Below are 288,358 nucleotides of genomic sequence, written 5' to 3' on the forward strand. Positions count from 1 at the left end.
GCGAAATGGACAGGTTAAAGTTAGATATAGTGGGAATTAGTAAAGTTCGGTGGCAGGAGGAACAAGACTTCTGGTCAGGTGAATACAGGGTTATAAATACAAAATCAAATAGGGGTAATGAAGGAGTAGGTTTAATAATGAATTAAAAAAATAGGAATGCGGGTAAGCTACTATAAACAGCATAGGGAACGCATTATTGTGGCCAAGATACGAAGTCCACGCCTACCACAGTAGTACAAGTTTATATGCCGAATAGCTCGGCAGATGATGAAGAGATTGGTGAAATGTATGATGAGATAAAGAAATTATTCAGGTAGTGAAGGGAGACAAAATTTAATAGTCATGAGTGACTGGAATTCAAAAGTAGGAAAAGGGAGAGAAGGAAAAGTAGTAAGCTGCCTGGTAGAATTTTGCACAGAGCATAACTTAATCATAGCTAACACTTGGTTTAAGAGTCATGAAAGAATGTTGTATATGTGGAAGATGCCAGGAGACACTGGAAGGTTTCAGATAGATTATATAATGGTAGGACAGAGATTTAGGAACCAGTCTTTAAATTGTAAGAAATTTCCAGGGGCAGATGTGGACTCTGACCACAATCTATTGGTTATGACCTGTAGATTAAAACTGAAGAAACTGCAAAAATGTGGGAAATTAAGGAGATGGGACCTGGATAAACTGAAAGAATGAGAGGTTGTACAGAGTTTCAGGGAGCAAATAAGGGGACTATTGACAGTAATGGGGGAAAGAAATACAGTAGCAGAAAAATGGGTAGCTATGAGGGATGAAATAGTGAAGGCAGCAGAGGATCAAATAGGTAAAAAGACGAGGGATAGTAGAAACCCTTGGGTAACAGAAGAAATATTGAATTTACTTGATGAAAGGAGAAAATATAAAAATGCAGTAAATGAAGCAGGCAAAAAGGAATACAAACATCTCAAAAATGGTATCGACAGGCAGTGCAAAATGGCTAAGCAGGGACGGCTAGAGGATGTAGATGAAGATGAAGTGAGAGATAAGATACTGTGTGAAGAGTTTGACAGAGCACTGAAAGACCTAAGTCGAAACAAGGCCCCCGGAGTAGACAACATTCCGTTAGAACTACTGAAAGCTTTGGGAGAGCCAGTCCTGACAAAACTCTACCATCTGGTGAGCAAGATGTATGAGACAGGCGAAATACCCTCAGACTTCATGAAGAATATAATAATTCCAATCCCAAACAAAGCAGGTTTTGACAGATGTGAAAATTACCGAACTATCAGTTTAATAAGTCACAGCTGCAAAATACTAACGCGAATTCTTTACCGACGAATGGAAAAACTGATAGAAGCCGACCTTGGGGAAGATCAGTTTGGATTCCGTAGAAATGTTGGAACACTTGAGGCCATACTGACCATACGACTTATCTTAAAAGAAAGATTAAGGAAAGGCAAACCTACGTTTCTAGCATTTGTAGACTTAGAGAAAGCTTTTGACAATGTTGATTGGAATACTCTCTTTCACATTCTGAAGGTGGCAGGGGTAAAATACAAGGAGTGAAAGGCTATTTACAATTTGTACAGAAACCAGATGGCAATTATAAGAGTCGAAGGGTATGAAAGGGAAGCAGTCGTTGGGAAGGGAGTGAGACAGGGTTGTAGCCTTTCCCTGATGTTATTCAATCTGTATATTGAGCAAGCAATAAAGGAAACCAAAGAAAAGTTCGGAGTAGTTATTAAAATCCATGGAGAAGAAATAAAAACTTGGAGGTTCGTCGATGTCATTGTAATTCTGTCAGAGACAGCAAAGGACTTGGAAGAGCAGTTGAACGGAATGGACAGTGTCTTGAAAGGAGGGTATAAGATGAACATCAACAAAAGCAAAACGAGGATAATGGAACGTAGTCGAATTAAGGCAGGTGATGCTGAGGGAATTAGATTAGGAAATGAGACACTTAAAGTAGTAAAGGAGTTTTGCTATTTGGGGAGTAAAATAACTGATGATGGTCGAAGTAGAGAGGATATAAAATGTAGACTGGCAAGGGCAAGCAAAACGTTTCTGAAGAAGAAAAATTTGTTAACATTAAGTATAGATTTAAATGTTAGGAAGTCGTTTCTGAAATTATTTTTATGGAGTGTAGCCATGTATGGAAGTGAAACATGGACGATAACTAGTTTGGGCAAGAAGGCAATAGAAGCTTTCGAAATGTGGTGCTACAGAAGAATGCTGAAGATTAGATGGGTAGATCACATAACTAATGAGGTGGTATTGAATAGAATTGGGGAGAAGAGAAGTTTGTGGCACAACTTGACTAGAAGAAGGGATCGGTTGGTAGGACATGTTCTGAGACATCGAGGGATCACCAATTTAGTATTGGAGTGCAGCGTGGAGGGTAAAAATCGTAGAGGGAGACCAAGAGATGAATACACTAAGCAGATTCAGAAGGATGTAGGCTGCAGTAGGTACTGGGAGATGATGAAGCTCGCACAGGATAGAGTAGCATGGAGAGCTGCATCAAACCAGTCTCAGGACTGAAGACCACAACAACAACGATTTCAGATTTTTAAAAAGTGTGTTCTCCTTCCACCACAGGTGAGTAGATTTTTTTACTCTTTTGTACTAAGGTGCCAGTTTGTTAATAAATTACTCTTATTTTAAATGCTTGTGAAGTCTTTGTGATTCTTCTTTTATTATCTATTATACTTCTATATGAACTGGTACTGCACTTACTAGTAACACAGTTCATTTGGTTGCATTAGCATTTTAATTTCTACCACAATTTTTGCCCTAATTTGGATGTCTGATTTATTTCGGTCTTTTTGGTATTTATTTTCAGTTTGTGGTTCCAAGTCTTTTATCCATTTCTGTTCTTTTCAGAATCTGCTAAAATTACATCACTACCAACTTGAATACAATGTACATTTTTACTGTTTTAATGTTGAATCTGCTGGTGCTGGTTTCCATTGTTTGTGTTCCACTTTCTAGAAATAAATTACATGAGGTAAAGAGGGAGGGGAGAGGGGTGGGGAGGGAGGGATGGGGAGAGAGATGGGGGTGGGGGGAGAGCAGTATTAACAGACATCCCCCTATTTTACTCTTTGTTAGTGCCACCTATTTGTGTATAGTCTGATAATCAATATTTACTCTCTCCAATCTAATACAATTATATTCTGTTTTCCAAACAGTATCTTCCAGTCCACTCTCATCAACCAACTTCTCAAGACAAAATTAATTTGGCATATAATTTCTTTTTTCTTTTTCTTTCCTAAATCCAAATTGGTTTTCTCCTATATGTTGGTTAGTTTCAGATTTTAATCTTTCCTTTACAATAGTGAATACGATTTTTGAGGCACGGCTTACTAACATTAAGGTTCTATATTTTTAACAGTCATTGGACTTTCCTTTCTTACACTGATAACTGTTTTACTTTTTATAAATTCCAATGGTAGCATTTCCTTCTCAAAATAAACACAAATTTGTACAATTGTTCTTTCACCTCTGCAACATTCTTTAATAATTCAAGAGCTATGTTACAAGTTCTAGTCACTTGGTTGTTGTACAAATGGTTTGAAGTGTTTAATTTTGACCTGGTAATTAGTGGCCCAACAAATTCATTTTCCACTTATATAATCTGAATTATCTCCGACATCTTATCCGTCGTATATTTCTTCACCGCATTCTTTCCCTCTCCCTGCCATTTTTCACATTCATGTAGAATGTATACTTTCTCATATGATCTGTAAATATAATGGAAAAATAGGTGTTTTAAATTCAGTTTTTGAGGTAGGAGTTGGGAGCGTATCATCATGTTAGTAACAACAGTAATTATTTACAAGAAGTACCAACATCTAGGTATATTTCTTGTTTAAAGAAAGATACAAAAACTTTCATATAAATGTATAAAATGGACGGAATTATTACATAACCTTGTACATAAAAGCTTTACTAGTTCAGCAGCTATTAGCTAACAACAACATTACAAAATACCTCAATTTTCCATTAGGAACAGGATTACTAAATACATCAAGTTTTAGAAAAGTAACATCTTCCAGAGAATTTAACCAACATATTTCAGCATCCTGAAGGCACATCTTATAACTTTTTAAAATACATGAATTTTAGCTGACACACTTAAAGGAGAAACGAAAGAACCAATATTTACTCAAATTTCATTTCATAGTTCTTCCTTATCCTCCACTGTCCAAATGACAAACAATTGTTGTTACAACTATTCATCCCTGGGAATAAGATTCATTTGTTTTTCGTTTATTTCAAATATCTGATTAGAATTGTGCATCCAAAAGCAGGTTCATATATTAAAAAAATCTCTGGTGCTTTCCCTAATATACAGAAAATTGTCAATATTACTTTCATACTTGTCACTGTGGCCCCAAGTACAAAAATTTGATTTACAATTAAAGGTAAGAGTACAATAATACTGCAAAAGAATATACTGTACTGACAGAGGAATGTTCAATAAACATGTAAATCAATAATATAATTATTTTAATGATGATAAAGATGTCTAAAGTTTCTCAGATATCAATATCAAATATATGTATGTAATCTGTAATCTACAACACAACAGTAGAAACAAAATAAGTTACTTTTTGTTCCATGTAATAATTTCTTATATGTTGGACAGGCACAACCAACAATTTGTGCTAATATTAAACAAACAGGAGTAGAACCCCTTGTAGTTTTGCATCATGTAATGATTCCTATCCAATTTGCTGAAACATGTTGTCATTTCATTATCAGCATAAGTGAAGTGACGGTTTGGCACTATTATCACAAAGGAGAATGTTGTAGTGATTACTTCTTGGCCAGTTAATCTCAACAGTGTGTCTTTCTTTTTAAGATGTAACTTCTATTTATAAAACAGAATAATAAAAATTACAAGTAAGTGAAAACATATGAAAAAATATAGCTTTTACACTTTATTATTCAGTGAACCCTGTTCAACTTAAGGCTGAGATTCTGTATGGAAAAAAAGTGTAAACCCTGTTCAACTTAAGGCTGAGATTCTGTGTGGAAAAAAAGTGTATCAAATAACATAATGAAACATAACATTTTCACAAAAATGGTGTGGTCCTTCTAAAATATAGAAACTGTAGTGTACATTCCTGCCATTTGAATTTTACTACTGAGAGTTGATTACATATATTTCTGAACACTACACCTACTATATTAGAGGCACTAGCATTTTTTCTTTAAAGAATGTTATTAATGGCAGTATCTCTGTGGAATAGATACCAGAATGAAACTTTCACTCCACAGAGGAGTGTGCGGCAGGAAGTTCCAATAGATACCAGTTTCACAACAGCGATACTTAACAATACGCTGTTTCAGATCAATTGTCAATACAAAATTAACTATGCAAAGCATATTTGATTCTTGAATTTTTTGTTAACTCTACTGTAAGAAAAGATGTAATGAATGGCAAGACAATACCAAGTATGTTTAAGTAACATGAACAGAGAGTTGCTGCTGTCAGGCACACGAAAGGTAAAAATGAATATATTGAAAATAACTAAGTAATTCTTTCTATATCAGGAATTTCTCAGTTTGGTCATCAGAGCTGAACTGTTCCTACATTGACACTACTGTCTACTTATGAACCATAAATGATAACTTCTGAAATCTCATAAATCACTGTAGTAAGCACATCAATTATTGTCCTGTAACTGAGAGATATGTTTTCTACTGTAACTCGATCACGTCAAAAGTCTCCAAATTCAGTTAATATTACGGTGAATTAATCACTATTTTTGAAGGCAAAGAATCAAAATTTATTTTCTTCAAGTACTTGATTCAATTACTATGAAAATATGACATTAGACATATTAAGTTTTCATGAGCAATGAAGACAAAAGAAAGCCGAATTCAACCCACCAATTACCTTTCTTCTACAACAGAAATTATAAAAAAAATACTCAACTTTGATAAAATTCTACCTGAAATGAATTATCCTCAAAACTATGCATACGATACTTTCTGTTCATATGTTTTGTCTTCCCATTCATACTCTGTTGGTTTTGCTGTGTGTCGTGTTTTGCATATTCTGGGACCATATTTAAGCATGACAATAATAATCCCCAGAATAAACAAGGTAAATACTGTCAGAGCTGGCCAGTAGATATGGAAAGCCATAGCAGATTAGAGATCACTCTCACGTTTTTGAAGTTCCAAGTACTCCTGAGGATATTCAGCAGCAATCTGTTTTGAGGGTATATAACACTCCTCAAGTTCTGTAAGGTCAAGTGGTGGCTGATGATGTGGAGTTTTCGTCCAAATTGACACAAGCCAACGATTGCCTGGAATAACAGCAAACAATACGTTAGAATTTCACGTACAATGCAACTGTAACTATTAATGCTACACAAAAGTGGACTGAAAGTGATGAATTACTTACGACATAAAATAGTTGCAAATTAACAAAACTGCTACATAGAATACTGTGAAGAGATATCTGGCTATCCATTCCCTTCAGTTTGACACCACGGAAGTAAATAAAGGGATGAGTAATGATAACTACTCACTGTCTAATCATTTACTTTAACTACCATGTCCAGGAAGAAATCACTCTTTTCTTCTTCTGAACTGCACAACTTTTATTACTTTCGCAAAACAGGATTTGTCTGTAATTTCACTTATTCGTAGTTGATTTGTGTCTGGACTGCTCTGCAGGTGCACATACCATCCTCCTCATATCCTCTTATGACCATATTATTCTGCACCTTGGGACTCCTGTTCTTAATCTATTACAGGTTCTTCAATTAGTGTAGAGCAAGTGGTAACTGCAGCTAATTTCTTCCCCTTGCACTGAAGCCTTCTTGCTTTCTAGCACTTTCTTATGACAATAAAATGTGTGCAACATCTGGGTTGACACGTAATGGTAACATTCGCTACAAAAGACCTTTTTTTATACAGCAAGTGTTGTGAATTCTCAATCTAGTTCTTCTGCGCCATTTCTCCCACTACTCTGCATGGTATTAGAGGGGGTGCACCGCCAGTCAAAGGGCAAATCTTTGGGACTGTAACTAAGTGGACTAACTCATTTAAGGTCACATCCACATGTATGGTGTAAGCCAACAGTCCCTAAACTGGTGCCCCATTCTCTCTTTTAGAAAAACAGGATCCTAAGGCGAATGACTCTGAAGCTGGGGATTTGCTCCCCAAGTAGAACTTGTCAGCTTTCTCAAGATGTTTCTAGTGCAGATTTTTCCTTTCAAACCCCTTTCAAGTATGTTCTAAAACACAGGGCTTGGTCCAGAGTAATCCTCAGATATTTCGGGCTGTTACAATGCTGAATTTCCACTTCTCTCCACTTGATATTTTGTTTTCTTTTATTGTCTCTGCTTCTTATGCAGAAAGCACTTACTTGAATCTTTGCTGACTTGACCTTAATAAGGTTTAGGTCATAATATTCTTCCAAACATTCAAGTCTATTGCTTATTTTGGTTTCAATTTCCTCAAATGTCCTCCATTGGGCATTCACATAGCTCTGTCATTCTCACAGGTAAAACACCTTGGATCTAGAAGAACAGTCTGACTACTCACACAAATATTGTAAAGAACTGAGGGAAACACATTGCCTTGAGATAATCCATTCTTCTGGTTTCTTCAGTGACACCTTTTATCTTGCAGTGTTATGCAGAATCTATGGAGCAAACATCTGATTACATTTGTTAGCCTAAAACCTTGTTGCCTCATACAGCTTTTGGATAATTTTTGACTCACACTGTCACTGAGGACTACAAAAGCTGCACCAATGACTAGTTTTTTCTCATATCCACCTCTGATGTGTTGGATAAGGAGGGTGACTTCATCTCAAATCATATAAGTCATGTCAACTCGTGGTCATGAATTTCTTCGGAAAAAAATATATATTAGACCTCTATATCACAAATGTTAAGAAATAAATTATTTTCATTTTATCTTAATTTTTGTAAATGTACAGCCCTTTGAAAAATATATATCTTATAAAAAATTCTTTAAACAACACAAAAAAGATAAAAGTACTGGAGGCCTGGTAGATGTTTTGCATTAAAGCTCCCTATTAGTGTGCTAAAAATTTAGTTGACACCAACACACTAATGGGGCTCGTTTACCTTACAAATTTAAGACAAAAATACAAAATTTAAGTTAATTTTTCCACTTAATTGTTTTTCTTTTTTTTCGTTTGGAAGGTCATGGAACACTATATTTTCTGTCATATTACCAGATGCTACTGATGTAATTATAAACAATATCTTCTCTGCTCCAGATATCTGTATTATGTAAAAATGTATTACTAAAATGTATAAAATTGCATTTTTCTAAATTTTCTCAAAAAGCCCATCTGAAAACTTTTGAGAATTACACAAAATACTGTTTGATTAATATGTTAGTAGTCAGTGCAAACACAGTGGGCAATATTTTTCTGTGTAAAGTGTTAAAAATTTTTGACATTCAGCATATTTCGCATCACTGAATTTTTAGTGTAAAATATACAAGTTGGCAAAACTGTTTCCACTACTCTTCTGTTTATAACAGATGAGTAGGCAATTGCAGGTAAACCATTCTGAATCAAGTTTTCTATTTGGTTTGAACTTTTTGTTAGATACAATGTCAGTTAGGAGGTACAGTAGTGACAGAGTGAGGTGTGCGGACTATGAAAAGAAGACATAAGTAGGTGGTGTTTAAGAAAAGAGAAAAACACTTCACAGTTGTTGAAAATCTGTCACAGGGTATTTCAGAAATATCTTGGTCCTCAAGTAATGGTATTAGCATTACATCCATTGTGCAGGAATTGCTACACTCACTACAAGAAGAAATTTAATGATGCCCCACCCAAAAGATCGCCATCACCCGAATGTGAAACTGAAGAAGACAGTTCAGGTGTTTATATTCCTGGGTGTAAAATTGTTGAGGTGTTGAATGTTAGCATTTCTGCTAAAGCCCCTGCTATATCCTCACTTAAACATCCAGCAAAGTTTAGAAGCACTAGAAGAAAACAGTACGTTAAAAGAAAAGTAGAATAAATTGAAGGAAGTTTTACACAAGCAACATCCCCAAAACCTTATGAAGTGTATAATGTAGATGTATTTGGCATAGAACCTGAATATAGTGATATGAACTTGAAATGTGATGTGTGGTTTCTAAATCTAAATACTGCAGCCACCTACACAGTAGTTACTGACACTGATACCAGGTAGCTACTCTATGCAGCAGATACAGAAATACATACCCACTTCCTCACATTATGTGATTTCAAAAGCTCATAAAATAAAGAATAAGAAAGGTATTTGTGGATGCCAGATTCTTACTGTGGGCATTCGTTGCAAGATGATAAGCATACTGTTGCTCTGGAAGACTACCTAAGTGATGACAAACATTGCAACAGGCAAAGTCCTAACCGGACAGATGTTATCTCTGTTAGTGAAAATAGTGAAAAAGTTCAAAAGATACCTGACAAGATCAATAACAGAAGAATGTCTCCTAAAGAAAAAGGAGTGCCTGATTTTAAAAACTGGTCTCACAAAATTCTACTCCTTGCCAACAAAATGGGTAAAATGTCAGACAGTGAAGGACGTACGCACATGTATTTAACTTGAAACTTGTTTGTTTCTGCATAAGTAGTGTCACAGGAAAAAAGTACACAGAGACAGACCTGGTGCTTTTGTGTGTGTGTCAAGAGCTGCAAGATAAACATTAGTTGCAAGAGTGTGCAATGTGTATTGGTGCTGACATGATGACTGTTGAAGCATTACACCGTCAAGATACTGACAATGACACAACCTGTCCACTGAGGGAGGGTGTAGAGGTGGTGAAGAAGACAGTAACGGCAAAGAAGTTTGTTACAGAGGTTCCACATTGGGACATGAAAAGAATAGCTCACCATCATAGTCAGAGACAGCCCATGGCAGAAGTATTATCAGCCACATCCCAGAATACTGACACATTAGTTCTTCATTTCAACACTGCTGAAAACTAGTCTGTTGCTTTGCAGAACGAAACAAAGTTACTACTGGCATACATTATAAGTATCAATATTCACATGTGTTGCTCGCTTCCTTGGAACATCACACTGTTTAGCTGTTGTCAGCAATGATCTCATTCATGACAGTGCACATGCATGGTACGCTGTCAGCATGATAATTGATGACATATCATCCAGATGCCATGCATTTGCTAAATGTGTATGTCACTGATGGTGCAGTACCTCACTTTAAAATCTGCTTTAAGTTTTATGAACGTGGTCAACTCTGTGGTACAGAAATTAAGGGAAAAAATGGATTTTTCAGCGATAGGTAATGGAAAAAGTGCATGTGGTGGGGTAGGAGGTCTCTGTAAACACCTTGCAACAAGATTTAATATCCAGCATGAAGCTCTTGATGCTACAAGAGATGCTACTGTACTTGTACACACCATATCAGCATTAATAACAAACATGAAAATCTTAATTCAAAATGAAAATACATTAAGGGAATTCTATTAAGAAATCAGAGAGAAGAGTGGTCTACTATGAAGCCTGTGGTAGGAATTCAATCAAGCCACTACTGGGTTGCATCCCTTCTGAATCTGCTGACTGTATTCATCTCTTGGTCTCCCTCTATGATTTTTACCCTCCACACGTCCCTCCAATACTAAATTGGTGATCCCTTGATGCCTCAGAACGTGTCCTACCACCCGATCCCTTCTTCTAGTCAAGTTGTGCCACAAATTCCTCTTCTCCCCAATTCTATTCAGCACCTCCTCATCAGTTATGTGATCTACCCATCTAATCTTCAACATTCTTCTTTAGCTCCTCATTTTGAAAGCTTCAATTCTCTTCTTGTCTAAACTATTCATTGTCCTTGTTTCACTTCCATACATGGCTATACTCCATACAAACACTTTCAGAAAGGACTTCCTTACAATTAAATCTGTACTCCACGTTAACAAATTTCTCTTCTTCAGAAACACTTTCTTTGTCATAGCCAGTCTACTTTTTATATCCTCTGTACTTCGACCATCAGTTATTTTGCTTCCCAGATAGCAGAACTTAGCTACTACTTTTAGTGTCTTATTAACTAATCGAATTCCCTCGGCATCACCTGATTTAATTCAACTACATTCCATTATCCTCATTTTCCTTTTATTGGTGTCCATTGTTACTGTGTGTGAAATGCAGAGACCATAGGATATATTAGAAGACTTTGTAATGAGCCACTTAATGTGTGTCTCCCATGAGCTGCAAGATATAACTGTGTGCAAATCAGCTTGGCTATACTAGTTCAGTGAGAAGCAGATGGGGGAAAAACACCCTCTTTTCAATGGTGCAGTGTTGCTTGTTACATTGTAGACAATTTTAATTCATGGAATTGTTTTCTCAGTCACAATGTTGTAAAGTAATTATTTTGATTCAGAAATACCAGTTCTGCATGACATTTACTTAAAACCAATGATCAATTTAAAATATTTAAATGTCGATGATTTCTTTTGACTTTGAAAGTAAAGCTAGGTCTACCTAAAAAATTTCTCACATTTTGTAGAGACGAGTATTAACCATTCTGATTGTACATTCCCTAAGTACAATGATCAACTAATGTACCACGAAATTTTTAGAAGGTTTAGGAAGGGGTTTTTGGAGAAAATATTTTGTAAATAACCAAAAAATATTTCCGATTCTTTCATGTTTATGTAAAAATATTTTGGCAGTTAAGAATTTCTTGCATTAATGCCATAAATGACAGTTAGCAGTCTTTCCACTTTATCATTTCTCAAGACAGTTAACATCCTGTGACTCCTTATATTTTCAAAACATAATTTTGAAATTCTCAAAAAGTTACAAATTTTCATAGTTTATTAAAAGAAAAAGAAGAAGATGCTCAGAAGTGTGTATGTATTAATCATGTCTCATAGTATTGGGAACAAAGTATTTATTGAAAATAAATTCAGATCTCTTATCACTTTCGGTTTCTTTATTACAATTTTTCAGTTTTCCCTTCCGTTACGACATTTTCACACATACCCTTATTTGGAGAGGCCTGTAGCGTTTTAACAAATCATCAGAAAATCAAAATATTGTAATTTTGGATAGGTATCATGTGGAACATTTTTTTCCCAGCAAACTATAAAATAATGGTGTGACACATTCACTCTTGACCTGTATGATTTGAGATGAAATCACCCAGGACCCAGCCAGAGCATGACTTTCCTGGTCTAAAACCAACTTGATCTGAAACAATATTTTCATCTCCATTCGATCAATTCCTACACTACCTGACAAAGAAAGTGAAGCACCTAGAAGGGGAGGAGGAAACGAAATGAGTTTATGGGGTGAGAGAGAGGGTATGTAATGATATTTAAGTCATTACAAAATTATGTCAAATTTACAAAAAACTTGGCAGTACGAGCTCACTTAGGAGTATGACTTTACTTCCCCTACGGACTGGACACAAGCACTGATTTGCTTGAAAATGGTGTTGTAAGGCCAGCTGGTTCACACATATTAGCTTGTCCTCGATACCTGCATACTGACACTGGGATGGTGTCAGACTATGAGTTGGTCCCACACATATTCTATCAGATCTGGATGTCTTGCTATACATGGGAGTATCTCAACGGCAAGCAGCAGTTCACAGGCGTGCATGTCGTGTGGGCGAGCATTGTCCTGTTGAACAATGGCACCATGATACTGTCACATGAGAGGTAACACATGGATACAAGTGGTCAGCTGTACCATTGTGCTATCAGAGTTCCTTCAATCAATACCAGTCATTACCTGATGGCTCCCCACACCATGAAGTCAGGATTGATACTGCTGCATCTCTCCAAAATGTTAGAAGAAGGGATCCTCTCTGCAGAGTGCCACAATCGTTACCAAAGGTAGTCACCTGGGGTAGAGCTAAACTACAATTCATTGCTGAACACCATTCATCAGCAGCCCTTGCTTCCCAGTCATTGCACCACTCCACACACAGATGTTTCTGTTGTGACATTAGCAAAATTCGATGCATGGGACAGGAAATCCATAGTCTGGCTGTTGCCAATGGTGCAGGACACAATGTAGCAGGTAGTCCACTTCTTGTTCTGAGATGGTAGTCACAGACGTGAAAGGTTTAAGATGTGTTTGGTGCATAATAAGGTGATCCAGCCTTGTTGTGGTCAGACAGGGTCGACGAGAATCTTGCCGACCAGTGCGCATTTCAATACTGGGTCACTGTCATGTCACATCCAAATACCCCACAATTCTGGACATTGCAACTCAAGCACTATGATGAGGCCACTTTCAAACTCTTTCAGGTGCTGGTAACACTGTCTCATACAAGTATGTGGCATCTCAATGACCTTCAGAGCGTCCAGTCAAAATCTGACACTGTTCATGTCATATAATGTGCCATGCCTGGAGCAACACATATGCACCCTGGTGGCCATTGTAGTTATCACAGATAACTGCAGCTTTAATAATTAACAAGCCCAGTAATGGAGTGTAAGTGTACAAAATTATGCTGACATTTGAACATGTCTTCTGGTTGCTTCACTCTTTGTCAGGCAGTGTAATCAGTATCATTCAAAACAGACACACAAGGAAGACTTACCAGTTTCTCACCTTTCAGACAGTGTCTTCCTTTAGAACTAACAAAATGTATGCAGTGACAAGCTATCTTTAATCATTCCCCTGTTTGTATTCCAGTACCATACTATTTTGAAATAAACAATATCAACACAAAAATATGTGTACTCTTACCTGTATTACTGTCCTTCCAATATTCTTTGTACTTTGAGCAGCAGCAAAACACTATATTCAGCAAGAAGAGGAATGCCCCAAAAACAGTGCAAATACCTATTGCAACATAAAATGCCGTGTAATCACCAAACTCTTTTTTGAAAACCACCGGTTCTTTCATGTAATCCTTTGGCTCTTCTAAAATGGACATTTTTCAAACCACTGTCGCATATTCTAAAACAAAAACAAAGCCATTAATTGAGCACAAGAACAATCCTCTGAAGCAACAAAAGTTATGTCTCTTAATAAGGTTCCTATTCTGATTTTAGAGAAAAGTGTGAATATAGTGTTTCAGGAATTAATTATACTCACCTAAATTAAGTATCCCATAATAAAAGTAGGACAATAATTACTATATTTATCTTACTCACTATGAGATTATTTCTTGCCTCTCAGCTTGTAGCAAAATGAATGGCTTTACTTCATTTAATACTGCCACACTATTCTCGTTACAGGACTGCAGGTCTCATTTTAATAAAAGTTATGTTCCAAGTTTTTCTAACTAATGCAGCATCTTGACTGTGAAATTTATACATTCTGTTACGACATGGTTTAGATGAATATTAGATAGAGAAATTAATCAATAATCTGCAATGGTCAACTTTTACAATGTGCCTACTATTATTGAAAACTGGTCTCTCAGCAAAGCAATGGGTCAAATCAGACAGGGACAACTGTCATTTGTGAATTTGGAGCAAAATGTCATTACACTTTTACTAAAATTGCCAACCTTCAGTTAAACTCCCACTGACACACTCGAGATTTTTTATCCACAAATTTGATTTTATCAAACATAAAACTGGAGACATGACTACTTCTAAAAACCAAACAGATTAACATAGTGAAGGATAAGTATTCAAGGAAGTATGGTTGGCTGATTATTTATGAAAGATAAGTATGTGCTAGTCACCCAATCAACACATTCAAATCTTCTCCCTAATAATATAGGAAGATAATTTAAATTGTACCACATTTAATTTAAATCATACCACATTTATGTCCATCCACAGTAAAGCATTGTGGTGCTCAAACACACCCTCTGATTGACAGCTTTACCTTTTATTTTGCTTGATACAATTCCACACGGGAAGGTGTTCTCACCAGAGAAAAATCCCATGTGACTGGATAGTGTCCAATAGAGAAGCACGGTAATATCACTCCAAAATTATGAGAAAGCATTGCTGTCAGGAACTTACCTTCAGGAGGTGAAATAACAGTAAAGCCTTTATACACATCTAAAAGGATATACAATATCCCAGCTTTAAGAAGTAATAGTTCCATCATCAGGAACGAGAGTGGGAGAGATTGTGGATGGATGAGAGGTATCCACCTATTGTGAGGCTGAGGGCAGATGGAATTACCTCATTCACGGCTTTTATGCCATCAGAGCCACTGCTGTTGCTTATGCCCTCCCTAGAACAAAACACACTCATCCCCTTGACCCAGTGCACTGACCAAAAAGTGGTGGTTGGCACACCATGGCCACTGTTCTTCCCCTGCTGCTTAACTAGTCTGAAATATGGAGATTCTGGCTGCAGTGTTCGACTGCAGGAAGTAAAGTTCTGGTGTCACAGCCAGACACTAATTATTCTGTTTTCATGCTGTAAGTGATGGAAAAAGCCTGTAGTACTGCAGTCATCTGCAACGGGCAATCTGTTTGATTCAGGTGTGAATATCAGGATACACAACAAGGGTTAGGTCATATTAGTACTGAGTAGCTCTTTACCCACAGGTTCACCCACTTATGCGAATGTCATTTGCATATGCTTTTTATGACACAAATTTCTCACTCAATCTCATCCTCCCCCCCCCCCCCCCCCCAAATCAATTGGCACCATCGCTTTGACTTCAACTGGGCACTTACTTATCAACGTAGTACACTTCTTTTGCCAAGATGCCAATGGCAAAGGTAATGTGATTCTTCACCACCAGGTCTTGGCTGGTGCTTTTGCCCTCAATGATTTGCTAACTAGACAAAAGCTTCCTGTGCCTTCTACCAACAGTGAACACTATCACTTGAATACAGTATGGAGCACTATGATCAAACATGCCCCCCCCCCCCCTGCTGCAATTCTGTCACAATGATGAGAATGTAGTAATAAGGAATGGGAGATGAATATATAACTCAGATAGGAATATGTTCATTTATGGCTAACAAGCTGCAAACACATTAGGGAAAAGGCAACATACATTCTATAGATGAAAACAACTGAAGACAAAAACGACTATCACTGGAAAATCAGAACCAAGAACAGATTACACCAATGAGAAACTCATGAAAATTACATAATCATCAGTCTGAATGAAAATTATGTGAAACTGTTCAACATAATCTATATTTTTGTTTTGTCTCTTTTGTTTCAAATGGAAATAAATGATGTTCTCCTCTCACTGTATTCTGCTTAACTTCAATTTTAAAAGGTGTAGCTTATGCCCACCTTTAGAAAAAGGTATTGTAATTCTCTCAGTTTTCTCATTATTTTAAAATTCTGAAAAAAAGTTTGTTGTTTTAATGAATTCTTCTGCCAGATTCCGTGTGTTTTAAATTTTTCAATTAAATGTAACCCAAAAATTTAAATCTCAGTACCAGATTCACTTTCCGCAATGAAAGTCTTATTCATTATTTCCAGTTTCAGGGTCTTTCTTTCACATCAATAACTCTTTAAAAAGTATTTTGAGAGTAAAAGTAAACAACAATGAAAATTTACATTTTTTTTGGTGGTCAAAGTTGGTTGTACACATTATAGAAAATCTGTTGATATTGCTATGAGTGTGTTAAACGGTATTTTCAGGTTCTGTACCCTGATTACAAATCAGTAACTCTTTAAGAAGTATTTTTTTAATGTAATTCAACAATAATGGATGAATTTTGTTTGTTTTAGGGTTGGCACAAAGTACTCCTCCTGGGTAATGCAGGTTATGGAAGTCTTGGCATTGCTAGGGTTAATAATTACAGAACAAATCTGTTACTGTCATCAGTCCCAGATAAGCTGAGGAACATTGCATTACATAAGAGAGAAATGCTAGAGTTTTGATCTATGTTATATACATGTACAAATCTGCCTCAGAGAGTGTGTGTTTTCTCTACTTCAGAAGAAGGAATACTGGCCAAAAGCTAAACTTGTATGACACTTTTTCTTTTTCATAATATTATATACATAAATTATGATAAATACAAAGTAGGACTTATGCAAGTAATGTGACAGAAAGAAAGCAAAATATGAGTATTTTTGTGTGCAATTCCATATGGCATTAATTAAGAAAGAAAATAGTGTGACTGACAATAAAGTTGTTAATTGTAACAACCCACATATGTGACTACAGTGTCTGGTAAGCGTCACTGTATCATTGGTCTACAAATTTTCAGTGCCTCCCATTCTATTAACACTCTATAATACAAAAAAATATTTATTGTAGTAAAAATGCACTAAGGATAACTCGTGCTGTTTATCCTAGAGACTCTTTCCGGTGACAGTTTCATCTAATATCCGCTCAGTGATGAAATATCATTAATTTTATTCAATAAGAGCTAATAAAAATCAACAGTCATGCGTAATGTAATTCCTTACAAATTAATAACAATTATCAGTACAGAGTTTCAAATACTTAGTATTTCACAAACTTTCTGTGCCTGTCACTTATAGTTGGATAAAACAGAAGAAGCTATATAATGTGAGGAAACAAAACTTTTGTCTTGCTACAAATTCCAGCTTATGATACCATACTGTGCTACCAAGCTAGTGAAACTGGAGTTTTTAATTAATAAACTTAAATTACCAATCTCCCATCAGTATTTTGCAATATGTGCTACTGTACTTTCGAAACAGCCACGTCACGGAGACTGTTTTCTAATGAAATTGATTTAAACTATAGAAAGTCATGTGTCTGCATGAAATCTACTCAACAATTTGGAAGAACTTAGTATTTCAGGGATCTATGAAATTGTAACTGCGGTGGAGTGGCGGGATTGGTGTGTTCGCATGTGTGTATATTATTGTGCTTACAGCGCTTGAGGGTTATACAGCCGGGACACAAGCATAATCATATTATATTCCAATAACTGTAAATTTGTTGGAGACATCTATGGTGTATTAACGATGCACTGTGCTTAAAATTGTAATTAATCCTCGACTATAAAATTCATTAAATTAATTTATTTAACAGTCCAGTTTTCGTATATTAAATGGCGGTAGATTCCACATCACTAATACAGAAAATTTTAAAAATTAAAGAGTTCGACGCACAGTCATCCGTCCACTTCTTTCATGTTACGTTTTATTTACATTTTATGGCATACCAATGAGTAAACGTCTTACCAGCTATTAGCAAACAATTTCTATGCTTAGAGTAAATTGCTAGCGTGACGAAAACAAATTCATGTAAAACTTACAAAACATTTCCACCAAAATTCGTAATACCAAACACCACCACGACCTACATTTCAGTCCGCATCAACCACCGCCCTAACAAGTAACAACGCCCAACTGTAGAGTGACCAACCTACGGAAAAAAGACATTAGCCATTAATATATATAAACATACTAATGGGAAACACCGGAATCTGAGTCTCTTAGTTTTAAAAATTGCAATCCTTCCGCATTTCTATTTGTTTATTTTCTATCAGAATTACTATGTAATCTAGTTCGACTCACACTAGACGGAAGAGAAGGGAACGTCAAAACTGGCGGCACTCAACGAAAAGGAACGTTAACGTTACTGGGAAAAAAATTTGACGCTGACGAGGGAGGGGGGTAGCGTCGTCTACCAATATCCAACCTAAACCCATTTTTGTGTTCTCGCTCACTCATATCATAATATGGACCACAGTCTAACTTAAACAGTCACTACCGTGAAAATTGTTGCCATCTTACAGTTGGTGCGACCAGGGGCGCCGACTTATAATAAATATTAATGGATCCATACTGGGGGGGGGGGGTCTTGTCTCGGGAAATTTTTCTAAATTTCAGATGAAAAATAGATAGTTTTAAAGCTTAAGCATTTTAGAGTCATATGATCAACGTTAGAACCCTGCAAACTGGACTCTCGATAACTCGACTAATTTTTTGACTTTGAAAGAAGAAACAAAACATAAACACACACGGAATTTTCGTGAAAAGCTAATATAATTTACAGTAATAATCATGTTTATAGACTTGTACAGAGTAGTGACCATATAGCTCCTGAAAGACTGAAATTAAATTTATATAAATCCTAAACTATCATTAAAAGAATAAAACATAAAATATCGCTGTCACACAGTAATAGCACTTTGATTAATGAGTGAAACAGCTGATTTAAGCTCACTTTGAATAAGGCTTCATTAAATAGAAACAATACTCAAAGTTAATGCTTTGACACAATAAAGTTAATACAGTATGTCTAATACTTTCACTCAAAAAGTATGTAAACAGCGGGTTTTAATTGGGTCTTACACCCTAAAAATATTTAAGTCTTTGAAAATAACTAATACAGTACTATAGTAATACAGTACTAAACTAGTAATATTATTTCGAAAATGAAAATTTAATATTATGTATGTATTTTATTCTCTATTTAATACAGATTTTTAATATTGCTCTAAATGCCATTATTAGGGCTGGTGTGTCTTTGGAAAGATGCAAATGACGACCGACTGACTGGATTACTGAATAGGAAGTCGTTGATTGCTGGTCAGATATACAATTCATTCAAAACATCTCAGTGGGCATGAAGAACAGCCAAGTTGTTCAATCACTTCTGTACCATTGTTGATCGGAGAGATGAATTCAGATGTCTAAGGATGCTAAATGACCTTTCTGCTGTTGCTGTCGTAACTGCAACTACTTGGAGAAGCTTAATGCACTTCACTACTTCAAATAACATTTCTCCAACTACAAGCACTTGTGTTATGTCCTTTCTTACTTCACACATGTTTTTTTAGGATCAGTTGTTTCTTTTATTAGCGATATTGGATAACATATTCAAGTGTAAACGCAGTCTCTCAATGTCTAGGTCATTTTTGAAAAACTCAGCTGATTTTTCCAAATTTGTTACACCTCTTTTTACTAAAAGCAAGCACTCTTCTTCAACTGCAATGACCTGTGTGAGTCTAGTTGAAGCAAACCTGTCAGTAATGCAAGATTGCAGCGTTTTACAAACTTCAATGTAAATAGCTTTGTAGTATCTCTTTGGGATATTGTAAGTGTGCAGTGAGCTGGCTTCATTGTTTTCATACTTCCTTGGTGTACTTTGATTCCGAGGAAGGGAAGGATCATCAACTTGTGAAGGTTTTTCTTTTAAACACAATTCCCAAAAGTCTTCAAAACTATCATGCCTTCCATTCAATATACAAATCATTTCCAGAGCATCAACACATAGATGAGGGCATTGAATGCTTTCATTGACATCTTCTACTGGGTTCATAGCATGGCAATAAAGACATGAAAAGAATTGTCTTGAATTCTAACATTGACTCAAGGTAGCCGACCAGCACATTTGTAACCTGCCTCTGTTTTGTCCTCTGCAGAAAATGTTTTGAAAACTCTAGAAGTTCTTCAGTTTTTCAATATTCTCAAGATACTAGAAGCTCGCATAGCCCATCAAGTCGGGCAAAGGGGTTGTAGACCAGCTTGGTCGTTGGCACTCTCACAGCTTGTGCTTCTGGAAAGTCCCACACTTTTGTTGGATTCCCTTATGGTGTTTATTAACTCCTTGGCTAAAGCTATTATATCCCTCATAGACTTAGGATGGTGGAGACTGTCTACAAGTGGCAAGTCTAAACTGTGAACAGTGTAGTGCACATAACATTCTTTTGGTTGTATATCCAAAACTAACTTTTTTAAGTCCTTTGAACTTACCTCTCATATTTGAGGCACCAACATAGCACTGCCCTAACTTATCCACTGACAAATCAAGATGAGCAAAATCGTTTTTCAAAATACTAAAGACAGTTTGTGATTCAGTGTTGGGGGTCTCGTATAAGCCAATAAAGTCTTCATTGATGATTATGGAATCATCGACACTTGTTTGTGAATTGAAGAATCATTTGTTTCATCAACCATAAGAGAAAAATGTTCAGTCTTCTTAATTGATGCCAATACCTTTCTCAATGCAGACTTTCTTAGTACATCTACATACACACTCCGCAACCCACCATACGGTGCATGGCGGAGGGTACCTTTTGTTGGATCAGATCAATGATCTGGTTTTCAATATCGTGGGATGTTCACTTATACACTCCTGGAAATTGAAATAAGAACACCGTGAATTCATTGTCCCAGGAAGGGGAAACTTTATTGACACATTCCTGGGGTCAGATAGATCACATGATCACACTGACAGAACCACAGGCACATAGACACAGGCAACAGAGCATGCACAATGTCGGCACTAGTACAGTGTATATCCACCTTTCGCAGCAATGCAGGTTGCTATTCTCCCATGGAGACGATCGTAGAGATGCTGGATGTAGTCCTGTGGAACGGCTTGTCATGCCTTTTCCACCTGGCGCCTCAGTTGAACAAGCGTTCGTGCTGGACGTGCAGACCGCGTGAGACGACGCTTCATCCAGTCCCAAACATGCTCAATAGGGGACAGATCCGGAGATCTTGCTGGCCAGGGTAGTTGACTTACACCTTCTAGAGCACGTTGGGTGGCACGGGATACATGCGGACGTGCATTGTCCTGTTGGAACAGCAAATTCCCTTGCCAGTCTAGGAATGGTAGAACGATGGGTTCGATGGCGGTTTGGATGTACCGTGCACTATTCAGTGTCCCCTCGACGATCACCAGAGGTGTACGGCCAGTGTAGGAGATCGTTCCCCACACCATGATGCCGGGTGTTGGCCCTGTGTGCCTCGGTCGTATGCAGTCCTGATTGTGGCGCTCACCTGCACGGCGCCAAACACGCATACGACCATCATTGGCACCAAGGCAGAAGCAACTCTCATCGCTGAAGACGACACGTCTCCATTCGTCCCTCCATTCACACCTGTCGCGACACCACTGGAGGCGAGCTGCACGATGTTGGGGCGTGAGCGGAAGACGGCCTAACGGTGTGCGGGACAGTAGCCCAGCTTCATGGAGACGGTTGCGAATGGTCCTCGCCGATACCCCAGGAGCAACAGTGTCCCTAATTTGCTGGGAAGTGGCGGTGCGGTCCCCTACGGCACTGCGTAGGATCCTACGATTGTGGAGACCTCACGCCCCACGTGTTGAGCAATTCGGCGGTACGTCCACCCGGCCTCCCGCATGCCCACTATACGCCCTCGCTCAAAGTCCGTCAACTGCACATACGGTTCACGTCCACGCTGTCGCGGCATGCTACCAGTGTTAAAGACTGCGATGGAGCTCCGTATGCCACGGCAAACTGGCTGACACTGACGGCGGCGGTGCACAAATGCTGCGCAGCTAGCGCCATTCGACGGCCAACACCGCGGTTCCTGGTGTGTCCGCTGTGCCGTGCGTGTGATCATTGCTTGTACAGCCCTCCCGCAGTGTCCGGAGCAAGTATGGTGGGTCTGATACACCGGTGTCAATGTGTTCTTTTTCCCATTTCCAGGAGTGTACCTTGAATGCCCTAACAAATCTTTAAACTCAGGTATGTCATTCCTTCGGAGTTCCAATAACTGAAAAAAATTTGAGTTTACATCTTCGTGCCCTCTAATTGCTAGTCCTTGTCGGCATAGAAATTGCACAGCAGTAAAAATTGTCTCAAGAGCTAAACGGCTATTCTTCATGTCACTATCTAACAGTTCATTCAATTGGGAGGCCACACTTCGGTTAGTGAAAGAATTTAGTTTCAGAACGCTTTCTTTATGTGTAAACATATTTTTATGAAGACAGAATTTTTCCAGTTAGAAAACCCTACAGAAGTAAATGCATCTTCTTTTTTGAAGAAAATTGTAATAGATTTTTAGCATTAGCCTCTTTGCAGGTTTTGCAAAAAACTTTTTTGGTTCAAATGGCTATGAGCACTGTGGGACTTAACATCTGAGGTCATCAGTCCCCTAGAACTCAGAACCTAACTAACCTAAGGACATCACACACATCCATGCCCGAGGCAGGATTCGAACCTGCAACCATAGAAGTAGCGCGGTTCCGGTTCTGGACTGAAGTTCCTAAAACTGCTCAGTCACAGCGGCCGGCAAACGTTTTCGGTAGATGCTTCATATTCTAGCCATGTATATTTGATCAACCAAGACTTCTGAAATGGTCTTCCCTTACCGGATTCTCCAGGTTTTGGCTGTGAACTGTTCTCACTTGAAGACAACGAAGCAATCGATGACACAATAATTGTTGGAGGATGACTTGCGGTATCACCAACTTCCAAGCGTGCCTTTTTGGTAACAAATTTATCCATTTCAAATTTAATTCACAATACACTAAGAGACTAAAGTAAACGAATAAAATGTAGTCATATAAAACAGTCCACTAAAGTCATAAATCTAAATACGTCTGCGGCATGCACTGAACGAAACTATGCGCACTGAATGACTGCGAGAGCAGGGTGGACTTTATATAGCCGCAGCGTCATGACGTCTCGAAGCGTCAAGGCGATGCAGGGCAGAGTGTTCTGCTCCCGTCCTTTTGACATCGCCGTGGCCACAGCACAGGCCAGCCGGCGCCAGACTTTACCCGAAGGTTTGTGCACTGGGAAAACTAAGTGTGCCCATAGCACTGTAACATTATCTTGATTCACACCATTCGTTTTCAGTTAACCTGCTTACTACTGTAATAATTATTTGTCTTAACTTATTACTGAATATATTTTAAAAGGTGACTATTGTCAAACAAGGAAAATAAAAAATTCCAGCACAATTTTGTGATTTTACAAAGCATAATGTAACTAATAATTTTCTTAAATTGTTGGGGGGCGGATCCCCCCCCCCCCCAAACGAATTTTTGACAGGGCTCGGGCCCCCTCACGCCCTATGTAATCAGTGCCTGTGGATGCGACACTAGTACCCCAAGCGACGAGAAAGCATCCATAAAATTAAAGACTGTTTTAATCATTTTTCTAGTTAATTAACGAATAGTTATTAAATTTTTGTGTTCCAAACATTATTAAATTATCAAGAGACAAGAATGATCATGAAATACATGTAAAAACAGCCAAATCACCTTTATTCAGTGACATAAACTACACATTAATGATGAAGAGGTACTTTCGAATATGTGTATAAGTGCAGCTTTCTCCACTGAAAACAGATCATATAAACACATATGCCATAAAATTTTGGTCATGCAGTCTTTACGCCGCAAAAACATGAAGATGCACATATAAATACATATTTCATGCATGAAATGAATATATTTCTTTTGTTGTCTGTTATTATGACAGACACTTTGATTGAAACATAAAACTGTTTAGAGAGTCTAATGTTCCGCACAGTCTTAGGGGAAATTCACATTGTGCATCAGGGCACCGTACCGTAATGCCAAGTCATGTGATCTCAACTTGCATTGCTGTCCTCAACTGTTCTTTCCACGGGAATTACGATCTTCGCGAGATGATTTTCAACTGTTTTTACACGCGAAGTGCACATACACAATGCGGTAGCTTATAGGCGTGGATTCTGAACTCCACATCTGTACCAAAATGGTGTTTACTGAACTGAAATAATTCGCAGTTTGCAGGGATATGTATGTATTAGATGATGATGAGGTCCCATACTCCGAAGAGCGTAGGGAATGATGCGGGAGACCCACAGTGTCGAGTAGACAAGGTAGTAATGGAGGTGGTTTGCCATTGCCTTCCTCCAACCATAATGAGGATGAATAATAATGATGAAGATAACACAACAACACTCAGTCATCTCGAGGCAGGAAAAATCCCCGACCCCACCAGGAATCGAACCTGGGAGAATGCTGCCGCAAGACTGTATATTAGAGAAAGGAGACAGAAGTGCAAAACAACACAAAAAAAGTGCATGGATCTGAAAAAATTACGTGGTACAACAGAATTTCACACGTTACACAAGCTTGAGTAAAAGGAATATGCATTTTGTTCTTTGGATAGGGAAGCATCAGTTTTTTTCATTTGTTAAGTCAAATTGCACCCAGAATTATTAAAAGGAACACAAGTGTTACGAGCTGCCATCACATCTTTGGACTTTATAAGGTTGTAAGACAGTTGTCTGATGTTACTTATGAAGTTGAAGATTTCGACCCAGACACAAGATGACGAAAGACCAGAGATACAATCCATATCCTTCTAATGAAGCCCTACAAGAATCCTGCAACCCACAGTAAATTCGAAGCTCCAGCGACAGGCAACAAGCAGAAAGGTGATGAAGAGCATAGCGGCAAAAGAAGTTCTAAGATCACCGCCAGGGCGAGCATCAGTCATTGGGAGTTTGAGTATACAGGACTGATGACTCATTCCCAGACTAGGAGGACGTAACACGGAGACGCTGTTCTCTTAAGGAGGGAGCAATGTTGCAGAAGTATCTGAGTAGCACAGTCACTAAAGTGTAGTGGTTATGATACTAGACTGTTGCATGGTGGTTTCTGAGTTTGAAACTCACCTGAACTGTAAAATTTTAATTTCTATATTCGGTTCAAGTACATTCTAGAAGTATCCACAAACGTCAAAAGTCATTGAACTGGAATGTTCTCTAACTGTATATATACTATATGTGTTCTGGCCGGAGGCAGTTCGCTTCACGCTCTTGCATGTGCAAGTGCTGAATAAACTTCGTTAAGTGAAGTTAGTGTTCGTCATTCATCTAATTGCACCTTCCTCTACATGGCAATATTATGGATTCCTACAAAGAAAACACAGAAGTAAATAATAGAGTATCTGAATTAGGGTTCACTATCATAAATATAACAAGGTAGTTATATTTTGGCTAGCTGTAGTCTGATTTAGTTATAAATCCATTGACTACATGTTCGGTTGATTTAAATACAGAGTCAAATCATATTTCAGAAACTAGTGTCAATTTGAATATTTTAGAGCAAAGTACAGATTTAAGTAAGGTAGACATTTTATGTTCCACTTTGTCAACTTTGGAGGAGTGCAGTAGTGAATCATTTGAACTTGAGATTTAACAAGGTTTTGACATGACCGTTAACACATTGCATTTGTGAGATGACATAGTTAAGCAATATATTTTGGAAAGATTAACTGATTGTAGTGTAAACAAGTAGTTAAACTGGTTGATCACGTATGTGACAGATTAGTCAACAATTTTGAAATAATTTTCTAGATTTTAGCTGTCTATTAGCATTTGATGTTAATTTATATGACACATTATAACAGCTGGTTCCTTCAGCATGCCATGACCTGTGTATGTTTATTTTCCACAAGGCCAGGGTTGCTGGCCCTGCTTATCTCCTCTTCTCCAGATGGCCCATTAATGCACCACTTACAGCCTCAGGAATGGCTTTTAAAGCCCCATCCCCTACAGCTGCCTCAGCTGTTCCAATTGCCTTTTCCAACTTGCTTTTATTGCCTTCTTTCTCATCAGTCACGATTCTCAGATTTCTAATTCTAGAGAGGAAATCTTCAACCTGATTTTGCTTGCCACTTTTATACAGCATTTGATATTTACAATCTTCCAGTTTTAATCCAAACTTTAACAATCCAGATGACTGATCTGAAATACTACTTATCCCTGTTAATGGCTTGTGATTCATGCATACTATGAATTTTTGGCTAAATAAATAGGTCGAAAATGTTTAACTGCCCCATAATGACTAATATTTCCCTCTCTACAGAGCTGTAAGACTGTTACACCTTATTCAATGTTTTGGATGTATAAACATCAGGTAGATCACTATTCAGTTTTCCCTGACTCAGTACAGCCCTAATACAGCTCTAGCTAGCACCAGTTATAACGGTGAACTCTTCACTAAAATCAGATCCTGCTATATTGGAGGACTGAACAGTTTTTCCTTCAACTGTTGAATTGCTTCCTCCTGTTTCATGCTCCAGTTGTATGTTACTCCTTTCTTCAGCATATCATATAGGGGTTCTGCAATTTACTATACAGCAATTATTTATAAAATGAGGTAGTATCCGCTTAACCCTAAAAAGATTTTAAACTGTGAAGTCTTTGTTTGGGGGTTCTGCTTTACTGTCTCCACCTTCTTTGGATCACACTTTAACTCCTCTGCTGTAGGAAAATGTCCCAAGAAAGTAACATCTTTGTGCAAAAATTCACATTTATCTACTTGTAACTTTAAATTATACAGACTTAATCTTTCAAAGATATCTTCAAGTAACTCTTAAGCCCTTCTTGTGAGCCGGCCACGGTGGTCTCGCGGTTGAGGCGCGCAGTCCAGAACCGTGCGACTGCTACGGTCGCAAGTTCGAATCCTTCCTTGGGCATGGATGTGTGTGATGTCCTTAGGTTAGTTAGGTTTAAGTAGTTCTAAGTTCTAGGGGACTGATGACCACAGCAGTTGAATCCCATAGTGCTCAGAGCCATTTGAACCTTCTTGTGAAGCACCAAATATTACGACATGATCTACATAAATGAATACCTTTTCTCCTTTCAATCCCATTAGAATGGAATTCATTAACTTTTGGAATGAACTTCGAGCTGGTTTCAAACCCATTGCCATTCTCTTCTATTTATAATGCCCATATGCCATACTAAACACTGTTTTCTCCTGGACTTCCTCAATCTAACACCACTTGATAGTACCCCTTGGCTAAATCAAGAGTTGAAAAATACTTGGCTTTTCCTAGTCCATTCAAAATCTCATCTACCCTAGGTAGAGGATACACATTATTAACAGATATCTTCTTCAGACAGCTATAGTCTGCTACAATCCACCATTTTTGTTTCCTTCTAGAATCTATGTTCTTTGGAATCATTATAAATGGAAAATTCCACCCACTGCTACTTGGAACTAAGATACCGCCTTGCAACATTTAACCAGTTTCCTCTTGCAAGACCTCTTTTGCACCTGTGGTATTCTATATGGCTTTGAACATACTACCCAACCTTCTGTTTGTGGTATTAACTTTATTTCATGCCTTAACAGATCTGTGTGCATCAGATGGTCTCCTGGAAAGTGAAATATATCATTATATGCCGTACATATTTTCATTAGGGCATTTATTTCTCCATCATTTCAGTGCTCAATCTGAGTTTCTCTTTTAACTTACTTGCCTTGGATTTTATCTTTGGCCTTACTCTTTCCACCTGCCTTTCTCTAGATGCCTGTTCAGGTGGCACTTCTGCAGTCACAAGTACTGAACAGTTCATTGGCAGACACTCTTCAGTCGTGTTTAGCATACTCATTATGTATGTGGCATTTGTTACTCATACCAGTGCTTATGGAACATATATTTCTGGTCCAATTTCTTGCTTAGGAATGATCTATTCTGACACATTCCTTAAGCCTACATGCACTTCAAAACATTCTCTCTTCTTTGGACCCATTATTATTCTTTGCCTTTTTTTTTATATCTATTATTGCTCCTGCACTACCATTTCCTTACATTCGCAGCTCCAACTGCAAAGTGAATCATCATCTTGTTTGACAGCTTCTGCTGTTATTGACCCAGCTCCAACTGCCTTTGATAACACTGCCTCTGTCTTGTGTTTCCAACCACAATTGAACCAACACATTGCTCTATAGTGGCTCCAACTGCTTCTATGTTTAGCTTTTGCTTTTCTGTGGCTCCTACCGCCATCAGACCGGCACCTACCATACCTTTTCCTCACTATATGGCTCTATCCACAAATGAACAAACAAATGGCTTTCTTGTGGCTCCTACTGTCATCAAAACGCCACTTACTCTATTCAATATAACTTTTTCTGGTTCTGTGGCTCTGACTGCAAACGAGCAAACACACCACTGTCTCGCTGTTTCTACCACATCTCCACTAGAGTAACTGTTTCTTGTGGCTTCAGCCACTCTATTGTTTACATTTTTCATTTGAAATTCTCTTTGGGAACTGTCATTCCCTTGCAGTTCACAACTCAATTCGTTTCCCACAAGTCCATACACTTTTCGTACCACAATTTATTACAGGATTCTGTCTGATGAGCAAATCTCTTCCTAATAGAACCTCAAATGGCAGATCTAGTTCTGCCCCTATAGTGTGAATGTGTGCCTTACTAACAGATCTATTATGACCAGTAATTCAGTGTCTATAGTACCTTCCATCTTAGCAACAGTATTAACGATCCCTCTGATCTTGGTGCCTGTCTCTGTGCCAACATTCCATAAACTTTCCTTTTTAATTAAACTACTCTGTGTGCCATTATTTATTAAAAACCTCATCAGATGCCAGTTTCCTTTTGTACAAGTTACACAAAATCACTCTTATTTCTGCCGTTGATAGCAAATATCTTGCCTCATAAGGCACAATGCGACTGCGTCGTTCAGCCTTGTTCTAGTTTCCTAGCCTCTTATTCTTTCATTTTGCTAACCACACCCACTCATTGTACTGTCTGGCATAATGGCCTCTCTGGTTACACTTAAAGCATATTACGTTACATGATTCTGAACATGGAGCACTTTGTCCTAATAATTTGCACTGGGAGAACTTAATTGGCTTTAGATAGTCTGTTTCTCTACAATGCACTGTCCCCTAATAATCTGCACTGGGAACACTTCATTGGCTTTAGGTAGTCTGTTTATCTACAATGCCCTTTGAATTCTCATTTGATTTCTGCCAGCCTTTCCACATTTTCTTGTTCTAATTTCACTAGTCTTTCCGCCTTTTCTTTTCCTCCTTGGATTTTCTTTCTGCTTCTGTCTCAATTATTGTTACTCATTTTTGCAGATGATAATCTTTTGCCAAGTGTCCTGGCTCGTCACAGTTGAAGTAAGTTAGTTTTTTAGGTCTGCCTGTCCTCAGTATTCTAACAACAGTTCTCCCTGTCAGCTTTTCCTTTGCCAACGCAATAGCATTTTCCTCTTTACAGGCAACACCAACGACCTTAGAGTGTTTTACTGTTTCTCGTCTAACCTTTACTATTGTTTTAATTCTATCGTAAAGTCCTTTCATGATTACTGCCCTGCCCAACTTCCAAACCTGAGCAATACTGCCAGCTAACTCAGCTTCAGTCATTGCACCTCTAATAGCCTCTCTAAAATGATGCTGCAAGGCATCAATGTGTGAACCCCACTGTGCAATGCTTTCACCATGTTCTTGTCTACTTGCAGGCATAGTAATCTAAAGTCCATTTGCAACTACAGTTTTCCACCAAAATAGCATGTAAAGTTAGCCTAGTAGTTGTCAAGGATCTGAATAATAATTTACTCCTAGTAGCACCAATTATTTGTGCCTTAACTAACTTGAGTAACACATCATGCTGATATTAGGAGCCACAAACACCAATGCACTGTCACAGTTATCTAGAAATTCATTTAAGTGTGCTTTATTACCATCAAAAGATTGTGGCAGTAAATTCACAGCATCACTTAAACAATGTTCTGTCTAACTGGTGATGATTGCCCAACATTACTATCACTTACTTCTGCCTGCTCATATGATTGCATGTTGCACCAACAATTTTTCTTACCTTATTTGAGTTCCTCTGGAGTATGAGTTGGCCTTCCCCTGTCGCATTGCCTCCCAGCCATGCTGTTAATCTTGCCAGCCCCAAGCCAGCTGCCACCTGTCTTCAGTTACATCATCTTATTTATTGATGCCGACAGACCCCTCTGGAGTGTCTGCTGAGAGATGTCACTGCCTCCATCTCTGGAATGGTGTTTTCCCACATCTGGTGCTGACTTACCTCCTATGAAGTCGAACCCATGCTGTGGGGGACCTCATTGGCCCACATGAAGATCTCGTGCCACTACCTCTCAAGACTGGCGTGCTGTCACACCTTGTCGTCAACCCACCTCTTATGCAATCGAACTTGTGCTGTAATGGACCTCCCTGTTCCATCAGAATAGTTTTTTTCTTTCTTCTCTCTTCTACTTTCACCTCAAGACAGCTATACACCTCATCTCAGTTTTATTTCTCAATGCCATCAGTCCTTTCCTGACTTTAGGCTGAGTATCATTAGAAATTAATAACATCCTACACCTATTTCTCAGATCTGTGACCTGGTTAACTACAGTACTGTGCAACATAGTAAAACTGTGGCAACCTGTAACCAAAACCTGACAGAAGGGATACCTAATATGTGATAACAGCAAAGAATAGTGTGCCAGTTTTTAGCCAAGCACCAAATAATTTGTTGCACCTGTAGTGTCCTGCAAGTGGATCAGGATGGGAGCTGATGCTATCTCCAGTTGTGAAATGGCTCGTCCAGTTCTTAGACCTAGTGCTTGAGAATACAAGCTGGAATATTTTTACATAAGGAAACTTGGTGGGAAAAGGATGAGGGGCTCTGAATAATAACTGAGACTGAAAAACAAAGTAGGATTGAAACTACTGTCGAAGCCTATGAGGCACTAACACGCTGACTATGTTCTGCAATCCTGCGTAACCTGTGCGGCTAAGTGCCATGAGAAACTAAGTCTCATCCTGGGGGCAGAGTAGCACAGGTCCAGCATTTGAGGCAGACTGAGATCAGAATACCCAGCAGTGCCAGTAGCACCACTTACGTAGGCTCTCGTGATGCTCCTCCCATGTGATTACGCACTGTCCCCCTGAGCTCAGCTCCTCCACAAGCTTCTATGCTGCTGATTACATACCCAACATTATCTTTTATCACAAAAACACAGTTTCTCCTGCTCCCTAGTGTCCTTCTGGTGTTAGGTTACTCCTTTACTGGAAAACCTTGTACAACATTATACCCTTAGCTATACACTCACAATACTTCATGATACTCATTCGCGACACATACATGAGATGCCTCATACCTATATTAAGCAAACTGAGTTACATCGGTTGACTAGCACATCCAGAAAAGTGTTGTGTTGGGACAGCTCATTCTAAAGGGCTATAGATGCCCAGCCCAACTAGAAATTTTGTGATATAAAGTTATTCTGTGTATTTTTTCACGCATGATTTTAGTGCGGTACACGTGACAGAGACCAGAGGTATATAGGTCTAGTTTCCATGGCTCCGCTGCAGAGATACAGTTACTCTGAGCCACCAGCAACCGGGTCAGGACCTTGCTGCTACCCCTCCCCTCACCATAATCTTGCACAGTGTCGAACCCGTTTTCCTTTCCCTACCACAAACATCCAACAGCAGGACCAGTGTCAGTTGGTTCCCATTCCTTTCACACCCCTGGTGCCTAAACTGCAGTCACAGTTATGTGACCACAGTGTTTCCCTTTCTCTATCTCACCCCCTTGTAATAGCATAGCTTAGGGCCATCTGGGGCTGGCCTGATGGATGGACTCTCCTTCCCCTTTCCCTGCACCTCAGCAAATCCCTGCATTCTGTCTCTCTCACCTACATGCCCACCTGTCTATGTAATATTTGGGGCCAAATGGTTTGGGCCCTTAGAGCCACACCAAGCTGATCCTGAACCCCTGGTAGAACGGCCAAAGCTGCAACCCCCCCTCCCCCCCCCCAAAAAAAAGTTCTTCCTGGAATGAAGTTTATTGAAAAATATTACATAAATGAGTCATATAGCTGAAAAATATTGCACAAAACAAATTTAATGTATCTTGGTAATAAATAAATTATGTTGTACAAACTTTATAAAAGAATTGTTGAAAGTAAAACAAAATTATGACTTAATGTTCATGGCAGCTAATGCATTTTGATTTTATCATTGTGTACAATAAAGAACAGATTTTATTTGTTCCTATTAAATTATAAACAGTTTACAAATCATTAACAGGAAATAAAAGAAAAGAGGCTAAAATTAAGTGTTGAGAACACATTCCTTTCCAAGAAATATGTTGTTATTATTAAAATTTTGTTTTCCATTTCAAGCTTTGAGTGTCGAAAGCTCATTGATAATGTCAATGAAGTAAAAGTTATCAGCTGTGTGTCATATTCTGTTGAGACGATAGCTGAATTGGACAGTCTGATTCATATTATGTGACCTTAAATAGTTTATATAAACTTTAAATTGCTGAAAGTACGTTGAAATTGTCATAAATATCCTCAATGGTATCTCAGTGTTTGGACAAGCATCTCGTAACTCGTGTCCATGCTCTTCATAAGCTCTTTCTATTGCAATTTGAAAGCAGCTACTTCATTAACTAGCTTTGCCATATACATATTTCTTTTGTATTTGGCAATAAAATCTGCTGCATATTTTTTCAAAATAAGATACCGAGCTCTCATGTAACACTTCCCTGACAGGAAATTAAACTGACATGAAATTGTGTGTTACATGTGCTCTCATGTAACACTTCCCTGACAGGAAATTAAACTGACATGAAATTGTGTGTTACATGTGATATCTGTTTCCCGTTTCACTTATTATTTCATCAAATATTTTGAAGCAGTCTAACATAAAACACTTTCACTCCAATCTTCAATTGGCAAACATAGGCAGCCTTCAGTTATACAGCATCTTATGTACTTCAAGACTCAGTGGCTAACCTTTGAAGCCCTACAATACTGTTGCGAAGTAGCAGCAAAAGCTCCATTGTTGAACATTTGCTAGCTGTGTCAGCAGCAGCTGCATGAACCAAGCACACTGTTGACAAATAACTCAAGTGACACCTGTTGGTAGTAGTCATTTTTGTATGTGCTACATGGATGAAAAAAAATACACTGTGACAACAATGTGCATTTTCAGACTCATGCTGAGAGAGGGGCTTTTCCTGCAGGCTGAAGATAGGAACACACTTGGGGCAGAACTCACATGCCTCTCCCAGTTAATTCTTAAATTGCTGTTCTCACTTTTTCTTACCTGGTCAGTTTTTGCACCCCCTCTGTGCCTGCAACCTTGGCAGGAGCCATGACCTTGGTATGGCCCTGCCTGTAGTCTGATGTTCTGAGGCTGTCATTGAAACTTGAGAATTCTTACAGAGATTTTAAAATAACTAAAGTAAATTATTTGCTAAAAATGCTCTTTATTAAGTATGGAAGAGATGCTAAAATCAAGCATTTAGGTGCACATGAGCACCAGCTGCCACTGGTATATCAAGATACAGTTTTAGTTACATGCTATAGTGGCATGGGCACAAACTGCAGCATAATGCCAAGACCCGAATACTTGCTGACACCCGCAAGCTCAGCAGTTACACCGTGCCAGCAGGTCCACAACAAAGACGCAATTGCTGGGGGCAATAACCTGTTTTGAGACATTTTAAGGGCACTTGGTGGGTTGCATATGTGGCCTCAACTGCAAAAAGATCTCCCTTGTCTTGCATAAAAGCTGGCCATCTGGCGTATTCCCACGGCTGAGCTTCAAATAGTCATCTACTCTGTGTTGACTTCCGCTGTCAGGCCACCAATGTTCTTTCTGCTACAGGCCGTCATCAGATGTGGCAAGAATCAAACCAGTACTTTCCTGGTTGTCAAGATGCTCAGTGCCTGTCAGTGCCCAACATTCACTTCAGTTCATTGGGACACAGCTACCCTGCCAGCACTGTTACGACATAATGCTGCCACACCTGACTGACACTACCAAGGTATGCCAACCATGTAAGGCTTTGGAACTTCTGGGATAGCAGCTACGAATGCTGCTCAGCACCCTTTGCCATGACACTGATTCCTGACCATGCTCTTGAAATGAGGACAGTGGGCTTCACCACTGGAAGAGGGTACACAATTGCTGTAGCTTGTAATAAACAGTATTCATGCATACCATCCATCTTGCTTCAGCCAGCTTCACCTCTGACGTACTACTGTAGTCCTTGCCAACCCATCGAACCCACAATGCCTAGATGGGGTAAACTTCACCATCTTGAACTCTAGAACTACAACTCTTCCATCTCTCTACAACAGTCATTTCACTGACAGGCTGCAGCCACTTTCGTGGCCAATGTGAGGCCATTCAACATTCCTGCACCACTATAGTGAGTCCAAATAATATTCGTCTAACTGTGTATTTTTTTAAATGGTAAGTCTGTGGCAAGTGAAAAGAAGCAAATACAGAATCTGAAGAGCCAATCCTGTGGAAAGTACTACAGTAAATCATTTTTATTGAAAAACAAGGAATAAGTTATATTAATAGTGCTAATAATGTTAACAAAATAGAAAATTTCATACACAGCTGCTTCATAAAGTATTCAGCCACCATGTGACTATGCCTAAAATTCGCACCCAGGGATGAAACTCTACTGCTGACTCCTGGCACACTCTAGCGTCAATTGTTCACTACCAATGTCTGCCACTTGTTATTGTTTTGAATGGTGCCAGTACAGTACATTTGCAACATGAACCGTATTGGGTATTGAGATGACCATAATTGAAAGAAACCAGCAGTGGGATTGGCAAAGGTGCTATAGCATTAGCAATGCGAGTAAGTAGCAGCATGTGTTTGGTAACTTCTCGTGGGTGCCTTGTTTCCACTTTTCCTGGCTTTGAGTCTGTGCGTTTTTTCCTTTTCTAAGACAAATATGTCAGGAACTAATATGAGTGTATATTTGGGAAGTACGGGCAAGTTGTAAATAGGAGATGATTGTGTAGATAGCAGGCAAGTGTAGACACTATTTATTGTCATAATGTAGGTTATGAAATGAGAGTTCTCCAAGGGTCTACGCTAGTAGATTCATTTGACAACTACAGACTGCCCAACTTGGGCAGCGTTCCATCTTTCCTTTTCATTACTGCTACACACTTCTACCACTTATTCTATTTTCTACCATGGTAGTTGTAAACCATGGGACAGTGTTGACAAGATGAAGCATACATCATTGTGCATAGGTATCTTATGATTTGGGTCTTTTGTCTATGTATCATGCAGCTTTGAGCAGCAATATGCTAAAGGTACCATACGGATGCAAGACAATTAATTGGCCTTGATCTTCTGAAAATATATGTTATATGTTATGGCTGTCTCTATGTTTGAATGCATTCACAGGAAAGTAAAGGAGACATTTTGCTGTAGTTACAATATGTGATTATATAATATTTTAAAGGACCTTTTAAGTGATATTTGCATTTTTGAGGAATGCTTAATGTGGTAATGTTTATAATGGAAACTTAGCACGTTTTGTTTAGACTGGCAACATGCTGACCATTTTCTGAAATGTGATAACTAGGTCAGGTTAAGTGATGTGTTTTCAGGGTTGAGTAGAAGAGTCAAGGAGGACAGCACAAATGAAAGAGAGGGCACATAAATCTGTAATATTGTAAGATGCCTTCCAGAATATAAGAAGATTCTTCCTATGAGGTGGTTTAACAATGCTGCTAAATTGACAAGTGAATAACATGGACTGTGTTTTATGGACTATCTTTGCCTAGAGGTTCAGTGAGACGTCATAGGAAAGTTAGGAGGGAGCAGTGAGTGGACTCTGAAAAGTGGACTGAAGTGTGAATGGTGTAGACAACAGTAACAAGTGGAGTTAAATGTAGTAACATATCAGATATATTAATGTCTATGTCACAATACTTGAGTATAGTTTGCAGAACCAGCTGGTGATTAGAAGAGTATGAATTGTAGATAGACTTGTCTACATAACTGCATATGAGCCCAAGAAGGCAGAACAGTGAAAATAGCATAAATTTAAATAGGGGAATGAAGAGTTCAGACATGTGTTAGCTAACTTAGTGTTTTGTAAAATATGAACAGTAAAACCAGCTCCTTTGTTACCACCAGACTTTAGCCACTCAGGAATCTGGTGGACGGAATTGCTCTAGGATGGGAGGAGTACTTGTGTAAGGATGAGAGCAAGAGCTGGGGTCCAACGTTGACATCCTAATGCTTGCCAACACCTGCAACCTCAGCACTTATGGTGTGCCAGCAGCTCTGCAACAACATCCCACACACTAACGGCAATATCTGACTTTTTGAGCAGCACTTGGGTGCTGTGCGCTTGGCCTCAAACACAACAAGACTTGCATTGTCCCGTGTAATAGCTGGTTGTCTGGTCACGATGGGCATGTCGTCATAGCTGGGCTTCCGAATCAGCGATTATTGTGCATCAGCTTCCGCCATGAGGTTGCCAATGTTTTTCCTGCTGCAGGCCACTGCCAGATGGGGCAAGGGTTGAACTGATATTCTCTTAGTTAATGAGACGTTGGGCACCTGCCAGTGCTCAACACTCGCTTCAGCTGGACTGAACACAGCTGTACCTCCAGCAGTGTGAGAACAAAATAAGACTGCTGCATCTGACGCAGCACTACCAAGGTTTGCCACCATGCAAGGTTGTGGCACTTGCAGGTACCATCATCCTCACGACACTGCATTTCACAATCATGGACTGAGAAAGCAATGCCTGTCAATGCACATGGAACATGGACACTATGGGTTTGGCACTGGGCCACACCACTGGGTGAGAGCAAGCACCCGTAACAGCTGTAGCCTGTTGGAGCAATAAAGAGTTTACATGCAAGCTATCTGTCTTGCTGCAGCCATCTTCACCTCTGACGGACTCCCATAGCTCTTGTCAACCCTTCGAACCCACAATACCTATGTAGGAGAGCCATCACCGTACTGATCTTTAGGAGAACGGTTCGTCCACCCCTTGATAGTGGTCACTGTACCCCTGACATGTTACAGTGCAATTGAACTCAGGAGCTTTACAATCTTTACGAATTATGTACAGTGATGCTTACAAGCCCTTACTTAATAATTGTATTACTTTATATTTTGTTTACTGTATGACAATCCTATCCAATTTAAATTATAATTTCTTCTACTATTCCTATTTATTTCTTTGAAAATAATGGAACACTAGCAGGTGATTTAGTTACAGCGCAGATGTTGCCTTTCTCTCACAGGAATTATTCATGACTTTTCAGTACAAATAATAAAGCAAAGCAGCCTGAGTCTGCAATGTTTGTAGAGTCCAAATTCTGACAGGAAAATTGGAGATGTGGAAGTGTATTATAAATGTGTGTTGCTAGTGTATAACAAAATATACTTATTATAGCCGCATCATGGAAGGGAACAATTCAGTTACAACATACAGATTGTATCTGAGTGAGATGAGTGTATTATAAACTTGCAGAAGACTATTGTTACTATAAAGCCAGAGAAAAGGTACTTTACCTACACATTTTTAAATACAAACCCAACGTTCTAAGAAGGTGATGTTAGTGACATTACATTGTAGAGGGGAAGAAAGGAAGGATGGAAAGTACTTAATTTAGCTTAAGCCAAAGGAGATGCTAACATCCAGATCAGGGCCTAAAGAGGCCATTGAGGCTCAAATCAGCACACATTGATATCAGTTTGTTAACTCACTAGAAGTCCTATATAAGTAACATGTTTTGGTCACTGCTGGGTTGTAAGAGGAATGCTCAGTAGTCAGAAAGAACATAAACCAGGCACAGTAGTCAGAAAGAACATAAACCAGGCAATCAGATATGAGTTCACAATAAAATAAAAGTAGGTTATCTCAAAATACAGGAGCAAAAAAAAAAGGGGGGGTGTATATACTTATAAACATGATGCTGTTCCCTTGTACATTTAAATCATGGAATGTAAAGAAAAGATATATTGCTACTTACCGTAAAGACGACAAGTTAAGTTGCAGATAGACATAATTAATTGTGCCTGTCCGTAGCTTATCTTGTCATCTTTACGGTAAGTAGAAATCTATATTTTCCATACATTGTTGATATTCCAACCCAGAGGTTCCATTGTTTAAATTACAGAATACATAGGGTAAGTGTACTGGGGATGAACACTTTAGTGATGAAAGGTAGATATACAGTGTGTTCCTGTAAGAGTGTGTAAAAATTTAACAGTACACAGAGGATGCTGCACTGAACAATTTGAGGTAGGGAACTTGGGGTTGGAGAAGCCAACTTAAGGAGACAATGGGAATAAAATAACATTACTGTCTACTTTTTTATTTACTTTAGTTGCAGTTAACTGCAAATACCATCACTGACACATTGAACATACCATTTATATTGTATCTTACAAAATGTGCTGAACCTGACACCCATCAATCTCAATGAAGCATGATATGGTGAACAAGATTCTGATGTACCTTGACAAAAATCCCTGGTGTGTTTTGAATCACATCACAGGCAACTACAATTTGACAACTAATTCCATCTCCAAATCCAATGTGGTCTCAAACACAAGTGACTTTACACACTCCTGTACGAAATAACCACGGGGATTCAGGTTAGGTGACATTGCAGGCCCTGGAATACAACCTCTTCTTCCAATCCAGTGACCAGGAAATACAGCACTGATATGGTTGTGGACAGCCAAAAGTATGTTCTCCAACAACTCTGGTAGAACTCTTTGCTCGAACCTCAACTACAGGGGACCATTAAGACAGTCAGCTAGAAGATATGGCCCAGTGAGATTGTCGCCTGCAATGCCGGCCGAGATACTCACAGAAAAATGTACTTGATGGTGTGACTCTACTGCAGTGTGAGGGTTTTCCTCATCCCATGTGTGGCTATTCCTGCTCTTCGAAATACCATCATGATCAAATAAGGCCTTTCAGTAAACAGCACAATTTGGAGGAAATCTGCTTGATCAATCCATAATTGGAGCAACCACTGACACAATGCAACCCTCAGTGCAAAGTCAGTCACAACTATTGATTGGACTCATTGTGGGTGATGTGTAACTGTTGTTTGTGGAGTACTTGCCACATGCTAGTATGTGCAGTGCCCATTTCATGTGCAGTATGACAAGTACTTGTAGTAGGGTCCGCTGCAACACGTTCCAGCACCTCCTCTTCAAAATCGAGTGAGCAAATGGTCCTCATGTTGCCAGATTCCTCATTTTTTTCCAATGAACCAGTCTCCTGCATTCGTCCATTGGGAGAAATAAATATTCGTAATGGATGATGCCTGTCAGGAAATTGTTCTCTGTACAGCCTTTCAGCAGTGAGTACATTGCAGTGTACTTCACCATACACAAGGTGCACGTCAGTGAGTTCTGCGAGACTGTACCGGTACTGCTCCATCGTATTGTCTCTGAATAACACCAAGTAATTAATGGGTCTGTCATTGATTCATGTCACATTCTGTCATGGGACAATGAAAATGTGGTACAATAGAGCCACCTTATGGACAAGTAAAGTAAACAAAACCTGCATTGTGACTTCTTAGTAACCAGGCTCAGCCTCCTTGTTTCCTTGCTGGAAATAAGAATATACATGTAAATAAGCAGCACAGTACATGTAAACTTTAATGCATGTTAGTTGTAAATAATCTAGAAAACAGTAATGTAAGACAAGTTCACTTCTGGATCTCATTAAGCTGGTTACTCTAACCCAAGTTTCCCGACCTCAGAGGAGCACTCTCTATGTCCTGTCACATTTTTGCACACTCTTACAGAACCACCCTGTATATAGGGACGCAATCACTGTGTGAATGGTTATATGATGTGTGAATATCCCTCTGAAGAAGGAGATGTTATTGATAGTTTCTACAGAGCTAGAGTACCTTAGGTCTGAGACCTAACCAAAAGTTGTGAATTAGAGGAACCTACCTGAGCTGTAATAGTCTAACAGATACACTGGATCAGGATATGATTAATAAGGAGACAAGTATCTGAGTTTTGTATGCTGACCATAATGTAAGTTGTAGCGATTAATGGACTGTAGTATATAAAGCTATTAGTAGTTGCTCAAATGTAACTCCATCTGCTTAAATTCAGTGACCAAATAGAAATAAAAACATTACAAAATAGGTGGTGGTGTAAGGTACAAAAATCAAGCCATTACAGATTATGTGTATCAAGCCATTACAGAATAAGTGCTGTTGTAAGGGATAAAATATCAGTAAATAACATGACATAACAAACTGATGGAGCCCATCTATTGACACATTATCAACACATATGGTTGGAAGTATACATTATTGTCTTTTATGAGAGATTTTGTACATCTAATTTATTTAATAACAAACTCTAATGACGGTATGTGCAGTTTTCTACTGGGTGGCAGTAAAAATAATTGCCATGGATTTTGTAATATTTTGAACATGCTGAATAATATTGTTAGTTTTGAATAATTTTCTAAATGTAACTAATGAGCAAGTTTAAAAACTTATGCAGAGATGGCTAACGTAACTGTGGTGTGGACAGCCAATCTTTTTAGAGAATTCAAGAATAAGCTCCAAGTTTAACTGAACGTACAGATAATTTATCATTAAGATAAATTGTGTTTTTACCACATAAAGAACTTAAGAATGGATTTCACAAGTGGTTACTTTGGAGCAATATCCAAGTAGTTTCTGGATGAAGTTGTCTGACGTTAAGATCATAAAATGAACTAATATTTATTAATTTAAATTTGACACAAATTAACAATGCAACCCTATATGAAAGATATAAGATCAATATAGTTATTCAAAAGTGGTTAATTTAAAAATACAGATATCACTGCATAGTTATTTAATTATGTTTCGCATGTTGCTGTGACATCATTCATATTAGTATTGGAATATGTGGTGTAACGTATCACCCCAGTACAGTAATGTGTAACCCTAAGTTAACCTAGCCAATGAATCATAGTTACTATAGTTGAAAACATTTGTTCGTTAAATAGTTAAAAACAGAAAACTATTTGAAGAGTTCTGTAATTTGATTTAGCATGTGATGCAATACGGATTGACTTCACGCTGGGACGATATTTGCAATATTACTGACTCATGCATTTCTCTACAGTAAGTAATTGTACATGGAGATGTGCTATAAATGTTATTAGAAGATTTATGGTGTATTCCTTTCTAGCAATTAAAATTTGCTTGAAGATCCTAAGTTTCCACATAGTTAAAACTGCAGCAGAAATGAAGTCTAGATGACTGATGTATGCATGGCCCATGAAGAAGATTTATTCACAGGTACAGCAGTTCAAAATTTCAGGTTGATAGTAAATCTAAACACATGTGTAAGGCAACATTGCACAGTTTATTTATGATTACTTGGTAAAGATTGTGAATCTGACATAGTTCTTTTCAGTATTTCTGTGCATAAACTAACACGTTTATCAAAGTAATAACTTCAGCAGTATATATAGTTTTGCTTTATTAACATAAAAATATTTTTATAAAGGTGCAACATAACATGAAGAAATCACTATGTACTTGGCGATCCTTCCCCTCCCCTTGTCCCCCTTGTGACCTGTCCCACCTAATCTCTTCCCAACCAAGCCACATCACCTGGCATAGAACAGGCAATACATCTGGCAAGTGTTGCTCAAGAAACAGCAGTGATGGTTGACACATGGCACCTACCAGCCATCTTACTGAAATGTCAATCACAGAGTAATTTTAATCAAAATGTGCAACTGCTGCAGCTACTGGCTTGGCCTGGGGTCTATGCAAATGGCAAATTTTTAATATTTGAGTAATAAATTATGATGGACACACAGGAAGGCATGGATTTAATCTTAAGGGCAGTTACATTGAGAAATTCAGAAATTAAAATCAGATGCAGAAGGTAGGATATATGAGGGGCAAATATAAACAGCTCTTCGACTTTAACCGATGAAAGTGCAATAGACTGAAAGGTAGTTAGAACTTTTATTTGATCCCTACTGTTCTGGCTGAAAGGTGTCTATTAGTTTGCTTTTATTTTCCACTCAACAATCAGACACTTAAACATATTCTTTTCTGAACCACAACCTCAATAGTAGGTCTTTGGAGACTGGGTAGGCCTTCAGGCAATAGGATTTGCTAACGACTAGTAAGTGGTGTGAACATTTTGTTCAAAGGAAGTAGCCATTATTCTACTTGCAGTTATCTTGCTGCATAGTACTCTGGAGCGTTAACATGAGTCTGCTTCAGGAACTTTTTGAGGACGCATGCTGTTCTGACAAAGTTTCTTTCGTTTGATGGAGAACCATATTATTGAACAATCTGGAAGTCGTCTGATTGGATCAGTCCAATTTATATTCTGTACTGAAGTGGAATTTTCAATGTGAGTTTGCATATGTTTATCAGTATTACTGCACATGCTGGTATCCTTCTGCATGCTTTCACGCAGTCGTTTAGGTTCAGAGGGGTTAGTCCTTAGAGGTTGGTAATGGCATCATTTATAAGTTCATTTCATTCTGTAGTCTTAAATCCCATGATGTTAACTGTTCAAGGAGTGTAAGGTTACTATTGTATGTATGATTTTGGATTATGCGCTCAACACTATTGTCTTGACTTGTAATGAGAAGTGTGGATTACTCTGCAGCCTGCACAAAAATGTCTCTAATGCACTTTGTCCAGATTTGAACAATTTTTCCTCACTGTGCAAATTGTTCTCTCTGAACTCATACACATTAGCATTTTCCAAATGCTGTCTACAAAATGCTCCATGTGCTCTCCATCCAAGTTACATGTCCTGCGGAGCTGCTACTTGCAAGACAAGCTTAGGTTTTTCCTCTTAAGCTTTTGGAGACCTAAACGGTTTTAATCTTACAAAGAGGACTTTTTATCTTTATTGACTCGTCTGAAATAAAATGAATGTCGTGCTTCCATAGAAGTCTAATGGTCTTTCCAGATATTGGGTCAGCATAAGACAGACAAGCAATTCTTGGCTTCTCTTTTTCTATGTCTGTCTCAGTCTCTTTCTCAGGCATTCTTGATAATGGTAATGCCCAGTCAATTTTGAAAATCTGAGTACCCACTCCTGAAGAACACTATTTGCCTGTGTTTTATTCTTATAACACACTTCTTCATTGTGAAGATAAAGTCCCTCTATATTGAGCTTCCTCTGAGAGTAAGAGCTGTTTAGCCAGTATTCAGGCTTTTCAAAATTGTATCTTTCTGCCGCACTCATACTGGTGTTCTGCCACTGTTAATTTGTAGTGTTGTCTTAGATATATATTTCATGTTCAGACATCTGTGTGGTACTTGGTCATCCCATTTCACCAACATACACCAGTCTACACCTGCACCCAATTTCATAAACTCCAGCGGCATGTAGCTTGTTAACTGCATCTTTTACTGAGCCAAGGACATCATTTATTTTGTTGTTGCTTTGAAAAATCGGCTTGATACCTGCTCAGCAGATAATTTTGCCCACATGTTCAGTGACGCTTTGAACATTGTGTAGTAGGGTGGTGATGTGCGTTTTATTCTGTACTTCCCTACTGCCTTCACCCTTTGTCACCATCGTTTTATTTGTCATTTTCATCCCACAATCATTGGATCCAATTTGATCCCAGACTTTGTAGTTCAGCCTTTAGATTTCCTTCAGTGATAATCCTGTGGGCAATCTTGGTTAAAATGCATGGGGTGGATATCTTTAGTGTAGGGTGATGGTGGGAGGAGGCGTGTAGGTACCTATCTGTGATGGTGGGATTTCTATATAATTTGTGAGTTTATCATTGGGCTTTTGGTCAACTTCCACACTGAGGAAAGGCAGCAACCCATTCTTTTCTATGTCCACAGTGAATTGGATTTTGCAATGCTGCTGACTGAGGTGTTGATTGAAGTTCTATAACTCTTCCTCTCCATGTGACAGGTAGTGAAGGTGTCATCAACATATTGGAGGGAGCATTCTGGGCATAACATCCCTCCTCCTCATCCTCAGTGCCCCATCAAAATTATGATAACAGCCTCTTCTGCCAGTACACGACAGCCAAAACTTCTCTCATTCAGATAGCAGTTGATGGGGGGTGAGGGATGAGGTGGGGGCACCTTGAGGAATTTGCAACAGTGGGTGAAACCTGAGAGAATCGCACTGAAAATGTGGTCACATCAACAGAAGAACTTTATTGACTGTGGTAATGGGCATGGAAGCCTATGGCCTGCAGAATAAACTAGTCTATTTTTAAATTGCTTATAGCAGCAGTCATGTGTACTGTTGACATAGATGAACAAATGAAACCAGTAGTGAAATAATGAATTGTTATTCATCTGAAATCAGGAATATATTCAGCTACTTATGTTATGGATATGTAGTACATTGCTATAAAGACTTAAAATATACTGTTTATCATAAAACGAGACAAAACACTGGTCTAATGAAATACTGGTCCATCTTGTAGTGGCATGAAAAGCAGCCCAGAACTGTAACCAGGCTGCTGCCACAGCATGCCAGTCAGATATTACTCCTTCCAATATAGCAATTCAGCAGACACCACCACTTCCGTACGTCCACTCCTGTGTACCATTGACTGACCTCGTGAAGCTTCAGCAGTCTGACTAACTGCTGCATGACAACACACTTTGGCTCTGTGCCAAAGGTTTCCAAGTGATACAGGAACAAGTCCCTCCTGCAAACACTGCCCTGAGCAATGGTATTTAAGCCCCAGGTCCAGCTTGTCATGAATGGCACTGCTGAACCCTACTATGGGGTACAGCCTCTGCCAGTAGTCATCATACTTATAACTCAGCTAACTTGGCATCTCTGGGCTATGAAGCAGCGACCGCTGTCTGCCTGAGCCTGGGCTGCCAGCCAGCTGTCGCCACCTCCACCGTCCAGTGGTCCAGGCCACACGGTGAGTTTCACGCCGGCCACCGCCCCTCTCCAGCCTGCAGTTCTGTGTTCATAGTGTGGGTAGTCCTGCTGGGTTCCCATGCCTAGCCCTGGCTATACCTGAATTGATGCTGCCCACTGTCAATGGTCTGCTTACTGCATGTACCCTGTTCTACAATCCTGAATGATAGTTAATACAGTGTCTTGACAACAGACTGTCTGCCTACATCGTCTGTATTTCCACCCACCTCCAGCAGGCAACTGCTCACCCACACCATCCTGAAGCAACAGCCCATACAGCCCATTGCACTTGGTATCAGGTCAACTGTTCGAGGCTTAATGGTGAACCAACGGATGACAGAAATGAAGAAGATGCAGCTGCAGTAGTACAGGTCCATGTCAGGTTGTGTTCCTTCCTTTCGTTTCTTTTCTATTAGTGGAAAAGTGACAACCCAGAAAGTGAGTCAGCATTTTCTGGATGAGGTAGGTCTGGGGAAGATGTTTTTGTCATTTTTACAGTTTGCATACAGCTGCGAAGTTCGGGAACTGAAGTAGTGTGTGGTTAAGTGTGGTTTATTTAAAATTAGTAGGGGCACTAGAACATATGTAATGTGCAATCAGAAACTGCAGGATGCTCAGTCCTTTGTGGGCTTTGAGGAAGGGTTAGTAGATAATTGCAGAAGAAATAATGCCTCTGTGTTTTATTGTGAATGATGTAATGGTATAGTGTAAAAACCAGGAGAATAAGTAGAAAGATTTGTAAAGCATATCAGATAAATCAATATTAATGCTTATGAGCTGACAGATGATGATCATGACAATAAGTCATTCTGCAGGGAGCAAAGCAACAAGCACTTGTAGCGTTTTTATGGGACCTACCTGCTGCCATGTAAAAAGTACACACAAAATGCCCCAGAACCTTGGACAAAGCAGTAGCAACTGTGGGAGCTTTGTCTGAAACTGACTCAGTAACTAGGACAAGGGAAAAGCAAGTAGTTTTTAACACAGAGATCATATGTTATAGATGTTGCTCACTGGGCAGCATTCAGTGATTTTGTAGGAAGCCACAGTGTCAAAGGTGCAAACAGGTGGGACATCCTGCTCAGAAATATCTGCACACAGATGGAAGGTGGAATCGGGGTAGCCCTCACAACCGTGTGAAATCAGTGGGATACTTTTGTCTATCCGGCTGTGTAAAAGGAAGATTGCATAAGATTTTGTTGGATACATGATCACAGGTATCTATTGCTAGCCAGAGTGTATTTGCTGTAGTGAATTTGACTAAGTGGTGCAAGTGGTAATAGTGTACACTTGCTCAGTTCGGCATTGTTGCGTTTCAAAGTGGGGAGGAGGGACTTCCAGGTGCGTGTGGAAGTTCTCCCTAACATAGGCATATGCTATCACACCATTCTTGGGATAGATTTCCTAATGAAACATCACACCAAAGTCGATATCCAATAGCACATAGTAGAGCTGGATAGGCCATTGTTCCACTGTTGAAAGAGCTGAACTGTCGGAAGGACCACCCGAGATGGTGGATCAGCCAATTAAACTGCGACCACAGCGGTGTGTGTGTGTGTGTGTGTGTGTGTGTGTGTGTGTGTGTGTGTGTGTGTGTGTGTTTGAGGTTTACGGGCGCTAAACAGCGTGGTCATCAGCGCCCAAATGCATAGAAACAGGAACACATGCGGTGAAGGGACGAAGACGGACACCAAACAAGGAGAACGGCTAAAAGACACAGGCCTGACGCAGTTCCAAATGCTCACATACAGAGGCAAAACAAGAGGAGAAGAAACACACTAAAAAAGGAAAGGAAACACAAGGAAAAGAGAACAGAAACCGAAGGGAAACAAGGAGGTAATCGTGACTGGCGGACCTCTTACCTAAAACCTGGGTGAGCCAGTCACCCAGCAGCACATTAAAACCCTCTCCCTAAAATCCGAGGCAACAGATTGGACAGGACACAAAACCGTAAGACCTTAACCACAGTCGCTGCATCGTCTTGCAAAATAGAGGGCAAATCCGGTGGCAAAGAAACCACCGCCCTCTGGTCAGAGAATAAAAGACAGTCAAGTAAAATGTGGCGGACAGTAATCTGGACGCCACAAGCACTGCAGATTGGGGGGTCCTCCCGCCGGAGTAAAAAACCATGCGTTAAGGGACTGTGCCCACCGCGGAGGCGAGTGAGGAGAACCTTATCCCGCCTGTATGACTGGTAGGACGTACGCCATTGTCGCGTAGTGGCCTTTACCAGACGCAGCTTATTGTCAGAAACAGCCAGCCACTCCTCTTCCCATTGATGCATAACACGAAAACGCAGAAGGGAGGTTACAGCATGGAGTGGGACGGCACATTCAACAACGTGAGGGAGGGAACATGCATCTTTGGCAGCCACATCCGCCAGTTCGTTTCCCCTAATACCCACGTGCCCCGGCACCCAGCAGAAAGAAACCTCCTTCCCCTGCCGTTGCAGATGGAGTAGGGCATTATGGATGTTCTGGATGACCGTATCCGCTGGGTACAAGTGTTGCATGGTCTGAAGGACACTCAGGGAGTCAGAACAGACGAGGAACTTAAGACTGGGAACACATCTCATCTGCTCCAATGCCCGCAAGATTGCAAAAAATTCGGCATCGAGGATGGTAAACGCCGCAGGAAGCCATAACTTGACGACTCGATCAGGGAAAACAACAGCACAACCAACAGAGTCCCCCTGTTTAGAGCCATCTGTGAATACAGGTACATGGTCCGGATGCTGGTTAAAAATATCGTAAAATAAGGAGGTAAAAACAAACGCCGGAGTGCAGTTCCTCCGGTTCTCCGACAAGTCTAGAACGATGCTGAGCCTCTGGAGCAACCAGGGAGGCAGGCGAGTAGAACCTTGTCGTTGGGGGGCCACACGCTCCACACCAAGGGACTCAAGCAAATGCTTGGCATGAATCCCAAATGGTCTCGTTGCCCTGGGACGACTGGAAAAGAGACGTTCCATAGGCGGTCGGGCAACGGTAGGGTACGCAGGGGAGGTAGGACAGGCAAGGAAATGACACACCCGTTGCACCATGAGGAGTTTCCGCCGGATGGCGAGCGGCGGTTCCCCTGCCTCAGCACACCGGCTGGGGATGGGACTGGTACGGAAGGCACCAGTGGCCAGCCTGATACCCTCATGGTGTACTGTGTCAAGGATCTTCAGATACGAAGGCCTTGCTGACCCATACACGGTGCAAGCATAGTCAAGACGCGATCGGACGAAAGCCCTATAAAACTGCAGCAGACGCACCCGATCTGCTCCCCAGGACCGATGGCTCAGACACTTCAAAATATTCAGTGCCTTCAGGGCCTGCACCTTGAGGTCTTTAAGGTGAGGCAACCATGACAACTTGGAATCAAAAGTGAGGCCCAGGAACCTCACAGTGTCTCTAAAAGGAAGAACGGTGTTCGTCAGATGCAATTCAGGGGAGGTAAAAACACGCCGAGAACGATTAAAATGAACACACACAGATTTGTCTGCAGAAAAGGTAAAACCCGTCTTTGCAGTCCATGCCTCTAAGTGCTTTATCGTAAGCTGCACCTGCCGACTAGCAGTGACAAGACTGGAGGAAGAACAGAAAACAGCAAAATCGTCCAGAAACAAGGAGCATTGGGCAGGACTCCGGATAGTGGACGTGATACTGTTAACAGCAACGGCGAAGATGGTGACACTTAAAACGCTGCCCTGAGGAACACCATTCTCCTGCACGTACAAATCAGATAGCACATTACCAACCCGATACCGAAAGAGGCGGTGAGAAAGAAAGGACCGAATGAAGATGGGGAGACGGCCACGAAAGCCCCACTCATGGAGTTGATTGAGGATAAGGTGGCGCCAAGTAGTGTCATACGCCTTATTAATGTCAAAGAAGACCCCTAGACAATGCTGGTTACATAGAAAGGCCTGCTGGATGGCGGCCTCAAGCAGGGTCAAGTTGTCTATAGTGGAACGACATCTCCGAAAGCCACACTGAGAGGGGCTAAGGAGCTGCCTGGTCTCGAGCAGCCAAACCAGGCGTCGGTTGACCATGCGTTCCAACGTCTTCCCAACACAGCTCGTCAAAGCAATACTCTGATAACTACTGGGATGCGTTCGGTCCTTCCCTGGTTTGAGGAGAGGAATCAAAATCGCCTCCCTCCATGAGTCAGGGTACGTGCCGGATAACCATATCATATTGAAACAGTTCAGGAGAACTTCCTTGGATGGCAGCAACAGGTGCCGCAGCATGCTGTACCGGATTTGATCATGACCAGGCGCAGTATCATGAGCCACAGACAGCGCAGAATCCAGTTCCCACATTGTGAAGGGGCAGTTATAGGGTTCAGAACTTAGAGACCGGAAGTCCAAGTGACCCCTTTCGATGGCAGTGCGGTAGCGGCAGAAATCTGGATCACAGTTAATAGTGGCGGTAGAGTCCGCAAAATGCATGGCCAGTGTCTGGGCAATGTCTCTCGGCGCCGTGAGGAGACATCCCTGATGCAGCAATGCCGTGACAGGGAGCTGGCTGAGTTTCCCGGAAATCCTCCTGATGGCTTCCCATACTTTCGTAGAACTAGTGGAACGAGAGATGGAGTTCAAGAATGATTGCCATGACCGTCGTTTGCTCTCTTTAATCACTCGCCGCGCTCTGGCCCTTGCCACCCGAAAGGCCGCAAGATTGTCAGCTGAGGGACGGCACTTGAAGCGGCGCAGTGCTGCATGGCGGGCGCGGATGGCTGAGTGGCACTCAGTGGTCCACCAAGGGACAGGACGCCTCTTGGGATGACCGGATGACCGTGGGATTGACAATTCAGCAGCATGGGAGATCACGGGTGCAACATGGTCTACCCATTCATGGACGCTGGCACGGTGTTCCAAAACAGCCAGTTGGCTGAAAAGTGTCAAGTCAGCTCAGCAGAGGTGCCACCGGGGCGGCACTGGTAATGCCACAGCCTCATCCAGGAGGCGAATCTAGAGGGGGAAGTGGTCACTAGAATGGAGGTCAGCTGCAGCCTCCCACAGAGCAGAATCCGCGAGTGCTGGAGAGCAAAAGGAAAGGTCAATAGCCGATGACGACCCGGAAGCAGTACAGAAATGAGTGGGAGCATCAGAGTTGAGGAGGCACAGTTCTTCAGACATCATGACGCTTTCCAGAATGCGACCCCTGGGGCAAGTAGTCGGAGAGCCCCATAAGACATTATGAGCGTTGAAGTCCCCCAGAAGAAGAAATGGGTGGGAGAGTTGGCTAATAAGGTCCGAGAGAGCCTCAGAGTCTATCGCATCCGGAGGTGGTAAATAAACTGAACAGACTGTGAGCCTCCGACCCACAAGAATGTCAACTGCAACTGCTTGCAAGTTGGTGACGAGAGGGAGCTCAGATGAGGGGTGCAAGTCACGGACAAAAACAGCAACACCACCCTTTGCCCTTTGCCCCGTCAGATCATCTTTTCGATATACGGTATAGCCCCGTAAAGAAGGAGAATCAGTGGCCCGAAAATGTGTCTCTTGGAGACATAAGCACAAGGGGCACTCTCGTATAAGGAGTTGTAATTCGGCCACATGCGTCCTGAACCCATTCAGGTTCCACTGTAATATGGGAGCCAGTGATCAGGGTGGCTGAACTTTCACCCTGCCTCTGTGCTTTGGAGGAGAGACCGTACTGGCCGGAGATTTATTCCTGGGGCGAGAAGATCGCTCCCGGTCGACATCAATGTCCATAAGCTCCGATGACGACCCACGGGAGATGTCAGACAGTACGATGGCCTCGTCATCGGACCGACGCTGACTACCCTCCTCAGGTGGCAGAACCTTCATCTTCTGAGGCTTTGTCTTGGGGGGCTTGGAATGCAGAGCCTTGTCAACAGTTGGAGGTTGACTCGCCTGGGCAGAAGGCGCCATATGGGGAGAGGCAGGAAGTACCTCAATGTCAGCAACCACGGCCTTGTCCGATGTAGCAGGGAGAGCCGCAGATTGCAAAACAACCGCAGCAGCACAAGTGCACTGGCAAGCGCAGGTATTAGTGCTAACACTAGCAACCTCCGTTTGCGTAGCAACAGTGGCCAGTTGTACCGGTTTTTTGAGAGCGGGAGCGGAAGCGAAAGATGTTGAAAAAACAGGAGGTTGCATGGCCTTAAAGAGTTCTTGGCCTCACCATAGGGGATGCGCTTAGATGTTTTAATATCCTGTACCTTCCGTTCTTCGAGATAGATGGGGCAGATCCGGCTCCAGACAGGGTGACGCCCAGAGCAATTCACGCACTTCACAGGCGATGAACAATCGGCTCCGTCATGGGCAGGCTGACCACATTTACCAAAAGTGGCTATCCCATTGCACCCCAACGTAGTATGCCCAAAGTGCTGACATTTAAAACAGCGCATTGGGTTGGGGAAATATGGCCGTGCTGGCAAACGTAAGAACCCCGCTTTAACATGCTCTGGGAGTCTCGGGCAACTGAACGTGAGAATAAACGAGTCAGATTTGACGAGGTCCCCATTGACTCGTTTCATAATGTGCTGCATGTCAACAATTCCTTCGTCAGCCCACTAAGATTTTAACATGTCTATGGGGATATCCACCAAGTCCCTACACGTCACAACACCCTTAGTATAATTCAAAGTGGAGTGGAGCTCGGTTTCGACAGCGTACTCTCCTAGACAATTTGCTTTCCGAAGGGCAGCGACTTGACGGGAACTAGAAGTTTCAACTAACAGAGTCCCATTGCGCAGTCGCTTTATAGATTTCAGTGTTCCTGCAATTCCCTCAAGACCCTTATGGATGTAAAAGGGAGAAACCCTCTCAAAGCTACCCTCCTTCCTTTTAATAATCAAAAACACATTCTGATTATCAGCATGTGCTCCGTTACTACATTCTGTTAAATTTCTAGCAACACCAGTCGCTGGAGGACTCGCAGCGCGTAGCCGCTTTTTCAATGGGTTGTGTTTTCCTACCAGCGGCCCACCCAAGCCACTGGTAGGGGGATTTGTAGAGGTCGAAGGGTCCATTGCGGTCCCACGAGCAGCTAGGGAACTAAAAGTCTGCTCTGACAGAGCCCCGCGTGCCTGAGTAAGCCTTATACAACTGGGGTGCGGCAGGTGCCCCAGAGGTTGCCTGCTTGCGACTGTTCCACCCCAACAGCCATGCATCTTCTAGGCGCGGAGCACACTGAAAGATTGAGGGGTTTTTATAGAGGTTGGCCTTCCTCGCAATCCAGGCGGTCAAGCCAAGATTACCATTCCCCGCAACACACAACATTTCACCGCCGCACCGTACGGTGGTCGCTGAAGCATGTCCGGGGGTTACGGTGACAGGACACTGGCGGCGCAGACCAGTACCCAGCTCAGGACCCCGGGGTCGCCAAGCCCGTACTCAGGAAGTGAATGCTGAGCCCCTGGGGGAGCGACCACAGCCTCTTAGGCTCAACCTGCAGGATACAATAATGACAACTACAGGAAGGTTGCTCTGAACGAGTGTGGGAGATGATCTTCCAATTAACACTTAGTGCATAGTAGAGCCCTTGCCAGAGAAAGAGAAACTGGATCAGGCACAATGTTTCACATGATGTAATTTATCTTCTGTGCAGGAAATTGACAGAATTTGGATACTGCCCTTCAGCATAGAAACGTTTGGTTAGGAAGTGGTGAGGCTACAGGAAGGTGCACCAGTAGCTTACTTACAAGGGAAACTCCCCATGGCACCCCTCACAGATTTATTAGTAAGATGGCCCAGTGGATAGTCTGCCAAAAACTGAACAGAGATCAAGCATGAAAACAGGAAGGAGGTGTAATGAAATGTGGAAAAAGAAGCAAAATAGAAACAGTGAACAATCCATGCTCAAGCTGTGCAACACTGAGCAAATTGGAACAGTCTTGGCATCAGGGTTATGTGGTCACTGCACTAGACTGAAAAGTCAGAGGCGTGTTCTCAAATCACAATCATGCCCAGTTACCCCCTTTTATTCGCAAAATTGTGAACTGTCCGTCCAGCCATTGATGTGTCTCATTGTTGTCCTCAAATTTGGATCTGTGTTGTGGTGTAATGTCTGTCTGCAATAGCAAGGTGCAAGAAAGGTACCTATACTGAAAGCTAATTCTGTAGAACTACTCTGTTAGCAGCTGGAGGGAAGTGGCTCTCAAGTGGGAACTGCAAACATTTGGTGACAAGGTGACAAGTCAACCATATTTTCCACCAGAAAACACATCTGGCATGTCATACATGACATTAATGCTTCTTTGACTGTCTTAAGTGTTCACATGAATGTGAATGTGACACTCCCAAAGAAATGATGAAAACATAATAGTTTGTCACATAAGCTGGAACAAATGAATGCAACAGGTTCCCTATCACACAGTTTCCCCTGTGCTCTTTTAAAACTTAGGTTTTTAACGGTTTTGAAGTTTTCCACATGTAGACCATCAAATCCTGCATATGTCCAAGCAAATCTGAACACATCCTGGAATTTCGGAGAGTGGAGTTGATTATGTGTGACTGCTTGACTTTGATAGTATAGGTTAGACACATGATCATTTAAACAATATTGCTCAGTGTATCTGTGCAGCTTTGCAAAACTGTAGAATTTTTTCACATATTATTTCACTTCTCTACAGCCAAACACATAACAGTTGCACAATAAGTGTACAACCTTGAGGAATGGTAATCAAATCTACTCCAACACCAAAATTGTACAATGCCTCATCCTTCTGTCCTGTGTAGCTGTCAAGGAATAGAGTAAAATCTTTGTTCGAGTATGGAACAATCACGTATTCATTAGAATCTTTCACTAGTCTTTTCTCCAATTTGCCTGATGCACAACAATTCATAATGACACTGTGGGTTTGCGCAAGCACCCTATTTACCCGTTGCTGAACTTGTGGACATCATTTTTCTTGCAAACATAAGTAAAATGTAGGTAAAAGAAATCCTACTTTCTTAAGGGCATATCATATGGTGCAACTGTGGGAAGTGGCATGCAGCTGGTCTACATTACATTTAGTGTTATCTTTTCCAACTAATGATAACATGTCAATTTTATTTCATAGTTAAAACTGTACTGATCCTTGTCAAGTACATTATGCATCTTCATACTGTTGGAATATCATGTTAGTTTCTGTAACCAACTTCTTGGAACAGTTTATAAGGTCTTCCTGTTCCTTGACATAGTTTTTGCTCACATATTTTGTAATCTTTCTGGTCACAATTTTGTGTTTCCTTTTGAACATGAATAGGCAGTGAGGTGAGCCTTAAAATCCAGACCAATTTGCTTAGCATAATGCAGTCCCCAAATCTGTAAGTCTGTATCATGCATTGCACTTAATCCATTTCTGGCTTGAATAAATTGTTGGTAGACATAGTCTCCTAATTCACTGAAATTCCACCTTCAGGCTCCAGGTCATTCCATGACCCGTTAACAGTATTTAACTGGGCCTTTTTCCTCCATTTGTTTGTCCCTTAATAATCTATGTTTGTGCCTTTTAATTGGTTTGGAAACTACTCTATATTGGAGTGTTCCCATCATGTGACCCAACAAAATGCTGTCAGGTTGATGTCACCCCATCTCTTCTTCATGCTCTTAGTACAGATCATCAACATTCTCATCATCTGGTATGCACAGCCCTGCAGCAATCAGCAATATATCTTCATCAGCACACTTACTATTTAAAACAAATGCAGGAAATAAACAAACAAATACTGTCAATCATCCGATCGCTTAAGGATGGACCTCATGAGCTAAATTTGCTAGATTCATGTTGCCCACAGAATATAGGTAATGTATTTAACACTCCCACATCCAAAGGCACAAACAATCTGCTGCCAGCCAGGCAGCTATGTCAACAGGAGTCCTCTCTCCTCAGAGCACTGTAGTCAACTGGCATCCTTTGTGTATTTGTTTCGATGTTTGTTTGTTTAGGCGTAGTGTTCTCATACTAAAGTGCGGTTATCTCGCATAATACCTATGCCACTAGCAGATTTATATCTGAGATCTTGTGTGTTTTCACCAGCACTCAACACTGGGATCCCATGATTAAAGGCAATGTGCAGATGTAAGTACCTCCTATTTGTTCTACAAAAGTACCAAATGTTATTACTCTTGCATTCTGTTTTGACACTTCAATCACTTTGTTGTAACATAGTTACACTGGTTTATTTGTTATTTTCATTTCTGTGAGAGATGACTATGTGGCATCTTGCTTGCTCTCACTTCATTACACTTACTTGCGACGGTAAATTCTTACCACATGACTCATATTCTGGGACCAATGTACAGTAGGACAACTGCCAAGGCTACAGAAAGAGAACAAACACACCAATGACCAAATGGACAGTTCATAATTTTGCAGAAGGGGAAGAAAAGGAAGAAGAAATGAGATTTGAACATGGCTCACCCACTTTGCAGTCGAACACTGTGCGCACACAATTATGGTGCCGTGGCCTTTCCAACTCGTTCAATGTTGCACATCTGAGCTTAGACTGTTCACTGTTTCTATTTTGCTTCTTTATTTCTCAGTTCAGTACACTTTCTACCTGTTTTCATGCTTGATATGTGTTCAGTTTTTGATGCACTATCTACTAGGCCACCTTACCTGTAAATCTGAGGAGAGTACAAAAGAGTGTTTCCCTTGTTAGAAGTGTTAGAGAAAGCCGAGTTGAATACACATTTTGGCGTAGAATACACAATTCTAGGACAGTCTGTCGATTTAACCGCACTGGAGGGGAAAGGTGTTGCATCTGACAGGATGCGATGGAGTGTACATGGAGAGATTATTAGAGAAATACACAAGATATATTTAACTTGCCTGGAAATTGTTGGCTATGCCACTAGTGCAGTACAGAGTTCCCACTGGGAATGATCCATCTGTACAGGTAAAAACATTATTGGGTCCCACACCATCCACGACCAGTGATGGAGGAGTTTACTGATCAACAACTGCAGGACAGAATTATAGAAGAAAGCACCAGCCCCTGTCATCATCATTCCAAAGAAGTGCTCAGATGGTAAGAATGCTTATAGATTCTGCTGCAGCTATAGATATCTAAACTAACAGACAACAACTGACTTGTACCCCCATCCCGAACATTACAGAGACTTTAGACAATCCATTATTTTACCACCAATTACAAGCAGCACTGGATGATCGACCTTAAATGTTGTTTTCGGTTTCATTTGGCCATTACCAGTATTTTCGGATGCAATTCGGTCTGAGAAAGACACCGGCAATCTTTGGGATTTCAAAAAGGTCTGCCAACTTCATAGGCCATATTTCCCTCAAGAGGTGATGTACTAGAATAAATAAGTCAGAACTTACTACCACTGGGAATATTTTGTGACCTGGCTATGGCTTTTGATTGTGTGAACCACAATATTTTTCCATATAAAAGCTAAAATCTTAGTGAATAGTAGACACAGGTGGTTCATGGTTATTTTCTTCTTATGTGTATGTCAAAAAGCAGTGTAACAGTTCCGTGTCTATCAAAGTTTTGTCATTTTTGCAGATGATACAAGTATAGGAATAAACAGTTGCACATGTCCCTTACTGAAAAGCATCTAATGAAATATTTGTAAACATCAATAGATGGTTCAAAGCAAATAGATTACCATAGAATTTTGCTAAGACTAAACAAGGAAATTATGCCCGTTTTTGTCATTTTGGATTTTTTCCAGTTTTAAGTACTATTTATGAAGCTGCTTTCAGAGCATAAAAGATGTTTGTCCAAATATTGTAAATAACTGTAACTGGATTGGAAACACTGATGAACATGGAGGAAGTAGTCTCCTGTTAGGAGCAAAATGGGAACTCATCCATTGTCACAGTTTGCATGGTTGGTTTTGTCAATGTGTGAACTCTAAGTAAAGTTGACTGATGATTATGAGTGACCTGTGTGAAGATATGGAAGCTAACACATTGAAATATCAATGTTATAGCTCAGGTAAGCTAATAATTCCTATGTAAATTTGATGAGTAAGAATAAACTAATGAGTTAATAATTGGACTGGGCTACTGAGCTTAAATGTATGATAATAGTACTTTTATATTTTACAACTTTTTGGGCCTAAAATGTAAGACATGTATAGTATTAGAAGGTCCTTTCACAGTCACTGTATGTTGTATTACCACCTTTTTCTTTTAATGTAGGAGAGGACAAAGCTGCTGAGCAATCAGCAGCTGACAATGGCTGCAATCAAGATGGGGCAGAGAACGAAAATGTTTTCTATGTCCTGAAAAGGAGGAGGTAGCAAAACTGTGTGCAAGAGTGTACTGTAAATGAGGGCATAAGTGTCGCAGCTAAAAGCCTTCCTGCTTACATTCTTGATGGCACTAGGAAATTGAAAAGGAAGAAGAAGAAGGAAGAAGATTATGGCATCAACTGGCTAACTATGAGACCGTTCTATTATTAAAGGGACAATCAAAACCTTTCTGTTTGAAGGCCGCACAATTCAGAATCAGTATGACAATCAAGCAAAATCACCATGAGTACTGAGGCAATAATCCCACCAAAGAACCAGGTTGAAAATACTCATTTGGTAAAACACCGTGTTCTCCTGCATGGAGTCTTAACTGCCTGCTGCATATCCTGCAGACCTTCTGAATTATGAAATTTGAGATATGGGGATGGGTGTTATCATGAAGCAGCAGCATCCATTGTTGCAGTTGGTTTTTGCCAGACGTACTGTCCCACACACATTCTTCATCCTCTGATGAATGTCTCCCGGTGTTTGTCCTTCAGCAGCAAGAAAGTAACAACAACAACATGCTGGTCATGAACTTTGATTAACCCTGGTGTACAATTTGATGAAATTGACTTACAAAAGTAGCACAGCCATTCCATGACATACCTTGGTGACATCCGGCAGGATCCTCTTTACACCTAATGTTGACCAGTAACATAAGCGAAGAAGAAGGACACTGAAGATTTTCTGCTATATATTCCGGTTGTGCGTCACCATTTTTTCAAGAGTCTGCCATGTGACAATGCTACCAGAGCTTCCCCAGCTTTGCAAGAGCAAGCAGACAAAAGTGAATACATTATTCTTTGTGAAATTTCTTGTTTGGAAGTATTTGTTGCAACGAACAGACACAGGAAATAAAATCATAATTACATATTACAGAAATGTATTTTCTTTATAGTTCCCTTAATAAAACCTGAAGACTAGAAGAAAGAGGAAGAAACAAGTAAAATACATTAACTGCACAAAAGAATCAAGTCCAGAATTTTACCTTTCAATGTAGCATTTCTTTTATCCAATTTGATTCAGTACCACCTCACTTTTTATGCAGCACTCTTCTTTAGCACCATATTTCAAAAGTTTCTATTTTCTTCTTGTCTAAACCGTGTATCATACACATTTCACTTCCATACAAGGTTACACACTATACAAATGCCTTCAGAAAATACTTCCTAACAATTAAATTGGTATTAGATGTTAACTATTTGTTATTGCAAGCCTGGGTTTTATATCCTACTTCAGCCACCATCAGTTATTTTGCTGCCTACACAACACACCTATTACTTTTAGTGTCTCATTTCCTTACCTAATTCCCTCAGCATCACCTGATTTGATTCAACTACATTCCAATATAACAGTTTTACTTTTGATGATGTTCATTTTATAATTTCTTTTCAATACTCTATCCATTCCACCCAATTACTCATCCAAGTCCTTTTCATGTCTCTGACACAATTACAATGTCATCGGCAAACCTTAAATTTTATATTTTTTGTCCAAGAACTTCAATTCCCTTTCTGAATTTCTCCTTGGTTTGCTTAACATCTTGCTTAATGTACAGATTGAGTAACATCAGGGATAGACTATAGCCCTGTCTCATTCCCTTCTCAATCACAGCTTCCCTTTCATGTTGTTTGACTCTTAAAGCTGCAGTATGGTTTTGGTACAAGTTGGAAATAACATTTTGCTCCCTGCATTTTATCCCTATTACTTTCAAAATTTCAAGTTGTATAGTCCAGTTAACACTGTCAGAAACTTCATCTAAGCCCACAAACACTATACATGTAGGTCTGCTTTTCTCCAACAACCTTCTGGGTTAAGTTGTAAGGTGCGTTGCCTTACATGTTTCTACATTTCTCCAGAACCAGGACTGATCTTACAGAATTCAGCTTCTACCACTTTCTCCAATCTTCTGTAAATAGTTTGAGCCAATAATCTGCACCTGATGGTCCAATATTATTTGCAACAGTGGAGTGTTATAGGTGGATGGTTTTGGTAAGTTCAACTTGTAATCTAACCCTCCCTACTTTGTTGTCGCTACTGTCTTTATGGTTAAGTCTCTTCAAAAGATTTGTGAGGTGTAAGATTTACAATAAACTTTTTACTTATTTTCTGTTCTCACACAGTTAACTTCAGTTCTTCATGTCTATGGGCCTGATTCCTTGAGCCGAAATATTCACATTTTTGGTTCTCATGTTCCAATTGATGTAAATAAATTTGAAGAATGCCTATGCTGACATTTTGTTTTTACGATGTTTATTTGCATCACATTTTACTATATCACACTGCATTTAGATTATTCATCTTTCTTTTCATGTCAGTTAAGATAAAAGCCTCATATGTCCAAATTTAGTGCTGCACTTCATGCAGTAGCATTTCAGTATTTGATTAAATAATGAACTTGACTGTAGCTGTCATTAGTATGAGCTTGGTGTAAATCTGCTTCCTATAATTCACTGGTGTGTGTGTTATTGGTACCTGCTGCTATATAAAGTTGAGTGCACTGTGTCAGTTTGTATTCTGTGTGCTATTCAAAGGGAAATATCAATGAAAATAACTTCAATAACCAATATTCAATTTTCTTTAACATATATTTCCAAATTAATGTGCCTAAGTGGGCTGGTGACTGTTTCTTTGTTTTTTTTCCCCCATTCACTTATGATTTTACCACTTTCATTAACTCCCAAGGTTAAAGTCTGTTTACTTTTTCTGTTAATTTCACCATATTCACAACTATAGTCTGACACCTTTGTCCATTAAATACACGTGCGGTCAAAATTCAAAATCCTCTTAGAGGGTAACATTACCATGTTTCACGGCACATTAGTGTTATAACTGTTCTTGAAGTTAAATGCTGTAGTGGACCTACTATGTTGTGAGACTTCACCTTGTGCAGTTAGGACAAGTGCTTAAAGAGAGTTCTGATCCATTCAATCTATTGAATGATAAACTATTTTGTGACAACTCTTCTCTACTGTAATTGCAAATTCTCCATTGCACAGTCACTTTTAAAAATACAAGTGATACAGATCTCATAAATTTGTAGTTGTACTGCCCTAGCATTTGAGAGACACCAAGAGAATGGCAGTTCTCATTTATTCTTCATTTGTTCTCACATTTGCATTATCGTCAGCATCCTTTACTATATGACCGCCAAGGCACCACCAAACTCCACAACAGCTGCAGATATGCATTTGCCATCATGCCTTGTCGATATGCTGAGGTGCCTTCTTTTGCATCAATCTGCACATACAGCAAACCAAAGTGTGCATCGTAGGATGCCCCACACTTAATAACAACCTAAACAACATTTTTGGTTTCCAGGAACATATTTCGTCAGTCTAAGTGGACATGCTATTGCACAGAACTGCCATATTATAACACAAATGCCCTCACTGACACAAAGATGTCGTGTAAGCAAACTTACTTAACTAATTACATCATCAAGTAACATTAAAAAGTACTCACTAAATACAACAGGTTTCACTTTCATTCCATTATTATTGCAATGTGCACGTAATATCCCTTAAGACAAAATTAATTTTTATTTTTGAAAAATATCCATCGCTTAATACAGCTTGCTTTGGATAAAACATACATGTTACATTTAATATACTTCGTTCAAAATACTAGTACATGTGTACATTCTATAATCCAGTAAATTACTTTCCAAATTCGCATTTTACTACTCTATTTGTATGAGATATCCTTTTATACTACCATCCAACAATTTTATATGGACATTGTTTCCTTTTTCATAGATATGAAAATGAGAGATGCCTGCACTCTTTGATCAGGCTATATGACTACTATTTTACTTTTACTCAAGGGTAACTATTTACTTTGTTATAAAATCAGTGATCACAACAGTATAAATTTTTCAAATTTATTGAAAAAACTGCTTAGTTCACCTTTACCATGAGATGTGTAGTAAGTCCAACATGTGCAGAAACGTAAATGCAAAGAATCATAAATGTCCAGATAAGTCTATTATCAGGATATGTATGTGGACAGGAGAAATCAGCCCAGATTTTATGCAAAGCATGTTGTTCTGCAACAGCAAATGCCTCAAAGGCAGTAGAGCATACTCCTGGTGTCCCAGAACTGACTGCCAAATTAGCGGACATGCCCCCACAGGCGTGAGACACACAACTGCTCGACGCAGTGCCTGTCACCCACTTGGTGTATCCGGCCTCTGATATTCGCGGAGGACGAATCTTGTTCCGATTGTCAGCTGGAGGGTTTACACACAGCTGAGCAGTGTATGGCCTACATGATTGCTGGGAGAGGCGACAGTCTCGTGCTTGAAAGCGCCACTGTTGACAGTGTAAGCTTCCTTACCTCATGCACACCACACAGTGCACTTCAACATATTTGCGTAATTTATGATTTCCAGTAACTCTTTCACACCTGTATACTCCCTTCCCCTTATGTTCCAACTTTTCATGGCACAAAAAGAGTCAAAGTCCAGAAATATGCTTTTTCTTTAGTGAAAATACACAACAGCCCCATTGAAAGTACATTATATGAATGTCTGAAAGAATGGACACCAAACAGAATCTGCAGCTGTGATGCATAATAAGTAAATTGAAGGTGGAGGGGGGAGAAAGGAAAGGAAAGGGACCACTGATGTCAGCTGCACCAGGACTTGATGCGGTATCAGTGATGACGAGCGAAAATGTAGGCTGGACTGGGATTCAAAACTGGGATCTCCAGCTCACTACACAGTTGCACTAATCACTGTATTACCTGGACACAGTGTTTATCGCAATTGCATGGAATATCTTAGCACGCCTCCCAGCTGACACACACTCCCACCAAGCGCCACCCATTGGACATTTACTTCAAAAGTAACACTTCTCTAACTGTCATTCGTAATATTTTCCCACAACCTGTTAGAAATGTAAACAGTTGTGACATCACGCTAATTGAAAGCAGTTTATTGTTATGAAGTATTGCACATTTCGGTGGTTGGGCCTTTGCACATTTTGCTGTTGGCAGACACTTCTGTGTGCACAGTGTTATGGTGTTGCATACAGCACATTTTCTTTCCAACTAGTTTTATTTTGGTATTATTCTCTCATTTGTGTTCTATTCCTGCAGTTTTATTCTGCAGTACATTGTTAAAGTAAAATTCTTTGTTATAATGTCATTTTTTACAAGTCAAAATTATAAAAATTTAACTGAAAACTAAAACAACGAAAAATTGCCACATTTTTTCCAGGGCTTATCCACCATGATTATCTTTTAACTACTCATTTCATCAGAAAAGTTTTCAAAAATAGAAAACTGCACTTACCACGTAATGATCCTAGCTCCTATCAAAGTAATCCCCTTGTATATATACACACAGTTACCAACGTTTCTGGAGGGCTTGGAAGCAAACAGGGAAATTTTCAACTGTGATGCTTGTAAGCTCATTTGTCACAGCCTGTTGGATGCTTGTAATGTCTTGATGGAGCTTTCCTTTTAGTTGCCTTTTCACTTGTGAATACTAGAAAATCACAAGGGGAGAGGTCGGGCAAAAATACAGCAGATGTGGAATGGCAACAAGAGCGTGTCTGGCCAGATACCTTGTAACATATAAAGTAGTATGGGGTCTTACATTTGTCATATAGTAAGAACTGGTACTGAGTATGCCTGTCGTAAATGTTTCAATAATTCAGTGTAATGAGTTTGGTTCCCTGTTTGACCTGGAGGAACATCCTCATGGTTAACTAATTCTCGAAATTCTCCACATTATTTAAATTGAACTTGTATGTCTGTATCAACACATCACAAAAACAAGATGGATAACAGCAGGTATTAATAAGTCCTCCCAAACACTTAAACACCTCAGTTCCATGAAAAAGATTCAAAATGATCCAGAATTCCTAAATTTCTATCATAGATACAAAAAGATCTGTAGGAAGGCGTTGATTGCTGCAAAAAAGTCATTTAATGTCAAAATAATATATAATGCAGAGAATAAAAGCAAAGCAGTCTGGGGTGTCCTAAAATGGAAATGGGGAGAGGCAAACAAATGCAGAATAACACACTGCTAAGGGAGGGGGATAAGGTAATAACTGATTCACAATACTTAGCAAACTATATAAATGAGCATTGCAAACAAATGGAGAATAACATACTGCTAAAAAGGGGGATAAGGTAATAACTGATCCACAACACTTAGCAAAATATGTAAACGAGCATTTTTCAAGTATTGCACAGAAATTACAGCAAAAATTCCCCAAAACAAATATAACACATGTAAATAACATTGCACTAAATACAATGGTGTTACTTCCAACCACAGGGAATGAAGTCAATAAAACTGTTCAAAAACTAAAAAATAAAAAGTCAGTAGGCTTAGATGAAGTACCCATGTGTGTACTGAAACGATGCATAGGAATTATACAAGGCCCCTTAACAAATATAATAAATGAATCCTACACATCAGGGACATTTCCAGAGCATTTAAACCAGGCAAGAGTTGTATTTTTGCTTAAAATACATAGAAAATTACTGGCCCATTTCCCTGCTGTAAGCATCCTCAAAAATAATAGAAGCAATTTTGAAAGACAGATTAATGAATTACCTGAATAGATACAATCTTTTAAGCGAATCGCAGTTTGGTTTCCATAGTGGCAAACAATAAGGAGTCAGCCATAGTAGAATTACAAAATTTGTATTTGATGCTCTTGATAAAGATGAGTGTGTCACAGGCATATTTTTGGATCTTTCTAAGGTGTTTGATACAGTCAACCACAAGATTCTATTAAATAAATTAGAGGTATTCGGAATAAGAGGGGTAGCTAATGACTGGTTTCGATCATACCTAACGGATAAGATACAAAGGGCAGAGATAACACATACTTCAAATAGATCTAAACATTTAGTAAAAACAAAGATTCCAAGACTTACAAAGCGGGAAAGCGCCGGTAGACAGGCACAATCAAATAACACACAAACACACACACACACAAAATTTCGAGCTTTTGCAACCGGCGGCTGCTTCGTCAGGAAAGAGGGAAGGAAAAGGAAAGATGAAAGGATTGGGTTTTAAGGGAGAGGGTAAGGAGTCATTCCATCCCGGGAGCGGAAAGACTTACCTTAGGGGGAAAAAAGGATAGGTATATACTCGTGCAACAGAGCAGCTAGCTATGAAAAATATTTGTAATAAGTATTCGTAAAAATATTTCAGTTTTGAATGCAGTGTATGTCAGGAAAGTTGGACTACAAGCAGAGATACCAAAGTAAGTACTGATTTTAAGTTTTATTGTAGACAGCATATGAATATGAACGAATATATGATTTGGAGTATGAATCCATGTTATGTAAGTTGTCATATCGTTTATTGTTAGTTGAGAGAGCAAAGTTTGTTAGTAGTGGACTCTGTGCTTTGTCAGGCAGCCTACATTATGGAGACACATAGCATTTACTAGAAAAAAATGTACTATTTAACAGAAAGGTAAAATATGAAAACCTAAGGTGTATCGAATCTCTCACCGTCGGAGGGGGGCCCTGTAGAAATTATTCTAAGAGACACCACTGATCATTATGGATGCAGTTTCAACTGGGTATACTCGTGTGTAATTTATTTATTTTATGAGTTCTATAGAAGCATTTTATTTATATTTGTTCAGTTTTGTTTACTTCCCTGAGGTAACCCAGCCGCCTTATACGAGTAATTATTTAATCTTAAGAGATGGCGGTGGTGATGTTTTGGCTTACATCACAAAATGAGTCATGCATTCAAATGTTACAGATCAGCTGTTACAATAAGCCAGTTAAACATTATCACTGCGGTAGTGTCAGTAATGCTGTAGTTTACTTCATCTGTGAAAGAAAGAGAAATTATAAGTAGTAAATTGTATGCTAATTTTAGGCAGGCATGGGGAGCCTAACATGTGTCCAACTGAAATTTCACTCGTAATCCACAAAGAAGCAAATGAAAAAAAGTTGGTTCGACTGGCATAGCACTGAAGAAACTGCTTGCTTGTTAGTTTTGCTAATGCCTGTTGCAGACTTTGAAAATACTGCATTAATAACATGGGCCTTGTGACTAGATTTTTGTGAGTGGTCCAAATTCTTATCTTTGTTCCGTTGCAAACATACAGATTGTACATGTCCTTTCTTGCCACAAGTGTAACATGGTGCTTTTCGGGAGGCTGTGGCGCCTGAGCAGGGGTAGAATAGGTGCAACAAACAGACAAAAGCAACACAGGTGAACAGAATTAAGTCATGCCCTCATTGTTATTCACGGCATAAATGCCAAGACTGTCCTTCCCGAAAAGCACCGTGTTACACTTGTGGCAAGAAAGGACATGTACAATCTGTATGTTTGCAACGGAACAAAGATAAGAATTTGGACCACTCACAAAAATCTAGTCACAAGGCCCATGTTATTAATGCAGTATTTTCAAAGTCTGCAACAGGTATTAGCAAAACTAGCAAGCAAGCAGTTTCTTCAGTGCTATGCCAGTCGAACCAACTTTTTTTCATTTGCTTCTTTGTGGATTACGAGTGAAATTTCAGTTGGACACATGTTAGGCTCCCCATGCCTGCCTAAAATTAGCACACAATTTACTACTTATAATTTCTCTTTCTTTCACAGATGAAGTAAACTACAGCATTACTGACACTACCGCAGTGATAATGTTTAACTGGCTTATTGTAACAGCTGATCTGTAACATTTGAATGCATGACTCATTTTGTGATGTAAGCCAAAACATCACCACCGCCATCTCTTTAAGATTAAATAATTACTTGTATAAGGCGACTGGGTTACCTCAGGGAAGTAAACAAAACTGAACAAATATAAATAAAATGCTTCTATAGAACTCATAAAATAAATAAATTACACCCGAGTATACCCAGTTGAAACTGCATCCATAATGATCAGTGGTGTCTCTTAGAATAATTTCTACAGGGCCCCCCTCCGACGGTGAGAGATTCGATACACCTTAGATTTTTATATTCTACCTTTCTGTTAAATAGTACGTTTTTTTCTAGTAAATACAGTGTGTCTCCATAATGTAGGCTGCCTGACAAAGCACAGAGTCCACTACTAACAAACTTCGCTCTCTTAATTAACAGCAAATGATATGACAACTTACATAACATGGATTCATACTCCAAATTATATATTCGTTCATATTCATGCTCTCTACAATAAAACTTAAAATCAGTACTTACTTTGGTATCTCTGCTTGTAGTCCAACTTTCCTGACATACACTGCATTCAAAACTGAAATATTTTTACGAATACTTATTACAAATATTTTTCATAGCTAGCTGCTCTGTTGCGCGATTATATACCTATCCTTTTTTCCCCCTAAGGTAAGTCTTTCCGCTCCCGGGATTGGAATGACTCCTTACCCTCTCCCTTAAAACCCACATCCTTTCATCTTTCCTTTTCCTTCCCTCTTTCCTGACGAAGCAGCCGCCGGTTGCGAAAGCTCGAAATTTTGTGTGTGTGTGTTATTTGATTGTGCCTGTCTACCGGCGCTTTCCCGCTTGGAATCTTTGTTTTTAATATATTTTTCCCATGTGGAAGTTTCTTTCTATTTTATAAACATTTAGTAAAACGCTTATCAGAATCAAAATACATTAATATAGGGGTTCTGCAAGCTAGCATATTAGGACCAATACTGTTCCTGATATACATAAATGACTTACCCAGTAGTGTTACTCATGGTGAAAAAAATTCTCTTTGCTGATGACAGCAATATTATAGTCACTGGGAAAACACGAGAACTCCTTGCTGACAAAGCAAATGAAACGTTGAAGGAAGTTTATGATTGGTCAATAAGCAATTAAAGTGACACTGAATGTAAAGAAAACCAATGCCATGAATTTCAGTTTCAAGAGGCAAAATGACAATGTTAAATTAAATGTAGATGGCACCTCTATAGACTGTGTAACAAATGCAAAATTTCTAGAAATGAATATTGATTCTCAGTTGAAGTGGGGTGAACACACAAAGGTACTTGCAAACAGAATGTCATCAGCATGTTATGCCCTTAGAATCCTATCAGTGTGTAACATGCAGAGTCTTCTAGTTACATATTGTTCATATGTACACTCAATTCTTAGCTATGGCATTCATTTTTGGGGAGCAAATGCACAAAATATGAACACAATTTTCAAACTCCAGAAAAGAGCCATAAGAATAATACTTAAAAATGGTAGTCGAGCTCATTGTAAAGATCTGTTCGAAAAACTGGAGATTTTAACTGCTCCATGTGAATACATTTACCAGTCAGTTGTACACATCAAAAATAAAATTGGTAATTACTGCACAAATAGTTCTGTCCATGACCATGCAACGAGAGATAGTCTCAACTTATATTAACCAAGAAAAAATAAACATAAAATTCAAAACAGCATTTTCTACCAAGGAATAAAACTGTACAATAAATTACCAAAAGAGATTAAAGAAATTGCACAAACACACTTATTTAAAAAGGTAGATTAAAAGTACCTGTTACGCAAAACATTTTATATATTGAAGGATTAATCAGACAAAACAGAGTAGGGGTTTGAGAAAAAAATGTTATACAAATAAATAATAATAATAATAATAATAATAATAATGACAATAAAACATCCAGCATTCCACATAAAACCTTCATTTTATGTTTTTTTTCCTTTGTTTCCTTTCTAGAAATACTTACCCCCAAGCTATGCATAGCACAATACTAACACATCTTCCTCTTTCTGAGCTCAACATCTCACTCAATATGGAGGGATGCTGACTCAGTTTTTCAGTATTGCAAATGGAAAACTGTGGTACAGAAAATGGCCCAGAGATCACCAGTTTGTGTGTGTGTGTGTGTGTGTGTGTGTGTGTGTGTGTGTGTGTGTGTGTGTGTGTGTGTGTGTGTGTGTGTGTGTAGTGACTGATAGTGAGATACGAGTGAACGGTGTGGCATTACATTATTTAATAAGTTATTTGTAAAAAAATAAGTATTGTATACCAGGAGTAAATCTAATGATTTTGTATAACTAGAAGTCTGTAAATATATGTGTATATGAATTAGCTTATTTTAAATTTGTCTAAACTTGTAAATACTTGCAAAAACAGAAAGAGAAAGTAAGATGACAGAAAAGATTTCGAAATGAAACAGTGACAATTAATTTGAACCCAACAATTACGTTTGTTATTGTTACTGTTTCACTTCGAAATCTAAACTTGTAAATACTTTGACATCTCCTATATCATTGTAAAAAAGATATCTACGGATGAATAAAGCTGCTGCTGCTACTACTACTACTAACGCTTTACCATCAAAAAATGTGATCAACATTGCCTTTGTTTTTGATGGTGATTGTTTCACATTTTTGAAGGTGGTGATTCAGGACTCTGCCCTTCAGCACTTTGACGCCTCATATGAGGGTAATACTGGTAGCAACACAGATCATCCCCAGCAATAATCTGTCAGAAATGTGCGATCATGTCTGGCTCTATCTAGTAGTTCAGCAGAAATTCTTTGTCTCTCCTCTTTCTGTTTGTCTATTAGTGTGTGAGGGATGCGTTTTGTATTAAGTTTCCGTTTTCCTAAATCTTCACCTAAAATCTTATAACACACATTACGATTCAGATTAAGTTCTTCTGATATCGGACACACAGTTACCTTACAGTCTCCTTGCAATAACTGCCTTACATGCTCCACATCTCCACTGGTATGTGCTGTAGACGGGGGATCAGCTCTGGTATCGTCTTGTACTAAATCTCTGCCTTCATGAAACCATCTGTGCCACTCAAAATCATGGCTTCTTGAAAGTGCCTCACCTGCATGTCTGCTTAATCATTGTCCATGTTTCACTAAGGGTTTTCTTGAGCTCAATGCATGACTTAACGCTCACCCTTTGTGCTCCAGCATAATGACAAGCACCGGCACAATGATGAATGGAAGAGCAGAGAGGGCTGTGAGACAATATCTGTCAATAGCATGCTGACTAGGATGGCACCAAGACAGGAGTGGCATCTATACGAAGAGAATAAATGTGTCACTCCGCCTAGTCGCGGGCAGTGCAAGATGAGTCATCACACAACACAACAGCAGTGTCTTATGAACTCTTTAGTTTAGCTTGCATCGAAACTGTATACACCAAAGGACATTGATTATTTGCATGTCGCCATTTGCTTGCGACTCACCTTTGTGAATACACAAAGTTAAGTATTACTGTAATAAACTCCATTAATATGATTTGCTTGAATTGTTGTCTAGCGACCCAAGAAAACAGCTTCCTAGGCACCCTATATTAGACAAATGGGTAGGATAACACATTGATGATGGGAATTCAGAGAAAAAACCCGTACCTTGCGGCCATTGAATTTTCTTTTGTGTTTTGCTGGCACCTTAGTTCTCTTGTTTTTACTTTGCAGGGGTGTTTACTTGCTTTAACAGTCTCTTATGTTTTTGCTAATCAGTGTAGTTGGTTGTTGCAGAAATTTTCTTTGCTTTTGTACTTATTTCTCTTGCTTGCTTTGTCTGTTTGTTGCACCTATCCCACCCCTGCTCAGGCGCCACAGCTGCCAGCATTAGATGCAACACAGCTAATGCACATGTTTCAGTTCCAGACCCAGCAAATATCTACACTGCTCAACATGGTTAGGCAGCTACTGGCCAACACTGCGTGCCTGATGGTACAAGTACCACCTCCCGCAGCTCAAAGTGTTATACCACCTTTTTGCTAGTTTCATGAAGAACAAGAGGAATGTATCCAGGGGTTTCAACAGTTTGAAGCCCATAAAGTTGCTCACAACATACCAGGTACTGTGAAAAGCCATTACTTCCTCTCAACAGTAAGAAGTGCAGCGTTTAGTCTATCATAAAAACTGTTCCCCAATGCCACTTTCAGCAAACTTTCTTATGATAAGGTTGTAGATTCGCTAACTATTATGACCAACAAGTGAATTTGGTAGCAGCTAGGTATCAGTTCTTTAATTGCAAAAAACCGTCAAACAAACTTATCATGAGTGGGTTAACAAATTTGCACGGTATGATAAGGAAATGAAAATTCAAATGTGCTTGTGGTGCTTTATATTCTAATGTTATGTTGCGTGATGCGACTGTGTACAATGCAACTGATGTCAAACTCAGAGAACAGATTCTGAAACAGTCCAATCCATCACTTCTGCAATTAGTGCAAATCCTAGACCAGTACGATTCAGGTGCCCTGTTGGCTGGTAAATATGAGCATCCAGCAATTTGTCGGGTTGAGTCCCTTGTTTGTGACCGGCCCATTCAGCAGTGGCAGCTTGTGCTCACCATCCCATGTAAACAACTCTCCACGCCGCATAAGCAGCTCACTACACAGGTGAACAGAATTAAGTCGTGCTCTCGGTGTTATTCATGGCACAAATGCCAAGACTGTCCTTCCCGAAAAGCACCGTGTTACACTTGTGGCAAGAAAGGACATGTACAATCTGTATGTTTGCAACGGAACAAAGATAAGAATTTGGACCACTCACAAAAATCTAGTCACAAGGCCCATGTTATTAATGCAGTATTTTCAAAGTCTGCAACAGGCATTAGCAAAACTAGCAAGCAAGCAGTTTCTTCAGTGCTATGCCAGTCCAACCAACTTTTTTTCATTTGCTTCTTTGTGGATTACGAGTGAAATTTCAGTTGGACACATGTTAGGCTCCCCATGCCTGCCTAAAATTAGCACACAATTTACTACTTATAATTTCTCTTTCTTTCACAGATGAAGTAAACTACAGCGTTACTGACACTTCCGCAGTGATAATGTTTAACTGGCTTATTGTAACAGCTGATCTGTAACATTTGAATGCATGACTCATTTTGTTATGTAAGCCAAAACATCACCACCGCCATCTCTTAAGATTAAATAATTACTTGTATAAGGCGGCTGGGTTACCTCAGGGAAGTAAACAAAACTGAACAAATATAAATAAAATGCTTCTATAGAACTCATAAAATAAATAAATTACACCCGAGTAGACCCAGTTGAAACTGCATCCATAATGATCAGTGGTGTCTCTTAGAATAATTTCTACAGGGCCCCCCTCCGACGGTGAGAGATTCGATACACCTTAGGTTTTTATATTTTACCTTTCTGTTAAATAGTACATTTTTTTCTAGTAAATACAATGTGTCTCCATAGTGTAGGCTGCCTGACAAAGCACAGAGTCCACTACTAACAAACTTTGCTCTCTCAACTAACAGTAAACGATATGACAACTTACATAACATGGATTCATACTCCAAATCATATATTCGTTCATATTCATATGCTTTCTACAATAAAACTTAAAATCAGTACTTACTTTGGTATCTCTGCTTGTAGTCCAACTTTCCTGACATACACTGCACTCAAAACTGAAATATTTTTATGAATACTTATTAAAAATATTTTTCATAGCTAGCTGCTCTGTTGCCCACAACATTAGGTGTAGCACTGGCAGACTCAACTTTCTCTTCTACTTCTTGTTCAAATAACTCCTGTAGATGCTCCTCCAAACCAGTCAAAGTGTTTGGTGCCTGAATTACTTCACCACATTGTTTGCTTTGCTCTAACACCTCCACTCAGTCATGCATACCTGAGATTCGATTAGGTATATCCTTGAATTAATGATTTGACAATGCCTCTATTTGTTTATCTCATCATGTACCTCTTTAAACTGTTCTCTGACCTCATTCTTGATTAACTCACATTCTTTAATTGTTCCTGTTTGTAAATCCTTGGATAGAGATGATATGTTTGTTTGTAAATTTTTCAGCGGTTGCTCTTGAGTTGTAATACTATTAGACAACCTGTATTAAAAAATATATAAATAAATAAATAAAATAAAAAATATTATCTCTCCTCAAGGCTTAACAATAGCCGCATATTCTTCCACCTTCCAACTCAATTGGTATACCCTTGTTCTTACTTAAACATTGTTTGATTCTGTGCTCACTACTCAAAGCCATCGAAATGTGTCTTCACAACCATTAGTGGAATAAGTTACTAATTGCAAAAACTCAGATTGGTGCTGTTTACGGTTCACCTAATCAGGTGTACTGCTAGCTCCACAGTTCTACCTATGAGCAAGTGACATAGCAAAGAGCTATGTAATCATTGTGTTGTCAGCTGGTCAGCCACTGCAGTGCAAACCAATGCTGCGCTTCTGTTGTGCTGGTTGTTTGGTGCAGTGATGCTGCCTCAGATTGCTGCCGCAACAGTATTCTCGAAATCACCAGGTGGAATTCTTCCATGTCATCCATGAATTTCTTCTCAACAATGTACTAAAGGTTACTTCAGCAAGCAAATCTCTTTCGCTGTTGACCTCACTGCTAAGGTCAACTAGTATTCTTTTCTAAACTCTGGGTGGATAGCAATTAGCAACGTCATATCCTCTTCCCTCATTTTTGTTGAAATTCTTGAAAATTATCATTATTATTATTATTATTATTATTATTATATCATCGAGTGTTAAAGGTGAATGGTTTTGGAGTGTTCCACACCATGTACGATCTGTCATCTTGTTGATGTGTGCCAATTTTACTTTACAAACATTTTGTGGTCACCTTTCTCCAAGTTAACTGCTGTGATAGAACAGCTTTGCAGTACTACTAGACTGTGCTGTGCGACTTTTTCAACTTATGCAGTTGGAGTGGGTGATGAAAGAGAGCTCCAATCTATTCAAGCTACTAAATGGTGTAAACCATTTCACAAAAACTCTTGTATCGTAATCACAATGTCTTCACCATAAAATCACTTTTACAAATATGGGTGGTGCAGATCTCTCACAAAGCGGTAGATCACAATAGATCATAACAAGTGTTACTGTATAGCTTTGACATTCGAGACAGGCCAAGAGAGAATGACAGTTCTCATTTGTGCATTTGTTCTCACATCTACATTATCAGCAGTGCCCTTTTCTCTGTGACTTCTGAGGCATTTGCCAAGGCACCACTGAGGCATGGCACCAAAGCATAAGAGGGCCTCCAGAGCAGGTGGAGACGCATATTTACTGTTGCACCTTGCTGATAACTACCTAAATCACATTTTCAGTTTCGATGAACATCTTTCATCGGCCTAAGTGCTTTGAAATGGAACAAATTATTATGCAAAATGGTCATGTTACACCACCCAGCCGCACCCGCCTTCTTTGGAATCAAAATTATCTTCTTTGTTAAGTCCGAGGGTATTTCACCTGACTTGATTACCTTGCACACCAGGTAGAATAATTTTGCCATGGCTAACACAAGCATCTAAATAAGTCTGAAGTAATGTCATTTACTCAAGGGGCTTTGTTTCTATTTAAGTCATTCAGTGCTCTGTTAAATTCTTCTCGAAGTATCATATCTCCCACCTCATATTTGTCTACTCTTTCTATATGTCCTGAAGTATGTTGGGTCTCTATGTATTCTTATCACTTTCCAGCTTTCTATACTTTGTTTAGTACTGGCTTCCCACCTGAGTTTTTGGTACTCATTCAGATGCTTTTCTTTTCTCCAAAGGTCTCTGTCTTTTCCTTAGTCACGCATGCCTTTTTTGTTAATATCATTTTTTAGATGTCTGTCTTCCAGGCCAAGAGAAGTCTACTAGTATGAAATGTAGGCCTTAATTTGAGAGAGGAATTTTTGAGAATGTACTTTTGGAGCACAGCATTTTAGGGTAGTGAAACATGGACTGTGGGAAAACCTGAACAGAAGAAACTTGAAGCATTTGAGATGTGTGCTACTAAACAATGTTGAAAATTTGATAAGGTAATGAATAAGGAGGTTTTCCACAGAATTGGCAAGGAAATGAATATATGGAAAACACTGACAAGAAAGGACAGGGTGGTAGGATGTGTGCTACGACATCTATTACAACATCAGGGTGTAACCTCCATGGTACTAGAAGGAGACGTAGAGCACAAAAGCACTAAAGAAACCCACATGTGGAATACATCCAGCAAATGACTGAGGACGTATATTGCAACTGCTGCTCTGAGATGAAAAATTTGGCACAGGAGAGAAATGTGTGGCAGGCCACTTCAAACCAATTAGAAGACTGACGACTTCAGTGCCTGCTTATTTTTATATTTTCTCCTTTCATCAATTAAATTCAATCTTTCTTGTGTTATTTGGGGATTTCTACTGGACTTTGCCATTTCACCTGTATGACCCTCAGCTGTGTTTGCTATTTCACCTCTCAAAGCTACCAGTTTTTCTTCTATTGTATTCCTTTGCCCCCATTGTAGTCCAACATTGTCTAATGCTCCCTCCGAAACTTTGAACAACTTACATTTCCTTCAACTTGTTCAGATCACATCTGCTTCAATATCTGTCTTTCTGCTTCTTAATCAATAAATTATGGGAGTCCACAACTGCTCTTGGAAATGTTATACTATTTAACATGCTTTTAAGATCTATGTTTTGCCATTATATAGTCCAGCTGACACCTTCCAGGGTCCCCAGGTCATTTCCATATACATAATCTTGTTTTATGGTTCTTAGAACAAGTGTTAGCAATGATTAAATTGTGTGCTGAATAAGGTTCTTCATCTATCTTTCCTTTTCCCCATGCCAACTCAATTGAAAACAAGCCAAATGCAAAAAAAAGTAAACTGTTTGCAATTTCGAAAGTAAATGCCATAACTGTTAATACTTTCCTCCAACTGAGACATGACAGTCAATGCATCCAGAGAAAAAGGTTTGATGTTGCCCACGGAACAATGATTGTACCCACGAGTGCACCTCTTTGTCCCAAGCAAATAGACAGCCGCGAATGTCTTTCTTCAGGGCTCCAAACATACAGAAATCACATGGGGAGAGATCTGGGCTGTATGGAGGGTGTGTAACGTCTTCCCAGCGAAACTTGGGCAGAGTAGCTGAAACAACCTTGACGACAGGTGGGCTGACACTTACCTTTTTCTATTAGTAGCAGATAATTTAGGTTTGAACACCAAGTAAGTAGGTAGCTTTACAAAACACATTTAATAAAGTTCAATATAATACTTTGTCACCAAAAGGACTTTTCAGCATTATTAAGCCCTCTTAAAAACAGAAGTTCAAGTAAGATCATGTAATGATAGACATGCAGCACAGGGGTTGGGGTTGTTTGGGAAAGGAGACCAGACAGCGAGGTCATCGGTTTCATCGGATTAGGGAAGGAAGTCGGCCGTGCCCTTTCATAGGAACCATCCCGGCATTTGCCTGGAGTGATTTAGGGAAATCACGGAAAACCTAAATCAGGATGGCCGGACGCGGGATTGAACCGTCGTCCTCCCTCCCGAAAGTGAGTCCAGTGTCTAACCACTGCGCCACCTCGCTCGGTAACAGAAGTTCAAGTGATCACATTGCATTTTTACATTCTACTGGTTGTATTCCATGAATGCCATGAAAAGTGGTATCTCAAATGTGAAAATAAGTTAAAGATATACAATTAAGTGCAGTACAGTGAAATGACTTGACTTTACACTGCTATTTGTAATTATAAACTAATTTAAAACATTAAATTTAAGACTGTGAATATCTTCAAACAAGTAGTAGTTCCATAAGAAAATTCTTTAATTCACTCTTAAACTTCGTCACACTACCTACATTACAATAAATGCGGTCTGGTAGGTTGTTGAAACATTGTAATGCTTCGAGAATTTCCACGTAAATTCTAGAACTACTCGGCCTTCTACAGTCTCCAACACATGATATTTTAAATATAAGTGAGAGAGAGCCTATTTACTGCACATCAACTGTCTGTGTGTGCAGATTTGAAGTTTATCGTGAGACAACTATAGACATGGCGGTTGAACGGCACCCACAAGTGTTTTCCGGTCGCGCCATGGAAGACATAGTGAAAGAACAATGCATGTTTATCTATTCTATTCTGTTTTATAACTTTGAGGATTGTAGTGGAAAAAAAGAAAGAACAGTTGAGATATTGTTAATTAATGCTCATTTTGGACTTGGAAAGGATAAGAAATGTATTCAGATTCATATTGAAAAAGGACATGGTTACCAAGCCAACCTTACCTTACGTGTAAATTACTTTGCTTCTACACTTTGGAGACGCGAAGAGACTTACTTGATAGTATTTGTTTATGTGGAGACTGAAATTTGTAAAAGTCTGATGTTCAAATACATATCGTTAAGTGAAGAAAGAGTCTTGAGAGATTCCTGGTACTAGCTAATATACTTCGGAGAAGAAGAAAAAAGGATGTTGCAGCAGCAAGCTAACCAGCAAGGAAAGTCAGTTGGCAATCTCAAGTAAGTTGTATCGTTAAAAGAACTGGGAGTTTATACACATATTTCACCATTCCAAGTTGTCCAAAGCGTTAGAATGTGGCGACCTGTGTGAAAGGACAGAAGACAACGGGAATTTTGAGACGAAAACGAGATAAGAAGATGGTATGTGTTGCCATAGGAACCGAGCATAACAAGACAAAAGAACCAGATCACGGAATTGGATTCTGCCTAAAAATTCAAATGGTGAAAATTAATAAATGTGACAAAAGGGAAGACATAAGAAAGTCATAATGTTAAAAGAAAAGAGAGAAGATCTGGACATATTAGACTAAGAAGAGAGACGCCGAGAACAATTCGACTAAGATGATCCGGTGTGGGGAGTAGACAGCTCTCACACGTATCATGAGGACATAGACATGGAAAACAACATCCGATGCATGCCGGCACCAGTTGCTATTCATTAGTGCTGACCTGCTTCCACGTCTGCTCACCAATGTCAATGCAGAAATCTACATCCAACACCACCAGCACCAGTTGTTGCTCACCAGTGCTGATTCCTCATCCGCCTAAACTCTACACTGGTTGAGTGTAAAACAGTACTTTACTGTTTGAGTGTAAAGCTGGATAAAATGTTGAGCGAAGTGTACTCGTGTAGTTGTTATACTTAGAGTGAAGTTTGTAAATGTTTACTAAATCCAAAATGCAAAAGAATATGGATAACATGAAGAAATTCAAGAACCAGCTATGGCTATGAGAATCAGTAGAGAAATGCCAGACTGGATTGTGTTAGTAAATTTAATTAAAGCCCAGAGTCTGAAGCTAGATTCAGTAAATGCTCAGTTAAATTCTAAACTAGAAGCCCAGAGTTTACAAGTAAATGAAACTTTAAATTATAGATTAAATGCTGAAATGAAACTCTAAGGAAAGAAATAGGTTTGGAACATTCTAGTTTAAGTGCTCAAAATGACCAGAGTGAAACCTTGAATAGTCAAGCAACCAATGTAGGTTTATTGAGTGGCAAGGTTGATGCACAGAGTAGAGAATTTGGTAAACTATGCAAAGGCATGGATACTTTAAAGACTGAATTTGACACTCTAAATGGTAAAGTTGAAAATTTGAAGATAGGTTTAAAGAAGGAACTGAGCAACTCTACAAGCACTCAGGTAAATCAAATGTTTGCTGAATTCGACCAAAAACAGACTAATAATTTGCAGAATTTCACAAAAAAGTTAGATCTGAATACTGAGGAAAAATATAATAGTGTAGAATTTGAGATTAATGAAAAGTTAGGATCATTGGAAGATGTATGTAATGCTCTGTTTAATGCTGTACAGCAGGGATGGCATACTTTGAAAGAGAACATCGATAAGCATAGCAAATTAATGCCCATCATTCAATCACAAATTACAGGTGTAAGTACTTGAGTAGACAGTATAGAAAGAAGCTTCAAAGAGAAGGTAGCAAGCTCTGATATCATAAATGTAAGTAGTCTGGAGGAACAGGCACAAGAAATTATAGATCAGAAAGTCACTGAGAGAATAACATTCGGGAATGTATCACCTATGGCTTCTTATGAATTTACTGATACCAGGAAGAGCATAGACGAACTCTGGAGAGAAGTCAAACTTATGCAGGAACAAGTAGAAAAGAGAGTATCTTCACCTAACGTTGTGTTAACTAGTGAAGTGAAGACCGATTTGCAGAGGGGAGACTTCCAAAGAAGTTTAAAGAAAAATACTGGTCTACCAGTGCACAAGAAAAGTTAATATCAGATCCATGGGACCCGGGTGCAGTCATATATCCCCCAAGGACGTTAACATTCTGAGTAAACGGGCAGAGTGACGACCCTTGGACCCTGAGTTGTTTTTGGTGATTCTTCCAAAATAGTTTTCCTGCTCCGAATTCCCTTCAAATCTTAAACTATTCTGTCATCTATTTCTGAATTCTTAAACAATCCTACAATATGGTTACCTAGGTAACTGGATATGACTATAACTTAAAAACTGGCTTAAGAGAATCACAGATAAAAGGTGATCTCTAGGCGAAATAAACTGAATGGGATATTATGTTTCTGGAAAAACATAATATCAGGTGAATATCTGAACAACTGTTATACCATAGTATATAGATTTTCTATTTTGTATAGCATATTCTATACCTTTTATAAGATGTGATGTAGATGGGAGGGTTTGTATCAGTTTTGGAAAGGTGTGGGTATTGTGGATAACAGCATGGTTTACAAGGACACATAAATCATGACTAACACAAAACACACACACTTTTCAAACAACCCTCGCAAACAAGTGTGCCTGATTCTTCACCCTTTGCCGTTTCCATAGGGTTGCTAAGACTTCCTTTGGGGACCTAAAGGGTGAAGGTGAGGATGTCCGTTCTGTAGGAGACGGGAAGAGTTTCCTGTATTTGGGACTATCTTCTTTCTCTTCTTTGATCTTGTCACCCATTCATATTTATTTCCTTTCTTACTTCTCATTTGAAGACCTATCTATTTTTTTCCTCTTTCCATATTCATCTACTTCTATCCCAGAAGTCCTTTCTAGTTTCCAATAACCTACATCTTATCTTCAGATAAGAACTATGAATTATGATGATTCTATAATAAGTGTACATAAGGAGGAGGCATGAGTAATGAAAGAGAAAATAAGCCAAAGAGGAGTAAATTGTGTAATCATTAAGGAATATTAGTCTAACAAATATGCTGATGAATTTTAGGAATTTTGGGACTCGTATAGCATAAGTAAACATATTATCTACTGAATAGTACATCCAGACAGGGTATCTATTAAATGTATAGAAGTTGATGAGTAGAGGGGGGGCTCTAGGTAGTTGATGAGGTATTAAGAAGTGAATGCGAAGTGTAGAACAGATTTATAGCTTTACCTGAAAATACTTAACTACAGTATACATAGGAATGTATATTGGGGGTAATGTTCCATGAGGCCTACTCAGAAAGGATAAGGAGGGAGCATACCTGGCACTTGCTAAATATATAGGATAGGCGTTCCTACATGGATATAGGACGACCTGTAGCCTACTGAATAGGGAAGTTTTCTAAAGAGGCGTACCTCCCAGAATGGAAAGAGGGAGTGAACTCATATGGCCATCCCCACAAGTAAGGTATAGGTACTGACCCTAGCAGGAAGGACGCGACAGAAGTCACATGTTTTATGGGATTATTCTGGTAAGTTTGAATTCTATGTAACACTAACACCATCACATTTCAGGTAAGTTTAGGAGTGTCAAAGGGAACACTTATTTTGCCCAGAGTTCAAAATGGTTCAAATCGCTCTGAGCACTATGGGACTTAACATCTGTGGTCATCAGTCCCCTAGAACTTAGAACTACTTAAACCTAACTAACCTAAGGACATCACACACATCCATGCCCGAGGCAGGATTCGAACCTACGACCGTAGCAGTCCCGCGATTCTGGACTGAGCGCCTGAACCGCTAGACCACCGCGGCCGGCCTGCCCAGAGTTCCTCCAAACTACAGTCTATAAATAATGAGACTATTTTGTACTAAAGAAATAGTACAAAGAATTAGAATAAAGTACTCAAGTGTCATGAACACCTGAAGTTTGTCACTGGAGTTAAAGAAAGAGTCTTCACAATTCCTAAGTAATAGTAAGGAGGAATGAAATCATAAATAAATGCTTAAGTTCTAAAAAACAAGGTAGAGTAAGGAATCAGTAAAAAGACAACAAGCGGAAGCTTGCTCTATAGAGAGCAAATATTTATTGAGGAGGGGAGAACCATGTATATAAAACTATGTAATAAATGAATACTTTTAAAACGTGAATTATTATTATTATTATGTATGATATTAATATACATAATGGTTATGTATAAAATATTGCGTGTTCGATATGAGGAGAGGGATATGCAGCGTTTTGAGAATTTCCACTAAAATTCTAGAACCACTCGTCCTTCTACCGTCTCGAACAAATGATATTTTAAATATAAGTGAGAGAGAGCCTATTTACTGCGCATCAACTGTCTGTGTGTGCATGTTTGAAGTTTATCGTGAGACAACTATAGATGTGGCGATCGAACGGCACCCACAAGTGTTTGCCAGTCGCGCCATGGAAGCCATAGTGAAAGAACAAGGACTGTTTATGTATTCTGTGCTGTTTTATAACTCTGACGATTGTAGTGGAAAAAAAAGAACAGTTCGGATATTGTTAATTAATACTCGTTTTGGACTTTGAAAGGATAAGAAATGTATTCAGATTCACATTGGAAAAGGTCCTGTTTATCAATCCAACCTTACCTTATATGTAAATCTACTTTGTTTCTACACTTTGGAGACATGAAAAGACTTACTTGATAGTATTTGTTTATGTGGAGAGTGAGATTTGTTAGAGTTTGATGTTCAAATATACAGCATTAAGCGAAGAAGAAAAAAAACGGTGTCTGCTTATTTTATAAGTAGGAGGAGTCTTGATAAATTCCTGGTCCTAGTAAATATACTTCTGAGAAGAAGAGAAAAGGAGGTTGCAGCAGCAAGCTAACCAGCAAGGAAAGTCGGATGCAATCTCAAGTAAGTCATATCATTAAAGAAGTGGGAGTTTATACACATACTTCATCACTCTAAGTCAACTAAAACCTTAGAACATGTTTACCTGCGACTCCTTTCTTTACTAATGTTAACCTCTTGAAGCCTTTACAGAGGCGGTTTTTAGTTCTAGTGTTATATTGTGATATCTCATCATTATTTGACGTAACTTGTAAATTTGACGAGGACGTGTTTCCACCCCGTATTTTGGTAAGAAAAAAGAAAAAGAAAGAAAAAAAAATTCAACTATTGATAATGACAAAGGGTATCTCCCCCATGAACCATAGGACTTGACAAGCTCAGATGGCTTACATGTCCCTCACCAATACAGACAGCCATCTCATAGATACTATCATAGTGGAGGGGGAGAGGCCAAACTAACCATGATGGCTTTTTCATGGTTACAAGGGCAGCAGTCTGGATGAGTAACTGATCTGGCCAACTAACTTTACCCAACATGGCTTTGCTGTGTTGATACTGTGAACAGCTGAAAGTGAGGGAAACCCACAAATGTCTTTTGCAGCTGTACAGATGACACAATGCTGATGGCATCCTCTTGAGTAAAATATTCCAGAGGTGAATTAATTCCCCTGGACCTCCAGGTAGTGACTACTCAGGATGGAAAACAAAATTGGCATTCTATAGGACAGAGCGTGGAATGTTCAATCCCTTACACATGTACGTAAGTAAGAGAATTTAAAAAGGAAATGGATAGGTTCAAGTTAGATATAGTGGGAATTCGTGAAGAACTCTAACGATCTGACAACTCAGACTATGTGAAGTGTAAGTGCAAACTTCCCACTTCTCTTATACGAATCGACTTACTTGGTGTACACAGCTGATCTCCTTCTCTGGATAGCCAGCTTCTGGAATTTCTATAAGCTACTTCTCTGCAGAATGATGCTAGTTACAGGAACCTTAATGACTCTCTCTCTCTACTTGTGAAATAATTACGTACTCGAAGGATACTTTTCACCAACTATCGGTATATTTGAGCTTCATAAAGAACAAAATTCACACTTTGCATATAAACATTTGTCTTCTTGTCAGTTACTCGTATCGTTTCACATTAGAAACTGATTTAAGTACATTATAGAGAAGAGTTGGCTTAACAACCATAACTCAATTACAAACAAATCATAAAAACCCGTCTTGCCTCCAGCAAGTCCAAGATACGAGCTTTTTCAGAATTCCGAATCTCAGATGTTCATGTTATTTAAAACAATGGTCACTGATGTGATTAACACAGAATAACCTAGAAGTTCCATAGTTCTTACTTTCTATTACACTACAACTCTCACGTCTAAAATATCGTGTGTTCGAGACTGTAGAAAGCAGAGTGGTTCTAGAATTTATGCCGAAATTATCGAAACACTATAGAACCAGGTGAGTAGAGGGTTCTTCTTTTCTTCTTTTAGTGTTCAATCCTTAGGTTGATTCGCAGCAGAGCGCCATTCCTCTCTTCTGTCTGCCTTCCTCTTCATTTCCACATATGTGTTACATCCAACATCACTCATGATCTGTTGCATGTATGGTATCCTTAAGCACGTCGACTGCAGCGTCATTTAGGGTAGTGAGTCAGACATGGAGAGGATAAAAGGCGGGTGGAATGTGCAACGACTGGGGGCATTGCAGGGCGGGCGCCGACTCCTTGTGCTGTGACGAGCCTGCGCCGGCGGCGGCCTGGCGGGGCTGCTGGTGCCTCCATGTAGAGCTGCCGCCGCCAATTCCTTCCCTCAATAGCTCCTTCTGCTATTGTTCCAATAATGTTGTTGTGTCATAGTATGTGCCCTACAAGTTTGTCTCTTCTTGTTTGGATGTGCCTCCACAGAGATCTGGTTTCCTGTATGCTTCTAAGCACCTCTTCATTTGTTACTTTGTCTCTCCACCTGATCATCATCCTTCTATAGCACCACACCTCCAGGGCCTCTCTCTTCTCTACCAATTGTCCAAGTTTCACATCTGTATAGGGCCACACTCCAAACGAAACCTTTCGTGATACATTTCTTTATTTTCAGACTGATGTTGTTGCTGGTGAGTAAGTTCCTTCTCCGATTAAATGCAATTTTGGCCTTTTGTATTCTGGTCGCAATTTCTTTCCGGCTTCTACCATGTCTTGTGATTTTGCTTCCCAGGTAAGTAAATTCCTCTATCACTTCCAGCTCCTTTCTTCCAACTCTCATTCTCAGAGGTTCATATTCTGCTCCTGTACTGCATACTATCACTTTAGTCTTTTTCTTGTTTATTCTCATTCCATGCTGATTGCATAGAATTTTTTCCATTGTTATGAGGGCTTCCTATAGATCTTCTTTTGTCTCTGTGATTATAGCAATATCATTTGCATAACATAGCATTTCTATCTTCTGCCCATTAATTTTGATCCCCACCTCAGTAGTTTCTCGAACTTTGTCTATAGCTTCCTGGATGTAAGCATTGAATATAAGAGAGAGAGAGCACGTCCTTGCCTTACCCTTTTTCTAATATTTGCTTCTTGTTCATGGTGACAGTTCCTAATCACTGCCACCTCATTCTTATAGAAACTGAGTATCACACAGATGTCTTTGCACTTTATTCCACTTTTCCTAAGCACTCTGAACATCTCTTGCCAGATAACGTTATCAAATGCCTTCTCCATCTACAAAGGCAATATAAGTTGGTTTATTTTTCTGTAATTGCTTTTCAATTACAAACCTCAGTGCCATAATCACCTGTCTTGTTCCCAATCCCCTTCTGAAACCAAACTGACCTTCACTCAGCATATCCTCCACCTTCTCTTCAATTCTCTTCAGAACTATTTTTATGAGAATTTTTGATAGATGTGATATTAGGCTTAGAGTTCGGTACTGTTTGCATTTTGTAGCTGCTGCCTTCTTTGATATAGAAACAATGATACATTCCTGGAAGTCTGTCTGTATCTCTCCTGTGTTATAGATGGACCTAATAAGTTTAAGCACCACCATTTTCATGCTGTCACCAGCATTCTTTATTAGTTCTGCAGGGATGTCATCAATACCCGTTGCTTTGTTGTCCCGTAGTTCTTTTAGAGCTCTGTCAAATTCTTCTTGCAGAATGTAATCTCCCATGTCATCTTTGTCTACTTGCTCTTCTCTTCCTATTACATTCTCCCGAAGAGGTGTTCTGGCATACAACTCTTCTGTGTATTATTTTCATCTCTTCACCATGTCTTCACCAAACAGCATTTTCTCCTCTATTTACTATTGTACCTGAAAGTCTTGTTTTAACTATGTTAAAAAATTGATTTGCTCTTCTGTAGGCTAAATCAGTTCTTCTGTTTTGCATATTTCCTTCCACTTCTCTGCACATTTCTTCAAGAAAATTTTCTTTTGTTTTCCTAGCTTCTCTATTAACTAAATTCCTTAGTCTTCTGTATTCCGCTTTTACTTGTTCATCAGTTGCATTTTTGTATAATCTCCTGTTTTCTATAAGCTGAATAATATCTGCTGTAATCCATTTCCTCTTGTTTTTGGGTTGAGTTACTCCAATTATCTTTTCTGCTGCTTTGTATATACCAGATTTAATTTGATCCGTCTTCATTTACTCCACCATGTTGAAAATTCTTAGCTAGGTTGTCTGTTTCATGAGCATAGTGCTTTCCCAGTCCCTCAGTTTTTCTTGTTCCCATTTAAGTTTTAATGGCTTCTTCTTCAAACTTTTGAATCTCAGTGAACTTTTCATCAGGACCAGGTTATGAGCACTGCTTATGTCTGCAGATGGATAGGTCCTGCAATCTTTTATCTGGTTCCTAAAATGTGCTTTCACTCTAACAATCTGAAAACAGATGGTGTGAAGTGTATGTGCAAACTTCCCACTTCCCCTATACGAGTTGACTTACTTGGTGTACACAGCTGATCTTCTTCTCCGGATAGCCCGCTTCTGGAATTTCTATAAACCACTTCTCTGAAGAATGATGCTAGTTATAGGAACCTTAAAGACTCTCTCTCTACTTGTGAAACAATTAGGTACTTGAAGAATACTTTTCAACAACTATCGGTATATCTGAGCTTCATAAAGAACAAAATTCACTTTGTATATAAACATTTGACTTCTTGTCAGTCACTCGTATCGTCTCACATTAGAAACTGATTTAAGTACATTTTAGAAAAGAGTTGGATTAACAACCATAGTTCAATTATAAACAAATCGTAAAAACCGTCTTGCCTCCAGCAAGTCCAAGACAAGAGCTTTTTCAGAATTCCGAATCTCAAATATTCGTGTTATTTATAACAATGGTCACTGATACGATTAACACAGAATAACCTAGAAGTTCCATAGTTCTTCCTTTCTATTTCACTACGACTCTCACATCTAAAATATCATGTGTACGAAACAGTAGAAGGACGAGTGGTTCTAGAATTTTTGCCGAAATTATTGAAACACTACAGAACTAGATGAGTAGAGGGATATAAATACAAAATAGCTCACTAGTAATGCAGGCATGGGAACAATAATGAATAAGAAAATAACAATGCAGGTAAGCTCCTACGAACAGCATTGCCAAGACAGACACAAAGCCACTACCCACCACAGAAGTACAAGATTATATGCCACCTAAAATCCACAGATGATGATGATGACACTGAAAGAATGTATGTGGGATAAAGGAAATAATTCAGACAGTTTAGGGGAATTAAAATTTAATTTTTAAGGAATAGTGGAATTTGGTAGCACGAAAAGTGAGGAAAAATGTAAAGGGGCATCAAATGAAAACAAGACTGATGGGAAAAAGCAAGTACACTGTTTATTATTGTTAAGGAGACAGTCACAATTGGTCAAACCACACATGGTTGCAAGAATAAATGATTCGAGGCAGGTGTCTAATTCTTACAAACTTTATTGACAATCCACAGCTGCACAAAATAATAAAATAATTCAAAATTAATTCCCTGAATGGGAATTCCTTGACATCAGCTGTATATGGTTTAGATCTACTACCCAACAGTTAAATAGGCCTCGAATCCCGATAGCCCACTTATCGCAAGCAGTCACCTTAACCACTTCGGCTATCCATGCTTGCTTCCTGAATCAACCCAGAACCTTCACACATCACACTGTCTGTATCCTTATATGGTAGTCCATTGAATTCCTTAGCTAATGCTCACAACATTAACTGGAATTCCACAATGGGGAGAATGTGTCAACAAGGAATCTGAAGCAAAACTAGGCTGTGGCAGACCAGGAACTGCTTCTGCTATTTGATACATCCTCACATGAAGATCCCAACCACAGCACAGTGAAATGAAAAACAGTATTCAGCAATGGCTACTGCCAAACCCATCATTATTAAAAGTGGATGTATGATGTAGCAGAATGGGAAAGTACATAATGAACAGATCGATACCAGGCACTTAGGCGACTGCAATAGTCTTATAGCTTGCTGGATATGTGAAGCATATCTAGTTTTCTACACTTTGTAACACTGTTGTTCGGATAAAACAATGTTTGGTATGTATCTGGTAAACCTATTTTGTATTTTCAGTGCATTAGGATGGATACTGTACTGTCAAGAGTTATAAGTTGCCATGTGAAGTAAACAAACACTGTGACTGGTATACTTACAAATTTTGTGCCAGCATTCAGAATGTATTAATAGCATACAACAAAACTACAGAAAAAACATGGTAGGAACAAAATACTATTAGATAATATTGAAGTAATTAAAATTTTCATCTGAAGCATTGTTTGAACAAATAAGACATCAAATTTGTGCGAGTTAGTAAATGTATTTCTGTTAAATTATCATCACACACGGAAGTCCATACAAAAACAAATCTGGAGTTATTAATCAGCTGTCCAGGAATGTGAAACTATACTTATAATTTATGAAATGTCCTCAAATAAAAATGCATGAACTTGCCCTGCATTATAGTAACTCTATATAAGTAACAGTGGTAGTAGCCACATGTGTTTGTAACAGATTATGCGATGTCAAGACCGAGTTGCATTATGCTGAAATTTTTGTAATAAATATTTTGAAGTTAAATTTTTTATTTCACATAAATCTTTTTGTAGTTAGCATGTCACAAACTGCTTGACATTGCAACGAAGGGAACCTTAGTGGAGGAGCTAAAACAATTTAAATTATTCACTATTTCGACGACAGGTACCCAGATAAGTATTTTCCTTAAACCTGGAAGTATTTTGAGCCTCCTGATGTCAACCTAGTGAATTCAGTGTCCAATAAATAGTTCACAAATAATACATATGTACATTTAAATGTGTTTGGCTGTTAACACTGACAAAATATATAATAAACACTTTGTGACATTTACTATTATACATGTTTGCAAGGGAACACCAGAATTACATCACAATTTTGTGTTGGAAATTATTTGGTGTGATTTCAGGACTGTTAAGTGTGTGTGTGTGTGTGTGTGTGTGTGTGTGTGTAATTATCCTGGGTAGAATACATCAAGAGCGGAGAAATTCCTCGTAGTTTGTGTGTCCACCATTTATTTCACAGAGAATAATTTAAATTTCCTTCACACAGCTCTGGGGAATTCTAAAGAGGGAAGTGAAGAACTTTGGGTGTTCAGTGTACCAGTAGCTGACAGCTGGTCAGATATGTAACAGGAGCAGCCAAACAATACCATTGCTGGATAAGTAGTGCTAACGTTGCAGATGCTCAGTTACACAGCCGCTGAGCCAAGTTAAGACCAGGTGGTACATGGGTCGAACTTCTTGATGTAGAAGACTGTTGGCACCAGCCAAGGAGGTCATATCCCTCTTGAGAAACACAGTGAGCGAGTCCCACTGTTGCCCCCAAAGCCTCACCAACACCAGTATCTGCCACATATATACATTTACATTTCTCTACAGCAACTTAGTAAGCTACCAGTATACACAAATCGAAGATTCAACATTAAAATGTGGAGTCAACCACCCTTCACAATGCGAAAGCACTAACTATTGCATATTTTGAAGGAGAAAGCCTTTGCCAACATAATTATTCCACAAGAATCTGACAAAAGTGATAAAGATGAAAACATAAATAAAAAATAAAAAATAATAAAAATTAATGGTAACTCACTCATAACCAGGTTTCCTTAAAAATGTGCTTATCATTTATTCATTCAATGATGGTCCATAAACCTCCAGGAAAGACACACAGATACAAACACATAAGCAGCGTGAGTGATCACTCCATATGCACAAAAAAGGGATCACAGAGATACCAACGAACATAGATCATTTGCATCCCCACAAATCTCATTGCACAAAGATTGGCAACAGCATTACTATAATTAAAGTAGTTAACTGAAGACTGATATCATAACACATCTACATTTTTTTTTTAAAGTTGTTTGCATCTCCCAAGATCTATTCATTTAATTTTCATTTCTCCCGCTATGCACTGTAATCTCTAATAGATCCAATTTTCTACCTCTATCCTATTTGTGTGAAATTGTGAGGTCTTTTTCAGTTCCCAACAAAGGATGGCCAGTTTCATGGCTGTGTATGGCTGTGGTGGACATTTCTATATTGTTAAGCTGAGAGGTGTCTGTGTAATCCTTGTACCTTGACTAAGTACCTATCCGTCTGACCGATGAGCATCGCATTACAACTGTTAAAGATGTACAGCATTTATCAACATACTATTCTCAATTATTCCTTATTCATTATGTTTTCATGGTTTCTGTTAGCTCTGGCTAGTTGTCTGATAATATTCAGCTCAGTCACTGTCTCGTGTTTACCCACCAGGACTTTAAATGCTCTATCTACTAAGCCCTGAAGGGTGGAGAGTTTTTTGGTCATTTGGATGACATGAGTTATCATATAATAAAATTATCCATTGTCATCGGGTCCTTTAGACTTTGAAGGCAATCCTACCATTTGATGTTTAGATCAAGAAATGCATGTCATCATTTTTTTTATTGTTAAACAGTAAGTTAATTTTCTTGTGGAAATCATTAAACTCATTTACAATTAGCACTTTTATTTTCACAGTCCGTCTTGATCACATAGATTTCTTTACACTTTATGACTGGTTTCGACTTATCGCCACCTTCAGATGTTGTAAATATAAATATTGTTTAAGCAACCAGGTTCAATTAATTAAGATTTAATCTATACAAGTCTTAGTGATGCATGAAATATAAAATATTTATAGCCATGTATGGCAGTCATACATACCGTTAAAATATTCTGATCTAAATCATCGTCAAGGTAAACATGTGCGTGCTAATACTCAGAGCATGTCAGTATTTATACAAAAACCTAATGGCAGAAGAGGGCACTTCAGCCAGAGTACATAGTAAACCAGTGCTCCCAATATAAAGATTAAAATGTGGTATGCATTGTCTGTAGTTAATACCCCCCCCCCAGTTAACGAGGGAATTTTGTACAAGAGAACTGAATAAATTAATACATTTGCATAGGCCACTAGGGGTGCTCACAGACATCTCTACATTAAAGAGGAGACTTCCAGAATTACTACAGTGGGAGCTCATCACAGTTCTACTGATTCTGTAGAGGATTTTCTAAATTTAGTAGATAACATGGATACACATCTGTGTTACAGACTCAAATTGGTTGAACACAGAAATAACAAGAGAGATCGTGAAAGGAGTAACTACAATAATAATAATAGATCCAATGGAGATCATGGGAATGTGGGGAGAGAAGATATATATGGGCACATTAACCACAATAGAAATTGTGAAAATCACAATAGGAATTTTAGGGACAGAAATCAGGGAGATAATGCAAACCATCATGAAAGAAGGGAGAGCAGGGGAGAGAGGAAGTAAGGCATAGGACATGACAAGAGGGTTCATAAGGTGCAGGTTCTCATGGCAGACACTCGGAAAACTGGTGAGAGCCTCACTTTGGGTCTGCAGGGGGGCTGACAAATGGGCCTAGTTATGCAATAAGGATCCAACCACCATTTTCTGCTGCATTTTTGGATTTATATTGCAAAATGTGTTTGGAGGTGTGTATCATGTTATACAAAATAGAACCAACTTCTTTCTGTAATGTGCTACTTTCTAGAGAGTGTAGAATCAACTGCCAACACTGGAATCAAAAGGTGCAGTGATTTGCAATACGGAACTAAGTCATGTGTTCGTGAGCCGTCTATGTGAATGTGTTTTGTTACGACTGAATTGAACAAACTATTTTGTTCTTGGTTTATGTTATACAAATATATAATATTAAAACACTTCCTTAGGAGAAATCAATAACAATGCACAAGTTATCTAGAGAAAAATACCCGGTCTCTTTGTGTTCATTGTGTTCACATGACGATGTCAGTTTGCAGGTTAGTGGAATAAATAATATTTTAAACACTTTGTGCACATCTGAAACGTAGTATTATGTAGGTGACATTACTTATAAGGCCTTGCTTGTTATTGTTGCAGGAAGGGAATGTTACAGAACAATTTCCACAGGCCCAAAACAAATCAAGGGAAAGTGAGGTTAGTATAATGTTTTAACTCAATTTTTATGACTGTCACTGATATTGAACTGGGTGATATATTCACTGTACTGCATACTAACAAGGGCTTATTTTTTGTGTATTACAGGAAGAAGATGGAAATGTCATATATTGGTTAAGACAATGTGTCATGGATACTAATGGATCTACTGATATAGAAAGGTCAGTTCCAAAACATGATGCAGATGACAGCTATAGTGTTGATGACAGTAGCAGTGCTGCAGGTAAACATAAAGGGGGGCCCACAAAAGGAAGGAAGAGGAAATTTGGCGGTTTGTCAAGAGAGCTGCAGAAGATCCTAAGAAGAAGTAACAAAAAATACGTTAACACTGCAAAGAAATAAGTGAAGCCCAAACTATTTAGAGATTACGTCTGTAACTGTTCAAGAAAATGTAGTGACAAAATAAGCATACAAGAGATGACACTGCACTTTGATAATTTTTAGAAAAGTGGAGATTACAATATACAGACTGCAGTGTTAAGTCGAATGATTGGGCAACATGAATTCTGCCGTCACAGAGGAAATAGACACAATAATAAATGTACTTACAGTAGGATTTACACAATTAATGATATTACAGTTTGCAGGGATTTCTTCTGTCAGACATTGTGTATTTCAAATAAGAGGGTGAACACAGCAATGGAGAAGAGTAGATTCAAAGATAACAATGCATTATTAGATAAAAGGGGATGTAGTGAAGTCCATAATAAGATTACACATCAGCAAAAGAGGGACATTATGCACCATATTAGTAAGTTCCCAAAATATGTTAGTAACTACAGTAGAAACAAGTCAGATGCAGAATACATTGCACCCGATTTAAAGATAAGCAAAATGTTTTAATTATATAAGGAGGACCATAGTGATACTGCCTTATTTTCCAAGTCTAAGGAAGTATTTCTGAAAGTGTTTAATTCAAGAAGGAAGACAGTTCAAAAATACACATGTAATGTTTGCAACAAATACACTCCTGGAAATTGAAATAAGAACACCGTGAATTCATTGTCCCAGGAAGGGGAAACTTTATTGACACATTCCTGGGGTCAGATACATCACATGATCACACTGACAGAACCACAGGCACATAGACACAGGCAACAGAGCATGCACAATGTCGGCACTAGTACAGTGTATATCCACCTTTCGCAGCAATGCAGGCTGCTATTCTCCCATGGAGACGATCGTAGAGATGCTGGATGTAGTCCTGTGGAACGGCTTGCCATGCCATTTCCACCTGGTGCCTCAGTTGGACCAGCGTTCTTGCTGGACGTGCAGACCGCGTGAGACGACGCTTCATCCAGTCCCAAACATGCTCCATGGGGGACAGATCTGGAGATCTTGCTGGCCAGGGTAGTTGACTTACACCTTCTAGAGCACGTTGGGTGGCACGGGATACATGCGGACGTGCATTGTCCTGTTGGAATAGCAAGTTCCCTTGCCGGTCTAGGAATGGTAGAACGATGGGTTCGATGACGGTTTGGATGTACTATGCACTATTCAGTGTCCCCTCGACGATCACCAGAGGTGTACGGCCAGTGTAGGAGATCGCTCCCCACACCATGATGCCGGGTGTTGGCCCTGTGTGCCTCGGTCGTATGCAGTCTTGATTGTGGCGCTCACCTGCACGGCGCCAAACACGCATACGACCATCATTGGCACCAAGGCAGAAGCGACTCTCATCGCTGAAGACGACACGTCTCCATTCGTCCCTCCATTCATGCCTGTCGCGACACCACTGGAGGCGGGCTGCACGATGTTGGGGCGTGAGCGGAAGATGGCGAAACGGTGTGCGGGACCGTAGCCCAGCTTCATGGAGACGGTTGCGAATGGTCCACGCCGATACCCCAGAAGCAACAGTGTCCCTAATTTGCTGGGAAGTAGTGGTGCGGTCCTCTACGGCACTGCGTAGGATCCTACGGTCTTGGCGTGCATCCGTGCGTCGCTGCGGTCCGGTCCCAGGTCGACGGGCATGTGCACCTTCCGCCGACCACTGGCGACAACATCGATGTACTGTGGAGACCTCACGCCCCACGTGTTGAGCAATTCAGCGGTACGTCCACCCGGCCTCCCGCATGCCCACTATACGCCCTCGCTCAAAGTCCGTCAACTGCACATACAGTTCACGTCCACGCTGTCGTGGCATGCTACCAGTGTTAAAGACTGCGATGGAGCTCCGTATGCCACGGCAAACTGGCTGACACTGACGGCGGCGGTGCACAAATGCTGCGCAGCTAGCGACATTCGACGGCCAACACCGCGGTTCCTGGTGTGTCCGCTGTGCCGTGCGTGTGATCATTGCTTGTACAGCCCTCTCGCAGTGTCCGGAGCAAGTATGGTGGGTCTGACACACCGGTATCAATGTGTTCTTTTTTCCATTTTCAGGAGTGTATAAGGCACAAGTTGCACCAGCAAATGCTGCAGTGAATAAGGCAATGCTCAAAGATCAGTATGACAAACACATATATAGAGCAAAACAAGCTCATAAAATGCTGAAAGAAGATATGATTACAGCTCAGAAGGAAGATCAGATTGAAACATTCGTTTGTGATCTAGAAAAAACATTGCCAATACCACGGATACCAACAAATATCTTCTTTTGCAAAAGGCAACTCTGGATTTACAACTGTGGAACTCATGCTGGTAAATGTAATGACACACACTGCTATACCTGGATTGAAGACAATGCAGGGCATGGGGCTCAAGAACTTGGTTTGTATCTTCGACACCATATACTGAATAACGTATATCATGGAGTGAAGGAATTGTTTTTGTGGTCAGATTCATGTGGGGAAACAAAACTGTAATATAAAAAAGGTTTTAATCTTAAAAGCAATTCTAGAAGAGCATAGTTCTTTGGAGGAAACTACACTGAAATATCTTATCTCAGGCCATTCTTTTTGCCTAATGATAGTGACTTTGGTGATGTAGAATGTGCTCTGAAGATGCAGGGTAGACTCTATATTCCAGAAGATTATATCTGTGTAATGCAGAGAGCAAGGAAAAAGAATCCCCTATAGGTCCATAGGATGCAAAAACATTACTTCAAAGGATCCACACAACTTAAAGAGTATCGTTAATAGGAAACAAGACATACTGGCTGCAACTCCATCAGATTAGAATCTTAAAGAGCAAACCCTTCTCTGTATTTATGAATACAAAATTAGATTAGAATTTTGTAGAAGTTGATGTCAAGAAAAGAAGAGCTGGTCGCTCAAAGACTGGAGTAAACTTCTCAATGCTCCTGTTACCTTTGTGGCCTAATGGAAAGCCTATATCACAGCCAAAATTGGATGACATCGCATCTCTTATGTATCTCGTTCCGAGTGATGATACCATGTTTACAGTAATCTTTCAGTAGATTGTGGTATTGTGGATGATATTGATGGGGTTGATGGGGAGCTGGACTTCATCTTAGAAAAACATGATTCATTGTGCAAAATGTGTTATTTTTCTTGTCATTGCATTGTATTATGTTCATATTGTTTGGTAAATAATTGAAGTTTCATATATTATTACATGCAAACATCACTACTGCCAGGTTTTTGAAGCTCCTGATGCACAATACACAGTCCCTCAAAATACAACACAGAAGATCCTAGTGCCATTTTAGCTTATTGAGGTGAGGGTCAATCAAAACCAAGTGGTCCAGCACTGGCTGCTTGACTATCTCAGAAAATTTTTATATTTGCTGGATGAATTACCCTATGTTTAGCAGTCACAAAATTTTTTTTTAAAAAAATGTATTGTTTATTGTTTTGAAATGGTGGCCACATTTGATCCAGGCCACATGCATTTTTCTGTACTTGCAGGCATCTATGTTTTTTACAATTATTCAGTAGTGGATTGTCCTAAGCCTTTCAGATAAAATGCATTTAGTTCAAAACACTCTGGGCTTCAAATTAACATCATTATCACTTAGCTGAATGTATTCTTTAATATATTTTTAATAGTTCAAAGTTATCAGCCACAAATTAAAAAAACTCAATTTCTGAACGGCAGTTTTCCAAAGAAAGATTAATTTCTCAGCTTTAATATTTTCTCTGCTATTACATTGTATAGTACAATTACTTTTTATAGAGTATCAATAGTGAGCAGCTTTTAGTTTTAAAAAAATACACTATTTTAAAAAATGGATTTTTTTTACAATTTTTCCATTTTGTGACCTGCAACATCTTTGTTGGGGGACAAGTTAAAAATCTGAAAATTTCACAGTTAAACCTTTATGACATCAAACTTCAGTATAAATTTGTGTTTTGCCAGGATAACAAGGCGAGAGAACCATTATGAGAAACTGGACTAAGCCTAAAAATCAAATGGAGAAAATCAGTAAATGTAACAAAAGGAGACGTAAGAAAGTCATAACATTAAAGAAAAGAGAAAACATCTCGACACATTAGACCAAGAAGAGATAAGCCGAGAACAATTCGACTAAAAAGATCCGGTGTGGGGAGCAGACAGCTTCACATGCATCGCGAGGACGCAGACATGGAAAACAACATCCGACGCCGCTGGCACCAGTTGCTGTTCATCAGTGCTGACCTGCTTCCACATCCGTTCACTGACGTCAATGTGGAAACCTACATCCAACACTACCGGCACCAGCTTTTGCTCACCGGTGCTGATTCCACATCCGCTCGCTGTCGCAGCCTAAACTCTAAGCCGGGTGAGTGTAAAACAGTACTTTATTGTCTGAGTGTACAGTTGGATAAACTGTTGAGTAAATTGTACAGGTGTAGGTATTATACTCAGAGTGAAGTTTTTAAATGCCTGCTAGATGTAAGGCTCATAAGAATATGGATAACGTGAAACAAATCAAAGAAACTAAAGAACGAGCTATGGCTATGTGAGTCAGTAGAGAAATGCAAGACTGATGTGAATTAGTAAGTTTAATCAAAGCCCAGAGGGCAGATTCAGAGACTTTAAGGAAAGGATTAGGCTTAATAAGTTCTCATTTAAATGAAAACTAGAAGCCCAGAGTTAACAATTAAATCTAAGGAAAGAAATTACTTTGGAACATTCTAGTTTAAATGACCAGAGTCAAACTTTGAATAGTCAAGCAACAAATATAGGTTTACTAAAGACTGAATTTGACACACTATATAGTAAAGTTGAAAATTTGACATTAGATTTAAATAAAGAATTAACAAGTTCCTTGAACATTCATGTAAACCAACTGTTCACTGACCTTAGTAACAAGCAGAATGATACTTTCCAAGATTTAGCAAAAAGGCTACAAGATTTAGATTTTCTACTTTGTATAGAATATTTTATACTATATATCTAAAAACAAAGATGATGTGAGTTACCAAACGAAAGTGCTGGTATGTCGATAGACACACAAACATACACACAAAATTCAAGCTATCGCAACCAACGGTTGCTTCGTCAGGAAAGAGGGAAGGAGAGGGAAAGACGAAAGGATGTGGGTTTTAAGGGAGAGGTTAAGGAGTCACTCCAATCCCGGGAGTGGAAAGACTTACCTTAGGGGCAAAAAAGGACACGTATACACTCGCGCTCGCGCGCACACACACACACACACACACACACACACACACACACATATATATCCATCCGCACATACACAGACACAAGCAGACATTTGTAAAGGCAAAGAGTTTGGGCAGAGATGTCAGTCGAGGTGGAAGTACAGACGCAAAGATGTTGAATGACAGGTGAGGCATGAGCGGCGGCAACTTGAAATTAGCGGAAGTTGAGGCCTGGCAGATAACGAGAAGAAAGGACATACTGAAGGGCAAGTTCCCATCTCCGGAGTTCTGACAGGTTGGTGTTAGCGGGAAGTATCCAGATAACCCGGATGGTGTAACACTGTGCCAAGATGTGTTGGCCGTGCACCAAGGCATGTTTAACCACAGGGTGATCCTCATTACCAACAAACAATCTGCCTGTGTCCATTCATACGAATGGACAGTTTGTTGCTGGTCATTCCCACATAGAAAGCTTCACAGTGTAGGCAGCTCAGTCGGTAAATCATGTGGGTGCTTTCACACGTGGCTCTGCCTTTGATCGTGTACACCTTCCGGGTTGCAGGACTGGAGTAGGTGGTTGTGGGAGGGTGCATGGGACAGGTTTGACATCTCTGCCCAAACTCTTTGCCTTTACAAATGTCTGCTTGTGTCTACGTATGTGCGGATGGATGTGTGTGTGTGTGTGTGTGTGTGTGTGTGTGTGTGTGTGTGTGGGCGCGCGCGCGCGAGTGTATACCTGTCCTTTTTTCCCCCTAAGGTAAGTCTTTCCGCTCCTGGGATTGGAATGACTCCTTACCCTCTCCCTTAAAATCCACATCCTTTCATCTTTCCCTCTCCTTCCCTCTTTCCTGACAAAGCAACCGTTGGTTGCGAAAGCTTGAATTTTGTGTGTATGTTTGTGTGTCTATCGACATGCCAGCGCTTTCGTTTGGTAAGTCACATCATCTTTGTTTTTAGATATATTTTTCCCACGTGGAATGTTTCCCTCTGTTATATTCATATTTTATACTATTTACGAGATGTGATATAGATGGGAGGGTTTGTATCAGTTTTTAAAGGAGTGGGTATTTTGGATAAAAGCATGGTTTACAAAAACACACAAATCATGACTAACACGAGAGACACACCATACCCTTCAGATGACCCTCACGAACAAGTGTGCCCGATTTTTCACCACTTGCCGCTTCCATAGGGTTGCTAAGATTTCCTTCGAGGGATCTGAAGGGTGAAGGTAGGAATGTCCGTTCTGTATGAGACAATTCAACACCAAACCTCCTCTGGCTTCTCACTCAATACTTGCGAGGTAGGGGTCCTGGTAAAAGGGGGTGGAAAGGGTTTCCTGTTTTGGGGCTATCTTCTTTCTCTTCTTCGATCTTGGTAACCATTCCTATTTATTTCCTTTCTTACTTCTCATTTGAGTAAGTATCTATCTTTCTCTCTTTCCACATTTATCTATGTATGTGTGGAAGTCCTTCCTGGTTTTCAATAACCTACATCTTATCTTTGATAAGAAGGCCGAAGAATCAGACTATACGAACACACATCTACGTACACACAAAGAGAGACGGATACACAAACAATGACGTAACAGATGAGAAAGCTGTGAGAACTGCCAAGTTGTGTTGGTGGGGGAAAGATATGTGTACATTGGGAAATATGCACACGTCTTCTTCTTCTCTCTTTTTTTTTTAATATGCTGGCTCTACATCGATATATATATCACACAGAAGAACTACGACAATTTCATATCACCTATACACCGCATATACACACATAAAAACACCTGTGACGATTTCACATTGAACGAGTATACATAAGGAGGAGGCATGAGTAAGGAACGAGAATGCAAGGAAGATTGAAGTATTCATGATGTTTATTTAAGAAAAGTCAGTGTAGCAAATACTCTGATAAATTGAGGAGTTCTAGGGTAGTGGGACTTGAATAGCGTATGTAAACATATTGCTTACTGAATAGTGTACAGATATGGAATCTATTAAGCATATAGAAGTTGAAAAGTAGTGGAGGACTCCAGGGATTAAATGAAGTATTAAGAAGTAAATGTGAAGTGTAGAATAGATTTTTTATCTTTACTAGAAAATATTTAATTACAGTATACATAGAAATGTATACAAGGCTTAATGAACCATGAGGCCTACTCAGAAATAAGAAGGGGGTGTACCCGGCACCTACTGAATATAAAGGGCAGTCGTAACTGCATGGAGATGGGACGACTAGTGGCCTAATGAATAGGGATGTTGTAAAAAGGGGAGTTCCTACCAGAATAGATAGAAGAAGTGCACTCATATGGTCAACCCACATGCAAGGTATAGGTACTGATGCTAGGGGAAAAGGACAGTATCATGACAGAAGTCACACATTTTATAGGGATTATTCTGGCAAGTTTGAATTCTATACACAGCAAGCATTATTACACGCTATTATGTTGCCCAGAGTTGCTCCAAACTACATAAAATATTAGAAATAATACATACTTAGGAAAGGTAGTATTAAAGATGAAAACACAGAAAATAGATTACTCAAGTGTCACAAACACCTTTAGTTTACAATAGAAAATAAAAATAAAGTCTCATGTTTTCTAAATGCTAGTCAGGCTTACTGGATCACTAATGAATACTCCGGTCTGGATAACAAAGAATCACTCAATGCATACTGTTAAAATGTGAATTGTTATTATGTGTGATATTAATGTACATGATGATTATGTATAAAATATCGCGTGTTTGATCTGAGGAGGGGAATATGCAGAATTTTGAGAATTTCCAAGTAAATTCTACAACCACTCTGCCTTCTACTGTCTCGAACACAAAATTTTAAATATAAGTGTGAGAGAGCCTACCTTGTAGTAAGAAGACTGTAGACGCAGTGGTTGAATGGCACCGACAAGTGTTTGCTGGTCGTGTCATAGAAGTTTAATGAAAGAACACGGCAGAGTCAAGGAACTTCTGTGTTATTCCATACTGTTTTATAACTCTGACTATGTAGAGAAAAAAGGAAGAATGGCTGGAATATTGTTAAATGCATGCTCGTTTCGGACTTGGAGAAGATAAGACATAATTCAGATTTAGGATGAGAATGGGCTTGGTTTTTAAGCCAACTTTCTCTTAGGTGTATATGAACTTTGTTTCTAACCTTTGGATATACGAGAAGACTTACTTGACAATGTTTGGTTACGTGGAGAATGAGATTTGTAACAGTTTGATGTTTAAATATACATCATTAAGTGAAGCAAAATAAACTGTGTAAATCTACTTATTTTTATAAGTAAAAAGAGTCTTGAGAAATTCCTGTTCCTGGTAAATATACTTTGGAGCAGAAGAGAAAAGGAGTTTGCAGCAGCAAGCTAACCAGTAAGGAAAGTTGGCTGACAATCTCAAGTCGTATTGTTAAAGAAGTCAGAGTTTAGACATATACTTCACCACTTTTAAGTCATCCGAAGCGTTAGAGTGCTCGCACCTACTCTTTTCAATCTATATATCTCTGACTTGCCTCAAACACGATCCAAGAAAAATGGTTATGCTGACGACCTAGCACAAGCTGCCTGCAGTAAAACCAGAGACGAGGCCAGCAATACACTCACAGAGGTCCTCTCCATGGTGGGCAAATACTTCGCTGACAAGAGACTTACTCCTAACATGAATAAAGCTGTAGTGACCAGTTTCCACCTCAACAACTGACAAGCAAATAAGCAGCCAGTAGTATATTTTTATAACCACCTCCTCCACTACAATCCATACCTGAAATACCTGGGCATCACACTGGATAGAACACTGTTGTGTAAAAGGCACTTTGAGAACACCACAGCCAAGTTTATACTAGGAACAACATAATCCAGAAATTATGTGGCACAACCTGGGGTGCAAACGCATCCACACTTAGAACTTCAGCTCTTAGCCTGGTGTATTCTGTTGCTGAATACTGCTCCTCAGCTTGGCTAAGAAGTTGCCACACAAAGAAAGTCGACATCAAGCTGAATGAAACCATGAGAATAACCAGTGGTGGCTTCTTAATAAATAAAAATAATAATTCTTGAAATTATATAAACTATATAGCCGAGGGATGATGCTACTTCATACCCCACTTAGCAGTTAAGCTTTGATAGCTGATCTTTATATATTTTTATTAGCTGAATCCAAATCTAGCCTTACATTGTTTTTTTCTTCATCACCCATAGTTTTCGAGCAATATGCTTTTTATCACATAGTATAAAAATCTTATGCTACACGGTAAACGGGGAAATTACTGAAATGCTTTGTTACAACATAAGCATGGTTTGTATTTACAGTAAGCTACTCAAAACAATGATGTGTGTTAATAGAGGTTTCACCTGTCAGCTGGAATTGGTTTGTATTTTCTTTCTCTTTTTTCATTGAAGCTTCTTGTGTAGCTTTTATATGATGAGTCACTCGCTGAACTTTTCGGTGAAGTGACTGACAGCATTCCACCATCATGTTAGGGTTCCACTGGCCTTTTTATCGTTTTTCCATCAACTTAATGGTCTGGTGAAAACACTCTCCTTTGCTTCTCACTAACATCTTCCATATTGTCCAGGAAGTAATCAAGGTGACTGTTCAAAAAGTGAACTTTTAGGCTCATTAAACATCCTAAAGTTGTAAACTTCTTTAACAGTGTAGCTATAATAGAAACTATTCTGGGTCTTTTTCATGTCATAAGAACTTTGTATCAACTTGCTGGAATGATACCCATACTTCTTACTCATTTAAGGTAATTATGGATTCAAAGTTAACATCAAACATCAATTTTCTATTGTCAGGTCTGACAAAGATGCCTTCTTTTAGTTTAACTTCCGAAAGGTGTGGAAACGTTTGGCAGAGATACTTAAAACATGGTTCATCTTTAGGCAAAGCCTTTACAAACTGTTTCATTAGGCTTAACTTTATATGTAGAGGTGGTAGGAGTACTTCCCCCCCCCCCCCCCCCCCCTTACAAGGTTTTTGCGTAGAATGTTCTTCTCACCTGGTTTCAAAGACTCCCTCACAGGCCAGTTCTTTCTGCACCAGTGTTGATCCCTAGCCCTACTGTCCCATTCACACAAGAAATATGGAAATTTGGTAAAGCCACCTCACTGACCAAGGAGCATGCATGTTACTTTTAGATCACCACACATCATCCAATCATGAGCAGAATAGCCTATTTTATTTAGCACTACGTCTACGTTTTCATAGCTTTCTTTCATATGCACAGAATGTCCAACAGGAATAGAATGTTGCCATTGTGTAATAAAACAGCCTTTAAACTAGTTTTGGATGAATCAATAAACAGCCTCCAGTCTTCCTTTTTCTATTCAATACCAAACTCATTCATCAGATTGGGAATGTCTGAGCGGTACTCTAAATCACATACTAGTTGAAAAAACCTTGAAAATTGCTGCTCTCTATTTTTATACATGTATATGCTGGTTCGAACTGCCAATAAGTTGTTTTCTTTTAATCTATAGCCAAGCAATTCAGCTTTTTCTTTCGTTAAGCCCAGATCCCTAACCAAATTGTTACGCTCGGTCTGAGTAGACAACTTGGGCTCTAGACTTTCTGTATTACAATGGAATTGATCATTATCTGGTTCATCTAAATCAGACTGTACATCAAAAGATACTTCTGTTGGAATAGAATTTAAATAATCTGGTGGTTCAGGAACTGGCAAATCTTCACCATGCCCTACTGGTCGGATGGTGAACGGAAGGTTAGGGTAGCTTATTACCTTCCTTGTTTTTCGAATTATGACCAGTAATAACAACACTGCAAAAGTATCAATCATCGGAATGATTTCTTGGCTCTCTCCATATCATAGGAACAGCAAATCTAAAGGCTTTTTTGTCCTTTTTGGACCATTTTTTCAGATCTTCAACACACACATAACACACCTTATGTGTCACCCAAGATTTATCTTGATCACCAAATTTAGATCCAAGGTATGATAGATACCCCTTTTTCACAAAGTCTGTAATGTTTCTTTGGTGTTTTTTAATCACAAATTCACCACAAATATAACAATAACTATCGGCAGAGTTTTTACAACCACAATTAGACATTCTACTGAGCACATGTACAGGAAACGGGGAAGTATGGTTAAGTTGACAGTAAACAAAATGCCATCTGTTAACACAAAAACAGAATCGACCTTTTTTGCCACTAAATGTTTTTCAACAGTGCTACCAATGTCATCTACATTCATTACACCTCCTTTCTAAATTATTTTAACTATGAAAAAGCTATTAAATTCTTTTAAAAAAAAGTAGCTTAATTTAATAAATCTGACTGAAAAATGTGAAGAAATGGTGGGTGATAGAGTTTTCAAGTATAATATTTGGTTTTGCTGCCCTAAAAAACTTAAGTGGTGGTCATGCGACCAAGTTTACAAGCAAGTATGCTCAGCAGGGCATGTGGTCATTGGTCACTGGTCCTTGTTTTGGTGGGTTGTTGTTTGGGCGGCATGTGCTGCGAATTCAACAAATTTCGGACTGTGACTTTGTGAACTTAGAGATATGGGTAACAAGAGGGCATGTGTAGATTTTCAGACTTTCGATACTGATATGATTTAATTAGTTCAATGATATTGCACTATAAATAATCGCTATTTTAGTGAATATTATTACTAAGAAATTGAGAGTGCTGCTAAAACTATCTGTTAGTACGTATGAGGCCACTATTCTAAAATGTAAATAGAGCTGCTATAATTCAGTGGACATTTTATCCATTTGCTAACTTGTCTCTCTACCTACAAAAGGTAACACAAATTCTGCACACTGTGGAACAATAAAGGTTTTAGAGCATCAGTGTGTAGCCAACACCTTTTGATGGAGCCATGTGATCTGCTAACGGATGCACATTGCTCTTACTCACTGGGATGTGCTACACGGAAACTTTACTAGCGAATAGAAAGTACCCGCAAGTAATGTTGTAGTGCTATCATCTCCTTCCAATTCACGCCATGTTCATTGTGTGCTGCAGCTCACCTGCTTTGGCACCCATGCATCAGGTGCTGCACCTTCCTCCAGCATTCCTGTTCTGCACACCTATTATCTCCCTCGAGCCATTAGCTACCCAATTCTAGCCCCTTCTTTTACTTCTCATCTTATTCTCCCTCTACCCACCCCACACAGAACAACCGCATCCCAGTCCACCTTCCGAACTGCAAGCCCATTACTGTGTGTTCAGCAGGCACAATTAAGTGTGTGTGTGTGTGTGTGTGTGTGTGTGTGTGTGTGTGTGTGTGTGTGTGGGCGTGCGCGCACTCTAGCTCATCCAAGGATTTCATCTGAAAGCTGGCAAAGATTTCATTCTCTTTTGTGTATGCCTCTAGTGGTCTCCTTTATTCTTAAATATTTACATTCTGTCAGAACCCTCCTTGCCATATGTCAACACTATGTGCATAACAGGATTCGAACTTCCGAATATCTTGATAGGTATGTGCATTATCTTTGATCATTGGTGTCTCTTTCATTTCTCGTTTGTGTACATGAAGTACTCAATTGCATCACTTATGTGTTTATATTTGTGTGTGCCTTTCCTGGAGCTGTACAGATTGTGCAAGTGAAAAACTGTTGATGTGACGCTACCTTTACTTACACTGTGTACACCAATTCATTTTATTTTATTTTATTTCATAGACTGAATGAATGATCTTAAACATACTTTAAGGAGAGACGGTTACAAGGGAATTGACAACAAATTTTTACTATCTTTATTTATATTTTATCTTTATCACTTCGTACAATTACTGTAGAAAATTTTTTAAAGTGTTTTTGCTGTTTGAAAGGTGGTTCAGCCTACATTTAAACAATGATTTTACTGACCTGTCTCATATCCATTATGGATAAAGTAAAAATCAAAGAATAGTGGTGCAGAATCTTTTTGTAACCCTGCATTTGTTTCACATGGCTAGTTCAGCTGCAGGAAATTTTAAACTTTCTTCAATCCATTTGGCAGTGCAAAACAATGTATCTTCTTTGAACATGGGTGCCATTAACTGCAAACTGAGTGGTAGACCATTTTTGGATAGCTTCACTGGAACACTGATGGCAGGTAAACCTGAAACAGCAGAGGGAAGTAAGTTTGTTTCTTGATACCCATCACACAGTCCATGTTCATTACTTAAATTACATTGCAAAGGACAGATACAGTGAGATGCTGAATGTGCTTATCACATTAGACTTCTCTGTAACTTGCCAGTACTGTCTCTATAGTGGTTACATACAAATGGTAACTCTGATTTTTTTTTTGCCTGCTGTGTATGAGATTTGGCCTGTGACAGCATTTTAGAGTATATATAATGAGGTGTTGATCAGAAACCATCATCAGCTCTACCCAGTTATGAGCCTGACAACCTGGAGTGCAGATTCTGCATTGTTAATCTACATCTACACCCATAATCCGCAAACCATTGCGGGCTTTCAAAAAAAACTATGCATTCTCCAACTCAGAATTGTGATATTAAAAGTTTTGGCTGGTTTCATTGTCTAGGGACCGAGATATGTAGCTGCCACATTACAGGCCAAATACTGCCAAGTCTACTGTATATGATAAGAATACACACATGAATCGAATGGTCGAAGGTTTCTATCACTAGGCAATTGCGAATAATGAATGTAACATATAAATTTATAAATGAAAGATTGCAATTAAATAAAATCTGCAGGTAGTATCTTAACGATTTTAAATGATGAGTACAATAGTAGAAGTATTTTTGAGAATGCAGTATATTTCTAAAAACACTTATTGGTGTCGATGGTCCAGCAATTAAATAAAATATAAATTGAATAACAGGGAAACAATAGATTCCTAATTCACGTAATTAGTTATACAACAACATAGCTCGCGAGATATTCACTTCTGAATGCATACTACGGCAGACACCGCAGAAATCACACAAGAGCACAGGTCAGCATTCCGAAATATTTCTATCCTCCACAACCATGCGCAAACTGCTCCACTGTCCAAGTTTTTCCGCCGACTCCATGTCCATCCCGCCGTCGAGTACAGCACTTCCCGTGTCCTGCCCAGTCCTGTCCATCACTCCCGCCCTGCCAGAACTTCGGTAGTCGCCTCCCTTAGTAACGCGTGCTGTGATTGGCTACAGCGCTTAGGTTTACACTAATAGCTTTCTAAAGACATGGTGATTGACAAAACCGGATAAAGTGTTTATATTTTGGAAATTCATTGCTGGGTATTACTTGTATAATTTACCATCAGATACTAAACTTTAAACTAATAACGATATTGAAAATCTGATTAAACCATCAGAATCGTCATGCAAATAATAGTAATGTACTTGTTTCTTTTTGAGGTATCATGATTAATCTGATTACTATTAATTTCTATACAAACTGTGAAATGTCTGCCATTAAGGTTTCACAAAGTACCAGCGGGAACATCTATGCTAGTAATGGATGACATTGGCAGAGATGCATAGTAAGTGATGTCCAAGAAGTTTCATGCCCTTTTGACGTCCGTGTTGAATGAACTGTACGCGACATATACGCACTAGTCCCAGACTGAACATGTGTTCATTCTTGAAAGTTACTTCAAAACACAATGTTTCTTAAAATGTTATGAAGACTTGCGGGTAGCTGTTCCTGATACAATGGTGCCTAAAAAAAATCAATGATTTCACACTTAGTCGCTCGTTTAAGAAAAACCGCAAGTGTGAATGAATATGAGTGTCTTGTCCGACCTTCAGAGAGATAGCTCATTGGAATATATCTGCACACCCTTGCCACATTCACCAAAAAAGTCGAAACAAAAGCTGTGTTAGGAAATTGGAATGTGTTAGGGAGTGTTTACAGAGCCACAAACAGGCTGAAACTGCATTTGTATTGCATTCACATTGTGCATGAGCTTTGTGAACCTGATAGAGGAACTGGACTACATTACTGTCAATGGTTTTTGTACCGTATTTTCTCGAATCTAAGCCGCACTCGAATATAAGCTGCACCTGAAAAATGAGACTCGAAATCAAGGGAAAAAAATTTCCCGAATCTAAGCCGCACCTGAAATTTGAGACTCGAAATTCAAGGGGAGAGAAAAGTTTTAGACCACACCTCCAAATCGAAACAAAGTTGGTCCATTGTAATATGAGGCACAATTTAGGTCGAATGAATGACTATACAGCTACAGTAGTTTGGTTCGAGTCGTAATCTTACCACTTAAGCTTTACCAGGTAGCCATTGCTAAGTGTCAGGCACTCCGTCCATATTTATAAGGGTACCCTTCCTTTTTCACGTGCTTCGTATGGTTTGAATTGATTGCTTATTTTTCTTTGATCTGATAAGTGCCATTCTCTTTGTTATAGGTGTTGACGTCACTCTAAGCTGAAGATGCACTACCGTACTGTGTCATTCATTGTTTGTCACATTCTGATAATGAGTGTTTATAGCATGTTGCCACTCGCAGCATGGCTTGCTTTTGTGCGTGCTACCACCGGTGGCGAAACGATGGCAAGAGACTGCTATTTGTTGTTACTTACACTTCTGCTTTCTTTGATAATGATCAACAAGAACCAAATAATAGACTGCATATGATCGGAGATGTTCTGAACGAGAGTTTAGCGAAAAATTTTCTCCGTTTCAAAATCTTAGCAGACGTCTCTTTAGTACATTACATTTTTCACAGAAATTAGAGTCATCTTAGATTTAAAAATCTAGTCAATTGCCATGCTTCATTTCTGACTGTATCACCATTACGCATAAGAATAATACGAATATAAACATGACATGATATGTATAGTCTTCCGCATTTTCTGTTGTTTCGTACTTTATTAGGCAGACAGAATTTAAATGAAATAGCAGCAAACACGAAAGAATACATGGCAAAATGTCCGTATTATTCTTATGGTGAAGAGAATACTGTACGTGATTCACAATTCATAAAAGTTCCTATTAGCAACCATCTCTTCTCACAGTTAGGAAAAAATTCAGAACGTAGAGTTGGCCATATTGACGAACATCCCTAACAGTCTTGCCAGTCGGATTTTTGTAGTACATTGAAATGCTGCAACATTCGAAGATGAACAATATGGAATTTGTATTTACTTCGATCAATAATGTATGAAAATGCAGTGGTCGAAACTCGGGGCGGAGGAAAAAAAAGCTCGTCTTCCACCTTTTTTTTAAATTTATTTACTGACGCAGAGGTTTTGGCGCCAGTATTTATCTTTGAGCCTGCAAAGCATGCCTGTGTAGCGCTACATATATTCGACGGCAGAAGTGAGTTGTGGTGGCACCTACCAACATTTTTCAGAACTTCCACTTACTTTGCACTCGATTCTAAGCCGCAGGCAGTTTTTTGGATTACAAAAACTGGAAGAAAAGTGCAGCTTAGATTCGAGGAAATACGGTATTTTATTTGGTATAATGTTCAGGTGTTGGATTTTGTATTCTACTCTGATGATGATAGTTTCATCTAAGGGGCTATGTGAACAGCCAGAACAACAGATATTGGAGTTCAGAAAACCCTCACTTTTCCAACAGATCCCATTACATTCACAGAGGTTTGGAATTTGGTATGCAATTACACACACAGTATTGTAGGCCCAATATTTTTCTTAGGAACAACAGCAGCTGAAATCACCAGGACATAGTCATGCAACTCACAGCATGATTAGAGGCCAATGGATGGCATTGCTGGCTGCAGCATGATGGCAGAACAGCACACAGCAAAATGATGATGATGAGCAAGCTAGATTTACCTCCCCTCGACTTTTTCCTCTGGTGAAATCTGAAAGCTAATGTCTATAAGAACAGCCCTCACACTATCGACTCACTGAAGCACATCATCAAAGAGTACATATACAACATAGGTGTAGCTACCATTTAAAAAGTAACAGCTAAAATTAAGAACTGTGTCAAGGCATGTGTTGCAGTGCGAGAGACATTTCTAACATCTATTATGAGAAAATACACACTGAATCTCCAAAGAAACTGGTAAAGGCACACATATTCAAATAGAGATATAAGTAAACAGGCAGGATACGGCGCCATGGTTGGCAATGCCTATATAAGACAAAGAGAGTCTGGCACAGTTGTTAGATCAGTTACTGCTGCTAAAGTGACAGGTTATCAAGACTGAAGTGAGTTTGAACATGGTGTTACAGTTGGGCGTGAGCTATGGGACACAGTATCTCCGAGGTAGTGATGAATTGGGAACTTTCCTCCATGACCATTCCACGAGTGTACCGTGAACATCAGAAACCTGGTAAAATATGTAATCTTCGGTATCACTGGGGTTGGACAAGATCCTGCAAGAATGGGACCAACGAGACTGAAGAGAATCATTCAACATGACAGAAGTGTAACCCTTCTGCAAATTGCTGCAGATGGGCCATAGAAAGTGTCAGCCTATGAATCATTCAACGAAACATTCTTGATACGTGCTTTTGGAGCTGAAGGCCCACTCGTGTACCTCTGATGACTGCATGACACAAAGCTTTACACCTCTCCTGGGCCTATCAATTTAGTACTGGAGGGAAGTGCGGAGGGTAAAAATCATAGAGAGATATCAGCATATCAATACACTAAGCAGATTCAGAAGGATGAAGGTTGCAGTAGTTATTTGGAGATGAAGAAGCTTGCACAGAATAGAGTAGCATGGAGAGCTGCATTAAACCAGTCTCTGGACTGAAGAGCACAAAAACAAGAGCGAGAACAACAACAACACAATGTGTCTTAACAAGTCCATCATGGCAGAATCAAACATTCCACAATAATTTCTAATGAATTCTTTAAAGGGACTTTATCAAAACTGATCATGATGTAAGTGTTTGTGATTCATAATTCTTTGGGACATTCAGTGTAGTCTGGTGACTTGTGTATGTTATCTACACACACACACACACACACACACACACACACACACACACACACACACACACACACACACACACACTGCAAGCCACCTTGTATTACTGCTAGTGATTCGTTTTCCTTTTCCAAACGCAAATGAAGTGGAGGAAAATGAGTATCTATTTGCCTCAGTACACGCCATAATTTATCTTGTCTTCTTGGTCCGTACAGGAGATTTATGTTAGTGTTAGTAGGATCATTCTACAGTCTGTCTCCAATGCTGGTTCTCTAAACTTTCTCAACAGTTTCATGAATAGGACATGATTTTCCCTTCAGGGATTATATTTCAGTTCAGGACCATTCCCATAATACTCTTATACCGATTGAGCCCACCAGTAACAAACCTAGCAGTATGCTTCAAGTGCTTCGATCATTTCCATTACTCAGACTTGGTGGGAATCCCAAACACTTGTGCAAAACACAGGAATGGGTCACACAAGTGTTCTGTATGTGGTCTCCTTTACAGATGAGCTACTGAAGTCTATCATTAGCCTTCTCTGCTACCGATCTAATATGCTCACTCTACTTTGTATTACTATGCAACAATGAGTCTAGCTATTTTAATCAACGACACTGTGTCAGGTGCCACACCAATAATACGATATTTGAACATTACAAGATTATATTTCATACTTATCTGCATTAACTTGCATTTTTCCACAATTAGAGCACGCTGTCGTTCATCATTTCAAACAGAAATTCCACCCAAGGCATCCTATATCTTCCTACAGTACACAACATTTTCCTATAAATTACAGAATCATCAACAAATAGCCACAGATTGCTGCTAACCCTTTTAATCAGGTTACTTACATATATAGAGAGCAAGAGTGGTCTTATGACACTTCCTTGGACCACTCCTGATAACTTTTTTGTCTCTGCTGAACACTGTAACATTACAGGACATATTGGGACATATTGAAGTATTCGATACTATAGACTTTTAGGGGATGTCGATACAGATATGCAAAATGTAAAGGGAAACTTTGGTGATGTTTAAATATTGTACTGTGTCAATATTAGGGCATTTTGCACAGAAAGAACAAAAATAGAATTAATGTAAATATATATTAGTGTTAGTAACCTATTTTCATTCAATTTTGTAATTATATTTCATTTTGTAAAAGAAAGACTCACTGTTTGCTGTAGCTCTGATTAATTGTATAAATTATCAGTTTTGAGCTAAATTATTTCGTATAATATGGACAAGATACTTTTAAAAACTCACCAGCTAAAGAGAAAGTCTGTAAATGAACGTTTAATGCACACTTCTGGAACTTTCTATGGAGAAATTCTATATTACGATCGCAAAAATACGAAAACTTGTGAAAACTGATTCATAACCTAATTTTGAAAGACGATTCGTATCAAGAAATATTGCTAAAAAGATTTATTTACGTTTTGAAACACGATTTAAATCATTTTACATATAAATAGTTGTTCTAAATCACTCAAGAAATATCCAGAATCAAATGTCAAGAGATTTCTGGAAACATCGGTACAAATCTGGTGAAGGTTATCCAGAAGCTGGTAGAAAAATGTTATAAAATCTATTTGGAAATTATGCTTGTAAGAATTTATATGTACTGATCCTTTTACTTACTTTAATCTGTACTAAAATTCTGTAATGTCTAATTTAGTTTTAAGTCGTGAATTGCTATCGTATTGTAAACAAAACATTGTCAAAGACTCTCATTGTTTGGAAAGATATTAATACACCTAGGAGTTGTCAGTTGCCAGTTCGGATATGCAGTGCGGTTAGCTCGGAGAGTCAGTTGTTGAGTCTGTGAAGTCTGTCAGTTCTGTTTGTAAATAAATGTCTGTAATGAAGAATTACTTGTTGTCGTCAATATGAACTCAAGACCTTTTGCACGAAGCAGACACCTCCTAATGCAACGTTTTAATTTGGTGTTGAGGAGCTGAAATGTTATAATTTGGTGGAGGAAGCAGAGGATGTGACGACCACCCAGTGATTCTTCAAAATAAAATACGACTATTCTGGGATCACAAGAAGAAAATACGTCTGTTTTGGGACCACAAGAAGAGGATATACAACGGACCAGTCATTCTTCAGAAGTAAATACGTCGATTCTGGGGTCACAAGAAGAGGAGTGAATCAACCGAGCGAAATCATCCTGGAATTGAAGAAATTTCGCAAAACACGGACACCAACGACCGCCGACGGACACTAAGATAAGTACCTGCTTCCTAAAATAGTGGAAAAAGACGCAGATTTCAGTATTGACAGCGATGTAGCGAGTACACCTATTAGGGAAAGTGCTTCTGACAGTGTAGGAATGTTGGAAATGTTAAAACAAATGTTTTCAGAGTTAAACTCGAAGTTGGATAACACAAACTCGAAGAGGGACGATTCTCGTGCCGAATTACGTCAACAAATTGAACAGACAACAACAGATGGACAGGTCGATTTCGAAGGCTGTGTGTGATTTAAAATCAGAAATAAATTCAAATACAGAACAGATTGCTCACACTAATCAGGTTCTCGAAGAATGGCGAATTACTTTTGAGTCAAACCAAAAAGAACTTAGTTGTCGTGTGGACACGGTTGAGAGCAAAATTTCTGTCCTTGAAACTGATTTAAGTAACGAAATTTCAAATAACCAGTCAAAACTTAAAAAGTTGTTGATTTTGTAAATGAGGAAAATTCTCAATTGAGAAAGGAATTTGACCAGACAAAACGATTTTTTGAAAGCGAAATTGAATCTTTCAAATCTGATTCTGACAAAAAGGTCACAGAAATTTGTAGTAGAGTAGGTAATGTCGAAAAAACTGTAGACAGAAAATTTGTAGAAATACAAGAAACTATGTTGCAAAAAGGTTTTAGTAATAGTTGTAATGGGGTATGGGGAAATTTTCCCGGAAATTTTCCCATTAAAACTTATCCCGGTGACAAGAATATACACCCAAAAGACTTCATGCAATTCTGCAAGGAGCAGTTCACGTCCATAATGACAGATAGTGTTAAGATAAAATTTGTAAAGAAAGTACTTGATGGTGAGGCGCTTTCGTGGGCCAATCAGAAATGTTCCGCGGAAATGTCCTTTGAAGATTTCGAAAAATGTTTTCTAACCAAATTTTGGTCCAAAACTGAGCAAGCTCGAATCAAAAGTGAATTCTTGAATGGTCCTAGTTACAGAGAATCTGATGGGTCAATGAAAGCCTATTGTGAGAAACAGTTGCAAAAATTAGTGCATGTGGATAAGCTATTTGATGAGCTAACTCAAATCGATGCACTAAAACGGAGACTAACGAAAAGAGTACAATGGGGTTTAGTATATGGTCCAGATGAGTCCATAGAACAATTCTTGAAATATGTGGACAAACTTGATAGAGCCTTTGAACAAAACAACAGATTTAACGACTTTGTAGGTTCATCACACAGAGGGTGGGAACCGAACCGTGGAAATAATAACAATAATAGTGAACGAAGAAACTTTAACAACAACAGGGATAATTATAATAGCAATGACAGAAGAAATTTTGGTAGGAATGATCAGCACTTTAATTCAAACAGAGAATGGGAAAATCGAAAGAGGTCCTGGGGTAATGACATGAGAGAAGGTAACCCGAGGCAGGGAAACGACAGACATAGGCCTTTAAACGACTAAATGCTCCACTGGGAGTCTGTCAGTTTGGGGCAAGGAATTTTCAAAATCAGGCTAATTTCACCTGGAACAGACAGCACTATAATCAGAGACCTAACCAGTATAGACAGTATGCTTATGATCGATCTGTAGATAGAGGTAATGAAAAAATTAAATTTGACAGGAAATTTTGGAATGTCATCAGAGAAAATACTAGAAACAACTGTAATAGGAACCAGGCTACCTTTGATGAAGTAGGCTTAGAAGATGATATAATTGCAAATTTATATAATCAAGAAGAAGCACCTAATGCTGAAATGAAAGGTAAGGATAACTTTGATAATTTTGGATTGTACAAACTTATGTGTGGTGATGTTTTAGATGTAAGTTGTCATAATGATGTTCGTACTGAAGTTTCTGGAAAGTCTGATATTCATGTGGATGTGGTTGGTGAAGATGGTGTTGTGAGTAATGTTGGTGATACTAGTAGTGTTTGTAGTGTAAGCTCAGGCAATGATAATGATAATGTTGATGTTAAGGCTAATGGTGATTATGTACTAGAAGATTTTGATGGTGAATTGGAAGGAATAGTTTATGTTGAAGTTAAGGAGGATGTTATAAGCAATAGTGTTGAGAATAGTTGTGCCAGGAACTCTAACTACATTCCACATGAGAATCAGATTGGGCCAGTTCAGCTTAGTAATACATCAGGAGACAGGGGGGTTGATTGTGCTGATGCATCTGAGATTATTTTGAAATCTGTTTGGGACAAATTTAAAGATTATAGTGATGACAATGATGTTAAGATCAAATTAAGGGAAATTTGTGAACCAGTTTCTGCTTTTAAGCCTAATGAAATCATCAAACGGGGTACTAGTCAGGATGTGTGTGAGGTAAATAGTAATCCAGACATTCCAGTAAATTCCAGTAGACCTAGAAGTTTGAAGAAAGTATTGCCTATAAATATGGAACAGATGTATGATGAGATAGCAGAAGATCTTTTGTATGAAGAACAGGAAGAAAGGGAAAACACCACTATTGGTAGTCCATACATAAAAATTAAAGCTGCAGGTTGGGAAGGGTATTGTTTGTTTGACACAGGGAGTCCAATTAGATATAATTAAGAGATATAATTAAGCATGATCCTGACTTTGTTGAATTACCAGTTGTTGGAATAAAATTTAGAGGCATTACCGGCAAACTGAGCAAAATTGTTAATAGACAGGTGTTGTTGTCCTTCAGTATAAATGATGTACAGTTTACTCAAGGATGTCTTGTAATAAGTGACCTAAATGAGAATGTACTGTTGGGTATGGACTGGATATTAAAAGCTAATGCAGCATTTGATTGGGAAAAAGAGTTTGTTTACCTTTATTGATCCTAAGACGAGAGTATGTTCCAGTACTGACATGTCGGTTCAAAACTGTGCTGATAAGGGAATTGAAATTAGGGACGTTACATTTTCTAAAGACAGTGGTTATTGTGTAGAGGAAATTACTGAGGAGGATTATGATGATGGAGAATATGGGGATATAGTTCAAGAAAAATTACGGGAATCAGATAATTTGAACCAAGAACAGAAGGTAGAGTTAGAAAGATTATTGTGGAATTACTGTGATGTTTTTGATGATAGACCTGGCAGAGTAAAGAATTATCAATGTAAACTCAGATTAAAACCACATGAGCCATTCTTTATAAAACCTTATAGTGTACCCATTGCAAAGAGAAAAGATGTAGAAAAGGAACTTCAAAAGATAGAAGAGTGGGGCATCATTGAGAGAAGTAAGAGCCAATACAATAATCCTTTGGTAGTGGTTGCAAAACGTGATGGCAGTGTCAGGCTTGCACTAGATTCAAGACACCTAAATAAGTATCTGGAAAGAGAGACCGATCATCCCAAGAATATAGACGAATTTCTTCATAAATCTGAAAGAATGAAATACATGACCAGTTTAGATCTCACATCAGGATTTCACCAAGTAGAATTAGAAAATGATTCCAGAAAGTATACTGCCTTTTTGTATGGGGGAAGATGTTACCAGTATTGTGTGGTACTACTTGGGCTGAATGTCTCAGTAGCCGAATTCATTAGAGCACTTGACTTTGTTTTGGGAAAAGATCTTTTATCAAAATTAACTGTGTATGTAGATGACATTTTGATCACTGGAGAAACTTGGGAAGAACATGTTAATACTTTGAGGGAGGTTTGCAATAGATTAAGGAAAGGGGGAATGTCACTTAAATTATCTAAATGTAAGTTTGGTATGAAAAAATTGAAGTTTCTGGGGCACAGTATTTCTGAGGAAGGTATTTTGCCAGATCCTGAAAAACTCGAGGCAATTGCAAAATTCCCAATTCCAAAAACCAAGAAACAACTAAAGTCATTTTTCGGGATGTGCGGTTACTACAGAAAGTTCATTAGTACCCAAGCTCTAAATGCTCCAAGTCTTAACAGATTGCTGAAGAAAAATGCAATGTGGGTTTGGGATCAGGAATGTGAAGCTGCTTTTGAAGAAATAAAAACACAGTTATGTAACAGTCAAATTTTGTACCGTCCTGATTTAAGTTTACCTTTTTGCATTATGGCAGATAGTAGTGATTATGGCCTAGGTGCTCACCATTTCCAAGAAGTAAATATAAATGGGAAAATAGAACACAGGTCTATTGCTTTTGCTAGTCGAACCTTGAAAAAAACATGAGAGGCAATGCACTGTTACCGAGAAAGAGCTTTTGGCCATTTACTGGGCATTTTCTAAATTAAGAAATTATTTCTTGGGAAACCAGGTAGTTGTCTACACAGACCATAAGGCATTAATTTATATTCAAGAATGTAGGTTGCATCGTGGAAGGATTACCAGGTGGGCACTCTTGTTACAACAATTTAATTACTCAATAAAATATCTTAGAGGACCCGATAATGTAGTTGCTGATGCTTTATCTAGACTACCTGTGGGGGGCGGCTTTGAAGATGACAGTGGGGAATGTGAAAAAGAATTCAAAATTATGTATTTAAGAGGGGTGGACAATGAACAAGAAATCAGAGACATTTGTAATGACATCCGACAGAATCAGAACCACGATGAGAACTGTAAACTGGTCAAAAGTTATTTAGGGAAAAAGGGACATGAAAAAGTGGGAGATTATTACAAAATCTACAAGGGGATTCTATTCAAGAGAAACAGTGTAGAAAGCGATGTATGGAAATTATGTTGGCCTGAACAGTACATCAATGTACTCATCAAGTACATTCATGAAAGTTTTGGTCATTGTGGGATTCAAAAGTGCATCCAGAAAATCCAAGAAAATGTGTATTTTAACAACATAGCCAGGAGGGTTAGAAAAATTTTGACGGGTTGTGACAGGTGCCAAAGAGTAAAAGTATCCAACCAAACTTGTCGAGGATTGATGCAAAACATCTTACCAAAAGAACAACACGAGTTAGTCGCTGTCGACTTATATGGACCATTACCAAAGACCAGAGGAGGCTATTGCTACATTTTTGTTATGGTAGATGTTTTTTCAAAATTCATTAAATTATACCCTCTTCACAAGGCAAACAGTAAGTGCATTATTTCAAAAATCAGGAGAGACTATTTTGGCAGGGTTGGAAAACCTCAGAAAATCTTATCAGACAATGGGACTCAATTTACTTCTGGAGTATGGAAAGCTTTTGTTGAAGATGAAAATATAAGTCACATTCTTATTTCAGCTTATCATCCGTCAGGAAACCCTTCGGAGAGATACATGAGGGAAATTGGGCGATTCTTTAGAACCTACTGCAATACTGATCATGCTAGTTGGATTGACTATGTTGAGAAATTCGAAGATGTTGTGAACAGCCTACAGCATTCCTCAACAGGGTTTTCGCCTTATGAAATACAGTATAATAGCAAACCACCACATCCAATTAGTGATTTCATTGATTTTCCAGTCTGCAAACCATTAAGTACTCAAGAGAGAGAGGAAATAGTGAGAAAGACCATGAAATCTCAAGGTGATAAGAGGAAATGTAGACATGACAAAAGATTGAAGCCTACTCAATTTAAAATTGAAGACTTGGTCCTTGTTAAAACACAAGAGAAGTCTAAAGCCATCAGTGGTGAATAAAAAAAGTTTTTTGACATATACATTGGACCTTTCAAGATTCAGGACAATCCTCATCCGAATACTTACCGTCTAGTCTACCCAAATTCTGGCAGACTGTTTGGCCTACGAAACGTGACCGAACTGAAATTGTATAAAAAAATGTAAAAAAGTATTTTAGATAACAGATGTTTATAGACTTTTATATGTAATCTTACCAGGATATTTTTGTATACTTTGTTATGTTGTATTTATCTGATTCCTCAGGGGAGCATACATTCTTTGTGTGCTAAGTGTTTGGCGAGCACTAGGTCGCCTAGCTATGCAATTGTCATATTTCATTTTCGTATTCTGGCATTGCGTCTTACACTTATTCTGTGATCCTGTATAATCAATTTTCTCCATCTGTCAGTCTATCGTCTCTTAGCTTTAAGAAATTATTTAGAGTAAATTTTCTTGAGTAATTAGACTTTAGAGAATTCAAATTTCTGTGTCCTTAAAATCCGGTTCACCGACTATTAAATGCTTTTGCTAATGTTTAACTGGGTTTGACCACTGTATGCTGTATATTCATAGCAGACTGTGCTATTGCAGCCTGTGATAGCCTGCAGTGTATATGGAAACCATACGGACTGTGAAGATGAGACTGAAATACAGTATGTGGCATTGAGGTATACCGACCTTTAAGGAAGAAGATCACCGACCTTCAAGAAAGAAGATCACCGGTCTTCAAGAAAGAAGACACCAAAGATATGTGTAAAACTTTTCTGTTTTGTAATGTAAGGACATCAACCCTTCCGTGTTTCACGTGGAAGTGCTGATGGGGAGGGGGGGGGGGGGGGGGGGGGTTGTGTAACATTACAGCACATATTGGGACATATTGAAGTATTCGATACTGTAGACTTTTAGGGGATGTCGATACAGATATGCAAAATGTAAAGGGAAACTTTGGTGATGTTTAAATATTGTACTGTGTCAATATTAGGACATTTTGCACAGAAAGAACAAAAATAGAATTAATGTAAATATATATTAGTGTTAGTAACCTATTTTCATTCAATTTTGTAATTATATTTCATTTTGTAAAAGAAAGACTCACTGTTTGCTGTAGCTCTGATTAATTGTATAAATTATCAGTTTTGAGCTAAATTATTTCGTATAATATGGACAAGATACTTTTAAAAACTCACCAGCTAAAGAGAAAGTCTGTAAATGAACGTTTAATGCACACTTCTGGAACTTTCTATGGAGAAATTCTATATTATGATCGCAAAAATACGAAAACTTGTGAAAACTGATTCATAACCTAATTTCGAAAGACGATTTGTATCAAGAAATATTGCTAAAAAGATTTATTTACGTTTTGAAACACGATTTAAATCATTTTACATATAAATAGTTGTTCTAAATCACTCAAGAAATATCCAGAATCAAATGTCAAGATATTTCTGGAAACGTCGGTACAAATCTGGTGAAGGTTATCCAGAAGCTGGTAGAAAAATGTTATAAAATCTATTTGGAAATTATGCTTGTAAGAATTTATATGTACTGATCCTTTTACTTACTTTAATCTGTACTAAAATTCTGTAATGTCTAATTTAGTTTTAAGTCGTGAATTGCTATCGTATTGTAAACAAAACATTGTCAAAGACTCTCATTGTTTGGAAAGATATTAATACACCTAGGAGTTGTCAGTTGCCAGTTCGGATATGCAGTGCGGTTAGCTCGGAGAGTCAGTTGTTGAGTCTGTGAAGTCTGTCAGTTCTGTTTGTAAATAAATGTCTGTAATGAAGAATTACTTGTTGTCGTCAATATGAACTCAAGACCTTTTGCACGAAGTAGACACCTCCTAATGCAACGTTTTAATTTGGTGTTAAGGAGCTGAAATGTTATAACACCCATATCTGAGACAACAGTCTTGGAGGCACTCACTTATCTGAGAACCTATTCCGTATCCTTGGACCTTTGCTAACAGTCTGTAGTGTTGCAATGTGTCAAACACTTTCTGAAAATCTAAGATTATGGAATCTGCTTGTTGCCCTTTTTACACACTATATCCTGTGAACCATGGATAAAAGGCAAGCTGAGTTTCACACAAGCGATGTCTTCTCAATTCATGTTTGATATGGGGGCAGAAGCTTCTCTCTCCTACGAAAATATATTATATTAGAACTCAGAGTATGCTAAAGAATTATGTTGGAAACTGACATTAAGTATATTGGCCTGTAATTCTGCAACTGAAAACAACAATATCAATTACAACAATTTAGTTGCTGTATAATCATTTAGATACTTGTTATGATGTCATAATCTCAATTGGTACACTGCCATTTAGAAATCGTTTCACGACATAACAGATGAACAGCTGTTTAAACCTCTCTGCGTACATTAAGGGGAAACATTTTCTAAGGGTACTGACTTGTTCTTGATCACTCTAAATACATTAATGCAAACTTATGTCCTGTTACTCTCATTAATATGACTCTTTCAAGTTATTTTCAATTACAGACTTCCCATCTGCACTGCTTTTGTTGGCTAGGTGTCAGTGTTACCAGTCATCAGAAATTTGAGAAGTGAAAACTATTGTGTTGTCATGAGTACCTACCAAATCAGTCACCTGACAGTGCTCTGCTTATTTAATTGTTACCTTACTTATTGTACCTAACACCTGAAACAGAGTTCTGGGCATTAACTTCTTTCACTATTAAAATTGAATATATTTGGCATAAAACAAAAATCTGCAGCTGTAAAACTTACATCTGGCTTTAAGAGGTGGGTTTCGTTAGGAATCATATTCAGTTGGGATCTCACCTGAGTTAATAATGAAAGTTGTCCACAACACTAAAAATAAGGAAAATTTTAGATGTAGTTTGCAGAATAATTACACCAGAACCAGCTCTGTAAGTACCATAATAAATTTATATACAGCTGCAAAATGAAATGGTCCTTGTAGTTGCTATTCAGATAAAAATTTCATTTTACATAAGTAAATAATTTATTTTATGTTAATAATGGATGTTATGTTGTGAAAAAGAAATTGTGCTGAAATTTACAAGGTATATAGTGGTAATCTGAATTAAATTGAAATTAGCACAGCAACTTGCTACAAAGATATCTTCCTTAATTCTACAAAAATTTCTCACCTGCAAGGTTGGCAGGCTGTGTGCAATAGTCTTGACTACTGCATTGTTGTCTATTGTCCAGCTTGACAAATTCTGAGTACCTCGGAGCATCTGTCATAGTTACTGGTGTCAGCAGCACATCAACACCCAAAGACCACACCTGTTCAAAATCCTGAGCTATCAGCCTTCGCAGTTTCAATGCTTGTACGAAGTACTTGTTGTAATTCCTGTAAAACGACATCCTTATCAGCACTAAAAGCTGTCAGCAGTATAAGAAATGTCACTTTTGGAAAGCTGCATACATGCATACTGCACTTATACACATTGCACATAAATGCTTGCAGACAAAGTCTACATTCAACTACGTCTACCACTGTACTCTGAAAACCAGTGAAGTGAACAGAAGAGGATCTTATTAGATTAAATACATTTATCATGAATTGTTCATACAATCTTTGTGTTGATTTTTAAATGGCCTACACAAGTACACAAATATTCACACTGTCCCTGGTGTGGCAAAGATATCATAGGAGGATTTGATTATGTCTATGCTGACAGAAAATTGAAAAACAAAACTATGCATTTTTTATGTCCCCCCCCCCCCCCCCCCCTCCACCAATCTCAGTGCCTGTTGGTCTTTTGAGCTGGTGCTATGAAAACATACATAGTTGCACTCTTTGAGTATTTTCTTAACTAAAAGTTTCCATTCTACTACTGAGCTATGTCCTAATTTCCTTCTCCCGATGCGGTCAGGGCTTGCCTTTTTAAATGGATCTTTCTTGAGACAATGTCAACACGGAGAGAGAATAGCCACCATAGCCACACCAGCATTGTTGTAAATTGTTGGGGAGAAAAGGTAAATACCAAGCCGCATGCCACAACTAAATGGAATTAACACTGAATAAATGTTCCAGAACTGCCACAACATTCTTAAAACACATGCATCTATATCTGCGCATGTTTCCGGATGGACAATTTTTGGTGCGGATAAATTACAATTATTTCAGTTCTGGAAAATTCACATTATTTCTCTCCCCAACCACTATATCTGGCGACCTACACTAGAACACGGCATCGGGAGACTGTTAACACATTTGTAATAATTTAAAAAAATTATATAACTTTGTAAATTTTCTATTATGCTAACTGGTGTCTTTCTCTGTTTCATGAATGGGATATGAAACAATTACTAACAAAGAGATAGAGGGGCTGGCCAGTACTTACCTCAGCTCAGTACAGCCGATAGAAGCACAAAAAACAACCGAAAATTTAAGTTCCTAGCTTTCGGAATAAATGTTCCTTCATCGGGGAGGAGAGAGGGGAAAGAAAGGGAAGAAGGGAAAGTGGATTTAGTTACTCACAACCCAGGTTATGAAGCAACAAGGAAAGGAAAACAGGGAGGGTAGCAAGGATGGAGGCATGGTTGTCAGAGGGAAGCCAAAGATATTCTACGGTAAGTACTGTGCCTGCTTCAAACCAAAGAGGATGCATACAGAAGTAAAGAGGTGTATAGTATAAAGATGTAGGATGAAAAGATGCATGAATGGCTAAAGAGGAAAGGAAAAGAGGAGAAGACTGAAAAGTAAATGGGAGTGAGGTGGTTTAACGTAGGTTCAGTCCAGGGGGATGGCGGGATGAAAGGATGTGCTGGAGTGCAAGTTCCCATCTCCGCAGTTCAGAGGGACTGGTGTTGGGTGGGAGAAGCCAAATGGCACATACGGTGTAGCAGGTTCCTAGGTCCCTAGAATTAAGCTGGAGGGCATGCTCCACTACTGGGTATTGGACATCTCCTAGGCGGACAGTTCGTCTGTGTCCGTTCATGCGCTCAGCCAGTTTAGTTGTTGTCATACCAATGTAAAAGGCTGTGCAGTGCAGGCATGTCAGCTGATAAATGACATGTGTAGTTTCACACGTGGCCCTGCCTTGAATTGTGTATGTTTTACCAGTAGCGGGGCTGGAGTAGGTGGTTGTGGGGGGATGCATGGGGCAGGTTTTGCAGTGGGGTCGGTTACAGGGGTAGGAACCGCTGGGTAGAGAAGGTAGTCTGGGAATATTGTAGGGTTTAACAAGGATGTTACGGAGGTTAGGGGGACGACGAAAGGCAACTCTGGGTGGTGTGGGGAGAATTTTGTCAAGGGATGATCTCATTTCAGGGGTTGACTTGAGAAAGTCATATCCATGGCGGAGTAATTTATTGATGTATTCGAGGCCAGGTTAATATTGAGTGACAAGGGGGATGCTTCTGTGTGGTCTGAGGGTAGGAATATTGTTGTTGGACGGGGAGGAATGTATTGCTCGGGAGACCTGTTTGTGGACAAGGTCTGCATGATAGTTGCGGGAGAGGAAAGCACTGGTCAGGTTATTGGTGTAATTGTTGAGGGATTTGTCACTGGAGCAGATACGTTTGCCACGAATACCTAGGCTGTAGGGAAGGGAGCGTTTGATGTGGAATGGATGGCAGCTATCAAAGTGAAGGTACTGTTGTTTGTTTGTGGGTTTGATATGGACAGAGGTGTGGATGTGAGCTTCAACAAGATGAAGGTCAACATCCAGGAAGGTGGCTTGGGTTTTGGAGAAGGACCAGGTGAAATTCAGATTCGAAAAGGAGTTGAGGTAATGGAGGAAATTAAGGAGTGTTTCTTCACCATGAGTCCAAACCACAAAGATGTCATCTATAAACCTATACCAGGCCAGGGGAAGCAGCTGTTGGGTCTTCAGGAAAGCTTCCTCCATGCGGCCCATGAAGAGGTTGCCATAGGACGGAGCCATCCTGGTTCCCATGGCAGTTCCCCTGATTTGTTTGCAGGTCTGGCCTTCAAAAGTGAAGTAATTATGGGTGAGGATGAAGTTGGTAAGTGTGATAAGGAACGAGGTTTTTGGGAGATCTTCGGGTGGGCGTTGGGAGAGGTAGTGCTCAAGGGCAGAGAGACCATGGGTGCGTGGGATGTTTGTGTAAAGGGATGTAGCATCTATGGTGAAAAGAAAGGTTTCAGGTGGGAGAGGAGTGGGAATGGATTTGAGGCGTTCTAGGAAGTGGTTTGTGTCCTTGATGTAGGATGGGAGTCTGCAGGTGATAGGTTGGAGGTGTTGGTCTACCAGAGCTGAGATACGTTCTGTTGGGGCTTTGAAGCCTGCTACAATGGGACGGCCAGGATGGTCCTCTTTGTGGATTTTGGGTAATAGGTAGAAGGTAGGGGTACGTGGCTCAGATGGAGTGAGTAAGTCTATGGAAGCCGTTGTGAGGCCTTGTGAGGGACCTTGGATTTTTAGGATTTTCTGCAGCTCAGTCTGGATAGAGGGAATGGGATCCTGGGAAAGAGCTTTGTAGGTTGAGGTGTCGGAGAGTTGACGCAGTCCTTCTGCCACATACTCCACACGGTCAAGTACCACAGTTGTGGAGCCTTTATCCGCCGGAAGGATTACAATAGGGCGGTCTGTTTTCAGCTGCTTAATGACACGGGATTCAGCTGGGGTGATGTTGGGGATTGTCGGGATTTCTTCAAGAAGGACTGGGAGGCAACACTGGATGTGAGGAATTCCTGAAATGTCTGCAAGGGATGGTTTTGGGGGAGGGGAGGAGGATCCCTTTGAGGAGGCGGTCGGAACTGTTCTAGACAAGGTTCAACACTGGGTCTAGTATTTGGGAGCTGTGTTTGGGTATCGAAGTGATATTTCCAGTTGAGGTTCCGGGTGAATGAGAGGAGATCTTTAACCAGGGCAGTGTGGTTGAATTTAGGTGTAGGGCTAAAGGTTAAGCCTTTTGATAGAACAGATGTCTCTGGAGGAGAGAGGGATCTGGATGAGATGTTTAGAACTGAATTGGGGTTGGTGATATGTGGCATTTGACTGTGGTTATAGTTGAGATTTGGTTTGTGTGGGGTATGTGCTGGGATGGGGAGACTGAGTAGGGTGGCTAGGTTAGGTTTGTTGGCTATGAGGGGCGTTTGTTGACGGTTATGTTGTGGTTGGTGTTTGTGAGGGATAGGGAGAGGGACCCCACTTCTTAGGTGTTGCACTAGCAATGTGGATAGTTTTTTCAGGTGGTGTGTGGCATGGGACTCAAGTTTGCGGCTGGCTTCTAGGATGATGTTCCTAAGTGTGTTCTCCAAGCAAGGGTTTGAGAGGTGGAGGACTTTGAAGAGAGATAGGAGCTGTTGGGAGTGGTGGTTACATGAAGTAGTGTAGAGATTCAGGACAAGTTGGGTAAGGGCTAAGGATTGAAGGTTCTGGAAGTCCAGGAGAGATTGGTGGAGGGAGGAATTGCACCCAGAGATGGGAACTTTTAAGGTAAGTCCTTTAGGGGTAATTCCAAAGGTTAAGCAGGAACGGAGGAAAAGTATGTGGGATTGCAGTTTGGCTATGGTAAATGCATGTTTCCAGAATGAATGTAAATAATGTGGTATAGGATTAGGGTACATAGTGGGTAACTGGTGGGTAGGGAAATTAAATAACTAAAGTTAAAATAGTAATCATAAGAAGGAATAAAACACGGAAGGAAGGGCGAGAAAGAAAGAAATTGTGTTGGTAATGTTAAACACCAAAGAAAGACCACCAAATAAGAAAAATACGGAAAAAGTTGACCAGACCAAGCAAGTATGTCCAAATCAGGGGAAAAAGAACACACGCTGCTCAAAAACAGAGATAGCGAGTAGCGCAAAAAAGTTCGCGCGTGCCGCAAAAAAGTTCGCGCGTGCCGCAGAAATGTCCCAAAAAATGTTTCCTGTGGCAGAGAAAGATAGCCAATTGCACAAAAATGAATGGGATACTATGTTATCGCAACAAGGATGGAAAGTACATGATGTGCAAAAGCTGAAATATGATCAATTGGAGAACTATTTGTGGAAGAAGTGAATAAGTCAACAAAAAGGTAGAAAAATTCATGATCTACTGTGTGCATATCTGTGCTTAGTAGCGTCTCTGCCAATAGCGATGATGATGGTTGGTTTGTGAGGCGCTCAACTGCGCTGTCATCAGTGCCCGTACAAAGTCCCAACTTTTGCGCAGTCTAATTTTATTCACAGCTAATTTAGCCACTGTCACAAATAATCATGATGATGATGATGACGATGATGATGAAGACAACACAAACATCCAGTCTCTGGGCAGGGAAAATCTCCAACCTGTCTGGGAATCGAACCCAGGACTTCATGATCCAGAGGCAACAACACTAGCCACTAGACCCTGAGCTGCGGACGCTCTGCCAATAGTGATCACAATACTTTCCTAATCCTATTCCCAAATTGAAACATTCTGGTAAAACACAAGATGAGTAATTTTAGGGAGAGAAATTTGAGCGTAGAATTGAGTTATGCATACAATGTATTTTGATTCATATTAGTGAGACACCACTGAATAGGTTTCGTAGTGGCGTCCTCACAATTACAAATTTAAAATTTCATTTTCAAAGGTATTCATTTACTTTGTTATTTTATAAAACTTTCAAAAAATGAGTACACAAAATAGGCACACTGTTGCCAGTCCATTGCAGGATAGCCAAGCACAAGATGTTGCTGAAATGGAAGTGGCAACAAATGAAATTTAAACTGAAAATGTTGTTCGCAGTGACAACTAATTACATTTTTCAATTAACATGGACACAGATGATAGGAACATTATCATTCAAAATTATACAATGATGACAGCAGATGAGACCGAGTCATTGTTTCCTCCAGGGAGTATTTTTTCGTTTGGAGAAAATGTAACACACGGCACTGCAGACTTATTAAATCATTCTTTGCCTGCCACACTTACACCTAAAGCAAAACGTGATTGGACAGGGTGCATTGCGCACACTGAAAACTCCGATCATGGAGCAAATGTTACAACAGTTATTTAAACAAAGCTTCAATGATTTCATGTCTAAAGAACTTGTTACTGGAAATGCATGGTTTCCATGCTAGAGACCATGTATTCAATCATACGTCGTTACAGATGCTGCACTCTGATACCCATTGTACCATGCAGCCACAGTTACATATGTGTTGAAATGGTTTCCATTTACCTCAACGCATGTGTGTAAGCGGCCTAGCATGTTCTCTCTCTCTCATGTTCACATCAGCCTGGCTGCATCCAAACAGTGTCAAAGGCAGAAAGAATATGCTGCTCCAGTGTCTCCACATCTGGAATGGGCTCTGGATAGATGATACTTTTGAGATGGCCCCATAACCACAAACTGTGCAGGTTGAGATCTGGTGGATGAGATGGTCATGCAACTGGACCCCCTCGTCCGATCCATCAACCAGGAAAAACATGACTGAGAAGCATCCGGACGTTAATAGCGAAGTAGACTGGAGCACCATCATGTATCAGCCATCATGGCACTTCTTCCAGCAGGGGATACAAAGTCACCTGCAAGAAATGCTGATAGTTCCAGCCTGTTAGGTGACGTGAATGGAAATACAGTCGCCAATTATCCTGGCCTACACCTTCAAGCTTCACCGATGCTGATGATATGATGTCACCATTACCATGGAGGTTCTGCATACTATCCACAGATGACTTATGAAAGTTGAAGATACCATTCCATGTAAAGGCGGCCTCATCTGTGAATAGGATTGATGACAAATCCTGGAATCGGAGTTGCCTGGTGTAGAAACCAGTGACAGAACTGCTCCCGATGTGGAAAGTCTGTTGCTAGTAAGGCCTGTACACACAGTAAGTGATAAGGATAGTAACAGTTGTCACGGAGAATTTTCCACATGGTCATCTGGCTTACGCTGTAGTGACAGTTCAACTGCATGGTACTGACATGGTGGTTGTCTTCCATAGTGTTCATCACATTTTCCTCCAAGTCAGGTGTCCGAACATTATGGGTGCGTGCGTCCTTCATAATTTCCTGCTTCCTGAACTGACCCTGTGTCCGACAAACAGTGAAACACTGTTGTGAAGATTGAATGCTGTGGTTGTTGTCAGTGGGGATAGGTACCCTGTTACAACCTTGCTGCCCACTGCCTGTTGTCATTTACCTTTTGGTACATAAACACCATGTTGGCAAGCTCTCAATTCGAATATAAATCCATTATGTACAACACTGTATCTCATCCACAACAAGGTAGGTCAGCAAGAGAAGTGAATCACACACAACATTACCAATTAATACAGCAGGAGAGAGTATGAGGAACAGTTCCACCCTCTAGGAGCAGACCACGCATACTGTAACTGTGGCCGCGTAGTAAGTACCTATTAGTCCACAGTCTCTGTAACACAGTATGACTGAATCCGAAGTGCGACAATAAAGTAATGAGACTGATGTGAAAAAAAGTTGTTTCTTACAGTTTTAGTCAAGTTTAGTGTTCTCCCCTTCAAAGTAGTTCCCTTCTGATTGCACATACTTTTTGCAGCACTTCTGCCATTGATGGTAACATTTCTGAAACTCATCTTCTGTAATATTCTCCAAGACCCTCGTCACAGCTTTATGGACATCTTGTGTTGTTTGAAAATGGTGCCCCTTGACTGCCGTTTTGACTCTTGGAAATAGAAAAAAGTCACACAGAGCGATATATGGTGAATAAGGTGGCTGAGGTAGTACTGAAATTTGTTTTGAGGTTAAAAATTGCTGTACTAACAGAGCAGTATGGGATGGTGCATTATCGTGATGCAGAATCCGATTAACAGCAATGTTGACAAAGAGACGAAGAACTCTTTTACAAAATTCAGTTCTTCTGCCATCATTTTCATGCATAATCTTCGATCAGACTGTACGAAGTCATGCACCCTGGCCATGTAGACATCTGTCCATGAGGTTGATGGTCGTCTACTGCGGTCTTCATCTTCAACATTCGTTCTGCCTTCACTAAACATTTTATGCCAACAAAACCCTTGAGCTCTGACATAACATCCTCTCCAGAAGCCTTCTGATGCTTACAGTTGTCGTCGTGTTTTCACCCAATTTAAAGAAGCTAGTAGGTTGCTGTTGGATCCAGGCCTGGACCCAGTCACACACTTTGCCATCCACTGAATCGATGTCCATGAATAGCTTGTTTTAGAGGTCCAAACACATTAACGTCACAAGGTGGATGTTCCAGCGTTTCCCACTGAAACTGCTGCAACGTCATCTTCACCACACTGGCCATGTGCGGGAGGACATTATTATGCAAGAGGACAACGCCATTGGACAACATGCCTCAGTGTTTCGACTTGATGGCTCATCTAAGGTTCTGTAAAGTGGCTTGAAAAACACAGGGCATTGATGGTGGTTCCCTACTCCAGGAACTTGACAAGCAGTGGGCCTTTGTGGTAAAAAAAGGAGGGCATCATGACCTTTGTGGTGTGCAAAGCCTTCGATTTCTTTGGAGATGGTGAAGTCGCATGTTTCCACTGCTTGCTCTGATCCTTGATTTCCGGTTCAGAATGGTGACACCATGTTTTGTCGCCTGTCACAATGCGCAACAGAAAGGTGTATTCCTCCTCATGATAACATCACTAATGACTCAAAGACAGCGCCATTCAAGTATTGCACTGATCAGTGATCAGTTGGTGGGGAACCCACTGCGCACATATTTTTCAAAAGTTCAAATGTTGATGCATTATGATGTTGGTGGTGCTCTTGTTAATACCCAGTAACTGATGGATCATATCCACAGTGATTCTGCAGTTGTCCAAGACTTCAGCATTTCCGGTGTGATGAGAGGGTGAGCCTGTCCAAGACGAGGCTTGTCTTCCAGTGACTCGCACCTCTAAAGGAATTGTTTGCACCATTCCACAACTCTTGAACGATTCAGACTGTACTCACCATACACAGCCTTCATCCGTTGATACATTTCACAGCCTCCAACTCCCTCCACTGCTAAAAATCAAATCACTCCTTGCTGTTCCTGCTTACATGCCTGCGTGTCCAAGAGTGGACAATAATTTTTGACACCAAATTCTCTTCGGTGTGAAACCACTCTGGTGCTATGCAACATCAAACAGTGCACATGCGCCAGTCTCTCTACCAATACATGGCGCTACCATACCCGCAGTGACATGGTGCCAACTTATGTCTAAGGCAAAGGTTGATGCACTGACAAGGATTCATTTGAATGAACCTCATACTTCCATACTGAGCAGCTACATAAGAGAGTCAGCTCATTAAATGGTAGGAGGTATAAATGGTCAGTAACCAGAGATCAACTGCTAAGACACTTAAGTACTTTTTGACTTCAAGTTATTGAAATATGGCAGTGAACTACATTTGCCTTCTTTTTCTTAAAAAACACCCACAACAACAGGAAGATGTAGATTTTCAAGTGCTGTTGTGCTGAGGTTGAAGGAAGAATAGGAAGTTGAGAAAGCATCCAAAGACAGAGCATTTGGTTTGGATCTTTACTGTGAGCACAGCACTATTCATACATATGCCAAAAAGACTATCACTACAATTTCCTCAGAGCACCCTGTCCTCTTGCAGAACATTTCTGAGACTTCAATGAAAATAGCATTCATCTGAAGATTAATGTATTAGAAGAGAAAGACATTCTTGTACTCCCGATTCACAACCTAGTTCGCAACCTTGTTTTTACAAACATCATTACAGTCTTTCTGGTTGTCGTATAAGAGTACTATGAGGCCCACTCATTCATTTGTTGCGTTCCACAGATATTATTGGTAATTTAATATTTGCTGAATTACAATGGTATTTTTCAAAGGAAATAAATAGTGGTGCGGGCACAGGAACACCTCCTGTATTGCTGCTACCAGTATAGGGAAATTATCAAGTTCAAAGTGGTGTCTGCTGAACCTAGAATTGTAGTTACTTGTTTTTTGGACTCAAGAACTCAAACAGGTTGACAATTAAGGAGTTGTTTGAGAGGCTTTTCCACATGAAATCTTAGGGCAATACAACAGCTCACAGAGGAAGTAATTTGTTGTCACTGAACAACAGTTGCATGTCCGCCCAAAACAAACTATTTTTACCACCTACAATAACCATTTTACAGTTTTTGTTTACACTGCACAAATAAAGATATATATAACTTTACTCACTACTGTTTTCTGGTCTCTTTGTCAATTCTGATAATGAAATTTCATTTTTTTACTGCCAATTTCCCTCTAAATTGTATCAAAAACACAGAGTTTGATTACTTCTTTAATCTCACCATCCACATCATCCTTGTCTTGCTCTCTGTCTAACAACAGCTTCTACTGCTCATGCCCATGACCTGCATCTATTTTCACTGCTGCTTCTGAATTAAAGACTGAAATTAATTGACAACATTATTCAATGCAACATGCTGTCATTCCATCATTTAGTGTTTGAAAATGTGTGTATAGTATAACAGAGGCAGTAATTGAGAATGAACCAATCACCCAGCTCAATGAATATTATCAGTTAGGAATGTTAGCTGATATTCCACAAGAGGGGGTTTAAAATAAACTTAGCCCACCAGCGATTAATGGGCTAATGTTCATTAATTCATCATAATATATGCATAATGTCATAAAGGAGAACCTTCTGAGGATATATCTTTGGTTCTGTTAATAACTGATGTTTGTCTCCTACTGCTAGCTTAATATTTACATGACAACATTATCGAAGTGTAGCAGTAATCTGCACAATATAAGAAACTCTCCTAACTACTATGGGCACTACTACTTGCATGCTGCCAACAAAAATCTTCAAACTGGATCTTTAAATAATTTCCATCAATAAACCTGATTTATCAGCTAGCAAGATTATTTACAAGTCAACTTGTGAGCCAATATGTGGCTGAACATTTTTCAGAACTTTTCTAATTACATGTTTTTTATATTACTGTATGAACCATGTCTCATGATTAAGTTTTACCTTTCCTATAAATTTCTGCATTTTCTAGATTATATATAACTTTTACATTGAAGTATAATATAAAGTTGCATACTGATAATAGTCATACAATACAGATCTCACCTTCTCAGGAGGAAATAGTTCCCAGAGAGAATTCGGCTGCGAACAACCTCACCAAAGCCAGATCTGCGAGAAGCAGCAAAGAGTGCTTCAGCTGAATTGCTTTCATTTGCCCGGTATCCATATTCAATGCCATCGTAGCGAGCCATGTTGCTAGCAACTTCAGTGTGATTCAGAACCGAATAACATGCTATTGACAGCTGTGTATGTGGTAAGGATACCTGTGAAATAAAATAACAAATGGTTCTTTATCCATTTGTACACAAGATGTAAATAAAAAGTGTTTTACAACACAAGTTACATCACTTGTGGCCAATATGTACATCAAACAGTAGAAGCCCTAAAATCAGCAAGGTGGAAACTGGCATGTTCCTTCAGTTAAACTGATGAAACATGTACTGGCATGTGGTAATTATTGTAAAGTTCATCCCTCAAAATGGCTCTGAGAACTATGGGACTTAACAGCTGAGGTCATCAGTACCCTAGAACTTAGAACTACTTAGAACCTAACTAACCTAAGGACATCACACACATCCATGCCCGAGGCAGGATTCGAACCTGCGACCGTAGTGGTAGTGTGGTTCCAGACTGAAGTGCCCAGAACCGCTCTGCCATTCCGGCCAGCAAAGTTCATCCCTGTCACAAACATCTTCCTAAAGTTGAGTCAGTGTAGGTTGATCCCTGACAGCAAGCAGCCCTGTTGCCAGCTTCCAACTACACAGCGCAAACAGCTGCAGGTAAAAACAGTAGCCACCTATAAAATCTCCAACAACACTGTGGCGTTGCTATAGAGATGTTTGCAAAATTGCTTAACATGATAGGTTGTAATAGGCACCAAAGCTGCTGCACCCAGCCCACTATACCCATCAGGGATCATCTTACAGTGACTCAACTATAGGTGTTGCAACTTTGACAAACATTACGAGTAGTGCAGCTTATGTTAAAAATTTATTGTTGGAAATTTATTTCCTGCCAATGATATTAAAATTACCAAACTTCACGAAAGTCAGTAAAATAACACACTCCTGAGCATAAACCAAGGAATCCTTTAAACCACGAAAAAATTTGAGCTTCAGTGACATACATGTACATGGCATACTTTTGCAACACTGCATGCAGTACCTGTAGTAGTCCATAAAATGAGTGCAAAGATATTTTGTGTAATGGTCATGAGAGAGTGACTCGCACACAAAGTGTGAACCAAGGGAGCAGAGTGGCATAGTAAGCAGACATTGCATGTGGCTAGATCAGAGGCCAGCACAAGGTAGACTGCAAGTGAAATGTTGCCCACAGCATCATTTCATACTTGTGGGCAAGATTCCAAAACTGAGGAAATATCTGATGGTAAACAGGGTGAGTTAGATCGTGTTGTTCACTTAATGACGGGATCGTTAATTTAGGTTCAGGCCAAGTGCTGTGTAAGTGACAGAACTGAGCAGCATCATGTGGCCTCAGCATAACCAACTTTAAAGCAATAAGTAGTAGTGTTGGTTGACACACTCCAGTGTCCCGTGTCGACATACTACTTCTAGAACTTCACCCACCGACATAATGGCATCAAAATACAAATACGGTGATAAAATTACTCTCATTTACAAAAATTAAATGAAACCTTGTACTGTGTGTTTTTCCTTTGTCGTACTAGTAAAAGAGCCTTCGCATGTTACTGCCAGGGCTGGGATCTTACCATCACAAAGAAATATGCTGAGCACTTCATTGCAGTCGCTGATCCATCTATCTGAGCACACAGATGGAACAATTGCTACTGTCAAAAGGACCTAGGAAAAGAAAAATATTTCTCTTGAGTCACTGCTAGGATCTTACCATCATAATGAAACGTGCCGAGCACTTCACTGCAGTTGTCGATCCACCTGCTTGATGATACAGATGGAACAATTACCACTGTCAAAAGAACACAGGAGAAGAGAAAAAATATTCCTCTAAAGTTACTATATTGCATTTTCAGATGCTCTGGATGCAGAGTAGTCCAGGAATAAACTTTTAGTGTACTCCAGAGTGGGAGGCGGCAAGAAGTAGTGAAGGTGTTTCTCTTTAATAAGTCATACAATTTTACTGAAATTGTATCATTTGTTTGTCTGTACATGTACATCACATATACTGATTTCCATCCGATTTGATAATTCCTTCATGGTGCACTGTATTTTTTGTCTTTGAGGATATTTGCATTTTCTCATTGGATTTAAATTTCTATTTGTGCTTTGTGATCAAATTTAATTGATAAAATTCCCACTATACATTTTGCAAAGAGAGAATATAGCAAAGAGATGCAGCAGTGATTCACTTAAGACTTTACAGGATCAGAGAGTGGTCCCTACTCTTAAGAATCTTAAATTTCATGAACAGCTGCAGGTGGTGCTAGAGCTACCTACTGATCAAAAAGCATATCTTTATGAATCAGTTACACATACAGCAAACATTTCTGTCATATTGTCTGCCAGTAAAGTGAATAGTTTTCCTGCTGTTAACCTCAGTTCAAATGGTTCAAGTGGCTCTAAGCACTATGGGACTTAACATCTGAGGTCATCAGTCCCCTGGAACTTAGAACTACTTAAACCTAACCAACCTAAGGACATCACACACATCCATGCCCGAGGCAGGATTTGAACCTGCGACCGTAGCAGGAGCACGGTTCCGGACTGAAGCGCCTAGAACCGCTTGGCCACAGCTGCCGCCTAACTTCAGTTAACTTAACTCCATTTTCAGGAAAGATCACAGGAAATGTCATCAGATTTTTACAAAATGTGTACCACATCGAATGAATATCCTTGACCTTGTGAGTCACATTTAAACATTTTGTGCCTAAAATTGAGTGGCATGCAAGGTTCTATATGGATTCTATTGAATAACTGAGAAATGTCAACACTTTTAAAGTGGTAGCCTAAGGACTTTCTGTCTGGTACTCTGACAAAAATAGTAAGAGTTACTACTGCAACAAGCTATCTATCCTATGTCAGTATGCAGGAGAATATTTTGAAACACTTGCCAATTGCATGAAATCAGTTCCTGGGCTCACTCTGTAATAGCGTACCACCCTGTCAGTGATATAACACTTCCATTTAGCTTCATGGTTTTAAAAGTTGTGTGATTCTTTTTTGTTAATATCTTTTGTAAGTTGACTAGGTGCTCACTTCAGCAAAATATATCTCTGCTCCTGAATAATTTCCACTTGTCACCAATGAAGGTTGAACATAAATGACAATATTTATTCTCTCTCTCTCACTCTCTCTCTCTCTCTCTCTCTCTCTCTCACACACACACACACAAAGTACCAGTTTTACAGGGTGCAGATAAGGTGAGAAGTACACAAACATTTGTACAAGATTTACAAGAGGTGTCCAATAACTAATGCAACTAATTTTTTTTCTTAGCCACTATCAGTTCAAAAATGCAGAATTTGCTGTAGGACATTGTGGAATATTCCCACTTCAACGGCAGAGCAGCACTATAGGATCCTCCTCACATTTTGGCTGTGTTTGATCTTCTCCATTATGATGAACATTGAAGGGAGGCCCTCCCATCAAAGCTTCACTACTGTTGAGTCTATCTTTAGTGTCCTGGAGAAAGAACTCCCATCATTGATTTGTGCCTAAGGACTATAGTAAGACTTCATTTGAAGGGCATGGAAGTGTCTGTGCTTTTGTCCTCATGATGACAGATTATAATGCTTGACTTTTTTGTGACATTCGACTAGCAAAAGACTACGAGATACAGCTTAATGTAGCACTTAAGTAACTTTTCCAATAGTTCCACTTTCTGCAAAGGCTTAAAAATCCATAAATAGCTTCCCAGGCTCTTAACTCATTGGTCAATGTTTGGTATTATAGTACTCTCAGTCCTTCTCCTAGGCGTGCAGGCTCTATGTGCCATATGCAAGCCAACTGCCTTGTTTCTTTGGTCCTGATGACACATTTGTATGGTCATTGTAAGTACTGCCTGGCTGAAACAAGAACAGTGTATCCATTGGTGTTTTGGATACACGATAGTGAAGCAGACAACAGACTGTAGTATCTTGCTTCACTGTGTTACATGTGAGTGTCACGATGGCTGGTATTATATCCCAATTCCTGTGTTTGACATCAGATTACATCGAGAGCATAGCAGTCAACATTTTACTAGCATTCTGTGTGGCCATTTGTCTATGTATGGTAGACAGTTGTTATCCTGGGGATGACGGTGCAACATGAAATTACCTCTGATGCTTGTCTCATCTGGAAAACTTTTCTATCATTAGAGATTATGACACGAGGTGCTCCGTGCTTCAAAATGATGTCTTCTACAATGAACTTTGCAATTTCTTTGGGTTCCGCAGTCGGCACAGTTTTGGTCACTGTGCAGCATGTGAAGCAGTCAGTGCAGACTACTACTAAGTTTCCCATTGTCAATTTCAGGAACCTCCCGAGAATTGGTATTAGATGCCTGAACGTAATTACAACATGTGGTTCCATTGTTAACGTTTCTACAGTGGCTGAAATAGTGTCTCAGGGATTCGTAGAGGTCTGTCTAGTATTCATGAATCTCAGATGATCAGATGGCATGTCATAGAAACCAAGATAGCTGGCTGTAGATGAGATCGGATTACAAGCAAACATTTCCACCCCAGCAGATCATAATTCCTTTTACACAATGTTCTATTTATTAATCAGAATTCTCCTTTGGTTGGTTCCTCCTACTTCATAGTGTCTATGGTTTCCAGCAATGCTGGACCTTCCCTCTGTTCAGCAGCAATATCACTTAATGCAGACCGAGTGACGTGGCACAGTGGTTAGACACTGGACTCTCATTCGGGAGGACGACGGTTCAATCCCGCATCTGGCCATCCTGATTTAGGTTTTCCGTGATTTCCCTAAATCGCTCCAGGCAAATGCCGGGATGGTTCCTTTCAAAGGGCACGGCCGACTTCCTTCCCCGTCCTTCCCTAGGCGGTGAGACTGATGACCTCGCTGTCTGGTCTTCCCCAAAACAACCCAACCCAACATCATGCAGTGATGTCTGAGATTTCATCCAAGCTACCGTGTTCTGCCAAAGAATTCCCTGAAAGGGCGTCAGCTCGAATGTTTCTGACTTAAAGTGTGAGTTTGAAGCTGGATTATTTCGGTTTATTCCCCCAAACCACCCTCCACTTCGTTATGAGGTGATTTACTTGGAATTTGCAGCCACTCTTCTTTACTGGATAGCCGGCCGCTGGAAACCCTCTTGACTTCTTCTCTGGCAAATAACGCAAGGTACAGGAATTTTTTAGACTCTTTCCACTTATAAAACAAGTAGACATGCAAACTTTGCCTGTCATCAATTAACGATGTATTTGACTTTCATACACAATAAAACTCACTTTCAACATAAATATAAACCTTCCGGTAAGTCCCTCGTACAGTCCAACATCAGAAACAAATTAAATTACAATTAAAAGAAAGTTGGCTTTGATACCATAATTTTTCTTAACATAAATCAGCAAATAAGTCTTGCCTATGGCAAGGTTACATCAAGAGTTTTGAAGAGTTCTTTTTCAACTGTCTTTGTTTTAATAGCAATAGTCAATTACCCAATAAGCACAGAGCTGCATGTAAACTCCATGATTCTTCATTACACACTCACTAAAACACCTATGGATTGCCCGACAGGTACTTGTCAGTGCCGTTCGCCTGCCGCGTCTACTTTCTTCCTGCGACTGATTTTAAACCTGCACACTCAAACATGTGACGCACAGTAGATATGATTCTACCATCCCACACTCATACCAGAATATTGTGTGTTCAAGATGGTAGAAGGCTGAGTGGCTCTAGAACTTACACAGAAATTCTCGAATCACTACACAGCATCCATGTGTTTACATCGTTTTTGTATACCACAGTGATGTCGTATTACCTAACCCTCAGTGCTCATCTCACCAATACACTTGGATTCCTCAGGCTAGTCAGCCAGCATAGCAAATGGTGGTCCATCACAACAGGAAATGGTTTGCGATACAAATATGACAAACTTGTTGATGGCCCAAACAACTGCAAGGCACTCTTTCTCAGTTGTAGAATAGTTCCTCTCTGACTTTGAGAGTATTGTGGAGCACCTTCCTGAATTTGCACTGGAACTGCACTTATCCTTTAACCACTAGCATCAGTATGAAATTCTGTCTCGGCATTCTTGTCATAAAATGCTAGGACTTCTTTGCCAGCATTTCCATAAGGACAAGGACAGATATTTCTTGCATTACAATCCAGGAAAATTTGGCACCTCACTCCAGTAGTTCTTGAAAGTTATGTGCCTTAGTACTGAAATCCTTTATGAATTGCTAGTTGTGTATTCACCTTCTGAGCAAATTTTCCAGATCGTGAAAGTGCCAAGGAATCAGAAAATCTATGACAGCTCTCATTTTCTCTGATGGAAACATACTACAGTGCCATACACTAGATGCTCCCAGATTGTTATTTCTTGAGCAATGACTACGCACTTTTTCATATTCAGGTGGAGGCCTGCTGACTGAACACACTTCAACACGACTGTCATGTGGCTTAGATATGCTTCAAATGTCTTTGGAAAAATAATGTTATCCACATAGCAATGATGTGTAGTTCATTTAAAGTATTGAAGCAGGCTGTTTATCAGACACTCAAAAGTGACTGCAGATGTAGAAAGTTAGTAAAGTTTGTTTTACAAGCAGCAACATAGTCGTGAATACAAACAGTGATCCAGGTACTGTCAAATGTTTTTTATTCGGGTCTTTGATCATCTGAAAATCTGTTTTATTTAAAAAGCTTTACGAACTTTCACATAAAAAATTCAGAGACATTACTTTCCAACACGCCTTTGTATTTAATTAGCAAAATGCATTTCAGCAACATGTCACTATAATCCAGAGCATTCCAGTTTCATGTGCATTACATTAATCTGAAGTGTTGGATAATTTACTTATATTCAGAAGAGAAATTACGGTGGGGTCAAGTTGACCCCTTCTGCCATTCTAGGTATACTGAATGAAATGGTGAAGAAAATTAAAAAATCATAAAAAGTTGTATAATTTCATTAATGAAGTAAATAAACCGGATATGACAATGAATGAAAAACATTTTACAAGGCTCATTTTGATACCTTCTGCCATTCTAGTGTTAACTTCTGGAGTATATTGTTCCAAGTTTTGATTTTAGCTGCCATATTCCAAAGATCGATTTTGTATGTCAAAAACCTAGGAATTTTGGAGTATGCAATAGTGTCGAGTCTGTTCTCTAAATGTGAGTGTAGATTTGAAGTTTGCTTATTGATTTCACAGGTAGAAAGTTGAGACAATGGTCTTTTGACTATTTGGTTGCAGAGAATTGTGTTTGAAGTATTCATCCAATGTCCTTGTGTCTGATGTTAGTGTTCCTTCATCTTCCCTAAAACTTTGATCCTGAATGATCAGAGCAATATCATTAGCATAAACAAAACTTCCCGACCTTTGTTTCTCGAAGCTCATATTTACACAAATTAAATAAGAGTGGGACCAAAACAGAACCTAGTGGAATACTGTCATTTATTTTGTAAACTCTGCTTTTGGAGTTCTCTGAGAACACCTGGAAGTATCTATTGTTCAGCATGTTGCCAATTACAGTGGTTAGAGCAGTGGGGCAGTAGTTTAAAACTTTGGATGGTTCTTTGTTTGAATTTAGTACAGCAATGATCTCAGTTTTCTTGAAGAGAGTTGGCAAATGACCTGTCTAAGGTATTTGAAAAGAAGGTGTTCATCCGTTTGAAGTAGGCCCACAGTGCAATAGAAACTCAGGGTAAATACCACCCACACCTGCTGCCTTCCTAAGTTTCATGTTCTTTGTAGCTTCTATGGTCTCTTTCAATTGAAATGGAGGGGAGAACTCAAATGTTTGAGGAGCTGACCTTATCTTTATATTTAAGAATTGTCTACTTCCTGTTTTGATGTGTTTATCTCTTGTTGACATGGAAGTGGTGATCATGTCATTGGCCACATCATCTTTTACTTTACATTTCTGTCAGGCGATTATAATATAAAACCTACCAAATATGAGCAATAACTGGAAATGATGAAAGCCAGTGTGCCATCTCCCAATTTCCGCTTGTGATGTATAGTGCAATCTTTTGTCTCACCGGCAATATTGCTCTCCACGAAGCAAATGTCTTGACTTGTTTTACTAAGTTCTTCATCCTATAGAATGCTGTAGAACACAAAATTTCACACTATAACATCACACAACCAAACCAGTTCCTTATCCATGAACATTTTCTTGTGCCATGTGAGGACAGCGTAAGATCACTAAGGTCCTCACCATTTGGTACTAAACAAGCACAGGTGGTATACTATTTATGGACATGGCAAGTGTTTAACTCCAGCCGGCCCCCAATGCCCCCTTCCATGTTTTGATCTGTAGAACAACTAAAAATAACAATGTAATTTCACTTTGAGATATGCTGGTTACACTTGAAGATAGTTTACAAACACAATGGGAGAAACAGATGACACAAAAATTAAAATGTGCAGTACTTTTGAAAGGTACGAGAGATGAGCCACTAGCAAACAGCATACCTGTGAAACAATTGCTCCATTATGTTCCAGTAAATCTGCAACCTCAGTCCACACTGCCAGCACCTCTGTGGACAGCCCAGGGCAATGGTACTCTGCAGGCACACCCACTCGCAGACCCTTAACATCTGGATCCTTAGGAAGACAAATCGGTGAAAATGGTTTACGCACTGTAGTCGAGTCCATTGGGTCGTGGCCAGCTAGAATGTCTGGAATAATGAAAATTAATTTGAATATTTCTTAATGTACATCACAAGCAGATCCTTCACAAACAATTACCCTTGCAGCCATAAAATTACAAATGACCAGGCAATTTAGATGCTGGTGAAGTAAAAAAAGTGGCATACAAATAATCATCATCTTAATGCTGGATCTCTTGTTTTTAGCTGTATTTCCAAAATATTTTTTCCAAATCCACAATCCTGAAAGCACAGAATGCATTTCTTTCTTTTGGTTACTCATTTTTGAGACATGTTCTGCCAATTTAACTTTTTGTAGAAATAATGAACAGTTTTGAGTAATGCTTGAGTAATGTTGTTTTAGACCTAAATTATTACATTTACTCTTAACTTTGTTTTAGTGCCAGTGAAGTGATTGATTTGTTGCTCAAAAAGTAATAACTTTTACAAAAGAGCAATGGAATAAAATGGAGGTACAACGTAACCAATACAATTACTCTCGTAGCAGTCCCTCGTGATGATTCAGATACTGTCCATCTCGAGTTCAGTGGTCAATGTGGCTGAACGCCGTGTAAAGGAGCCCGGGTTCGCTTCCCAGCTGGGTCGGAGATGATTTCTGCTCAGGGACTGGGTGTTGTGTTATTATCATCATCATCATCATATCATCTCCATTGACACAAAGGTCACCGAAGAGGTGTCAACTGAAAAGACTTGCACCAGAACCTGACGGGAGGTCCTAGCCAAACATTTCATTGAGGTACTGAGCTCAAGTAGATGGTGAGATATTAGTATTATACACTATAGAACTAGGCTAAATTACCTATTATAACATGACACAGGTGTTTTAGATGTCACTATTTTCGTTCAGCAACTCCTACTCTCAGTTTTCTAAGCAATCCATAATTGTGTAGTATGAATTATTTAAGAGATACATTCTGACTGCCTTTTTGAAGATATATTTTAGTACTCTTGCATCTCCCTGGACAAAATACTGTATAATTTCAATTCCTGATTTAAAATGTTTTGAGTTTATCATTTTTTTCTCTTGGTAAGTGTAAGCCCAAACTAACATGGGATTCTTAGGAATAACATGTTCCATTTTTATCCCCTTAGGCCACCGAAAGATGTTTGTGAGGAGTGAAAACTAAGTTTGAATAGTTGGTAAGTGTAGAACATCCCACAGTGCACACGTGCTTTTGTTTTACATATGTGCAAATGAAGTGCAAGTCACATCTTTTTCAGGCATCAGCAAGGTGCGATGGCGAATAAACCTCTCCACCTGCTATAGCAGGGCACTTGTTCTCTGGGTGTAATGGCTTGGCAGTGCCTCGGAGTCAAGGAGCAAAGAGACGCATGCAAGAATGTAAATGAGAAAACATCTGAAGAGTCCTTAGAAGAACTTTCATTCTCTCAATTGATAATGTCAAAGCAATACACATACAAATGTTGTAACCTATCATGAGTTACAAAATAAGACAAATTTCGTTCATTCATTATTGTAACTAAAGTTGTATAAGAAAAACATTGTGCATATAATACAGAAGAGTTCATGAAAAACTGCTGACGTCATTTCGTAGTTTTGACAGACTGAAGCTCTCTTCTAGCAGCCGCAACAAGATAAAAAGAGTCCAACTGCTTGGAAAAATGGCACAGCATAGCAGGACCACAAAAGTAATTAACACTGAGAACAATGACCAGAAAGTATCTACAAGGTAAAGGTGACACACATGCAACAGGATGTTACAAATTCACCATGTAACTCTCTAGTTTCGCTCTCTTGTGCAGGGCACAAATTAGTGATGTGAAAAGGAGGTAGCATTTTTGGGTTTTCAAGAGATTTGAAGAGAATAACAGAAGAAAATACAATGCTGTTCAGGGCAACCTGAGTCAACAACTAAAGACGTATAAGGAGGCACAACACTGTGTTGTTGTCGTCTAAAATAACAAAGAAAAACTAAATGTAATGTGGTTGTGACTGAAGAATTATTATTGGTTTCAAAAGTGAGAAAAGAATAATAGTTAATGTAGCAATGGCATGAACAGCAACCAGTATCCACATGCTTACATAACCTTGGGCACTTGCCTGATTATATCATAGATGACATGGAAGAACCCTGTTGTGCAAAACTACAGTGGCAGCAATGATCTCCAAGGGCATCTCTGCAACAGCTGACCAGCTTAACGACAGAACAGCTCCACTTTGCAGCGCTGTGCCCAGTCAGTGGCTATGCAACGACTGTGCAGTAGCTTATACCTGTGTCACTGAGCCCAAACAAAACACATCGGCAGCACAATGTGAGGCGGGGCAGGGCGGGTAATGATATTGCAGTGTAAATGTTTGTTCACTGTCTTTCATCATAATGTCCACTACAAAAGTTCCACCTACCTCAGTATGGTGTCTGATCACCAGCATGTTTTTCTGCATATGTAGGTACTGTTCAGATGGCATTAAAAGTAGCATTGATGAAAAACGTTGTAGATACACACGTTGAAAAGTCCATGTAAACTCTAGTAGCAAGCTATCCTGTAATATCTTACAACAATTTTCGGGTGGAGGGCAACTGTTTCATCTCTTTAGTAAAAAGTCAAAATTCTGAAACTAGTGTTTTTATTTCCTTAGTTCAAGAAAAAATATCTGCTATCAACTCAAATTACATTAACTAACAAGATCATTGTTCTCAATTCACAGTCATGCAATACATTTCACATGCAAAGCAGCCAGAAATGCACTTAAATCCGACCCAAATTATTACATGACCTACAGTCAAATACTCTGCTACTATGTGTGAGTTTCACATTCAGTCCTTTTCAGTGAATTTCTATTAAAGAAACTGCTTGTCAAACATACCATAAATGAAACATGCCACGCGGAATTTTTACTAAGGCCGAAAGTTCACGCGCGATTCTCTTTCCAACAATCCAAAAACTTCCAAGCTTTACAAAACTGTCTGTAAATGCAACTGCTATTATGGCCACAGAATCTGGACATGAGAAGCCAATTATTTCATTTTACACATAATAAAAACGGAAGCGTTCAACATGACCCGCATGTCCGATAGCTGACTAGCAACTCCTGTTCAGTCTGCTTCTCTCCCTGTATAAGTACCTAGCAGTGCGCGGGAACTGCCCAACTCTGACTGGTTGATCAAAATGATCAGCCAATCAGAACTATCCTTCACGATTATTCTCGCGCCAAAACTGTCCTACGCCAATCACTATTCACAGATGCATTGATGTCATTTCAATATGCAAATATTAATATAATGTTTAACAAAACCAAACGAATAGAAAACTAATCTTGAAATAAATTTAGAAACTTATTACTCTGCAAAGGTCTATTCTGGCTGATTCCTTACAAAAGCAAGTACACTTAGACGTACATCAACAGTAATGTGGGTAAAACACAACTTTCCCACGACACAGTTACGTAATTGTGTATATAATAGAATATTCAAATTTTACCTCTGTCCCACATACACACTCTCACTCATTCTCATTCATTCCACAACAACAACAAAAATATATATATTTTTTAAATTTTTATCTTACAAAAATAAAAAGTAGTTAAAGTTTTTAAATGTGGAAATCCTGATTAAATAGTGCTATCCATTGAGAGTCCTGGAAATGTTTTCTAATGATACTAAAAGATAAACTATTATAGATCCTAATTGAATTTAATCTTATAAGTGTCAATTTTTGATTTAAGTAAATTTCCCTAACTCTGAAACTATGATAGATAGGAAGCTGAAATTTTTACACAATATACTCTTGCATAACAAAAGGTAGTGTACTAATTTTTAACTAGATTGAATTACATTTAATGTAGTTTATTTAGATTCTTAGAGGCTTGAATATACAGTTGCTCAAAGTGACATGGATACCGCTTCTCACGGCTAGCATAGCGACAGGTGCGAATGAATCATTGCTAAGGCACAATTGGCAGTCTCCTTCACATCCAATGGCTCCAATGCTACGGGCTGTTCTGCAAAGTAGCTTACTGCAATAAAGTTATCTCGCACTGATTCGGAACGTTACAAGTGCAACTTGCTGTGCAGCCAATAATATGTGCTGTAAACAGTCCTGAGCTGAGATCATCTTTAGTAATCTGCTGTAAACAGTTGTACAAAGACAGTTCTGTGCTACACACACACACACACACACACACACACACACAGGGTGTCCATAATTAAAGTTCCAATTTCAAAACACTGTAAAAATAGACCCACTGCTCAGAGTTATGTCACATTTGAACCGCACATTACTGATGCAAGGGGAAATATCGCAGAACCAAAAATCTTTTTCAAAAGGTGGTGCTGAAAGCACCTTAATGTAAGTTGGTTGGCTACAAATGACAGATGTACTGCAATATGACAGCTATGGTTCGAGTTGAACATTACACTACCATTACTCTTCACTGTGCCTGACTGCACAAGTTCAGCAGTCAACAGTTGTGGCATCATTAGATTGGGAAGCCCATCCACGATGGCAAGGGGAAAATTAGTTTTTAACTGTCCCGAGGCCATTGACCGCAATAATGTCATGCAACTTGCCCAAGACATGATCAATATGCTGTCCACCATTTTCTGTCACAAGTTGAAATCAAGAAACAGCAAGTCCCACAACAGATTCCAGTGTCTCAGGAGTCACGTCCAGAACATGTTGCACAATGTGTGCCTTCTCAACTTTATTCACAATGAGAGCATTGAACACAACATATTTCAGATAACCCCATAGCCAGAAGTCACAGGAATTAAGATCAGGTGATCTTCATGATCAGGCTGTCGTCAAATGACAGCTAATGATTCTAGTATTTCCCAAATGCCTCTGCAGCAGCCATTTCACTGGCTAAGCAATGTGTGCAGGAGCACGATCATGCATAAAAATTATCCTACTCACACATCCACGCTATTGAAGGGCTGGAGTGACGTTAGTGCACTAAAGACTCTCACAGCGTTTACCAGTTATAGTACAGGTAACAGGATCTCCTGGGGGGGGAAAAAAAAAAAAAAAAAACGCAATATGATTAACAATGGCCTCAACACTCACCCACTGTTGCCTATGCAGAATGAAGTGGTACTGGTTGATTTGCGTGTGGATTTTGTTAGATTAGATTAGATTAGCACTTGTTCCATAGATCATGAATACGACACTTCGTAATGATGTGGAATGTGTCAGGTAAAAAGGTGTCTATACAAGATATTACATAACACAAAATATTACATGACACTTAATTTTTTAATATTTATTAATTAATTAATTTTTTGGGGTGGGGTTGTGGAAATTACCCACTTGCTATATCCAAAGATTCATCTAATGAGTAGGAGTTGCCATTAAAAAATTCTTTTAATTTCCCTTTAAAAGCAATATGGCTATCTGTCAGACTTTTTATGCTATTAGGTAAGTGATCAAAGACTTTTGTGGCAACGTAATTTACCTCCTCCTGAGCCAAAGTTAGAGTTAACCTTGAGTAGTGCAGATCATCTTTTCTCCTAGTGTTGTAGCTGTGTACACTGCTATTACTTTTGAATTTGTTCGGATTTTTAATAACAAATTTTGTAAGTGAATATTTATATTGTGAGGCTACAGTGAAGATCTCTAGCTCTTTCAGTAAGTGTCTGCAGGATGATCCTGTGTTGCCCACATTCTGTAATTCTGGGCATTGACATGATTGACATGCCCTTGGAGATGGAAATGGGCTTCATTGTACACAGAATGTTCCATGGCCATTCATTGTCCACTTACATTTGATCACGAAATTCCAGAGCAAATATCTGTCTTGTTTGCATGTCAGCATGAAGCAAACTCCTGAACATGCGTGATTTTGTATTAAGAGCAGTTTAGAATGTTTCACATGATTTTATGCACCTTGTTTGCAGGCACGCTCAATGTTCAGGCAATTCCTCAGTACTACATTTTCGCACACCATCACTCGACCACTAATGCAATGCTGTGGCCACTGTATCCGAGATACATTGAATCAACTGTTTTCCTCCCTCTGTCACACTGCACTCCAAAAAGAAGCTATCTTTCCGAATTTTGTAATCATTTTCTCCAGACCCTCAGCAGACACTGGACCAATGCCTTTTTCCATACCCTTGAGTGTCCACAACTTCTGAAGGGCTACTGGTGTACAGTCAGCATACCTGTAAAATAGCTTTAGCTGTGTGCAATCCTTCATGGAGACAGTCATGTTGGGCATCTTTGACACAACTGGAGGAACAGCTGTGTGCCGTGCATCAGTTGGTGTATTTTCTGACGCTTACAGCACCATTTATTAGTCTAACTTTTGTTGTTATTTTATTCTCCCCATGAGGTTTCCACCATGTCAATAATATACTGTTCAAAGTTGACATCTTTCTGAGCAGTGGTTCTCTTTTTACAGTGCTCTGAAACTGGAATTTTCATTATTCACACACACACACACACACACACACACACACACACACACACACAGATATACTGGGTGCGCCAAAAAAAATGTACACACACTTTGAACTGTCATAGACAATTTTCCATTCCACAAGGTTAAATATTTGTGAAAAAGTAATGTTATGTTTCTTCAACAGGTGGCAGCAGTGGCAAGGAAGTAACTGCAACATGGCGGACGCGCATTTGAGCTTCGAAGCACGGAAGCACATAATTAAGTGGTACTGGAAGTTTCAGAATGTAGCTGAGCTTCGAAGACGTGGAGAAGTGAGTATGGTACAGAGCCACCTTCAAGGTTAACAAATACACTTCTACGAGAGAAATTCGAAATTCATGGAACAATGTGTAATGTGCATAAAGGCTGATCAGGGCGACCTCGTACAGCTACAAGTGATGATTCCACAACTGCGGTCTTGGAACCGTTTCAGCGTTCGCCTCAAAAATTTTCAACGCAAGCAGCACAAGAGAGTAAAGTAAGTGCTAGTAGTGTGGTGGTGGTGGTTAGTGTTTAACGTCCCGTTGACAACGAGGTCTTTAGAGACGGAGCGCAAGCTCGGGTTAGGGAAGGATTGGGAAGGAAATCGGCCGTGCCCTTTCAAAGGAACCATCCCGGCATTTGCCTGAAACAATTTAGGGAAATCACGGAAAACCTAAATCAGGATGGCCGGATACGGAATTGAACCGTCGTCCTCCCGAATGCAAGTCCAGTGTGCTAACCACTGTGCCACCTCGCTCGGTCGCTAGTAGTGTGCTACGCATTCTCAAGTTTCGTGTGTACATTCCAAGGCTGGTGCAACAGCTAAGACGATCCAGATCGAAGATTAGAATTTTGTGAATGGGTTCAGGAGATAGTGAGATGTGACCCGGGATTTATGGGTAGCATAATTTGGTCGGATGAAGCCCAATTCAAACTCAATGGAACTGTCAATAGGCACAATTGTGTGTACTGCGCTGAAGATAATTCTCACATTACAGTTGAAAAGGCTGTGAATTTGCCTGGTGTAAATGTGTGGTATGGTTTGTCTGCAAGGGGATTCATTGGGCCTTTCCGCTTTGAAGGTACTGTTACTGGAGAAACATACCTAACAATACTTGCTGACTCCATATTCCCTGCCATTCGTGCATTATAAGGTAATGATGAGTTTTATTGCCAACAAGATGGCGCCCCGCCGCACTATCATAGGGACGTACGAGCATACCTGGATCACAATGTGCTAGGCCAGTGGATAGGATGCAGATGACCAATCAAGTTTCCTGCACGCTCTCCAGACTTCACGCCACTGGGATTCTTCTTATGGGGCACAGTAAAAGATGAGGTGTACACACGTAAACCATGTAACCTGGACACAATTTGGAATGAGATTAAGGCGGTGTGTGCACAAATCTCATTGGACACTGGTACGATGTATGGAATCAGTGGTGACTAGTACTCAGAAATGTATTGATGCTGAAGGCGACCAGTTTGAACATTAATCATAGTTTCAAAGTACATTTATTTTTCCAACTGGAGTTTAAGCTTTCCATTTCCAGAAATTTACCATTGCAGAACGGGAAATAAATTTTCTATGACACTTTAAAGTGTGTATACATTTTTTTGACGCACCTTATATTGATATTCACATATCAATATACAGATTGAATAACATCAGGGATAGACTACAACCCTGTCTCACTTCCTTCCCAACCACTGCTTCCCTTTCATGCCCCTAGACTCATAACTGCCATCTGGTTTCTGTACAAATTGTAAATAACCTTTCGCTCCCTGTATTTCAGCCCTGCCACCTTCAGAATTTGAAAGAGAATATTCCAGTCAACACTGTCAAAAGCTTTCTCTAAGTCTACAAATGCTAGAAACGTAGGTGTGCCTTTCCTTAATCTATTTTCTAAGATAAGTTGTAGGATCAGCATTGCCTCAGGTGTTCCAACATTTCTATGGAATCCAAATTGATCTTCCCCGAGATCGGCTTCTAGCAGTTTTTCCATTTGTCTGTAAAGAATTCCGTGTTAGTAGTTTGCAGCTGTGACTTATTCATCTGATAGTTCGGTAATTTTCACATCTGTCAACGCCTGCTTTCTTTGGGATTGGAATTATTATATTCTTCTTGAAGTCTGAGGGTTTTTCGCCTGTCTCATACATCTTGCTCACTAGATGGTACAGTTTTGTTAAGCCTGGCTCTCCTAAGGCTGTCAGTAGTTCTAATGGAATGTTGTCTACTCCCGGGTCCTTGTCACTACTTAGGTATTTCAGTGCTCTGTCAAACTCTTCATGCAGTATCATATCTCCTATTTCATCTTCATTTACATTCTCTTCCATTTCCTCAAGAACATTGGCCTTGTATAAAGCCTCTAATAGAGCCTCTAATACCCTCAGACTTCAAGAATAATATAATAATCCCAATCCCAATCCCAAAGAAAGCAGGTGTTGACAAATGTGAAAATTACCTAACTATCAGTTTAATAAGTCACAGCTGCAAAATACTAATGTGAATTCTTTACAGACGAATGAAAAAACTGATAGAAGCCGACCTCGGGGAAGATCAGTTTGGATTCCGTAGCAATGTTGGAACACGTGAGGTAATACTCACCCTACGACTTATCTTAGAAGAAAGATTAAGGAAGGGCAAACCTACGTTTCTAGCATTTGTAGACTTAGAGAAAGCTTTTGAAAATGTTGACTGGAATACTCTCTTTCAAATTCTGAAGGTGGCAGGGGTAAAATACAGGGAGCGAAAGGCTATTTACAATTTGTACAGAAATCAGATGGCAGTTATAAGAGTCGAGGGGCATGAAAGGGAAGCAGTCGTTGGGAAGGGAGTGAGACAGGGTTGTAGCCTAGCCCCGATGTTATTCAATCTGTATACTGAGCAAGCATTAAAGGAAACAAAAGAAAAGTTCAAAGCAGGTATTAAAATCCATGGAGAAGAAATAAAAACTTTGAGGTTCGCTGATGTCAATGTAATTCTGTCAGAGACAGCAAAGGACTTGGAAGGGCAGTTGAATGGAATGGACAGTGTCTTGAAAGGAGGGAATAAGATGAACATCAACAAAAGCAAAACGAGGATAATGGAATGTAGTCGAAATAAGTCGGGTGATGCTGAGGGAATTACATTAGGAAATGAGACACTTAAAGTAGTAAAGGAGTTTTGCTATTTGGGGAGCAAAATAATTGATGATGGTCGAAGTAGAGAGAATATAAAATGTAGACTGGCAATGGCAAGGAAAGCGTTTCTGAAGAAGAGAAATTTGTTAACATCAAGTATTGATTTAAGTGTCAGGAAGTCGTTTCTGAAAGTACTAGTATGGAGTGTAGCCATGAATGGAAGTGAAACGTGGACGATAAATAGCTTAGACAAGAAGAGAATAAAGCTTTTGAAATGTAGTGCTACAGAAGAATGCTGAAGATTAGATGGGTTGATCACATAACTAACGAGGAGGTATTGAGTAGAATTGGGGAGAAGAGGAGCTTGTGGCACAACTTGACTAGAAGAAGGGATCGGTTGGTAGGACATGTTCTGGACATCGAGTGATCACCAATTTAGTATTGGAGGGCAGCGTGGAGGGTAAAAATCGTAGAGGGAGACCAAGAGATACATACACTAAACCGATTCAGAAGTATGTAGGTTGCAGTAGGTACTGGGAAATGGAGAAGCTTGCACAGGATGGAGTAGCATGGAGAGCTGCATCAAACCAGTCTCATGACTGAAGACAACAACAACAACAACAACAACAACAACAACATATACTCCTTCCATCTTTCTGCTTTCCCCTCTTTGCTTAGAACTGGATTTCCATCTCAGGTCTTGATATTCTTGCAAGTGGTTCTCTTTTCTCCAAAGGTCTCTTTAATTTTCCTGTAGGCAGTATCTATCTTACCCCTAGTGGTATGTGCCCCTACATCCTTACACCTGTCCTCTAACCATCCCTGCTTAGCCATTTTGCACTTCCTGTCAATCTCATTTTTGAGATGTTTGTATTCCTTTTGGCCTGCTTCATTTACTGCATTTTTATATTTTCTCCTTTCATCAATTAAATTCAATAGCTCTTCTGTTACCAAAAGATTTCTATTAGCCCTCGTCCTTTTACCTACTTGATCCTCTGCTACCTTCACTATTTCACCTCTCAAAGCTACCCATTCTTCTTCTACTGTATTTCTTTTCCCCATTCTTGTCAGCTGTTCCCTAATGCTCTCACTGAAGCTCTGTACAACCTCTGGTTCTTTCAGTTTATCCAGGTACCATCTCCTCAAATTCCCACCTTTTTGCATTTTCTTCAGTTTTAATCTACAGTTCATAACCAGTAGATTGTGGCCAGAGTCCACATCTGCCCCTGGAAATGTCTTACAATTTAAAACCTGATTCCTGAATCTCTGCCTTACCATTACATAATGTACCTGCAACCTTCCAGTATCTCCAGGCTTCTTCCATGTATACAACCTTATTTTATTATTCTTGAACCAGGTGTTAACTGTGATTAAGTTAGGCTCTGTGTAAAATTCTACCAGGTGGCTTCCTCTTTCATTCCTTACCCCCATTCCATATTCACCTACTACGTTTCCTTCTCTTCCTTTTCCTACTATCGAGTTCCAGTAGCCCATGACTATTAAATTTTCGCCTCCCTTCACTATCTGAATAATTTCTTTTATCTCATCATAATTGCATCAATCTCTACGCCATCTGCGGAGCTAGTTGGCATATAAACTTGTACTACCATGGTAGGCATGGGCTTTGTATCTATCTTGGGCACAATAATGCGTTCACTATGCTTTTTGTAGTAGCTTACCCGCATTGCTATTTTCCTATTCATTATTAAACCTACTCCTGCATTACCCCTATTTGATTTTGTATTTATAACCCTGTATTCACCTGACCAGAAGTTTTGTTCCTCCTGCCACCGAACTTCACTAATTCCCACTATATCCAGTTTTAACCTATCCATTTCCCTTTCTAAATTTTCTAACCTACCTACCCGATTAAGGGATCTGACATTCCTTGCTCCAATCCGTAGAACGCCAGTTTTCTTTCTCCTGATAACGACGTCCTCCTGAGTAGTCCTTGCCCGGAGATCCAAATGGGGGGACTATTTTACCTCCAGAATATTTCACCCAAGAAAACGCCATCATCATTTAACCATAGTGTAAAACTGGATGCCCTTGGGAAAAATTACGGCTCTAGTTTCCCCTTGCTTTCAGCCATTCGCAGTACCAGCACAGCAAAGCTGTTTTGGTTAGTGTTACAAGGCCAGATCAGTCAATCATTGAGACTGTTGCCCCTGCAACTACTGAAAAGGCTGCTGCCCCTCTTCAGGAACCACACATTTGTCTGTCCTCTCAACAGATACCTCTCCGTTGTGGTTGCACCTACGACACAGCCATCTGTATCATTGAGGCAAGCAAGCCTCCCCACCAACAGCAAGGTCCATGGTTCAAGAGGGGGGGGGGGAGACATTACTATTACATTATGAAAGTTTCACTTTGCCAGACTGGACCTATAGGTCTTAGGATATATGGTACCGATACATGGCATTAAACCAGATCCTGAAAGGATAAGAGTCATAAAACGTCAGCCAGAATCTGATCGCATAAAACAATTACGCTCGTTCTCCAGACTAGCCAGATTTTATCATCGGTAAATGCAGCATCACGAAATTAATGATCTTCAACTGTTGTGATATAAATAAATATGGGATGAAGGGGCATCAGAATCTTACAAGAATATAAAAGGAACACTAGTGAAAGCACCTCTACTGAGTAACTATGTGATGTATGAATCATTTAAGTTAGCAACTGCCATGTCAGAATACAGTGTCACTTTGGAATTATTTAAAGGATCTTGAAAATGGTGAATATAAGACTACTGCTTTCACAAGTGGAAGCCTTAACAATCATGAATTAAATTACACAGCTACAAGAATTTGCTAGCTATTGCTGGGAGTATACAAAAATTCCAAAAGTTAATTTGGGGATCCACTATCATTATCTGTATTGACCATAAAGCTTTAGCATTCCTGGTGGAAAGCACACTCTTACATATCCATCTAATGAGAAGGGCCTTGTTTTTATGAGAATTCCAAGAAGAAATAAATTCCATAAAGTGTTCTCAGAATCAAGTATTGAGGGACGTGGTATCATTTTTGCGATTAATTTTTTAACCTCAAGTTTGACACCAATAAAGAGGTGAGGACATTAGCAATCAGAAATAAGAAAAAGCTGGGCAAGAATTATGGATGATTATTGATGGTATTTTATTCTGGAGTTTAAACAACACTGCATTTAGTTGGAAATCATGCACAGCAAGGAGAGAGAAAGAAGATCTACTATGGTCTATCGATAATGGATAGTGGCATTTCAGTATTTGCAAGCACATTAGGCACATGAATACATTTTATTACTTTAAGAACTTAGGTCAGAAAAGCTACTTCGAACATGTGAAGTACGCGAGAAGGTTAAAGATAGGAATAGCCATCTACAGTACAAAATAATTTAACTGAGTAGATAAAAAAACAACTCACCAAGTGGCAGCAGGCAGAAGGGTTGACGGGAAAGGAAGAAGGGTGAAGGGAAAGAACTGGAGAGGTGCATGAAAAGGGGTAGATTTTGGGAAAGTCACCCAGAACCGCAGGTAAGCGAAGACTTACCGTATGGACAAGATTTGAAAACTTGAGAGATTAAAGGTGGAAGACAGGGTAATATGCAAGACAGAGATTATGTCTTTAACATCACGTATAAGTTTGTAAGAGTGAAAAGCTAAATACATTGAACATAATAGAGGTGGGAGTGGGGGCTGAAAACTAGACAGGTAGGGCAACAAACGATGTAGAAATCTACAAAGGAGTGAAGAAAGGAGTATTTACTGTGAAGAAATGTTGAGACAGGAGAAACTAACCTAAATCAAGGCCAAGTGGGTGGTGAGAACCAAGCACATGTAGTGCTATTTCCCACCTGCTGCTTAGTGAACAGATTTTTTTTCTCTATCCAATTAAATTATTTCATCTACAGTGTAAGTTATATCCAGTAATAGCCAAGGGATTATATGACTTCACTGCTGCTAACTTTTATGAACAGCTACTTACAGGTCAAAGAGAGGTAATTTACATCTTTGCATTTATAGAATGTTGGTGGAAGTACATAATACTTTATTAAATATGCCAATGCAAATACAGTAATAAAACATTTATAACACTATTTTCAAGTTTTTGGTGAGCCTCACATACTCCCTCATACATAATGGGTAACTTTAAAGGATTTTTTACTGTGGAAAGGTGTGAAACCTGTAGCCATTTCAAAACACGGCCCACAATCAAACCCTTGTGAAATTAATGAAGGGAATTGAAAATATTAGGAAAATAATAGCTGGCTACTCACCAAAGGATGGCACATTGAGTTGCATACAGGCACAACAAGAAGACTGTTACACATTTAGCATTTTGGCCAAAGCCTTCTTCAAAAAAGAAAAAGCACACATGTTCACATCAGCAAGCACATCACATGCACACATGATTGCCATCATTGGTAGCTTGGATTGATAGTTGGCTCTTGAGGTTGGTGGGAGGATCGGGGGAAATGGCATGGGAGTTCAGTTTGCAGGTTTGCAGCTTAGGTCTGAGGTATAGTGCCTGTCAGTGAAGGGCATGGCGAGGCCTTCAGCATACTGGGCAAGGGTGTTCTCACTATCCCCCAGACCTAGTCCATAAACAGATCTCCTCAGTCATTGCAACCCCCCCCCCCCCCCCCCCCCAAATCCTCTGGGCACCCCCAAGAACCAGGTATGAACTATGAAGAAGTGCTCCTTAGTCGCCCAGTATTACCCCAGACTTTAACAGTTGACCCGCATCCTTCATCATGGCTTTGATTACCTATCATCATGCACCGAAGTAAGGGACATTCTACCCAAGATTCTTCCCACTCCTCCTAAAATAGTGTTCTCTGCCCACCCAACCCCTCCAAAACATCATAATCCATCCCTGTACCACTCCCAAACACAAATGCTTGCCACAGGGATCATATCCTTGTCCAAGACCCAGGTACAAGACCTGTCCAATACACTTCCTATTCCAGCCCTGTCACAGGCATATCGTAACTCAACAGAGGCTGGGCCACCAGTGTAAGCAGCTGTGTCATATACCAGCTCTGCTGCAATCATTACACAGCCCTTTTACATTGGTATGACTACCAACCAGCTGTCCAACAGGATGAATGGCCATTGCCAAACTGCGCCAGAGAGCATGGTAGACCACCCTGAGGCACAACATGCAGCTAAACATAACATGGTTTATTTCACTGGCTGCTTCCCAAACTGGGCCATCTAGATCCTCCTCTTCAGCAACAGCTTTTCCGAACTGTGCAGGTGGAAGTTATCTTTACAATTTTTTCTCCGTTTCCGAAACTATACACCTGCCCGTTTTTCCCCTTCCCTGTTCCTCACCTCCTAACATCCCCTCCCCCCTCCCCCAAGCAACACTCCCTGCCCCCACAGCCCACTGATGCTGTGCCAGCCAGTCTTGTCATGTCTCAATCTAGTCCCTGCACACTCTGCCAAGCAGCGTTCGTCTCCCCACCCATACTCTGCTATTACTCCCCCTGTCCTGCCCCACTTCAGATTGATGCTCAACATAACAGTTGCAGTCCAGTCTGGGCTGCCTGTGATAGTGATCAAGTGTGCACAGGTGTGCTTGCTTATGTGAATGTTTGTGTTTTCTTTTCTGAAGAAGCCTTTGGCTGAAAGCTAGACGTGTAACAGAGCTTTCATTGTGCCTGTCATCAGCTCAACAAGTCATCATCATTGTGAGTAGCACTCTATCAATGCCTCAGGATGTATTGCTTCAACCTAGAACTTGTTTTAGCCAAGTTATATCATAAATTTCTTTTGTCATTGTCTCAATTCAGTAACTCTTCATTGCTTAAACCATTTGCCCATATAATATACACCGCAAATTCTTTGCTGCTCAGTCTACATTCCAAGCAAACTATGTACAGGACTTGATGCATATCCCCGCTAGTGTTATTTCATACATCATTAGACAATCAGCCAAAGGGAATCTTAAATCACCACAGGAAAATGTCAAAACGTAAAGCTCGTCACTAGAAATGTCTTGAAGGCACTGATATCGAAGCACTGTGTGCTTGTGTGTGTGTGTGTGTGTGTGTGTGTGTGTGTGTGTGTGTGTGTGTGTGTGTGAGAGAGAGAGAGAGAGAGAGAGAGAGAGAGAGAGAGAGAGAGAGAGAGAGAGAGAGAGGTTTTTGTTTGTGATTTATGTAAAGTGAGAGCTGAATCCATGCTTTACCCAATCTCAAGTTTCTGCCAGTTTTGATTAAATTATCCAGAAACAAATTCCGATTGCATCCTTTACTACACTATCTCTGAAATTTGCCACTTGTACCATGACACTGGTACCTTCACATTTCATTTCATGCTCACAACTGAATTAGTATTCGGCTACAGCTGATTGCACTGACAGCTTGAATCTTAACACTAGACTTCTTTACCCCTCTGTTCAGTAGTGATCTTCCCCAGTCAATACCTCTCTTCCTTCCCTCACTACCGCATCTTCTTCTCATCTCCATCCACTTCCTTGTCTTGAAGTCTCTCCTTTCTACAGTTATTCTGTAATTTCCTTCCATCTTCCAAGCCTTCCCTTCTTTGCTTAGTAATGGCCTCTCATCTAAAATCTTTAAATGTTCACATAGTTACTGATTTTTCCTCCAAAGGTTTTTTACTTTCCCTACAGTCAGGCTTGCACCTACAGTTTTACACTTCTCCTCTAGCCATTCCAGTTTCATAAAGCTGCTCCTCCTGTCAATCTTATTTTTTAGACATCTGCATAATCTTTTGCCTGTTTCATTTACTGTATGTCTATGTCCTCCCCTTTCATAAATTAAATTTAATATCTCATGCATTACTCAACGATTCTAGTGAGACTTGTCTTTTTTGCCTAGTTGTTCTTCGGCAGGTTTCAGTATATTGTCGCTCAAAGCTACCCATTCACAGAATTCTAAGCAGAAGCAACAGGCCATCATTTATACGTTAGCATGGGTACAGTGTCATCTTTCTGACATCTAAGAAGACTACAGAGAGTGTACAAAGATGATGCAGTTGACAAGAAAAATTTGAGCAGGTGGGTGAAGATGTTTACAGATGAGGCAACTACAATTAAAGGAAAGAAGCACAGTGGCTGTGATGGAGGAGGTATGAAGTATAATAAAAGTGGAGAGTCACTAATGATATGGGAGTGAATGAATAACTTACATCTGTTGATGAAGTGACAAATACTTTCGCTTTGCTTCAACAAAGACCTCATATGCTACTGAAATCAACATACCTCAGCCAGATATTATGCGAAGGGCCGACAGAAGTACTCAACTGACACACACACACACACACACAAATCAGACATGGATCACTAGTGCCTTAGCTATAAATGCTAGTAAATATATACAGAAAATCATATTACACTTACTAAACATTGTTACTGCATCATCAACTGTTCTGGTAAGTATACCTGGCACATCCATTGAATTTACAAGAGGTATGAGACCATACCTCGACAGCAAACCATACGTAGGTTTAAAACCTACAATGCCACAGTATGCCGCAGGATTGCGCACAGAGCCACCTGTATCTGAGCCCAGTGCCCTGCAACAAAAAGACAGACCATAGTAAGGATCCATAATTGATTCCTTATCCAGCTTGTTATTTTTCACAAATCTATTTACAATGTCCTCATTTGTGCCTGAGTTCCTCCTAATTACAATAGCTATATTATACAAATAGCCTCACAGGTAAATATTAGTTTCTTAATCACTCTTTAGCTATGTAGTTTTTATTTTAAAAACAGTGTACAGTCACAGCCTCGCCCTGATTGTAGTGCTGTTAATGCGCAGAATGAAAATGGCTGAGGCTGCTTTATGATTCGTAGTGAAACACATGTGTGCAATACAGTTAAAAAGTGCTGAGAAATAGGCTGTTCTTAATGTTTTCCGTAAAATTGTGGAGATAATCGGCTTTGAAGTTTTCCTAGTCACTGTGTTTATTTCAGATGAAACATACACAACAATCATACGTGTAGCGAAGTCGGTAGTGTAGTGGAATGTTAACTAAATACAGTTTTTTCTTATTCAATTTTAAATACCTACATATCGTAATTATAGAACTCATCATTTTTTATGAATAATGCACGTCTTCTTGTTTTTAATTAAATATTGGATGTGAAATTCCTGTTTCCATTTCAACTACAAATTCTTAATTATCGATGTTTCATGAAAGACTTTTCATAAAAGTTACTTAAATTAAGAAAACATAACAATTTAAAAACCAAAAAATGAAAAACCAAATCCTCTTTATTTGAACTATGACCATTGTTTTATACCACAGAGGTGCGTGAGTATTGTAGAAACATGAATAACAATCATTTTCACAGCATCGAGCACATCATACAAATTCTATATTTTTTCTTTTGATACTGTACCATTACAATATGAACCCAACAGAACTGATCTGGAACCAAGTTGTGGGATTTGGCCTGAGAAGTAAAAAGACTATTAAGTTTCCAGATGTACTGGAACTAACATGTGCAGCTTTTTCACGTCACTGCCGAACACTGGTGGTATATAGAACTGCTCATCAAAAAAGAAGAGAAAATGCGGTGCCTGGTTGCCTTGTGGATTTTGTTGTTGATAGGCTCATTATTAATATAGCAAGTGTGACTTCTAGAACCGAAATGTATTTCCCGAATCTGGATAAGGAAGGAGCTAAGAGATAACCAGATGACTGACTGTAATTAATACCGTCAGTGGCTTCAGTATTCAACTATATGGTGAAATCTCTGCAGTATGCTTTTGCATTATATACAGCTCACTCAGAAAAATTACCCTATGTTTATGTTAGAAATTTTCATCACTCTTGTTTGTAAATAGAGTACTATGTTAAGAAGCATCTGGTAGTGTTGGAGTTTATCCTAATATTATTTCACTCTCTTTAAAAATTAAAAGACATTCAAAGCTATATTGTTTCTTTGCTCGTCTCTTTTTATGTCTGAACTGCAACTGCTCACATCATTGCAGGTTAGTTGGACCAGTTCTGTCCAAGTTTAATGTTCCGGTAAAAGTGCTGTCCCGCTTTATTGCTCAGTCTATGTACATGTAACACAACATAAAACTTATCCTTATGATTGTACTTGACTGTACTGGTCACAGCTTGGCTTCCGCTCCACGTGAAACAAAATCCAATGAGATTCAAGCAAACACGGAGGAAAACATGATATAATGTTCACATCAGGTTTATTCTTATGATGAACAGAATACCGTACCAATTCTGATATATATTTACTTGCTCAATGTTATTCAGAAAAAGAATTCTTGGTCAGCAGCTAATAAGCGGAACATTAGTGGCAATAAACACAATTCTTTTCATTCTAACATTAAGTATTACTACAAAAGTGACACCACTGGCAAAGCAGAAGTGAATCAATGTTTGACTGCATGGAAGGCACAGTCATATTCACGACCTCATGGAGAAGCTGAAGTTTATGGGAGCTGAAGTTTATGAGAGGGCAAAGTATGGCACTAATTACATATCAAAAAAGCCTTGGTTTATAAAGGAACCAGAATATCATGCATAAGAAAAAGGATATTGTCTGAAATGATAGAAGAAAGGGAGAAGCAAAACTGATTTTATATTACAAGTAGTAGTATGGTGTCTTAGCTTTCATGAGGTTGATAACTCTCAAGTAATTACTAAAATCCTCTTCTTCACGTACTTGCAACATGTGAAGAGACTAAATGAATAATGTATAAATTTTCTGGTTAACATTAAATGTAACTGAATGAGGTAATGTATCTGTTAAGAATAATGAAGAAGAATTGTTATTAAAACGGTCTGCTTGACATGCAGCTCTTATTACTTACAAAAACTAAAAGTTAAAATCAAACAGTGGTTAATTCTGTAATTCACTCAGTCAATCTGTACTGCTCTAGGTTGTTGCCAAATAAAAAAAAAAAAATTAAAAAAAATAAAAAAAATAAAATCTGACTACATATCTACACAGCACAAGATAATCTTAAGGCAATGTGTTCAACTGAACTTATGATTTAGTTTCATTAATTAATTTTGCAAAAAAAAAGTCAGATGATGAAGATTACATCAAAATATGAGATAAAGGATGTGTTTCCAGTTGACCACATCCATTAAAAGAACTGCATTAAGAACAGAGGGAATATTTCATTGGCATGACAGTGTTTTGTCTGAGTCACTGGACTGTGTTAATGTTGGTCTTTATAAGAGTTTAAATTGCATCAAATTCTGCATTTGTAATCTTGTTGAAAATTGAGTGGCCCAGGGAAACACAATGATAAGCACTATTGCCATGTATTTTGAATTATAGGGCAATCAGCACTACCTATTAGCGGCAGAAGATAATAAAGCAGGAAAAAGTTCTAATATCACTCAAGAGATGTCAGGCAATGCTTCATTGCTAACAGCAGCCAGCCATGGGAACATAATGGCAAGCAACGGGTAAAATGGCTGGCACCAAGGGGGACCTGTGTACATTTTTAGAGATTTCACTCACATTTGATGAGTCATAAGAAAACAAAGATGTTATCACTCAGAGTTACACAAATTTGGAAATCTGTTGTACTTAATATGTTTCACGAACATAATGGTAAGTCCATGTACATACAATTATTTTCCTGAATGCATGAAATATGAGGGAGGTTACTGAATGAGTAATGGGACACCCTCCTCAAACATTACCTTTTTTTTTTATATAGATATAGAGACAGTCGATAGTAGGGATATTTTCAAATATTGTATAGGTGAACATTATCTCAGCTGCTTCACTAAAAGAATTTCATATGCACTATATTTAAGGCTAAAATGTACAAAAAGAAATTAATTTGTTACAATTGATATGTACTAACTCTGCTATGTGTGGTTAAAATTACTCTTATTTTAGAAACACTGGAAATTATGAAATATCTAGCGTACTTAAAATTCCTATTTTTAATTCCACAATCTGACAATATTTATTAAATTTATTTCTGGACTCATTTACAACATAATGATATAACTTGCTGAAGATTCTTCTTTTGTAAAGAAAGTTTGTAAACTCTCTGGAATATTCCCAGAATGAGATTTTCACTCTGCAGCAGAGTGTGTGCTGATATGAAACTTCCTGGCAGATCAAAACTGTGTGCCGGACCGAGACTCGAACTCGGGACCTTTGTCTTTCGCAGGCAAGTGCTCTACCAACTGAGCTACCCAAGCACGACTCACGTCCCGTCCTCACAGCTGTGGCTGTGGCTAAGCCATGTCTCCACAATATCCTTTCTTTCAGGAGTGCTAGTTCTGCAAGGTTCGCAGGGGGGCTTCTGTAAAGTTTGGAAGGTAGGAGACGAGGTACTGGCAGAAGTAAAGCTGTGAGGACGGGGCGTGAGTCGTGCTTGGATAGCTCAGTTGGTAGAGCACTTGCCCGCGAAAGGCAAAGGTCCCGAGTTAGAGTCTCGGTCCGGCACACAGTTTTAATCTGCCAGGAAGTTTAATCTCTGGAATATTGTTAGCATGGCAGAATGTGTTAGTAGTAGTGGGCATGCCTCTGATGGAATCGGATTGGCAATAACTATGTGAATTTATGTTCTAAAGTGGAGATTGTAAAGAGAGTTTGACATAGAAGAATGGATACAATAAAAGAGTCATTGAAACAGACATTACTTCATCAATTATCATGCAAACTGGAACCCACAAAGTCAAAATTTCAACCTAAAGAAACTACCCCTTGACGCAACGAACTGCAGCCAACAACGAGAATATGAAGATAAGTAACAAAATTATTTGTACATCTTACTCCTCTCGGAGCATTAATTATTTTTAAGAGACTGAAACACTACTGGTGATGTGTGGGAGGGTAAGACTACAAATGGATGCTGTTGAACGCTTGATGACGTGTATATGCATATTTCTTCATTTATATTCATACAAGTAACAACAACACCAACAACAAAAGTAATTCTGTCAGTAGCAATTACTGGGTGGACTGAGTAGCTCGGTGGTTGTGGTGCCCACCCCAAGCCTGGATACAGCAGGATAAAAAAACTAGAATACCAAGAGACATCTGTCAATAACAGCAAAACATCAGCAGCCACACGAACTAACTACCCTTAAAACGAGGGTGATTTCAATCCAATGTGTGACTCACTCTACCTGGGCTCAGGCTCACCAACTGGAATCAGCCGCAAACTCGACATCAGGAAACACATGCAACAATGTAGCTACCCTCGCCCCAAGCTGACAAGAACAAAGGCAAACCTGTTCTTTCAGTTGCTGGGGGACCACGACTTCTTGCTGAGTCAGAACTTGCCAGAACTCCTCAAACCTAAAAGAAAGCATTTCATTGGTACCCTCAATGTACAGACGCTGACCAAAACAGGAGAACTGAAGATGCTGATGGACTCCTGCTACAAATTCAGAATCCACATACACACTCTACAAGAAACACGAGAAAAAACTACAACCTCACTTTAAAATAGTAATTTACATACATTGGGATCTGCTTCTCTAGTGCACAACAGTATCAATCATTCTGTGATACATTTCACCTCACCCTCAGTACGTCTCTCTATACTTGCAGTTACATATGCCAGCAAACCCTATACATTTATAATCACACTTGCCCCAGTTAACAATGACCCTGACAAGAACAAAGTTGAGAAATTCTGGTCAAAATTTGAATGGGCACTCACTATGATCCCTCAACAACATGTCAAGGCCTTTCTTAAAGATTTCAATGCACAAATCAGCAGAGAATGTGAGCACAGAGACAGAGAATTTCTCAGCAAGCAAAAAAGATAAATACCAATGGACTTCATCTAATCAATATATGTGAAATGGCAAAACTCTAAGCAATGTTCACACCATGGAATATGACAACCTGGAAATCACATAGGGGAATATCAAATTGGTCATATGGAGGTAACCAGAAAATTCTATCCGGAAATCATGAATATGAAGGTACATCAACTGTTTTGTAGAGTCTGACCATTATCTCTCCCAGATCAAAATCTCTTTCATACAAAACAGAAAGAGTTGCCAAAAGTCTAAGCTCTTCCATAGAAAGTCCCAGAATATCTAAAATAACATGCTTGTCATAGGCTCAAAATTCCAGAGAACTGGATTTTTTTTTAAACAGGGAAACCAATGAGGTTTATTAAATGGGTACATCATCTCTAAAGATTAGGGGAAATTGATAATGATTTCGAAAGGACCACCACACTTTCTTTTTTTTTTTTTTTTTTTTTTTTTTTTTTTTTTACAAGACATTTAGGGAATAACTAAGCTACAAGACACCTAGTCTTTCTTTTTGATGCCCTGATGGGACACTTGAGACAAATACACGGACCAACTGTGAAATCCTGGAGCAGTACTTCAAGAAACTGCACAACTGTGAGCAACCTACAGAAGACCCCAATTTCATTTAACTGCACCAAATCGAAACACTTTTCTACCTATACATGAGGAAATGTGAACCATCATCTTACATCTCAAAAACAACAAAGCGCCAGGGAAGATGGTAATATCACAGAAATGCTCAAGATCGGCAGTAAAGTCTTGATTGACAAACTAAAAGCAATTGTTGCCAATTAATGGGAAAATGCAGCACACCAGCAGATTGGAAAAATGCTTTGATCCATCAACTACACATAAACGGGGATGAGATGGATCCAAAAAATTGCCAAGGTATTTCTTTTCTACCAATTGCCTACAAAATTTTCTCGTGTACCCTACTTACCAGATTGGGGCAACAGACACAACATTTGATACATGAATATAAGGTAGGCTTCCAGCAGAACAGATCTGGAACATTAAAATCATACGGCAACAATTAAAGTCAAACTACACAGTTGTCACTTTTGCAAACTTCAAAAAAGCCTACAACTTGGTTGGCTGCATCACCTCGTATAATGTACTTCATGAATGCAGAGTGGATAACTAAACAACTATATTAATCAAACAGATCTTGACAAACACATTCTCTAAAGTAAAATTTATGGGTGAAATCTCTGAAGCTTTTCAAATTAGAACTGGGGTAAGAAAGAGTGATGAGCTGTCTTCACTCCTGTTCCCTCTAGTACTCAAGATGATGATCAGCACTTAGGAGAAACAAATGCTTGGAGTAGACAGTTCTCTAGAATACGTACAACAAGAAATTGATGTCCATCGAAGTCAAACTACATCATTACTACACAGTCATTCTTACATATAGCATTCAATGGTACAGAGAGATCATTAACTACCAACATCAAAGAAAAATACCAAGAAAAATATTTTGATGCCAAATTCAAGATAGTATCTGGATGCATAAGGACTCAGAAGAACTGTATTCCCTGACTGAGCAGTTCACCTAATTTGAAAGGAATAGGCTTATGAAATTCTATGGTCGTATAGCACAAATAGAAGACTCTCACTTGACCAAGAAACCTCGCACATCATCGATGGGACCCGACAACCCCAAAATATGTTCACTGGTAGATACACAGAGCGACCTCACAGAGATGTCACTAACTTGGATACCTGTCATGAGGGGGTGAAGAACACATGACGAGATCTTCTCACAAAATGATGAGATACACCCCACAGCAGAAGTTTTAATGGAAGAGGTATAATACACTCGAAGAATATGAAGCTTGTTCTGGAGAAACTGAAGATAAAAAGAATGAAGGACCTGACTGCCATTGTACTCTTAAATGTTTTGACAAAATAGGTGAACTATGTGAGGCACATGTTCAAAGCATTCTGGGAAATTTGTGACTGACCTTCCGAATACATCTGATTGTCAACATGAGGAATGTATACAGTTGGACGGTCACTTCTGACAACCCACAATCTATATTTGTTTGCTAGATGTTAAATCCTAACACCTGGCAAAAAATAAGTCTCAGGAAATGAGGGCGTCAAAACCCAGTTCTTATTCTGCAATTAAAATACAATGGACTCATACTCATTGAAAAGAAGAAAGATGCTGATGTTCTGTCCCTCTTAGGTTACGTCCCTCCTGTTCATTACTGATTTTTCTTGCCATTAAAACCAACATGTTTCTACATCTACATCTACATACATACTCTGCAATCCACCATACGGTGCGTGGCAGAAGGTACCTCGTACCACAACTAGCATCTTCTCTCCCTGTTCCACTCCCAAACAGAATGAGGGAAAAATGACTGCCTATTTGCCTCTGTACGAGCCCTAATCTCTCTTATCTTATCTTTGTGGTCTTTCCGCGACATGTAAGTTGGCGGCAGTAAAATTGTACTGCAGTCAGCCTCAAATGCTGGTTCTCTAAATTTCCTCAGTATCGATTCACGAAAAGAGCGCCTCCTTTCCTCCAGAGACACCCACCAGAGTTCCTGAAGCATTTCCGTAACACTCGCGTTATGATCAAACCTGCCAGTAACAAATCTAGCAGCCCGCCTCTGAATTGCTTCTATGTCCTCCCTCAATCCGACCTGATAGGGATCCCAAACACTCAAGCAGTACTCAAGAATAGGTGGTGGTGGTGGTGGTGGTTAGTGTTTAACGTCCCGTCGACAACGAGGTCATTAGAGACGGAGCGCAAGCTCGGGTTAGGGAAGGATTGGGAAGGAAATCGGCCGTGCCCTTTCAAAGGAACCATCCCGGCATTTGCCTGCAACGATTTAGGGAAATCACGGAAAACCTAAATCAGGATGGCCGGAGACGGGATTGAACCGCCGTCCTCCCGAATGCGAGTCCAGTGTGCTAACCACTGCGCCACCTCGCTCGGTCAAGAATAGGTTGTGTTAATGTTTTGTAAGCGGTCTCCTTTACAGATGAACCACATCTTCCCAAAATTCTACCAATGAACCGAAGACGACTATCCGCCTTCCCCACAACTGCCATTATATGCTTGTCCCACTTCATATCGCTCTGCAATGTTATGCCCAAATATTTAATCGACGTGACTGTGTCAAGCGCTACACTACTAATTCTACTATTCAAACATTACAGGATTCTTTTTCCTATTCATCTGCATTAATTTATATTTATCTTTATTTAGAGTTAGCTGCCATTCTTTACACCAATCACAAATCCTGCCCAAGTCATCTTGTATCCTCCTACAGTGACTCAACGACACCTTCCTGCACACCACAGAATCATCAGCAAACAGCCGCACATTACTATCCACCCTATGCTAAGGATCATTTATGTATGTAGAAAACAACAGCGGACCTACCACATTTCCCTGGGGCACTCCAGATGATACCCTCACCTACGATGAACACTCACTACTGAGGACAACATACTGGGTTCTATTACTTAAGAACTTATCGAGCCACACACATATTTAGGAACCAATCCCATATGCTCGTACCTTAGTTAGGAGTCTGCAGTGGGGCACCGAGTCAAATGCTTTCCAGAAGTCAAGGAATATGGCATCCGTCTGGTCCCCTTCATCCATGGTTCACAAGATTTCATGTGAAAAAAGGGCGAGTTGCGTTTTGCAGGAGCGATGCTTTCTAAAGCCATGCTGATGCATGGACAGCAACTTCTCTGTCTCAAGGAAATTAATTATATTCGATCTGAGAATATGTTCGAGAATCCTGCAACAAACCGATGTTAAAGATATTGTTCTGAAATTTTGAGGATCCGTCCTTCTACCCCTCTTATATACGGGCGTCACCTGCGCTCTTCTCCAGTTGCTCGGGACTTTACGTTGGGCAAGAGATTCATGATAAATGCAAGCTAAGTAAGGAGCCAATGCAGTAGAGTACTCTCTGTAAAACCGAATTGGAATGCCATTCAGCTGCTTCACAACCCCAGGGATGTCTATCACTATGTCCTCCATACAGGAATCTGTACGAGACTTAAAAGGTGGTGTGTTTGTATGATCCTCCTGTGTGAAAGATTTCTCAAATGCTAGATTTAAAATTTCAGCTTTTGTTTTGCTGTCTTCCATTGCCAGGCCAGACTGATCAGTGAATGGATGGAAGCCTTCGACCAACTTACCGATTTAATATAAAACCAAAATTTCCTTGGGTTTTCAGCAAGATCTTTTGCTAAGGTATGACGGTGGTAGTGGTTGAATGCTTCGCGCATCGCTCTTTTTACAGCATCACGAATCTCTACTAACTTCTGCCTGTCCTCATTCTCCCGATCTTTCTTGTACCGCAAGTGCAACTGTCTTTGCTTCCTGAGCATTCTCCAAATTGCACTGTTAAACCGCGGTGGGTCTTTTCCCTCTGTAACCCACTTTTTCAGCACATACTTGTCCAATGCGTGATTTACAATGTGTTTAAAATTTGCCCATAATTCTTCCACGACCATCGTACCGAAAGTAAATGAAGTAGATTCATTTAGTAAATGGGAGGCTAACAACTACTTATCTGCTCTTTCTAGTAAAAATAATTTCCTAGCCTCCTTGACCGACTTTTTAACTTTTGTAGCCATAGTCGTAGTGACAACATCATGATCACTAATCCCTGTCTCAACACTGACACTGTCTATGAGGTCTGGTCTGTTCATGGCTACCAGATCTAAAATATTTCCATTATGCATTGGCTGTCGATTTAGCTGCTCAAGACAGTTTTCGGATAATGTGTTCAAAAGTAATTCACACGACAGCTTGTCTGTACCACGTGTAATGAATCCATAGACATCCCAGTCTATACTAGGTAGGTTAAAGTTGCCTCCGACTAATATAGCATGATCTGGGTACTTCTGTGATACAGAGTGCAGACTCCCTTTGAATGATTCTAGAACTGTCACGGTGGAACCTGGTGGCCAGTAATAACACCCAACAATGAACTTTATTTCTCCTAGCCCTGTTAAACGTGTCCAGGTAACTTCACAATCACACTCTATTTCAACCTCAGTAGACACAATATTTTTGTCAACTGCAATGAAGACACCACTTCCTACAGTGTCTAATCTGTCTTTCCGATACATGTTCCAACCCTCACTAAATATTTCGAAACTTCCTATCTCAGGGTTCAGCCAGGTCTCAGTTCCGAGAATAATTTGCACGCCACACATTTCCTGGAGGGCAGTAAATTCAGGAACTTTATTCCGAACATTCTGAAAATTTACTGCTAATATCTTGATAGAAAGACGAGAGTCAAAACAAGTCCCCGGGAGTAAGCAACATTCCATTAGAACTACTGACGGCCTTGGGAGAGCCAGTCCTGACAAAACTCTAGCATCTGGTGAGAAAGATATATGAGACAAGCGAAATACCCTCAGACTTCAAGAAGAATATAATAATGCCAATCCCAAAGAAAACAGGTGTTGACAGATGTGAAAATTACTGAAAAAACAGTTTAATAAGTCACAGCTGCAAAATACTAATGAGAATTCTTTACAGACGAATGGGAAAACAAGTAGAAGCTGACCTCGGGAAAGATCAGTTTAAATTCCGTAGAAATGTTGGAGCACGTGAGGCAATACTGACCTTATGATTTATCTTAGAAAAAAGATTAAGGAAAGGTAAAACCTACATTTCTAGCATTTGTAGACTTAGAGAAAGCTTTTGCAATGTTGACTGGAATACTCTCTTTCAAATTCTAAAGGTGGCAGGGGTCAAATATAGGGAGCGAAAGGCTATTTACAATTTGTACAGAAACGAGATGACAGTTATAATAGTCGAGGGGCACGAAAGGGAAGTAGTGGTTCGGAAGGGAGTGAGACAGGCTTGTAGCTTATCCCCGATGTTATTAAATCTGTAAATTGAGCAAGCAGTAAAGGAAACAAAAGAAAAATTCATAGTAGGTATTCAAATCCATGGAGAAGAAATAAAAACTTTGATGTTCACTGATGACATTGTAATTCTGTCAGAGACAGCAAAGGACCTGGAAGAGCAGCTGAGCGGAATGGACAGTGTCTTGAAAGGCGAATATAAGATGAACACCAAAAAAAGCAAAACAAGGATAATGAAATGTAGTCGAATTAACATCAACAAAAGCAAAACGAGGATAATGGAATGTAATTGAATAAAGTCAGGTGATGCTGAGGCAATTAGATTAGAAAATGAGACACTTAAAGTAGTAAATGAGTATTGCTATCTGGGGAGCAAAATAATTGATGATGGTAGAAATAGAGAGGATATAAAATGTAGACTGGCAATGTCACAGAAAGCGTTTCTGAAGAAGAGAAATTTGTTAACATCCTGTATCGATTTAAGTGTAAGGAAGTCTTTTTCTGAAAGTATTTGTATGGAGTGAAGCCATGTATGGAAGTGAAACATGGACGATAAATAGTTTGGACAAGAAGAGAATAGAAGCTTTCGAAATGTGGTGCTACAGAAGAATGCTGAAGATTAAATGGGTAGATCACATAACTAATGAGCAGGTATTGAATAGTATTGGGGAGAAGAGGAGTTTGTGGCACAACTTGACAAGAAGAAGGGATCGGTTGGTAGGACATGTTCTGAGGCATCACGGGATCACAAATTTAGTATTGGAGGGCAGTGAGGAGGGTAAAAATCGTAGAGGTAGACCAAGAGATGAATACATCAAGCAGATTCAGAAGGATGTAGGTTGCAGTAAGTACTGGGCGATGATGAAGCTTGCACAGGATAGAGTAGCATGGAGAGCTGCATCAAACCAGTCTCTGGACTGTAGACGACAACAACAACAACAACAACAACAACAACATCTTGATAGCTGAAGTGTCTTTACACTGAGCGTGTCCTGATTTGCCTACCTGCATGTCGACTGGTGAGTGTTCATCAGGACACCTCGCACTACTGCCTAGCCTAACAAAAAAAACATGTGCACGTCACAAGTACTCTGCTACCAAAGTAGCCGCTTCCTTTGTGTAGTGCACCCCTGACCTATCTAGGGGCATCCTACAATTCCCCACCCAATAGCGCAAGTCTAGAAATCTGCAGCTAAGACCCTAACAGAGTCGACGAAGCCTCTGGTTTAGACCCTCCACTCAGCTCGAAACCAAAGGATCCCGATCCACTCTGGGAATGATGCTGCAAATAGAGAGCTCTGCTTGCACCCTGCGTGCTTGGCCAGTGGTCTTCACCAAATCCACCAGCCACCTGTACGAACTGAGAATCGCCTCAGAACCCAAGCGACAGGCATCATTGGTGCCAACGTCAGCAACTACTTGCAGACGACTGCACCCAGTACACTCAATAGCCGCAGGTAAGGCCACCTCCGCATCTTGGATGTGGAGACAAACCGGCAGACAAACCGAGTCCACGTTGGAATTCTTTCCAGCCCTGTATGCTATTTCCCTAAGGAGCTCCATCACCCGCCTAACGTTGGAGCTCCCAATAACCAGCAAGCCTTTGCCCCCATGTGCCTGCTCGGGCCCTGCTGAAGGAGTGGCCACCTGCCCACCAACAAGCTGAACGGGTGAGGCCAGCCGAACATCCTCCACATTGACACTCTGCCTTGAGCAATGCAAACACGTTTCAGTCCGCCACTCACTCTAAGGTGAGGATAGTCCCAACGCGCCAGGTACACTAGAAAGTGCCTCGGCGGCTGAGTCAGTGGACACAGCAAGCGACACCAGGGGTGTCTCAAGCGACGCGTCAGACCCTCCGCCGTCGCTGCACCTTGAGGCAGCAGCCTGAAGCCAGCTGACCGTGGCCAACAGCATGCTCAGCTGCTCGCGAACCGCAGCCAGTTCCTCCTGCGCCTGCACACAGCACACACACACACACACACACACACACACACACACACACACACACACACACACACACACTATCCATCCTACTGCTAATAGCTAACGACTCCGCAAATTTATACTCTACAGCTATCAATAAGCAATATAACTCCTCTCAAATACGAGAATAAGCAAGGATTTTATGTAATTAAATATGCAAGCGCACGAACACTCGGAAAGAAATTAAGAATCAAACTACAAAACAAATATGAAAGCTAAATATGAGACTCACTACTGCACTGCTGCTGCACTACTGCTGCACTGATACCCCCAGGATGAGAGTGATGACTAAGTATTTTCAAGCAATGAGCTATACAGTTAAGTCTTCTAGTAACTCTGTATAAATGTTCTCATATGATTATCTATCATTATAATTTAACAATGTAAAGAAAACATAGATTGCTACTTACCATACTGATGACACATTAGGTTGCAGACAGGCACAATTAAAAGACACTTACACATTAGCATTCAAACAAAAGACCACTCACCCACCCCCACACATTCATTCACACAAGCAAGCATGTCTCATACACACGAGTGCCATCTCTGGCAGCTGGGACCAGATTGCCATTCTGGTGTGTGTGTGTGTGTGTGTGTGTGTGTGTGTGTGTGTGTGTGTGTGTGTGTGTGTCCGGGCGCACATGCACATGTGCCTGTGTTTTATGATGAAGGCTGTGACCAAAAGCTAATGTGCAAGTGTCTTAACGACTGCAACTTGAAGCGTCATTTTTTTTGAGTAACCAGAAATCTTCACTGATCAGGCAGAACATTATGACCATCGTCCTAATAGCCAGTATCTCCACCTTTGTCATGGGTAACAGTAGTGAAACGTTGCGACACAGAAGCAAAAAGGCCTTGGTAGATCACTGGATGGAGTTTCCACCACATCTGCACACTCGTCACCTAATTCCCATAAATTCCAGGAAAGGGAGGCAACGAGCTCTGAAGCCATGTTCAAACATATCCCAGATGTGTTTGATCAGGTTCAGATCTGGCGAGTATCAGTCCATTCCAATGATCTCACCTCTTGCCCTCCTGCCAAATTAAATTGTTCTAGACTTGTTAAAGATGTTCTATCTTTCTTCCAGTCCCTAGAGGGAAATATTTGTTCACCATTAAAGCTACCAATCACACTCAACCTAAAATCAATACTGGTCCCTGCTTGAATCGGTTCACTCCTTCACCCAACTGTGATCCATCCCTGCTGCCTAAAAATCACCTTTCAGAATTTCTTACCCTCAAATCTTGCCCACCATCATTCCCCAAATCCCTCAACATAGAAACCAGCCTTACATCTGCATAAAAGAACTGCAATCCATCATCCACAAACTGCTGACAAAGGCTTGACCATGATGGTTCTGAGCCACAGGGATTTCCTGGCAGAGGGATTTGCCAACTGTCAGATTCATCCAACTACAAAAACTACCACAGTAAGCCCAATTCAGAAATCCAACAGGATCTCCAGTCCCTCCTCAAATCCCTAGATCCATCCTACAACCTTTCCCATGAGACTACGTCTCTCCTCATCCCCACACTCCTACCATCTACATGCTTCCTAATGTCCATAAAACCAGCCACCCAAGACGCTCCATTGTGGCTAGTTATCGTGCCCACATTGAGTGAATTTCTGCACTCGTGGACCAACTCCTTAAACCTATTACCCATAACCTAACCTCTTAGTAAAAGACACCTACCATTCCCTCCACAGTTCTTGTTCCTTGAACATACGGCACCCTGCTGATCCCTGTTGATACCATATCCCTCTACACTAACATCCCCAATGTCCATGGCCTTGCTGCTATTGAACATTACCTTTCCCAAGGCCCGACTGACTCCAAACCTGCAACCTTTCTGCTGGTCACCATGACCAACTATATACCCACCCACAATTCCTTCTCCTTTGAAAGGATCATCTACAAACAACTCCCTGGTACAGCAACCGGCATAAAACACCATACTACACCAAGCTGTTCATGGTTTTTAGATTCTGGTGGTTAGGAAGGATTCCTCTCAATGGCCCCACACCTGGCTCAGATCCACTGATGACATCTTCATGATCTCTACCGAGGTTGAGGGCATCCTATACACGTTTTTCCTGAACCTCAGCATCTTCCACCCCATTTTGCTTCACTTGGGCCTCTTCAAACCAACAAGTGATCTTCCTCAATGCTGACCTCCACCTTACGAATGGCTACATCAGCATCTCCATCCATATCAAACCTACCAGCTACCAGCAACACCTTCACTTCGACAGCTGTTGCCCATTCCATACCAAGAAGTCCCTTCCACATAGCCTAGCCAGCTGTGGTTGTCACACCTGTAGTGATGAGCAGTTCTCTCCATATTACCAAATTACCCTCCCTATAATGGACAGAAACAGATTTCTGGTACCTTGTCTCTCCAGTCATCTACAACCTCCCACATATCCATCATCCAGTCACAAAGCAGCACTCCTCTCCTGACTCAACACAACCCATAACTGAAGCAACTTAAATCATATTCTCCACCATGTTTTTCACCACCTCTCGTACTACCCTGAAATGAGGAATGTCCTGCCCACTATACATCCCACCCCGCGCCCCACACAATGATATTCTTACATCCACCAAAACTATGCAGTACTGTTTTCCATCCCTCTTCCACCTGGCTTCATGGATCAAATCCCTGCAATAGATATACATGCAACACCCATCACATCGAAGGCAGGATTCCCTGTGGAAGAAACCATGTGGTCTACAAATGAGCTGCAACCACTGTGCTACTTTCAATGTGACCTTGACAATTAAGAATCCATCTGTCCGCACGAATGGCGACTGATAAACTGTGGTTGAGACACAGTTGGACCACCCAGTTACTGAACATACTGCCCAACACAACATACTTCACTTTAATGGCTGTTTCACAGCCTGGGCCATATGGATCCTCCTTACAAACATTGCCTTATCTGAACTGTGCAGGTGGAAGCTCTCTCTGCACTATATCCCACATTCCCATAAACTATCTGGACTCATATTTTGCTAGACACTGTCCTTCACCTCCCTATCCCTTCCCTGTTCCTACTCAAACAATATACAGCCTTCTACTCTGCCATCACGCCCACAGACTTTCTCCCTTTTCTACTTCTCTCCTTTTTCACTCCACTCCCCTTTCCATCCCCTATCCTCAAAAGCACCCAACTGCACCTAGAAGCCCTGCCCTGTCCGTCACTGCATGCTCCCACAAGCAGCACTACACCTTCTCTCACCTCTACCCTGCTATCCCTGCCCCTACCCACGTCATGCCTCTTCTTTACCACCACAAACCACACCACACTGCTGCTCCAGTCAGATGTAGTTGTTGTTCACAGTTGGAGATTTATATATAATAGAGGCCGCAAACTAGAACAGCATGCCACCCTCCACCTCAAAAAACTATCCTATCTCCTGGTTTCCCACCTCCGGAAAGGCAACTCACTCACCCTCCACAACCTTTCCAACAAACCTCAACCTCCTCTCATTGCACACAGACCCAGTCTCTCCCATCTAATCAATCTCCCACTACCAGCTCCACTGCCCCCAAAACCTCAAAATTCTAATCAACACAATCTCGAACCACAACACCCTAATTCAGTAGTTAACCTTTCCTCCAAACCTCTCTCCCAATCCGAAACCTCTGTCCTATTCAAAGGCCTCACCTTCATCCCAACTCCCAGATTCAACCAAACAGCCCTCATCAAAGATTTACTGTCCTTCACTCATCCTCTCAGCTGCTTTGCCTTTACAAATGTCTGCTTGTGTGTGTGTACGTGCGGATGGATGTGTGTGTGTGCGCACCAGTGTATATCTGTCCTTTCTCGCTCCTAAGGTAAGTCTTTCCGCTCCCGGGATTGGAATGACTCTTTACCCTCTAACCTAAAACCCACATCCCTTCATCTTTCCCTCTCCTTCCCTCTTTCCTGATGAAGCAACCGTTGGTTGCGAAAGCTTGAATTTTGTGTGTATGTTTGTGTTTGTTCGTGTGTCTATCAACATGCCAGTTCTCGAACGCCTGGAATCCTTACCCAATCTGTTACCCCCGGAAACAATCCTTGTAACCATTGATGCCACTTCCTTATACACAAATATTCCGCAAGTCCGGAGCCTCGCCTGCAAAGGGGTACTTTCCTTTCACGCCAATCACCTGCTACCCTACCTAAAACCTCTTTCCTCATTACCTTAGCCAGCTTCATCCTGACCCACAACTTCTTCACTTTTGAAGGCCAGATATACCAACAATTAAAGGGAACAGCCATGGGTACCAGGATGGCCCCCTCGTACGCCAACCTATTCATGGGTCGCTTAGAGGAAGCCTTCTTGGTTACCCACGCCTGCCAACCCAAATTTTGGTACAGATTTATTGATGACATCTTCATGATCTCGACTCACAGTAAAGAACAACTCCAGAATTTCCTCTCCAACCTCAACTCCTTTGGTTCCATCAGATTCACCTGGCCCTACTCCAAATCCCATGCCACTTTCCTTGACGTTGATCTCCATCTGTCCAATGGCCAGCTTCACATGTCCGTCCACATCAAACCCACCAACAAGCAACAGTACCTCCATTATGACAGCTGCCACCCATTCCACATCAAACGGTCCCTTCCCTATAGCCAAGGTCTTTGTGGCAAACGAATCTGCTCCATTCCAGAATCCCTGAACCATTACACCAACAACCTGAAAACAGCTTTCGCATCCCGCAACTACCCTCCCAACCTGGTACAGAAGCAAATAACCAGAGCCACTTCCTCATCCCCTCAAACCCAGAATCTCCCACAGAAGAACCAAAGAACCACAAAAGTGCCCCACTTGTGACAGGATACTTTTCGGGACTGGATCAGACTCTGAATGTGGCTCTCCAGCAGGGATACGACTTCCTCAAATCCTGCCCTGAAATGAGATCCATCCTTCATGAAATCCTCCCCACTCCACCAAGAGTGTCTTTCCACCATCCACCTAACCTTCGTAACCTCTTGGTTCATCCCTAAGAAATCCCCAAACCACCTTCCCTACCCTCTGGCTCCTACCCTTGTAACCGCCCCCTGTGTAAAAGCTGTCCCACCCACCCTCCCACCACCACCTACTCCAGTCCTGTAACCTGAAAGGTGTACACAATCAAAGGCAGAGACACGTTTGAAAGCACCCACGTGATTTAGCAACTGACCTGCCTACACTGTGAAGCTTTCTATGTGGGAATGACCGGCAACAAACTGTCCATTCGCATGAATAGACACAGGCAGACAGTGTTTGTTGGTAATGAGGATCACCCTGTGGCTAAACATGCCTTGGTGCACGGCCAGCACATCTTGGCACAGTGTTACACCTTCCGGGTTATCTGGATACTTCCCACTAACACCAACCTGTCAGAACTCCGGAGATGGGAACTTGCCCTTCAGTATATCCTCTCTTCTCGTTATCCGCCAGGCCTCAACCTTCGCTAATTACAAGTTGCCGCTGCTCATACCACACCTGTCTTTCAACAACATCTTTGCCTCTGCACTTCCGCCTCGACTGACATCTCTGCCCAAACTCTTTGCCTTTACAAATGTCTGCTTGTGTCTGTGTATGTGCGGATGGATGTGTGTGTGTGTGTGTGTGTGTGTGTGTGTGTGTGTGTGCACGATTGTATAACTGTCCTTTTTCCCCCCTAAGGTAAGTCTTTCCGCTCCCGGGATTGGAATGACTCCTTACCCTCTCCCTTAAAACCCACATCCTTTCATCTTTCCTTTTCCTTCCCTCTTTCCTGACGAAGCAGCCGCCGGTTACGAAAGCTCGAAATTCTGTGTGTGTGTTTGTGCGTTTTATTTATTGTGCCTATCTACCGGCGCTTTCCCACTTGGTAAGTCTTGGAATCTTTGTTTTTAATGTGTGTGTGTGTGTGTGTGTGTGTGTGTGTGTGTGTGTTTGTGCAGACCAACAGCCAACTGTTTTAATAACTGTCTGGTCAGTCAAATGTGTTTCATTCAGTTGGTTTTTTCAGTCAAATGAAACAACGGAAGGGCACTAATCTCTACAGGCATATCAGCTATATGTACGTTTTCACTCAGTCAACATGTTTAAGTGGTTTCACTCAAAGCAAGACAGCCAACTGAAACAAGTCTCCATCAGTTGTGGCCATGATATGAATGTTTTCACTCCATCACCAGATTTGAGAGGTTTCATTCAATGCTAGACAATCAACTGACAAGTCTGCCAGTTGTGGCAATTATGTGAATGTTTTCACTCACTTTCCAGCTTTTGAGTGATTTTAATTACACACTGTTTTACCCTTTTTGGTTATACATGAACCATGACCAGGGTTTACAAGTTTTTTGAAGGCAAACTACCATATTTCAAAGGGGTGAAAATAAATAGGATATTTTTAAAAATGAAGTACTTTCAAACTTATGTATTTACATAAATTGAATGGGAATCACCGTTGTCGTCTGCAATGGGACATTAAGCAGAACCAGCTGCGATGAACGAAAATGTGTACCAGACCACAATTCGAACCTGGGATTCCTGCCTACTTGGCAGGTGCAGTGATCGCTGTGCCATCTGGGACACAGCAACTGTGCACACCATCTCGGTACGCCTCACGGCCGATCCACACTCACCGAACCCCACCTACCCACAGTCCCTGTCCATTATCCTCCCGTTCACTACTTAGAGATTCCCACAGGAGATCATATATATTTGTGCATTCCCACTGAAAGTGGATCCATTGCCCAGACAGGTTTACCAACTATTTGAATGTTCCTTCGAAAGAACAGACACCATGCAGTTCCTGCAGCTGTGAAATACTGTGTAAATTGAAGGGGGATCATTGCTGTCAACTGCAGTGCGATATTAAGCGGATATGTGCACTGGATCAGGACTCGAACTTGGGATCTCCTGCTCAATAGGGAATTGTGGTAATCACTGCACCATCCGAGACACAGTGTTGTCACAACTACACAATCTCGGTACGTCTCACAGCTAATACACACACACACACACACACACACACACACACACACACACACACACACACACACACACACTGCAGCTTCTTACAATAATTGAAACACAATAATCTTGACAATGCAACCAAAAGTTACATCTAAAGGTATCTTATGTGTGTTAAAATGTGTTTGCGTAATAGTGTTAATGTGTAGATATATTTTTTTGCTGTAAGCTTTTGTGTATCATATAAATGAGGCTGAAGTGGTTAACCAGCCCAGCATTCACTTAGACAACAGTGGAGAAACTATGTGAAAAAAAACATATTGAGGCTGACTGGCAAAACGGCTCGAAGTAACAGTGAATCAAACTCGTACATCTTTTGCCTCCCTAAGTCTGGCAAGCCGTGAGCAAACACACTTAAAAAATACCTTAAAATTACTCATTTGAATTAGATTATAACATCTTGATCCATGTTATAATGAGCTGTGAGCATATTTGCTTAATGTTACTACGAGCACAAATATTTATTGGTTTAGGGCTGGGCTGTAATTTTACAATATTGTCTTTTTATGTACTTTTGAATGATTTCATAAAACATAAAAAGCATAGGCATGTACTGATTTTTAATGAAAGCATAAAATAGTTAAATACATTTCAGCTAGGAGCGAGATCTTAGCAAGTCAGATGGTGCTACTGCAGAGAGTGTATTTAACAATGTACTTTTGATCAGCATTAAAAAAAACATCATGTTGTGCAAGTTCTTTGATTTCAGCCAGTTCCTCTTCTCTGTACAAATGTGTCCAGTCTTTGAAAAAGCTCACTCTCAGGAGGTCGTAGTGGCCGGAACACACAAATACTTTAAGGCAGCATCAGACAAAGATGGCATGGACTCGTGGTGTATCTTCCAAAAAATTAGTGGATCAGATTTCTCTTCTATGTCTAGAAGCTTTTTGGACAAACAGAGACACATGTCCTCCTGCACATATTTAAGTTCTGCTGACACTCATTCATTTTTTGTTTTTCTGTTTCATAAAAAAGGCCCAGAATATCATCATCATCATCATCATCATCATCATCTTTGACGTCATAAGGCGTCATCCTTTTTGACATAGTGGTGCCTACATTAGTTGTTGGGGTTGTCTCTGTCACTGTTCTTTGGCATCCTTGGACAAATGGGAGTGCAATGGAGGCTGTTATGAACTGTTCTCCCGGCAGTTCTTCTGTTAATTCAATCAGAGATTCCAGTAGATGAAGGCAGCCTTACAAAGTGACGATTCTTCTGCCATCAAAACTTCACATTAACATAAGAAAACATTGTTATGAGGGTATCTTTTACCAACACTAGATGCTGCATAATTAGAAACAAAGTTCCACTTGCTGAGCGTTTCCCATTTCAGTTTTACGTGTTTTTTGTTCAACTGAACTTGGCAACCTACCAGTTTTGCAGTGGCTACTGTGCTGCTTTTAAAATATCTGACGATTTTGTGACATTTCTGTCTGAGGGAGCTAGTGATGCTAATTCAGGATCGTTGAACACATCTGACACTATTAAATTAAGTGTGTGAGCAGCTCATCCCAACATTCATTTTTCTTGCTACATCCACAACACCACTAACGTTGACAGTGACAAGGGAAAATGTTTCATCACCCCTTCCCTATTCAGAAATAATTGTTTCAATGCTCTTGGTAATGTTTTGAAAGTGTGCCAATGAGCAATGTGCACAATTGGCAGAACATCAGGCTGCAGCTTGTACTACTTAATAAAATGTTCCGTTACTGTCAAAAGTCCTTGTGTATTTATGTTGATCCACACATTTGGTTTCAGCCAAGCTATTTCCAGTAACTTCCCTAATTTCGAGACAACGGTCATTTAGCTCTTTGTTTGTCAGGGTCTTCCTGGAAAGCAAAGAATACCACGGATCTAGTGCCTTAACTAGTTTCATATATATGATATTATAAAAACATGAAAATGGAAGGTAACACTCAGCCACAACAACAACAAGGTTGCCGGTCTCTTTCATTTTACTACTAAATAGTTCTTTTACCTTCATGGTACCAAAAATTGTTACCTGTCTTGATATTTTTCGCAGCACTTGGGACCACTAGAGGGTTAGTTTACAAAAGTTGTTTAAGTTATAATACTTCTTGTGAAATCAGATTGCATACTTGACATATCAGATAGATCCATGAACATAGCAGTGCCAACAGAGGAAGAGGCAGCGCACACGATGGAGCAGAGTTGGAAGAGGTAGAAATAGTGCCAGCAGCAGAAGGAATGAGCTGACGGCCTGTTGTATCTTCCGACAAATTGTTAAGACCCACAATGTTTAAGAACTGATGGTGCTTCTTTTTCCGGTGGCCCATCAGATTACTGGATGAACCATGAAAACTTATTTCCTTTTTACGTATTGTTTCCACCAAGAATTGAATGCATATCAGTGGTCAGGTAAGTCCAATTGTCACTCCCACGGTGCTCAAGACGTGTGAACTTGGTTACACTTTTACAGAATATTTACAATGCTGTCTTGAGATAGGCTCAACTGTGTAACTGAAGTAGCAATGTATGAATTTGAGTAGTACTACTTCATTCCCATGAAGTATTACACAAGCTACTTTTCATGGACTGTGAAATGTAAACAGCATTTGTAATGACACAAGTATACATCACACAGTGTAGGAATTGTTCCATTTCATTTCGAAGTTATTTCATTATTCTATGTAATAACTTAAAAAAATATGATCAGTAGTAGAGCAGTTATAAAAACCTGTAATGAGTCATGACTTAAGGCTCCAGTTAAAATCTAAAGGGACTTCCACACAGAAAAGTAAGGAGGGCGAAACAATGTGACAGTAAGTTACGGAACAGTTCTCTTTATGAGTCGGAAGCGTTGTGAAGTAGTTTGTGGTGCAATGCCCACATACTTTATCGTGTGGTGATTAAAATGAGCACAATCATTGCTTAATGGCCTCAGATGTATGAGAAATTATTGCTACACATAATTCTACAGTATTAAGCAGCTATCTGTCAGCTCAGCAGAAGTGGCAATGATGTTAAGAGGGCCAGAGGGAAGTCGTTTGCTGTGAACGAGGCAGTCATTTTGTTGCAGCATTACCCACTGTACTGGCCAAATTTTACAATGGGAACTAAAGTTGACAAAAAAAATGTAAGGGCTTCTGTAATTCTAATCGTATGAGCAAAAAACTGAAGTACTAACATCAACATCTTTTGTAATGAACTGTTCTTAGATGGAGAAAGCAAGCCAAATTGTATATATGTTTCATTAAGACCACTGATATTATTTTATTTCAAGAAAGTGAAACACGTTTGGTGACAAAAATACGCATTTTGTTGGAGTCACAAGATAGATTTAAAATGCCTCCACTGCTTCCAGAAACAACCTCTGAAAAAAGTAGGCCTCTTGCAGAAATGTATAAAGTGGGCAAGAGCTGTGCAAACCTACACTGTAGGTGACTGCCAATAAAATGTTGTTCTACTATGTTCATTATTGTTGGTTACTACCTATTGTGTTATGTCTATTATTCTACAGGTATTGTGTGATTTTTCTTTCCAAGAAATACACGAGTACATAGCGTACAAACTGCCAGTGACTGTCATAATTTTCTTCTTATTGTCCATACTTTCTAATATATAAACTACTTTCAAAATGCCAAAATGTACTGGAATAAATAAAATGTCTATAAGATGCTGCACTGTACAAGGTACTTGTGGTGAGACAGTCGCAATTCCTGAAATCCATTGACCATGATCTCTGGTCTGCCAAGGACCACCACAGTCCTGGGTCCACGAATAAACCATGAAAATCCACCGCGTTACGCCACACACACACACACACACACACAGCCTGCAGGCAGATCAGTGAGACTAGATCCGACAGGCAGGGCCCGCACATTTGTGGGAAACTATGGGCCTCAGACCAGAAGGCCCAATCCATTAAGATACCCACAGAAATGGCCTGTGGTTTTGGCCCGCCATGGAAGTCCACTCATGTGGCCAGCTATTCATGAGTCATAAACACTATGCTGATGAAATGAGATTGCAGTGATCACCCACGCAACAGGTAAATTGCGCAAATACTCTGAGAATCGATACTTATGAAGATGGGTAGCAACTCATCATACAGACGATCGCTGAGCCACAGACAGGCACATAGAAAAGACAATCACACCCTCACAACTAAATTTTTTGCCATAGACTGTCAGAAAACGAGAGTGCATACACATTCACAGTCACTCAGACACAATTTATGCACACATGACCGTTGTCTCCGGTCGCTGCATCAACACTCTCTGACAATCAGATCCAAACAAACCACTCCTCACACCTCCCTGCCTTTCATCGGGAACTGCTCGGCTAGCAACAAGTAGTGGAGGCAGCACTGACTGCAAGCTGAGGGGAGGGATGGGAAGGGGAGAGGCAATAAGAATGAGAGAGCAGGGAAGCTACACACGTACTCAGCTGCGCCCAGCCAGTGATAAAGCATGATGTCTCAATAAACAAAAAATTTCATGCTACTGATATTTCCCTGATCCATCTGAAATTCCGTGATATTCCCTATTTTCCAGAACTTGTAGCAACCCATTAAAAGCTATTAAACCATCCATCGGTAGCAATACGTTGCTCAATACCACAAAAGAACTGAAATATTTATTTCCATGGTAAAGTTCATTGTATTCCATTTTTCATACTGACTGATATACACTATATGATCAAAAGTATCCTGACAACCCAAAAACATACATTTTTCCTATTAGGTGCACTGTGCTGCCAACTACTGCTATGTTCTCCATATCAGCAACCTCAGTAGTCAGACATCGTGAGAGAGCAGATTGGGGCACTCCGCGGAACTCACGGACTTCGAACGTGGTCAGGTGATGGGTGTCACTTGTGTCATACGTCTGTAGCAGAGATTTCCACTCTCCTAAACATTCCTAGGTCCACTGTTTCCGATGTGACAGTGAAGTGGAAACGTGAAGGGACATGTACTGCACAAAAGCGAACACGTCGACCTCGTCTGTTGACTGACAGAGACTGCCAACAGTTGAAGAGGGCCGTAATGTGTAATAGGCAGACATCTATTCAGACCAAGACACATGAGTTTCAAACTGTATCAGAATCCACTGCAGGTACTATGACAGTTAGGCGGGAGGTGAGAAACCTTGGATTTCATGGTCGAGTGACTGCTCACGAGCCACACACCATGACGGTAAATGCCAAACAGCACCTCGCTTGGTGTAAGGAGCAAAGGCATTTGATGATTGAACAGTGGAAAAACATTGTGTGGAGTGACAAATCATGGTACACAATGTTTTGCAATCCGATGGCAGGGTGTGTATATGGTGAATGCTCGGTGAACGTTACCTGCCAGCGTGTGTAGTGCCTACAGTAAAATTCGGAGGCAGTGGTGTTATGGTGTGGTTGTGTTTTTCATGGAGAGGGCTTGCACCCTTTGTTGTTTTGCATGGCACTATCACAGCACAGGCCTACAATGACATTTTAAATACCTTCTTGCTTCCCACTGTTGAAGAACAATTCGGGGATGGTGATTTCATCTTCCAACATGATCAAGCACCTGTTCATAATGCATGCCTGTGGCAGAGTGGTTACACAACAATAACATCCCTGTAATGGAGTGGCCTGCACAGAGTCCTGACTTGAATCCTATAGAATACCTTTGGGATGTATTTAAACGCTGACTTCGTGCCAGGCTTCACCAACCAACATTAATACCTCTCCTCAGTGCAGCACTCAGTGAAGAATGGGCTACCATTCGCCAAGAAATCTTCCAGTATCTGATTGAACGTATGGCTGCAAAAATGGAAGCTGTCATCCAGGCTAAGGGTGGGCCAACACCATATTGAATTCCAGCATTGCTGGTGGAGGGTGCCACGAACTTTTAACTCATTTTCAGTCAGGTGTATGGATTCTTTTGATCACATAGTGCATTGTAAAAGTCATGAGTCGTCATCCTCTTGTACAAGTTAAGTAATAAAACTTAAGTGTTTAGAAAGCAACAAGCTTTATCACAGTGTTGTTATTTCAGTAGACGTTTAGTGTGTTCTTTAAACATACTGTGATATTTAATCAGCAACATTTTCATGTCATATGCTGATTATATGTAGGCCTATATAAGTTGCTTAAAATTATTAATGCCATATTAAGCAAAGCATCAGATTGCATACTAAGTGCCAACTATTTTATTACATTGGCATAATAAAAGCAGTTGCAGGCAAAAAAAGGGGGGGGGGGGCTATTGTGCACATTTTTCATTACTGTAAAAAAGATTATTACTGTGGCATTCAGAACATATGATTTTACAAATTCATGGCATAAGACAAACTACATTTATGTTTCAAGAAAAGTGCAGGAAAGTGTTTCTGTTACATTGCATTGAAGTACTATCAGTTAAAAAATTCTGCACACTGAAAATTATCACGAAACTTTTATTTGTTTATTTATTTATTTATTTATTGTTCGATGGGACCAAATTAAGGAGAAGTCTCCATGGTCATGTAACGAGTCAATACACGAAATTATAACACGATAGTAGAAACAGATAAAATGAAAACAAGAAACGTAATCAGGCGACAATTCGTAAGTTTAAATCAAGAAAATCAACAATGTAACACTGGGATTTGCTTAATTTTTCAGCTCTTCCAGGAGCTCCTCAACAGAATAGAAGGAGTGAGACATGTGGAAACTCTTCAGTTTAGACTTAAAAGCGTTTGGGCTACTGCTAAGATTTTTTAGTTCTTGTGGTAGATTATTGAAAATGAATGCAGCAGAATATGGCACTCCTTTCTGCAAAAGAGTCAAGGAAGTGCATTCCACATGCAGATTTGACTTCTGCCTAGTATTAACTGAGTGAAAGCTGCTAACTCTTGGGAATAAGCTAATATTGCTAGCACCAAACGACATTAAAGAAAATATATATTGTGAGGGCAATGTCAGAATTCCCAGAATATTGAATAGGGGTCGACAAGAGGTTCTCGAATTTACATCACATATAGCTCGAACAGCCCGTTTTTTTAGCCAAAAATACCATTTTTGAATCAGAAGAATTACCCCAAAAAATAATACCATATGACATAAGCAAATGAAAATATGCAAAGTAGACTACTTTTCATGTTGGACTGTCACTTACTTCAAATACTGTTCTAATGGTAAATAAGGCAGCATTTAGTTTCTGAACAAGATCCTGAACATGGGCTTTCCACAACAGCTTACTATCTATCCAAACGCCTAGGAACTTTAACTGTTCCAACTCGCTTATAATATGCCCATTCTGTCTAATCAAAATATCAGTTCTTGTTGAATTGTGAGTTAGAAACTGTAAAAACTGAGTCTTACTGTGATTTCGCATCAAATTATTTTCCACAAGCCACGAACTTACTTCATGAACTACATTATTTGATAATGTTTCAATATTACACACAAGATCCTTCACTACCAAGCTGGTGTCATCAGCAAACAGAACTATTTTTGAATCACCTGTAATACTAGAAGGCATATCATTTATATGAATAAGAAACAGCAGCGGCCCCAGCACCAACCCTTGGGGAACGCCCCACTTAACAGTGCCCCACTGGGACTGAACATCACTACCACTCTCAATATTGCGGAGAATTACCTTATGCTTTCTGTTCTCAAAGTAAGAGGCAAACCAATTGTAAGCTAATTCCCTTACTCCATAATGGTCCAATTTCTGCAGTAAGATTTTGTGGTCAACATAGTCAAAAGCCTTCGTTAAATCAAAGAAAACACCTAGCGTTCGCAACCTTTTATTTAATCTGTCCAAAACCTCACAGAGAAAAAGAGAATATAGCATTTTCAGTAGTTAAATCATTTCTAAAACCAAACTGTACATTTGACAGCAAATTATGTGAATTTAAATGCTTCAGTAACCTTGGATATACAACCTTCTCGATAACTGTAGCAAACACCGATGGCATTGAAATAGGTCTATAATTGTCAACATTATCCCTGTCTCCCTTTTTATAAAGTGGCTTCACTACCGAGTACTTTAATCGGTCAGGAAACCAACCACTCCTAAAGGAAAAGTTACAGATATGGCTACGTACTGGGCTAACATACATGGAACAATACTTCAGTATTCTGCTTCGGTGTAAAAACTCATTTTCAGACAGTGGTCAATTCTGTATAAAGATAATGTTAAAGAAAGATGCTTCTTAGTTACAAAAATTACAAATAACACCACCACAGTCACTAGGCATCTTCAATGCTTAGCAGGATCTCTTCACTCAACATTTCAGTGTTATTTTACATAAAAATGTTCAGTTTGAAACATTTATTCTGTACTGATGCAAGTAACCCATCTTCACCTCTCAATAATGTGAGGAGTTGCCAGAAATTACACATTAATATTTTTTACCTTTCCTGATCACAATTCAAAATTGTAGTACCAAAAAAACTTTTTCAATTTTATTTACGTGCATCTGAATGCATGTCATTAATATATGAAAATGTGAAACATAAATAAATCATCTGAAGATTAAAGTTTATTATATTTGATGTAAAATATTTGAATTATCTTTGGCGAACACACGTGCCTTGAGTAAGTTACAAGTCAGATCTGTCATTAGCCTAAGTTAGTTGTGACTGGAAAACAATTTACCATAAAAGTTAAATAAATGTGATGTCTGACTATAAATTAAAAATTCCGAAATTATTCATTTGTTTCTGGCAATACTGAACCAACAAACAGTACATTAAATTCCAAATTGAACCTAAAAACTATTTGAGGGGAAGCAGTGTGACAGTGAGCCACAATGAAAAAAATGAAACAATGGTTGCTAGAAGATTGTTCAGAGAAGTAAAAATTTTTACTAATATTGTTTGCTCTCAATAATTTTATATGTACATGGAAAATATTCATTATTTTGGAACAGTATGCATTCAACTGTTAATATTTTATATAATAAGGCGAGAATGGGTAGCTTAAAAGATCACCTGTGTAGCAGATGTGAAAACAGACCAAGGTTTATGTGTTATGAACAGAAATCTATATCAGGGCAAGGAAAAGAAACCGTAATTCCTGGTTTTCACAACCAGTCGTTTAAACAATTATGCCCCTGGACTGCTTAATTCCTAATGTTACTAAATAATTACCTGTGATTCTTTAACTTTATGCACAAAGATTCTCTCTCTCTCTCTCTCTCTCTCTCTCTCTCTCTCTCTCTCTCTCTCTCTCTGTGTGTGTGTGTGTGTGTGTGTGTGTGTGTTTCTTCTACAATTATAATGACTCAGTTAATAGCCTTCCGAATACTTACGCAAACACAGCTCCACTTGCTACAGCGACGGCGCTCCCTCCTGAACTTCCGCCCGCTATGTGCCAATCATCATCATCTGCAGCATGCGTCAAGGTGCTCACTGTATGAAACTCGCGAATCCTTTGTTTTTTGAAAGGGGCACAATCGCCACTGTCAAACTCTTCATGCTGCAAAGGATTGTCTTGAGTATTTTTTACACCTTGGAATCTTGAACGCCAGATATTTTTAGTGGGACCATAGAGTGAATCTACAGTGCCACACCTGAAAGACAACTGAAATTATGTAAAAGTGTCTAGCAAAACAATTATATTTGATAATCAATAAATTAAGATGTTTTGGGACATTCTGAGCAAAATTATGTGTACTTTAAAAATTAATTGATGTAGGTCATTCAAACTTCACATGCCATTAAAATGCACAGGTGCCCTGTAAGCTTCATTTTCCTTGCAGGTGAATCATGGGCTCCAAATATTAAAATGTGTTATCAATGACTGTTTGGCAAAGGAGGATGTACAAGCTGCATGAATAACACAGAATCTACAGATTGTGAACAGAGATGAAACCTCTGGCAACAGCAAAGTGCATAGATGAATTGATACATTTACAGAAGGAAAAACCAGCACTAAATGGTTCAGTGTGAAACTCTTAAATGCGGCCACTGATAAGAGGAGTCACCAAATAGATGATTTAATTTACATTTTAACTGTTTCATGATCCATGAACTTTTTGCACAACCAAAATGCAGTTACAATGCGAAGCAGAATACGGTGAAAAGTTTGAAGTTCCTTATAAGAAAGTGTATACTTCTGCATTTGACCCTCAAGTTTAGCAAGTAACAATTAGAAGTCTGCTTTTGCCTGTCTGTACTATATGAAGAAAATAATTACCTCTTTTCATCAAAGATGTTTCTTCATCTGCAGGAATGAAGAACTGGTAGGTGGAATGGTGCCCCACTTCTCTTTAAAAGGCAGCAATCAGCACAAAGTCACATTACTTCTTTGGAGATTAAGAGGGTATCCGGCATTCTACCCAATTTCCAGGAGTGCACTCATACCATCAACAGTGTATTGAAATACTCCACAACTTTAGATAAGATATTGGGAGGAAAAGTAATAGGATCTGAAAGTGACAAAGATCTCATGACAACTCACAGTCGCACACCTTTTTGGCAATAAACACAGTAACGGCCAAATGTTTTTTGGTTAGTATGGGGTTTGCCATTCACAATACAGCCTGCATTTAGTAGTCTGTATTTTACATGTCTGGTCCAATCGCAGACACTTTTTGAGGGTAACAATTTGATGACAGAGATGTGGTAAAAGTGGCTCTTAAGAAATGAATGTGTCAGTGCACACCTGATTCTCCTTTAAGCAATGACCCCTTACATACATTACTTTCAGAACCACACCCACATGTCATGAAACGCTTTACAGTGTAATGACTGCCTTACTCATAAAATGACTGGTATTCATTTTGCAGTTCCAGATTTATGCTGTCTGACAATTGCTAGAGAACAGTAAGACTTCCACTTACATGGTTGCAGTGCAGCGACATATCTGCACAAAGATAATGGAAGTTGACTCTTACAAGAGGTCTGCCAAACAGGTACATGCAACTGGAGTTCACTTATCTGCTGCACTCAGAGTGAAGTCTACTACACAAGGTACTCAAAGACATAACCATCTGGCTGTAGTGGGGTGCAAATGTGTGTGGTGTAACTGCATAATTGGTTGGTTTAAAAGAGGGGGAAGGGACCAAACTGCTAGGTCATCGGTCCCTTGTTCCGAATAAAACAATGCTGCAAGGGTGAGAATAAAACAAGCGAGACTGACAAAAAATGGTGAGAAAGGAAAAACCACAAGAACGACGGAAGGGCAACAAACATTTTAAATGGACAAAAGGGGAGAAGAAAACCTCAGAACACAAGGAACAGGTAGAAGAGATTAAAATGACAAAACAGATTACCATGGCTGGCTAACCATGAGAATAAAAAGGAGAAGCCAGCCATTCTGCAACACATTAAAACCTCCACCCTAAAAGCACTAGGGTGGAGGACACAGAGGGACAAAGGACATGCGCTTGAACTTAGATCAAACGACAAAACCCACCCTCACGAATAAAATGTAAAACTTAAACAGCTGATGAGGTGTAGTAAGATAAAATTAGTGGCAACGAGTCCGGTAACCGAAGATTACAACGCAGGGCAGTCAATGTGGGGCAGTGCACCAGAATATGGGCCACTGTCAACCGGGTGCCGCATCAACATTGAGGCAGGCCCTCACAGTGCAGGAGGTAGCCGTGGGTTGCCCAAGCATGGCCAATGAGGAGCCAGCAGAGAACCACAGAGTCCCTGCGAGAGGCCCACATGGAGGACTGCCACACATTCGTAGTCTCCTTAATGGCACACAGTTTGTTGTGCATATTGAGACTATCCATTCCGTCTTCCAAAGCCAAAAAACCTGGCAGTGTAAAAGCGAACACAGGTCAGTTATTGGAATGCCAATCTCCAGAAGCGGTTTCTGTGTAGCCTGTTTGGCCAGCCTGTCAGCAAGTGCGTTGCCTGGGATTCCGACGTGTCCTGGGGTCCAGACAAACACCACTGTATGACCAGACATTTCCAGGACATAGATGGACTCCTAGATGGTCGCTACCAAAGGATGACGAGGGTAGCACTGGTCTATAGCTTGCAGGCTGCTAAAGGAGTCAGTACACAGAAGAAACTACTTCCCAGGGCATGAACAGATGTGCTCAAGAGCACGAGATACAGCCACCAGCTCTGCAGTAAAAACACTGCAGTCATCGGGCAAGGAATGCTGTTCAATATGTCCTCCATGGAAACACGCGAAGCTGACATGACCATCAGCCATTGAGCCGTCAGTGTAAACTACTTCATGGCTTCGGTACATGTCAAGAATAGAGAGGAAGTGACGGTGGAGAGTCATGGGATGAACTGAGTCCTTTGAGCCATGTGAAAGGTCCAGGTGAAGCCACAGCCTGAGTGTACACCATGGAGGATTATGCGAATGGACCTCGATTATATGTGGTAAAGGCAAGGAGTCCAGTTCAGATAGAAGAGACTGGACGCGAGCTGCAATTGTAAGCCCTGACCTGAACCGCCAATGCGGGAGATGAACCGCCGAGGGTGGGAAAAGGGGACGGTAATTTGGATGCGCATGAAAACTACGAATGTGTGCAACTTAACTGGCCAGCAGTTGTGCACACCTGACCTGCAATGGAGAGACTCCAGCCTCCACCAGGACGCTGGTCACCAGACTTGTCCTAAAAGCTCCCATCGCTAGTCGAATGCCACAGTGGTGCACTAGATCGAGTGAACACAATGCTGAGGGCACCGCCGAACCATAATCCAGATTCCCATAGCCAAGGCAGGCTTGAACGAGGGCTCTGTGGAGCTGCAGCAGTGTAGAGCGATCTACACCCCACTTGGTGTTGCTCAGGCAGCAGAGGGCATTGAAGTGATGCCACCACTTCCACTTAAGCTGACGAAGGTGTGGAAACCACGTCAATCAGGCATCGAAAACCAGTCCTAAAAACTAATATATCTCCACTACAGTGAGGGGATTGTCAATAGGGTAAAGTTCTGTTCTGGATGAACAGTATGACGGTGACAGAAGTGCATAACACACGACTAAAACTGGAAGCTGTGGGCGACAGTCCATGGCTGCACCTTGTGGATGGCTCCCTGGAGGTGCCACTCAGCAGTGGTGGAGCAGTACAAAATGCTCTCGTCTGCATACAAAGAGGGTGAGACGGACGGCCCTACAGCTGCTGCTAGACCATCAATGGCCAATAAAAATAGAGATACACTCAATACAGAGCCCTGCGGAACCCCATTCACCTGAATATGGGGAGGGGGACTATGGGAGGCACCAACTTGAACATGAATAGTACGAAATAAATTCTGGATAAAAATTGGGAGTGGGCCTGGGAGACGCCACTCGTATAATGTGGCAAGGATATGTCATCGCCAGGTGGTGTCATACGCTTTTTGTACACCAAAAAGGATGGCAACAAGGTGATGGCGTCTGGAAAAGGCTGTTCGGATGGCAGACTTTAAGGATACAAGATTATCAGTGGTAGAGCGACCCTAGCAGAAACTGCCCTTGCACTGAGCCAGTAGACCACGTGACTCCAGGACACAACCCAACTTCCGACACACCATGTGTTCCAGCAGCTTACAAAGAATGTTGGTGAGGCTGAGGAGCTGATAGCTATCCACATCAAGCGGGTTTTTGCCGAGTTTGAGCACTGGTATGATGGTGTTCTCCCCCCCGTGTGATGGAAAGACGCCATCACATCAGATCTGGTTGAAGATGATGAGATGTCGCTTCTAGTCAGATGAGAGATGTTTAATCATCTGACTGTGTGTCCAATCTGGCCCACGAGCTGTGTCAGGGAAATGCGGAAGGGCACTGAGGAGCTCCCACTCTGTAAATGGGGCGTTATAGGGTTCATTGTTGTGTGTACTGAATGAGAGGACTTTCCCTTCCATCCACCTTTTGAGAGTGTGAAAGGCTGCGGGAGGGGGGGGGGGTGGGGGGGGGGGGGTAATTCTCCATTGTAGTGGCATGAGCATTGTGCTCAGCAAAGTGCTCGGTAATTGCATTTGCGTCGGTAGATAAGACGCCATTTATGTCAACACTGGGAACATCTGTAGGGGTCTGATACCCAAGAACTCATTTGATATTTGGCTAGACTTGGGGAGGTGACATGTGGCACCCAATGGTTGACACGTATCTCTCCAAACACTTCTGTTTCCGTCGTTTGATAAGTTGGCAAACATGGGCACGCAGCCATTTGGAGGCTATGAGGTGCTCAAGGCAAGGGTGCCGATTATGCCGTTGTAGAGCTCACCGACGCTCCTTAATTGCCTCAGCGACTTCCGGAGACCACCAAAGGACTGTCTTTCACCGGGGGCACCCTAAAGAATGAGGGATCGCATTTTCCGCCGCAGAAACGATCGTCGTAGTTACCTGCTCAACCACCACATCAATGTTACCATGTGGGGGAGGTTCAACGGTGACAGCAGAGGTGAAGGTTTCCTAGGCTGCCTTGTTTAAAGACCATCTGGGCAGGCATACATGGGTCTGACACTGGGGCAGTGACAGGAAGATGGGGAAGTGGTCACTACCACACAGGTCATTATGTGCTCTCCAGTGCATAGATGGGAGAAGGCCAGGACTGCAAACCAAGAGATCAATGGCGGAACATGTGCCATGTGCCACACTAAAATGTGTGGGGGCACCTTTATTTAAGAGGCAGAGGTCGAAGTGTGACAGTAAATTTTCAACATCTCTGCCTCGGCCAGTAAGCACAGTGCCACCCCAAAAGGGGTTACGAGTGTTAAAATCTCCCAAAAGTAGGAAAGGTTTAGGGAGTTGAAAATCAGTGCAGCCAATACGTTCAGAGGTACTACACCATCTGGAGGAAGATACATGTTGCAGACAGTTATTCCCTGCATCATCCTTATCCTGACAGCCACAGCTTCAAGAGGGGTATGAAGGGGCACAGGTTCACTGCATACTGAGTTCAGGACATAGACACAAACTCCATCTGACACACTACAGTTCCTGTAGTATCCCCTATAGCCATGGAGGGCAGGGGTCCGCATTTCCAGGAACCAGGTTTCTTGAAGGACAATGCAGAAAGCGTAACTGCATAATTTTGACACACATCATGTGCACCACCAGCTGAATTTGACAGATCTTCTGCATAAATATGAAATTTTGTGTACTTGTTTTCTATTCCTAGATACACTCCCTCCCAAACTAGGCTTTTCGATACAAACACCACATACAGTTTCACTATTACACAAACATTTTCCTTATACTCAAGACCTGACAGACAACAATATTGTTCATATTAGAGATCTGACATGTAACAGCCCAAGACCACTATCAAGTTTTTAATGTGTTTTCTAATAATCACATTTGCCTCATACATGCAACACACTACTCTGACTGGTCTTTCAAACTACAGTATCTGCTAACTGACCTGTTAGGTTTCCCACAGTTACGCAACACCCAAAGCATTAGTCAGAAAAGCGAGTTTAAAACCAAATATAATGAATATTTTCATAAAAATGACATGACCACACCATTTCATTATCTGTGACATTTTACCTGTTATAATGATGGGATTCACACAGATTTCTTTAATTTTAAAAACTCGAATATGATTTGTGGTGTCAAACCACTTGCGAAAAAGTACAACACATTCTTTGCCCTTTACCTATCAGTACAGCCAAAATACAATCATAGTAAAGGACAACTCGCCGATTTATTATGAAATAAATCGTAAGTGTAATTCGAATAGGTGGGACTTTACATTTGACTGTATTTGCAATAGTCCATAGTTGTCTGTTAAAATATAGTAATAAATGAGATGGTCAACCCATTGCAAATGAGATGAACGTATGGGATGTGTATGTTCTGACTAAGGTAAGCTGTCCAAATTGAGGCCTATTATCTCAGAAGGTTTGTACTGATGCAATACACCACAGAATGTCAGTGAGCTGGGGTATCGCTTAAAACACAGATCATCATGCTAAACTAATCATCATATTTATAATCTCACCAGCAAGAATCCATTATTGACAATAGAAGAAACAATAGTTGCTTCTGTTGCAAAGCTTGTGTATACAGATGTGAAGTTCCTCTAATGACCACAGCCTGTCACTAAAACCTGCACCATTCCACAGCTGTGACTGAAATAACAGTTGTAATGATTTCCATTTTCCTTTAAATTGTTCTGCAAAAATTTTTTTTTTAATAATTAAAGATAAGTTTGTGGAATAAATATGCTGTGGTCCTGTCAAACTATATTGTTCTAACCCAAGAACACTGTAATTTATTTCTCTAACAGTGTAGGTACATTAAAACAAGTGACTTGTTGAGCTTTGCATTATGGCCTATATAGCATCTAGTTCCAACAGGGGGTGTAGCCAGCAGGCTGTGTGCACAACTACTGTCGTATTATCAAGCCAGGTGGCCTATGGTGCTGAATCAAGGACAAACTTCATGAGCAAACTATGAAGCGGTGCACACACAGATTTGATATGGTAGTTATAGTGTTTTTTTTCCCTCAAAATTACAAATATTATCAAGCCTAAAATAAAAAAAAAACTGTTTTGGAGTATAGCTACAAAGCGTCAAAAGGGTAATTATGATTATGGAAGGTCAGTAACTCAGCACGAGTCATGTTAGAGTGTCACCACTTGAGGTAGTGTGACGGGAGTGTAAAGAGAGCACTGGAAAGAAAGGTCATTACCAGCAAAACCACTACATGAACAAAAGAGCCCAGCTGATTCCCTCACAACTGATTATTATTATTACTATTATTTTGGATGTGAAGTGCTCAACAGCACAGTCATCAGCACCCTTACAAAGAGTCAGCATGCCATTTTCATGGAGGGACGAATGCTGTCCCCAATTGGGAAGTTGTTTACAATGCACTGAAGTTCATAGCCCCTGCCCAGCACTTTAAGGATGAAGCCAGACAGTTCACAAAAATTTAAAACACATGCTGGGCAGAGCTTCAGTCAAACCAAGAGTTGCCTCGATGTCAGTATATAAGGAGCAGTAAAATGAAAACAAGACAGACTAGAGCATGTGCACTGCAGACATCAGTAATGCCGATAGGTGACTGTATAGAAGTGCCTTGTATTGAGGAATCTGGAAGGACTAGTGCAACCGTTCACCATTGTGCCATTTGTCTATTACGATATGCTCAACATGAGGGCAAAGAGACGTGTACGTATGTGTCCAAGTTCACTATGGAGGCCAGGAAAGAGAAGCAGTGAGGTTTAATGTGGTTTCTGACTGAAGAAAGAGTGTCACGAAGTGAAAGTCATACCTAAATGTCTGCTGTGTATGGAAAACACAATATGTCACGTTCAAGTGTGTTTGCATGGAACAAATGATTTAAAGAAGATAATGTGTTGTTGAAAGACAGCAGTTGGCCAGGACAGACTCATGTCATTAACCCCTTCCATCATTGCTGCAGTGGATACTGCCATCAGAAATGATCGACCACAGACAGTGAAATTCAGCTCATATTGGGCATCATTCACAATACCACTCATGCTATCATGACAGAATATCTAAAAAATAAATAAATAAATAAATAAATCTGTGTGCAATGGGTTCCTCACAGCCTAATGGAGAGCAGATGTTAACAGAATGTCCCCATCACTGGAGCATCTGGAAGAGTGTCATAATGAAGAATATCGTTTCTTATCCTGTACTATCACAGAAGATGAAAATGGGACATAATTTTGAGCTGGACAGCAAGAATAACAGTTAACAATGGAAGTACATGGGTTCACCTGCACCGAAAAAAATACAAAGCAGTGCACGACTGCTCCAGGAAAGTCATGATAACCTTTTTCTTTGACTGCATAGGCCCACTGCTCATTGACTTTCTGGAACACTGTGTGACAATTAACACACAGAGGTACATGGACACTTTGCAAAAACTGAAGCCCACTATTAAACCCAAAAGGCCACAAATGTTAACAGATGGCATCATTCTGTTACAGGATAATGCCTGCCTACATGTTGCCAAGGTTGTTTCCACTACACTGAACAAGTTTCCCAAGGAAGCCCTTGCACATCTCACGTACATTGCCGATCTCTCCCCATGTGATTTCCATGTTTGTGGTTGTGTACTTGCTTTGGATAAAGAGATGCAGGCATGGGTACACCATGGTTCCACAAGCAACTGCAAACGTTTTACCATAAGGCTTTGATCGGCTTGTCCCACAGTGGGATAACTTTATTAACAGTTATGGTAATCACTTTTGGAATAATAAACAGTATTTCTTACTTTTTGCCATCCATCTCATTTTCATTTGACTGCTGCAGATATAAAATATATTGCCAAAATATACTAAAATGAAAGTGGTGGACCACAAACTCACAGAGCGTTGGTTGGTTGGTTTGATATGAAAGGGACTTAACTGCAAGATCATCAGTTCCTTCAGCCGTTAAGTGACAAACAAGGAGTGGCCTTCAAAGGAAGCAGACAAAATGCAAATTCCAGAAAGCCTAAGTGTAACTAACACAATAAAAAAAAAAAAAAACAGAGATAAAAGCCCAGAAAAAAGACAGTCCTGACAAGTCCTTAAAAGATCAGTCAAGGTGGGGCATTAAAACCAAGAAATGAAAAAAAAAATAAAATAAATAAATAAATAAATAAGAAGTTGGAAAGGGTAGATCCCAAGCTGGGCCATCGAGCAAGGGCCGGCAATGGCAGGGGAGGGGGGAGAAAAATAGGGGTGCCCCATCAACCATTCAGGCAGTCAATGAGGCCAAAAAGGCTCACCTTACAGAGATGAATAGAAACACCTTCAGGGCAAAATGTAACACCAGGTCAGTCACTTTGGTCTCGTCTGCTAGCACCAGAGGTAGTGTGCCACGAACATTAATATGCCGCATCCAAGCAGCCAAATTTGGACAGTCTATAAGCAAGTGGGCCTCTGTCAGGCGGGCTCTGCATCGGCAGTAAGGGGGGGATCCTCAAATCTGAAAATTGGCCATAGGTCAGCCAAGTGTGGCTAATGTGGAGTCATCGGAGGATAGTGGATTCCCTGTGAGAAACACCCAGGGAAGATTGCCAAGTGGTCACAGTCTCCTTAGTTTGTTTGGGGAGATCAGGACAGACCATTCTGAGTTCTAGACTTCAAGCAGTTAATGGCTTTTTAATGACCAAAGGTCCCATTCTGGGACCCTCATTTTCAGAATCAGCATCATGGTGGCCACCTTGGCCAACCGGTCAGCTCGATCATTTCCCGAAATCCCAACATGACCAGGTGTCCAAACGAAAACAACTGGCCTTCCAGCTTGACTGAAGTCAGTGACAAGATCCTGTATAGTTGTAACCATTGGATGAAGAGAGTAGCTCTAGTCTATAGCTTGAAGGCTGCTAAGGGTATCACTACAGATTGGGATACTCTTGCCAGTGCAAGAACGAAGTGCCTACTGACTAGTTTAATGGCCATGAATGCAACAGTGAAGACACTGTAGCTGTCTAGCAGAAAGTGAATTTCGCAACACTGTGCATATGTGTATGTTAAGCTTGTTCGTCCATCAACTTCTGAGCCATTATTGAATACCGTTTCTGAATCTGGATACTTCTCAAGGACAGTCAATACCAAGGGGCAAAAAACTGGTGGGTGAACAGAATCTTTTGGACCAAATCCACATGCCCGCAAGTGAAGGGGTCATATGCGATGTCTCCTGACCAGTGCTGAGAGTGGAGGGAGTTGTAGTTCCAAATAGAGACACTGGATGCATGCAGCAATTGTAAACCCAGTTCTTGGTCGCTGCTGTAGGAGGTGGAGCTCCCAGGGAAAAGAATATGGTAGATGGGATGTTCAGGGAAGCTAAAAATGCATACAGGAGGGACACCAGCCTCAAACAGTACGCTGTTTACAGAGCTAATTCAGAAGGCTCCTGTCGAAAATTGGATCCCACAATAATGAATGGTGTCCAGTATCGACAATGCTGAGAGTAATGTTGAACCATTTGCACAACTCCCATAGTCAATCAGAGTCAGGACATTGTAGAGCTGCAAAAGTGCAGAGCGAACTGCGACCCAGCTATTGTTACTGAGGCAGCGAAGCAAACTGAGGTTTCGCAGCACTTTGGTTTAGGTTGAGAAAGAGCAGAAGCCACGTCAGCCGGGAACCGAAGTCCAGACCCATAAAATACTTTGTTTCAATTACAACAAGTAATTGATCATCTAGGTGAAGCTCTGGAGGTGGATGGTTAGTAAGGTGGTGACATAATTGCACGACATGAGTCTTGGTGGCTGAAAACCAAAAGCTACAGGTGAGAGCCCAAGACTGTGCCTTCGTATGGCATCCTGCAGGCGTTGCTCAGCAACACCCATGCTAGAGGAGTAATAATAAAAGCAAAAATTGTCAGCGTATAAGGAGGGTTATACCGAAGGCCCAAAAGCTGCCGCTAGACCATTGATGGCAACCAGAAAAGGGGGACAATCATCACAGAGCACTACAGGATCCCTTTCTCTTGGATATAGGGGGTACTGAGTGAAGCACCTACTTGCACCCAGAACTTACAGAGCGACAAGTAGCTCTCGACAAAAATAGAGTGTGTACCCTGGAAACCCCACCCAGGCAAGGTGGTATGAATGTGGTGATGCCATGTTGTGTCATAAGCCCTCTGCAGCAACAAGGTGCTGACGATGTGGAAGGGCTGTCCAGATGGTAGACTCTAGGGGAACCAAATTATCAGCAGTGAAGCAGCCTTTGTGAAAACTGCCCCGAGATGCAGTCAAAAGACTCAGATTTAAGGAACCAACACAGCCGCTTGCTAACCAAGCCTTTGAGCAACTTCCAAAGAATGGCAGTCAGGCTTAATGGGTGATAATTGTCCATCTCTAGGGGGTTTCAGTACTGAAACTATTGTGCTTTCTCGTCAGTGAGATGGGTGCTCGCCCTCACTCCAGATCCAATTAAATAGGGCAAGGATATGACACTGACAATCCACTGAGATATATGAGCTGAAAGGTTCTCAGATGCAAATGCAGAAGTGTACTGCTCAGTAAAATGTTCAGTGACAGCGTCTGGATCAATAGCCAGTGATCATTGTACCACCCCACAAATGATTATGGGCAATGAAGCTACCCAAGACTAGGAAAGGTGGGGGGAACAGAGAGAGTAATGCTGACAGTACATTCTGGGACGTGACACCATCGAGAGGGAGATAAAAACTGCAGATCATAAAATTCTGATGTGCCCTTACCTGAACAGCCACAGCAACCAGTGGTGTATCAAGAGGCACAAGGTCACTTTATGCAGAATCCAGCACATGTGTACAAAGTCCACCCAATACACTCTCATAGTTGGTAAAATTCTTAAAAGAACTTTAGTAGCCATGAAGGGTAGGGGCCCGAGTTGCTGGAAGCTACATTTCCTGGATGGCAATACAGAATGCAGGGTAAGCGCATAGAAGCTGCCGTAGCTCAGCCAGGTGGTGGAAAACTCCATTACAATTCCACTGGAGGATAAGACTGTGTGACTACTGTGGGGGAAGGAATGACTCGGAGGGGGGGGGGGGGGGGGGGGGGGAAGCAGTTCATGATCCACAGTCACGTGCTGTCACCAGTTTGAGATATCAGGAGATCCACTGACATTGGTTCTGCAGCACACTGTCTGGGGGATCTGGTGCCTCAGGGGCCACCAAGATCTCCACCTTGGGCACAGAAGGAGTACATGCAGAGTACAGTGGGGCATGGGGGCCACTGGAGTTACCTTCATCTTGGAGGACGTATTTTTATCCTTCTTGTCCTGCTCTTCCTTAGAAGACAAGAACTGAGAAGGTTTCTCTGAACTGCTTTCAGGGGCAGAGGAGGAAAAAGAAGTCCGATGGCCAGGAGCCTGTGGTTCCTTCAGCCACCAGCTGGTGTCTGGCTTTTGACCAGCAGCAACCATGAAGAGTGTTGAGGGACCTCCTCTTAGCTAGAGAAGCCAGAGGAGGATGAGGTACCTCCAGAGGAGGGGATGGGGACCAGTGTTCCTGGCAGGTAGGGAGCATATGCCCCTGAAGTGGTTGCAGTCGAGGCAACAGAAGGACCCCCAACTGCCTGTGGGACAGTCATTAGCAGGTGGCTGTAAGGGCTCACTGTGAGAGGTGCAACAGAGGAAAGCACTGTCAACTAAGAAGGCAATGACATTGTGGCTGTAGAGTAACACAGTGTCATTTGTATGTGATTAAGAGCATCACACTTTTTTCTCGCCTATTGATACGCAAGTGTTTGTCCAGGTTCTCATACTTCTCTTTTTTCTTCTCACACTTAAAACTCAAGCACTCTGGTGAGCAGCAAGAGTGGAGCTTGCTGCAGTTTACACAGATGGGGGAGGGGCACAATGAACGTTTGCGTGCAGAGGACGTCCACAATCCCTGCAGACAGGGTTAGCAGTGTGACGAGAAGACATATGTCCAAACTTCTTACATCTGAAACATCTCATAAGAGGAAGAACTCAGGGTTTCACATCACACCTGTATACTATCACCTTGACCTTCCCAGGCAATGTATCACCTTTGAAAGCCAACTGAAGGCCCCGGTAGTAATTGTTTTCCTTTAGTCTCCTCTAGATATGACAGATGAAGTGTACCCCCCCCCCCCTCCCCCCCCCTGTCGCTCTACATTTGCCTGCAGCTCATTGTCAGATTGCAAAAGATGAAGGCGAAGGATGACATCTAGACCACATTGAGACTCTTATGCGGAATGACAGTCACAAGAATGTCACCCAGCTTTTCACAAAAAAGCACCTACATGTACATCTACATAGATACTATGCAAACCACCATACAGTGTGTGGTGAAGAGTACCCTGTACCACTACTTGTCATTTACTTTCCTGTTCTGTTCACAAATAAAGCAAGGGGAAAATGACTGCCTGTATGCCTCCATACGAGCCCCAATTTCTTGAGTCATATTTGTGGTCCTTATGCACAATGTATGTTGGTGGCATTGGATTGTACTTAGTTGCATCACATGAGGCCTTTCCATGTTAAGGGGAAGTCATTTCAAGGGCGAACTACCTGCCACGGTGCCACTCACTCTGAACAGGGGCTCTCCCCATGGGCATCACCTAGCCACAGCAACGCTACCTGGTCAGTAAGCCACTGCTGAGAATCTCTGTGCCCTAGTCATAATGGGCACATGCTCCATGGTGTACAAGAGGAGTATGCAGCACAGGCACCAGCATTGTGATCCTTGCATGGTCAGAGAGCTACCACTGTGCAGGTACTCCCACCCAAAATGTATGGCTTTTGTGCTGGGTTATGGGTGGAAGGGCACAGAGGCGGAGCCTTCCCTGAACGACGTACACTTCTGCACAACATGGAAAAGATGGGAGGTCAAACTCAATAATGGGGACCATGTAATTGTTAATGGAATGTGAAGATATTGCCAGGAATGAAACTAGGAGACAAGACCAAAATCATGAACCAAGTCCAGGCAGGGCTTGCACCAAAAGGACCATCTGACAGAAAGTCAGAGGAGGTAAGACATAGACAAGTGTAGGTTTGCAGTAAAGGATGAGGAGGTAATGCTGCCAAGGCTAGGGTACTATGGTAGCCAAGAACGTACTCGCTAAAGAGTGGTGAGCCCCCTGGGAGTTCACAGAGTGGTGGATCCCCCTACTGGAGGAGGAAACCATATGTTAAAGGACAATGTCATATGCGCAGTCTTCCATTGGTGTGTTTGACATGAATCCACCATGCCTTTGTGGTCAGTTACACGGAGTATAGTTTGTTGTTCGTGACCTCCAATCATTCAGTCTCCTACTGATACATTTTTCTTCTGTCACATGATGTGAGATGGCGTGCAAGGGGGATAGCACATCAATATGCACCTATGGCTGATTTGTTGGCTATGATGTTTCCCTGTATCCCCATGTGTCCAGGTACCCAGCAAAAGATCACATCCTTACCTCAGTATTGGAGCCCTCATAAGGTATCATGGACAAGCTGAATCAAATAGTCTACCATGTAAACTAGTGGAACACACGTAGTGCACTGGGTGAGTTAGAACAGATGATGGAACTTGCACTGTGATGCCTTTGAATCCACTCCCAGGCCGCCATAAGGTAATATAATTCCGCACCATAATAGTAATTTGGTCCAGTGGGTGCACTTCACAAACACTATCACAGAAAACAACTGAACAACAGAGGGCATTCTCTTGCTGGGATGCATCTATAGAAACAACACTAAAACTGTGGTACATATTTAAAATTGAAGAAAACAGAGTTGTAAAAATGTAATCTGGAGTACAAGCTTTCGTATACTGCGTCAAGGCTTAAAACCACTTTGGACCTCAAAAACCACTAAGGTGGCAATTTGTTCCATCCCTGGCTGTTTATTTGGACCTCTAACATATCTATATACATGAGACATTCAATAACCCACATCCCCAATGGCGTGGTTACATGGGGTGGTTCCTGGACATACTCTCAAAGTTGTGGTGGACTGTCACAATAAATGCCATTTACTGAGACAATGCTGAAATTCTCAGACCATGTTGAGCCAGGAGGAGGCAAAATTAAATCAAGAGTGGTTGTTCACCTTCCTCTGCACACAGACTCTAAACTGAGATGGCCCGAAAGGCTTCAGTCAGTATCCAACTGCCCTTACGACGGACAGTGTCTAACACCTTGAGGTTGGAAATATATAATTTCCAACTGTTGCTCTGCTATAATCTAACCAGTTCTTTATAAAAGTGCAGGAGATGGAACCTCTCAGCTCCCCATGCCTTTCCACTGAGGCTTTTCAAATATTTAATGCTCTGAAGCTCTTTGTTGGCAGATCCTCCAGGACACAGTTACTTTTGAGTCAAACAGTACATTCTAAAAGTACAATTGCCCTTAAAATTTAAAATAGTGTACTTCACCATGAGCTTCGGTGAGTGAAAACTATGATAAGCATGGTTAAAGTTGACACAAATAGTCTTCCCAAATGAGAAACAAAAATTAGCTTTATTAGCCCAAGTTTCCAGCCTCCTTGTAGTCAGCTGAAGTTATTTCATCACAGTAAGATCAGAGGCAGGAAGTCGTTTCTGAAAGTATTTGTTTGGAGTGTAGCCATGAATGGAAGTGAAACATGGACGATAACTAGTTTGGACAAGAAGAGAATAGAAGCTTTCGAAATGTGGTGCTACAGAAGAATACTGAAGATAAGGTGGATAGATCACGTAACTAATGAGGAGGTATTGAATAGGATTGGGGAGAAGAGAAGTTTGTGGCACAACTTGACTAGAAGAAGGGATCGGTTGGTAGGACATGTTTTGAGGCATCAAGGGATCACAAATTTAGCATTGGAGGGCAGCGTGGAGGGTAAAAATCGTAGAGGGAGACCGAGAGATGAGTACACTAAGCAGATTCAGAAGGATGTAGGTTGCAGTAGGTACTGGGAGATGAAGCAGCTTGCACAGGATAGAGTAGCATGGAGAGCTGCATCAAACCAGTCTCAGGACTGAAAACAACAACAAGATCAGAGGAAGGGTAGAAGATCATTTTCTGTTTTTTTGCTTTGAGGTGCAAATCAAATCTACAGAACATGAAGAGAGAGAGAGGAGATAAAAAACGACTATACGTCAGACCCAATTGACATATGACAGTTAAAAACAGGCATGTGGAGAAAGGGCTAAACAAGCACCACACAGAAACGGAGGTCCAAAACTAAAAAGTTAAATGGCCTTCGCCACATTGCTTTGGTGGATAAAAAGTAAAATGCGGTCAACAACACGCCCGTCATTTGCTAAAATGGCCGATAACTCAGACGGCAAACCCAAGTGGGAACATAAATGGTTAAAAAAAATGGGCATTCTGGCAGGAAGCTGTGGACAGTTAAAACTTGGGTGTAATGTGGACAAAGTGGTGGGGTAGTGCCACTTATCAAATGATGATGGCTAAAAAGGCATTGTCCAATATGCATCCTAGTTAAAATCACCTCCTCCCGGTGAGTGGACCAAGAGGGGGTCGTCCAAGCCGCTGGGAGAGACTTAAGCCAGAGCTTATACCCGTGAAGGGAGGACTATTGGCGATGCCAAATGGACACCACCTCCTGTCAGATGGCAACACAGAGATCGTTGTTGTTGTTGTTGTTGTTGTGGTCTTCAGTCCTGAGACTGGTTTGATGCTGCTCTCCATGCTACTCTATCCTGTGCAAGCTTCTTCATCTCCCAGTACCTACTGCAGCCTACATCCTTCTGAATCTGCTTAGTGTGTCCAACTCTTGGTCTCCCTCTACGATTTTTACCCTCCACGCTGCCCTCCAATACTAAATTGGTGATCCTTTGATGCCTCAGAACATGTCCTACCAACCAATCCCTTCTTCTGGTCAAGTTGTGCCACAAACTTCTCTTCTCCCCAATCCTATTCAATACTTCCTCATTAGTTAAGTGATCTACCCATCTAATCTTCAGCATTCTTCTGTAGCACCACATTTCGAAAGCTTCTATTCTCTTCTTGTCCAAACTATTTATCGTCCATGATTCACTTCCAAACATGGCTACACTCCATACAAATACTTTCAGAAATGTATTCCTGACACTTAAATCTATACTCGATATTAACAAATTTCTCTTCTTCAGAAATGCTTTCCTTGCCATTGCCAGTCTACATTTTATATCCTCTCTACTTCGGCCATCATCAGTTATTTTGCTCACCAAATAGCAAAACTCCTTTACTACTTTAAGTGTCTCATTTCCTAATCTAATACTCTCAGCATCTCCCGACTTAATTCGACTACATTCCATTATCTCGTTTTGCTTTTGTTATGTTCATCTTATATCCTATCATCTTACTCCCTTCCCAATCACTGCTTCCCTTTCATGTACCTCGACTCTTCTAACTGCCATCTGATTTCTGTACAAATTGTAAATAGCCTTTCGCTCCCTGTATTTTACCCCTGCCACCTTTAGAATTTGAAAGAGATTATTCCAGTCAACATTGTCAAAAGCTTTCTCTAAGTCTACAAATGCTAGAAACATACGTTTGCCTTTCCTTAATCTTTCTTCTAAGATAAGTCGTAAGGTCAGTATTGCCTCACGTGTTCCAGTACTTCTACAGAATCCAAACTGATCTTCCCCGAGGTCGGCTTCTATCAGTTTTTTCATTCGTCTGTAAAGAATTCGTGTTAGTGTTTTGCAGCTGTGGCTTATTAAACTAATTGTTCGGTAATTTTCACATCCCTCAACACCTGCTTTCTTTGGGATTGGAATTATTATATTCTTCTTGAAGTCTGAGGGTATTTCCGCTGTTTCATACATCTTGCTCACCAGATGGTAGAATTTTGTCCGGACTGGCTCTCCCAAGGCCGTCAGTAGTTCCAATGGAATACTGTCTACTCCGGGGGACTTGTTTTGACTCAGGTCTTTCAGTGCTCTGTCAAACTCTTCACGCAGTATCGTATCTCCCATTTCACCTTCATCTACATCCTCTTCCATTTCCATAATATTGTCCTCAAGTACATCGCCCTTGTATAGACCCTCTATATACTCCTTCCACCTTTCTGCTTTCCCTTCTTTGCTTAGAACTGGGTTTCCATCTGAGCTCTTGATGTTCATACAAGTGGTTCTCTTATCTCCAAAAGTCTCTTTAATTTTCCTGTAGGCAGTATCTATCTTACCCCTAGTGAGATAAGCCTCTACATCCTTGCATTTGTCCTCTAACCATCCATACTTAGCCATTTTGCACTTCCCGTCGATCTCATTTTTGAGACGTTTGTATTCCTTTTTGCCTGCTTCATTTACTGCATTTTTATATTTTCTCCTTTCATCAATTAAATTCAATATTTATTCTGTTACCCAAGTATTTCTACTAGCCCTCGTCTTTTTACCTACTTGATCCTCTGCTGCCTTCACTACTTCATCCCTCAAATCTACCCATTCGTCTTCTACTGTATTTCTTTCTCCCATTCCTGTCAATTGTTCCCTTATGCTGTCCCTGAAACTCTCTACAACCTCTGGTTTAGTCAGTTTATCCAGGTCCCACCTTTTTGCAATTTCTTCAGTTTTAATCTACAGTTCATAACCAATAGATTGTGGTCAGAGTCCACATCTGCCCCTGGAAATGTCTTACAATTTAAAACCTGGTTCCTAAATCTCTGTCGTACCATTATATAATCTATCTGAATCCTGTCAGTATCTCCAGGCTTCTTCCATGTATACAGCCTTCTTTTATGATTCTTGAACCAAGTGTTAGCTATGATTAAGTTGTGCTCTGTGCAAAATTCTACCAGGCGGCTTCCTCTTTCATTTCTTAGCCCCAATCCATATTCACCTACTACGTTTCCTTCTCTCCCTTTTCCTACACTTGAATTCCAGTCACCCATGACTATTAAATTTTCGTCTCCCTTCACTATCTGAATAATTTCTTTTACTTCATCACAGAGATCATCGGAGGGAATATAGGAACTAGCGGGCTGAGGTAAGAGGACTGCAGCCTTGGCAGCAGCCTCATTTTCTGGCAGACCGACATGACCAGGAACCTACAGAAACATCACATTGGCTCCACCAAAAGTGAGCAAGTGACAGTTTCACTGGAATTGCTGCACTAAGGGATGGGCAGTGTACAGAGCACATAGACTTCGAAGGCACTGAGTGAGTCTGAGCAGACGACACAATTGAAAAGGCTGTGCCACCAGATGTACTCTGTGGCCTGATACAGGGCAAAGAGCTTGGCTGTAAATACTGAGCAGTGTGCTGATATCTAAAGACATGGGTGCCAATGACGATGGCACACCTGACCCCATAGTCAGTCCGAGAGCCATCAGAGTATGCAAAGGTACCATCACGAGGTCTCGTGCGAAGATAATGAAACTGAAGATTATAGATCAAGGCTGGAGTAGTGTCCTTAGGAAGCAAATGAAGACCAAGGTTAACATGGGCTGCTTCATGAAGCCAAGGTGGTGAAGGGTTCACACCCACTGGGAAAGTTACAGGTAGTGTGAAGTTAAACCACCATATCAAGTGCCAGAAATGGACTCCAGGAGGTAACAGAGAAGAGACACGCGCCCCATACTGTCAATCAAAGGAATCATCGAAGAAGGAGGCATAGGGTGGATGGCCACACATGGCAGACAACTGGCATGCATACCTGCTTAGGAGAAAGTCACGGCGGTAGGACACACACAGTAGAGTTTCGAATGAACAAGGGATCGGTACAAACAGAGGAGCGTGGTTCGATCGACACCCCAGGAAGTACCACTGAGGGCACGTAAGACAGTGAGGAACTTTGTACAGTGGGCACCTGGTAAGACACGTGGGAGAATGAGGAGCGTTTCCTATCAAGCATGAGCCCCAGGAATTTCGTAGTTTCAATGAACGGAAGAGCGACAGGCCCAAAATGTAAGGATCATGGGAGAAACCATTTGCTCCACCAGAAATTCATATGGACGGTTTTGTCAGTGGAAAAACAAAAGCCATTTTTGATGCTCCAGGAGTAAAGACGATCAAGACATCTCTAAAGACATCGCTGAGTGAGACAGGTCCATGGGGAACTGCAATAGATGGCAAAATTGTCAACAAAAAGGAAACCGGAGATGCCTGGCAGTAGAAAGGCCATTACAGAGTTAATGGCAATAGCAAAGAGGATGACGTTCAAGACAGAACCCCGAGGAACACTGTTTTCCTGGATAAAGGTGTCCAACAAGGTAGAACCCACATGCACCTTAAAAACTTGGTCCTTTAAAAATTCCTGAAGGAAACAGGGCAGGCAGCCAAGGAAGCCCCACATGTAAAGAGAACAGAGGATACCAGTTCTCCAGCAGGTGTCATACGCCTTCTCCAAAGCGAAAAACACAGCCACAGTCTCGATTTACACAGAAAACTATTCATGACATGGGTGAACAAAGTAACAAGATGATCAATTGCAGAACGCTGCACTCTAAATCCACTCTGTGCATTTGTCAGTAAATTGCGAGACTCGTGACACCATATCAGCCGGGCATGAATCATACGTTCCATCACCTTGCAAAGGCAGATGGTTAGAGAGATGGGGCGGTAGCTAGAAGGAAGTTTTTTGTTCTTACCCGGTTTAGGTAAGGGTATAACGGTGGTTTTGCGCCAACGTTTGGGAAATGTGCCGTATGCCCAGATGCAGTTGTAAGTGTTAAGCAGAAAGTGCTTGCCCACAAGAGAAAGGTACCGCAACATCTGAATGTGGATGGTGTCTGGTCCTGGGGCAGAGGATCGGGATGAATTGAAAGCGCAATCTACCACCCTCATAGAAAAGGCGGCATTGTAGCACTCACAATTCGGAGAAGAGAAGGGTACCAGCCAAGCCTCCTCCACTCATTTCCGATGGAGGAAGGCAGGGTGACGGTGGGAAGAGCTCTAAATGTCTGCAAAATGGCAGCACAAGGTGTTGGAGATAGCAATAGGGTCCACGATGACATCGTATGCTACTGCTAGGCCGAAAATTGGGGAATGGATCTTGGTCCCAGAGAGCAGTTGGAGATTGGCCTACATGACAGAGGGCGGGGTGAAACTGTTAAAATAACTAGTGAATGAAATCACTTTGCACGCATCTGTTTATAATGACTGCAGTTTGTCATCATAGGATGATGGTTAAAATGCACATCTCCATGCGTGAATTGCGTCTTGCATAACAATGTGGTAAAGAGGAAGTGTGAGGAATGGAACATTCTGCAACAGTGAGGATAACTTTTGTGTGATATTCCACCTCATCATCACAAATGGGGATATCTTGGTCTTCAAAGGTTGCCAGGGAGGAGTCAAGTTGCCAGCCAGCCTTAGTAAGCTGCCATTTGGGTCTGCATGCACATGAGGTAGGAGTCAGCAAACGGATAGCACACAGGAAATGATCACTTGAATAGGTGTCAGAAAGAATGGGCCACTGAAGATGACTGGCAAGCTGGGTAGTGCAGAAGGCTTATATCCAAATGGGAATAGGTGTGCTAGGAGTCGGAAAGGAAAGTGGATGCCCCAGCATTAAGGCAGAAGAGATTAAGTTGGTTAAGAAGTCAGCCAAGAAGGCACCTCTCTGACAGGTCCTGGGAGAAGCCCGAAGTCAACGAGTAGCAAAAATGTGGGAGGTAGTTGCTCAATAAGCTGACGGAAGTCTGCCCTGGTGACTGAGTGACAAAGGGACATGAATGGTACAGAAAGAAAAAGTCAGGTGGGGAAGGAAAAGCCGAACTGCAACAGCTTGAAGATGGGTAGTCAGGGAGATGGGTTGACTGTATGAGCAGCATGACTCACCCATGAGATGGAATGGCAATCTCAGGAGGAAGGTCAAAACAAACCGGTAAGAAGTGTGAAAGCTCAAAGCAGTCAGAAGGTGCAATTTCGTTTCCTGAAGGCAGAATACATGGGGATGCTGCAATGCTAAAAGCAGCCATAAATCCTCTTTATGGGACCGAAGGCAGCAAACGTTCCATTGGAGAAGAGTCATGATGAGGAAGAGATGTAGGGGCATCACCTTGGCAGCTGCCAAGTGACAGCCTGTAAAACGTCGCTACTACAGGGCACAGAAGCAGGAGGATGCTGCTCCATAGGGTCCACAGCAGCATCGGCTTGCTCATGCGGTCAGTCTGTGGAGTCCAACAATGAAAAACGGTTGATGGTGTGCACCGTTAACATGGAGGCCAGCCGGGCTAAGGTATCAAGTGTCGAAACCGTCAAAGAGGATCTTCAAGTCCGTGAAGGAGAAGACCGTTTGTCTTTGGTGGGCTTCTTCGAGCCTTTCCGGTTAAAGGAAGATTCGAGTGTTGTGTGGCTGGAGGGATGTAGAAAGTCTTCATGAAAGTTCTCCTTCTGTCCTTTCTGAACTACCAATGTAGCTGGTGGCTTTGCCCCTTGAAGCGAGTGTTTGATGGCTTGTTGCACAGATGGACGGAAGGAGGGGGGTATGGCAATGCTACCTTTGACACTGGGTGACTTCGCAACCTCAGAGCTGAATGGAAGGTCACACGTCTGCATGGCCATGTCCTTAATGGAGCGAGGGGTAACAAGAACAGAACTATAGGTGCCTAACGGGAGGACGCATGGTTTGCGACTAGCCAATAACTTGCGAGCAACTGGGTAAGGCACTAGGCAGAGGTGATCTGCTGACGACCTCCCCTACCCATGAGAGCCCGGAAGTGGGGACTAATCACAAGCAGTACCGTGTTTTGGGGCATAACAAGTCATTGCAGTGAGAGCAGGAATGCCGGAACTGATTACAATAAAATATGCAGTAGAGTTCTGGAGGCAGAGGTCACAGTGCTTTTAAAGTCAGAAATGTCAAGGCTCACCTACTGCCAGACTCCTGAGGGTGACAGGTGCACGTAGCACAGTAACATAACATCATAACTGCAACAGCTCTGGCTAGGAGTAAGTGTTTCTGGAGGACCCCTAGTTGTGAGGTTCTGAATATCAGAACAATCTCCCAAATTACTTCTGAACAAATTCCCAATTCACCTATCAACCAATGAATACAGATGAAAAAATAATTAAACATATCCCAGAGGCTCAAAAAGACATTCCTGATACTCCTCCATAAGAAGAGGAATGAAATGTGATGAAAAAAAGTAAATACAGAAATAAAAACGAAGAACACTTGAAAATATTTGTGAGAGGTAAGTATTTGAAAGCAGTAACTATACAATCACTCTAATTAGGGTAGATGTTAAATAAGGCATTATTTATTCATAATTATACTGTTTGTAAATCTATCTTCTTCTTCTCCCCCCCCCCCCCCCCCCTCTCTCCAGTTCCTACCCCTGCCCTCAATTCCCAGGTTTTTCTTTCTTCTTTGCCAGTTCCAAACACAAAACCTTATATTTTAGGAATAATGCATACACATAAGAAATAGACTGATACATATATACAAAAAAACTCATCACTTACCCCATAGCAAATTCATCCATATTGCACTTCCCCAATAATATTGCACCACTTTCCTTCAGCTTCCGCACCACAGTTGCATCATATGAAGGGCAAAAGTCTTGCAACATCCTTGAAGCACAAGTTGTTTTTATATTCTTTGTACAGAAATTGTCTTTTACTGCTACAGGGACACCATCAAGTGGACCCTGTGGACAACCTATAAAATTATGCAAAAATTTTAGCTTTGTTTTTGGTTCAGTACACAATGTTTTGCCTCCCAACTCGGAGTTTCTGAAAAAGCTAATCTTACTGCTATTATCAGAAACTAACAAATCAGTATTTCAATGTATTTCCACTCTTTGTCTTATAGTATAATAACGTGGATAGAAAGCATTTATTGAACAAAAATAAATAGTGAGAAAAATAAGTGACATGTGCAGAACCTATCCCCCCCCCCCCCACACACACACACACACACACAAGCAACATATCAATACTTGACTGTCTTCTAAAAAATGACGGCATTGCCTAGATAGAACAACCAAATGATACAATGCATCCCACTTGCTAACATGGTACTCTTTATGCAGAAGATGGCGTTGTTCTTATGTTGGATGCATCCCCATGGCCTCTCAGCATGTCTGCCATCGTCTCACTCCAGTAAACAATACAGGCACTTATTGTTCGAATGTGTGGAACTATCTGTTCACTCACAGCACCCAGCAGTAGAACAGTACCTTCAGCAAGATGTGCACTATCCCATCATACAAAACATGACTGAACAGTGAGGAAAAAACTGCACAGCCTTGAGAGTGGTAGCCGAGTCCCCTGAATCATCCAACTCCGGTCCTACTGATGTCTTGTGGATTTACCTACAAAATATGTGGAGAAATATTCTCTGGAAATGTATTCAAGCCATCCTCAGTTCTATGCTACAGGTTTAAAAGTCTTGATTGCAGTGTGCAGCATCTTCACATCCTACTGAGTTGTTGAAGTCAAAGAACAAGTACACCTCTGGATTCATCATCATCATCATCATCATCATCTGAGTACAGTCAAGTACTTAATACACAGTTTAAAAGTTCATTTCAGTGACATGTATACTCCTCAGTATTGAAGTTCTTACAAATTCAGTTAATAACTTTGGAAACTATTCATAAGAAGTAGCCCGAGACTGAACTCCCTTGGTCGTGCAAACAAAACTATGTAAATAAATTTAACACATCAATATTGAACTATCAAACAATTGAAACTCTGGGATGAAATAACACAATGAATTATGATAAACTGCTACAGATTTAAAAGTAAATCTTTTTAGCTATCGGACAAAGCACTTCTTCAGATGAAGAAAAGGCCCACGCACGCGCACATGCACACACATCCATTGTTGTCACTAACTGCTGCTGCTGCTGCTGGTGCACCCCTCCTCCCACAGTTTTCACAAATGCAATGATGAGTAATGAGTAGACTGTCTCAAAATATTCTGAAGTGCCTCACTGAGGTCTTAGGAGGCCGAAATTACCCTCTTCACATTATCCAGAAACAGGTCTCACACATCCTTTCTTTCCAGTCACCCACTATCCCCCCCGCATACCCCCTAACTGGCCACAAAGAAGTGCCCCTTCCATGGCTCAGCATCACCCAGGACTGGAACAACTGAAATACACTTTCTGCCAGGGTTTTAACAGCCTCTCGTCATGCTAAGAAATGAGAAGTATCCTTCCCATCACCCTTCCCACACTGATGTTATTCTAACCTCCCGACTTGCGCAATATCCTTGCCTGTCCCTATTCCACTCTGCTCCTGATCCCTTGCCCATGTTCCACCTTGCTCACGATCCCTTGCTCTACGTCTAATATCCCTATAAAAGGCCCAGATTCAAGGACTGACACATACCCATCCTCCAACTACCATATATTCTACTGCTGTCACAGTCATTTCCCACACCATAGAAGGCAGGGCCACCTGTGAAAGAGCCCATGTGGTCTAGTAACTTAGCCACTCTGTGGCTTTTTATGTGAGCACAAACACTAACAATGTGTTTGTCCAAATGAACAGTCACCACCAAACTGAGACCAAAAGACAGCTAGAACACCCATTTGCTGAGTATGCTGTGCAGCAGGGTATGTTTTGACTTAATAGCTGCTTCACAACCATCGCCATTTGGATTCTTCATGCGCAGCAACCACTTTTCTGAATTGTGCAGCTGGGAACACTTCCTCTAACATATTCTTTGTTCCTTTAAGCCCCTCTGTTCATGTAACAGCCTTCACTAGTCCCTGTGTTCTATCTATCCCCTTGCCTGCCCCCACTCCACCCTCATCCACAGCTTCTATATCCTCAGCACACATGCATAGCACTTTTCCCTTCCTCTGTTTACCACTCCCCCCCCCCCCCCCCCCTCTTCCCCACTTCCAAAATCCCACCCCAGCACAGCCTGCCAATGTTGCACCTAAGTGCATACTAAATACATGCACACTCCCTAACGCAACACTACATCTTCTACCTCTCCCATCCCACGAGTCTTCTCTCTACTCACCCCAGCTAAGATCACAACTCATCCCACTGAGGCAATGGCAATAATGCTCGGAGAGGACATTGTTTGTTTGTTTGTTTGTGTGTGTGTGTCGCACATTACTTTATCTTATACAAGGGACCACCACCAATAGCTTTAAAAAAAAAAAAAAAAAAAAAAAAAAAAAAAAAAAAAAAAAAAAAAAAAAAAAAAAAAATCGAACAGTGTGTGGAGTTACTTCTCGACTGGCCACTATTCCCACTAACAAATGGAACTCAAATAAGGTGATGCCATATCATGTGGACTTGGAAGCATCTGACTCAATCTTACTTGCAAGTGTGAATCAGGCACTCTCTTTGAACACAGACTAATGGAAGCTAATCATTGGGACGTATGTGAACAGGAAGGGCAGTACCACAAAAATGACTCCTTAAATGTGATGTATACAGCATGCAAGATTAACAAAGCAACAGAAAAATAATACTGACTACTGAAATCTGGAGAAAACAGCTTTCTAGTGTTGAGTATCAAGCTAAAATTAAAAGTTACAAAAATGTAACCAATGAAGTACCTACAAGGTTGTGACGGGCAAGAGAGAGGAATACAAGCAGTAAGGAGCAACAGAGGAACAGAATGCTACGTTGCCTAGTCTGTATGTCATATAAATTCAAAGACGTCCTCTGTGAGGTGTCTGGATGCTGTGTGTTGACTGCTCCAGGACACTGACAAAAGTGAGACTGATTGACCCTTTTGCGTCCTATTTAAAAACTTAGTCCCAGCATGGAAACAATAGATTGTCCGTGTAGGCAACAATTTCTATTGCTGTTCTAAACAGCCATTCCTACAAAAAGCTATGTTTGTCTCCCCCCTGATTTCTGAGGGAACTCTCCATATCTATTAGGACGTCATTGTCTCACTGTTCCCAACAGCTGACTATGTCGCAATTCTGTGTGTTATAACCAGCAACTCCCACCCAAGAATGTATCCCTAAGCTCCTGGTGACCTTCTAACAGTCATCACCATCTTGGTGATCACCAATAATTACAGTTTTAAAGATCTTGCCTTAAAATTAACCTACTTCTATAGAGAGGGAATAATGTTAAGTAATTTCTGTCTTAGTCTCATGTCAGGTCCACACAGAAAAGCAGGAGGCAGAGTTTTTTTTTTAATTTTAAATTATAGTTTAACTCCCTGATAAAATAAATGTAGTGCCACAAGTCTATTTTTAAATATGCCTAGCCAGGGCTCAACGCCATCTTTATGTGGTGAGTAGCAGTCTATCCTGATTCATATCAATATTTGACTATCTAATTTTAATCTCTTTAACTTGTGCTGTTGCTATGACAAGAGATAGGAAGATCTGATAGAATTAATTGTGAGCTTTCAGGTATTCATTCAGTCAGGTTGCAGATTCCACTTTTCTACACAATGCTTTGATGACCGACCAACCTGTCTTCTTCATGTGCTGCAAGCTTTATAATTACGTACAATTAATCAACTGTACCAAGAAAACTCAAGGGATCACATCTAACATAACATTTCAATGTCACTGCTAAGCAAACAGACCTCATTTCTGAGACTTCTTGTTCACTGATCACCAAAAACATTATGACCACTGCTCAGTGTGACATTGGATGCCACCTGGTGGCATTGCAGGCATGTGACACAGTAACAAAAGGATGCAAGTGGAGCAGACATGGAAGGGGGATTACCCCAGAGAAGTTGTTGGCTCCAAATGGGGACATCCATTGAGATAAGTGACTTTGACAAAGAGCAGATTATTACTATTATGCAGAAAATGTGAACAAGTACCTTGTAAATGACAAGGCTGGTTTAATGTTTACGTGCTACTGTTGTGAGCATCAATGGACAGAGTTAGAAGAACAGTGAATCTACCACTAGGTTGTAAATGGTTGGATGTCCACGACTCTTCACAGAATGTGAAGTTCAGAGGCTTGTTTGCTCAGTAAAGTAGGATAGATGGTGGTCTGTGGCATGCCTGCCAAAAGAACACAATCCTGGTGCATGCACAAATATTTTGGAGTACACCATTCATCATACATTGTTGGACATGGAGCTCTGTAGCAGACCACCCTCTACATTTTCACATGTTGACCCTTAATGACATTGCCAACTGGGCTTGCAATGGGTATGGGACGATCGGGATTCAACTGTCGATCAATGGAAATGTGTTGGCTCTTTGGGTGAGTCACACATGATTGTATCCACAAACACCGTCGTCGAGCTGAACAGACACTCTAAACGTGCAACGCATCATAGACACAGACTGGTGGGAACACTATTATACTATGGGAGGCATTCTCCTGCACTTGCATGGGACATGTGATAGTAATCAAAGACACGCTGACAGCTGCAAACCACCTGCATCCCTTCATGTGATGTCTTCCATGGCGATGATGCTGTCTTTCAGCAGTATAACTGTCCATGTCTCGGAGCCAGAACAATGCTACAGTCATTTGAGGAGCATTATAGTGAGCTGACGTTGATGTCTTGGCGAACAAATTCACCTGATGTAAATCCCATGGAACCCATCTGGGTCGCTATCGGGTGCTATCACCACATACACAAATCAGCATCCCGTTATTTAAGCGAATTATGTGATCTGGGCATAGATATCTAATGCCACATACCTCCAGAAACTTAGCAACAAACTGTGGGATACTGATACACAATTGATAACTGCTCCTTTTCTGGTGACAATGTTCAGTATTTTACCAATAACCCCCAACCCCGCCCCCACTCCCAATTCTTTAAAGAATTGAACTCCTATACATAAATGAAGTTGTATCTACTAAACTATGTGTAATACAAAGATATAATTTTGTGAGGGCTGTTTAAAAAAGTATATCACCTTATTTTTGATTCTTGAAACCAACAATGGTATTGGGGTGCATGCACTCTGTTTGTAGGTATACATGGTGAACATGCCAGATATTTTTCACAACTGTGGAAACAACCAATCACTGGCTATCCATTGACAAGTGAACACATGTAAGTGGTCGTCATCAGATTGTGTGCTGTGGGCAAAATGATAGAAAAAAGTGGAATGTTATTGCATCAAATTTTGTTTCAACCTTGGCGATTCTCAAGTTGAAACAATCCGCAAGATTCAACAAGTGTTTGGGGTTGAAGCAATGGGTACCACACAGATAAAGGAGTGGCACAACTGCTTCAAGGTTGGCTGCTCATCAGTGAAGAGAAATACATCCAGGTAGGCCCTCATCTTTCACATATGAAGTAGTTATTGATCACGGAAAAACCACAGTGATGTAGGATAGACAAATCACAATCACATAACTTGCAGACAATGATAAAACTAGTACTGGATCCATTGCTTCCATTTTAACGGAACAACTGGACCTGATGAGGAATTCAGCAAAACTTGTGCCAAAATTGCCAACAACTGAGCAGATGCACAGGACATACTGGGTACTATGAACAGCAAACCCCAACTTTCATAACATAGTGATCACTGCTGATGAGTCCTGGGTTTATGGGTATGATCCAGGCTCAAAGTTCCAGTCATCACAATGGAAGCAGCCATCATACCCTAGACCCAAAGACAAATGAGGCTGGTCCACAACAATGTGAAAGCATGACTCCAGTGGTGTGGTCAATCATGCTTGTGCCCCAGACGGTACTAATGTCTGTAGGGAGTACTACCAAAAGCTCCTGCGTTGCCTTCATGAAGCATATCCATACAGTCCGACTAGGGGGCAGTGGGCAGCTAGCACTTCCACCAAGACAATTCAGAGTTCTTTGGCCAAACAACATGGCTGCTGTTTGTTAGCCTCCCCATTCCCATGACCTAGCATGGCAGCAGCAGTGGCAGCAGCATTGTGAAGAAGCTGAAGGACTACTCTGAAGCTGACTAGTATCAAACAATTTCATTTGAATAAAAACTGATTTCATAAACAAAAGTAGGATACTTTTTGAACAGCCTTTGTATTTGTGGACTCTGTCTGTAATGTGTTTTCAGTATGCGTATGTGGACAAAAATAAATTCCCAGATTTTTCCCAGATTTCTGGGTTAAAAATACACTCTTTCCTGGGTGGAAATACACTATACTCTAGGTAAAATGTTATTTCTTCTGCGTTAAGTGACAATATATTTTCCCTCGGAGTTGTGAAACTTATTAACGCTTTGAATGGTGAAAGCTGTATTCACTGATGTAGAGCTTCCCGGCACTTTAGGAAATGAAATGCAGCAAAAAACAATGTTTTGGAAAGATGCACAGCAACATGTACAACGCATATTTATGAAAGTATATAAAAGAATTCCACCAAATACAGTATGGTAGCTTCCGGGGCACTAAAATTGAGATTCTGCTGTGGAATGTGCTTATGTCAACAAATCATAGCACGTCATGTAATCTCGCTGCCCAGTAACAGCAGATATTCGGAGCTTAGGAGAAATGGTGTAGTCAGCCAATAGCAACATCACATCAAGTATCACTAATACACAAATAAAAAAAGTTAATGTTTAAATAAATATTTGTACAGTATAGCTACAAGATACGCTAAGCTTTCACATACAATATTGGTCACAAAAATGTTTTTGCTCTGGACACCACACAAAATCTTGAAACAAGGACACTGCTCGCCTTGTTATTAAATAAAATAATGGGCAAAGTCTGTGGGAGATCCCCTTAAACCTTAAGGCCATCACATGAAACACACACTGTTAAAATAGGTCTTATTGACATACTGGGCACTCCTCCCCACATAACATGAAGCCCTGTGTCAATGGGCAATGTCCCACTCCAAGCCGTGTAAGAGTACTTCTTAAGAACGTCGTGGGTGGAAAGAGGCAAACCACGGTCGCACTGAAGTTTTTATGGAACGTAGGTTATTATTCCTCACTTCCAGCCACTGAGGCTCCCACCAAGACATAGCCTTCCTGCTCAAAAATGAAGTAACAGCCTGCAGCGGGACTGAATATCAAGTAGGAGGAGGAAGGCAGCAAGCCTCCTTGGCACCCGCATCAGCAAGTTCATTTTCCTGAATCCCTATGTACCCTGGAACACAGCAGAAATTGATTTTCTTGTCTTGCTTTGCAAGAGAAGAAGAGTGTCCTGCACTTGTTCCATCTTCTGGGGACATCTGTCCAATAGTGAGAAGGGCATTTGAGAATCCGAGCAGATGAGGAAATTCTTGTCATGACATCGTCTCATCTGCTCCACTGCCCTCGGGAAAACAAACATCTCCATATGTTGTTGTTGTTGTGGTCTTCAGTCCTGAGACTGGTTTGATGCAGCTCTCCATGCTAATCTATTCTGTGCAAGTTCCTTCAACTCCCAGTACCTACTGCAACCTACATCCTTCTGAATCTGCTTAGTGTATTCATCTCTTTGTCTCCCTCTACGATTTTTACCCTCCACGCTGCCCTCCAATGCTAAATTTGTGATCCCTTGATGCCTCAGGATATGTCCTACCAACCGATCTCTTCTTCTAGTCAAGTTGTGCCACAAACTTCTCTTCTCCCCAATCCTAATAAATACCTCCTCATTAGTTAAGTGATCTACCCATCTAATCTTCAGCATTCTTCTGTAGCACCACATTTCGAAAGCTTCTATTCTCTTCTTGTCCAAACTATTTATCGTCCATGATTCACTTCCAAACATGGCTACACTCCATACAAATACTTTCAGAAATGTATTCCTGACACTTAAATCTATACTCGATATTAACAAATTTCTCTTCTTCAGAAATGCTTTCCTTGCCATTGCCAGTCTACATTTTATATCCTCTCTACTTTGACCATCATCAGTTATTTTGCTCCCCAAATAGCCAAACTCCTTTACTACTTTAAGTGTCTCATTTCCTAATCTAATTCCCTCAGCATCACCCAATTTAATTCTACTACATTCCATTATCCTCATTTTACTTTTGTTGATGTTCAGCTTATATCCTCCTTTCAAGACACTGTCCATTCCGTTCAACTGCTCTTCCAAGTCCTTTGCTGGCTCTGACAGAATTACAATGTCATCGGCGAACCTCAAAAGTTTTTATTTCCTCTCCATGGATTTTAATACCTCCTCCAAATTTTTCTTTTGTTTCCTTTACTGCCTGCTCAATATACAGATTGAATAACATTGGGGAGAGGCTACAACCCTGTCTCACTCCCTTCCCAACCACTACTTCCGTTTCATGCCCATCGACTATTATAACTGCCATCTGGTTTCTGTACAAATTTTAAATAGCCTTTCGCTCCCTGTATTTTACCCCTGCCACCTTTAGAATTTGAAAGAGAGTATTCCAATCAACATTGTCAAAAGCTTTCTCTAAGTCTACAAATGCTAGAAACGTAGGTTTGCCTTTCCTTAATCTTTCTTCTAAGATAAGTCGTAAGGTCAGTATTGCCTCACGTGTTCCAACATTGCTACGGAATCTAAACTGATCTTCCTCGAGGCCGCTTTCTACCAGTTTTTCCATTCGTCTGTAAAGAATTTGCGTTAGTATTTTGCAGCTGTGGCTTATTAAACTGATAGTTCGTTAATTTTCACATCTGTCAACACCTGCTTTCTTTGGGATTGGAATTATTATATTCTTCTTGAAGTCTGAGGGTATTTCGCCTGTCTCGTACATCTTGCTCACCAGATGGTAGAGTTTAGTCAGGACTGGCTCTCCCAAGGCCGCCAGTACTTCTAATGGAATGTTGTCTACTCCCGGAGACTTGTTTCGACTCAGGTCTTTCAGTGCTGTGTGAAACTCTTCACGCAGTATCGTATCTCCCATTTCATCTACATCTACATCCTCTTCCATTTCCATAATATTGTCCTCAAGTACATCGCCGTTGTATAGACCCTCTATATACTCCTTTCACCTTTCTGCTTTCTCCTCTTTGCTCAGAACTGGGTTTCCATCTGAGCTCTTGATATTCATACAAGTGGCTCGCTTTTCTCCAAAGGTCTCTTTAATTTTCCTGTAGGCTCTATCTCTCTTACCTCTAGTGAGATAAGCCTCTACATCGTTACATTTGTCCTCTAGCCATCCCTGCTTGCCCATTTTGCACTTCCTGTCGATCTCATTTTTGAGACGTTTGTATTCCTTTTTGCCTGCTTCATTTACTGCATTTTTATATTTTCTCCTTTCATCAATTAAATTCAATATTTCTTCTGTTACCCAAGGATTTCTACTAGCCCTCCTCTTTTTACCTACTTGGTCCTCTGCTGCCTGCACTACTTCATCCCTCAAATCTACCCATTCTTCTTCTACTGTATTTCTTTCCCTCATTCCTGTCAATTGTTCTCTTATGCTCTCCTGAAACTCTGTACAACCTCTGGTTCTTTCAGTTTATCCAGGTCCCATCTCCTTAAATTCCCACCTTTTTGCAATTTCTTCAGTTTTAATCTACAGTTCATAACCAATAGATTGTGGTCAGAGTCTACATCTGCCCCTGGAAATGTCCTACAATTTAAATCCTGGTTCCTAAATCTCTGTCTTACCATTATATATCTATCTGATACCTTTTGGTATCTCCAGGACTCTTTCATGTATACAACCTTCTTTTATGATTCTTAAACCAAGTGTTGACTATGATTAAGTTAAGCTCTGCGCAAAATTCTACCAGGCAGCTTCCTCTGCATTTCTTAGCCCCAATCCATATTCACCTACTACGTTTCCTTCGCTCCCTTTTCCTACTGTCGAATTCCAGTCACCCATGACTATTAAATTTTCGTCTCCCTTCACTGCCTTAATAATTTCTTTTATCTCATCATACATTCCTTCAATTTCTTCGTCATCTGCAGAGCTAGTTGGCACATAAACTCGTACTACTGTAGTAGACGTGGGCTTCGTGTCTATCTTGGCCACTGTAATACGTTCACTATGCTGTTTGCAGTAGCTTACCCGCACTCCTATTTTATTTATTCATTATTAAACCTACTCCCGCATTACCCCTATTTGATTTTGTATTTATAATCCTGTATTCACCTGACAAGAAGTCTTGTTCCTCCTGCCACCGAACTTCACTAATTCCCACTATATCTAACTTTAACCTATCCATTTCCCTTTTTAAAATTTCCCCTTTTTAAATTGTCTAACCTAACTGCCTGATTAAGGGATCTGACATTCCACGGGCCGACACGTAGAACACCAGTTTTCTTTCCTCTGATAACAACGTCCTCTTGAGTAGTCCTCGCCCGGAGATCCGAATGGGGGACTATTTTACCTCCAGAATATTTTACCCAAGAGGACATCATCATTTAACCATACAGTAAAGCTGCATGCCCTCGGGAAAAATTACGGCCGTAGTTTCCCCTTGCTTTCAGCCGTTCGCAGTACCACAACAGCAAGGCTGTTTTGGTTAGTGTTACAAGGCCATATCAGTCAATCATCCAGACTGTTGCCCCTGCAACTACTGAAAAGGCTGCTGCCCCTCTTCAGGAACCACACGTTTGTCTGGCCTCTCAACAGATACCCCTCCGTAGTGGTTGCACCTACGGTACAGCTATCTGTATCGTTGAGGCACGCAAGCCTCCCCACCAAGGGCAAGGTCCATGGTTCATGAGGGGCATCTCCACATAATACACTGATAACTGCTCTGGAAGCCCTATACTGATGATGATGTTTGGAAACATGACATAACAACCGAGAAAATATCTCTGCTTAGAAACATCTGTGTAAAAAGTATTAAAAACTGTGTGGCTATGTAAAATCTTGTTAAATTCAATTTAAATAGTATTAAAATCTGTGTGGCTATATAAAATCTCCTTAAATTCAATTTTAAAAATATAGTCTTTAGTACAATGCTTCCTGTAAGCTGTCAGTTCTAAAAGCAACATGGGCCTTAGTTGTAGCCAGGGGGATTCCCTACTCCACCCTTGCCTTTGGACATTAATGTGGCACCCCCACCCCCCCCACCTGTAATAACTCAAAGCTCTCCCTTTCACAGATCCCAAATGACATTGTTGCTTGCGGCCAATGATTGAACAGCCATTTGAGTGGCAGATGTACAACATATTTGGATGCTGGCAATGTAGGAATGGACACTGTCGTATACGCTTAGCATACCATGTGAAGAAGACATTAAATAGACAGTGGAGGCTAACAAAAGGGTCGTGATGAACCACATCCTGCATTTTGAGGTATGAAGGCCTTGCGGGCCCATATTCAAGCCAGGGTTGCACAAAGGCCTTATGAAGTATGAGTTAATGTGCCCTGTCGGTTCCCCAAGACCTATGACTGACAAATGTTTAAGGCCTGGAGACATCTCAGTTTCAGTTCTTTAAGATGTGGCAGCCATTTTAACTTCCTTGAAAAGTGAGAACGGCGTCCCCCAGTATTAAAATGTGCAAGTTCAATTAAGAGCAGGAACAATTAAAATCAATAAAAACTGTATCCCTCAAAAAGAATTTAAAACTTGTGATGTAAGACTGCCCCCTCCAACCATCTGATGATCAACTGCAATTGCCGGGTAGCCATTGCAAGGCTGGAGGATACACATAAGATGGAGAAGTTGTCCACAAACAAGGAACACAGTACAGGATGTCACACTGTGAATGTAATAGTGTTTATAGCAATTTTTCTTTGAAGAAAGTGGACGTTGAGAAGCACTCTGCTTTCGGGATGCTTACTGCCAAACCATTACTGATCTCTTCCTTCATAGCTGTCTGGATCGCTATGTCTTTAAGTTTGCTTTGACATGTACAGGTGCTGCTAGTGGATAATGGTATGTTGGACATTATCTGTGTCCACCTTAGGAACAGCTTTCTGCACCACGAAAGCATAAGAAGTGGCAAAGAGAGGGGGTTTCACTGCCTTATATTCCTCTTTGGCTTCTGCTTGGTCACATATTTCCTGAATTGTGCATTCCTCCAAAAAAACGTGGCAGTCTCAGCTCCAAACTGGGTGGCTCCCAGAGCACTTAAAGCAGACTGCGGAGATGGGCAGTCAGTCCCAGCATTATAGGCTGCCTTTCCACACTTCCCACATGTCACTTCGCCTCTGCAACTCAGTATTGTAAGGCCAAAACTCTGGCATTTGAAACAGCACATAGGGTTAGGTAAATAGGGGCTAACCCTAAGTTGGAGGAAACCTGCCATAATGTGTTCAGGTAGCAATGGCAAGCTGAAATTTGTAATGAAGGTGGTAGGCCTGTCAATTTATCTATTAGTGTCCTTTGCTACACATTCACTATCCCCTGCAATGCCGATCCTTGTTTGAGTTTGGCAACATCCATGTCCATAATAACATGGCAGTTTTTTTTAAGGTGCAAACACAACTAGGGTCATATGCACCCATGTCAGAAATGTAGAACACAAAGACAAAGAGAGGAGGTAAAACTGACTACACGTTAATCCCAATCGATGGAGGAGAAGACAGCTAAAGACAGGGACTCGAGAAATTTCAATCAAATGCGCCATAGAAAAATGGAGGTTCTGAATTAGAGATTAGATATATGGCTATGACAGATAAAAAGTTCATTAAAACAGCCGATGACTCAGGTGGCAAACACAAATGAGAACGTAAGTGATTCAAAGGAGGGCATTCCATTAGGAAATGGCGGACTGTCACAGGTTGAGGGTAATGAGTACAAAGTGGTGGGGGAGCACTATTTAACAAATGTCGATGGCTAAAAAGACAATGCCTGATACGCAACCTAGTTAAAATCATCTCCTCATAGCAAGAAGACCAAGAGGTGGTCATCCAAGCAGCTGGGAGAAGCTTAATAACCCAGAGCTTGTTCCCAATGAGGGAGGACCAGTGGTGATGTGACACCACATGCTGACAGACGGCAACACGAAATCATTGGAGAGAATGTAAGAACTAGTGGGCTGGGGTATGAGGACTGCAGCCTTGGCAGCAGCGTCAGCAGCTTCATTTCCTGTCAGACCCATGTGACTGGGAACCCCCAAAGCATCACAATGTCTCCATCAAGAGTGAGCGACAGCTTTCCTGGACCCTTTGCACTAAGGGGTGGATGGTTACGGTGCACAGAATCTTGAAAGGGCACCAAGAGTGTCAGAGTAGATGACACAATTAAAAAATCTCTGTTGCCAGATGTACCATGTGGCCTGATACAGGGCTAAGAGCTTTGCTGTAAATACTGAATGTTCCGTAAACCGATAACTAAAAATATCAGTGCCAATGACAAAGGCACACCCGACACCATGGTCAGTCCAAGAACCATCACTGTACATGAAGGTACTATCATGAAGTTTCGTGCAAAAGTTGTGAAACTGAAAGTGATAGAGTGGGGCTGGAATAGTGTCCTTAGAAAGCGAATGAAGGACAAGTTGAACACGGGCCGCCGCACGAAGCCAAGGTGGTGAAGGGTTCACACTCATTGGGAAAATGACAGGTAGTGTGAAGTTAAGCTGCTGGAGCACTAGCCGAAAGCGAACTCCAAAACGTAACAGAAAAGAGGGATGCGCACCATCAAAGGAGTCTGCATAGGATGGGTGGACAAGCTTGGCGGAGAAAGTCATAGCGGTATGTCAGTGGTAGTTCGGCAGCTTTGGCATACAAACTCTCAACTAGGCTAGTGTAAAAGGTGCCAGTGGCCAATCCAATGCTACGATGGTGGATAGTATTGAGACGGCGTAAGAGGAATGAATGTGAAATGTGGGTGGTACATAGTTCTCACAAGAAGAGACCATAAGCTTTTGAAATTGGATGCTACAGAAGAACGTTGAAGATCAGCTGGATCAGTCGAATAACTCGTGCAGGTAATGAAAGGAATTGGGAAGGGAAAAAAAGTATGGAATGACTTGACTAAAATAAGGAATTGATAGATAGGGCACATCCAGAGGCATCAAACTACGACAAACCTGAACCAAATAAAGTACATTTTAGTAGTTACGCAGAGATGAAGTGGCTTGCACAGGACAGACTACCATCAAGAGATTCCCCAAACTTAGGATTACAATAACTATTGAAGACAATCTGCAGTAGGAACTTCGTATATATTCCTTTTTGAAAGAGCTGCTTGAATGCATGTTAGCAATGACATATTAAACAAATAAAGTCAAGGTAATGTTATAATAAAGACAGTTGTATATGTTCACTTTCCTCTATCAAATCACAAAACAGAATTGAGCACAACCACCAGGGTAACTGAAATGGACTCTTGCTCCTGCAGAAAAAAACTATCAAAATCGCATGTCTCTATTTAACATAAGGGTTCTTACCAAAATTTTCCTACCAAAACTACAAGTATGGTTGTAAATAAAACACATTGTCACAGAATAATACTTTTTGTCTGAATACCGCAGCAAACACACACACACACACACCTTTTCAATCTGCAGAATGCATAGAATGTTTTTCTCCTCCCCCCCCCCCCCTCCTCCTGTTTGTATATAAACTAGTAGCCTTTCTTCAATGCCTCTATCTGCCACTCAAAACCTCCTATGTGGCAATGGCAATCTATCAATAGGTTTACATTCTAATTGTAAGGCTGAAATACAAAATGAGGTCTTGTACATATACAACCCAAGTCGTAAAATTTTAAAAATTAGTAAAAAATAACGGTCTGAGCAATCACTTTTGTCGTAACTTAAAACATGGGAATCGATGTAGCACCCCCATGCGAAAATAATGTTAAAGCCAGAGCCTTAATCATAACATCCTCACATCCTTGTGGTATACAAAACTTGAGTAGAACATCTAAGAATGATAATATGCACTTAATTCAAAGTTTGTAAAAGAGCACAATTCTGGCCAACAGTGGAAGGTTGTGTAGTTGCAATAAAACAATAATTTTGACATTCTGTTAGATGGAAAACTGTGGAGGTCTCCTGAAGTTCATTCCATGAAAAATGTCATATTTATGTTACAAAAAGCAAAGTGAATGTCTGTAACTTAACAACAACTGCACACATCTACACCCTAGTGTATACCTGCATACATAGATTACTAGTGATTACAGACATCTTATTTATCACTTATCAAAACTTCACAAAGGCTATACGAGTTGACACGGGGGACAACTTTATGATTTTAGAAACGCTACTCCTGTCTACCAGTCATCTTTCCTTCCACACAGAGACGATCAAAGACTTTTATATCTGTGCATTCATTTCTTGCTTCTTTCCCCTCTGGCAATGATTTGTCTATGTGAAAAATGCTTGCTTACACTACAGTTCAGAGCATATGTTAAAATGTAAACCTACAATGCACTTCAAAGCCTATGTTAAAATGTAAACCTGGACCTACAAAAAGAGAAATGAAGCTCATCATCAGAACTCTTGCAATAAAGACAGTATAGAAGGGTGAAGATGTCGACACAAAACAGCTTCCCAATGCTGGCTCCAAAATTATTTAATGCTCTACCTAACGATATTCAGTCTTTACCAGTGAAGCAATTTAAATCTAAAAGTTTGTGTAAATTAAAAGTTCAGCCTTTGTACAGCACTGAAGAATACTTCTATGGTGTCATAACAGTGTCTACCAGATGCAGCTTGGTGCCACAACAACAGCAGGCACTATGATATTTAACTACACTATGTATCTGTATTGATTTTATCTCTGAAACCTACTTTTTAACTTCAATGTATTTTAAACCATACATTTTATTATCTTAGTTTAAATTGCAATACTGTATTCACCACGTAATAATATTGCAAACTTTACATAGACTGTCCAGCCATGGCTGGAAAACAACATAGAATTTGTAACAAATTGTTTGGGTCAGTCAGCTCATCAGACAGAGAAAGATAGGAGCCTGCTATTAGATTCGTGTATCAGTTTGTAGCACTTTTGTTTTGCATGTTGGTATTATGGTTGCTATGGGTTTATTTACTGAGTGTCATTTTTATTTGTAGTCCATTGTTGCTACTTGAGTTTACATATTGTTTTGGGAGATAGTGAGTGGATCTGTGGACGCTATTAAATGGAGTGCTAAGTGGAGAAGCTGAACATTTGCGATATTCTCCTGCTCAAGTTCAATAGAGGGGTGACAGCAAAGAAGGCAGCCACAAACATTAGCGCCACATATAGGGATAAGTCAATGTACAAAGCATGGCAAGAAATAGTCTTCTCGTTTTAAGGAAGTTCATTTTGACGTTAGTGACTGTCTCCGTTCATTAAGACCTTCATGGTCTGATGAAGACCTATTAAATGCATTAATCCATAATTACCCATGTCAGTGTACTCAAGAACTGGCAACTGTGATGAACTGTTATCATTCCATGACTGGGCAACATTGGCATGCAATGGGGAACATTTAAAAACGGGGTGTATAGGTACTACATAACCTAGGTCAAAATCAACAAAAGTCAGTGTGTGGCCACATGTACATCTCTGTGTGCTCATCATCAATTGGCTCATGAACACCGACCATTCCCATCCTGTATCCTTACTGGTGATGATAAATGGTGTCTCTATGCTAACATAGGAAAAAGAAAGAAATGGTTGAGCTCAAGCAAAGACATGCACAAAAGGTAATGTTATGTAACTGGTTAAATAACGGCGGTGTGATGTATGTGATGTACCTATCACTGTTGACATTTATTGTCAGCAACAAACATCTTGCAGATGCAATCGTAGAACACTGTTCAGGAAGACTGCATGAAGGGATGCTATTCCGAGATAACACTTTCCTTCACTCCATTCGACTGACAAAAAACACTATACAGAAGTTGGTTTGGGAAGTCATTCTGCACCCACCTTATTCACCTGATCTTGTGCCCTCAGATTTTCACCTTTTCTGCTCTCTATCTAACAACCTTCAAGGAATTTTCTTTATGCATGAAAATGGGCTTCAAACATGGCTTGATAAGTTCTTCGCCTCAAAACAATGTGATTTCTACAGTTGTGGAACTGGAAAGTTACCCCAGCACTGCCAGACTTTTATAAATAGTGAAGGAGACTCTTTGTTATGTCTATCTGCTGAGTGTATTAAACTTATGGATGTGGATTTGAATATGGCCTGGATGGGAAGGGTGAAGGCAGTATTAACTTAAAAAAAAACATCTCAGTAACTGGAGCAGCCCTTCATTGAATATACATTTGTGGAACAACAGCAGACACTAAGCAAGGAGAAGCTAATAATATCATTATTCTGAAGCTCTAGTGGTTTTCTCAAACCAAGTTTCCACCAGTGAACTTAATGTATAAGAGTCTGAAATTAATATTTCCAATTGAAAAAGTATTTATTTATTTATTACTTGTCATTAGCCAGCATTTGTTGAAATAGACAGTTTTGTTATTACATTTGATAGTGAATCTAAAATTGGGAAACTATGTACATTCAGATTACATTACATGAGAAAAAAAAAAGAGTTATTCTCTACATTATAATTCCTTAACATCATAGTTACTCTCTACTACATTCCAATTCCTTAACATCATTGTTACTCTCTACTACATTCCAATTCCTTTACATCATAGATACACTTATGAGTTAACAATTTGTGCAGCTGCTTCTTGAAGGCATCACCTTGTAGGTCTTTCAGTAATGGTGGTAACTTGTTATATAATTTTAATCCTGTTTGCCTAAAGCTACTTTGGACCTTAGACAGCCTAGTGAAGTCTACATCAAGATTATTTTTATATCTGGTATCATGTGAATGAACATCTGTTCTGGAAGATAAGGTATGTATTTGTTTTTCTTTCATGGAAAGAAGACACGTTTTTATATACAGAGAAGGTAATGTTAAGATGTTAAGTTCCTTAAAGTGCTTTCGACATGATTCTTGGCTTTTAATACCTGTAATTGCTCTAATTGCCTTCTTCTGCCACACGAACACTGCCTGAGCACCAGATGAGTTGCCCCATAATTTTATTCCGTACTGTAAGTGAGATTCAAAGAAAGCATAATAAGAAGATAAAAGTTTTTTTCTGCTTACTAATGTTTTTAGTTTCCTTAACAAAAAGACTACTCTACATAGTCTGGTACATAACAGTTCCGTGTGGGCGTTCCGTGTTAATTTTGGGTCCAGGTGGATTCCTAGAGGTCTTAAGAAACAGACTCATTTAATTTTTCCTGTAGATTGTGCAAGAAGAAATACTTAGTTTCAGTCTTGCTACTGTTGAGTATCAGCTTGTTACTGTGAAGCCATATGGCAGACTTTTCAAGCGTTTTGTTTCTTCACTTCCTCGAATTTGGTATCCGAGCTAATCAGGGTTGTGTCGTCAGCATGTATTATTGACTTGTGAAGCATGAAAGTAGGCAAGTCATTCATGTATAGCAGGAAGAGAAAAGGTCCAAGCACTGAGCCTTGTGGCATGCCTCTTACAACTGGTAGGGCATTTGATTGCTGGCTATTTACTATAACCACCTGAGTTCTGTTTGTCAGGTATGATCTGATTAGTGCCAGTTCGTTATTTTTGACACCATAGCACTCTAGTTTATTTATTAGTATTTCATGGGATACAGTATCAAATGCTTTACTCAGATCTAGTAGTGCAGCACAAGTGATGGAATTGTTCTCTAAGCCATCAAGGATGTCTGTCACAAGAGTTTCTACGGCATTTACCTTATTGTATACAATCCTGGCCTAAAACCAAAGAGCGAGGAGAAAAAAAGATTTTGTTCAGCTAGGTAGTTGCCAAGTTGTGTTTTAATGCAGCATCCTATTATCTTGGATAATATAGATATGAGGGATATTGGATGGTAACTTTCAGGTTTGTTTTTTCTCCTTTCTTATAGAATGGGATAACAGTAATAGCCTTCAGGACCTCCGGAAATTTTCCAGATGTAAAAGTACTATTGATCAGAAAGGTAAGAGGGGCAACAACAATGTCAATTATTTGTTTCAAGATGGTGTTGGAGGCGGAACAGAGATCTTCGCTGTATGAGCCATGTAGGTTTGTGACGACTTTGTATACAGTTTGGCAGGTAACCTGTTTCCATTTAAAGGATAAGTTATTTAGGTCAGGAATGTTGTACGTAAAACTTTCAGAAGTTCCATCATCTGGTGCAGAGGTAGCAGTAGCTTTTAACTTAGTACTGTTAACAAAAAATTCATTTAATTTTTCTGGCACTACTGGAATTTCTTGTCTGTTTTTATGCTTCCCTGCTATTTTGTTTATTAGCTGCCAGGCTGCTTTGCATTTGTTGCTTTAGTTTTCAATGAAAGCATCATTGGCTCTCTGCTTTGCTGTCTGTATTTCAGTCCTATAATTCTTCCTGGCTTCTTTATACCTCTGCTTCGATTCTAGTTTACCAGTTTTAGCCATTTTATGTAGTGTGTGTCTCAGGTCATGCAGGTCAGGAGTGAACCAGTAGTGCTTCTTTTTTCTATTTCGTGCACCATCTATTTTCGCCTTTTTGATTATTTGTGGGCAACAGTTTTGAACTAAGCTCATTAGTATGTTCATGAATAAGTTAAAATCATTATCACTGTTATTACAATTATATACTCCATCCCATCCGATAATTTTTGCCTTAACTTTGTAATGTTGTCAGGATATAATAATCTGATCCTCTTAATGTGTTCAGGTTGCTGAGTAGGATAGTTTTCACAGTTGACCATTGGCCATAGGCTGTCATGGTCGGATAAAACTGGATTTATCACTCCGTACTGACTCTCGTCTTTTGTCAAATTGGAGATTATGTTATCTAGACAGGCATCTAATCTGGTTGGCTTGTTATTTATACAGTCCCAGTTGTTAGACCTTAAAATGTTTTGAAAGTGGGCGACAGTTGGTGTTTTTGGACGTATGTCTATATTAATGTCACCAATGTATGCTACCTTGTGGTGTCTGTATTTTACCAGCAGGTATTTATGGTGTTTTTAGACGTATGTCTATATTAATGTCACCAATGTATGCTATCTTGTGGTGTCTGTATTTTACCAGCAGGTACTTATTTAAAGTCTCCATTTGGTCAATACACGGTGAATATCAGAGCTAGGAGTGCGACCAATAGAGATGATCACTAATTTCAGTTTGGGAAGCACTAATGCAGCAATTTCAAAAAGTTGCTCTTTGCAAAAATGTTCGACATCTATAAGATAGTACCTCTGGTTGTGAACTAGAACCATTATTACTTTCTTGTGGATAACGAATAATTTTTTACAAGTTAAAAGCTCCCTAAACATACTATATTGTTTATAGTGCACCACTCACAAGTAAAAGTTTTATGTAGGACACATAAAAAAGTGACAATGTGTACAATAATTACAGCACATCTAAGCGAGTAACTTATAATACAACAAATATTATAAGGACATGGCAACAAATGTATTACCAAATTATTGCAGAGAAGGTTCTACATCCTGCAGGATCCCTCACCAATTTGAACTGGTACTACATCTAATCAAACAATGCCACAGGCCATGCTTACCATCTTTATATCGAATATTGGATTCTGATGCCTGTGCGCGTGCCAACTTTCCTTCAATGCGTATGAATGCGTTAAGCTCTTCAATGCGTCGAGATCTTGCCAAGCACTCCTCACACAAACTGCTCGGCAACAGTAAACCATCACGTAAAAACTGAGAGACCTGTTGACAAATATTGGTTCAATCGATATTTACAAAAAAAAATTAAAAATTTGAGGTTATGTTGCATTTACCAACTGCATTCAAAACTTACCTGACGAATTGACAGAGAGAGCATTATTGGTAAATATCAAGATGCTAGAAGAACAATATCAACTACGAACCTCGCACGACGGTAAGTCTCTTTACCCAGTCATAACATTTCAAAGTGACTGTTTACATTTTCTCACGAATCTCAAATGCCCGCCATTAGATACTGTGCGAGTTTATGATCTAAGAATGTCTCGATTCATCTTTAGAAGGCTATGGCTGGACGTTGCTTGAGCGTAGTTTCTCCTGCCTAATTAAGGACTGCAAAATCTATGCAACTTCCAATTGTATTTACATACAAAGTGTATTTTCTAATTTTTTTGGCTGGGAATGAAGGGATATTTTCCAGGAAATAGAATGAGTAGAAAATATTTCACTGAACAGTCTAACATGGTCTAACGCAACAGTCGCGACACACTATCTCGTTTTCGTTACACCTAGCGCTAGCAGCAACCCAAGCAGCCAGCAAGTGACACTTGTGAATAGAATATCGAATGAGTGCGAATACTGACGTTAGTACTGATTTGTATCATAGTTTTTACAATAAGGAGAGTATGTAGTACCATAAAAATCTACAGTAACTAAAAAATTACACGTCATTCCTTATTATTTAGTTTCCCAAGAACCATGGGAGTTACGAAACGATGAGCTATAGGACAGTTTATTTACTACTCTCTTCTAACGAACAGACATTTACTGAATAATGTAGTTTCCTTTAATAACTAAAGCCTGCTAATAAACACGCAGAAGACCTGACCTTTTACAAAGAGAGCTTAGTTCGCTACATTTTCAGCCAAATCAGTGAATGTGGAACGTAGGAAAACTATGTGGAATGTAATACCTACATTATTTAACGTATCAAATAAGCCATCTGAACTGTAGCTTAAGGGAAAACCACGCAGACGTGATAAGAAGTCGTCAAAAGCAATAAAATTGTTCCCCAACACAGGACAAACAAAATTCCCCAATTTCTGCTAAATGTGAGGCACAAACGGGCGAATCATCACATTCGCTTTTGAAGCAAAAGTAATCTTATTTGCAAAATTATTCACGTATTAGAAAGTCGAGTGAGGTGTAAGAAAGACAGAATCATTGGACTCCACATTTTTTTAAGTGTCAAGGAAGTGTATATGATAACCCGGAAAAACAGAAATATATGCTTCTCAATTTTTTCTTTATTATGATTTTAATACCCGTATAAAAACAGGTAGGCTGGCAGCAGCACAATATGCTCCTCTTCAGCCCAAGATGTCACAATGGTAAAACAGAGAAGACACATGAGTTGGAACAAACTGGCGGGGAAAAAACAGTAGACACGTGAACATAAAAAACCATGAAGCCGTTCACACTTCAAGCCGATCCAGGCAGGATGGGCGTAACAGAGGATAGGGCGGATGAGGGATTTATAGGTGTGAAGGTTGGTGGAGGGGTCCAGACCCCACGTACGGCCGGAAAGAAGCTTGAGGAGACGGAGTCGGGAGAATGCCTTGGCTTGGATTGCCGGAGATGGGGGGTCCAGGAGAGGCGACGGTCGAGGGTAACGCCAGGGTACTTAAGGGTGGGGATGAGGGCGATAGGACGGCCATAGATGGTGAGATAGAAATCAAGGAGGTGGAAAGAAGAAGTGGTTTTGCCTTCAATGATCGCCTGGGTTTTGGAGGAATTGACCTTGAGCAACCACTGGTTGCACCAAGCGGTGAATCAGTCAAGATGGGATTGGAGAAGGTGTTGGGAACGCTGCTGCGTGGGGGCGAGGGCAAGGAAGGTGGTGTCATTGGCAAACTGGAGAAGGTGGACGGGGGGTGACGGCGGCGGCATGTCCGCCGTATACAAAAGGTACAGAAGGGGGGAGAGGACGGAGCCTTGGGGCACACTGGCGGAGGGAAGAAAGGTGTAGGAATCCGTGTTATGGATGGTGACGTAGGAAGGACGGTGAGAGAGAAAGGAGCCGATCAGAAGGACGTAGTTAATGGGATGGGCGAAGGTTTGGAGCTTGAAGAGGAGACCGGAGTGCCATACGTGGTCTTAGGCACGTTCGAGATCCAGGGAGAGGAAGATTGCGGAGTGACAGGAATTTAGCTGTTCGGAAAGGAGATGAGTGAGGTGGAGGAGAAGGTCATTGGAACAGCAGGACAGTCGAAAGCCACACTGGGTAACGGGAAGGAGGCGGTGCTGGCAGAGATGCTGGTGGATGCGTCGGGTGAGGATGGATTCCAGGACCTTGCTGAAGCCCGAGGTAAGGCTGATGGGATGGTAGGAGGAGAGGACGGAGGGCGATTTACCGGGTTTAAGGAACACCAGGATACAGGAGGTTTTCCACAGGTCGGGATAGTAGCCAGTGGACAGGACTACATTGTAGAGCCTGGCCAGGGTGGAGAGGAAAGAGACAGTAGCTTCACGAAGGTGGCAGTATGTGACACGATCGTGACCAGGAGCAGTGTTCCGTTTTGTGTGGAGTGTTCCAATGAGATCCTGTGTAGTGATAAGGGCACTGACTTCCATGTGTGCAATGTTGTCCAAGTATTGGAAACCAGGTGCAAGGGGAGGGACAGAGGTGTCAGTTCGATCGCGGCCATCCGGGAAGAGGGAGTGATCGAACTGGGGATCGTTTGGGATGAAAAAGACATCGGAAGGGTAGGAGGCAAAGTGACTGGCCTTACTAAGGGTGTCAGGGAAGGGGTGATCATCATGCAGAAGAGGATAGTAGGGGGAGGGTTTAGTTCTGGTAAGGAGACGGAAGGCTGACCAGAACTTGGACGAGTTTATAGGTAGGGTAGCATTTAAATGGGTGCATGTCTGTCACCTGTCCCGGCATTTCTTAGCCGCGAGCAAGTTTCAGATGTGTCGCTGCAGTTGCCGGTGGCGTCATAGTGTGTCCGGATCATGCGTGTGGAGGGCAGGCACGGTAGAGACAGTGGGATTCACAGAGGAGGAGGACTGCCTATGGGGGTAAGGTAGGACGGTGGGGGTGGATGGCGACAGTAGGGACGTGGGCCTCCATGGCTTCAGACAAGTTCTGCTGGAGAAAGGAGGCGGCATGGGTAACATCGTCAGGGTGGTGGTAGGTGAAGGGGTGGCCTTGGACCTGGGTGGAGAGGGTATCCCTGTAGGCATTCCAGTCGGCACGGGAATAATCAGGGACGTACTTCGGGGGTGGGTCATTACGAGGGTCGGGGTGGGGGTGACGACCGTCTGAAATGGTGAGGAGGGCAGGGAGACGGTCGCTACCAGTAGGTTCCAGGACATCCACCGCTATGTGGCCAAGGAGGTTGGGGGAGGAGAGGATGACGTCGGGAGTGGAGTTGGATTCGGAGCGGGTGTGCTGGGGAATGGGGAAGAGGTCGCCTTGGAGGGCTGAGAGGAACCGATGCCACCACCATAACTGGGTGGCGGAACGACTATGGATCTTGAGGTTGGCGGCGATCTCGTAGGAGGAGAAGGTACGATCAATGTGGGAGAGGAAGTCGAAAGGAATAGGGGCGTTAGGGCTGACATAGATGGTGGCACACATGACGGTAAGGTCGAGCAAGAAGAGACTAAGGATCAGGTGTTCAGGGGGGTCGGGAAAGAGAGGCTGCAGCCGAACCGGGATCTGGCAGTGGTGACCAATGGCAACTCCGCCATGCGCAATCGGGAGGGGATTATCGGAGCGGTAGGGCGAAGTTTGGATGGTGTGGTGGGGTTGGAGGAAGGTTTCATTGAGGAGGAAAGCATCCACGTGGTGGGTTGCAAGGGTGTGCATGAAGAGGTTCTTGTTGGCAGGAAGGGAATGGATGTTGTTGAACAGCATATGGTGCTGTCGCGCCATGATAGGGATTTAGACAAGGGTGTCGAGACGGGAGAAGGTGAAATGGGCCTGATTGTGGGAGTAGGTGGCATACATTTTTAGTTGAAAGACGGAACGGGCAGCGAGGGTTTATTGTCGGAGGGTGTGAGGGCGCTGGAATGGGTGGACATTTTGCAGTACAATGGTGAGGAACCTGATGGTGTCCTCAGCAGTGGGAGGGGGATGAAGGGAATTGCCAGGAGGCCAGAGGGCGACAGGGACGGTGAGTTCAGGGGCGGTCGGAGGGGGGTTGAGCCTTACATTTTTGGGAACAAGTGGGCTGCAGGAGATTGCAGGTATTACAGGAGGGAGGGGACTGTAGGTTAGGGCACTGCCAGAGGAACTGCGCTTGTTTACAATGCGGGCAGGTGGGGGCCTATCGGCACTCAGCTGTTGTGTGCGTGTTGTAGCACAGACACCTCTGGCAGTGGAAGGATTGAGGAGGGGAACAGGAGGGGTCAACCTTGTATCTCTGGTGGAAGAAGAGGGCACCCTCCTACAGAAGGTGGTCAATGGAGGGGACGTCCTCTGAGAAAACCCGCATAAGGCGGGTGGGGCCAGCGGAGTTAAAGATGCGTCGAACCGCCCGCACCTCCAGCGAGGGATGTGCCTTGAACTCCACCAACACCTCCTCCTCTGTGATCGTCGGACTAAGCAGAGTGATCACAGTGGTGAGGGTCAGAGGACGACGTGGGGGTTGGAGTTGGCTGGTAGGAGACGGGGCAGGAGCAGGGGTGACAGAGGCATTAGGGCCAGAACGGGTGATGGGGACACGGGAGAGGATGTCAGTATGGAGGGTGGGCATGGGGAAGAGATGAGAACTGACTCTCTTCTGGGAGTGAGGAGGGATATGGGGGTTCCTGGAAAGTGTTTGTGGAGAAGGAACGATAGGTTCCGGGCCTCGAGGGGGGAAGGATCGGGATGAGAGAGGACGTACTTGTAGGAAGAGGGAGAGGAGGAGGAGGAGGAGGCGGAGGGGGCACAGCCAGGCAGGGAGACGTCCATGGCATCCTGGGGTGGGGGGGGGGGGGGGGAAGGAGGATGGGGCAGGGTCTTTTTGGGAGCGGAGGAGGTGGTGGTGCCACTAGGGCGTTTAAGGGCGGCGGAAGGGTGGGTGGTGACATGAGGAACGGGAGCTATAGGGAGGTGGCGGGAAGTGGCAGGTCCTGGCGTGGACGCAGAAGTCAGAGCCGGAGAGGGTGATGGTGAAGGCGACGATGACGGCGACAGCGATGGTGGTGGCGGTGATGGCGAAGGCTATGGGGAGAGCTGGGAATGGACAGTGGCCCAGTGGGCCACCACCCTAGCTGGAGCTGCAGTGACAGGCTGGGGGAGGGAATGGATCAGAGGGAGAGGAGCGGGAGGAAGAAGCTGGGGAGGGGGCGACAAATAGCGAGGGCGAAGGGCGAGTTAGAAGAGGAGGGATGGAAAGAGGAGAGGGCGACTGGGCACACCATGTAATGGTGGTGGTGGCGGCAGAGAGAGTATACACTATGGCAGTGGTGGTAGTAGCAGCAGTGGTGGTGGGGGCTGACATGATGACAGGGATGAACTAAAACAGCACAGGACGAAAAGGAGAGGAAAAAACTGGGGACGGATGAAGAAAGATGAAGACGGATGAAGACGAGGACCAGAGGCCCACGCTGCTGGCGCTGGCGACGGCTGGCAGGAACGCCGCAGCTGCTGCTGCCAGGGACGGGGCCGGGGCCGCTGCTGCTGCTGCTGCTGCTGTCTGGCTGGATGGCTGGACCGCTGCTGCTGGCCAGGACTGCCACGACTGCTGCTGCTGCTGCTGCTGCTGCTGCTGCTCGGCTGGACCGCTGCTGCTCGGCTGCCTGGCTGACTGGCACCTGAAGCCCTAACGCTTCGATTAGTGCTGGAATGGTACAATCGAAGGGCGGTATCCTTTCGAATTACCGCCGGAGATGATGCTTCTCACGTACGGAATAAGTTTATATTCTCTTGCTTTCAACAGAATAAGCTGGAAATATAGTAATAATCGAAAGTATTTTTTCATGAAACAGTTGTAGCTTATGTCATTCAATCAGAGTGAGTCGGGTGTTTTAGCATGTATTTCACGGTAATTTAGATCTCTTGGTGTCTTACCGACGCATGGCACGCAAAAATATAACAACTATTCCGTTATGTAAGTAGGAAATAATTAAAGACGAACACTATCCTAGAGAAACACGACTGGCTGCTTTATAGCCACTTGGAGCGCTAGTGTCACTCCAGCTCTCAAACGGTAACTTTCGCACCAGAGACTGTATTTATTAGGTTGTGCATCACTGTACATCGTAAGTATTTCAGTACATCTCTGCAAACCATTGCGAAGTACATGTCAAAGGGTGCTTCTCATTGTATCAGTTATTACGGCTTTTCCCCTAGCTTCGTTTGAGCAGTTGCCAGAGAGCGCCAGAGAACAGGTTGTACTGTGCATGTGCAGCTACGATGACCTAGGCAGCCTGTGCTTGGTGTTTGCTCTGCTCATACGCTTTTCGTTACATTTCTGTTTGGAATTTCGTGCGTGGTCGGGCATCACATGGCCATGTACAGTCCTGCGGCATGTTGTTGAGAGGACATAAGGAGTCGCACCTGGAGCAATTGTTTTGTCATATCGGACCCAGTTAAGGAATCCAAATAAGAAAGCAGTTCTTGGCGTAATATTCATTTCAAAAGTAGACTCTATAGCTCAAAGTACCCTAACCTTTTGCTATGTGGTGGCTTTTAACAGAGTTTTTTATTTGTATCTGCAATATTGTTACGTAGCATTTACAATCAGGTTTGCATCTATACAGCACTGCAAAAAGATAGCAGGAGAAATTTTTTTTGCAAAAATAAACAGTTCCTTATGTAGCTTACACCAGAATAAAGGAGACTAAATTATTTTGTAACTATTTCAAAATATGTAAAAAATTAACAAGGTTGCCTGTGAGGTAAAGAAACTGTAAAAGTGATAGTTTATATTGTACACTAGAAATAAATATAAAGCTATTTGGGGAGTTAAAATGATAAAACATGGTATGCTGCCAGTCTACAATTTAGCATGAAATGGCATTCTATAAATTTAAGATGTAAACAATAGAAATTAAGACATAATGTAAAGCCTAAAGGAAGTACTACCCAAGTGTCTTGTGACAGAAAAACATTGTGTTTCATGGAGAGCAGATCTGTAAATTTACGCTAAAGCCGTCGATATATTTGAAACAAAGTATTTAATTCAAAACTACTGCCCAAATTTGCCTGCTTAGTCAGCTTCAAATGAATATTTACATATGTGTCATAAAAGAAACAGGACATCAGAGACTACTCCAAGAGCATTGCAATTTCGTAAACCATACTGAAACGCTTAATATGACTTAAAGTGCACATTTGTATGTCAAGATTCACACTGAAGTACCTGATATTCAGCTTTCCTATGTGGTTCTCGGGATACCAATTTTCTTGCGGCACCAGTATTGTTTCATCTTATGTTTGGTTCTTTATTATGATTTATTACCATTCGTACCAGAAAAAGAAAATGTGCACCTGAAACTGAAGTAAGTCGAAACTAATCAATAGTGTTGATGAAACACTTTGTTTCAAATGAATTGACTGCCTCGTTGGAAAAGATTAATAGAAGCAAATTTCTCCAGGCAACCGACAAAAATAACTTCATTAAGACAATTAATGGTTGATTACTAATAATGTGGAAAATACAAAATCAGAAAATTGAAACCACTACCTTATTTTAGTCTTCCATGATTATGAGAATGTATATTAGTTCACTTGATGACTCCCAGTCACAGAAACCTGTTTTGTTTTCATTTGTCGTGAGACCTGTAAACGAGGAGTGAACAGCAATATCACGAAAAATATGCACGGGTCACGTGGAGAATGATCTCCCACTATAACTCAGATCGCTCTGCACATGCGCCGATCTGGCATCTTGGGCGCGCCAGAAAAACTTTTCCGGGTTGCATCTGGCTACTTGCTGCTACTGCTCGTACGGCAAATCGTACGTCGAATCAGCTCTGCGCATGCACACAAGTCCACTGGCAACTGCTCAAACAAACCTCCTTTCATTCAAGCATGGAGAGGAAGAGTAGCTTCTTAAATGTCTCTGTGGTGCGAGCTCTAATTAGTCTAATATTATCTTTGCGATCCCTAATAAGCCGTAGTCACATGGACTGTGCTGTAGAACGTCAGCGTTGAGCGTGTTAAGTTCAATGTGCTGATGAACTCTCAGAAATGATGCGACTTGTGCATATGGTACGTGGGCTCCAAAGTGGTATATGCGATCACAACACTTTCCAGCGGCAGTTGCGGTATGTTTCTAGTTCATAAATCACACTGTCTACTAAAAGAGAGCGCGTAAGATTCTCACGTTAGCTCTATTTTAATTTCCTCCACCGTCCACGAAAAGGAAAGAACCATGTCCAGTCAATAAGGACACAGGCTTATAAAAGTTCCATCATAAACAGTGCGGTACAAATTTGGAACACTTCTCCACATAAGATAGCCTAACCATTATTTCATCATTCCCACATTTTAGTAATTCCCCAAGGTCACTCTTTCTTGATCATTGTTCCTACCCTGTAGCAGTATCTTTGCAACGTGTGAATTACGAACCGTAATAGAAAAAGGAGCAAAATTTCTTTATACAAGTAGCGCAAGCTGTCCTGTACATTAAGCCAATCGAACAAAGACACGCCTCAAAAAAGGGTGAACTTATATTTACAAACATCAAATATTATAGTCTATACTTATATTAAACTAATAATAAAGTATCAGAACCTAACAAAAACTCGAATGTTAGGCGAAAAAAATTGGAAGTGTCGAGACGCAAATCACCGCCCTAACAAGTAACACGATATGGTTGAGTCACGCTACTGGTAGGAAAAAAAAAAATTTTAGTTGTCAAGACGCGAACCACCCGCCCCAACAAGCAACACAGTACAGATCAGTGTCGCTACTCGTTACGCTTTCTTTCTTTCTTTTTCTTTTTTTTTTTCGTTCGTTCCATGTGCTCGGGGCGGACGTCGTAAGACACCCGTTTAAGTTCGTCGTTGATCGATTAACTCAGTTTTTTTATTACAGAGGGCGGCTAAACCTCTGACCGAGCACGCTGAGCTACCGTGCCGGCGATTACTGATTGAAGTTTAATTATCACAAATTGTACCAAGAAAAATGCGTTTTGGATGGATCTTCAGTGTGTTGCTGACTTCAAATATTATAAACTCTCATAATACCCATCTCATTGATCAACACTCCGACGCACGATCAGAATCTCTGACATGCTAGATATTGCTCTGCACGTTTCGAAAGTCTCCCAAAGTGCTATTCCACACTATGATGTCAGAAACTCGGCACGCTCAACGTTCGGATGCACGGTCCGTTTGCCGACGGCTTAAGGGTGCGATGCTCAGGGGGCTGTAATACACTGGTGAAGACGTTTTCTCAATTTGCACATATGCATTCCTTTCTGACATACTCATAGCCTAGCTGCCGGCGCCACCTCAGTTTACCTGAGAGCCCACGGCCCACCAAAATTTGGCTGGGGTGAGGAAGCACGCTTCTGACGATTGAGCTAAGTAAAGCTATTGACATGGTACACACATACCGTTTATTTTACATTTTATGAGAGTGTTTTGCCCTTTTGGGCGTTCTGTATTAATGACTACTTATGATCATTAAATGGGGAAATATTTGTGCCACTTAAGAAAGTATATGTCATTGCTGTTCGTTTCGCTCCTAGCATTTCTATCTGTATTCTTATATTTCTGGCTGACCACACCTTCGGAAACAGCGACATATTCGGATAAAAACGAGTTAAATTTCCAACAAGAGGATATAAAAATGTCATTACTTGTTGCACAGCAATTTCGTCTTTCGTTTTTTAATCAGACTGAATTCACAAAATGGGAGTAACTCATTATTGAGGGAACACACTCTTATATGTAAATAACACTGAATATTGTAGAAAGTACTTAGCACAACCCAGGACATGAAATCTCTCTTCTACAGTGTCTCATAAGCGTCAAACAAAGGACATCAGGTGATCCAAATGGCAGCCGGTGTTTATGACGCTATTAAGCAGACACTAACATCAGAAACTTTGGAAATATAGCACACCATCTTTGGGCAGTATTGACAATATCCTTGACAGTCTCTCATGTACTACTGTTGCTTGAAAAATGAGTTCAAAACGAAATGAAAGAACACTATTATCAGATTGCATCGAAATATATTAATGATTTCCTGCATTGTGGGATGTCAGGGCAGATGAGTACAAAAGCATAAGTGTTATGAATGGTGAACTGTAAGATTTTTTGCCTAGAAAATACAAGGATGGCCACACAGGTAAGTGTTCTTAAAATGTAATTAATGCAAAGTTATGGATAACAGTATGTACTGATATTTGTCTTTGAGTGTACAGTACTTACCCACATATAATCCTTTAGTAGATATATTATTTCATAATCCATGTCCATAACTACATCTGAGATATTCTAAAATGAAACTGCAATCACAAATTTCAAGTCTTTGGAAGAATTGTCAGTAGCAAAAAATTGTAGTCTAATAGGTAATAACTAACTTGATGGAATTGCATCTCTCATTGTATTATTTTGTTTTTTGATGATATCGATATGGGCATGCAAAAGTTCACCTGGGGGGGGGGGGGGGGGAGGGGGGCAGAGTGAGTGCTTGTGTATTGGAGTGCTAGTGTATGGGGAGAATCATTTCCAGTAATGTGATGAATGTTGGGCCATCAACCCATCAACACACAAAAAGTTATGATAATCTTTTCTTTACGTTCAACCTCAATTCTCTCAACAAGTGGTCTTTGACACTCCTTAAACCAATTTTCCTCCAGTAGCCCAGGAAGAACATTAATAATATTGGACAATATTATTGATCATAAAGGGTCGCTTTAGTAATTCACTGCAGAGTGGTTTGACTGTCCAGTCCATTCTCTTCCATACTGTCAAGTGCAAATCAACCTTCAGTTGATGAAAGTCGGAAAAATTTTAAAAAATGTTGATAGTTGCCCTTTACAGAGTTTATTGCTCGACTTATCTATGTAAATGTATTGTTTAACTTTGTATCATGACCTTAGTGTCATACTGTTCTCTCTCTCTCTCTGTGTCAGTATCCTTCATGCTGATTTTATGGTTAGTGATCTATGTCGAACTGTTTGTTATAAGACCGTTTTTCAGAATGGACCCAAAAACATATCATATCTACAATATTCAAATTAGAGTCCCACCCTTGACCTATGTAATTAAAACGGTCTTAGATCTATCATTACTTGCAGTAGTAGAAAAATGGATTTGCATGCTGTTCGGGAGTAAGGAAATGCTTTGGAAGCAAACTGGATTAAATAGCCATTGGACTGAATGCCAGGACGCGGGGCGCCCCATTGCATTTCTTTGGGAAAGGAACCACGCTGAGTAGCAGTCACACAATGGCTAGGAGTCTGCAGGGTCTTCTGTGATGCCAAGCAGAGCCACCAGATGTTCCATAGCAGGGAAAGATATCTATCACGAGTACCTGTGAAAAACAGTTTAAGAGATGGAGTGAGTAGGAACCTTAGCACAAAGCGCTATTTTCTGCTGTACATAGAAACGACTTTTTGGACAGACACTGGAAAGTAATACTGGGCAGGTGAAAAGAAAGTTCTAAGTCTTTTAAAACCATGGGACACCGCTGAATGCACCGCTCTTACACAGAAATTTGCCTAAGAATATATGAAGGATAGACATTTGTTCATACAAAACTTTTTCCTAGAGTAACTGAGAGCACAGAAATGCCAAAAGGATGCTCCCTTATCAGTTGAACAAAGAGATACAAAGAGAGATGGACGACTTTTTTCCTAGGAAACTTTTAGGAAGAATTTCGCTGGTTAAGCAAGATAAACATAATCCAGGGAAGGGGACCTGCACTCTTAAAGACGCCTTTTTAGTGGTAGGAGCTCGCAAGTAACAGAATCCAGCCAATCAGGACTAGCTCGTAACAGAAACTGTGGTAAAGAGACATTTCTTTAATGGGCCCCATGGCACAATACATACAGACAAGTCATCTGACACTTCTCGCCTCCAGGTCACCTCACAGAGTGTCTCTGAATACCTTCAACTTATGATGCCAATTTAGAAGGAAGGTCGCTGGAGTTACCGCAGAGTGAGGTCGCAGAATTTCTGCCGCCGACAGCTACAATATGGTGAGACTGCCCTGGATCTACATGAGCTGTAGAGAGAGCCATATCCGTTCACAACTTTAAAATTTTAGAGCTTCAGTTTAACGATTTGTTTTGCAAGTCATTAAACGTTTGCTTCCAAATTCCACAGCTTGTCTGAGGTACTGTCTTCCTAATTCTGCATGTAACCTTCTGCAATCCATTCTTCACTAACTTTTTTACGATGATCATTCAGCACTTACACTATTTACTTTCAGTTGCACCCTCCCTGACATCCCTGTCAGATAAACAGATCAGGGTTCGCACAGGTTGTTTTATTGGAACGTTGCCACATAATTCCTTTAAGAAATGTTACTTTCAACTAAAAATAAACTAAACGATTATTAATGCTATTTCATCCACTCAAAAACCACCTACATCTTGGTGACTCCTACACTTAGTACTCCTGTTAATGAAGTCAGGTCACAAAGAAAAACCTCATGAAAGATTATTCCCCAGCACCTTAAAAATAATATAACTCAAAATTAGAAATTAAATTTAAGAGCATGTGCATAACCATGTACGTTATTTCTGTAGAAAGGAGCAGAAGAGGTTGGCTAGTGCATGATCATTGTTGTGGAAAAGAAGACCCATCATAATTTTGGAGAGGAAATATTACATTTTTGTGTGTAAAAGCGCTGGCAATGTTTAGGGTTTATATTGCTGGGGTAAGCCAAGAATTGTTATGGTGAGGACATGAGGTTTAGCTTGAATAAGTGAAACTACGGATAGTTCATGTAAGTTTAACGCAAATTTACAGATAGAAATACCATCAAAAATATTCAGTGAGTAGAGAACAGCAAAATGACATAAGAGATGATTTACTGAGAGCCGAATTTTTTGAGGAATGTGATCAGGAAAAAAGAGACAATTCAGTATCAGGAGTAGGAACGAGAGAAATGGAGAACCGTGGATTTTCGTCTGATATAGGAAATTTAGAATTTACAGGACACTAAAGAGCAGAAGAGAATGTTACCAGACTTGGACCAACTACACCGCAATTTGCTGCATTTGGTTTATGAACGTCTTTATTTGAACAGTTCAGTAAATGTCAAGAGAATAATGGTTCATGTCTTAAACAGAACGAAGAGTTGCTTAAACAGGACGAAAACCGAGCGAGGTGGCGCAGTGGTTAGCATACTGTATTCATGTTCTGGAGGACAGCTCACCCCATGTCCAGCCATACTGATTTAGGTTTTCTGTGATTTCCCTAAATCACTTCAGGCAAATGGTTCCTTTGAAAGGGCACAACCAACTTCCTTTCCTACCCTTTCCTAATCCAATGGGACCAACGACTTCGCTATTTGGTCCCCTCCCCCAAATTAACCAACTAACCAATCAAGAACGAAGATTTTCTTAAAGAAAGTCAGGAAAAGAGTCGTGCACAATTCGAGAGTATTGAAGAAATGAATGAGAGGCAGTTCAAAAAATTAAGGGAAGAATGCAAAGCATAATTTGATCACTTAAACAAAAAGATTGAGATCAGATAGGAATCGTAAATGAGAGAATTAATGAACACTTTACAGAATGTGAAGAGGCAAGTAAAGTTGCAAACAGTAAAATAGTAGAAGTAAATTCGAAAGAGACGCTAATGCCAAAGACATGAAAAACACTAATGTATGGAGAAAAGTACATGATCTGGAAAGAAAGGTAGATACAGTGTCGAAGACTGTGAACAAGATAGTAGATCAAGTAGGAATATTGACCACCACCAAGCAACAATTAACAAATAATCACGAGACCACATCTGACCAGACTGTGCCAACTGGCACTGGCGAACACGCAGAGATTCAAAATGTCATACAATTTAGAAATAGGTAAGGAATGATCAGTCATGGGAACAGAGAAATGTTGGACATGCCTTAGTATGACAAAGGAGAAAAGCTGGAATTCTATAGATGATAACAGGTAAGTACAAACAACAGTTTACAATGGTAAAGAAAGGCATGAATTTCTTGAACTTACGGGAAGATGGCGAAGGCAGTTTGTGGTGATTTAGCATTTTCCATTGTTCGCACATAGAGAAAATCATTTACGTTCTGAATTATGGATCAAAGACTTCTGCGAAACGATGCCAAAATCTTGACTACACATCATACAAATCAGTTTTGTATGCAAACCTTTCTGTGGAGAAGCCGCCTCAAACATGAGAGCAATCTCGAAACAGTATAGAACGTCTTACGACTCTGCGTGTGCCTTTCTGGAAGCATATTGGTCAAGGGGAAAACAAAAAGAAGTGAAAATAGGTATAATAGTGTCCGAAAACTATACTGGATCGCGACAGCCAGACTTGTTACAATATTTCAAACACATGGCAGAGAGAAATAGCTTCTTGGATGTGCTGTATCCGCCATTCGAACTAACACAGAGTTGCACAAGCAAGTTACCGAATCCTATTTAAAAAAGGGTTACAGACCGATGGTAGATACCTAGATGACACAAAAGGATTACAGAAATATTACGAGAATTGGAGTACGATAGGAGGGAAGAAGTCAATGCGCCAGCACACTTCGTATAAACGAATTTCCAACCTGTGAGAACACAAGGATTGAGGAGCTGTGACATGAAATATGGAACTGACTAGGAACAGACACTCTGTAATGGAGGAATGGATAGCACAACGTTCGGGAACAGCTGGGACACTGTGTATAGATTTTATGAAGATGAGGAAGTTGTTATAAGGGGAAAAAGAAGAAGAGAAGGAAGTATACGAAGATCAGTTTGTAAATATCGAATTGAATGGTAGGTTAGTCCAGTGTGTGTTAGACTCAACACGTCACTTTTCTCTATTAGATAGAAATATTTATGAGATATGCGATAAAGAGAAGAGGTGGCCAGTATTACGAAAGTCCAATATGAGGATTAGAGGGGCCGTGAGGGGCAAAAGTGCCGAGATAAGTGACCAAATACGAGTTGACTTCCTGTGTCAAAGGCGTGAGTTTTCATAATTCTTCAGCGTTTGACGTTCAACAGTTAGAGGAGATCGTTGGGGATGTATGTTTGAATAAAGGCGTAAAAAAAAAGTCTGGAATGCGGGTTGCGAACATTGGAGGAGCGAATAATGGAGTGTAGTCACACAACTGAAGTAAGAAGAATTTTAGAAATGAACCCAGAGAGTAATAATCAGAAATGTTTTAAAAAGAGTCACTATTTGAATAAAACGAATATAAATATACAGGATGAGTCACTAACTATTGCCATGGGGCCATAATTTGACGTTGGTTTTTTTGTTGCTAGGTAGGGTCACTTCAGAGATATGGAGGTCAACTTCCTTTTTCAAATGGGATGCTATAGTTTCGCACTTATTTTCTGATAGTGGCTATCGAGACGAATCCAATGATATGTAGCAGTAAGGTCTTTGAAGGTCAAAGGAGGTCAAAAAGGTGGCATGAACGTCCATTTACAGAATGTGTTCGAAGTGATGACTATTTGTATCAATGCAGTGCTGAAGTCTTCTTATCATGGATTGAATGGTATTCCTTATCACTTTGGCACTTATCGGAGGACATGCTCTGACAATTCTCTCTCGTATATCGTGCAAATATTAAATATTCGCCGAATACAGTGTACAATCTAACATGCCATTGACATGTAAACACCATTCGATGGTTTCATATTACAACACTAACAGGAACAGTAAGACTAGTATCGTCGAATCAGGCGAATGTGAATGATGTATTCCTTCGAAGAAGAAGTCCATATGCTTCTCCTTTATGGAGAATGCCAACGAAATTCAGCGAGAGCTAGAGACCTATACACTGAAAGATATCCTCAATGTACCCACCCTATACGTCGTACATTTAAATATGTGTATGATAATTTGAGAACAAATGGATTTTTAATGCATCGGAAACATTTCCGCCAAAGGAAAGTTAACGAGGAAACGGAAATTGGTACTCTTGCCACAGTGGTTCAAGATCCTTGTGTTACCTCGTGTCAAATCGCAATGGAATCTGGCATCAGCCAGAGCAGTGTTGTTAGTGTCTGCATCGCCATAAATATCATCCTTACCATATCAACCTTCACCGAGAGTTAACTGGTATGGATTGTATGCATCGCATTGAATTCTGATGATGGGCTCAGATGGGCTCAGATTCAGAGGGATGACACATATTTTAATTTGATATTATTTACTTGCGAGGGTACTTTCACGAACCATGGAAGTGTTAATTTGCATAATGTGCATTAATAGGCAACTAAAAATCCATGTTGGCAGTGGCAAGTTGCACACCATAAACCATGGTTGATGAATGTGTGGGGTGGGATTCTGGAGGACAGAATTATAGGCCTCTATCTTAATGGTAGGAAATACACCACAGTCCTACAAGAAACATCAGGTCTGTTATAGGAAAAAGTACCTTTAGGAACAAGAAACTGAACATCATATCAACACAATGGGTGTCTTGCACATCTTTCGCTGATGGCTAGAAATGAGTTGCAGAGACAATTCTCAAATCGATGGTTTGGTCATGGAGGAGATGTGTCGTGACCAGCTCGTTCGCCATATTTGATGCCTTTGGATTTTTTCTTGTGGTGATTTATAAAAGACATTGTTTATAAAGACATTCCAACCACACCTTAAGATATGTGAGAGAGAATTGTCAGAGCCTGTGCTTCGATTAGTACTGACATGATAAGGAAACCACTCAGTCCATGATAAGAATACTGCAGCACTGCACTGATATCAATGGTCATCACTTCGAACACATTCTGCAAATGGTCATTCATGCCACCTTTTTGACCTTTGTTGATCTCCAAAGACCTCACTGTTACACATCTTTGGATTTGTCTCGATAGCTGCTATCAGGAAATAAGTACCAAATTATAGCAGCCCACTTAAAAAAACAAAGTTGACCTTCATATTTCTGAAGCGACCCTGCCTAGCAACAAAAAAACGAACGTCATATTATGGCACCAGTTGTCCCATGCAACTTTTGTCCCACAAACTTTCCATCTCCTATCATACTGTCAGAGTTATTCTAGGTGGGCATAGTGAGTGTCTCACCTTGTATATATTGTGTACCATAGAGAGAGAGATGGACTGTACATGGGTCTGTTGTGGAGCTGGAAACTTTGAAAAGCTACAAATCAACAGGGAGCCATCACATCTCCCACATCAAGAAAATGGTTCAAATGGCTCTGAGCACTATGGGACTTAACATCTGAGGTCACCAGTCCCCTAGAACGTAGACCTACGTAAACCTAACTAACCTAAGGACATCACACACATCCATGCCTGAGACAGGATTCGAACCTGTGACCGTGGCGCCTAGAACCGCACGGCCACACCAGCCGGCTGAGAAATGAAGAGCAGGAATGCTGGACGATTGTTGGTAATAAGTGCACAAGTACAGAAATGCATATGGGAGATTAATAGTTTTGAGAGATGATGTTTATGGGGTTTTGCAGATGCAAGGAACGCTGCTTCGTTGTGAGAAGGGAGGTATGATGCTTATGGTGATTAATAAGCACAAATAATGCTGATATTTACATAGGGTTTTGTTTAGGGCAATTTGCTAATTTATGTGAGTAGTTCAAGTTTTAATGAAAATAAAGTGTGATACTTTTATGTAACTCCAGGTGTTTTTAAGATGTTGTGATATGTATAAATGATTATCCATGTGATAGAACTGGAAACAGGATGAATAATAAAAGGAAAAAAAACTTGGATTGATTCATTCCGAGCGAGGCAAAATAAAGGTGTAACACACTAAAAAGTAGAAGAGGAAGAGAAAGAGATAACATAAACAGTAAAGTTAAAAAAGGTTTGTAGATAGTAACAGATAGTGATGCAGGATAAATTTTGTCTATGTTGTGAACAAATCATGTGTGTGCTTTTGGTTACTGCGTTATGTTTCTACTGTAGATGGATTTGCAATGAACTAAAATGAGGGAGGACTCTGACTTTCCTAAATAAATAAAATGGGCAATGGACAAAAAAGAAAAAAATGACTAAGAGGGGTAAGTACAAGTATTATAGGTCCCACAATAGACTAGGGGTGATGGACTTGCTGGTGGCACAGATAACAGAGAGAGAACCACCCAGCATCAGTGGATTTCTCTGGTCAATGTCAAATGAAAGAAAATTTAAGAACGTAAAGTAAAAGACGGAGTGTGAGACCTGTACACACGAAATTTAATTGATTTAATGTAACTTCACGATTTTGAATTTATGAGATGGGTTTTTGGTTTTTCAAAAGGTGATTTTGAAACAAAATATGTAAATATAATCCATTAAATTTTATGAAACAAATTAGTTTATTTCTTAAACAGTTGCTGAAACGCAAAAAATTGCATTTCTTTGAGTAAGTTTTACTGAACTGTATACTTACACTTAGTTAAATAGTAATCTTGTCAGATAGAAACAAAGAATACAACATAATAATTATAAGTTCTGTAATTAATTTGAAAGACAGGAGTTATTTTCCAAAATTGTAATGAGGGTAATAATTTCTAATTGTTCTGTCTAAGCCATGTAACTGTTTGCTGTTGTAAATTTTCGAGGTGCACCAGCAACAAGACGAGAGAAATTGCAGATGAGTTGTAATACAATTCACTGAAGGGACCTTGGAGAACACAGAACTGCAGGATGCACCACTTGGAACTTGGTCAGACAAGGTCAAATGGCACAGGTTCACTGTCTTTCGCATTCTGCTGATGACATCAGCTCTAGGGAAGAAAACAGTAACTTACCGACTCAGTGGGAGGTACAAAAGGCCACCGTCACACCATAGGTGTTCCCTAACCACTTTTGCAGCCACAGTAGGTCCGAGGATGCAGACACAATCAATATTTGTGTCCAGGCTGTGTCACTCACTGACTTGCTATTCACTTTGACAAGACACACAGCATCAAGCCTGTTGATAACATGTAAAGACTATTTGCTGTATCAGATCATATGTCCTGTTGGGAGATCTTTTTTCATTACATTTCACTATCGTGAACTAAGGAACTTAGCTCAGTAAAAAGTGTGATGCATATGGCCAATCATGTGTGACTTCAACACTGGTCAGTAATTCGCCAGCTAAATTGAAAACTCAAGGACATTAAATAGTCACTAATTAAAATCTGTCCTGTGATTTGTTGAGCGCTTACCAATATACAGATTATACATCCAGTCATTACCTGAAAAGAGACATGACCTTGTAGAACAATTAAGGTCTCTTGTGTTTTCGCAAATATGAACAGTTGTTATTCTTCATATAATAAACTAATTGCCTAAAAAAACATATAATTTTGTTTGCGTTTTAGTCACAGTATTTTCAGGGACAGCTCTTAATAATAATGTTTTAAATGAGTTATGCTTATAATCAAGGACCGAATTTGTGAATGACCTCCACTGGACACCAAAGAAAATAAAAAGTAGTTAAGTTATTGATTTCAGGAAATGATACATAAAGAATAGCTTACTATGAAAACTTAATGAGTCTCATAACTAGTTGCACTGATAAACTTTCTATAATTATGTATATGGGATTAGTCATTCTGTTCTGTAATATATATATATATTGATGACCTGTAATTACATACTACGTTTGATGTCCTGGAAAGATGTTAGATTTTGGTTGTGTTGATTGATAATGATTTAAATGATAGTGTTTGTAAGTGTTTTATAATGATGACTCAAACTGTGGTAGTGTTTTGTATGTATTTGTGTAAAGTCACGTTTTGAGATTAATAATTTTTACTTCTAGTAGTGTTTCATAATTAAATAAGGATCATAAAGATCACGTGTTATGAGTGAGTGAGTCAGGTTATAAGTCAGTTATTCAGGAATGAGTGTACAGGACTACTGAATTATTCAGAGAATCGAATGTTAGTAATCCTATAAAAGGTTTGCTACAAAAGTGAATAAGTTAACTAATGATGGATGAGTGTGAGCTGGGGAAGTCATGAAATGTAGATGTTTGATGCACCAGCAGCACTGATGAATGAGTGAGCAATGGTTTGATAGGAAAGACAAAAACAAAAACTCTTTTCTACCTTGGCAGCATTCACATCCCAAACTGTGTCTCTTACTAGTATGTAAACTGAGTGACAAGTAGGAGTCAAATTTTCTTGAAGCAGTTGTGCTTTGAACACAGCTGTCTCAGCAAAAATTTGAAATTTAGGGAAGTGGTCTTGTTACAGGACCGTTTTTCAGAAAAGACCCACAACACATGCAAATTCTCAATATTTCGATTAGATAACCCTCTCGATCTACTAATTAACTGATCTAAAATGTATGAGTGACTTTTATCTGCAGTAGCATAAACAAGGATTTGCACGCTTCTGGGAGTAAGGAAACGCTTTGAGATCAAACTGGATGACATGTCAGGAAACAAATGCTGGGACTGCTGGCCCCATTGCGCTTCTTCCAAGAAGGAATCAAACTGGGTGGCAGCCACACAGCGACTGGGAGCCAGCACGGCCGCCTCTGACACTGGAGCTTCTTGCCATAAACACTTGCAACAATGTTTTATGAAATGTGGTGAGGAGGAAACTTAGCGCAAAGCGCTATTGTCTGCTCAACGTAGAAACGACTTTTGGGATAGATTCTGGAAAGCTTTACCACTGGATGTCTTTAATGCTGCTCTAAAAACATGGGACAAAACTGATCATGCAGCAAAGCAGGTCATTGTTAGAACTGTCGCAGCAAAGGCCATGCTTGTGAGAGGTATGAGATACATGGGATAAGCTACATGCTGTGTTCGAATAGAAAACAAAGCAAGTGTCACATTCCATTCCGTCAGAATTCTTCAATTTTCACATGTGATCAGGTGATGACATTGTGACACATTTCGCCCATTTTAAAAATTATTTCTTCGAATGCAGCAAATGAGTGTGAAACCTTACGAATCATTATTAATTGTGTGACTAAGTGACACGCTGCCTCGCAGTAATGAAAGTTTATAACAGTCGTGATTGTCAAATTCCGAAGATCAACAGATTCTAAAAAATTTATTGGGGGGAGTTAGTCACACTGTCCACAACTAAAGTAAACATTACAGAAACAAATAATGGAGATGGCATCGTTAACAGGAATGTTACTTCATCAAATAAATATAAAAAGCCGACAAACAAAAAGAAGCTGATGTGTTTCGGTTATAGTGGATTTGGTCACATTAAAAATATGTACAAAAGTCAGTACAAACAAGAAACTGTACACAACCAAAATAAAAGTGAATACCTGACCAGGCTCTCATTGGAGAAATAATGAGTACAGCATTCTATTAGGACCTGCGGATCGCTGTTTGTGGAGCAAGGAATCACACAGGTAAGAAAACTGAGTGGCATACATCGGTTGCTAAGTTTTCAAAAGATCTGAAAATGTGTACAAGAAATAATTTTACTATGAACACGCCTGGAAAAATGACCATTTATTTTGAAGCTTTTGTCGATGGAGGATAGAAGTTACCCTATGTGGATAATATTTTCTATACTCCAGAAGAAGGAATAAATCTATTTTCTATGCCATTTGCTTTGCACAAAGAATTAGACTTTTAATCTTCAAATGGCACTGTAAAAGCATGCAGCATATACCACGGCAACTTACTAAAGGTATTGATTTGAGTAACAAAACATTCATCCGTGTTATCCAGAAGTAAGTATTGCATCAAAAGAATCCTCGAAAATTTCTTGTGAACACTTGGGTCATCAAAACAAATGTCATGCCCACTAATCTTTGAAGCATCATGGTGCTGAAGTTGAAGACTTTCGTATAGACTGCAGTGAGGCAAGCGTTAAAGGGAAGCAGCATCAGAGCAGTCACGACAGTAGCATGCCACACAACCTGGAGAAGTGATTCATGCTGATCTCTATGGATCTGTGGAGTGTAAATCGCTATAAGGGGCTGAATATTTTCTCTACCTTACTTTTGATTTTTCAAGATTGTGCGTTGTTTATTTCCTCAAGCCGACGTCTGTGACAGCTGAGAGGATTGCAGAAATGATGAGCACACTGGAGAATCTTTGTGGTGAACTATCTAAAGCATTTCACTGAGATGATGATGAGAGTTAGTTCGTTACTTGATAATACTGAAGTTAACGATTGGTTGAAGTTAAATGCTTTACAACTCATCATCACAGAGCACAACAGATGTACTGAGCATACCAAATGAAGTGCTGTGGAACTAGTTCAAACCCTATTACTAGCCCAGGGTTTGCTTAAGTTTTGTTGGTAGTAGTGGTAAACATGGATGTTTATTGGTACATGGATCTGGTACAAATTGTGGGAATGCCAGAATAACCTATGAAGTATTCACTGGAATGTCGATATAGCTTACTGAACTTCATATCTTAAGGGGGGGGGGGGAGATGTTTATCTCATATTCTAAAGGTAAATCGAAATAAATGGGATACAAAAGAAAAGCTACAAATCTTTTTTGGTTATTTTGATGGCATTCATGGGTTTTGAATGTTGATTGAATGGGAAAACGACCAGATTATTCGAAGTAAGGATATTGTTTTTGAACCCAAGAAAACTGAAAGGACAATGGTATTACTCCCAAGATGGGCGATGAAGCATCGAAGAGACGCCATGAATATAATGAAAGTTTGTTTAGAGAACCTGTATAAGCAAGTCCTAGCGAAAGAGAACTGAGATACTCTACAATTGGAGAAACCAGTCTTTTATTGAAATTATGCTGGCTGAAATAAAAGAGCATAAGAATTATACAGAGGCTATTAACTCTGCAGACCATGAAATCTGTAGAAGAGCAATGGAGGAAAAAATGCTTCACTGGTGGAAAATCGTATGTGAAGTTTGGAACCTCTGGCACCACATTATAAGCCCATTAAGAACAGTTAGAATTAAAGGTGAAGCTGACTGTAGAATTGGTCACAATAAGCCAGGCTATTTGTTCAGGGTTTAGTCTATAAGAAGATACTAGTAGTGATTATAATGAAACTTTTAGCCCTGTTGTTAGATACAATACAGTTTGAGTAATTTTGAGTTACTGGTAGTGAGCATCTTCAATTCGCACTGTTCAGTGTGAAATATATTTTTGAATGGCTTCTTACAAGAAGAGATATATATATAGAGCAGTCTGAAAGCTTTAGTGATAGGACTGATCACATATGCAAGATTCATAAAAGTTTGTATGTACTAAAGCAATCTCCAAAGTGCTGGCATCAATGATTCAAGGACTTCCTAATTAATCTTGGGCTTGTGGGAAATAACTGAGAAGACTGCAAGAACAAATCGATGGTAGTTCTGGATGTCAATGATAGGTTAATACCTGCAAGTAAGAAAAAGGACATTAAAGTTTTCTTGAGGGAAATTCTAGAAGAGTTTAAGATTACTGTTGAGCCAGTAAGATATTTCTTAAATATTAATATTATACGACAAGAGAATGGATCATCAGAGATTAATAAAGATAGTTATGATAAAGATAGCCTTTGAGAGCTTAACATGACAGTGGCAAATCCTGGTTCAACTCCAGTCGAGCAATATCTATAGCCATATGTGTTGCCCAATAATAAATCATCTAAGGCCCCACATTGAGAAGCAATTGGCTATCTTATGTATCTAGCTGTTCTTACAAGATCTGATATAACATTCGTACTGAACTATATGTCAAAATTTTTAGAGCATTCTATACAAAAATCACATGTCTTTCGTGAAAACGATTCTAAAGTATATAAAGGGATCAGCGTCATTGGGTATAAAACATGCAGACTGGAAACTGAGATGTATACTGATGCTGATTATGCCAGTGATCCAGCAGCTCGATGCTCAGCGAACTTATTGCAAGATTTTGTGGAGGAGTGGTTACCTCGGCTAGTTAGTGACAACAGTTGTATAGCAATGAACGAAGTTAGAATATGTGGTTGCCAGTGAAGAGGCAAGAGAAGAAATATGTTTATCCAAGTTCTATGAAGAAATTTCAGCATTGGACAGTTTTCCTGCTCTTCCAATAGATATTGCATGTGGCATTAAACTGAGAAAAATCATGAGTTCCACAATAGAACAAAGCCTACTGATATTTGCATGCACTGCATCTGTGAGAAAATTCAAGAAGGCTGTAAAGGGAGACCCCCCTTTAGCATTACTTTTCTCAACGGAAGTAGTCGATACCAGAACTAATTTTCGAATTTTGGACAGGTCAATATTATCTCAACTGTTTATCTGAAAAATTTAATATAATGTTACACACAATATTTTATACTTCAAGCTAAAAACTATGATATAGAATTACTTTATTTGTGTTATTACTATCGATATGTACTAGTTCTGTATGTACAATTGAATTCATTTTTCATAGAAACATTTGAAATAACGAAATATTTGGCACACGTAAAGTTTCAGTTATTAGTTGCACAATCTGGTACTGCTTATTATGCTTATTTCTGGATTAGTTTGTAAATTAATAGAAATCAATTTGTCAAGAAAATTTGTACACCCTTTGGAAAATTATTATTACTGCAGAGTGAGAAGGGCTTGCTTCTGATGTGATCGAATTTGTTTTGGAAGAACAATGTAATTTCGGCTTTGTATATGTGAAAATTCAAAAGACAATGTGCTTTTGTAAAATGTGAAGGAAAATAAACATAAAAAACAGAAAATCTGCAGAGACATTCATCAAATTTATTTACATCAATTACAACATGAGAACCTAAAATGAGGAGAAAATTTCAGCTTCAAGAATCAGACCTTTAGAATGAAGGAATGGAGCGAACTATGAGAAAAAAGTTGAGTGAACAGTTTATTGTAAATCTAGCTACTCTCATATTTTTGAAAAGACTTAACCATCGACAATAGTAGTGACAACAACAAAGGAGGGAGGGGGCGATTACAAGCCCAGCTAGCCATCATACATGTACTGGGCAGTAGATATTCTCACTGAATCAATGCCAAGTCTATGGCCTGAATTTTTATAATCTTTAATTGGAATGTGTTAAATACTGCATTTTGCAATATAAATATTTAGGGGTAGCATTGAAGTGATATGTTTACATTAATCTCTATTCAATGCAAGTTCTAGAGAAAGAGAGTTGAGCACTAGACAATAACTGAAGAAACCAGAGCCTCTTACTGAAATTATGATGGCTGGAATAAAAGACACTAAGAATTATACAGAGGCTATTAATTCTGTAGACCATTAAATCTGTCTTTTGTTGCTGTCCTAAAACATATGTGTCTTGTTGTAGTAACCACATTATGTGTGTTCCTCATATTGTGTCCTCTTCTTTCCTGGACGTTTCTGCAATATTATGGCATCACTGTCAAATGGTGGAGGTCTCACATTAGACAGAATGTCAGCAGGACATCTATGCTTAGCCTGGTATCAAAAGGTGAGTGTGGGTTTACAACATGCCAGCTGTTATTCGAACGGTTGCATAGTACTTCCGGACTCAGGAACTAACAATGATAAAATTTATTGATGGCCATAGCAATCTTCATAATGGATATTCTTGATCAATTTTGTATGGTATCTTGCTAATAAGTAAAAGAACATTTTGTATCATTGACATTTATTTACTAATGAAATAAATACATAAAAGCACAAGAAACAATATTTATAAAGGTAGATGTAGGGGCTGTCTGCATTATGAATATTTTTTTCTTTCATAGGAAATAACGTCATAAGCAACTGCATCAATCAAGGAAAAATTTATTTAGAGAACTGCTCCTTCAATTTATGTTCTTGCTTATAGACATTGTAGTTGTCATCTCTGTTTCATTGTAGTAAAATCTTTTGCTTTCAGATTTCTGGCCTTGCTTATGTAAGAATGCTCAACATAAAAATCCAAATCATCATCGAACATTTGCAATATGTCACAAATAATCTAAAATAATGAAACGAAGATTAGGAAGAAACAAAAGTGCTAAATCCGTAACTGAAACAAGAGTGAGCATGACAAAAATAGGTTAACTGCTGCGGTTATAGTCTGTTAAAGTCTGCAACTTTTAGGAAGGCGTCCAATTTTCAGTTGTTCTGCGCTTCACTCTTCATTAATTGCTGGCAGCCAATTAGATTCATTCTCTTTCCGAGCGGCTAGGCGTAAATTGCTGCTATGTGGTTAGAATCTCTCTCCTCCAGACTTGTACATTTGCCATACTTCTTAAGAATATATCTCTGAATTTATATCTGTGACTATGTAAAGGCCCGTACGATCTGTCTGCACAAATGTCTGCGCACATCACATCTGCACAGACACATCGTTGCGTGTGAACAGGAGATTTGCGCCAACCTGAGGTGTGTGCAAACCTGGAAGTTGGAGTTGGTGGTTTGAGGGAAACCCCTCAAATCTCTGCGCAGACAAGTTGGAGCGTGTGGACAGGAGATCGCCGCAAATCTGACGTGAAACAGCTGTTTGCTCAGTCTAGTGTTTGTATTTGTGCGCACAGGGCATTAATTAAAATGGCTGATACTCGTCAGTGTTCTCGAGAGTTTGTAAGTGAATTCATTGAAATATGTAGAAACCACCCATGTTTGTGGAAGATTAAAAGTAAAGAATATAGTGACCGAGACAAAAATACAGCAGCATACAATCCTCTAATTGAAAAAAAAGCGGGCAATTGACACCTCGGCAAACAGAGAAACATTAATAATAAAAAAAGTCCTTGCGGACTGTTTACCAAAAAGAGTTATACAAAGTTCAGAAATGTAGAAGATCTGGTGTAGGAGTAGACCAAGTATACCAGCCAACGTTATGGTATTTTGATCTGCTGGGCTTTCTTAGTGATCAATAAACGCCAAGACCAAGCAGGAGTACAATTGAAGATGAAATTGGAGTCTCAATGTGCGAGGAAATGGAACACAAGGTAATGTTAAACAATATATTTCACATACGTTTATCAAAAGTTTATTCAAAAGAATATATTTGTGTTCAAACATAATAGAAAATTAACTGCTGTTATAAAAAGAAACATGAATATACTTGTTCATGTTTTAGGTTCGCCCTGCAACTCTCGCAGTAAATTTACGTGAGAAAACTGCTTTCTCTTTAGCAGCCACTGTCTACACCATTTTCACCGCTTTCTCTGTTTACTGCGGTTGGTCTGAATGTTTCTTGCAACACAAGTTGCGAACACAGGCCACAAAAGAACTTTCTCCATTTCTATATTTCAAAATAACTGAATTAAATTTTTGACGTTTACGGGGAGCGTAGTCGCTTGCCACTGATATTTCTACACCGACAGCCGGCGGGCGACTACTAGATTGGGGTTTGTGTCGTATGAACGCACCATATTTGCAGCGATCTTTTGCATGTAGAGACATCTGCGCCGATGTCTGCGCAGACAGATAGTTGCGTGTGGACTGGGCTTTAGTGCGATTCCCAGATAATTATGTCAGGTGATGGCAATAAACCTTAAGTACCTAACAAGCAGACAAGGAGAGTTGTTTACCACATTTATAACATTTTCAGAAGTGAATCTGAAAGCTGGACTCCTATTGTTGACATTTTGAAGATAGAACAACAGAATGCAGAAGCATGTGATGTCGGAAAGAGAACTGTACAGCTAATTGTTAAGGAAAGTTTTAGTGCTACAGAAATGTCACGAAAAGCTGGGTTAGTGTCACTTTAAAGCATCGAAATAGCAAGAAATCTGTATCACAAATGGATGGTTTTCACAAGGATGTTTTAAGGTGTCCGTGTTTGAAATATATATGAATGGTGAATATCCAATATCCCAAAAACGTGTTGAATTATATATGTGAAAATTGTCTCAGTTTAAAGGCTATGTGGCAGTAATCAACAAAACATTGAAAATAGTAAACACCAAACTACTTGTGCATCAAGCAGTAGACAACACTTCCCCTTTATCAAGGGCAGACTGTATGTGACAAACTGAAAAGCTTCAGGAAAAATACCTTGTTAGCAAGGTGAAAACGTATGCAAGCCTTGGATCTATAATCATAAATTTACAGTCAGATGGTCTGGATACATTCTCAGATAGAAGAGACGATGGAATTACGATATAGACTTGGAACAAAGTAAGGTATTAATAGTTCTTGGTTTGAAAGAACTGTGGTTCAAAAAATGCTTTTTTTTGTCAAGATATCAACTGTATAAATAGTATATGAGAACTTCCTAGTCTTTATTGATTGCGAATTTGTCTCTTAAGAAGTATGCAGCCATTCATTTATTATGAGTGACATAACTATGATTTTCAACATATTACCCACGGAGAAGTAATTAAATAGTAGTGTAGTTGTGCAATTTAAGCTTTTCCAATCAGACACTATGATCTTATACCTCACAATATGGAGACAGATAAATTCGTCAAAAGCTTCTGTTTTTCGACAGGTAACCTTCTGTCATTTTCAAAGAACGAATTTGAAAATGTCTTAAGATGACAGTCAGGGTTTCCTGTCGAGACATCAGCGGTATTCGACGTTACTGGGCAGCATTTCCTAATGGTACTCAAAGAAGATGGTTAGTTGTTTGCTTTTTGCATGTATCGTAAATGCCATTTCTCACTGTAATGTCAAACGACTTAGTTTACAGACGTAACGGTCTTTGACAGCGAACAATAAACAAGCATGTACTAAGGAAATGTGGTTCCGCCTTGAAAAAAAAAACACTTTTTCTTGTTTTAGTTCCAAAACAGGATTCGGAAAAGTTTCTCCATCTTCAGAGTGTTCATTTATTCTCTTATGCAGTACTAAGAGAACCTCTTGCATAATGCTGACTGAGTAAATGAACCCACTGCAGATGGAGAAATTTCTCTTAGTACTTGGTTACTAAAACAACGAAAACTGTGTTTGCTCAAGGCAGAAACACATTTCCTAATTACGTATTAGGAAGCAAGTGTGGACAAGAAAGTGCCCAAGCCAGAAGATGAATGTAAGGACATAGGCATAGACAGGATTTGATTTTTCCTTGGGGGGGGGGGGGGGGGTTAATCGTATGACACTGTAAAAAAATGGATATACAATTTAAGTTATTGTGGGCCATGTGGCTAATAAAGTGTAACATTCGTTATCAAGTACATAACAGTCAGTGAAACTATTTTGTCGATGGTATCTGCATTGAGATGTGTTCTTGTTTCGCAGGTTCCGCAGTAAAAATTGTTTAGAGGTGTCAGTGAGAACTTGCACATACATGTTGGCAATCCACGTCTTTCCAACAAGTGGTACAGTTTCAAACAATAAGGAGTTAGTGAGAGGAGGAAGCAGCACAATGGCCATCAGGAAGAGAGAAGAAGTACATGGGAAAGAGTTTCCATCTTGCTCATTGCTGACAACACAAGCATGATTTCAGCTTTATAGGCCAATCGAATCATATGAGTAATGAAGTGAGTTTAGTGTTTTATGTCTCGACGACACTTAAGTCCATAAGAGACGGATATTTTATTAGTAGAGGGGAAGGAAACAGCCTTGAGCTTTTCATGGAACCATCCTGCAATTTGTCTAGAGTGAACTGGGAAGCAATGGAAAACTCAACTCTGGATTGCTGGCTCTAGGTTTCAATCTAGATCTCCAGATTGTGAGTCTACTGTGTTGGGCATTACATCACCCCGCCCAGTACTACGGTACAAATGACAGACGGAAAGCCGCCCCCAGTGGCCGTATGGTTTCAGGCGCCATGTCACGAATTGTTTGGCCCCTCCTGCCGGAGGTTCAAGTCCTCCCTCGGGCATGGGTGTGTGTGTTGCTTCTAGGATAAGTTAGTTTAAGTAATGTGTAAGTCTAGGGACCGATGACCTCTGCAGTTTGGTCCCTTAGGAATTCTCACACATTTGAATATGGCAGATTTGTAACGTTTATGTTCAAATGTCCTGCTTATTAACAATAATGAACATGAAATTAAATTACGCATGTTGTAATATTGTTAGATGGTTGGCTTCCGCCAAGAAAATTTCTGCAGTATTATATGTACTTTTCGAATAGTTTAGGAACGATTTTTGGTTAATGAATGCTAAACTGTATAATATTGCATAAGTATTAATTAGTGTGAATAAAATTTAGTGTCTCCTACCTTACACGAACTTAATATATCTCACTGGACTTTCTGCATTTAAGAGATGTAGTCTACATTCATTCATTCAAAGAAAAAAAAAAGAATGCGAAAACTTTGGTAGCAACAGAACTTTCATGAAGACTTATTGGGAGAATGGATATTTTTGTAGTGGAACTCACATAAGACATATTGCCCAATAACCGTCCCTGCTAGCAGCAGGGTTGACTAAGATGCCATATTAGAAGCAGCACAGCAAAGTTGTAGACAAACTTTTAGGTTTTTTAGTCACAAATAACCATCTGCTTCATGCAATGCTGTAGTTAATAAATAATACACTGTATATTGTGTATTGTGTATGCCTGCACCAGAACAGAAATAACAATATTACAAACACACACACACACACACACACACACACACACACACAGGGTGTACATAAAGTCCGGGAACGCTTTCAATTATTTATTGCGCAAGACCTAAACATCGTATAGATGTCGTACATATTGCATTTTGAAGAGAAACTCTGAAAGTTTTTTTTACAAACATTCAATATGCGAACGATGAATGGGCCGGCAGATGTCAATCGAATTCTTGCCATACCCGTCCCAGCATAGCATCGTCGACTGTGGCTGTTGCTTCCCATATTCTCTCCTGGAGCTGTGCTACATCACGTGATAGAGGAAAAAAAGTTACACGAAATGATATCTGTGAGATCTGGTGATCGGGGAGGACATTTCATGAAACAGCTGTCCCCACACCTGAGCTCGCCATGTTTGCAACTAGCGCTGACTATTGGAAAATTACCACACTAAGCTGTGGCAGTATACATGAAAAAAAAACTTTCAAGGTTTCTCTTCAAAATGACATATGTGTGATATTTGTATCACGTTTGGTTCTTGTGCAATAAATAATTGAAAGCGTTCCCAGACTTCGTGTGCAACCTGTATACACGACTTCTGATGCATCAAGTTGTATACTGTAGTGGATGTTCATTAGGATCAAACCATTTCGCCTATTTTCGAAAATTCTGTTTCTAAGATAATTTTTTATTCTCCTTAAGCTGGAAAATGCTCTTTCTAGAGCAGTTGTTGAAACAGATATTGTCACCAAAATCAGAAACAGTATGTAAATGTTTAGATAAAGCTTTGAATCACTCTGGCCCAAATACTCCAGAACGGATTTATGACTAACGTTCTTTGAAGTCATCTGTGCCTTCCTAATTTAAAATTCAATTTTTATCACTGATGCATTTATTTTTCAGGAGAAGTGACAAGAACATTGATATTGCCTCAACAACGCCGGTGATTCTTTCGAAATTTTCGGGTGATAGACCATATAGAGCACATTTTAAGTTTCAATGCTTTGCAAACGTTCGGTTAACAGTTGATTGCGTGCGCAAGGAATGAAATAAATAAATTCACTCTTTAGTGTGTAATTACGTCTGCTGCAGTCGTGTTAGAGCGGTTCAGCTACTTCCCAGTAAGATGAGGTGCCATCAGCAAACCACCCTTTTACTCCGGCGTGATCTTTGCTACTACGAAAAGCTTTGTAAATTCATAGTCTGAATTACCTCTCAACAGCTACAAGAGTTAGGAAAAGTGTCAACATTATGAATGTTACAATAAGATCTGTATCGATTCCTTGCTGCTGTTATGCTAGCGATAGTGTGGATAGCTCATCAAATTTTGAAGGACCACTGAACTCATCACAAAATTTGAGCAATGAAGTGTGTTTTCTTTTTGATTGCAGTTTTTCGAGAGCAGCTACAATTGCTTTGTAAATTTTCTTCCAACGGATATGCTTCACGCTTGTGGAACTATTCACATAGTGCATGTATACTTTGTTGATTTTCAGTTGGTAACAGTCCGCGAATTGCATCTTTTAATACGGCAATGCGCTGAGCATAATGACTGAAGTAACAGCCAACAAGGAGCACAATCCCCACACAGTTTCTAATTTATGTTCATGAGCATGTATCAGCAATTACAAGGTTAAGGGAGTGTACACTACAATGGACATAAACAGAATAAGAGCATTCTTTACAGACATATGGGCCGTAAAGTGAATGCTCAAGCAGTTCTCATCCAAAACTCTGAAGGAGATCTCCGGTACGATTGACTGTGTGTGTGAACAAAACTTTTACGCTAAGTTTTCCCTGACGCTTGTTTTGTATTGCCCGCCTTAGCTCTGTCAGTGCTTGAGAATACTTCTGTGAGTTAATTGTGGCGCTACGTTCAATCACCGAGAGTCACTTAGAGTCAAAGAACACAGTAGGCACGATCTTTCTTGATGACAGCGTTTACAAATACTTCCCTGGTTTCCTGGGGAAATTTATGTATCCATTCCATCGACTGGCTTTTTGTTTCACAACTGATGTGCTTCAACCATGCCACGTTCCTAGGTACAATGCGATCGATAACTTTGCTACAATTTTTCTCGCAGTTCTCGAGGACGGTCAGTGCTGCCGCCAGTCTCTATTTTTTGTGGTCTTGCTTTGGGATCTTGGGTACTCACCTAACACAAAATTTGTGTTAACCAAGGTTCTCCATCATAACTGAATGCACCAAATTCCGCGAAATTTGGGGGCAAAAGCACCGTGGTCGTGAAATGATAATTTTCCCGAATTTTGTCGTTGATCTTCATCATCAGTTCATCAGTCACGGACGAGGCCTACCACTGTGGTCCTCATCGTGAACATTGGTACGGGCACCTTAAAATCCATGAATCATTGCCTCACTCGGCTATCATTTATTATTCCTTTTCTGTACGCATCACAAAGGTCGTGATAAATTTCAGTTGGTTTGTAGTTTTTTTGCCTACAAAAACCTTATCACAGAACGCACCTCACAAATGGCGGGATTTTCTACTACAGCGCACATTTTAACATGTCAGAGAAATGAAGGTAGCAGAGACACAGCCACACGCCATCGTCGTTGGATGTGTGCTGAGTATAGGAACATCATGCTACCAAGGCGGCAGCTGTAGCTCAGCCCAACGCCGCGATAGACCAAATTGTCAGATACTTCCTGGATAACCCTCGTAGTTTTCGCACAAATGGTACCAGCAAAAAAAGTTTAAGAAATTTTGGAAATTGCTAAAAGGAAAGAAAGCAAGGATCTATTGCTGTTGAATATAGCAACAGAGCACTAATGATTATTATAACTGATAATGATTGGTCCTACCTTGACGTCCGCCGATGTGTTCATTTAGTATTTACGTAAATATTTCTTTTTTTTAAATTTCCTTTTTTCATTTTCAAAAAGTAAAGCAGATTGTCCGTGCGCTCGTCGCTGCAGAATAATGCTGCGTTTCATTGCGCACTCACATACGTTCTTCTGGCGACTCTCACACAGCTCCCACCACAGCAGAGACGAGCTCCGGGAATGTAGCAGTGTTAAAACGGTGTGTTCAAAAAGTCTCTCCTCAGTGCCTTATGACTGTTAGCTGTGTATGATTGTTCGCCTGCCTAGGTTACTTCCCTTCAAGTGGACTCTCCCAACATTCCAGTGTTACGTTCATCTCAACCAGTGTCAGTAGTATCTTTGGTGTCTGTCGTTACGTGTTGACGTGAACGTATAAGTTTTGTTCCTTTGTTCGTTTGTTTCGTTTTTGTCGCTGTTAAAATGCTAACCATTGAAGAACGTGTGTTTTTAGTCGAACAAGTGTTCAAATCTGGCGGTAAATACACAGTTTCAAAAACGTCTCTGAGCACTATGGGACTTAAGATCTGAGGTCATCAGTCCCCTAGAACTTAGAACAACTTAAACCTAACTAACCTAAGGACACACACATCCATGCCCATGGCAGGATTCGAACCTGCGACCGTAGTGGTCGGGCGGTTCCAGACTGAAGCGCCTAGTGCCGCTTGGTCACAGCGGCCGGCCAGTTTCAGCTTGTCGAACATTTAATTCAGTTTTCCCGGAGACATCTCTCCCACATCGCGATACTATACGAGATTTGATTAACAAATTTCGAAGTACGGATTCAGTGAGAGATGCACCGAGAAGTGGTCGTCCTATCGTTTTGTCTCAGGATAAACTACTCGATATTTCCGATTAAATGTCCATGAGTCCGAACAAATCAGGAAATCGATGTTAGCCGGCCGGGGTGGCCAGCAGTTCTAGACGCTACAGTCTGGAACAGCGCGACCACTACAGTCGCAGGTTCGAATCCTGCCTCGGGAATGGATGTGTGTGATGTCCGTATGTTAGTTAGGTTTAAGTGGTTCTAAGTTCTAGGGGACTGATGGCCTCAGAAGTTAAATCCCATAGTGCTCAGAGCCAAATCGGTGTTAGTGTCGGAACGGTCTACACAGCTGTAAGGAAAAAATTAGAACTTTTCCCATACTAAGTGAAAGTCGTGCAGGAACTGAAAAATACTGATCATGGCAAGAGACTGCATTATTGTCAATGGTTCAAAAACTTCGTTCAACATAATGGAAGGGATATTCTTAATGAAACGTTCTTCACTGACGAGAAGTGGTTTCATTTATCCAGGTACATCAACTCACAAAATTCTCGTATGTGGAATATTGCAAATCCACTGTGTATTCACGAATTTAATTGTGTATTCAACAACTTGAGGGACACTTTCAACATTTAATGTGAAAATTTGTAAGTAAAAATGAATATTCCGTAAATTAATAGCTTGTATTTCACTGAGTTTCATTTCGGTATACTCACTGCGGCATACGGCACGCGCGGCTAACAATCACACGGCACTGCGGAGAGACTTTTTGAAAACACCGTGTTTCACGCAACGTCCAGCTCTAGCGTGTATTGAAGGTATTGCTTGAGCTTCTTCAGAGTCTGGTACTGGCAGTAACGGTTCTACTTCCTCCTGTGGCGCCGAGACAGTGTCATCCGTGTTCAGTAGCGTCGAAGGTGACACGTCGTATTCAGCGTGTACAGTCTCTTCGGTCGGTAACAAATGTTCAGGTTTGACGCGTTCCAACGATACCATTTGGGTCTTCACATTTTGATCTACAGGGTGTTACAAAAAGGTACGGCCAAACTTTCAGGAAACATTCCTCACACACAAATAAAGAAAAGATGTTATGTGGATATGTGTCCGGAAACGCTTAATTTCCACGTTAGAGTTCATTTTAGTTTCGTCAGTATGCACTTTACTTCCTCGATTCACCGCCAGTTGGCCCAATTGAAGGAAGGTAATGTTGACTTCGGTGCTTGTGTTGACATGTCAATCATTGCTCTACAGTACTAGCATCAAGCACATCAGTACGTAGCATCAACAGGTTAGTGTTCATCACGAATGTGGTTTTTACAGTCAGTGCAATGTTTACAAATGCGGAGTTGGCAGATGCCCATTTGATGTATGGATTAGCACGGGGCAATGGCCGTGGAGCGGTGCGTTTGTATCGAGACAGATTTCCATAACGAAGGTGTCCCGACAGGAAGACGTTCGAAGCAATTGATCGGCGTCTTAGGGAGCACGGAACATTCCAGCCTATGACTCGCGACTGGGGAAGACCTAGAACGACGAGGACACGTGCAATGGACGAGGCAATTCTTCGTGCAGTTGATGATAACCAATGTCAGCGTCAGAGAAGTTGCTGGTGTACAAGGTAACGTTGACCACGTCACTGTATGGAGAGTGGTACGGGAGAACCAGTTGTTTCCATACCATGTACAGCATGTGCAGGCACTATCAGCAGCTGATTGGCCTCCACAGGTACACTTCTGTGAATGGTTCACCCAACAATGTGTCAATCTTCATTTCAGTGCAGATGTTCTCTTTACGCCTGAGGCTTCATTCCAACGCGATCAAATAGTAGATTTTCACAATCAACATGTGCGGGCTGACGAGAATCAGTACGCAATTGTGCAATCACGGCATCAACACAGGTTTTCTGTGAACGTTTGGGCAGGCATTGTTGGTGATGTCTTGATTGGACCCTATGCTCTTCCACCTACGCTCAATGGAGCACTTTATCATGATTTTATAATGGATAGGTTAAAGTTAGATATAGTGGAATTAGTGAAGTTCGGTGGCAGGAGGAACAAGACTTCTGGTCAGGTGACTACAGGGTTATAAACACAAAATCAAATAGGGGTAATGCAGGAGTAGGTCTAATAATGAATAGGAAAATAGGAATGCGGGTAAGCTACTACAAACAACATAGTGAATGCATTATTGTGGCCAAGATAGATACGAAGCCCACACCTACTACAGTAGTACAAGTTTATATGCCAACTAGCTCTGCAGATGACGAAGAAATTGAGGAAATGTATGATCAAATAAAAGAAATTATTCAGATAGTTAAAGGTGACGAAAATTTAATAGTCATGGGTGACTGGAATTCGAGTGTAGGAAAAGGGAGAGAAGGAAACGTAGTAGGTGCATACGGACTGGGACAAAGAAATGAAAGAGGAAGCCGCCTGGTAGAATTTTGCACAGAGCACAACTTAATCATAGCTAACACTTGGTTCAAGAATCATAAAAGAAGGCTGTATACATGGAAGAAGCCTGGAGATACTGACAGGATTCATATAGATTATATAATGGTACGACAGAGATTTAGGAACCAGGTTTTAAATTGTAAGACATTTCCAGGGGCAGATGTGGACTCTGACCACAATCTATTGGTTATGACCTGTAGATTAAAACTGAAGAAAATGCAAAAAGGTGGGAATTTGAGGAGATGGGACCTGGATAAACCAAAAGAACCAGAGGTTGTACAGAGTTTCAAGGAAAGTATAAGGGAGCGATTTACAGGAATGGGGGAAAGAAATACAGTAGAAGAAGAATGGGTAGCTTTGAGGGATGAAGTAGTGAAGGCAGCAGAGGATCAAGTAGGTAAAAAGACGAGGGCTAGTAGAAATCCTTGGGTAACAGAAGAAATATTGAATTTAATCGATGAAAGGAGAAAATATAAAATTGCAGTAAATGAAGCAGGCAAAAAGGAATACAAACGTATCAAAAATGAGGTCGACAGGAAGTGCAAAATGGCTTAGCAGGGATGGCTAGAAGACAAATGTAAGGATGTAGAGGCTTATCTAACTAGGGGTAAGATAGATACAGCCTACAGGAAAATTAAAGAGACCTTTGGAGAAAAGAGGACCACGTGTATGAATATTAAGAGCTCAGATGGAAACCCAGTTCTAAGCAAAGAAGGGAAAGCGGAAAGGTGGAAGGAGTATATAGAGAGTCTATACAATGGCGATGTACTTGAGGACAATATTATGGGAATGGAAGAGGATGTAAATGAAGATGAAGTGGGAGATACGATACTGCGTGAAGAGTTTGACAGAGCACTGAAAGACCTAAGTCGAAACAAGGCCCCGGGAGTAGACAACATTCCATTGGAACTACTGACGGCCTTGGGAGAGCCAGTCCGGACAAAATTCTACCATCTGGTGAGCAAGATGTATGAGACAGGCGAAATACCCTCAGACTTCAAGAAGAATATAATAATTCCAAACCCAAAGAAAGTAGGAGTTGACAGATGTGAAAATTGCCGAACTATCAGTTTAATAAGTCACAGCTGCAAAATACTAACGCGAATTCTTTACAGACGAATGGAAAAACTAGTAGAAGCCGACCTCGGGAAAGATCAGTTTGGATTCCGTAGAAACACTGGAACACGTAAGGCAATACTAACCCTACGACTTATCTTAGAAGCTAGATCAAGGAAGGGCAAACCTACGTTTCACGCATTTGTAGACTTAGAGAAAGCTTTTGACAATGTTGACTGGAATACTCTCTTTCAAATTCTGAAGGTGGCAGGGGTAAAATACAGGGAGCGAAAGGCTATTTAAAATTTGTACAGAAACCAGATGACAGTTATAAGAGTTGAAGGACATGAAAGGGAAGTAGTGGTTGGGAAGGGAGTAACAGGGCTGTAGTCTCTCCCCGATGTTATTCAATCTGTATATTGAGCAAGCAGTAAAGGAAACAAAAGAAAAATTCGGAGTAGGTGTTAAAGTCCATGGAGAAGAAATAAAAACTTTGAGGTTCGCCGATGACATTGTAATTCTGTCAGAAATAGCAAAGGACTTGGAAGAGCAGTTGAAAGGAATGGATAGTGTGTTGAAAGGAGGATATAAGATGATCATCAACGAAAGCAAAACGAGGATAATGGAATGTAGTCGAATTAAGTCGGGTGATGCTGAGGGAATCAGATTAGGAAGTGAGACAATTAAAGTAGTAAAGGAGTTTTGCTATTTGGGGAGCAAAATAACTGATGATGGTCGAAGTAGAGAAGATATAAAATGTAGAGTGGCAATGGCAAGGAATGCGTTTCTGAAGAATAGAAATTTGTTAATATCGAGTATAGATTTAAGTGTCAGGAATACATTTCTGAAAGTATTTGTATGGAGTGTAGCCATGTTTGGAAGTGAATCATGGACGATAAATAGTTTGGACAAGAAGAGAATAGAAGCTTTCGAAATGTGGTGCTACAGAAGAATGCTGAAGATTAGATGGGTAGATCACATAATTAATGAGGAAGTATTGAATCGGATTGGGGAGAAGAGAAGTTTGTGGCACAACTTGACCAGAAGAAGGGATCGGTTGGTAGGACATGTTCTGAGGCATCAAGGGATCACCAATTTCGTATTGGGGCGCAGCGTGGAGGGTAAAAATCGTAGAGGGAGACCAAGAGATGACTACACTAAGCAGATTCAGAAGGATGTAGGTTGCAGTAGGTACTGGAAGAGAGTAGCATGGAGAGCTGCATCAAACCAGTCTCAGCACTGAAGACCACAACAACAACAATTACTTGGTACTCTACCTGTGCTGTTAGAACATGTGCCTTTACAAGTACGACACAACATGTGGTTCATGCGCAATGGAGTTCCTGCACATTTCAGTCGAAGTGCTCGTACGCTTCTCAACAACAGATTCGGTGACCGATGGATTGGTAGAGTCAAACCAATTCCATGGCATCCACACTCTCCTGACCTTAACCCTCTTGACTTTAAATTATGGGGGCATTTGAAAGCTCTTGTCTACGCAACCCCAGTACCAAATGTAGAGACTCTTCGTGCTCGTATTGTGGACGGCTGTGATACAATACGCCATTCTCCAGGGCTGCATCAGCGCATCAGGGAGTCCATGCGATGGAGGGTGGATGCATGTATCCTCACTAACGGAGGACGTTTGGAACATTTCCTGAAACAAAGTGTTTGAAGTCACGCTGGTACGTTCTGTTGCTGTGTGTTTCCATTCCATGATTAATGTGATTTGAAGAGAAGTAATAAAATGAGCGTTTCCGGGCACATGTCCACATAACATGTTTTCTTCCTTTTTGTGTGAGGAATGTTTCCTGAAAGTTTGGCCGTACCTTTTTGTAACACCCCGTATATGCATGGTATGTTCATTCCAGGAGAGAGCTCTGTACGGCCCAGAATGTGGGTGCTGTAGTGGTGACTTGACAGCGACTGTCCGTAGCATCACATGTGTACATGACCGTAGATCTTTGAGCACGAACGTAGCTACCGCCCCACGTCTCGAGACAGCGGATAGGCGAAGACTGGCCATATGCTCGCGTACCGTTTGCAGTACATAAGGCAATTCGGTCTGTCGCATCCCAGTTTGATCGGTGAAGAATTCTGCAGGCAGTCTTAAGGGCTCACCATAAATCAATTCTGCAGTAGATGCTCCTAAATTTGTTTTTAAAGCTGTACGAAGGCCAAACAAAACAAGAATGCACGTGGCACATTAAAGCAGCTTTTAACGTTCTATGCCAGCGTTCCACTATTCCATTCCTTGTTGGGTGGTAAGCCCTGGTATGATGATGGTAGAAACCGCAGAGGTTGGCCAATTCTAAGAACAGCATCGATTCGAACTGACGTCCCTAGTCTGTGGTGAAATGTAACGGGCAGCCGAAACGTACAAAGAAATACCATGAGGAAAGAAATACAAGTGCCACCGTCTCCGCAGAAATGTCCGATAATGTAAATGCCTCTGGCCATCTGGCGAAGCGGTCCACTGCAATGAAGAGGTAACGGTATCCTTCTGGCGGCAATAGAGGCCCCACGATGTCCAGGTGCACATGTGTGAAACGTTGCGTCGAAAGTGGGAAGTTTCCTAACGTTTTGTGCACATGTCGTTCGATCTTGGCCCTCTGACAATCTAAGCACGTTTTTGCCCATCTACGGCAGTCCTTCTTTATATTGGGCTGCAATAATCTGACCGTCATCAGTTTGACGCTGGCGTTTATTCCCAGATGAGCCAGCCCATGGATGCTGTTAATTAAATGCCGTCGCAATTTCTTAGGTACAAGGGTCTCGGTTTTCCCTGTGATACATCGCACTAAATTCGTAAAGGTTCACCAGCAGGTTGTATTTGCCGCAGACGTAACCCGTATGTATTGTCGCAACACAATTCGACGAATTGTTGGTCTATCTCTTGCGCAGCAGCTAGCTCCTTGTAGTCAATAGCCGGAGAGATTGAGTCCAACCGAGACAGGAAATCCGCCACGACGTTTTCATCTCCTTTTATGTGCTGCAGGTCTGTCGTGAATTGAGCGATGAATTCAAGTTGTCTAAATTGTTGCGGTGAGCAGCCATCCTTGTTCCTACTGATCGGCTTGTGGTCAGTGAAACCGTGAATGGCGTTGCTTTCGCTTGTGGCCAGAAATGTCTGACAGCTTCATAAACTGCCATCAATTCCCTATCGTAAGCGTACTATTTAACTTGTGACGACGTAAGCTTACAGGAGGAGAAGTCCAGGGGCTGCCAGTGGCCTTCGACATGCTGGTGTAGAGTTGCGCCAATGGCTTTCACAAGAATTCCCTGTCGCGCCTAAGGAACCGGATGTGTCAACATGATTGCCTGACGTAGACATGCCTTGGTCTTATCGAATGCCATCAAAATCTCGGGTGTCCATTGCAAAGGTCGTTTACCCATGCGTCCTTGCCGGCTATTGCTGGTGTCAAAGCTGCCTGGATGGCCACCATATTAGGCAAATGCTGTCTGTAGAAGCTGACGTTGTTGTTGATAATCGACGGGGCGTGCCATCTCTTCGATAATGGCAAGTTTATCTTGCAGTGGGCTGATGCCGGCTGTTGTCACTGAGTATCCCAAGAATGGCACCTGACGTCGTCGAACCAAATACTTTGATTCATTGATCGAAATGCCATATGCATGAATGGGGTGTAAACAGTCCTTAGATACAGTTCGTGCAATTTCTCGGACGTCGAAAAGACCATGGTATCATCGAGGTAAACCAAACGGCATACAGAGGTATTCGAACAAGCCGAGTGGTGTCGTGACAGCTGTCTTCGGTATATCAGCACGCGCTACCGGCATCTGGTTACATGCTTTCTGGCAATCAATGACACTAAAAACGTCGCGCCTGCTAGCGCGTGCGTAAAAATCCTTAATATGTGGCATCTGATATCGATCCGGAATAGTACGGGTATTGAGTGCTTGGTAGTCTCCACATGGTCTCCAGGCCTGTCTTTCTTCTCTACTAGATGAAGTGGCGATGACGACGGGCTGCCGGATCTTCGGACGACTCCCGAGCGCAAGAGTTCTTCGAATTCTGCCTTCACTGTGGCGAAACGATCAGGAGTTAACCGGCGCGGGCCCTGAGATACAGGTTGACCTGGTGCAGTCCTGATATGATGGGCCGTGTTGTGCTTAACTGTCTGCGCACAAGGCACGGATTCGCAGTTTGCTACGTGTGGCGTCACTTACTGACTGTCTTCGAACGTAGGCAGAGAACCTCGTCCTAGGGTGCCTCTAATGCTCTGCTTAACCCGGTGGATGCTCGACGAGCAAATATCTACTTCAGCTGCATAATGAAACAATAAATCGGCACCCATTATTGCCTCTGACACATCGGCAGTCACTAAAGTCCATACTAAACGATCTTGGAAACCGAGGTCTACATCTAACTGGCATTTTCCGCAAGTCACTATTGAAGACTGATTTGCTGCTGTGAGCTTTGATTGACATGGAGAAAGCTTCACACTGCAACTTCTAACAGGTAATGCACCTAAGTCGATAAGGTAAACGCGGCCGGATTTAGTATCTGTGACAAAAAGTCGGTGGGACAGCGAGGATAAAGAAGAAAGTTTACTCACAAGTAGTTTCCTGTCAACGCTCTCACCTTGCAGTGGTAGGCCACCTATCGCTGGCCGCTGTCGTCATTTGGGTGAGTGCAGGGCGAAGTGCGTCGCATCACCTTGTTTCCGAAACGAATGTGGTACCAGCAGATACGTTCCTTAGACACTTCCTTGCTCTTCTTGTACGTGGCTGCTTTGCCTCCGAGCATCGTCGATATCTGTCGCCCAAGTCGTCAGTGTGATTTCGTAGTTCGCCCGACTGTTGAGTAACGTCCGTCTGTTAGCGTCGTAGTATCGCTGCGGCTTCCTGAACGTCTGTACTGCTGCGCTCGAACGTCACAGACGACGTATGCCCTGCATCTAACGAGGCATAGACCTTGTTGGCTAGTGAGAGCAACAATGAAATGTCGCGTGCGTCGGATAGCACCACAGCCGTCCCAACTGCCTCTGGCAGCTGTACACGCCATACATGTTGCACTGTCGTATGTGGCAACGCGATGTCGCCGACTAACTTTTGCAGGTGCCGTCAAAATTCCGAAGGCGACGTATCTCCTCCCTTTTCAACATGTAGTGCTTGTTGGATACGTTGCTCCACTGGCCGACGTAGTAGCTCAAGGAGTAACTGTTTAAAATGCCAATACTTCCGCGTGGGAGGCGGTCGGGGTATTGTATGTGCGCTGATCGATGCTGTTTACTGTCGAGCGCACTAACAGCGATCGTAAATTTAGTATCTTCGATTACAATGCCGTTGTGCTGGGAAGTCAGAAGCCATAATTCTGATTTACCAGGAACGAACTTCAGAGGGCGTAGCTTCATCTTGCTAGTGTTATCCGCCGAACGATCGTTCCTTAATGCAATAGGAAATTTCAACGCAGCATTTTCTTACTCTCAATGTTGCGTCGTAAATCTTCGATGTGTTTCAATAGTGTCGTGGTGATCCGTAGTACTCAGTGTGTCGCGCGGACACGCCGACTCTGCGGTAGATGCCAAACGGTGCTGCATTTGATCGTCTAAAACGGAATTCAATTTACGGGGTCACCACTTATGGCCAACTACAGCTTACCTACGTCTGCTAAAGAGATACAACGTAGTAGTCAGGCAATAACTTTTTATTTCGTACAGCTCGAACACCAATCACCTGAAAAATCTAAGTCAATACAAAGAATACGAATAAAAATCAAACAGTAAAGCAAAGTGTCCGTGTGCTTGTTGCCACAGAATAATGCTGCGTTTCGTTGTGCATTCACAGGTGTTCTTCTGGGACTCCCACAACAGGTTAGACAAGAAGAGAAATGAAACTTTAGAAAAGTGGTGCTACGGAAGAATGCTGAGGATTAGATGGGTAGATCACATAACAAATGAGGAAGTAAGCCGGCCCGGTTGGCTGTACGGTCTAACGCACGGTTTTCCGGGCGGGAAGGAGCGCCTGGTCCCGGCACGAATCCGCCCGGCGGATTTGTGTCGAGGTCTGGTGAACTGGCCAGTCCTTGGATGGTTTTTTGGCGGTTTTCCATCTGCCTCGGAGAATGTGGGCTGGTTCCCCTTATTCTGCCTCAGTTACATTATGTCGGCAATTGCTGCCCAAAAAAGTTCTCCACGTACCATGACTCTACCACACAAACATAAGGGTTACACTCGTCTGATGTGAGACGTTCCCTGGGGGGTCCACCGGGGGCCGAACTGCACAATAGCCCTCGGTTCGTTGTGGGGCGATGAAGGGTGAAGTGGACTGCGGTAGTCGCCATGGGGATGTGGACCACTGCGGAGCCTCTACGTCGTTTCTAACTCCCAAGTCAACACAAAATACATACAATACAATGAAGAAGTACTGAATAGAATTGATGACCAAGTAAATTTGTGGCACAACTTGACTAAAATCGGTTTATTCGAAGAGGTCCCGAGAGTCGTGTACCTGCGATACCTGTACCAGAGGTACCTAAAGTACTATCATATAATGTGGATCCTGTATTCTCTGCATTAAGTAAGGGATCTATCATTACCCGTCAACTTGACTGTGAGTGACATTTTAGTGGTAGTCTAGGCGTCCTATACAGGGTGGACGACAGAAGAGTGCTGAGGATTAGATGGGTAGATCACGTAACTAATGAGAAAGTACTGAATAGAATTGATGACGAAGTAAATTTGTGGCACAAATTGCCTAAAATCGGTGTATTCGAAGAGGTCCCGAGAGTCGTGTACCTTTGATAACTGTTCCAGATGTAACTAAAGTACTATCATCTCCTTTGGATCCTGTCTTTTCTGCAGGAAGTGAGGGATCTATCAGTACACGTCCACTTGACTGTGAGTGACATTTTAGTGGTAGTCTAGGCGTCCTATACAGGGTGGACGACAGAAGAGTGCTGAGGATTAGATGGGTAGATCACGTAACTAATGAGGAAGTACTGAATAGAATTGATGACCAAGTAAATTTGTGGCACAAATTGCCTAAAATCGGTGTCTTCGAAGAGGTCCCGAGAGTCGTGTACCTGTGATACCTGTACCAGAGGTACCTAAAGTACTATCTACTCCTGATGATCCGTCTTCCTTGCAGGAAGTAAAAGATCTATCATTACCCGTCAACTTGACTATGAGTGACATTTTAGTGGTAATCTAGGCGTCCTATACAGGGTGGACGACAGAAGAGTGCTGACGATTAGGTGGGTAGATTACGTAGCTAATGACGAAGTACTGAGTAGAATTGATGACCAAGTAAATTTATGGCTCAAATTGCCTAAAATTGGTGTATTCGAAGAGGTCCCGAGAGTCGTGTTAATGCGATACCTGTACCAAAGGCACCTAAAGTTCTATCATCTCCTGTGGATCCTGTCCTCTCTGCAGGAAGTAAGGGGTCTATCATTACCCGTCAACTTGACTGTGAGTGACATTTTAGTGGTAGTCTAGGCGTCCTATACAGGGTGGGTGACAGAGGGTGCTGAGGATTAGGTGGGTAGATCACGTAACTAATGAGGAAGTACTGAATAGACTTGATGACCAAGTAAATTTGTGGAACAAATTGCCTAAAATCGGTGTATTCGAAGGGGTCCCGGGAGTCGTGTACCTGTGATACCTGTACCAGAGGTACTTAAAGTACTATCATCTCCTGTGGTACCTGTCTTCTCTGCAGGAAGTAAGGGATCTATCATTACCCGTCAACATGACAGTGAGTGACATTTTAGTGGTAGTCTCGGCGTCCTATACAGGGTGTACGACAGAAGAGTGCTAGGGATTAGGTGGGTAGATCACGTAACTAATGTGGAAGTACTGAATAGAATTGATAACCAAGTAAATTTGTGGCACAAACTGCCTAAAATCGGTGTATTCGAAGAGGTCCCGAGAGTCGTGTCCCTTTGATACCTGTACCAAAGGTACCTTAAGTACCATCATCTCCTGTGGATCCTGTCCTCTCTGCCGGAAGTAAGGGATCTATCATTACCCGTCAAGTTGACTGTGAGTGACATTTTAGTGGTAGTCTAGGCGTCCTATACAGGGTCGACGACAGAAGAGTGCTGAGGATTAGGTGGGTAGATCACGTAACTAATGAGGAAGTACTGAATAGAATTGATGACCAAGTAAATTTGTGGCACAAATTGCCTAAAATCAGTGTATTCGAAGAGGTCCCTAGAGTCGTGTACAAGTGATACCTGTACCAAATTTACCTAAAGTACTATCATCTCCTGTGCATCGTGTCTCTGCAGGAAATAAGGGATCTATCATTACCCGTCAACTTGACTGTGAGTGACATTTTAGTGGTAGTCTAGGCGTCCTATACAGGGTGGACGACAGAAGACTGCTGAGGATTAGGTGGGTAGATCACGTAACTAATGAAGAAGTAGTGAATAGAATTGATGACCAAGTAAATTTGTGGCACAAATTGCCTAAAATCGATGTTCTAAGAGGTCCCGAGCGTCGTGTACCTGTGATGCCTGTACCAGAGGTACCTAAAGTACTATCATCTCGTGTGGATCCTGTCTTCTCTGCAGGAAATGAGGGATCATTCATTACCCGTCAACTTGACTGTGAGTGACATTTTAGTGGTAGTCTAGGCGTCCTATACAGGGTGGACGACAGAAGAGTGCTGAGGATTAGGTGGGTAGATCACGTAACTAATGAGGAAGTACTGAATAGAATTGATGACCAAGTAAATTTGTGGCTCAATTTGCCTAAAATCTGTGTATTCGAAGAGGTCCCGAGAGTCGTGTACAGGTGATACCTGTGCCAAAGGTACCTAAAGTGCTATCATCTCCTGTGGATCCTGTCTTCTCTGCAGGAAGTAAGGGATCTATCTTTACCCGTCAACTTTACTGTGAGTGATATTTTAGTGGTAGTCTAGGCGTCCTATACAGAGTGGACGACAGAAGAGTGCTGAGGATTAGGTGGGTAGATCACGTAACTAATGAAAAAGTACTGAATAGAATTAATGACCAAGTAATGTTTGTGGCACAAATTGCCTAAAATCGGTGTATTCGAAGAGGTCCCGAGAGTCGTGTACCTGTGATACCTGTACCAGAGGTACCTAAACTACTATCATCTCCTGTGGATCCTGTCTTCTCCGCAGGAAGTAAAGGATCTATCATTACGCGTCAACTTGACTGTGAGTGACAATATAGTGGTGGTCTAGGCGTCCCATACAGGGTGGACGATAGAAGAGTGCTGAGGATTAGGTGGGTAGATCACTTAACTAATGAGGAAGTACTGAATAGAATTGATGACCAAGTAAATTTGTGGCACAAATTGCTTAAAATCGGTGTATTCGAAGAGGTCCCTGGAGTCGTGTACAAGTGATACCTGTACCAAAGGTACCTAAAGTACTATCATCTCCTGTGCATTGTGTCTACTCTGCAGCAAGTAAGGGATCAATCATTACCCGTCAACTTTACTGTGAGTGACATTTTAGTGGTAGTCTAGGCGTCCTATACAGGGTGGACGACAGACGAGTGCTGGCGATTAGGTGGGTAGATCACGTAACTAATGAGGAAGTACTGAATAGAATTGATGACCAAGTAAATTTGTGGCACAAATTGCCTAAAATCGGTGTATTCGAAGAGGTCCCGAGAGTCGTGTACCTTTGATACCTGTAACAAAGGTACCTAAAGTACTATCATCTTCTGCGGATCCTGTCTTCTCTGCAGGAAGTAAGGGATCTATCTTTACCCGTCAACTTGACTGTGAGTGACATTTTAGTGGTGGTCTAGGCGTACCATACAGGGTGGACGACAGAAGAGTGCTGAGGATTAGGTGGGTAGATCACGTAACTAATGAGGAAGTACTGAATAGAATTGATGACCAAGTAAATTGTGGCACAAATTGCTTAAAATCGGTGTATTCGAAGAGTTCCCGGGAGTCGTGTACAAGTGATTCCTGTACCAATGGTACCTAAAGTACTATCATCTCCTGCGCATCGTGTCTACTCTGCAGGAAGTAAGGGATCTATCATTAGCCGTCAACTTAACTGTGAGTGACATTTTAGTGGTAGTCTAGGCGTCCTATACAGGGTGGACGACAGAAGAGTGCTGAGGATTAGGTGGGCAGATCACGTAACTAATGAGGAAGTACTGAATAGAATTGATGACCAAGTAAATTTGTGGCACATGTTTCCTAAAGACGGAATATTCGAAGAGGTCCCGAGAGTCGTGTACAGGTGATACCCGTACCAGAAGTACCTAAGGTACTATAATATCCTGTGGATCATGTCTTCTTTGCAGGAAGTAAGGGATCTATCATTACCCTTCAACTTGACTATGAGTGACATTTTAGTGGTATTGTAGGCGTCCTATACAGGGTGGACGACAGGAGAGTGCTGAGGATTAGTTGGGTAGTTCACGTAACTAATGAGGAGGTATTGAATAGAATTGATGACCAAGTAAATTTGTGGCACAAGTTTCCTAAAGACGGAATATTCGAAGAGGTCCCGAGAGTCGTGTACAGGTGATACCTGTACCAGAAGTACCTAAGGTACTATCATCTCCTGTGGATCCTGTCTTCTCTGCAGGAAGTAAGGGATCAATCATTACCCGTCAACGTGACTGTGAGTGACATTTTAGTGGTAGTCTAGGTGTCCTATACATTCTGGACGACAGAAGAGTGCTGAGGATTAGGTGGGTAGATCACGTAACTAATAAGGAAGTACTGAATAGAATTGATGACCAAGTAAATTTGTGGCACAAATTGCCTCAAATCGGTGTATTCGAAGAGGTCCCGCGAGTCGTGTACCTTTGATACCTGTACCAGAGGTAGCTAAAGTACTATCATCTCCTGTGGATCGTATCTTCTCTGCAGGAAGTAAGGGGTCTATCAGTACACGTCAACTTGACTCTGATTGACATTTTAGTGGTAGTCTACGCGTCCTATACAAAGTGGACGACGGAAGAATGCTGAGAATAAGATGGGTAGATCACGTAACAAATGAGGAAGTACCGAATAGAATTGATGACCAAGTAAATATGTGGCAGAAATTGCCTAATATCGGTGTATTCGAAGAGGTCCCGAGAGTCGTGTACCTGTGATACCTGTACCAGAGGTGCCTAAAGTACTATCATCTCCTGTGGATCTTGTCTTCTCTGCAGGAAGTAAGGGATCTATCATTACCCGTCAACTTGACTGTGAGTTACATTTTAGTGGTAGTCTAGGCGTCCTATACAGGGTGGACGAAACAAGAGTGCTGAGGAATAGATGGGTAGATCACGTAACTAATGAGTAAGTACTGAATAGAATTGATGACCATGTAAATTTGTGGCACAAATTGCCTAAAATCGTTCTATTCGAAGAGGTCCCGTTAGTCGTGTACCTGTGATACCTGTACCAGAGGTACCTAGAGTACTATCAATTCCAGTGGATCCTGTCTTCTCTGCTGGAAGTACGGGATCTATCATTACCCGTCAACCTGACTGTGAGTGACATTTTAGTGATAGTCTAGGCGTCCTATACAGGGTGGACGACAGAAGAGTGCTGAGGATTAGATGGGTAGATGACGTAACTAATGAGTAAGTACTGAATTGAATTGTCGACCAAGTAAATTTGTGGCAGAAATTTTTTAAAATCGGCGCTTCGAAGTGGTTCCGGGAGTCGTGTACCTGTGATACCTGTACCAGAGGTACCTAAAGTGCTATAATTTCCTGTGGATCCTGTCTTCTCTGCAGGATGTAAGGGATCTATCATGACCCGTCAACTTGACTGTGAGTGACATTTTAGTGGTAGTCTAGGCGTCCTATACAGTGTGGTCGACAGAACAGTGCTGAGGAGTAGATGGGTAGATCACGTAGCTAATGAGGAAGTACTGAATAGAATTGATGGGAAAGTAAATTTGAGGCACAAATTGCCTAAAACCGGTGTATTCGAAGATGTCCCGAGAGTCGTGTACCTGTGATACCTGTTCAAGAGGTACCTAAAGTACTGTCATCTCCTGTGGATTCTGTCTTCTCCACAGAAAGTAATGGATCTATCATTACCCGTCAACTTGACTGTGAATGACTTTTTAGTGGTAGTCTAGGCGTCCTATACAGGGTGGACAACAGAAGAATGCTGAGAATTAGGTGGTTAGTTCACGCAACTTATGAATAAGTACTGAATAGAATTGATGACCAAGTAAAGTTGTGGCACAAATTGCCTAAATCGGTGTATTCGAAGAGGTACCGAAAGTCGTGTACCTGTGATACCTGTACCAGAGGTATCTAATGTACTATCATCTCCTGTGGATTATGTCTTCACTGCAGGAAGTAAGGGATGTATCATTACCCGTCAACTTGACTGTGAGTGACATTTTTGTGGTAGTCTAGACGTCCTATACAGGGTGGACGACAGAAGAGTGCTGAGGATTAGGTGGGTAGATCACGTAATCAACGAGAAAGTACTGAATAGAATTGATGACCAAGTAAATTTGTGGCACAAATTGCCTCAAGTCGGTGTATTCGAAGAGGTCCCGATAGTCTTGCACCTGTGATACCTGTACCAAAAGTACCTAAAGTACTATCATCTCCTGTGGATCCTGTCTTCTCTGCAGGAAGTAAGGGATCAATCATTACCCGTCAACGTGACTGTTAGTGACATTTTAGTGGTAGTCTAGGCGTCCTATACAGGGTGGACGTCAGAAGCGTGCTGAGGATTAGGTGTGTAGTTCACGTAACTAATGAGGAAGTACTGAATAGAATTGATGACCAAGTAAATTATGGCACAAATTGCCTAAAATCGGTGTATTCTAAGAGGTCCCGAGAGTCGTGTACCTTTGATACCTGTACCAGCGGTACCTAAAGTATTATCATCTCCTGTGGATACTGTCTTCTCTGCAGGAAGTAAGGGATCTATCTTTACCCGTCAACTTGACAGTGAGTGACATTTTATGGTAGTCTAGGCGTCCTATACAGGGTGGACTATAGAAAAGTGCTGAGGATTAGGTGGGTAGATCACGTAACTAATGAAAAAGTACTGACTAGAATTGATGAGCAAGTAAATTTGTGGCACAAATTGCCTAAAATCGGTGTATTCGAAGAGGTCCCGAGTGTCGTGTACCTGTGATACCTGTACCAGAGGTACTTAAAGTACTGTCATCTCCTGTGGATCCTGTCTTCTCTGTAGGAAGTAAGGGATCTATCTTTACCCGTCAACTTGACTGTGAGTGGCATTTTAGTAGTGGTCTAGGCGTCCCATACAGTGTGGACGACAGAAGAGTGCTGAGGATTAGGTGGGTAGATCACGTAACTAATGAGGAAGTACCGAATAGAATTGATGACCAGGTAAATTTGGGGCAAAAATTGCCTACAATCGGTGTATTCTGAGAGGTCCTGAGAGGCGTGTACCTGTGATACCTGTACCAGAGGTACCTAAAGTACTATCATCTAATGTGGATCCTGACTTCTCTGCAGGTAGTAAGGGATCTATCAGTAACCCTTAAAGTTGACCGTAAGTGACATTTTAGTGGTAGTCTAGGCGTCCTATACAGGTTGGACGACAGAAGAGTGCTGAGGATTAGGTGGGTAGATCACGTAACTAATGAGGAAGTACCGAATAGAATATGACCAGGTAAATTTGTGGCAAAAATTGCCTACAATCGGTGTATTCTGAGAGGTCCTGAGAGGCGTGTACCTGTGATACCTGTACCAGAGGTACCTAAAGTACTATCATCTAATGTGGATCCTGACTTCTCTGCAGGAAGTAAGGGATCTATCAGTAACCCTTAAACTTGACTGTAAGTGACATTTTAGTGGTAGTCTAGGCGTCCTATACAGGTTGGACGACAGAAGAATGCTGAGAATTAGATGGGTAGATCACGTAACTATTGAGCAAGTACTGAATAGAATTGATGACCAAGTAAATTTGTGGCACAAATTGCCTAAAATCGGTGTATTCGAAGAGGTCCCGAGAGTCGTGTACCTGTGATACCTGTACCAATGGTACCTAAAGCACTATCATCTCCTGTGGATCGTATCTTCTCTGCAGGAAGTAAGGGGTCTATCAGTACACGTAAACTTGACTCTGATTGACATTTTAGTGGTAGTCTACGCGTCCTATACAAAGTGGACGACGGAAGAATGCTGAGAATAAGATGGGTAGATCACGTAACAAATGAGGAAGTACCGAATAGAATTGATGACCAAGTAAATTTGTGGCACAAATTGCCTAAAATCGGTGTATTCGAAGAGGTCCCGAGAGTCGTGTACCTGTGATACCTGTACCAGAGGTACCTAAAGTACTATCATCTCCTGTGTTTCCCGTCTTCTCTGCAGGAAGTAAGGGATCTATCATTACCCGTCAACTTGAATGTGAGTGAAATTTTAGTGGTAGTCTAGGCGTCCTATACAATGTGGACGACAGGAGAGAGCTGAGGATTCGGTGGGTAGATCACGTAACTAATGAGGAAGTGCTGAATAGACTTGATGACCAAGTAAATTTGTGGCACAAATTGCCTAAAATCGGTCTATTCGAAGAGGTCCCTAGAGTCGTGTACCTGTGATACCTGTACCAGAGGTACCTAATGTACTATCATCTCCTGTGGATCCTGTCTTCTCTGCAGGAAGTAAAGGATCTACCATTACCCGTCAACGTGACGGTGAGTGACATTTTAGTGGTAGTCTAGGCGTCCTATACAGGGTGGACGACAGAAGAGTGCTGAGGATTAGGTGGGTAGATCACGTAACTAATGAGGATGTACTGAATAGAATTGATGACCAAGGAAATTTGTGGCACAAATTGCCTAAAATCGGTGTATTCTGAGAGGTCCCGAGAGTCGTGTACCTGTGATACCTGTACCTGAGGTACCTAAAGAACTATCATCTCCTGTGGATCCTGTCTTCTCTGCAGGAACTAAGGGATCTATCAGTACCCGTCAACGTGACTGTGAGTGTTATTTTAGTGGTACTCTAGGCTTCCTATACAGGGTGGACGACAGAAGAGTGCTGAGGATTAGGTGGTTAGATCACGTAACTAATGAGGATGTACTGAATAGAATTGATGACCAAGTAAATTTGTGGCACAAATTGCCTAAAATCAGTGTATTCGAAGAGGTCCCTAGAGTCGTGTACAAGTGATACCTGTACCAAATTTACCTAAAGTACTATCATCTCCTGTGCATCGTGTCTACTCTGCAGGAAATAAGGGATCTATCATTACCCGTCAACTTGACTGTGAGTGACATTTTAGTGGTAGTCTAGGCGTCCTATACAGGGTGGACGACAGAAGACTGCTGAGGATTAGGTGGGTAGATCACGTAACTAATGAAGAAGTAGTGAATAGAATTGATGACCAAGTAAATTTGTGGCACAAATTGCCTAAAATCGGTGTTCTAAGAGGTCCCGAGCGTCGTGTACCTGTGATGCCTGTACCAGAGGTACCTAAAGTACTATCATCTCGTATGGATCCTGTCTTCTCTGCAGGAAATGAGGGATCATTCATTACCCGTCAACTTGACTGTGAGTGACATTTTAGTGGTTGTCTAGGCGTCCTATACAGGGTGGACGACAGAAGAGTGCTGAGGATTAGGTGGGTAGATCACGTAACTAATGAGGAAGTACTGAATAGAATTGATGACCAAGTAAATTTGAGGCTCAAATTGCCTAAAATCGGTGTATTCGAAGAGGTCCCGAGAGTCGTGTACCTGTGATACCTGTACCAGAGGTACCTAAACTACTATCATCTCCTGTGGATCCTGTCTTCTCTGCAGGAAGTAAAGGATCTATCATTACGCGTCTACTTGACTGTGAGTGACAATATAGTGGTGGTCTAGGCGTCCCATACAGGGTGGACGATAGAAGAGTGCTGAGGATTAGGTGGGTAGATCACATAACTAATGAGGAAGTTCTGAATAGAATTGATGACCAAGTAAATTTGTGGCACAAATTGCTTAAAATCGGTGTATTCGAAGAGGTCCCTGGAGTCGTGTACAAGTGATACCTGTACCAAAGGTACCTAAAGTACTATCATCTCCTGTGCATTGTGTCTACTCTGCAGCAAGTAAGGGATCAATTATTACCCGTCAACTTTACTGTGAGTGACATTTTAGTGGTAGTCTAGGCGTCCTATACAGGGTTGACGACAGAAGAGTGCTGACGATTAGGTGGGTAGATCACGTAACTAATGAGGAAGTACTGAACAGAATTGAAGAGCAAGTAAATTTGTGGCACAAATTGCCTAAAATCGGTGTATTCGAAGAGGTCCCGAGAGTCGTGTACCTTTGATACCTGTAACAGAGGTACCTAAAGTACTATCATCTTCTGCGGATCCTGTCTTCTCTGCAGGAAGTAAGGGATCTATCTTTACCCGTCAACTTGACTGTGAGTGACATTTTAGTGGTGGTCTAGGCGTACCATACAGGGTGGACGACAGAAGAGTGCTGAGGATTAGGTGGGTAGATCACGTAACTAATGAGGAAGTACTGAATAGAATTGATGACCAAGTAAATTTGTGGCACAAATTGCTTAAAATCGGTGTATTCGAAGAGTTCCCGGGAGTCGTGTACAAGTGATACCTGTACCAAAGGTACCTAAAGTACTATCATCTCCTGCGCATCGTGTCTACTCTGCAGGAAGTAAGGGAACTATCATTAGCCGTCAACTTGACTGTGAGTGACATTTTAGTGGTAGTCTAGGCGTCCTATACAGGGTGGACGACAGAAGAGTGCTGAGGATTAGGTGGGCAGATCACGTAACTAATGAGGAAGTACTGAATAGAATTGATGACCAAGTAAATTTGTGGCACAAGTTTCCTAAAGACGGAATATTCGAAGAGGTCCCGAGAGTCGTGTACAGGTGATACCTGTACCAGAAGTACCTAAGGTACTATCATATCCTGTGGATCATGTCTTCTTTGCAGGAAGTAAGGGATCTATCATTACCCTTCAACTTGACTATGAGTGACATTTTAGTGGTATTGTAGGCGTCCTATACAGGGTGGACGACAGGAGAGTGCTGAGGATTAGTTGGGTAGTTCACGTAACTAATGAGGAGGTACTGAATAGAATTGATGACCAAGTAAATTAGTGGCACAGGTTACCTAAAGACGGAATATTCGAAGAGGTCCCGAGAGTCGTGTACAGGTGAAACCTGTACCAGAAGTACCTAAGGTACTATCATCTCCTGTGGATCCTGTCTTCTCTGCAGGAAGTAAGGGATCAATCATTACCCGTCAACGTGACTGTGAGTGACATTTTAGTGGTAGTCTAGGTGTCCTATACATTCTGGACGACAGAAGAGTGCTGAGGATTAGGTGGGTAGATCACGTAACTAATGAGGAAGTACTGAATAGAATTAATGACCAAGTAAATTTGTGGCACAAACTGCCTAAAATCGGTGTAATCGGTGTATTCGAAGAGGTCCCGAGAGTCGTGTACCTTTGATACCTGTACCAGAGGTAGCTAAAGTACTATCATCTCCTGTGGATCGTATCTTCTCTGCAGGAAGTAAGGGGTCTATCAGTACACGTCAACTTGACTCTGATTGACATTTTAGTGGTAGTCTACGCGTCCTATACAAAGTGGACGACGGAAGAATGCTGAGAATAAGATGGGTAGATCACGTAACAAATGAGGAAGTACCGAATAGAATTGATGACCAAGTAAATTTGTGGCAGAAATTGCCTAATATCGGTGTATTCGAAGAGGTCCCGAGAGTCGTGTACCTGTGATACCTGTACCAGAGGTGCCTAAAGTACTATCATCTCCTGTGGATCTTGTCTTCTCTGCAGGAAGTAAGGGATCTATCATTACCCGTCAACTTGACTGTGAGTTACATTTTAGTGGTAGTCTAGGCGTCCTATACAGGGTGGACGAAACAAGAGTGCTGAGGAATAGATGGGTAGATCACGTAACTAATGAGTAAGTACTGAATAGAATTGATGACCAAGTAAATTTGTGGCACAAATTGCCTAAAATCGGTCTATTCGAAGAGGTCCCGTTAGTCGTGTACCTGTGATACCTGTACCAGAGGTACCTAGAGTACTATCAATTCCAGTGGATCCTGTCTTCTCTGCTGGAAGTACGGGATCTATCATTACCCGTCAACATGACTGTGAGTGACATTTTAGTGATAGTCTAGGCGTCCTATACAGGGTGGACGACAGAAGAGTGCTGAGGATTAGATGGGTAGATGACGTAACTAATGAGTAAGTACTGAATTGAATTGTCGACCAAGTAAATTTGTGGCACAAATTGCTTAAAATCGGTGCTTCGAAGTGGTTCCGGGAGTCGTGTACCTGTGATACCTGTACCAGAGGTACCTAAAGTGCTATAATCTCCTGTGGATCCTGTCTTCTCTGCAGGATGTAAGGGATCTATCATTACCCGTCAACTTGACTGTGAGTGACATTTTAGTGGTAGTCTAGGCGTCCTATACAGGGTGGACGACAGAAGACTGCTGAGGATTAGGTGGGTAGATCACGTAACTAATGAAGAAGTAGTGAATAGAATTGATGACCAAGTAAATTTGTGGCACAAATTGCCTAAAATCGGTGTTCTAAGAGGTCCCGAGCGTCGTGTACCTGTGATGCCTGTACCAGAGGTACCTAAAGTACTATCATCTCGTGTGGATCCTGTCTTCTCTGCAGGAAATGAGGGATCATTCATTACCTGCCAACTTGACTGTGAGTGACATTTTAGTGGTAGTCTAGGCGACCTATACAGGGTGGACGACAGAAGAGTGCTGAGGATTAGGTGGGTAGATCACGTAACTAATGAGGAAGTACTGAATAGAATTGATGACCAAGTAAATTTGTGGCTCAAATTGCCTAAAATCTGTGTATTCGAAGAGGTCCCGAGAGTCGTGTACAGGTGATACCTGTGCCAAAGGTACCTAGAGTGCTATCATCTCCTGTGGATCCTGTCTTCTCTGCAGGAAGTAAGGGATCTATCTTTACCCGTCAACTTTACTGTGAGTGATATTTTAGTGGTAGTCTAGGCGTCCTATACAGAGTGGACGACAGAAGTGTGCTGAGGATTAGGTGGGTAGATCACGTAACTAATGAAAAAACACTGAATAGAATTAATGACCAAGTAACGTTTGTGGCACAAATTGCCTAAAATCGGTGTATTCGAAGAGGTCCCGAGAGTCGTGTACCTGTGATACCTGTACCAGAGGTACCTAAACTACTATCATCTCCTGTGGATCCTGTCTTCTCTGCAGGAAGTAAAGGATCTATCATTACGCGTCAACTTGACTGTGAGTGACAATATAGTGGTGGTCTAGGCGTCCCATACAGGGTGGACGATAGAAGAGTGCTGAGGATTAGGTGGGTAGATCACTTAACTAATGAGGAAGTACTGAATAGAATTGATGACCAAGTAAATTTGTGGCACAAATTGCCTAAAATCGATTTATTCGTACAGGTCCCGTGAGTCGTGTACCTGTGATACCTGTACCAAAGGTACCTAAAGTACTATCATCTCCTGTGGATCCTGTCTTCTCTGCAGGATGTAAGGGATCTATCATTACCCGTCAACTTGACTGTGAGTGACATTTTAGTGGTGGTATAGGCGTCCCATACAGGGTGGACGACAGAAGAGTGTTGATTATTAGGTGGGTAGATCACGTAACTAATGAGGAAGTACCGAATAGAATTGATGACCAAGTAAATTTGTGGCCCAAATTGCCTAAAATCGGTGTATTCGAAGAGGTCCCGAGAGTCGTGTACCTGTGAAACCTGTACCAAAGGTACCTAAAGTACTATCATCTCCTGTGGATCCCGTCTTCTCTGCAAGAAGTAAGGGATCTATCATTACCCGTCAACTTGAATGTGAGTGAAATTTTAGTGGTAGTCTAGGCGTCCTATACAGGGTGGACGACAGGAGAGTGCTGAGGATTCGGTGGGTAGATCACGTAACTAATGAGGATGTACTGAATAGACTTGATGACCAAGTAAATTTGTGGCACAAATTGCCTAAAATCGGTCTATTCGACGAGGTCCCTAGAGTCGTGTACCTGTGATACCTGTACCAGAGGTACCTAATGTACTATCATCTCCTGTGGATCCTGTCTTCTCTGCAGGAAGTAAAGGATCTACCATTACCCGTCAACGTGACTGTGAGTGACATTTTAGTGGTAGTCTAGGCGTCCTATACAGGGTGGACGACAGAAGAGTGCTGAGGATTAGGGGGGTAGATCACGTAACTAATGAGGAGGTACTGAATAGAATTGATGACCAAGAAATTTGTGGCACAAATTGCCTAAATTCGGTGTATTCTGAGAGGTCCCGAGAGTCTTGTACCTGTGATACCTGTACCTGAGGTACCTAAAGAACTATCATCTCCTGTGGATCCTGTCTTCTCTGCAGGAACTAAGGGATCTATCAGTACCCGTCAACGTGACTGTGAGTGTTATTTTAGTGGTACTCTAGGCTTCCTATACAGGGTGGACGACAGAAGAGTGCTGAGGATTAGGTGGTTAGATCACGTAACTAATGAGGAAGTACTGAATAGAATTGATGACCAAGTAAATTTGTGGCACAAATTGCCTAAAATCAGTGTATTCGAAGAGGTCCCTAGAGTCGTGTACAAGTGATACCTGTACCAAAGGTACCTAAAGCACTATCATCTCCTGTGGATCGTATCTTCTCTGCAGGAAGTAAGGGGTCTATCTGTACACGTCAACTTGACTCTGATTGACATTTTAGTGGTAGGCTACGCGTCCTATACAAAGTGGACGACGTAAGAATTCTGAGAATAAGATGGGTAGATCACGTAACAAATGAGGAAGTACCGAATAGAATTGATGACCAAGTAAATTTGTGGCCCAAATTGCCTGATATCGGTGTATTCGAAGAGGTCCCGAGAGTCGTGTACCTGCGATACCTGTACCAGAGGTACTTCAAGTACTATCATCTCCTGTGGATCCCGTCTTCTCTGCAAGAAGTAAGGGATCTATCATTACCCGTCAACTTGAATGTGAGTGAAATTTTAGTGGTAGTCTAGGCGTCCTATACAGGGTG

The 288,358-nt window shown here is 40.7% G+C and overlaps 2 protein-coding genes across 5 annotated transcripts; both read right to left on the reverse strand.

Moving 5' to 3' along the window:
* Positions 1–3,804: 3,804 nt before the first annotated feature.
* On the reverse strand, positions 3,805–18,475 carry LOC126267388 (uncharacterized). 2 transcript variants are annotated; one of them, XM_049972576.1, is made up of 3 exons: positions 18,388–18,475; positions 13,697–13,909; positions 3,805–6,296 (listed from the first exon to the last, which is right to left on the reverse strand). In XM_049972576.1, exons 2-3 carry the CDS (start codon positions 13,884–13,886, stop codon positions 6,139–6,141), a joined length of 348 nt encoding a protein of 115 aa, XP_049828533.1. In that variant the 5' UTR covers positions 13,887–13,909; positions 18,388–18,475; the 3' UTR covers positions 3,805–6,138. The 2 variants fall into 2 exon arrangements, with proteins under 2 accessions (XP_049828533.1, XP_049828532.1); XM_049972575.1 differs by lacking the exon at positions 18,388–18,475 and adding an exon at positions 18,126–18,307.
* Positions 18,476–87,026: 68,551 nt separating this feature from the next.
* LOC126268081 (glutamyl-tRNA(Gln) amidotransferase subunit A, mitochondrial) lies at positions 87,027–230,208 on the reverse strand. Of its 3 annotated transcripts, none has more exons than XR_007549080.1 (10): positions 229,996–230,199; positions 229,745–229,904; positions 208,995–209,190; positions 185,593–185,853; positions 156,114–156,289; positions 139,060–139,265; positions 130,518–130,735; positions 119,675–119,880; positions 103,801–104,035; positions 87,027–87,832 (listed from the first exon to the last, which is right to left on the reverse strand). XR_007549080.1 is itself a non-coding variant. In XM_049973564.1 (9 exons), the coding sequence occupies exons 1-9, from the start codon at positions 230,017–230,019 to the stop codon at positions 103,878–103,880; spliced, it is 1,605 nt and encodes a 534-aa protein (XP_049829521.1). In that variant the 5' UTR covers positions 230,020–230,208; the 3' UTR covers positions 103,671–103,877. The 3 variants fall into 3 exon arrangements, 1 of the variants encoding a protein (XP_049829521.1); XR_007549081.1 differs by having other exon boundaries at positions 230,066–230,162; XM_049973564.1 differs by lacking the exon at positions 87,027–87,832 and having other exon boundaries at positions 103,671–104,035; positions 229,996–230,208.
* Between the last annotated feature and the right edge of the window lie 58,150 nt (positions 230,209–288,358).

This window comes from Schistocerca gregaria, chromosome 4 (assembly GCF_023897955.1).
Source record: "Schistocerca gregaria isolate iqSchGreg1 chromosome 4, iqSchGreg1.2, whole genome shotgun sequence".
Taxonomy (NCBI): Eukaryota; Metazoa; Arthropoda; class Insecta; order Orthoptera; family Acrididae; genus Schistocerca; species Schistocerca gregaria.

Excerpts from the sequence above, each read along its gene's own strand:
- LOC126267388 (XM_049972576.1), bottom strand. The coding sequence starts at position 13,886 with ATGTCCATTTTAGAAGAGCCAAAGGATTACATGAAAGAACCGGTGGTT. Across the intron at positions 6,297-13,696 it reads TTGGAAGGACAGTAATACAG|GCAATCGTTGGCTTGTGTCA; the intron begins GTAAGAGTACAC and ends CTGTTATTCCAG.
- LOC126268081 (XM_049973564.1), bottom strand. The coding sequence starts at position 230,019 with ATGCTCTCTCTGTCAATTCGTCAG. Across the intron at positions 229,905-229,995 it reads TCTCTCTGTCAATTCGTCAG|GTCTCTCAGTTTTTACGTGA; the intron begins GTAAGTTTTGAA and ends ATTTGTCAACAG. Across the intron at positions 209,191-229,744 it reads CAATATTCGATATAAAGATG|GTTGTCCACAGGGTCCACTT; the intron begins GTAAGCATGGCC and ends ATAATTTTATAG.